Source organism: Loxodonta africana, chromosome 24, assembly GCF_030014295.1.
Source record: "Loxodonta africana isolate mLoxAfr1 chromosome 24, mLoxAfr1.hap2, whole genome shotgun sequence".
Lineage (NCBI taxonomy): Eukaryota > Metazoa > Chordata > Mammalia > Proboscidea > Elephantidae > Loxodonta > Loxodonta africana.
The window spans coordinates 27,131,105-27,412,877 of NC_087365.1; the positions used below are offsets into that span (position 1 = coordinate 27,131,105).

The 281,773-nt window shown below is 43.8% G+C and overlaps 10 protein-coding genes and 1 non-coding gene across 22 annotated transcripts in view; 3 read left to right on the top strand and 8 right to left on the bottom strand.

Annotated features, from left to right (window-relative positions):
- AVP (arginine vasopressin) overlaps positions 1-2,085 on the top strand; it is a 2,227-nt gene extending 142 nt beyond the window's left edge. The window contains exons 2-3 of the mRNA XM_064276456.1: positions 1,456-1,657; positions 1,907-2,085. Of these exons, the coding sequence (XP_064132526.1) occupies positions 1,456-1,657; positions 1,907-2,085 (381 nt within the window). The remainder of the gene's footprint in view (positions 1-1,455; positions 1,658-1,906) is intronic.
- Positions 2,086-13,271: 11,186 nt separating this feature from the next.
- Positions 13,272-14,070, bottom strand: OXT (oxytocin/neurophysin I prepropeptide). The gene is made up of 3 exons (XM_064276467.1): positions 13,951-14,070; positions 13,412-13,613; positions 13,272-13,327 (listed from the first exon to the last, which is right to left on the bottom strand). Exons 1-3 carry the CDS (start codon positions 14,068-14,070, stop codon positions 13,272-13,274), a joined length of 378 nt encoding a protein of 125 aa, XP_064132537.1.
- Positions 14,071-27,696: 13,626 nt separating this feature from the next.
- Positions 27,697-29,511, bottom strand: MRPS26 (mitochondrial ribosomal protein S26). The gene is made up of 4 exons (XM_003411447.2): positions 29,285-29,511; positions 29,039-29,185; positions 28,829-28,952; positions 27,697-28,188 (listed from the first exon to the last, which is right to left on the bottom strand). The coding sequence occupies exons 1-4, from the start codon at positions 29,494-29,496 to the stop codon at positions 28,054-28,056; spliced, it is 618 nt and encodes a 205-aa protein (XP_003411495.2). The 5' UTR covers positions 29,497-29,511; the 3' UTR covers positions 27,697-28,053.
- A 78-nt stretch (positions 29,512-29,589) lies between these two features.
- Positions 29,590-35,731, bottom strand: LOC100668639 (progonadoliberin-2). 2 transcript variants are annotated; one of them, XM_064275861.1, is made up of 3 exons: positions 31,040-35,731; positions 30,758-30,891; positions 29,590-29,903 (listed from the first exon to the last, which is right to left on the bottom strand). In XM_064275861.1, the coding sequence occupies exons 1-3, from the start codon at positions 31,194-31,196 to the stop codon at positions 29,865-29,867; spliced, it is 330 nt and encodes a 109-aa protein (XP_064131931.1). In that variant the 5' UTR covers positions 31,197-35,731; the 3' UTR covers positions 29,590-29,864. The 2 variants fall into 2 exon arrangements, with proteins under 2 accessions (XP_064131931.1, XP_064131930.1); XM_064275860.1 differs by lacking the exon at positions 29,590-29,903 and having other exon boundaries at positions 30,448-30,891.
- Positions 35,732-36,176: 445 nt separating this feature from the next.
- Positions 36,177-189,049, bottom strand: PTPRA (protein tyrosine phosphatase receptor type A). 8 transcript variants are annotated; one of them, XM_064275856.1, is made up of 23 exons: positions 188,945-188,982; positions 145,857-145,929; positions 104,225-104,303; positions 103,149-103,487; positions 94,911-94,937; positions 89,280-89,364; positions 88,003-88,076; positions 87,663-87,799; positions 60,391-60,481; positions 59,218-59,294; positions 55,942-55,978; positions 52,086-52,183; positions 50,794-50,913; positions 49,901-50,067; positions 49,320-49,455; positions 48,436-48,585; positions 46,922-47,015; positions 46,526-46,602; positions 45,923-46,057; positions 40,121-40,246; positions 39,889-40,040; positions 37,304-37,439; positions 36,177-36,476 (listed from the first exon to the last, which is right to left on the bottom strand). In XM_064275856.1, exons 2-23 carry the CDS (start codon positions 145,881-145,883, stop codon positions 36,402-36,404), a joined length of 2,439 nt encoding a protein of 812 aa, XP_064131926.1. In that variant the 5' UTR covers positions 145,884-145,929; positions 188,945-188,982; the 3' UTR covers positions 36,177-36,401. The 8 variants fall into 8 exon arrangements, with proteins under 8 accessions (XP_064131926.1, XP_010589869.1, XP_003411662.2 ...); XM_010591567.3 differs by lacking the exon at positions 145,857-145,929 and having other exon boundaries at positions 188,945-189,049; XM_003411614.4 differs by lacking the exon at positions 94,911-94,937 and having other exon boundaries at positions 188,945-188,974.
- LOC111751142 (U6 spliceosomal RNA) lies at positions 41,969-42,076 on the bottom strand. The gene has a single exon (XR_002786229.1). It is a non-coding gene; the product is annotated as a U6 spliceosomal RNA (small nuclear RNA).
- Positions 189,050-195,832: 6,783 nt separating the features above from the next.
- VPS16 (VPS16 core subunit of CORVET and HOPS complexes) lies at positions 195,833-215,836 on the bottom strand. Its single transcript, XM_003411616.4, has 24 exons — positions 215,704-215,836; positions 202,309-202,397; positions 202,022-202,119; positions 201,806-201,934; positions 201,589-201,733; positions 201,347-201,462; positions 201,122-201,244; positions 200,942-200,997; positions 200,549-200,638; positions 200,354-200,448; positions 200,135-200,211; positions 199,534-199,665; positions 199,312-199,439; positions 199,143-199,178; positions 198,861-198,969; positions 198,564-198,698; positions 198,358-198,466; positions 198,170-198,267; positions 197,979-198,086; positions 197,585-197,662; positions 197,322-197,491; positions 197,145-197,241; positions 196,253-196,356; positions 195,833-196,143 (listed from the first exon to the last, which is right to left on the bottom strand). The coding sequence occupies exons 1-24, from the start codon at positions 215,754-215,756 to the stop codon at positions 195,999-196,001; spliced, it is 2,520 nt and encodes an 839-aa protein (XP_003411664.2). The 5' UTR covers positions 215,757-215,836; the 3' UTR covers positions 195,833-195,998.
- PCED1A (PC-esterase domain containing 1A) lies at positions 215,028-224,238 on the top strand. 4 transcript variants are annotated; one of them, XM_064275863.1, is made up of 8 exons: positions 215,028-215,669; positions 216,634-216,778; positions 217,235-217,314; positions 217,423-217,661; positions 217,779-217,929; positions 218,035-218,281; positions 220,255-220,524; positions 220,808-224,234. In XM_064275863.1, the coding sequence occupies exons 2-8, from the start codon at positions 216,655-216,657 to the stop codon at positions 221,053-221,055; spliced, it is 1,359 nt and encodes a 452-aa protein (XP_064131933.1). In that variant the 5' UTR covers positions 215,028-215,669; positions 216,634-216,654; the 3' UTR covers positions 221,056-224,234. The 4 variants fall into 4 exon arrangements, with proteins under 4 accessions (XP_064131933.1, XP_064131934.1, XP_064131932.1 ...); XM_064275864.1 differs by lacking the exon at positions 215,028-215,669 and adding an exon at positions 215,817-216,327 and having other exon boundaries at positions 220,453-220,524; positions 220,808-224,238; XM_064275862.1 differs by lacking the exon at positions 215,028-215,669 and adding an exon at positions 215,817-216,327.
- Positions 224,239-229,180: 4,942 nt separating this feature from the next.
- TMEM239 (transmembrane protein 239) lies at positions 229,181-229,639 on the bottom strand. Its single transcript, XM_003411618.4, has one exon. It carries the CDS (start codon positions 229,637-229,639, stop codon positions 229,181-229,183), a length of 459 nt encoding a protein of 152 aa, XP_003411666.3.
- Positions 229,640-230,402: 763 nt separating this feature from the next.
- On the bottom strand, positions 230,403-231,003 carry C24H20orf141 (chromosome 24 C20orf141 homolog). Its single transcript, XM_023549880.2, has 2 exons — positions 230,738-231,003; positions 230,403-230,640 (listed from the first exon to the last, which is right to left on the bottom strand). The coding sequence occupies exons 1-2, from the start codon at positions 231,001-231,003 to the stop codon at positions 230,403-230,405; spliced, it is 504 nt and encodes a 167-aa protein (XP_023405648.2).
- A 38,616-nt stretch (positions 231,004-269,619) lies between these two features.
- CPXM1 (carboxypeptidase X, M14 family member 1) lies at positions 269,620-276,529 on the top strand. The gene is made up of 14 exons (XM_064275865.1): positions 269,620-269,791; positions 271,275-271,418; positions 271,589-271,698; positions 271,837-271,976; positions 272,078-272,168; positions 272,771-272,921; positions 273,014-273,102; positions 273,421-273,544; positions 273,627-273,823; positions 273,911-274,090; positions 274,174-274,471; positions 274,647-274,786; positions 275,979-276,081; positions 276,194-276,529. The coding sequence occupies exons 1-14, from the start codon at positions 269,620-269,622 to the stop codon at positions 276,433-276,435; spliced, it is 2,181 nt and encodes a 726-aa protein (XP_064131935.1). The 3' UTR covers positions 276,436-276,529.
- Positions 276,530-281,773: the final 5,244 nt, after the last annotated feature.

Below are 281,773 nucleotides of genomic sequence, written 5' to 3' on the forward strand. Positions count from 1 at the left end.
GCAGCTGCTAGGAGGGAGCAGTGCCCCAGGGCTGGCACCGCAGGGCAGTGACCAGTAAAGGGGGGCATCGTGGAAGAAGGCAGGCTTTAGGGGAAGTGCCCAGTAGGAGGAAGGAGGCTGGGCATGGCTGGGCAGAGGGACCAACAGGGTGGGTCAGAGGGGGTCAGGCTACCGGGTCAGCCAGGAGGGCTGAAGGGTTCCCGGACACTGTCCCAGCCAGAGAGGGGATACAGTAAAGTGGGAGATGCTTCCCCAGTAACTGGGCTTAGGGCTGGGTCAGGGAGAACTGAGTAGCGAGGCCTCCTCTATGCCCATGGGGTCCCCTCAGAGAAGACTGGCTCTGTCCTGCCCAGCATTCAAGGCCTTCTCCATTCAGCCCCCAGGCTTTGCTGGCCACAGGCACCCCAGCCCCATACACAGGAGCTGGCCAATTGCTCTGAGCTCTCCTGAGTGGTAGAGTGGTTAAGTGTTCAGCTGCTTACCAAAAGGTTGGCCGTTGGAATCCACCAGCCAGTCCTTGGAAACCCTATGCAGCAGTTCTACTCTGTCCTGTAGGGTCACTGTGAGTCGGAAAGGACTCGATGGCAATGGGTTTGGTTTTTTCTGTTTTGTTTTCGGTTTTCTCCTGAGTGGAAGGTGCTATCCAAGCATCCTGTAAGGAAGTTCTGGCGGATACCTAGCCCAGTTCTCTCCTGTTGCATGTCCAACAGATTCTCTTGTATTTCATTTTCAGCAGAGATGAGGGAATCCAATCACCATACTCTCTTTTGCTGGGGCCACAGGTGGCTCAGTTTCAGCCTGTTGAACACACCTAGCCGGGACAGGTGGGCAAGACCCACAGGTTACCCTTTCCTCTGCTTGGGTCATTTGAAAGCCCAGACTCAGCCAGCTGCCTATACCCTCTCCTGGGGCTCAGGCCTCTGCCAACCACCTGGTTAGTCCGTAGGTGGGTGAGCAGAGGGTCAGGTAAGGGCAAGCCAAGAGGGGAGACAGGAAATGGGGGGAAGGGCCTGGATGTGGCCTGGAGAGGGCGGGGCTCTCTATGCTGGAGGCGCGGTGCTAGGGATCAACTTCCAGTGATAGGGGCAGGGAAGGAAAGTCTGGATTAGAGGGAGGATTGGTGCGCAGCCGAGAGAGCCACACCACTGAGAGCCCAGGGCTGATGAGGAAGGCCTCCCCTTTGCGATAGCCCCTGGGAGACCCCGCCCCCGACTGAGGGAGCTGCTGCTGAGGGCTGTTACTGAGAGAGAGTCCTCGGTCTCCTGGTTTCCAAAGGACTTCAGTAGATTTCTACTCCCGCCCTTGATCGCTCTGGGGGCCGAAACAGGACCAGAGCGACGCAGAACCACCAGCTTCCCCATAATCTGCCCCCCAGTTCAGAGTGGCTCGGGGAGTCCAGGCCGCCCTGCTCACCCGCTTCCGCCCCTTGTCCCCGCTCCCCGCCCGTCCCTGCAGTGCCTCCCCTGCGGCCCCGGGGGCAAGGGGCGCTGCTTCGGGCCCAGCATCTGCTGCGGGGAAGAGCTGGGCTGCTTCGTGGGCACCGCCGAGGCGCTGCGCTGCCAGGAGGAGAACTACCTGCCGTCGCCCTGCCAGTCTGGCCAGAAGCCATGCGGGAGCGGTGGCCGCTGCGCCGCGGCCGGCATCTGCTGCTATGAGGGTGCGCGGCTGGGGTGGCCGGGTGGAGCCGGGGTTTGAGGCCCGGCGGGACTCGGCGGACTGGGGGGCCTGGGTTCGAGCCTCAGCAGATTAGGAGGCCGAGGGGGGCGGGGCGGGGCGGGGCGGGGCCTGGAGGGGCGAGGCCCGGAGGGGCGAGGCCTGCCGGGCCCCGGGGTGCTTGTGGTCCCCCAGTCGCGCCCACCCGGGAGAGCGCCGCCCTGCAGGCGGGCTCAGCCCATGGTCCCCACAGAGAGCTGCGTGACGGAGCCCGAGTGCCGGGAGGGCGCCGGCATCCACCGCCGCACCCGCGCCAGCGACCGGAGCAACGCGACTCAGCTGGACGGACCGGCCGGGGCCTTGCTGCTGCGGCTGGTGCAGCTGGCGGGGGCGCCCGAGCCCGAGGAGCCCGCCAAGCCCGGCGTCTACTGAGCCTCGCCGACCGCCGCCCCGGCGCGCTCGCCCCGCCCTTCCCTTGCAGCAAGAAAAATAAACCTTTTTAAATGCATCGCTGCGATCTCCGGTCTGTCTGTCTGTCTCTCCGGAGGTGGGGAGGGCGGGGTGGGGTGCAGACCCCCTACTCCCGGCCAGTCCCCCGACCGAAGCCTTGGGCAGATCCAGCCCAGGGAAGGAGCAGATCCTGTAGAGACCCTGAGCCTGTAGGGATCGTGAGCCAGTAAACAGTTCTCGACAGAATCTAGGGCAGGGCGGCCTGGGGGCGGCCTGGGGGGCGGCCTGGGGGCGGGGAGGGGCCCCGAGCCAGCGGGTTGGAGGATCCTCGGACAGGGGGTGGAAGCAAAGGCAGGGAGAGGTAAAGACACGGTAGACAAGATAGCGATAGCAAGAAAGAGAGAGCAGAAAGATGGAGAGAGAGAGACATCGAGAGGGACAGAACCGAGAGAAGGCAGAAGGAGACAGGCTTGCGGCTACGGCAGGGGGCGCTGTGAAGGCAGGTGGAGCCAGTTCCCGAGGCCTGGACTGTCAGGGCTGCCTTCCCTCACCCCTCCCCACCCCACCTAGGCTCAGACAGACCCTGGGCAGGGAAGGAGAGCCCAGGGCTTAGAGGTCACAACAAGGACAGAGTAGAAAGACAGGCTCCTTGGACTCCTTTTTTTTTAAAAAAGAAAAACACCTGCAAGGGCACCAACAGAAACAGTGTGCCCCAGAGCTTCAGACTGTAACAGAGTTCAGACGGGCCAGGGTATGACCAGAAATTCCTGTCCCCACTTACATCCCAGGAGACCCAGACACAAAAGGCTTCAGGGATCCCCCAGGTCTCCAGAGCCTCAGTCCAATGTCTATTTCATAGATGGTGGTGCTGGTGTTTATGGGGTGGGGGGAGGGACGGTGGAGCCAGCCAGGAAAAGCCAGTGGCAGGAGGAGAAAGTGTCCAGGAGGAAACAAAGCACTCACATTAGGGTCCCTCACCCAGAGGGGAAACAGACCCCACTGAGAACAAAGCACAGATACAGCCACACACAACCACACACATGCATCCAGGAAACATAGACAAGAACATAATGATCCCTGTCCACACCCCAAATACAGACATTCGGAACCACAGAAAAACCCAGACACAACAGATGCGTGTACACACATACACACAAACACACACACATTCACATTGGCTCCCAAACAGGATGTTCTGTCCTTTGACATGTAAATTCAGACCAAACATGACCACTAACACTTGGCCTTTGCTTTCCTCTGTCCCCTCTTCCCCTCTGCCCTTACTTCCTTCTTTGTCCCCTCGATCCCATCTGACCTTTGTCACCTTTGCCCCTCACTGCACTCTCTTTCCTGCCCCTCCAGCTCCATGGCCCTATTTGTTTCTCTCCTTGTCTGCCTATGTCTCTCCCTTGCCTCTTCAGTCCCCTGTCCCCCTCTGTTACCTCCATCCTTCTCTCTCGTTGCCTCTCTCTTCTTCGCATACTCTCCTTGGGATTTCTTGCTCCAGGTCTTGGGGCCACAAGAGGCTACAGCTCCTCCAGAATCCTCTGCAGACTTGGAGGCCAGAAGGGAGGGCAGCAGAGAGCAGCCACTTCAGCCCTGACCCCAGCGCTGGCCCTGACTTGAGGCACAGCCTTGTGACTCAAACAGCCCAGCCTCACTCAGGCAGCCCTGGCTGGAGTGGAGTCCAGGAGCCAAGCTGAGGTCGGGCTCCTTAGAGCTTCCCTTTGTTCACCCCCACCCCACTCAGGAAGCCTCTACCAGTGGCAGTGTGCCTGTGTGGCCCACTTGGGGATAGCCCCCAGGTCACAGTAGGGCTGGGAGGGGAAAAGGCCTGATAGGAATTCATCAGCCTTTCCTCATGGAGGGAACTGGAAAGAGGCAGCTGGTTTGGCTGCACTGGACCCAATCCCAAGTGCTGAGGTCTGGACTTGGGGGCAGTTTTAGAATGTGATACAGGCCCCTCCCCTTCCCAAGTCAGACTTAGAAACACCGTTTCCTCCCTCTGTCTTCAGAACAGTCAGGCCACCACTGTTCCCTCCCACCCTTGGGAAGGGAAGGGTCACAGGTCTGCCCACCACCCAGTTTACACCTCCATGGACTGTCAACTCTTTTTCCCTTTCCTTGAGTCCGCTGGCCACAGAGCCATTTGGTGTAGAAAGTCCAGAAGTCAAAGAAAGCTCTTGGGCTGTCTGCCCAGCCTCTCCACGGGTAAGGGAACCTTGGCAAGCCGGTGACAAGAATCTCTGTGGAGTGTCCAGCCCTTCCCGTCTTTTGTTTCATGAAATGGAAACATCAGCAGTGTCTTTTTTTTTTTTTTGAAGTCTTGCCAAGGGCTCGTTTATTGCCTTAATAATTTTTAAATAACCTTTTGTTTTATCAGTCTACACTATTGATGTGTTTTGCTTTTTTTTCTATTTGACTTTTGTCCTTTCTTAGTTATTTTCTTTCTTCTTTCCTATATTCTTTTGCAGCCAACTTTCCCCCACCCCACCCCAACCACCAGCCTGTGGCAACCACTGCTCTGCTTTCTGTCCCTACCGTCTTGCTTTGCAAGAATGCTATGGCAATGGAATCATACAGTATGTAGCTTTTTGAGTGTGACTTCTTTCACTTAGTACAATTTATTTGAGATTCCTTCATGTTGTCACATGTGTCAAAATGGCATAAGAGGAGGCATCTGACTTCCCCTAACTTCTCAAGGGTGAAGAAGAATCAAGATTAACAGCCCAAGGCTGATCCTATCAGGCAGAGGTCAGACATACTCCTCTACATGGCCCTTTTTACTAATTCTGACACCATCTGTCCCTCCCACAGCACCCTATTCCTCTGCTGAGCTTGATAATTCATTGCAATGGCCACACAGAACTCACAGACAACACTCACAATTATGAGGTTTATTAGGGAAACAACAGGCTACAGTTCAGGCTCGGGAATGCTCAGGGTACAGCTCTGTGATCAGCACAGCCTCTTCTCAGCCGTGCCTGCGGACAGGTCTTTCTCTGGCCCTTGGCCCCTCCGCCTGGCCTCTGCCCTGCTTGGGCAAGTGTTACAAAGCTCTTTTAGCTCTGCTGTTAAGTGCCCAGAGTCCCGCCACTCTGCCAGTAAGCCTTGGCCCAAAGATGCTCAGCTCTAGCTCTGTGAATCGGCAAACCTAGCTCCACCAAGTGCCCTTTGGAGGCACGCTACTCCTCCAGCAAGCCTCCTTCTGGAAGGCACTCAGCTTTCTCATTCTGTGGGCTGAGAAGCCCACTTTGCTGTCTCCTGCCTCTGCTGCCGCCAATTCTCCATGCCGCTTCTGGTGATCCTCAGTGTTACAGCTCTCTCTCTTGGTCTCCTGGTTACAGGAGCTTCTCAGCACTGGGATCCCAGGTCTAAAGGACATGCTCCACTCCTGGCTCGTCTTTCTTGGTGGTGGTGAGATCCTCTCCTGCTACATCTGGGATGGCTCATTTTAAGCCTGTTGTTGTTGTTAGGTGCCGTTGAGGTGGCTCTGAATCACAACGACCCTACGCACAACAGAAAAAGACCCTGCCCAGTCCTGTGCCATCCTCACAATCGTTACTATGTTTGAGCCCATTGTTGCAGCTACTGTGTCAATCCATCTCATCGAGGGTCTTCCTCTTTTTTCACTGACCTTCTACTTAACCAAGCATGACGTCATTCTCCAGGGACTGGTCCCTCCTGATAACATGTCCAAAGTACCTGAAATGAAGTCTCACCATCCTCACTTCCAAGGAGCACCCTGGCTACTCTGGCTGTATTTCTTTCGAGACAAAACTTGTCTGTTCTTCTGGCAGTTCACGCTATATTCAATATTCAGTAATTCAAAGGCATCAATTCTTCTTTGGTCTTCCTTGTTTATTGTCCAGCTTTCCCATGCATATGAGGCAATTGAAAATATGGCTTAGGTCAGGCTCACCTTAGTCCTCAAAGTGACATCTTTGTTTCTTAACACTTTAAAGATGCCTTTTGCAGCAGATTTGCCCAATGTAATACGTAGTTTGATTTCCTGACTGTTACTTCCATGGGTGTTGATTGTGCATCCAAGTAAAATGAAATCCTGGGCAACATCAATCTTTTATCCATTTACTATGATATTGCTTATTGGCCCAGTTGTGAGGATTTTTGTTTTCTTTATGTTGAGATGTAATCCATACTGAAGGCTGTATGATCTTCACCAGTAAGCGCAAGCTCTCTTTGCTTTCAACAAGCAAGGTTGTGTCATCTGCATATCACAGGTTGTTAAAGAGTCTTCCACCAATCCTGATGCCATGTTCTTCCTCATATAGTCCAACTTCTCGGATTATTTGCTCAGCACACAGATTGAATAAGTATGGTGAAAGGACACAACCCTGATGCACACCTTTCTTGATTTTAAATCATACAGTATCCCCTTGCTCTGTTGGAATGACTGCCTCTTGGTATATGTACAGGTTCTGCAAGAGCACAATTAAGTGTTCTGGAATTCCCGTTCTTCACAATGTTATCCACAATTTATTATGATCCATACAATCAATGCCTTTGCACGGTCAATAACACACAGATAAACATCTTTCTGGTGTTCTCTGCTTTCAGCCAAGATCCATCTGACATCAGTAACGCTGTCTCTCATTCCACATTCTCTTCTGAATCTGGCTTGGACTTCTGGCAGTTCTCTATTGAGGTACTGCTGCAACTGCTTTTGAATTCTCTTCAGCAAAATTTTACTTGCATGTGGTAATGATATTGTTCAATAATTTCTGCATTTTGTTGGATCACCTTTCTTTGGAATAGGCACAATTATGGATCTCTTCCAGTCGGTTGGCCAGGTAGCTGTCTTCCAAATTTCTTGAGTACCTCCAGTGCTGCATCCGTCTGTTAAAACATCTCAATTGGTATTCCATCAATTCCTGGAGCCTTGTTTTTCGCCAATACCTTCAGTGCAGCTTGAACTTCTTCCTTCAGTACCATCAGTTCTTGATCACATACCACCTCCTGAAATGGTTGAATATCAACCAATTCTTTTTGGACAAGACTGTGTATTCCTTCCATCTTCTTTTGATGCTTCCGGCGTTGTTCAATATTTTGGCCATAGAATCCCTCAAAACTGCAGCTTGAGGCTTGAATTTTTTCTTCAGTTCTTGCAGCTTGAGAAATGCCAAGTGTGTTCGTCCCTTTTGTTTTTCTAACTCCAGGTCTTTGCTCATTTCATTATGATATTTTACTTTGTTTTCTCAAGCTGCTCTTTGAAATCTTGTTTAGCTCTTTCACTTCATCATTTCTTCCCTTCTGTTTCGGTCTTTTCTTTCTTTCCTGTCTTTTTAATGACCTCTTGCTTTCTTCATGTATGATGCCCTTGATTGTCATCCCACAACTCGTCTGGTCTTTGGTCATTAGTATTCAATGCCTCAGATCTATTCTTGAGATGGTCTCCAAATTCAGGTAGGTTATGCTCAAGATCATATTTTGGCTCCCATGGACTCGTTGTAATTTTCTTCAGCTTCAGCTTCAGCTTCAGCTTGGACTTGCATATGAGCAATTGGTGGTCTGTTCTGCAGTCAGGCCCTGGCCTTATTGATATCGAGCTTTTCCATAGTGTTTTTCCACAGATGTAGTCAATTTGATTCTTGTGTATTCCATCTGGTGAGGTCCACATGTATAGTTGCAGTCTATGTTGGTGAAAAAAGGTATTTGAAATGACTAAGTCATTGGTCTTGCAAATTTCTATCATGTGATCTCCGACTTCCTTTCTGTCATTAAAGTCACATTTTCCAGCTCCCAATCCTTTTTTGTTTCCCACTTTCACATTCCAGTCATCAGTAATTATCAGTGCATCTTGATTGCATGTTTGATCAATTTCTGACTGTAGAAGTTGGTAAAAATCTGCAATTTCTTCACCTTTGGCATTAGTGGTTGGTGTGTAAATCTGAATAATAGTCTTATTAACTGGTCTTCCTTGTAGACGTATGGGTATTATCCTATCACTGATGGCGTTGTACTACAGGATAGAGCTTGAAATGTTCTTTGTGACAATGAACGTGATGCCATTCCTCTTCAGTTTGTCATTCCCTGTGTAGTAGACCGTATGATTGTCTGATTCAAAATGGCCAATGCCAGTTCATTTCAGCTCACTAATGCCTAGGATATTGATCTTTATGTATCCCATTTCATTTTTGATAACTTCCAATTTTCCTAGATTCATACTTCATACATTCCAAGTTCAGATTATTAATGGATGTTTGCAGCGGTTCTCATTCTCAGTGGTACCACATCAGTAAATGAAGGTCCTGAAAGCTTGACTCCATCCACGTCATTAAGGTTGGCTCTATATCAGACAATATTCCAGTGCTATTTATAAGGTTTTCACTGGCTAACTTTTTTTGGAAGTGGACTGCCAGGTCCTTCTTCCTAGTCTGTCTTAGTCTGGAAGCTCTGCTGAAACCTGTCCACCAAGAGTGGCCTTGCTGGTATTTGAAATACCAGTGGCAAAACTTCCAGTATCACAGCAACATACAATCACCACAGTATGACAAACTGACAGACATGTGACAGTTTTAAGCCTAAAGGGATGGTAAAACTGACCAATCCCCTAGTTAGGGTTCTGTATGCCTTGTTTACATAGCCCCACCCAATCATTTTGTGTGAGTCACAAAGCCTGTGGCTAGGGGGCCATATTAAGTAACTCTTTGCACCACAGCATATATCAGTAGTTTATTCTTTTATTGCTAAGTAGCATTTTATTGTCTGGATGTGCCACAGTGTGTTTATCCATTTTTCAACTGAAGGGCATCTGAGTTCTTTTATAATTTTTGATGATTATAAGTAGAGCCACTATAAACATTCTCAGACAGTTTTTCACGTAAACAAATGTATTTATTTCACTCAGGTGCTTATTAGTGGGATTGCTGCATCAAATGTAATTGTATGTTTAACATCATGTGAAATTATCAAACAGTTTTCCAGAGTGGCTGAAAGGTTTTGCGTCCTCACCAGCAACTTAGGAGCATTCCAGTTCTCTTCATTCTCATCAGCACTTGATATTGTCAGCTTTTTAAAAAGCCATTCTTTTTTTTTCTCTTTTTTAATTGTGTTTTAAGTGAAAGTTTAAAATTCAAGTCAGTTTCTCATACAAAAGCTTATATACACATTTTTATGTGACCCTAATTGCTCTCCCTGTAATGTGAAAGCACACTCCTCCTCTCCACCCTGTATTTTTCATGTCCATTCAACCAGCTCCTGTCCCCTTCTGCCTTCTCATCTCACCTCCAGACAGGAACTGCCCACATATAGTCTCATGTGTCTACTTGAGTTAAGAAGCACATTCCTCACCAGTATCATTTTATGTCTTGTAGTTCAGCCTAATCTTTGTCTGAAGAGTTGGTTAAAAAGCCATTCTAATGGCTATATTGTTGTGGTTTAAATTTGCATGTCTTTAATGACTAATGATGTTGAACATCTTTTTATGTGCTTATTTGCTATCCATATATCTTATTTAATGAAGTGTCTAAGTTTTTGCCCATTTTAAAAATTGAGTTGCCTTATTATTGAGTTTTGAGAGTCCTTTATATTCTGGCTATAAGTCCTTTGTAAGATGTGATTTGCAAATCCTTTCTCCCTTCTGTGCCTTGTCTTTTCATTCTCTTAATAGTGTCTTTTGAAGAGTAGTTCTTAATTTCGAGTAGTTTTTTCTTTTATGGATTTTGCATTTGGTGTCAGAACTAAGAAATCTTTACATATCTCAAAGTCATAAATATTTTCTTCTAGCTTTAGGTCCATGATCCGTTTTGACCTAATTTTTGTATAGGGTGAGAGTTACAAATTGAGGTTCATTTCTTCTGCATCTGGAGATCCAATTGTTCTGACACTATTTGTTAAAATAACCATCCTTTCTCTATTCGGTTATCTTTGTGACTTTGTCAAAAATCATTTGGCCATATACGTGTGGGTATATTTCTGGACTCTCCAATCTGTTCCATTGATTTATAAATGTAATCTTTCCCTAATACCACATTGTCTTGAGTATGGTAGCTGTCTTAGTCATCTCGTGCTGCTATAACAGAAATACCACAAGTGGATGGCTTTAACAAAAGAAGTTTATTCTCTTATAGTCCAGTAAGATAGAGGTCCAAATTCGGGGCACCAGCTCCAGGGAAAGGCTTTCTCTCTGTTGGGTCTGGAGGAAGGTCCTTGTTATCAGTCTTCCTTTGGTCTGAGAGCATCTCAGCACAGCAAACTCTGGTCCAAAGGAAGCGCTCTGCTCCTGGCACTGCTTTCTTGGTGGTATGAGGTTCCCCTGTCCTCTGCTCGCTTCTCTGTTTTATATCTCAAAAGAGATTGGCTTAAGACACAACCTAATCTTGTAGACCTCGTTAATGTAACTGCCACTAATCCATCTCATTACATCACAGAGACAGGATTTACAACGTACAGGAAAATAACGTAAAATGGTGAACAATCATACAATACGGGGAGTCCGGACTTAGTCAAGTTGACAGATGTGTTGGGGGGACACAATTCAATCCACGACAGTAGCTTTATACTAAGTCTGGAAATCAGGTAGTGTGAGTCTTTCAATGTGTGCTTTTTTCTCAAAATCACTTTGGCTATTCTAGTTCCTTTGCCAATCTGTACAAATTTTAGAACGAGCTTAATGATTTCTAAAAAAAAAAAAAATCCTGTTGAGATTTTGATTGGAGTTGTGTTAAATTTATAGATCAATTTGGGGAGAATTGATGTCTTTACTATGATGAGTCTTCTAAGCATGTCTCTCCAGTTACTCAGGTCTCCTTTTATTTCCTTATTATTATTATTGTACTTTAGATGAAGGTTTACAGAACAAACTAGCTTCTCATTAAACAGTTAGTACATATTGTTTTATTACATTGGTTACCAACCCCGTGACATGTCAACACTCTCCCTTCTCAACTTTGGGTTCCCTATTACTAGCTTTCCTGTTCCTCTGGCCTTCTAGTCCTTGCCCCTGGGCTGCTGTGCCCCTTTAGTCCCATTTTGTTAATGGAACTGTCTAAGCTTTAGCTGAAGGGTGAACCTTGGGAATGACTTCATTACTGAGCTAGAAGGATGCCCAGGGGCCATACTCTTAGGGTTTTTCCAGCCCCTTTCAGTTCAGTAAGTCTGGTCATTTTTATTGAGTTAGAATTTTGTCTACATTTCTGTCCAGCTCTGTCCGGGACCCTTTACTGCGATCCTTGTCAGAACAGTTAGTGGTGGTAGCGGGGCCCTATCTAGTTGTACTGGACTCAGTCTCGTGGAGGCTGTGGTAGTTGTGGTCTATTAGTCCTTTGGACTGATCTTTCCCTTGTTTTTAGTTTTCTTCATTCTCCCTTGCTCCCAAAGGGGTGAGACCACTGGATGTCTTAGACAGTCACTCACAAGCTTTTAAGACCTCAAATACTACTCACCAAGGTAGGATGTTTTCTTTATAAACTATGTTATGCCAGTTGAGCTAGATCTTCGCCTTCTTTTATTTGTTTCATCAGCATTTTTGTTTTCAGCATAAAAATTTTACATATATTTGGTAAGATTTCTACCTAAGCATTTCATGTTTTTTTGGTGTTACCATACGTGGTAGTGTACTAGTCTCCTAGGACTGCCATAACGAATTACCACAAACTGGGAGGTTTAAAACAACAAAGATTTATTCTCTCATAGTTCAGGAGCAGCACCCTGAAGTCTCCTTATGCTTCTTCCAGTCACTGTGGCCCCCAAGACTTCTAACACCATAGGTTAGTTTTGCTTGTTTTCTGTAATTTGCATAAGCAACATCTTACAGGTCTCTTTAGTATTTGGGCTTTTCTTTCTGTCTGTGAGATCCACACATTGTGGTGTGCTCTTGAGCTGAGTCGTTCTCATAGCTCTGTAGCACTCCAGGGTGTGAGAAAGCCTTAGAAATAACATTTTTTATTACTCACAGATAATGTTCCACGCCTCCTGTTTTATTTGGAGTAAGAGTGTGGGCATGACCTTCTGAAATTGATTGCCCAGTGACACGGGTAGGTGAATGAGGTAATTTTCGGGAGAAGGATTAGGCTTTTATCTATTCCCAAAGGGATCTCTGATCCAGGAATGGATGAGAAGTACAGGTTGAGGGGTTTTCTTTGCTTGTCCATGTTCTTTGATTTCCATGGTCATTTCTGTGGCAGTGCTGTCCTCCTGCAGGTCCCCTAGCCCAGACATGTTGTTTTCTGTAGAGGCAGGCATGGATTCAGGTCCTGCACTGGGTCACAGATCTCTTCGGTAGGACAACATGCACCTGTTATGCTGGCCTCAAGCCAGCCTCCCCAGCTTGGGTTCCTCCCTTGGGACCCGCCTGACCATCTACCCTCTTGGAAATATGACTGGTCCTTCAGCTGGCCCCCATGCGGTTCCCAGGCTTGTGCCCCCCAGCTGCCAATGGCCATCAGCCAGCTCCCTGCCTAAACTTCCAGAAAGGCCCTCAGGTGTGGCTCAAGCCCCCTTCTGGCTGTCAGGGAGTCATTCACTCTCCATTAACATTTTAGTCTCTCTTCCCTATCAGACCAGTTTGATCCTCAGCTCTGTCTGACGACTCCATCCTCGAGGTTCTGGACTTTTCTAAGTTCCTTTTAAGTCTACCCTGCTGTAGGCTGCCGGCCCCAGTTTGAAAAGGTGAGCTGGGAGCTGTTTCCATTCTCTGGAGTTGGCCCTTTAGTCCCCCTTCCTCATCAGCCCTCTACCAGACCGGGGCCGGGGCAGCAAGCCTGGGAACACCTCTCCTAGACTGGCTCTTGAATTCCTGCCCCAGTTGTTTGTCAAGAGCCGGAAAGCAAGGCCTGCTGGAAGCAATCCTGGACTCCCCCAAAGCCCTCCTCTCTGGTTTCTGACACTGCATGGCTCAGCCAGTTAAGCCCTGGGAACTACTAGCTGGAGGGTTGGCAATTGCAACCCACCCAGAGGCACCTTGGAAGATAGGCCTGGCAATCAGCTTCCCAAAGGTCACAGCCATGAAAATCCAATGGAGCAGTTCTACTCTGCACACTTGGGGTCACCATGAGTCAGAATCGACTGGACAGCAGCTAACAACAGTAACAACAGACCCGAGCCGAGTTGGAGGGAAGAAAATCTGCTTTATTTAATTTTAATTATTCCTGGGGGTTGCTATGGGGAGGAAAGGGTGTCTTCGGGCAGTGTCCAGAACCGATTCAGACTCAGAGGTGGGAGAAGGCAGTCTCCGGGTCGCAGGCGGGATCCATGCCGCAGCCGTCTGGAAGGAAAGATGCGTCGTCAGGGGTGTCCCGGCTCGCGCCCCCCATCCCCACCCCCCCCCCCGGCCTGGCGCCTGGCTCACCCGGGCTGCAGCAGATGCCGGCCACGGCGCAGCGGCCACCGTTCCCGCATGGCTTCTGGCCAGACTGGCAAGGCGACGGCAGGTAGTTCTCCTCCTGGCAGCGCAGGGCCTCGGCGGTGCCCACGAAGCAGCCCAGCTCGTCCCCACAGCAGATGCTGGGCCCGAAGCAGCGCCCCTTGCCCCCGGGGCCGCAGGGGAGGCACTGCAGGGACCGGCGGGGAGCAGGGACAAGGGGCGGAAGCGGGTGAGCAGGGCGGCCCGGACTCCCCCAGCCAGTCTGAACTGGAGCGGGGCAGGTTTTGGGGGGCTGGAGGTTCGGGGTCTCTGTGGCTCTGTTTCAGCCTCAAAAGCGGCCAAGGGCACGGAGTCGAAAGCTACCAATTCCCTTGGTTGGCAGGCGAGGCCCGGGCAGGCTGGGGTGGGTCGGCGCGGGGTCGGTGCACGGAACGGGGTGGCGGGGTGAGACCCTGACCTGGGAGTCCCTCCCAGGCCTCCCCTGCCCCGCGAGCTTGGAGGGGCGAGGGTCGGGGCGCGCTCACCTTGCGCACGTCGAGGTCCAGCACGGCCCTCTTGCCGCCCAGCGGGCAGTTCTGGATGTAGCAGGCGGAGGTCAGCGCCAGGAGGCCCAGCAGGCAGCAGAGGAGGCAGGAGCGGGCCATGGTGCGCTCGGAGTCCTGGGGTCGGCGGCTGGCGGCGCTCTCTCCGCCCGGCCTTTTTATGCCTGGAGGCCTCGCCGGCGGAGCACCGGCTAAGAGGGCGGCCGCATTACTGGTCACAGCGGGTCGCTGAGGGTCAGGTCCTGTGCGCCCCGCGCGCCCTCTCATTTGCAGGGTCCAGGTGGGGGTCAAGGTCATCGCTTCGGCTAATTGGCTAATTGACCACCGTTGGCGTAGACGGTGGCTGCCACGCGGGGAGAGGGAGGAGGTTGAGATGATTTGTGCCCCAGGATGGGACAGGGAGTGTGTGTCTGTGGTGGCGGTGGTGGGGGGGTGGTGGCCCAGTCAAGGACTGTGTTGTCAAACTCCTAATACCTCGAGTGTGCTGGGGTGGCGGGGCGGGGCGGGGGGGGGCAGTCCAGCCGTTCTAGGCGGAATAAGGCTCCGGCAGGATTCCCCACCCACCCCCTTGACCCTCCGTCACGCGCATTATTGTTCCGATGCTAGAAAGGTCTCCTCTTCCTGAGGCCGCACTTCCTGGACACCCCTCCACCACCAACACCCACTTCCCTGCATTTGGCATCTGAAAGGGAAAAGATCGCAGCTTCATTTTCTCTAAGCTCTAGCGGAAATTCGCCTTTCTTCCAGCTAAGAGGCAACAACCAGGGATGTCTGTGGCCATGAAATGGCGGATATCAATGTTGTTAGTTGTGGTGGAATCGATTCCCACTGATGGCACCAGGAGCAGGCGTGTGTTCCGAGGGACTGCGTGGCTTGCAGCCGTCAACCTTCCCGCTAGTAAGTAGTTCAGCACTTTTCCACTTAACTGTTTGCCTTAACCAAGGAGGCCTTATCACATCACAGCTACTGCAAACGTCCCTATTGTTTAGCCTGTCATCACTTTGAAGTTATGGGAGTTACTGGGACTGTACTGGTAGGGCCACTAGGTCTCCTTTATCTAAATGCGTTAAATAAAGCACCACATGTGTGACTAAATCACAAATTTGTCTAAACTTTTTGTTAGCTGGGTATAAATAGAATTTGTTTCCTTTGTGATCCCCTCTCTTATTTTATGCATTTTAAAAGAATGCTTTTTTGCATTTTAAATACATCACAAAAATGAAAATAATTAAAAGAGAGGCTGTCTCTGTGGAAGGGGTGTTGGTCACCATTATGAAGGGGAGTTGGGCCACCCAGATGCCCCTTCAAGAAAAAACTTGTTGCCCAGCTGCTGGGAATGTGCTCAGCAGAGGGGCTTCAGGGCCTCCTCAGCGGCAGAGAGCTCCTGCCACACACACTCTTCCCAAGGGCCCACATCAATGGCGGTGCCATTTTGGCTCAATGCAGGACAGCTCTGAAGAGCCATTTGGTGCCAGAGCTCCCAGCGGGGTCAGCTGAGGCCCCCATTGCATTCTTCACCCTCTGCCCACTCCCTTTTCCTTCCCCCCTTCCACAGGTGTGACCCCTAGCACTCTAATCAACACCTTGCATGTTGAACTCCTCAAAGGCTGCTCCCTAGGGAGCCCAACCAGCAATAGAAATGAGGCCAATGTCAGAGAGACCAGGCTCAGTAGGGCCAGTCCCATCGTGTTCCCTCTTGTGGCCCTTCTGGAGGAGAGTGCAAAAGCTGCTGGGACCTGCCTTCATCCACTGCCTGGTGCTGAGTAGGTCGCAGAGGCCGGCTGACCCCCAGCCCTAGCGTGAGCTCCCCACCACTGAGGCGAAGCCGGTCAGGCTGACCTGGAGTACCAGTCAGCAGATCTTGTTTCTCAGCGAAATTAGCTCATTGGCATTGCCAGCCTAGTATTGTCACCAGAAAGGCCTCCCACACACACTGTGGGCACACTGACCTCAGGGCTAACACATGCACATAAATCGCCGTAGCATAATGTCCCCCACATTGTGGGCATTTCATCCTCTGTTCAACAACTGCTCAGCTTAAGATGGACTAAACTATGTAACCTCACAGGTGCTTTCTCTAGTTGTGATTTGTTCCCATGGATTTCTGGGTAGGGGTGGATGGGACAGTCATACAAACACTGTCTTATCTCTCTTTGAGACTTTTTTCAAGGTTTTCATTTTATTTCTATTTTTCTTTAAGGTTTTTACTTGACTTTTATTATAAACCCAGGTACCATTACTGATGCCTAGGAAACACCAGTGAACAAAACCAGCAAAAACCCCTGCCCTCATGGATTTTGTTCCAGCGGAAGGGGAAAGGTGTTAAAATATGTTTATTATATTTTATTTTTTATATTTTAGTGGGTTCGAAGGTAATAAGTGCAGTCCTCTTCGTAAAGATGACATTTGAGCAAAGACAAAGGAGCTAAGGAAATAAGCCATGTGGATATTGAAGGGCATATTTATTAATCATCTATTGCTGAGTAACAAACTACCACAATGTTAGCAACTTAAAACGAAGCCCATTTATCATCTCAGCTTTCATGGGTCAGGAGTCCAGGCACAGCATGGCTTAGCTGGGTCCTCAGTGCAGGGTCTTACTACCTTACAGTCAAGGCATCAGGAGGTTACATTTCTTCCTGGAGCCCAGGTGATTGTTGGCAAAATTCATTTGCTTGCAGCTGTAGCAGTCACAGAGCACTGGTGGTGCAGTGGTTAAGAGCTTGACTGCCAACCAAGAGGTTGGCAGTTTGAATCCACCAGCTGCTCCCTGGAAACCCCGTGGGGCAGTTCTATCCTGTCCTAAGGGTTGCTATGAGTAGGAATTGACTTGACGGTGACAGGTTTGGTTTGGTTTGGGTTTTAATTACATCAGAGCCACCCAGGAAAATCTCCCTTTTGATTTACTCAAAGTCAAACTGATTAGGCACCTTAATTGTTGTTGTTGGGTGCCATCTAGTCAGTTCTGACTCATAGCAACCCTATATATAACAAAACAAAACTTTGCCCGGTCCTACACCATCCTCACAATAGTAGGTACGTTTGAGCCCATTGTTGCAGTCCCTGTGTCAATCCATCTCACTGAGTGGCTTCTCTTTTTCACTGACTCTCTACTTTAACAATCTCGATGTCCTTCTTCAGGGACTGGTCCCTCCTGATAACATGTCCAAAGTAAGCGAGACAAAGTCTTCCCATTCTTGCCTCTAGGAGCATTCTGGCTGTACTTCGTCCAAGGCAGATTTGTCATTCTTCTGGCAGTCCATGGTATACTCGATATTCCTTGCCAACACTGTAATTCAAAGGCATTAATTCTTCTTCTGTCTTCCTTATTCATTGTCCAGCTTTTGCATGTATATGAGGCAATAGAAAGTATCATGGCTTGAGTCAGGCACACCTTAGTCATCAAAGTAACATCTTTACTTTTTAAGATTTTAAAGAGGTCTTTTGCAGCAGATTTGCCTAAGTGCAATACATCATTTAATTCTTGACTACTACTTCCACGGGTGTTGATTGTGCATCCAAGTAAAATGAAATCCTTGACAACTTCAATCCTTCTGTTTATCATGATGTGGGAATTTTTGTCTTCTTTATGTAGAGGTGTAATCCATACTGAAGGCTGTAGTCTTTGACCTTCATCAGTAAGTGCTTCAAGTCCTCTTTACTTTCAGCAAGCAAGTTTGTGTCATCTGCATATTGCAGGTTGTTAATTAGTCTCCCTCCAATCCTGATGCTGGGTTCTTCATACACCCCAGCTAATCGGATTATTTGCTCAGCATACAGATTGACTAAGCACGGTGAAAGGATACAACCCTGACACACAACTTGTTTATTTTAAACCACGCAGCATCCCCTTGATCTGTACAAACTCTCCTGTACCAGTTCCACATGAGTACAATTAAGTTTTTCAGAATTCCTTTCTTCACAATGTTATCCGTAATTTGTTATGATCCACACAGTCGAATGCCTTTGCATAGTCAATAAAACACAGGTAAATATCTTTCTGGTGTTCTTTGCTTTCAGCCATGGTCCATCTAACATCAGTAATGATATCCCTCCCGCATCCTCTTCTGAATTGGGCTTGAATTTCTGGTAGTTTCCTATTGATTGATATGCACCTGCAGCCATTTTTGAACCAACAGATTGTGGAAAATTTCAAACAATATTATGAATACCGCATGTGAGCAAAATTTTGCTGAAGATAATTAAAAAACCAAAAACCCTCTGCATAGAGTTGATTTAGATTCATAGTGAACCTACAGGATAAAGTACAACTGCCCCATAGGATTTCCAAGGAGTGCCTGGTGGATTCCAACTGTCCACCTTTTGGTTAGCAGCCACTAACGACTATGCCACCAGGGTTTCCATAATTCAAAAGTGACCTTAATTACAGCTGTAAAATCCCTTCACCCACAGGTTAATAGCCATATACCTTCAAGGAAGACTAGAGAATTCGACTTCTACCCAATAAACTGATTCCTTTGTACCTGAAATGTTCTTTTTAACGAGTTTCCAAGGAACACCTGGTGGACTGGAACTGCCATTAGCAGCTGTAGGACTTAACCACTATGCCGCCAGAATTTCCGACAGAGTATTAGATGATGTTATATTAATGTTTAATTTCTTGAGTAGACGATGGCCTTTTGGTTATCTTGGAGAATGACCTTGTTCTGACCTTGTCATGGAGAATGACCTTGGATGTTCAAGTATTTAGGAGTTAAGTGGCATGATGTCTGCAACTTACTTTCAAATAAGTGTGTGTGAATGACAGAGAGAGAGAGAGAGAGATGGACATGGCAGATGCATGGAGAACAAAGACAATGTGGTTTCCGGGGACAGAGATTGAGGGAATAACAACTATATATTCCTGGGGTCTTTCGTGACTTCTTTTGTTTCTTTTTTAAATAATGTGGTCAACTTTATCAATTTTATTCTTTAAATTTTTGAGGGCCTGTCATATCTTAAGGAGCTTTGGTGGTGCAGTGGTTACACGCTCTGCTGCTAACAGAAAGGTCGGTGTTTGGAAACCACCAGCCGTTCTGAGGGAGAAAGAAATGGCAGTCAGCTTCCGAAAAGATTAAAGCTTCCGAAAAGATTACAGCCTTGGAAACCCTGTGAGGCAGTTCTATTCTGTCCTATAGGGTCACTCTGAGGCAGAACTGACTCGCGGCAACGTTTTTTTTTAATCTTAAGGAGCTCTGCCCTCTGCTGGATACAGGGGGAGCAGCAGGGCAGATCTTGGCCGGGGCAATTCATTGCCAATTGCACTGTTTGTTGGCTGTATTTCATTGTATTTTTAGGCCATGGAATGATTTTGAAATCATTCTCCAATTTCAATACAAATAATAGTAATATCATCCAATATGTATTGAGTATTACTATGTCCCAGGCACTGATCTTAGCTTTGAATGAATTTCTTATTTAATCACCACTATTTTTTTTTTTTAAGGTCTTACATCATCAGTTGGCCAGGAAGCTCTCTTCTGTATTTCTTGCCATAGGCGAGTGAGCACCTCCAAGGCTGCATCTGTTTGTTGAAACATCTCAGTTGATATTCCATCAATTCCTGGAGCCTTGTTTTTCGCCAGTGCCTTCAGAGCAGCTTGGACTTCTTCCTTCAGTACCATTGGTTCCTGACCGTATACCACCTCTTGAAATAGTTGAATATCAACTAATTCTTTTTGGTATAATGACTCTGTGTATTCCTTCCATCTTCTTTTGATAACATCACACGCAAGCAAAATTCTGCTGAAGATCATTCAAAAATGGCTGCAGCAGTATATCGACAGGGAGCTGCCAGAAATTCAGGCCGGTTTCGGAAGAGGACGTGGAACCAGGGATATCATTGCTGATGTCAGATGGATCCTGACTGAAAGCAGAGAATACCAGAAGGATGTTTACCTGTGTTTTATTGATTATGCAAAGTTATTTGACTGTGTGGATCATAACAAACTATGGATAACACTGCGAAGAATGGGAATTCCAGAACACTTAATTGTGCTCATGAGGAACTTTTACATAGATGAAGAGGCAGTTGTCCAGACAGAACAAGGAGATGCTAATTGGTTTAAAGTCAGGAAAGGTGTGCGTCAGGGTTGTATTCTTTCACCATACCTATTTAATCTGTATGCTGAACAAATAATCCGAGAAGCTGGACTATATGAAGAAGAACAGGGCATCAAGATTGGAGGAAGACTCATTAACAAGCTGCAGTATGCAGATGACACAACCTCCCTTGCTGAAAGTGAAGAGGACTTGAAGCACTTACTAATGAAGATCAAAGACCACAGCCTTCGGTATGGATTACACCTCAACATAAAGAAAACAAAAATCCTCACAACTGGACCAATGAGCAACATCATGATAAACGGAGAAAAGAATGAAGTTGTCAAGGATTTCATTTTACTTGGATCCACAATCAACAGCCATGGAAGCAGCAGTCAAGAAATCAAAAGACGCATTGCACTGGGCAAACCTGCTGCAAAGGACCTCTTCAAAGTGTTGAAGAGCAAAGACGTCACCCTGAAGACTAAGGTGCACCTGACCCAAGCCATGGTATTTTCAATCGCATCATATGCATGTGAAAGCTGGACAATGAATAAGGAAGACCAAAGAAGAGTTGACGCCTTTGAATTGTGGTGTTGGAGAAGAATATTGAATATATCATGGACTGCCAAAAGAACGAACAAATCTGTCTTAGAAGAAGTACAACCAGAATGCTCCTTAGAGGCAAGGATGGCGAGACTGCATCTTACATACTTTGGACATGTTGTCAGGAGGGATCAGTCCCTGGAGAAGGACATCATGCTTGGCAGAGTACAGAGTCAGCGGAAAAGAGGAAGATCCTCAATGAGGTGGATTGACACAGTGGCTGCAACGATGAGCTCAAGCATAACAACAATTGTAAGGATGGTGCAGGACCAGACAGTGTTTTGTTCTGTTGTGCATAGGGTCGCTATGAGTCAGGATCGACTCAACGGCACCTAACAACAACAACAACATAGCCTTACAGTCTTACTAGACTTATAGTCTTACTTCTGAGGAAGCTGCAGCACAGAGAGACTAAGAAACATTCCCAAGGACACTCAGCTAGTAAGAGGGGAGCTGGGATTGAAACCCAGGGTGACTACGCCTGGCTTGGTGTAACCGCTAAGCTATGTAATCCGTCATGGTGCTTTCTCTGGTTTTGATTTGTTCGCATGGATTTCTGGGTAAAGGTGGGTGGTGACAGTCATGCAAACACTGTCTTATCTGAGTTTTTTTTCAAGGTTTTGGTTTTATTTCCGTTATAAACCCACAAAAGGGCCCAGAAAACCCGGAGAGGAGACTCAATCACCTTAAGCTGCCCCCAGATCAATTCTTTCCCTTTTGCAAATCAGTTTGCAAAGATCAGCTCCCCCCCCCCAAAAAAAAATACACACTTAAATCTCACCAGTTCAGAAAGTAATTGAAGTACTGGAAATCTGCTATTAAAGTTTTTCTGTAGGTGCTGAATGTCTCAGGCAGCAGTAAAATATTCAGAAGAAAAAACCATGTGTTTCACACAGGGTGTGACAATCCTGATAAACGATGACAAAGGGGATACGGTTCCTTATAAACTGTGTTCATTTAATATGTATTTAAAGATGACTTTTGCCAAACTTTAGTTTGCAGATATTTTACATGAAACCTTTCCTGACAAGCACAGTATGTATGTATCTTATTAAATGTTGGGATTAAACTATATTTGTTTTTAGAATAAACTACATTTAAAAGTTTCAGAATGCTTTCCTGATTAAAAAAAAAAAAAGCTAGTGGTAAGCTATGTTTTCAGCTACAGTTTTTGCAGAATTTCAGAAAGTATAAATCCCTAATTGTCAGACTATATTACTGTTCCAAATTTCAGTTCACTCCTTATTAAAAAAAAAAAAAAAGCCGTGAGGAAGGTGCTTCCACAGCTCTCAGGTCCACGGGAGGCTAGAAGCCTGCAAACTGCATTTGCCAGCCTCTCTTGCCCGCTGGCTCCCAGTGGTTTATGACAATGGGTGGCGCTGGTGAAACCTTTTTTTTTTTTTTTTTTTTTTAAGGCCAGCAAAGGAGAGGATCACCGCTTTCCCGCTCAGCTCCTGGGGGCACCTCTGGCAGCAACGGCAGGCGAGCCTAGGCTCCGGGCTCCTGTTCAGGCGCTGCGCTTCCACAGCACCGTGGGCCCTGGCTCTGGCGGTGTTGGGCGGCTGTGGGGTGGCCAGGTTGACTTTGCCATCTCAGTTATGGATTTCTCACATAAAACCCCACCCCCAGACAATTTTTCTTCCTCGGTAGCCAGCATTAAAAAAAAAAAAAAGGAAGAAAGGGAAGAAAAGAAAAAGGAAGTTGTGATATGTATAATTCAACATTCCAGAGATCTTCAATCGCTTCCCTGCGTGCTTTTGTCCTCAGGGAAGGGATATGCCCAGACATTGGACACCTGGGCTTAAGAGGGCCGCTGCCTACCACTGATGACCGTGGTGGGGGGTCTTTATTTCCGTTTACTGGAAACCCTGGTGGCATCGTGGTTAAGTGCTAAGGCTGCGAACTAAAGAGTTGGCAGGTCGAATCCGCCAGGCTCTCCTTGGAAACTCTATGGGGCAGTTTTACTCTGTCCTATAGGGTCGCAATGAGTCGGAATCGACCGGACGGCGCTGAGTTTGGTTTTGGTTTGGTTACCGCGCCCTCTTGTGGCACTGCAGTGAGATTCTTCCTTGCAGGTTTTGTACCTATAGACTGAACTAGGAAACTGACCCAGGGAGCCCTCGTGGCGCAAGGGTTAAGCGCTGGGCTACCTACAGATCCGTTGCCACCGAGTCAATTCCGACTCATAGCGACCCTATAGTACGGAATAGGACTGCCACATAGTGCCCGTAAAGATTAAAAAAAAAAAAAAATTACAGCCTAGGAAATCCTATAGGGCAGTTGACTGGACGGCACGTGACAAAAACCTGTGATAACTTATAAATGGGAACCTAATATGGTATGTAAACTTTAACTAAAAACACAATAAAATATTATTAAACAAAACAAAACTGACCCAGGCAGTGTTCTGTTTCTTGACAAGGGTGTTCATTTTATAACCATTCATTAAGCTTTGCATGTATGGCTTATGCACTTACCTGCACTGAGGAAATATTCATTAAATCATCTATCAGGAAAAATGACCAGCATTAACATGAGGTCTACAAGTCTCAGGTTTTATTAGTTGCAATATTGCTTTTGACTTCCTATTTGGGAAGGAAAAAGAGTTCCGGGATTTGAGACTTCCTGCTAGAATTGCCCTTATTTCAGTAGTCAACCAGCTGATCTGGGGGACTGGGCTTGTTTCTTAGATATCCATTCATTCAACTCCATACTTAACGACAGGGAAATAACCACAGTTATGCTGGGGAGGGGGATTTCCCAAAGGCTTCAGAGAATATAGCCTTGGCGATAGAAATGACAGCCGGAAATCACATAATAAGATTTTGCAAGACCAATGACTTATTCATTGCAAATACCATTTTTTTCAACATAAACAGTGACTATACAAGCGGATCTTGCCAGATGGAATACACGGAAATCAAATTGACTACATCTGTGGAAAGAGACGATGGAAAAGCTCAATATCATCAGTCAGAACAAGGCGAATGGTCAACTGTGGAACAGACATCAATTGCTCATATGCAAGTCCGAGTTGAAGCTGAAGAAAATTAGAACAAGTTTACAAAAGCCAAAGTATGACCTTGAGTATATTTCACCTGAATTTAGAGACCATCTCAAGGATAGATTTGACTCATTAAGCACTAATGATGAAGACAGATGAGTTGTGGGACATCATACATGAAGAAAGCAAGAGGTCATTAAAAAGACGAGAAAGAAAGAAAAGACCAAAATGGAAGTCAGAATAGACTCTGAAACTTGCTCTTGATCATCAAATAGCTAAAGCAAAAGGAAGAAATGATGAAGTAAAAGAGCTGAGCAGAAGATTTCAAAGGGGGGCTTGAGAAGACAAAGTATTATAATGAAATGTGCAAAGACCTGGATTAGAAGACCAAAAGGAAAGAACATGCTTGGCATTTCTCAAGCTGGAAGAATTGAAGAAAAATTCAAGCCTTGAGTTGCAACATTGGAGGTTTCTACAGGGAAAATATTAAACAATGCAGGAAGCATCAAAAGAAGATGAAAAGAATACACAGAGTCACTGTACAAAGAATTTGTTGACGTTCAACCATTTCAGGAGGTAGCATATGATCAAGAACTGATGGTACTGAAGGAAGAAGTCCAAGCTGCACTGAAGGGAATGGCGAAAACAAGGCTTCAGGAATTGATGGAATATCAATTGAGATGTTTCAATGAACAGATGCAGCGCTGGAGGTGCTCACTTGTGTATGCCAAGAAACTTGGAATACAGCTATCTAACCAACCAACTGGAAGGGATCCATATTTGTGCCCATTCCAAAGAAAGGTGATCCAACAGAATGTGGAAATTATTGAGTGATATCATTAATATTACACACAAGTAAAATTTTGCGGAAGATCATTCAAAAGTGGTTGCAGGCAGGGAGTACATCAACAGGGAAGTGGCAGAAGTTCAAGCCAGATTCAGAAGAGGATGTGGAATGAGGGATATCATTGCTGATGTCAGATGGATATTGGCTGAAAGCAGAGAATACCAGAAAAGTGCTTACCTGTGTTTTATTGGCTATGCAAAGGCATTCGACTGTGTGGATCATAATAAATTACGGATAACATTGTGAAGAACGGGAACACTCAATTGTGCTCATGTGGAACCTGTACGTAGAACAAGAGGCAGTCGTTCAAACAAAACAAGGGAATACTGTGTGGTTTAAAGTCAGGATTGTATCCTTTCACCATGTTTATTTAATCAGCAAATAACCTGAGAAGCTGGACTATATGAAGAAGAACATGGCATCCGGATTGGAGGAAGACTTATTAACAACCTTCTATATGCAGATGACACAATCTTGCTTGCTGAAAGCAAAGAGGACTTGAAGCACTTCCTGATGAAGATCAAAGACTCCAGCCTTCAGTATGGATTGCACCTCAACATAAAGAAAACAAAAATCCTCACAACTAGACCAATAAGCAACATCACGATAAATGGAGAAAAGACTGAAGTTGTCAAGGGTTTCATTTTACTTGGATCCTCAATCAACACCCATGGAGGCAGCAGTCAAGAAACCAAATGACATATTGCATTGGGCAAATCTGCTGCAAAAGACTTCTTGAAAATCTTAAACAGCAAAGATGTCACCTTGAGGACTAAGGTGTGCCTGACCCAAGCCATGGTGTTTTAAATCGCCTCATATGCATGCGAAAGCTGGACAGTGAATAAGAAAGACGAAAGAACTGACGCCTTTAATTATGGTGTTGGCTAAGAGTACTGAACGTATCATGGACTGCCAGAAGAACAAACAAATCTGTCTTGAAAGAAGTACAGCCAGAATGCTCCTTAGAAGCAAGGACGGCGAGACTTCATCTCAAGTACTTTGGACATGTTATCAGGAAGGACCTGTCCCTGGAGAAGGACACCATGCTTGGTAGAGGGTAGTTAAAGAAAGACTCTAGCCGAGATGAACTGACACAGTGGCTGCAACAATGGGCTTGAGCATAGCAACGATTGTGAGGATGGTGCAGGGCCGGGGAATGTCTTGTTCTGTTGTACATAGGGTTACTGTGAGCTGGAACCAACTCAACAGCACCTAACAACAACACAGGTTTACACAAGCTACCCCTCAAGACCTCGCCTACTTTAGCATCCCATCCCCCAGACATCATGGTGGTACCTCTCACTGATGTCGTGCTGCTTTTCCTGGGGAACTGGAAGGGGCAAGAACCCTGGGTGTCACGATAAAACATCTACACCTGACTGGAGAGACAAATCCTGGGGAAATGGCTCTCAGTGAGGTTCCTGGGCATCGCCATGACTCGAATGTCTCAAGCAAAACACAAATTGCACCTATGTCTTGATCCATCTTCTCTGCCCAAATGTACAGAAGACACAGTGGGACCCCTCAAATCTTGGCAAGGGTGCTTACATTTAGGTATCCTGACCCAATGCATTTAGTTGGTAGCCCCCAAATCTAACATCCTCAAGTGGGGCCTAGAGCAAAAGACGATTCTCCAGGTGGTCCAGGCTGCAACAAGTATGATTTGGTAACTCTGGCTCTTGAAACCCTGTAGAGCTCACATCGTAGCAGACCCAAACCCTATGTGGAACTGGAGGCAAGAATCAGAAGAAACCCTAGTGTTTTTTGAGCAAAGCCATGCCCATGAGGTAAACCATCCAGGTTCCTGCCAGATTAGGCATTCTATTGTGGGATGTCACACAGCAGGGATCTGATAGCCTACCTATGCACTCTGTGACCCCTTACATGCAGGTACAGATGGAATTGGGCTTGAGATGCCTATTTGTGTCTATACCAACAAGACTGTGCATAGAAAATACAAATGCTGAAGCTTGGTTTGCATGACATATTGGCATCAGCTAACAGTGGGCTAGGATGGTACAGCCCATGCAGGACACTAAAGGACAGCAGTGAAAGGAAATCAGCCCAAAGGGAGAGCTCCAAGAAGATATCAAATTGTCCCCTTTATCTGAAGAGACGGGTGGCCTGCATTAAGGACATACATGGGGTCAGGGGCTTGGAAAGAAAAAAATGAAGATTGTGATGAGCTTGGGGAGTATATTACACAGAGCTGGGTCTCCTGTGTCCTATGTGAAAGCTCACCACAGGCTTTCACTGCAGGGGGACTGGATGGTCCACTCTTCTCACCATGACAAAGCCCAACGGGTAAACACAGTTGCCAAACTACAGCCCAATGTGATGCCCATCAGCTCACAACCCCAAAGTAATGCTAAGCATCTGAAGTCAGGGATGCACAGTGCTGACTAGGCTTAGTGTCAGGGAGGAGAAAACGCTATCCCAGACTAAGGAGGGAAGCCATTGCTATCAGGGGTGCGAGCACCATGCCACCAGGTTCCTCTGCCTGCACCTCTGTGCCTGCTTCCTCATCTGGGATATGAGGGGTTGTCTACCTTCCGTAACAGAAATTCCATTTATTAGGGTTCCCAGGCCCTCCTTTCAATGTGGGAATCATGGAAAGAAGCTAGAACTCCCTTTCCTCTGGTGGTATCTAGGCAAGTTAAGATGAACCGGGGGAAAACAGCAGCACCTTTGCTCAGAGAACTCTACAACCCCATCTCAGACGTTGCTTGAAAGCCTGTGTCTGGATAGGGGCCATGATCTATATGCTCAATCCTATCTATATTCAGCCTTCGGAACCTCAAACATTTCTGGTCCAAGTGCTTGACAAGCCACACTGGCCTTGCACAGCTTTGGTCAACCAGGCCTCCCCTGCTACCGCCAATGTGGCGGGTGGGCCAAGGAAGTTGGGGGTATCAAGGCAGATGTGGATCACTGAGGCTGCGGGAAGGAATGGGGTCTTCTTCTTGTCTTCTGTGTCCTGGGACACAACAGACAATGGCTAGCAAAGCCCAGGATCAAGCAGGGACAGACCCTTTGCCAATGGTTAGCTTGTGGCCCAGATACTAGGTAAACTCTGCTCCTAGCTGTGCCCTAAAGCCCTATGTCAGGGGTCAGCAAACCTTGTAATGCACCATATAATAAATATTTGACTTTGCAGGTGATTCGGTCAGTGTTGCAACATTTCATCTCTGCCACTGTAGTGCTCAAGTAGTCTATGAATGGACAAAGCTCTGTTCCAGTAAAACTTTATTTATAAAAGTTGACAGTAGGCTAGATTTGGCTCATGGGCTGCAACTGACCACTCCTGCCACTGATGATAGTAGGGAGACGACCTGGCTGCCCCAGGGACTGGGACCCCTCCTCAGTGAGATGGAAACCCCTCTAGGGTAGGTGTTATGCTGAGGGTCATTGCTAAGGGCAGAACAGGGCCTGTGTTTGGAAGTTTCTGACCAAGTGGTGGGTACAAAGGCCAATGCGAGGGCCGTGCTGCAGCTTGCCAAGTTTCCTTATAAGAGGCACCAACTGCTTTACTTCAGATCAGGCCCAACACTCTTGCCCTCACACATACAGGGTCCTTATGGGGCCCCTAGGAGCCCTCGTCCTGTGGCCTGACCACCTGTCCCTCTCTAGTGATAGCCCAGTTGTAGCTCTTCGGTGAGTCCAAAGCTTCTTCTACTCGCGCCTCCAGATTCTCCCGGGTGATGAAGCTTTTCGCCTCCTCCTATTGGGAGAGAAAGCAGATGAATGGCAGCCCTTGAACACATGCCGGCCCACCCACAAGGCCACTGGCCTTCAGCTTCAGCCCCCTTAAGGAGTGGCTCCAGCTCTTCCTGGGGAATGACCATCTGGAGTCCAGGTCCTCTTTGAATGTCCCACTGACCTTCCAGTGGAGTGCCCATGGCAGCCTTGCCATGCTCCTCTCTTGGACAGTCATCCCCAGACACCTCAGCCAGAATCCCAAGCGCCACCTGTGGCAATCTCATGTTCCTCAGGGTGAAATCAGTCCTATTGTCTGGTCATCTCTTAGTTTCTCTCAGACTCACTCTTCTACTTCTACTACTTTAATTAAAGCCCAATTTTTTCTTGCAGGATTTCTCCTCTGGTCTCCCTGATTTTAACTCTCCCACCTCCCAATCCTATTTAACTCTTGCAATAACTTTATCACCTTCAGGACAAAACACCAACTCCCTGTGGAAGGCGTGGGTCTCTCCCACAAACGCTGGCTTACCATGGCTAGCCACCTGTCATCTCCGTGCCTGACAGGCAGGTCCTTGTGCTCCTCACCCAAATCCTCACCCACTTTTTCTTAAGGCACTCTGGTGCCCCACTTGTTTGCCGCCCCCGCCCCAGACGCGGCCCACCTGCAGCTGCAGCACTTCCCGCTCCTTGAGCTGCACCCAGGCCTGAGTCTCCTGGGCCTTGAGGGCCTGCTCCTCCGCCCGCAGCCGCTCCTGCTCCCGCGCCTCCTGCAGCAGCCTCGCCATCCTGGAGGGGGCGAGAGGCCGAGACTGGGCGCTGCTGGGTCTCCCCCCGCTGGCCTGGCAGCCCGCCCCGCTGCCCACCCGCCTCACCGCAGCTCGTGCAGCCGCTGGTTTTCCGCCCGGTTCCAGGCCATCATCTCCCGGTGCTCGGCGGCCTTCTGCCGGGCTCTGCGCTCGGCCAGGACCCCGACTCTGGACTCGTACAGGTTCTTCCGCACCTCGGTCGCAAACTCCACCCTAGGGGGAGACGCGCCTACCGTCAGCAGCCTCCTCGCCCCCTGACCCAACACACCCCTGAGGGGGCGGGCGGCCGCCTCCTCGCCTGCCGTCACCCACCTGAGGGCGCGCACGATCTGGCGGTACTCCCGGTAACGCTCGGTCAGCACGAAGAACTCCGCAGGATCGACCGCGGGCGGCGTCGTCACGCGTCCGACCTTGGACTTGGCTGGCGGGTCGTGGCGGGTCTTGCGGCCGCGCGCGGGGAGCAACACCAGGGCAGGGGGCCGGCGCGGGGGCCGCGCGCCCAGGCGGCTCAGCGCGCGCAGCATGGCCGCGTCGGCTCACGGCGTCCGGGGCGCCGCCATGGCATCGCCGTGACCCGGAAGCGGCCGCGGGGCACCATGGGACGCCCCGTCCCGGGCTCCGCCTCCCCACCCTCCGGAAGGGGCGCTGGAGTGTGGGCTTGTCCCTTGGTCGCCCTCTCCAACCCGATCGCGCTGCGCAGGTGGCGCTGCGACCCTGAGGATCTTCTCAGGCAGCCCCCCCCGCCCTCGGGCTCTAGCTGAGCCCTTCCTGCAGACCCTGTCCTGCCCGGTCGCCCCTCCGGCCCCCACGCGGGGAATGGTCTCAGGCGGGGGTGAGACAGGGAGGGGACGAAGGCGAGGACTCGAGGCAACAGCTTCGGCACCTCACACTTTTATTGGAGGACGGGTCGGCGCGGCGCTCGGAGTCCAGTCTGCAGAGGGAGAGGGGCGGTCGGTCATTGCGCCGCCCGCTCCGGCTGGTGACCACCGAGCTTCGGCCCCGGGTCGCTCCCTCTCCTCTCCGCTCCCCTGCTGTCTGGACCTGGCCTCCCCGAGCAGCTGCCGCCACCGGCCGCTGTGCCTGCTTCTAGGTCCTGTGGCCAAGTCGCGGCCCCCCCGAAGAGCGACGGACTCGTCGCCGGGGAAATCCTGAGGCCCCAACGTGAGGAGCTTCAGCTCCCTGGACCTGCTGCGTTGCCCGCCACAAACGATTCTAATGTGTAAAATCCTGAGCTCACACCGGCCAGTTCAGGCGATGAGGCTTTGCCTTGTAGGAAAAAGCCACTTTGTCCTTTAGTCACTGCGCTCCCCTGGTGGACTTTAAAATGTGTTTAATCTGTAAAATAATAAGGCATCTGTCAACACCTATGTGGGCAGAGCCTGCCTTCTGCCATGGCCTTGGGGAGCTCTGCAGTCACTGAGTCATTCCTAGTGCACATGCCAGCGACCAGCGGGTCCTGAGTCCCTGCTGTCTGTGTGAGGTCACACCCTCATCCCTTTCCGCTGACCTAGGGGCTGCCTGCCCCTGCAGCTACTATCTTATTTATGGAGGCTCAATCATCTGCTTCCTCTCCTCTAGGGACTTCAGATCTTTAACACAAGTATCAAACAGTGCTTAGAATTCTCTTGGGAATTCTGGGCGCAGCAGGGGTAGAGAGAAACAGGTTGCCGAGGCGGGGCCCGCCACTCGTGTCTCATCCCCCCCACATAGCCCCCAGCCCTTAACTACGGTGGCCAGCGTGGTCTGTGCTGGGTTCCAATGCTCGGGGCCTCTCACTCTACTCACCAACAAGGGCTGCACCAGGCGCTGCTTCCCACGGAGGGGCGGCTGAGCCACGGCCGTGCCCTCCCAGGGCACAAGGTCCTCAGGGGGAGTCAGGGCACCGCTGGGGAGGCTTCGGGCAGTCTGGTGTGGGCTGCCTGTTGCAGTGTCCGGGACCCTTCCTCAGAAGAGAGCCTGAGCTGCCGCCTGCCCCCACCACTGCCCAGGCTTAGGATAGGTGGAGAGCCCCAGCCAGCACTTCCTATGTACTTTCTCCCCTTCAGGCTGGGCTGCCCTGTCACCCACCTGGGAGCCCAGGGGCCAGCTGGAGGCCCCAGGGTGTGACAGAGGCTCGCTTCCCTCCAGGGTACCAGCCATGGGACCAGTGCTGAGCCTTCGAGGGTGTGGGGTGGGCCGTCAGCAGCAGCAGCAGCAGGAGGAAGTCTAGCCTGCAGCTGGCCATGGCAGGGCTGCTCCCACAGACAGTGGACAGCACTCAGGAGTCTGACACCCTCACACATACCCCCTTGTCTAGGTTCCCCTCGGAAAGCTGGCACATCAGGGGTGGCCCTTACTCTTGTGCCTCTGCACCTCATCTTAAGCCTGCAGGAGTCTGAGCCCTGAGAGGTCCATGACCAGGTCAGGAAGGAGGATGCTCCAGGGTACCAGCCTTCTCCCAGGAGGCTGTGCAACACCGGGACACAGAGGCTACCTAGCCTGTTGGTTCTGAGGGTCCTCCCCGTTGGTCCAGCTCACCCCTCCTTCCTTCAGGGAGTTCCAAAATCAAAAGGAAGGTTGGGGAGGGGAAGAGACTTCAGGCTGATGGCTGGTCGGCCAGGGGAGTTCCCCACGGGGACAGGCGGCAATCTCGGTGCCTGTGAGAGCTGGGGGCACCCAGTGCTGGGAGACCCTTGGCCCCGTTTCTTTGCTGCCTGCCATAGCTCCCCCACGGTAGTTAGGGGTGTAGCATACGTGGTGGTGTTTCTACCCCTGTCCTTCCCGTGCCAGGGCAGCAGGCAAAGGAATGGACAGTGAAGTTGTGGGGAAGAGGAAGGAAAAGAGGCTCTTCTAGGGCAAGTGTGGCTGGAGGGGCTTGGGAAGGGGGAGAGGGGCAGTGCACCATCCACCCAGGCCATGGGGCGGGCAGCCCCCTCACTCACCGAGGGACAGCTGTGGACAAGGTGGCTCCTCCTGCAGCAGCGAGACCCCAGCCAGAGGCCCTTGGATTTATTGGATGTGCAGCTCCACCCCTTGCCCCCACCAACCCAGACTCCAGTGACATCTTGAAAGACTGGAGGGGGGGCAGCTTGCCAGCCAGCTTTCCCCCAGCATCTACTCCCTGAGCACACCAGGCAGCCCTGCCCTGGGGTCACCAGGCAGATGCAGCCCTGTCCACTATCCCACAAGCCTCAAGTCCCTGGAGTTCCTGCTCCAGCCTGGCCTGCACCAAGCCTCATCTTCCCACTTCCTGGGGTGTACCCTCAAGCTCCTGCTCTACAGCCCTGAAGAGCCCTCTGGCCTAAAAAGTTTAAGTGTGGTCTGGAGAGGGCAATACCTGGGGATTCCAACTCCCACCCAACTCAGGGGACCTCCAGTGGGGGCCAAAGGGAAGCTCAGCAGCCTGGTAAGAGATCTGGGGAAAGGAGGCTGTGACCCCCTCCACCCCCACTGATCTTGTCCATCTGTAAGATGGTCTGGGTGGGAAATTCTCATGCACACACCTGGGTACCAGCTGGGTCCCTCCAGGTGGGAGCAGGTTTGGATAGGTCATTATCTGCCATGAGTGGTCTCTCCACCCAGGTAGGTGTGTGTGTGTGTGTCGCGGGGCAACTGAGGGGGCAGCGCAGCCTCTGTGGAGCCAACAGCAAAGGGTGGGAGTAATTCTGCCCCTCAAGTGCTCACCCAGGACAGATGCCCTGGGTTGCTTGAAAAGGCCCTAGCCCCTTGCCTCCCAGTCTGCGTCACAGGCTCAGCTCTGTACCGCCAGCCCAGCTTCCAGGGGTCAGAGGCCTGTTTACAGGGTTAATAACTAATCTCCACACTTGAGTTGGGCAGTAAACGTGAGCCCCAGGGTCAGGCTTGGCATTGTGGTGGCTAAAGTCTCTGTGAGTCATATCCTGTTGCAAAAAGCAGAGCAGGGGAGTGGGGGGAAGGGGTGGTGGCCCACTGGGCCACAGTCAGTCATAGGCACCTGGGCTTCCAGCAGGACAGGCACATGTGAATTTCCAAACTGACTTATTTAACAGAGACTCGAAATGAATGAAATACTTGCGTGGACTATATGTTCAGTTAAACTGTTTTGGGAAATAGACTTTCTGTATATATTGGTTAATGAGCTGGTTTCTGGGAAAATATCTGCTTTGTTTATTAAAAATGACACTTTGAGTTCAATAAACTAGCTTAGTTCTGGTTTGGATTTATAGAATGTTTTATTCAAAGTCCCTGGCATTTGTTTTAAAAGAGGGATGGGGGCACCTTTATTTTTTCTGTAGTTTGATTATGGCTTTTCCTGAAAAACCGAAACCAGAGCAACTAAGCTGCTCAGCTTGAGGCCTTTGCTCCTGCCAGGGCCTCTGGTCCCTTTCTTTCTGGCAACAGGAATGGCTCTTCTGAAATTCTGATGTCTCCTTCCAGATTATCAACTCTGGAATTCATCTTTGTATCCCTCTGGGCAGAGCACAGGGTCATTTCTTCAGCACTGAGCTCCTCCTCATGCTCGGCCCGGAGGACACGAGATCGTTCCCGTTGGGGTGATGCTCCTAGCCGGTGCTGAAAGCAGAGGCTCAGAGCTGAATAGAAAAGGGGTGCCCTTGGAGCAGAGGAGGGATATGACCTTGACCAGGTGGCCCCGGTGAAGGATGAGAAGAGGTTAGTTAGCCAGAGGCCTGGAAACGGGGGATGGCAGCAGGGTGATCCAAAGAAACAAAATGGAGAAGCTGCTGGGCTGCCACATGTGGGGTGGGAGGAGCAGAGAATGCTGGCGAAAAGGACCAAGGGGACGGTGGAGGCTGAGGTGGAACCCCTGAATGCCAAGAGCACAGGAGAGAGAGGTGCAGGAAGCAGGACACGCAGACCCCAGGCGTCTTGACCTGAGGAAGGAGACCTCCAAGCAGCAGCTAAAGGGTCAGGATGAGTTACAAAAACCACCACCACCGATGGGGCAGTCGGTGAGCAGAGGCAACGGGTTCCTGGGGTTTAGTACCAGATGACGTGGCAGTGAAGGGAGCACAAGGGGGGTGAGTACTGGACTTTTTAAAGATGTCTACCATAAAGAGACTGGCATGTTTGGCGGAGGAGAGTTATGAAGGAAATGGAAAACCCTGAATAATACAAGGAAAAGTAAAGTTGTGAAGAGGGAGGGATGGAGGATACACTGTAAGGTAAGGATGAGAAGGGGAGCAGAGAGCTGAGGTAAATCACCATGGACTGCAGCACACAACTGGCCAGGCCACACCGTGGGTACCTGCTCCACACCAGCCAGAGGTGAGGGAGTGATGCAAGATGAGAAGGAGGCAGCACTCGAGAATGGACTTGCTTGTTTGCTGAATGACTTGCTGATCCAACACCCGCCGTCCTCCATCTCCCTGGATTTGGTCTCCCAGAGGCACCACAGGATAGCCTGCAAGGTCTCCTCCCCAAACAGAAATCCCTGACTCTGCCTTTCCTTCATTTGAAACTACTGAGTTTTCAGTTTACCGCCTCTCGGAGTTCCTTAGTTCCTACAGAAAGACTGGATGCCTCTCACGTGCCTCATGCTCAGCTCTCACAAGCTTCCAGAGGTGGTCTGTCGCAGTGCTATGTCTCCCGCAGGCTTCCTCGGTCCCCCTGCACACCGCCCTCCTTCACTCCAGCATCCTGAATATGTGGTGCAGAACTTGGCTCCCCTCTTGGAGCTGCTGAATATTTACCGTTTGTGGGACTCTGAGGCCCTCTGCAACGCGGCTCCACTTGACCTGTCCTCCTTTTCAGTCATCTGAATGTCTAGAATCCCTCAGGTCCAGTTCAAGCCCCGCCTCCTCTAGAAGCACAGTGGCTCTGACCTCTGAGGGTGGGGTCCCACTCTCACTCCTGACAGCCTCTGAGGAGCCCAGGATGTGAGGATGAAGTCCTGGGGGGTAGCATCATGGCTGGGTGGCCCTTGGGCTGGCTCTGCTGCTCACTCCCTCTAGTTGCAGGGCCCTCTCTGCCCTGCACCACCATGGGAACCAGTTAACTCCCCCACTCCTGTGATGAGCCCTCCCAACTGTGTCCCCAGCTAAAGACCACATTTCCCAGCACCTGCTGCAGCTAGGTGTAGCCACGTGACTAGATTGTGGCCAATGGGATGAGTGCAAATGAAAAGTGCAACTTTTGCCTAAAACACACCAAAGTCCTGAAAAACGAAGTTGCTTGCCCTCCCTGTTCTTTCCCCATTCTCGGTTGGAGCATGGACATGGCAGTGACCCAGCTTCAACCATGAGGACAAGAACAACATTCTGAGGGATAGTGAAGTCACAAGACAGAACGATACGGGTCTCTGGACTGGGTAGGCTGTTATGTGAGAAATAAATGAATCTTTGGGCTCTCAAATACCTCAGCCTAGCCTTTTGTCTAATATGTTGGGCTCGAATTCATGCTGGATCTGAAACTCCCACTATGCCTCAGCCTAGCCTTTTGTCCAATATGTTGGGCTCGCATTCATGTTGGATCTGAAACTCCCACTCTAGATCTGAGGCACTTCCACATAAAAGTCCTGAAAATGAGGACAGATATGAAAGGCAATGGAAGCTATTTAACACAATCAAGGTGGATATAAAGACCTGTTCTGGAGAGAGAGACTCAGTCTAGACAGCTCTGTAGCAAAGCACCAGGGACTGAAAAGTCAGACTGGCCTCAGCCCCTGAGCCAAGCTACCTCTCCTCTCTCCTGCACCCCTGCACTTCAGCAGCTCAGTGAGAATGTGTCCTCAGGGAGTGACGCTGGCTGAGACCACTGTACCAAAGATGTACAGGGAGCAGAAGGAGGGTCCCGACAATTAGCAAAGAGCTGGGGCGGGGGCTTCACCTGGTGGCCAGCAGGGCCAGGAACAGCCCAGGAAAGCCCAGGCTGGTATCACTGCACCACCCCAGAGAAAGGGAGAGACATTTCCTCAGGGAGTCAAAGCTTTTATTAGCTGATTATCCCTAGTGTGTGCCAGGGATACCGCTCTGGTCCCTCTGGTCCCCAAGATGGAATGTGTGTGTGTGTGGGGGGGGGGGGTACGATTTACAGTGGGAGGTAGGGACAGGGGCCTGCACAAAGGTATTGGGCAACCACTTTCCTCAAGAGCTCTTAGAACTTTGTGCTTTTTTCTTAGTTGGTACTGAGCTACCTGGAATAGGTTCTGTGTTTATCTTTTTTAGGAAAAAGATGTACAAACCAAACCACAATCCAGCTCAATTTCCAGGCAGGGGATTTCACGATATCAATCCAAACATCACACTATTTAATTCCCCAATAAAACATTGGAAAAAGGACTATCAGTGCTAACACATTTACATATAAAATCTCCACCTAATAGGTAATAGAAGCCTATGTACCAATTTCTAAAACAGTTGTAAGATATATACACAATTTTGGGTATATTAACAAAACAGAATATTACAAAATATTAAAGAAGGCAATTCTCCTGTCCATGGGCTTCACTGCCTTACTTGAAGTTGGCATAGTCTGAGAACGCGTCGATATATTCCTGCACCACCTTGTAGCAGAACTCGTACTGTTCCTGCAGAGTGAAGGGTAAGGAAAAAAGCCAGGTTCCTGAAGAGATGCCCCACCTGCAGTTCCTAACAGACCCACTGGTTTTAAATAGAAAACTAAGAGGAAATGATTGTTTTTGGACTTCCACCTCTGCCCTGATTTGTCCGCCAGAGTTCTGACAGCGTCCCCTTGGGGCTGGGGAGCCAGTCTTCTACAACCAGAGATGACAACCCTGGGCCCTGTGAGGTCTGACAGGAGTGTGCTAGGCCAGCAGACAGCAGGCCGGGGAGGTGACTCAGTGTGGCTGGGACACACTCTGCTCTCAATGGCTCATCTCCTCCCACACCCCTTGAAATTAACTTTTCTTTCCCCCTCCAACATTTCTAGTGCCATGGGATTCTCGAAAACCTTTCTGGATGTCTGTCTGCCACACTTGGGAGTTAACGGAGGATCTAGATGTTGAGTCAGATCCTTTTAACGGAACCTGAGCAAAACAGAGGGAGTCAGAAAGATGCACTTGGAGTGCACTTGGACTCCTGGGTCGTTCCCACCCCAGGGCCCATGGACTAGTGAAGAGCCCTATGGGATACCGGACACCATCTGCTAACCTCCACAGGGGGCCCTCACATCTCTTGCTGGTGACAGAGGCTGTGCTCCCATTGCTATGCTGCCCCCACCACGGCTCTCCTCGTCTGTCTGAAGCACCCTGGGGAAGGGTCTGGGAGTCTCTTGACTCCCAAGTGGGCCTCTCAGAAGTGCTTCCTCCCTGAGCTGGCCCTGACAGGCAGGGACTGCAGATGGTGTCTGTGCACGTCCCAGGGAGGGCATGGACAAATATGTGGCGAGGCATACCAGTGTCTGGACCATGTGTGGCCTCTGCAGCCGCAGGCTCTTGACGGTCTGGAAGACATCCAAAATCCCCTCTGCTTTCACCCGCTCCAGGACTGTGCTCAGGGCACAGAAGGTCCCCGTTCTTCCTGCCCCTGCGCTGTAACAAAGCAGACATACTTACTGTACCTGTGCCAGGAGGTGAGTGACAGTGGTGATGAGCAGACCAAGGCTGAGCTCAGGAGGTCTGTGTACACAACTGCATGCATGTGTACACAACTGCATGACTGTAGTTTTAAGACTGCAGTGCTTGTTTTATGAGACTTACTCTCTTGCTGGTTTGGGAGAAGCAAGCAACCATGTTGGGAAGGTCCACGTGACAAGAAACAGAGGCCCTCAGTCCAGCAGCCTGTGGGGAACTAAGTGCTGCCAACAATGATGTGGTGAGAATGGAAGCAGATCTTTCCCTAATTGAGCCTCACACGGAACTGCAGCCCTAGCCAGCAGCTTGATTGTGGCCTTGTGAGACCCTGAAGTGGAGGACCCAGCTAAGTCGTGCTCAGACTCCTGACCACAGAAACTGAGAGATAATAAATGTGTGTTATTTTAAGATGCAAGTTTATGGTCCTATTACACAGCGGCTGATGACCAATATAGCTGGCTTCAGAGAGAAGTACAGCCAACCTACCCACTCAACTGGGGGATGCAGAGGATGACACCAGGGCAGGGAGCTGGGAGCATGTGGAAGTCCTTTTCTAATTGCTTCTGCTTTCTTAGTGAAAGAAGACACACTGTCATCTGTTAAACATGAGGATGGGAGAAGAGCTGCTGGAGGCCGAGGAGAGGAGGTGTGAAAACATCATCTAGGACAAAGGTTGGCAAACTTCTGTAAAGGGCCAGACAGAAAATATTTGAGGTTTTGCTGGTCAAGAGGCAATACTGAGTTATAATGCATAATTGTGATTTGTAATGTACCAAGCAGCAGTGTGATAGATGAGAGCGCCACATATGGTCTCTGTCCTGACTACTCAACTCAGCCACTACAGCAGGACAGCAGTCATGGCCACCATGTAAACGAATGTGTGGCTGTGTTCCAACAGGACCTTATTTATGTACGCTGAACTTTGAATTTCATATAATTTTCATGTGCCATGATAATCTTTTAATTTTTTCAAAAATATTTGGAAAATGTTAAAAAAAAAAAAAGAAAAAAAAAGTTCTTAATTTGCGGGCCATATAAAAACAGGTGGCAGGCCAGATTTGGCCATGGGCCTCCCCTAGGCCTGGAAGAGTGGGAGATGCAGAAGGACTGCAGGGCAGCAGCAGGGACCAGCCACGAGGTTAGAGGTCACACATTTAAAATGAGTCCCGTAAACACGATTGTCTGCTTTTCTTCAGCCACATTCAGCTGCATGAGTGTAGGTGCTGGGCAGCCAGAGAATTTGGGGTTTGCCAAGAGAGGGTGACCAAGGGTGACGGGAGCATGGGAAATAAAAGAGTGTGTGTGTAAGAAGTAATTCTCTGACTTTAAATTTTGCCAATTCAGTGTCTTTACTCCCATTTCTCAGATTACTAGTCAGATTTAGCATCTTTTCATTTTTATTGTCTATTTGTATTAGGTTGATGTCCTTTGCCACTTTAAAAAAAAAATATTTTTTAAACGTTTATTTTTGTACAATTAATAAATAGCATAGTTCAAGTTTCAGAAGGGCCCATTTCTTAGCCGCTCAGTTCTCCCACCGATGTCATTACATCCTCGTGTGTCCTTGTAGGAACAGTCTCAGCACATACAGATTCCTCGTTAATGTCCGAGCTCCGTGTCAGGAGGACACACCACGGCTCACCCCAAACGTGCACAGAGCATCCCGATCTTGTACTATTACAGGCAGTGTTTCAGCCCTCAGAACAACTGCTTTTTGGCCACGTGCAAGAACATTCAGTGGATACATTTTTGAAGGTTTTTCTATTAATTTTTCTATTTTCAAAACCAACTTGTAGAAATTTTAGATTTATTCTTCCTTCCCGTTTAAAGGGTATAGCTTTTTTCCTGACTGTAAAGTACAAGCTTGTGGTAAAAAAATTATAAAATGCAATCTCAAAGAACATGCCCAAATAAAATTAACTTTTTCCCTTGAAATAAGTCCTCTAACCATCTTTCTTCCTTCTGTCGGTGACACCAGCCACCATCCGTAACCCCAGCTCAAACCTGGGGGACATCTTTGACTCCTCTTCTCGTTCAGCCTATGTATTTAGTCTTGCTCATTTTTCCTCAAACTGTTTTTTCAAAATATCCCCCATCCTTCTCTTTTCCTGTGCTTTTTAAGGAGGCCAGGCCCTTAGCCCCCACCACCCAGCTGGTCTCTCTACTGCCAGTCTTCCCTGGCTGCTCTCCCCTGTACAGCATCACCACCCCAACTGCTCCAATATCTTAATGTTCTTGGTTACCTCACACTTAATAGGCTGAGTTCAAATGCCAAGGTCCTGGCTTATCTTCTGGCCCTGTTCTGGTCACGAAGTCTGACCAATGCGCTCGCCAACGCTCCACTCTCGCCCTCCCTGCTGCCTGCCTCTCATCGCTCTCTCCCACTCTGAGGCCGGGGCTATGGTACCTGCAGTGCACGGTGATAGGGTGGTTCCCTGACTGCTGCTGCTGCTTCTGCACGGCTGCGATGATGCTGATCATGCCCTTCCCGTCGCTGGGAATGCCCACTTCAGGCCAGCCATGGAAGTGGAACTGCCGGATCTGCCGGCTCTTGTTCTCCTTTAGCAAAAAGTGGAGTCAGGAGGCAGGGGCACTCCTGTTCTTCCCGTGGGAGGCGTACCACCAGCCACCCATCTTACCCTGGTGTTAGTGACCAGGAGGTCTCGGACGGTGTAGCTCTCACATTCCTCCTCCTTCTTCAACTCCACTGTGATGTCTCCATAGGACACCAACCCGTCAGATGGCCAGTACTGGGCACACTTCTCCTGGAGGGGCAAATGGGAGAGACGAGAGGCTCAGATGACCACGTAAGGTAGAGGCAGGGCTGCCCCATGAGCAGCCTGACCCCTCGCTCAGGACAGCTACCTCTCACTCAGACACACTTCCTCCCCAAGGTATTAAAAACTCAGAGGATTAGTACATTACTTAACATCATTCTAATTAACTTCTGATCCTCACCAGGGCATCTATATTTAAAAACTTAATCCCACTACCAGATACACAGCCTATTGATGGTATTTATTTATAGTCTAATTTGCAACACTGCAGGGTCTGGTGAAGAACTCTAACCATCCACCTCATAGCTATATCCAACATTCGATGGTTGGGTGGAAGAGGAGGAGGAGTGAATGTCTTTGTTCTAATTCCCTTTTTTTTTTGTTTATTGGTTTTGGTTGCTCCTTTGGGTGCTTCCATAGTTTATGGCTACTTATATGTCAGACTTTAATCCAGAAAAACCAAACCCACTTATGTAACCACCGCACCACGGGGCTTCACCAGTCCTGTTCATGGCATACTTCTGTCCCTCTTATCTTCATCACTTGAATCTGCAATGGTGCCTTCCAGTTGCTAGCACTTGCACTTCTGTCCTTGCTGGAGAGGTAGGAGATGATTTACTGACTGTCTCTGCTTGCTCCTGGCTCAATTCTCCCTACAGTGTGAGCTCCTTGTGGGCAGGGGCTGTCTGTTTTCATCTTTGTATCCCCAGCACCTTGCACAATGCCTGGCATATGGAAAGCTCTCAGTAAATATCTGGTAAATGAATTTGTTCAATGTCTGTGGAACAAGTTAGGGTATAAATACATAAATAAAACAAAGCAAAGTTAAACTATCCATTACTTTAGGGCATTTTTTGGTAAGACCTTAGATACCTCACTAGTGGTCATTTAAAAAATCCTAAACCATAAAACCCCTAAAAGGTCTTAGAAAAGATCTGGAAAAATTAAGTGGAAGTAGAAAAATTATTATGGTTTCAGAGTCCAAATAAAATCACTATTAAAAGCCCATTTTACCATCATGCATGTGAAAATATGCTTTATGTCATTAGTTCTCAGAGAGATGATACCATTACATGCCTACTTGGATGGCTAAGATAACAGAAAACAACAAATGCTGGTGAGGATGTGGGAAAATTGGAACCCATATCCATTGCTGGTGGAAATGCAAAATGGTATAGTCATTGCAGAAAACAGTGTGGCAGTTCCTCAAAAAACTAAAAATAGAACTCCCATATGACTCAGCAATTCTACTCCTAGGTGTACACCCAAACGACTTGAAAGCAGCCACTTGTATACTAATCTCATTGCAGCATTATTCGCAATAGCCAAAAGGTGGAAATAACCTAAATGCCCATCAGCAGATGAATGGAAAAATAAAATGTGGTATATACATACAATGGAATACTACTCAGTCAGAAGGAGAAACGATGTCTTGATACAGGCTACAATGTGGATGCAGTCTGAACACATTATACTGAGTAAAATAAGTCAATCACAAAATGACAAATATTGGATGACCTCACTTACATTAAAAGACAAGAAAGGGCAAAAAAAAAAAAAGGCACTTTTAGTGACTCTTCTTGTGTTTCATTCAGTAATCCCTTTACAAATGACAGTGAGCTCATTTAAAAACAAACAAAACCAGGATTTATTAAATGGTGGATAAAGGAAATGCCACAGACCAGTGTTTTTTCATCTGTGCCCTGGGGATGTCTTGGAGTGCGCTTCACGAATTTATGTGTCATCCTTGCTTGCACTGGGGCCATGCTAATCTCTGTACTGTTCCAACTATAGTATATGTGCTACCTAAGTGAACACCCTGGGGATGTCTTGGGCCTGGGGGCTCTGGGCCTTCTCTTCACCCAGAGAACTTTTTTCTTTATACTGGGTATTGGTGAGTGGAATGATTTTTGCTACCATAGTTGCCTCCCAGCACTGCCTCTACACAGTTTATCAGCCAGCACTGAAGACTGGGGCTTTAAAACCATTAGAACTGCTAGGTTTCAGTGGGCATGACAGTGCCAGCGTGGGTGAGCTGGAGAAAGAGGGCAATTTCCTTAGAGGAGGGGTTGAGATCTTAATGGTTAACACTCAGATGAGAAAATGAAATACTGTTCCACACCTTCTAGAAATTTTAGATGTTATTACCTTAGGCAAAGTAGCAACACAGAGAAGAAAGAGGACAGAATGGAAGGATGTCTCTGGGGAGAGGCTGGGGGAATACTGAGAGAGTCCCCTCCTAGGGCTGTAGTCAGGGAGTTGGTTGACAGTGAAAGCAAACAAAAGCCTGCTCTAGCTGATGAATGGGGACAAGTGTCCAAGGTGGTTACATACGATCTGGACCAACCCAAGATGGAAGATGAGCGCTGTTCAGTGAGCCTCATGGTGACACAGCTATTATAGGTAGGGAAAGTAAGGTGTGTTAACAGAAAACAAGTCTGATAAATTTATGGGGTTAAGACTTAAGGGATGGTATGAAGTAAAGGAGCTCTGGGGATACAGTGGTTAGGTGCTTGGTAACCAAAAGGTCAGTGGTTCAAATCCACTAGCCGCTCCATGGGGGAAAGATGTGACGGTTTGCTTTTGTAAAGATTTACAGTCTTGGAAACCTTATGAGACAGTTCTACTCTGTCCTATAGGGTTGCTATGAGTCTGAATCTCCTTGTCAACAATGGGTTATGAAGAGAAGACTATTACAGATGTTGGACTGATGGTGGAAAATTATCCTACTCAGCTACGTGAAGGCTACGGGATTTATTTAAATTAGCCCTCCGCACTGCAGATGTAGGAAGCAGGTTGGACTCAAAAACAAAGCCAAGCTATGTGATAGGCAACAGTACTCCAGAGGTGCCTCTCCTGTTCGTGGGGAAGGAGGTAGCAGAAAGCGCTATTCCAGAAGTGGCACTAGTTCAGTTGGTTGAGTTGACTGAAGGCAAAATTTTGCGAAGGCGGCAAAGGCTTTGAAATATTCAACACGGGCAGCTTCAGTTCAGAGATCTGTTGGGGTGACTCTCTTCTGGGATAAGGAGGGGGACACAGGGGCTCCTGCCTTCCTTAGGAGGCAAACCATGGGCCTCAGGAATCTGGAGCAGGGGGGAGCACTGGCTGTAGCCACTGTAGCCAGGGCTAAAAAAAGCCTTTGGATTCTACTGAGGATAGAGATGTGAGAGAGAAGAGCTGGAGACCAGCCTGTGGGACTACAAGGCCACACCAGACATGGGGCCCTACTCTCCAGAATCAGAGGCTGTGACCCATCTCAGAAACCATCCCCATTCAGCATCAGGGGACAAAGAAAATGAAAGCTAGAGGATTTCAAATAAAGTGCAACTCTAAGAGGAAGAAAGACCTAACTAAGCCTGGGGACTACATACCACCACTAAAAGTTTCTAAATTTTGTATGTATGGGTGGATTTTCCCACATGATCTCATGAAGCAGAGTCATGACTGACCGACTGATGGAATCATTCAAAAATACGTATCAAAAACACAGACTATGTTTCAGGCACTGTGCTAGGTTCTGAGGACAAAGCACCAACAGAGGGACAGGATCTTTGCCCACCCCACCCTCAGCTTGGATGAAGTAAGGATCGAACAGAAGGGAAGATAGTATGAGGTTGGAGAGGCCTTGGAGACCGGTGAGGATGCACAATGAAAAGCCCTAAGAAGATTTTAAGACAAGGAATGACATGATTAGATTTATAGTTTCAAAAGAGTCACTGGCTATTGTGTGAGGAAGTAACTACAAGGGGGTAGGAACGGAAGCTGGAAGACCTGTTTCGAGGCTACTTCAGTGAGAGGTGATGATGGCCTGGGTGAGAGTGGCAGCAGTTAAACTGGAAAGAAGTGTATGTGCTCAGAATAAACCAGGACTCACTGACAGACTGAAGGTGGCTGGGGTTGGTGGTGGTGGTGACGTAAGAGAACAGCAGTAATGAAGTTAACTCATAGATTTTTTGTTTAAGCAAGTGGGTAGAAGATGGTACTGTTTACTGAGATGGGGAGGAGTGGGGTAGATTAGCAAAGCCAGGAACCTTACCCCTAAACCTCTTACCTCACTAGTATTAATGATGACCAAAGACCTACAAAGTCTTGACTGTTGAATAAGTACATATGCTAGGAAGAACAGCTAATGAGTTTAATCACCAATTAAAACTGAAAAAAATCTTGACATAATAGAACATTAAAAAGAGGGTGAGCAAACATGTATAAAATTTTGTATCAAAGTTAAAAAAATAAACTGCTCAAGTACAGATAAGGAAAATGTGGCTTGGAACAACTACTGTAAAAATTTTTTTAGTGTTTTTCATTTTTAATTGATTGGCAAATTCAGTGAGTCATGAGTGGGTGCCATCCTTAATTCCCAACCCCCCCCCCACCCCATCCAGTTCATTCCACCTCTTCCATCTCTTGGGACAGGCCCCTTCTCACCACCCCTGCTGAGTCCAGGCCACCAGCACTACTGCCACAGCTTCCTCTCTGCTTTTGGCTTTCTCATTTCTAATTTGTCCTCACTGTAGACAGAGGGATTTTAAAAAAAAATACAAATCTGACATTGTCAATGGCTCTTTAACTGCTTTATAAAGTCCCAACTCTTCACTGTGGCTTTGTTGTCAGTTCTGACTCACGACGACATCAGTGTGCTGAGTATAACTGCTCCACAGAGTTTTCAAGGCTGTGACATTTTGGAAGCAGATTGCCAGGCCTTTCTTCTCAGGTGCCTCTGGGTGGGTTCAAACCATCGATCTGTTAGCCAGCAGTTGGATGTTTACCTGTTTGCATCACCCAAGGACTCCATTCACTATGGCTTAGAAGGACCTTTATCACCAGGCCCTCGCTAGCTTCTCCAGGCTTATTCTCTTAGTTCTGATCCCTGTTAGGTCATACTCTAGGCATAGTGACCCACCCATTCACCACAATGTACAACCTCAATAGAAAGAGCTTTTAAAATAAGTACTGACTGAACATGACTGGGCCGCGCTGTAACACAGAGTTCTGTGAGACTGAAAGCGCTCAGCAGAGGCTGTCTGATTGTGACTCAGGAGTAGTGTTAAGAGATTTCCTATACTGAGTGGGAGTTGACCCAAGGGGCCTCTAATGCCCTTCTACTTTTTAATTGATTTGAAAGCTTTCTTCTTTAAAAGATTTGTTTGTTGTTACTAAATGTTTCTTATTTTTGTTATTTCTCAAATTTCTATTGTTTTCCTTTGCGTACTCTGCCAAGAGGCAACCCATCTTCCCAGAAGTCCTCTAGTTCATTTCTCTGGCTCGAAAGGCAGCCCCTTCCTAGGAACACTCACATGGGTTCCACTTCAGAGCCTTGGTCTGGCTCTGACTCCTTATCTCTCTAGCTCTGGCCTGCCTGGGGAGGTGGGGAGGAGCGGCTGTGCATAAAGACTAGGCTGGGGGCCAGGGGATGGGGAGAAGGGCTGTATTCAGGAAAAACAAAATATGAGAGTGTGAGTGCCTGGGAATCAAATGGAAGCTCAGACCTTTATTGCTTTCCCAGTCCTGGGAGAACCTGCTGATTGTTCAGACACTCTGCCTAGATACAGTTCTTTGGACAGTTTAGGTCAGCAAAAAAGTCCATACATCCCTACCAACCCCCACCCCACCACTTTTCCCCGCTGCCTGTCTCCCACAGCACCAGGGCCTTTCTGAACTCACCTGGCCTCTCTCCTCCAGTTCTGTGAGCATCACGATGGAGCAGGATTTCCACTCCCAGATCATCCGCCAGAAGTCCTCAATTGTGTGGAGAAGAGGGCCCTGACTGGCGATGTAGGAGTCCTTCTGCCGGTAGCCCTATACAGGCCAGGCCAATTGCAGGGGAGGGGTTAGTGAAGACAGAGCTGTCTGGGAGTCAGGGAGAGAGGCCACTGGGAAGGGATGGGAGCTGCTTAGAGGCAAACTCATTTCAGGCAGTGTTCCTCTCTGGCCAAGGACCACATCACTGTCAACACGCAGGTCTCTTTCTACGAGGGGCACAGATCAACTGCTAGGGAAGGGTGGTGGAGCTAGGACGCAGAGAGCAGGAGTGGGAAATCAGAGGTCAGCTTCTTTGGCTGTGGTTTGTGTCATAAACTTTCTCCTCCAGGTATCACTCTGGCACATGCCCTGTTTCTTTCGTGCAGGGTGGGTGGGTGGGTGGGCATCACCTCTGTATTGACTGACTCAAGGACAATCCCTCCAAGCAGGTATGTGAGGGCGGGGGTGCAAGCCAGCTGAATCTCCCGCTGTGTTGGGAGTTCAGGGGACACACCCACCACTTACATCAATGAACGATGCATTCACATAGTCTGTGTTCTCCTCACCCCTCTTTACCGGAATGATCACTCTGTTGAATTCATCTGCAAGAAGGACAGCAGCTTGTGGCTCCCCAGAATCATTTATCCTCTCCCTCTCCTCCTACCTTTACTTCTCCACCCTGGGCCCTGAGCAGGTAATATCCCAGCTGTGCAAGGACATGTTTGTTCTTACCCTAGGAGGTAAAAAAGCCCTTTGGCCTTTATGCTTTTATTTTCAGAAACCACTAAAGAACTGGGAGCAACAAGTGGCAATGTCCTAATTCTTGTCTCCAAGCAGGATGATCATTAACTAGCACCTGAGAAGGGGAAGAGGTGGGGGGAATCGGGGGATGGGGCTTTGGGATGGAGAGAGGGCTCTTACAGGGAATGATCTGTAAAACTCGGTTCTTCTTCATGTTGGCTGGGAGGTTTCCAGTCCGCATCTTGTCATTCTGGATTTTGATGGATGTTAATTTCTGAATTGGGAAGAGGAAGAGAAACATCATTACTAATTCCCAGTAACTAAACTTGACAAGGTTATGCCTGTCACTGGGCCCGATCTCCAGGCCACTCTGGCCACATGCTGCTCTTCTCACCAGAGCCCTGATCTCCACCTCCATGTGTTCTTGTTGGAACATTACTTCTCCTATCTCTAAGCTCAGTGAACAAGCAAAGACAGTGTCCAGGCAGCACTACCTTCCTGGCGTCTTTGAACCCTTCTGGTATTCTCTTTGCCTGTGACTTTATGATCCTGGGGAAAGGATCCCAGCATAGTAGGAGGGAGTGTGCCCATCTTGCCTCCCTCCCTTCCTGCTGACTCTTTAGAAAAACTTATTCAAATGTACATCTTCCCTTTCTCCGATTTGCAGTTCCTTCTTGATTCTTGCTTCTCAAAGCATAGCTTGCAAGGCAGCAGCACTGCTTCATGTTATTAGAACTGCAGAGTCTCAGGTCCTACTCCAGGCCTACTAAATTAGAACCCGCATTTTAACAGGATCCCAAGGAAATTCATGTGCACATCATAGCTGGAGAAGGACTGTCCTAAGGAAACTGGTCCTCCCCACCTCAACCCAGAATAGACTGGTTCTGGGAGCACTCTTGTTGGTGAGTGTGTGACATATTCCTTAGGTATGTTGAAAACCATTGTATATTATCATAGAGCAGGGATCAGCCATCTGCTGGCCAAACCCGGCCTGCTGCCTGTAAGTAAAATTCTACTGGCACACAGTCATGCTCATTTGTTTACATATTGTCTATGGCTGCTTTTGTAGTTGTGACAGACACCTTTTGGCCTGCAAAATTTAAAAAAAAATTTACTCTCTGGCCCTTTACAGAAAAAGCTTGCCAGAAGCCTGGCATAGAGAGAAGTAAACACACAGGTATGACCATTCAAGATCCCAGGATAGTGGTTCTTAACTTTTGCTGTTTGTTATCATCACCTGAGGGCTTAAAAAAAAAATGCCATTGTCTTTTTTTCCTTTTAAATAACACAACTCAAATGATTCTAACTGCAAGGAGGCCTGAGGATAACTAGGGTATGAGTAAAGAGACCCTCTCCTTAACCACCTCACCTCTCAAGGGGATTCACCATTTGTGGGTAAATGCACAAGGAGCCAAACATCCCATAATCCCCAGACTGCATGGATCTTTCAGTCTCAAAGACTGAAACTCAAACCAAAACCCACTGCCATCGAATCGATTTCAGACTCACGGCAACCCTATAGGACAGGGTAGTACGGCCCATAGGGTTTCCAAGGCTATAATCTTTATGGTAGTGGACTGCTGTATCCCTCTCCAGCGGAGTGGCTAGTGGGTTTGAACTGCCGACCTATCGGTTAGCAGCCAAGTGCTTTAACCACTGTGTCACCAGGGCACCTTGGTCCAGTTCCAACTCACCTTAAACTCCTCCTCTAATCCATTGTTGCTGGTCCCCGGAATTCTGTTGTAAATTTTCTGCAGGTGGGTGTCTAGAGAGGTCACTTCCAGTTCTGTATCCCCATAGAGATAATGCTCCAGAAGGGCTTGGTAGATGAAGACGTACTGCATCTGCAATGGGGATGATGCCCGAGCTCCCACCACACCCACCACGGCCTTGTGATGCCAGATCACCCCCTCCTACCCTTGACATCACTCCAGCCCACTTTTCCTTTGATTCTAGCAGAGATAAAAGGATTCAGTCTTGTCCCAATTTAGTGAAGCAGGACTTGAAATGCACGAGTCTCTCTGGGGGTGTTTAGCTTAGGAGAGAGGGTCCTAGTCTGGCTTGCAGGTGCCAGAAGCCTGGAGAGCAGGACAAACCCAACTCCTGCTCATTCCGAGAGCACAGATTCAATAGTTTGAGGGGGCTGTCAGAAACCGGAGAAACACAAACCCTGTGACAGTCTGGCCCTAGCCTACTGCCAGCCTTGCCTCCCAGGGCTGTGCCTTTGAAGCCCATACCCTAACCACAGAGCCAATCCTACTACTGCTCCCAGACGTGGCCAAGCTGTCACAGCTCTGTGGCACTAGCTCTCTCTGCTGCCTGACATGCCCGCTCCCCTCAGGAACTGTCTTTCATCCTTAAAGTCTAGTGAAAATGACACCAGTTTTCCTGACTCCCCAGGCATGAAGCTACAACCTCTGTGACTCAAGTTTCTTTTAATACAGAATTTGCAGGGGCCCTTCATTACACTATCTGATGATAATTTACAATAACCTGTGGGGTGGAGTGAATCCATGAGGTGGGCAGATGTTTTGGGCCTAGAATACCTCCACCCTCACCTCACCCGCACAGCACTCACATCTGTCTGCACCATCTGGCACCGCTGCGCTCGGATCCGGCTCACAAAGCCATACACGTCCACTTTCCTCTCTGTGTGCATCATGTCCAGCATGGCATCAATGACGACAAAGGTACCCGTGCGCCCGACACCCGCACTGCAGCCAGAGAGCAGGGATGTTAGCGGGATGGCCAGAAGGCCTTATGAGGGCATACAGGGAGGTGGCAGCACAGGCTGGGGCTCTTTTTTCAGGCCTCTAAATTCTATTTCTGAACAAGAAGTTGGGTGGGACTCTCTTGGGGTTGACATGGCCACTGCGTCCTGAACTCCTTACCTCTAGCTATCAGGAACCAGCAACTGTGACCCTTAGAAGGTATAAAAGGCCAGCACAATCTCGGAGGACTGTCCTGCCTCACTGCCTCATGTTATACTCTCCACCCTGCACCAGGGCTTGAACAGTCTCTCTGGCTGCTTCCCTGGGGGCCCAATAGCTCATACGCTCTGTGCCACTCTCCTTAGCCAGGGCCCTATGCTGTTCCCCTGTTCTGGCCATGGGGCAGGATGTGGTATGAGTGGGGAGCAGAGGGTCAGGCCACACTGACCTGCAGTGGACCACGATGGCCCCTGCATACTGAGGGTTACAGGTCTTCACCTTCTTGAGAAACTTGAGCATGCCGATTGGGGTGAAAGGCACCCCGAAGTCTGGCCAGCTGGTAAAGTGGAACTGAGTGATGAGGCGCTGTGGCTTTCTGTTGGTCACGTCGCCCACCTGTGGAGGGAGGAGATCCTGTGTGTTGGTCCTGATACCGTGGGGTGGCAGCATCAGGGGAGGGATGGTGAGGCTCCGGGGCCAGGGCCAGCTGTAGTTGTCAGCGACAATGAAGAAGTGAGAGTGACGATAAACTACTTTGCATCCAAAGACCTTTAACCATGGACAAAGACTTTTCTACTAACCCTTCAGTTAGGCAGGGCTGCTATTATTATTCTGAGCCTATAGATGTGGAAAGTGAGACTCAGAGAAGTTAAATGACCTGGCCGAGGTCCCAGAACTAGTAAGTGGTGATGTCAGAACTAAAACACAGGTCTTCTGACTCTTCGTAAGCCCTTCTTCAGACCAGGCTGCCCCTCAGCTGAAGGGGGCCTTTGCTCATGCCTTCAGCGTCACTCTGGAGGGCCAGGAGCAGGGCCCGCCACGGCCTCATGTCAGGAGTCTTTGGAGTAAGAAAGGAGGTGAGCCAAGTACCCAGAAGAGTATACCACCTGATGCCCCCTTTCCACATCGCTCGGTTCTCATCTAAGATGATCAAATTCCATCTCAGTCATGAAAATGCTACGTCCTTAGCTTTGACAAAGAAGTGCCCTAGGAGCCCAGATGTCTGGTTTCAGAATCCAAACACACTGCACATCTGGCGATTTCTGAGCATCCTGAGTGACAGAGGGGAGATCCCAGCCTGTTCCCTAAATGAGGACTGAGAAAGGAGGTAGCAGACAGTACCTGCTGAATGCAGAACTTCCGGACTGTGTAGTCTACCAGGACAGTCACATCCTCCACTGACACACGGATATTCCCATAGGTCCAGCAGCCTTGGTCTGGCCAGTACTGGGCACACTTACACTGGAAAGAAACAGGCATCCCCTGACCTCAGACCTCCTGCCCCAGCAGAGGCAAAGGGCCTGAAAGGAAAGACCACAAAAGCCCAGACTATCTTCAGAAAGCCCCATGGCCTCTCCTCTCACTCACCTCAGTCAGCTGCACATTTGTTTATTCTAATTGTCCTTTTCTGAAGTTTTTCATCCTGTTTAGCATAATCTCTTCACTGACACAAATCACAGCCCCAGACTTCCTGCTATTTACCCCTTCAGTGCAAGGCAAGTATGAAGTCATTTTTGCCTACAAAACCTGTACTTCCACAATGTCCCAGGTCATGCTGTAGGAGCAAGTCTATCTGGACTCCTGGATACAGTAGCCTGCCATAAGAGGACCCCCAGAGTGGAACTGTAAACAGGGTACATACTGTAAACCTGCCACAAGTGGCCTGAGGCCTTCTCCTTTGCCTGGAATCTGGCCTGCACAGCCGCCAACGGCCAGAGGCCTGGGTGGAGGAAACTAACCTAAAGGCCAGGCCTAGAAGTATCTCTCTCAGGCATTGAGGGGCTGCTGACCAACACCCAACACCACAGGGTGGGGATCAAGGTGACTCAAGGTACTATCTTGACAGGAAGTTCCTCTCTAGAGCTTGATGTAGAACCCACGACTGGTGCTGGCTATAGCCCAGTGATGGAGCTGGCCAGGCTGGGCTTGAGCTTGGCAGCCACAAAAGGAAAAGACCCAGTCAGAAGGCTGTCTGTGCCATCCGGCCAGGGTCTCGGATTCTCTTGCACCCTGCAGGATCTCGGTTCATACAGCTCTTGGTGACTCCTGGACATACTGCGTGCCTCAGGAGGGAAGGCAGGAAACCAGGGGAAGGAGGGCTAGAGAAGTCAGGGGAGAAAAGTTCTGTGGGTTTTCCCTGAGTAGTGGCCCAATTCTTTTCTTCCAGGTTGTTTTGGAACAATGTGAGTTGTTTGACTATGAGACCAGGAAGCGTGCCCTTGGGACACCCCCGAGGCTTGTTCCAGGCTTCCAGGCCATAGCAAAGTCTGGGAGGCACATCAGTCTGGGTTCTTTCTGGCTGAATTACTGGCTCAGTAGCCACACAGGGTAGATTAGCCCAGACTTCAACTGAGAACTCCAGCCTCTGCTGCTCATGCCTGCATGAGGGCCTTCTGTCTAATCTCTCCACTTACCTCTTTTCTCTCCTTCAGATTGGTCACCATGACGATAGTGGCTGTGTTTTGTTCCCAGATCATCCTCCAGAAATCATTCACTGTTTCTTCTTTTGGTCCTAAAGTAGCCAATAGCAAAAATGATAGGTATTATAAAAGAACCCACACCAAGGGGGAGAAAGATGCTGGGAAACTGGCAACACTCACGGCTGACTTTTGGAAGCCTGTGCCTGTATGTCTCCAGCTAAATAACCAATCCACCTATCCATTCACCCACCCGTGCATCCTCCATGTACGTCCAGGCGCTTCACTAGGATTCGGGGTTGGAGGTTGTCAAAATACAGACAGAACGTGAACAATGTTTCCCAAAGAAATTATAGCTGAGGATTAGAAATCATGACTGTTGGCTGAATTTGTATACTACGGGCCAGACAGGGAACCAAGTGCTCTATTTCTCATTAATCCTTCCCACTATGCTCTAAGGCAAATGTCATCAGCTCCAGAGAGGTTGGTAACTTGCTCAGGCTGAAATTCAAACCCTGGCTTGTCTAATAACCCAGGAAATAAGACATGGTGATCAAAACTGTTACAGAAGCTAGATTATGATTTGTACCACAAGAAGATTATAAAACCTTTGCTCCTGAGATCAGTAAACAAAGTTGTTATTTAGTTGAGCCTGAGAGGAAAAGGAGTAAGGAATGAGGGAAGGCTCTAAAGAAGAAAGGGCATATAAATGTGACCCTGAAGTCAGGAAGGCTTTGAGCATTCAGACATATCTGGAGCACAGGGGCATGATGAGGAAGGCTGGGAGGCAGATCGAAAATGTAGTACGCTGGGATCAGATTAAAGGGCCTGAATCTCAAATGGAAATGGAATTTCCATGGAAAAGATGAATCTAGCAGCAGTGTGTAAGGATGGACTGGGGCTGGAAGAGATAAATAGGAAGAGAGCCAAAGAACATCAGGGCTGTGAGAGCATGAATAAGGGTGAAGCAGTGAGAATACTGACGTGAACTGTCAAGACTTGGCATCTATTATAGGTGAGAAAGTAAAAAGACGTTCAAGGTGACTAACATTTTTCACCTAAGTGCTAGGGAAAATGGCAACACTATTATCAGAAACACAGGAGGGGGGAAGAACCAGGAAGACAATGAGTTCAGTGTTAGACATGGGGAGCTTGAAGGGCAGGTGGGACATCCAGGTAAGTGGTGTCCAGAAATAAGAGGTATTACAAATGACAACCTGAATGAGAAACCAGGGTTAAGACTTCTGCTTCCAGGCATGATGGAATAACAGGGATTGGATTTACCGTCTTGCCTGAAACAACTAAAAAACTGGACCAGATGTATGAAACGATGGTTTTCACGACATGAGACACCAGGCAGTGTAGGAGAGTGACCCCTGAGAGAAGGGAAATGAATGAGGTGAGACCTATGATTATCCCAGCTCATTGTCTAGGAAGAGTTTTCAGGCTGTGGTACAAAGAGGGGGAACCCAGATGGAGCCTGGTAGTCTCTCTAAGTTGAAGAGACAAAGTTGGGTGTCAGGGGAGACCAAGGTGGCAAAGTTGGCAGGGTAGAGTAATGGAGAAGAAAAAGGTGCATAATGAGAGTGCTCTGGAGATCTGCAGAGGGTTCTCCTTGAACCTTCAACTGAGTTCTGATTAGAGCTTGCCTGTGATGAAACTGTCTGAAGCCACGGGGGAAACACCCAAATAAAGGAGGGGCAGGAATCTCTAGGGTTCACAGAAGGCTGGGAATAGTTCATTTTCCCATCAGCCAGAGTAGAAAAACCTTGTAATTCATTGGGTATCAGGTAGAATACTCAGAAAGGTACTGGCTGAGCAGTGGAGCAGAATTAGCTCTAGATTAAAGCCTGCTCTCGTTTCACCCAACAAAGCTTAAAAGCAAACCCTCGAAAGGATCAAACTGTTTCCAATAACTGCACCCTGGAACAGAAAGGAAGAAAAAAAAAGAAAGTGAACAGAGCTCCAAGGACCTGTGAGACCTATCAAAAGGTATAACATACATGTAACTGGAGCTTCAGAATGAGAAAAGAGATTGAGCAAAAAAAATATTTGAAGAAACAGTGGCCAAAATTTCCTCAAATTTGGTAAATGATCTAAATTTACAGTATCAAGAAGCTCACTGAACCCTAAGCAGTACAAATACAAACAAAACCATATCTAGGTATGAGGTACATCATAATCAAACTGCTGAAAATAAAAAATAAAGATAAAATCTCAAAGTGGCTAGAGAAAGCCAACGTTATGTACAGAGGAACAATGATTCTAATGACTGTTGACTTCTCTAAGAAAAAAATGAAGGCCAGAAGATTGGAAAATCTTTAAAATACTCAGAAAAAACAAGAACTGTCACCCTATAATTCAATATTCAGCAAAAATATTCAAGAATGAAGGTAAAATAGCATTTTAAATAAAACAAAACTAAGAGAATTTGTTGCCAGCAGATCTGCATTATAAGAAATGCTAGAGGAAGGTCTCGGGAAGAAGGGAAAAAACAGATGGAAACTCAGGTCATCAAAAAGTAATGAAGAACACCAAAAATGGTAAATATACGATTTCCCCCCCCCCAATTTCTTAAAAAAAAAAAAAGTATATATACAAGATGGTTTAAAACAAAAATTGTACCATTGTATTGTGAGGTTTATGCTATATGTATATGTAATATATATGAAGACTACAGAATAAAAGACAGGAGGAAGGGGGAAATGGACCTATGTTGTTGTAAGGCTCTTGTGAAGTGCTACAGTATTAACACTTTAATGTGAATAGAAGGTCAAGGATTTCTAGATGTTTTAGGAAGCCTTCAACAAAAAGGCAGAGAGATCAAAGTCAACATTAAAAAGGAAATCTGAGGCCATACAGGGAGAAGAAAATTGAAAAATTCAATAAACACAGAAAATATAAGGAGCCCTGGTGGCACAATAGTTATGTGCCCAGCAGCTAACTGAAGACCGATCAGCAGTTCCACAAGATAAAAAACCTGGTGATCTGCTCCAGTGAAGAGTACAGCCTAGCCTAGGAAACCCTATGGGTCAGTTCTATTCCATCATATAGGGTCCCTATGAGTTGGAATCGACTCGATGGCACACAAAAAGTAGCAACATATAAAAACATATCCATATATTAATTCATTGCATCCATGGAAAAAAGAATGGGTGTTATGAGGAGGTGGTATCTGAACTGGGTCCTGGAAGATGGCTATATTTGTTATAAACTGTCCCCTACCAACTAAAGGCTCTAAAAAGGCAAGGACCATATCCTGTTTTGTTTCCCTACAAATCCCGAGCACCTAGGCCAGTGCCTGGCACATAATAGGTGGTCAATAAATAAACTCAAAGATATTTTTGCAAGGATCCTAAGGGTGGAGACACTAGTCAGAAGAGCAGGTGAAATGTGGGCAGAGCATGTACAGGTACTGAGTCTTTGAGGGTTCCTAGACCACCTATCTGCAAATAATTGTGGTACTCAAGCCCATGAGCTGGGGGAGAAGAAGAACCGGCCAGGACCCTGTGAGATGGCTGAGTCTCTGAACTCTGAGCAGCCTGGCTAGAACCGAGATTGGCCTCAAGGACAGAAGGCCTCATTAGACTGTGGTTATACATGTGTGTGTGTAGCCTTTTTTAAATACATGTAAACAAGAGGTCTTCTTTTATAGAACCCCTGGATACTAAGATACCAAGATGAAAGCCCTTCTTTGTAAACCTGGAAGGCAGATTATATTTCTTTCAGGCAGTAATAATTATGAAAAGTTATGGCATTCTGATTAATCTATTTAGCATCTGGGAGAAGAAAAAACTTAAACCCAAAAGGGTTCATGGTTAAGCCCACGAGTAAAAAGCAGTCATTACTTTACCTTGTGCAGCAATGAATTTGTTCTTTTCTTGGTAGCCCTGGGAAGTGGGGAGAAAAAGAAAGTGAAATAAAAAATGGATAGAAATGAAATTCTGGAATCTGACTCCCCTCCAGTTAACAAAGCCTCCCTTGTGAAAAGGTCCAGGCAACTAACAAGAAATTTCCATTCTAGAATTCCCAAAGGATGAGCTTAGATAGCAGGAACCAAGGATTGCAAAACTCAGATGGGCTAAGTGGTCTTCTCAAAGAGAATTATTCATAAATACTGGTATAACAATATCCAAATACCAAGTCCTAGGCTAGACCATGTTTCTGAAGCTTTATCAGCAGAGGACAAGGTAGGTTTTAGTATTGATGGATAAGAGTCTTCCAAGGCAAAAGCGTATGTGATAGTTGTAGGGATGCAGCTCGGCCCACACTAGGAAGGAAAAACGGTTATTTCCTTGAGGATGCTTTGCCCAGTGCACTAACTTTTGGCAAGTAGCTTGTGGGTATGGTGAGGCCGCTTCAGCGTTTGACAGCAGGGTTCTCCATTACAGACAGTGGGAGACAAGAAGCAAAGGAGCCTGGGATGCCATTATATCAAAGAAGCAACCTCTGAAAAATGTCAATGGGCAGGTAGTTTTCTTTTTCAGTCTTTATGGTTTTAGTGGTATATCTTTTCAACCACAGTTTAAATGTGGTATTCACATGAGAAGTTCTGGGTGGGTGAGAAATCATTTAAGGGTTGTGAATCATCTTTTGCTCCTCTTAGAAGCAATGAGGTGGCCAACAAGGAAGGCTGTCTCATGAGTGGAACACCGCGTCATGCTAAGGTGACAGTAAGAAATACAGTCTGCTAAGCAATGGCAGAATAAAGGAGGAGGCCAAAATCTGAAAAGTCACTTCTCACTCCAGTTCAAACAAGGGCAGGGCAGGGTTGCTTCCTAACAAAAGCTATACACCTCAGAGATGGACACAGAGTCAGCAACAGGAAACTTGTTACAATTTTTACTGAGAAGAGGAAGTTTTAGTAAATATTCTTAATCATCAAAAGATAAAAATTGAGAAAGTCTTAATTTAGGATCCTGAATTTTATTTATAGTATAAACTTACAATTAAAATAGAGGAGCTCTCTGAGTACGTTAAGCACGCATCTGCTTCAAGAGAAGTCACTGCTAAGTTCTTTATTGGAGCCTATGGGCCACGAATAGCTTAAAAGCACAGTAAGAAGACCCAGCTCCAAGGTGTTTTCTGCCCCATCTTTACCAGGAGTGTGTGCTATACATCCTATGAAAGCATGCCTATATAGGGATATGGTGGTATTGCTTAAACAATGAGGTGTAACTAGAATGAGGCAAAACTCACTGATGTTCCTTGTGTTATGTTCAAGAGAAAGACAAAACGTGGGTCCCTGGTTTCTAAGATGTTTTTGGATTCTAAAAGCTGAATCCCAGTTGGCTCGAGGTGCTAGTTACATTTTCCTACCAGTAGTAAGAAACAAGGGCCATCTTGTGAGACATTGCCAACAGGCTGAGGATATCCAAGTAGAAAGATGGAAGCCCCTGGGTTCTTTTTTTTTTTTCCCTGAATTTATTTTGTTATTGTTGTTGAGAATATACACAGGAAAACATACACCAATTCAACAGTTTCTGTATGTACTAAAAATTCAGTGACATCAATTATATTCTTTGAGCTGTGCAATCATTCTCACCCTCCTTTTCTGAGTTGTTCCTCCCTTATTTACATAAACTCACTGGCCCCTAACGTTCCTATCTTTCAAGTTGTTGTTGTCAACCTGATCCTATATAGATAGTTCTTAAAAGAGCATAATGCTCAAGGCAGACCCTTACTAGTTAAGCTAAATTACTGTTTGGTTTTAAGATAACTTCAGGGGATTATTTTTGGTTTAAGATTTAAAGATTACCTCAGGGCAATAGTTTCTAGGGTTCATCCACCCTCCACGGCTCCAGAAAGTTGAGGGTCTATGAGAATTTGAAATTCAGTTCTGATTTTCCCCCTTAATGGAATGTTTGATCAAAATCTTCAGTAATGGTAGCTGGGCACCAACCAATTCTTCTGTCTCATGGCAAATGAGGCAGTTGTTCATGGAGGCAATTAACCACACATTCCCCATCCTCCTCCTATTCCTGACAGTCTTTCTTCAACACCTGGTTCTTAATGATGTCACTGAACCATGGAATTAGCCAACCCTAGAACTGGTTGAAATCTGCCTTCACATTATATGAGATGAATAAATGTTCCTGACTAGACAACTTTTAGTTGAGTATTCTCTTACTTGCAGTTGGTAACCAGTATTACTGTACTCTTCTACATAATATTAAACTCAACCCATTCCTTCCAACCTCTTCATCATAAACCTTCATGTGAGTCCTAGAAACCCTAGCTCATTCGCAGCCTTTCTTCATTCTCCTTATCTACCACATCAATCATTTCTCTAATTAGGGTTCTTTTCCTCCCAACTACGAACATGCAACCATCACAGTTAAACATGTATACAGGAACTTGAGCAAATCCACACAGGTGACAATATCTGACTGCTCCATTTCTGTAAGTCCATCTGATAGCCTATTTTTTGGCTACAGCCTCCTATTCTTCCATCTTTCTCCTTTTCTTATTCTGACCATGCTCTTACCTTCTTTTGGGCACCATCCCTTGATCCCATCACCTTTTCCCAATATATTAGTTCACTCCTAACATCACTTCCTTTCTCTACTGAACCCAAAAACTTTGGCTGTCTACTCGAAACAGCAACTGAGATTTCCTTAGCCCCCTTTGTCTGATTATCACAAGCTCTCTACAATCACCAATCCGAGGGTACAGCTGCAGAAAATGGCACAGCTGAGGCTCCTATACACTGACGATCTCCCACCTTAGCTAGGCCCTGGGTGCAGCTGCACACGCCTTTTGTTTTCCCTTTTCACTATCCTTTCTTATCGATTCCAGAAGCTATTCTAAACCTTCACTAGTCTCAATTCTTATTTTTGTTCTTAAGTTATCTGAATAAGCTCAATAAAGAATTCACTGACTCTTAAAAGAAAACGCAAATTTAAATTCTGATGGGGAACCTCTGGGAACGATGGCATGGTACACATAAGAATATATTTTAAACTATTTGATTATCTTTACAAAAATAACTTTTTTTTTCAGTCCATTAAAAAAACGAAACCCCTCAGGGAAAACTGAAAATGAAAAATCTCTCTCCTAATTTGAAGAAGCTTGCAGATGGCAGCCAATGTCATTCAAGGAAATAACAAGAAAAGCTCGAGTTCCTTACGTTGATGAATGAAGCATTGATATAATCGGAATCCGGAACCCCTTCAACTGGTGTCAGGTGCACTCTAGAGTGGTCATCTAGAAAAAACCAACAATTAATATTTCAATAAAATCCAATCTTATTTTTCACTACTCCTGATACAGTCAGGCCAGTTGAGACATCTGTGCCTACGTACAGAGACACTATTTAAAAAAGCAAAAATTCAGAAACACCTCCGCTATCATTAGGTGGCTAGTTAAGTAAGATATATCCACAACATGGACTACTAAGCAGTATTTAAAAAGGAAGGTGAGTACTTCTGTGTATAACAGACCCGTTTCCAATATATATTAAGTGACAAAAAAGAGCAATGCGTACAGTATTATCGATTACATTTTAAAAAGTAATAGAAAATTTACACACACACATCCACACATACATATACACAGAAGTATCTATAAAGGCCTAGTACAGCGGTCTTTTATTTTCTTGGGTTCCACACACCACTAATTAAAAATCTGAGCAGGTACCTAGTACATGTGCATTTTATTGATTAATTACGCACCCATTAAAACTCACTACTGTAGATGCACATGTACTACTGTGCACCCAAAAAACCCCCCAAATTTTTTAAAGGATGAATTAAAACCAGAAATATAAAGAGAAGTTCAAACATTTTTCTCTCACATCTAACTCAACTATGCACTTCTCACTCTGGAAACCACTGGCCTAGAAAAATGCCTAGTAGGATATAGATAACTGAGTAAGACCCCCGCTCCATTGCTGTCAAGTTGGGTCCCCTTGGATTCATGGCTAACTAATTAGCAGTGGCTAACTCTGGGCAGGGGAGATGGTGATGAAGAGAACACTCTGTTGGAATTTCTTTGCAACGAGCACTACCAAAACACAACAGCAACGACAACAATAAATCCTGCCCTGTCTGGCCCTAGTGAAACATCTCTTCCTGGCCGCCTGGAAACTTAAGGCCTACCACAAAAAACCTGGTCAACCACCCAACTGACGCTGTGATCGCCTGGGTCTCCCTGGGAGCAACAGACTCCTTCAGCCCAAAGACTTAAACCACTCTTGTTACCAAGCCTCCTATGACCAATGGCAATATTCTTTCCATCCTCAGAAAATCTGCCTATATATGTAGTTTCAGGTTATATCCCAAGAAACCCTACAAATACTCACAAGGCAAGATGTTTACATATCGATTTTTTTCTTTGTTTTCTTCCTTGGAGGCAGCCTCACAGGTGGCCTGGATAGGACAAGCAGGAAGAGCCTGAAAGGTTAAGAGAAATTAGAGGAGTTATTAACAGGGATAAACACCAACATGCAGATTTATATACTAAACCCTGGCCAGAGAGCAAATTCTACCTGTCCTTGGGGGGAAGACCATGGGCCCAGGTAAATATTTACAGTCTAACACAGTGAGTGCACCTGTCCCCTAAACAGTCTGACAAGCTCCTTAAACACCAAAAACCCCCAGAGATAAGATGCCCTTCCCGTTACTCCAAGCACAGCATGCTCTTTATATGATTACTATGGGGTTAGGGTCCTATTATAATGTTGGGCCACAATATACCACCTCTGTAAGCAGCAGTAGGGATATAAATGAAGGAACAGGTCATTTATCCCCACACAAACCTCTATGTAAAGATGAGATATGTCTCATGAGATGCACAAAGGAGAGTTCTGGATGGCCAGCTGAGTTAGGTCCTCTCTCCAGGGCTGACAAAAGGGCAAGGCACTCCAGCCTCTAGCATCACGTGGCAAGGGGTAAGGGCTGGTGGCGGTGGGAGGACTCACACGAAGGCAGCAGTTAGGAAGCACAGGACTTGGATGAAGTGATGTTGAATATGTAGCAGTTTTGGAGCAAATGTACATTAGCTAGGGCCTGGGGGTATGTGGGTAAGCATAAAGGGTTTGACGTGAGATAGTCTGGGTCACGTAAACTTAAGCAAATCTGTTAACCTTCCAGGACCAAGTTTCCTCATCTGTAAAACTGGGATAGTAATATCTGCCACATAAGGAGCTACTGAGATAATCTCACGCCTAGTACAGAATAAACATTCCATGAATTATTTTTTATGGGAGTGGAAAGCTGAACTTTATTATTTGAACCGTTTGCCTCTTACATGTTTTCTGTATATTCAAAACTAAGAAAGCAAAAGGGAAATAGTTTTAAATTCCAACCTAGACAAGCTTTCTGATTAGTGACTTTGAAATATGTTTCATGACACTTACAAATATTCACATCCTTTGACCTAGCAACTCCACTTCTGAGAATTCACCCTAAGGAAATAAAAATCTCTATGCTCAAATTATTCACTTCATCCTCATTTAGAATGACCCCAAAATGAAAGCAACCTTAGTATCTAGCAGTAGGGGAACTGCTGAGTAATTATGGTTCAAGTATTACTTTTCATTCATTCTTTCAACAAATATACACTGTGTACTTACTAAGCACTGGGCTAGGTGCAGTGCAAACAGTGGTGAATCAAACACACAGTTCTTGCCCTCATGGACGATAAAAACTTGTGGGTGAAACTCAGACATTAAGTAAATGAAACAAATACATATATAATGACACACCATGGTAAGTGCAATGAAAGTACAGAATACTATTAGAAAAAGTATCTGAAGGGGTTAAATTCAGATTAAGGGTAGGTCTCTACGAGGAAGGCTAAGTGTGGAAAGTAGTATTCCAGGCACAGGGAACAGTATCTGTGATGATCCAGTGGTTGAAGGAGGCTTGGCTTTTGTGGGGAACTGAAAGACAGAGGGCGTGGTGCAGAAAGCACGGCTGGCAGGGATGGCAGGAGGAAGTGGGAGGAGATGAGATTGGTAAAATCAGATTATACATTTCCATGTAGGTCCTTGAATAGGGAGTTGAATTTAAGTTTAAGTGCATGAGGAAATCATTGAAGGTTTTTCAAGTGGGATCCAATTTACATGCTAAAGAATCGCTGGCTGCTATGTGGAAATTGGACTGAAGGGAGGCAAAAATAGAAGCATGGAGCAGAAGCAGGAAAGATGGTGGTGGCAGTGAAGCCACAAGGAAACTGATGCATTTGAGATACATTCTGGACTTAAAACTGCTAAATCTGGAGATGGAATGAAGGGAAGGTGGATTGCAGAGAGAAAGAGATAGGAATAAAGGATGGCTCTCAGATTCCTGGCTTTGATTAAAAAAAAAACACACACACACACACACATACACATGATTAAACAACAGAAATATCAATCAAATGGAACCAATTTTGTCCAAATGGAAGAAAGAGATTTAAGGAAGGAACAAATATATTTCCTGGGAACCAGCATGACAGCGGTAGGAGAAATTCAAGTGAAAGACCCTAAGATAAAGGCAGGCAAGGTCTTTCTGAGCATCTGCCCTACTGAAGAGATTTTCATTTCAAAGTAAAAGCCCTGGAGGTTCTGCAGGTTATGTTACTAAGAGAGGCAATTCCCTCAGACACTATGCTGTCAAGACATAATGGGGAGAAGAGAGTTTCCTGGGCTGGACTCTTGCCCATGAAATAGAGACTATACTTAAGGCTGGGGTTGCTTAATTCCTCCACAGTTTGTATTCTCTTCCTCCATAGAGGCTAGATTTCCACAGGTTTCCTCCCTTGTACAGGGCAGGATGAGCTGCAACCTTTTTCAAAGTCCTCATGACTAATCCAGCGGTGCTCATTTTCCTGTATCTCTCTTGTCTAGAATGACATAGAACAGGGGTAGAGGCAGCAAACCTCTTGAACATAGTCCTTAATACAGAAGGGTCAGAAACGACAATGACCACCACCCCAAGTCCTACTAGCATCCTTCGCTCCCCGAGTCACAACGGAGCAAAGCTGGGTTTCCAGGCAGGCTGACATTCCTAAAGGGAAAGTTACAAAGAAACAAGGAGCCATTGTTTGACAAAAGAAATGAAAAGGGTGTGGCCTCGAAAACGGTGCTAGAAAAGAACGTTCAGACTGAGGAGTCTAGGTCTGCAGGGATAAAAACAGAGGGAACCCTATTCCATTCAGTTTTTACTCTAAAACACCTGGTCCACAGAGCTAGGAAGGAGCAGCAGAATTAGAAGGCTGTAAGATGCTAAACTCTCTGGGAACACTAGGTGGCATCAAAGACCATTTCACCCCTTGCTGGAAGCAAGGCTACGTATTCATTTTTTTAAATGTGTTAATTTGCTTTCAATTTTTTTTTTTTGCATTGATAAAAAAAAATCATTTAAAAAATTACCTGTGTATCTACCACCCGACTTAACAGGCAAAACTTGGAAGTTTGTGTTTCTCATTCTCCTGCTTATTAGTATACCATATATTTTGTATCCTTAAAATATTATTGCTCAGCCTATTTTTTTACTTGATTTTTTTCTGTAAAACATTATATTCTTGAGATTCATCCAGGTTGTTGTATGTAGCTGAAGTTTGCTCATTTTACTTTGTAGGGCTCCATGATGAGACAGAATCAAAATTTATTTATCTATTCTATCCACATTTATTTATCCATTCTATCCACATTTATCCATTCTATCCACATTTATTTATCCATTCTATCCATATTTATTTATCCATTCTATCTATATTTATCTACGCATTCTAATGTCAAGTCAATTCCAACTCAGAACCACCTTATATGACAGAGTAGAACTGCCCCATCGGGTCAGAAGGCTGTAATGTTTACGGGAGCAGATCGCCAGGTCTCTCCCCCGCAGAGCTGCTGGATGGGTTCAAACTGCTAACCTTTTGGTTAGCAGCTGAGCGCTTAACTGTTGTGTCACCAGGGCTCAGTTAACGTTCCTGCTTTGAACACTACTTTGTATGTTTCCTTGTGTACATCGGCAAAAGTTTTGGGTATGATTATCTTTAAACTTACCAGACATGGCCAAATTGTTTTTCAAAGTAGCTGGACCAATTTACACTGCCACCAACAATGTAAAGCATTCTAGTTGTTACGTATCTTTGCCAACTGTTGCTACTGTAAGACTACAGTGTAGTAAATGTTTTGATTTACATTTCTCTGATTATTAATAAGGTTCACTATCTTCCCATAGTTTACTAGTCAATGGACTTTCACTTTGCTGAGGTACCCAAGTCAAATGTTTCCCCCATTTTTCTGCTGCATTGCTTATTTTCTTAATAATCTGTAGGAGTTCTTCATAGATTCTAGATACTCGCCCTTTATCAGTTATATGTGTTACAAGTATCTCTCCCAAGCTTTGGTTTGTCCTTTCACTTTCTTTATGGTGCCTATTTATGAACCAAAGTTTTTCATTTTAATGTAGTCAAACTGATCAATTTTTCTCTTTATCAATATTTTAAGTCTTAAGAAATCCTTTCCTACTGTGAGATCATGAATACATTTTCCTGTATTATTCTCTCTCTGTTTTATCCTTCAAATTTCAGTCTTTACATCAACCGGAATTGGTTTTTCTGTTTGGTATGAGATAGGAGTTCAGTGTCATTTATTCCCCTAGGGTTCCCCAATTGCTCTAGCACTATTTATTGTCAAGACCATCCTTTCCCCCACCAAAACTGCAATGACATTTCTGCTATACACATGGGTCTGATTCTGGGCTGTTTTATTCCATTGGTCAATCTGTCTACCCCAGTGCCAGTACAAAACTGTCTTAATTACTAAAATTTTGTAATAACTCTTTATATCTGGTAAGGCAGGTCTCCTCACCTTGTTCTTCTTCTTCAGGAATGTCTTGGCTATTCTTGGATCTTTTCTCCTCCATATATATTTTAGAATCAGCTTGTCAAGTTCCACAAAAAACCTGTTGGGATTTTTATTGGAATTGCATTGAATCTATATATCAATTTGGGAGAACTGACATCTTTACAATATTGAGCCTTCTAATCCAATGATTCTATCTTTTCATTAGTTTAGGCTGCTTTTTTTTCATGTCTTCAAAATTTAAAAAAATAAGTTTCTCTAAAGATTTTGTAAATAATTTAAATTTATTCCTACGTACTTTATATTTTTGATGCTACAGTAAATGGCATCTTTAAAAAATTATCATTGGATTTTCTGTTTGTGATCTATGTATACAAATGCATTAGTTTTTTATACTGTTTTTGTATCTAGCAACCTTGCTTAAAAAACCTGTTAATTCTAATAATTTATCTGATGAGTCTTTGGATTTCTCTGAGGACAATATCCTCCTCTGTGAATAATGCAAACTTTGCCTCTTCCTTTCCACTCCTTGTACTTTTCATTTCTTTTCTTGCCAAACTGTGCTGCCTGCCTAGAATCTCTAACACAGCACTGAATTTCCTTCACTTTTAAGCCTGAATCCTCTTTCAAATCTCACTTAATAGTCACTCCTGTCCGAACATTCTGCAGTGATGGGGAATTTACTGCTTTCCCAGGCAGTTCATCTCATCTTGGAACAGTTTTATTTTTATTTAGAAGGATTCAACACCCAGATACACAATTTCTTTTGCACTTCCCTTGTACTGACTAGTGTAACCCAGGTGCCAGCTGGAGCCTGCTCTGCCCCTGAAAAGGCCTGAACCCCAATTCCTTGGCCTGTTGAATTCTAAAGCCCTTGTGACTAAAAAAAACCCATTGCCATCAAGTCGATTCAGACTCACAGAGACCCTATAGGACAGAGTAGAATCGCCATACGGTTCCCAAGGAGCGCCTGGTGGATTTGAACTGCTGACCTCTTGTTGAGCAGCCGCAGCTCTTAACTACTACACCACTAGGGTTTCCGCCCTTGTGACAGTCCCTGCTAATTCCCAGGAGCCTTTGGCTCTGACTTATTTATTTAGAGACAGCTCATCAATACAGGAACATTTTGCCCCTGGTTTTTTTTTTTTCAATGCAGATGGTACATTCAGTTCTATCAGTAGTTTTCACACACATAGTTTCTTCACCTGGAAGTTAAAAAATTTAGCTATCTTTACTAAAGAGGTGTGGTCCTGAGGAAGGGGCTCCCATCTCACAATGCACATATTTTTACCACCTCACTGGCTCCATCTTTTTTCCTCTTCTCTCAGGACCTAGCCAAGTTTTATTATTCTGAACATGTCTCAGCGATCTCAATAAGTGGCTTTCCGAAGTATTTCTTTAAAATAAATCCAATGTTTCCCCAAGACAAATACTGGTGAATAATAAAGTTCTAATACGTTACTCTGAAATGAAAGCCATTGAGTGGAACTTTCAACCCTGGTCAGGATTCAAAGCAACGATACACATTCTCCTTTTAGCTAGTCAACTATCTGAAAGCAGCTGTCATGTCCTATGCCTATAGTTCCTTCAGCTGTTCGCCCTCATGGTCCACAACAACCTCCCATTTGGTGATATTTCTTTCACGGAGACCTGGCCACAAGGCTCCTGGCACAGTCCAACCTGGAGACATAAACTCCTTTATTCTAGATGTTATACATCTATTAAAGCATATATACTATGATCCATTAGCTCTACTTATCATTAAAATATTACAGAAGGAATATGCTTATTGTAAAATAAATTTAAATAGCTCAGTAGTAAGCAGAAATTCCCTATCATGTCTCTCTCTATCTTCCACTCCCCTTGTAGGTAACCACTTTTAACAGTTCGGAGTATTCTTCCAGACTTAAAAAAACAAAGTGGCATCAACACACACAAACATATACAGATATATATATATATGTATTTTTTTTGAACAAAAAATGGGATTATACCATGTATATTCCTCTGCAATGTGTTTTCTAACTTAACAATATGACTTGAAGGCCTATGTCAATATATTCATGTTAATGACTATATAATTTCATAATGGATGCAAAAGATCATTTAGCTATTCGACAGATATTTGCTTTTTATTTCATTATTATTATAAACAATGCTGTAATGAATATACAAATACATATTTGTACTCATGAGGGGGTTCTGTTAGACAAGAGTCCCAGAATCTAGGTCAGAGAGCACAGCAGTTAAACCTTGATGCTGTTGTTGTTAGATGCCAACGAGTTATCTTGACTCACAGCAACCCAACGTGACAGCGCAGAGCTGCCCCATAGGGTTTTCTAGGCTGTACTCTTTGCAGAAAGGAGCTCTGCTGGCACAGTTGTGAAGCACTCAGCTTGCTAACAGAAAGGTTTGTGGTTTGAACCCACCAGCTGCTCCACAGGAGAAAGATTTGGCAGTCTATTTCTGTAAAGATTTACAGTCTTGGACACCTGTAGGGCAGTTCTACTCTGTCCTATAAGGTCGCTCTGAGTTGGAATCGACTCAACAGCAATGGGTTTTTGGTTTTAATCTTTACAGGACCAGACTGCCAGGTTTTTCTCCTGCGGTGATGCTGGCTGGATTCAAACCAGGGCTTTGAAGTGGTTTGTTCTGGTTGCAACATCATCCCCACCCCCCGCCCCCCACCACTGGGAATTTGCACTTCTAGTAAGTTCCCTGATAAGAATTTGCATTTCCATCTGAGGTATACCATATGTATATATACCGAATCAGAATCATTATTTTAACAAGATCCCCAGGTGATTCTTATGTATAACTTCCTGGGAACGTGTTAGAAATGCATATTATAGGGGTTCAAACTGGAATGAACTGGTTCAAAGCCCTGGTTCAAACCGCCAACCTTTCAGTTAACAGCCAAGTGCTTAACTATTGTGCCACCAGGGCTCCTTTAAAATTTTGACAGATACTGCCAAATCCTCCTTCCAGTGCTATACCAATTTAAACTCCCACAACCTGTGTATAAGAGTACCCGTGTCTCCATTCCTTTGTCCACACTTGGTAACGATCTTTGAAATTCTTCAAATCTGATGGGTGCAAAATAATAGCTTTAATCTGTATTTCCCTGATTACTAGACAGAGGTGAGCTTCTTTTCATATGCTTATGGACCATTTGTATCTTTTCTGTGAACTGCCAATTTTTCTACTGTATTGTCTATATTTCTCTCACAGGTTTATAAAAGTTCTTTATTTATGATGGATGATTCTGTCTAACTGTGGCAAATACTGTCTCCTAGTTGGCCACTTTTTAAATGGGATTATTTGTCATAGAGAAGTTTAACATTTAAATATATTTATTATCTTTCCCATTCTTATTTATCTTATAAATCTTGTGTTTTGTTCAGAAATGCTTTCCCCACCCCGTCATTGTAAAAATGTTATCCTATAATAAACCCATTGTCATCAAGTCGATTCTGACTCATAGCAACCCTGTAGGACAGAATAGATCTGCCTCATAGGGTTTCCAAGGAGTGCGCCTGGTGGATTCAAACTGTGGACCTTTTGGTTAGCGGCTGAGCTCTTAACCACTGAGCCACCAGGGATCCTCTTATCCTATGATTAAAAAAAAACCCGTTGTCATCGAGTTGATTCTGACTCACAGTGATCCTATAGGACAGAACAGAATTTCCTCATAGGATTTCCAAGGATCAGCTGATGGAGTCAAACTGCTGACCTTTTGGTTAGCAGCCGTCGTTCTTAACCACTGTGCCACCAGGGCCCCGATCCTATGATAGTAGACACAAATCGGTGTGTTTGTCTTTTGTGTTATTCCTCCTCTTACCTGGCCAGGGCTGACTGGCCAAACAATCTCTTTCCTGGAATTCTGAAACAGGGCTTTGAACTGGGTTTATTCAAGTTCCCTGCTGAGAATCTGTATTTCTAACACGTTCCCTGGTGAGAACTTACATTTCCACTCCTAGATAAACTGAATCAGAATCTACATTTTAATAAGATCCCCAGATGATCCTTAGGTACAACTTCCTGGGAACTTGTAAGAAAGGCAAACTCTCAGCAGGGGTTTGAACCAGAACACACCAGTTTAAAGCCCTGTTTTCAAACTTGGGAAGAAGTAGAGTCACTCCTGGGAAGCTCCCTAGGAGGTCCCCAGAGCCACCAGGGAAATGCCTGCCTGAGTCCAACTCATATTTCAATTCTACCAGTTTCTCCAGTGTCTTCCCAATCGTCAGTTCTGTTCGTTTGTTGCTTAATTTAGTCAAGTTGACCCCTTGTTTCCAAACAAAAAATCTTAACTGATTTGTTAGTATCAGAAAGTGAGTTGTAATTGAGAGACTCTTGGGGGGAAGTGTGGATGATGTGAACCTGATTACTGGGTTCAGATGGAGGGAAAGGAACTATCAACCAACTTCCTGAACAGGAAAGTACCAGACACTTGTGGTTCATAGCAGTACAACAGCTACTCTAGTCATTGCTTGTGATCACTTGGCATGTGTTCTAGCTGGTGGTTAAGTTGTGGGAAGTCCCAATTAAAAGGAGACTAGAAATGTTGATAGCAAGGAGTAAAATGACTACTTCTGACAACATTAGATAGTGCAACAAGAAAAAGCCCAGCTCCCACATCAAATGCTCACCTCCAAACACAGAATAAAACTCAGGGCTTTTCTATGATTGTGCTATATATTTTGCTGAACCAAATGTTAAGATTTCAGAATTCTACTGTTTGCTGAATTTTAATTCAAATGAATTGGTTGCTGATGTGTAAGACAGGGCTTTAATGAGACAACTGGAATGATGTTGAAAGGAAACAGAGAACTTGGAGAAAGTCACCTCCCAAATCTCTCCATTATGCTCTTCTACTGCATCTTGCTCTCACAATGAAAACGGCCCCCACAGCAGCTCTCACTGCTCATGGGTAATCAGGATGCATCACAACACAATCTGGTGGGCAAAGTACACAAACAAGGCTGGATCATCAAAAATCGTAGAACAGAGGCGGAGCCAAGATGGCGGACTAGGCAGACGCTACCTCGGATCCCTCTTACAACAAAGACACGGAAAAACAAGTGAATCGATCACATACATAACAATCTACGAACCCTGAACAACAAACACAGATTTAGAGACGGAGAACGAACTAATACGGGGAAGCAGCGATTGTTTCCAGAGCCTGGAGCCAGCGTACCAGTCAGGTACGGCACAAGCACAGAGACCTGCTCCACCCCCCTGAACTAACCCCGGGAGGGGGACTAGCCGGTTCCACGGGCGGCGTGGGACGCAGCCGTTAGGAGAAGTCCCCGGGAGGCAGTGACTGATCTTGGAGCAGAAAGAGCAGCATCCGAGCCGGGGAACCGTCTCGCAGGGATTTGGACTGCACGCAGGTACGCCATAAACACGGAGAGTTGCTCCACCCCCTGAACTAACCCCGGGAAGGTGACCAGCCGGGTCGCGCGGGCGGCGTGGGACGCAGCCGGTAGGAGAAGTCCCCGGGAGGCAGCGACTGGTATTGGAGCGGGGAGAACAGCGTTCCAGCCGGGACACTCGGTCGCGGCACAAGCAGGGGGAGCTACTCCACCCATCTGAACTAACCCCGGGAGGGGGCCCACCTGGTTCACGGGGGCGGCACGGCCACGCGGCTGGAGGGACGAGAAGTCCCCGGGAGGCAGCGACTGATTTTGGAGTCGAGAGTGCACCGTCCCAGTAGGGGAGCCTTGACGCTGGGCGTGGGGCTGGAAGCGGAGGATCTGACCGTGACTCCAGTGGGCCAGACCCCCTGGGGGCAATCTCCACACAGCCAGCACACATAGGCGACGCGCCCGCGGGAATCTCAGATATAATAGTCATTCCAAGCAAGACAAGCAACTCTGGCTATATTCTGAGGTGCTACTCTCCTATCTCTCTGTTCCCTCCCCCACCCTCCCCAGGCGGCTTCATTAACATCTGAATAGCCTGAGCCAGAGGGAGAACTCTGATAGGGATCTGACTGCTGTTTTTTTTTAGCGGATTTTCTGGAAAAACTAGTTTCCCAGTGATGGCTCGGAGACAACAATCCATATCAAACCACTTAAAGAAGCAGACCATGACAGCTTCTACAACCCCCCAAACAAAAGAATCAAAATCTTTCCCAAATGAAGATACAATTTTGGAATTATCAGATACAGAATATAAAAAACTAATTTACAGAATGCTTAATGATATCACAAATGAAATTAGGATAACTGCAGAAAAAGCCAAGGAACACACTGATAAAACTGTTGAAGAACTCAAAAAGATTATTCAAGAACATACTGGAAAAATTAATAAGTTGCAAAAATCCATAGAGAGACAACATGTAGAAATCCAAAAGATTAACAATAAAATAACAGAATTAGACAACACACTAGGAAGTCAGAGGAGCAGACTCGAGCAATTAGAATGCAGACTGGGACATCTGGAGGACCAGGGAATCAACACCAACATAGCTGAAAAAAAATCAGATAAAAGAATTAAAAAAAATGAAGAAACCCTAAGAATTATGTGGGACTCTATCAAGAAGGATAACCTGCGGGTGATTGGAGTCCCAGAACAGGGAGGGGGGACAGAAAACACAGAGAAAATAGTTGAAGAACTTCTGACAGAAAACTTCCCCGACATCATGAAAGACGAAAGGATATCTATCCAAGATGCTCATCGAACCCCATTTAAGATTGATCCAAAAAGAAAAACACCAAGACATATTATCATCAAACTCACGAAAACCAAAGATAAACAGAAAATTTTAAAAGCAGCCAGGGAGAAAAGAAAGGTTTCCTTCAAGGGAGAATCAGTAAGAATATGTTCTGACTACTCAGCAGAAACCATGCAGGCAAGAAGGGAATGGGACGACATATACAGAACACTGAAGGAGAAAAACTGCCAACCAAGGATCATATATCCAGCAAAACTCTCTCTGAAATATGAAGGCGAAATTAAGATATTTACAGACAAACACAAGTTTAGAGAATTTGCAAAAACCAAACCAAAGCTACAAGAAATACTAAAGGATATTGTTTGGTCAGAGAACCAATAATATCAGATATCAGCACAACACAAGGTCACAAAACAGAACATCCTGATATCAACTCAAATAGGGAAATCACAAAAACAAACAAATTAAGATTAATTAAAAAAAAAAAATACACATAACAGGGAATCATGGAAGTCAATAGGTAAAAGATCACAATAATCAAAAAGAGGGACTAAATACAGGAGGCATTGAACTGCCATATGGAGAGTGATACAAGGCGATATAGAACAATACAAGTTAGGTTTTTACTTAGAAAAATAGGGGTATATAATGAGGTAACCACAAAAAGGTATAACAACTCTATAACTCAAGACAAAAACCAAGAAAAACGTAACGACTCAACTAACATAAAGTCAAACACTATGAAAGTGAGGATCTCACAATTTACTAAGAAAAACGCCTCAGCACAAAAAAGTATGTGGAAAAATGAAATTGTCAACAACACACATAAAAAGGCATCAAAATGACAGCACTAAAAACTTATTTATCTATAATTACCCTGAATGTAAATGGACTAAATGCACCAATAAAGAGACAGAGAGTCACAGACTGGATAAAGAAACACGATCCATCTATATGCTGCCTACAAGAGACACACCTGAGACTTAGAGACACAAACAAACTAAAACTCAAAGGATGGAAGAAAGTATATCAAGCAAACAATAAGCAAAAAAGAAGAGGAGTAGCAATATTAATTTCTGACAAAATAGACTTTAGACTTAAATCCACCACAAAGGATAAAGAAGGACACTATATAATGATAAAAGGGACAATTGATCAGGAAGACATAACCATATTAAATATTTATGCACCCAATGACAGGGCTGCAAGATATATAAATCAAATTTTAACAGAACTGAAAAGCGAGATAGATACCTCCACAATTATAGTAGGAGACTTCAACACACCACTTTCGGAGAAGGACAGGACATCCAGTAAGAAGCTCAACAGAGACACGGAAGATTTAATTACAACAATCAACCAACTTGACCTCATTGACTTATACAGAACTCTCCACCCAACTGCTGCAAAGTATACTTTTTTTTCTAGCGCACATGGAACATTCTCTAGAATAGACCACATATTAGGTCATAAAACAAACCTTTGCAGAGTCCAAAACATTGAAATATTACAAAGCATCTTCTCAGACCACAAGGCAATAAAACTAGAGATCAATAACAGAAAAACGAGGGAAAAGAAATCAAATACTTGGAAAATGAACAACACCCTCCTGAAAAAAGACTGGGTTATAGAAGACATCAAGGAGGGAATAAGGAAATTCATAGAAAGCAACGAGAATGAAAATACTTCCTATCAAAACCTCTGGGACACAGCAAAAGCAGTGCTCAGAGGTCAATTTATATCGATAAATGCACACATACAAAAAGAAGAAAGAGCCAAAATCAGAGAACTGTCCCTACAACTTGAACAAATAGAAAGTGAGCAACAAAAGAATCCATCAGGCACCAGAAGAAAACAAATAATAAAAATTAGAGCTGAACTAAATGAATTAGAGAACAGAAAAACAATCGAAAGAATTAACAAAGCCAAAAGCTGGTTCTTTGAAAAAATTAACAAAATTGATAAACCATTGGCTAGACTGACTAAAGAAATACAGGAAAGAAAACAAATAACCCGAATAAGAAATGAGAAGGACCACATCACAACAGAACCAAATGAAATTAAAAGAATCATTTCAGATTATTATGAAAAATTGTACTCTAACAAATTTGAAAACCTAGAAGAAATGGATGAATTCCTGGAAAAACACTACCTACCTAAACTAACACATTCAGAAGTAGAACAACTAAATAGACCCATAACAAAAAAAGAGATTGAAACGGTAATCAAAAAACTCCCAACAAAAAAAAGCCCTGGCCCGGACGGCTTCACTGCAGAGTTCTACCAAATTTTCAGAGAAGAGTTAACACCACTACTACTAAAGGTATTCCAAAGCATAGAAAATGACGGAATACTACCCAACTCATTCTATGAAGCCACCATCTCCCTGATACCAAAACCAGGTAAAGACATTACAAAAAAAGAAAATTATAGACCTATATCCCTCATGAACATTGATGCAAAAATCCTCAACAAAATTCTAGCCAATAGAATCCAACGACACATCAAAAAAATAATTCACCCTGATCAAGTGGGATTTATACCAGGTATGCAAGGCTGGTTTAATATCAGAAAAACCATTAATGTAATCCATCACATAAATAAAACAAAAGACAAAAACCACATGATCTTATCAATTGATGCAGAAAAGGCATTTGACAAAGTCCAACACCCATTCATGATAAAAACTCTTACCAAAATAGGAATTGAAGGAAAATTCCTCAACATAATAAAGGGCATCTATGCAAAGCCAACAGCCAATATCACTCTAAATGGAGAGAACCTGAAAGCATTTCCCTTGAGAACGGGAACCAGACAAGGATGCCCTTTATCACCGCTCTTATTCAACATCGTGTTGGAAGTCTTAGCCAGGGCAATCAGGCTAGACAAAGAAATAAAAGGTATCCGGATTGGCAAGGAAGAAGTAAAGTTATCACTATTTGCAGATGACATGATTATATACACAGAAAACCCTAAGGAATCCTCCAGAAAACTACTGAAACTAATAGAAGAGTTTGGCAGAGTCTCAGGTTATAAAATAAACATACAAAAATCACTTGGATTCCTCTACATCAACAAAAAGAACACCGAAGAGGAAATAACCAAATCAATACCATTCACAGTAGCCCCCAAGAAGATAAGATACTTAGGAATAAATCTTACCAAGGATGTAAAAGACCTATACAAAGAAAACTACAAAGCTCTACTACAAGAAATTCAAAAGGACATACTTAAGTGGAAAAACATACCTTGCTCATGGATAGGAAGACTTAACATAGTAAAAATGTCTATTCTACCAAAAGCCATCTATACATTTAACGCACTTCCGATCCAAATTCCAATGTCATATTTTAAGGGGATAGAGAAACAAATCACCAATTTCATATGGAAGGGAAAGAAGCCTCGGATAAGCAAAGCACTACTGAAAAAGAAGAAGAAAGTGGGAGGCCTCACCTTACCTGACTTCAGAACCTATTATACAGCCACAGTAGTCAAAACAGCCTGGTATTGGTACAACAACAGACACATAGACCAATGGAACAGAATTGAGAACCCAGACATAGATCCATCCACGTATGAGCAGCTGATATTTGACAAAGGACCAGTGTCAATTAACTGGGGAAAAGATAGCCTTTTTAACAAATGGTGCTGGCATAACTGGATATCCATTTGCAAAAAAATGAAACAGGACCCATACCTCACACCATGCACAAAAACTAACTCCAAGTGGATCAAAGACCTAAACATAAAGACTAAAACGATAAAGATCATGGAAGAAAAAATTGGGACAACCCTAGGAGCCCTAATACAAGGTATAAACAGAATACAAAACATTACCAAAAATGATGAAGAGAAACCCGATAACTGGGAGCTCCTAAAAATCAAACACCTATGCTCATCTAAAGACTTCTCCAAAAGAGTAAAAAGACCACCTACAGATTGGGAAAGAATTTTCAGCTATGACATCTCCGACCAGCGCCTGATCTCTAAAATCTACATGATTCTGTCAAAACTCAACCACAAAAAGACAAACAACCCAATGAAGAAGTGGGCAAAGGATATGAACACACATTTCTCTAAAGAAGATATTCAGGCAGCCAACAGATACATGAGAAAATGCTCTCGATCATTAGCCATTAGAGAAATGCAAATTAAAACTACGATGAGATTCCATCTCACACCAGCAAGGCTGGCATTAATCCAAAAAACACAAAATAATAAATGTTGGAGAGGCTGCGGAGAGATTGGAACTCTCATACACTGCTGGTGGGAATGTAAAATGGTACAACCACTTTGGAAATCTATCTGGCGTTATCTTAAACAGTTAGAAATAGAACTACCATACAACCCAGAAATCCCACTCCTAGGAATATACCCTAGAGATACAAGAGCCTTCATACAAACAGATATATGCACACCCATGTTTATTGCAGCTCTGTTTACAATAGCAAAAAGTTGGAAGCAACCAAGGTGTCCATCAACGGATGAATGGGTAAATAAATTGTGGTATATTCACACAATGGAATACTACGCATCGATAAAGAACAGTGACGAATCTCTGAAACATTTCATAACATGGAGGAACCTGGAAGGCATTATGCTGAGCGAAATTAGTCAGAGGCAAAAGGACAAATATTGTATAAGACCACTATTATAAGATCTTGAGAAACAGTAAACCTGAGAAGAACACATACTTTTGTGGGTACGAGGGGGGGAGGGAGGGAGGGTGGGAGAGGGTTTTTTATTGATTAATCAGTAGATAAGAACTGCTTTAGGTGAAGGGAAAGACAACACTCAATACATGGAAGGTCAGCTCAATTGGACTGGACCAAAAGCAAAGAAGTTTCCGGGATAAAATGAATGCTTCAAAGCTCAGCGGAGCAAGCGCGGGGGTCTGGGGAGCATGGTTTGCGGGGACTTCTAAGTCAATTGGCAAAATAATTCTATTATGAAATCATTCTGCATCCCACTTTGAAATGTGGCGTCTGGGGTCTTAAATGCTAACAAGCAGCCATCTAAGATGCAGCAATTGGTCTCAACCCACCTGGAGCAAAGAAAAATGAAGAACACCAAGCCCACATGACAACTAAGAGCCCAAGAGACAGAAAGGGCCGCATGAACCAGAGACCTACATCATCCTGAGACCAGAAGAACTAGTTGGTGCCCGGCCACAACTGATGACTGCCCTGACAGGGAGCTCAGCAGAGGACCCCTGAGGGAGCAGGAGATCAGTGGGATGCAGACCCCAAATTCTCATAAGAAGACCAAACTTAATGGTCTGACTGAGACTGGAGGAATCCCGGCGGCCATGCTCCCCAGACCTTCAGTTGACACAGGGCAGGAACCATCCCCGAAGACAACTCATCAGAAATGAAAGGGACTGGTCAGCGGGTGGGAGAGAGATGCTGATGAAGAGTGAGCTAATTATATCAGGTGGACACTTGAGATTGTGTTGGCAACTCTTGTCTGGAGGGGGGATGGGAGGATAGAGAGAGAGGGAAGCCGGCAAAATTGTCAGGAAAGGAGAGACTGAAAGGGCTGACTCAAGACGGGGAGAGTAAGTGGGAGTAGGGAGTGAGATGTATGTAAACTTATATGTGACAGACTGATTGGATTTGTAAACGTTCACTTGAAGCTTAATAAAAGTTATTAGAAAAAAAAAAAAAAAAAATTACCAAAAATGATGAAGAGAAACCCGATAACTGGGAGCTCCTAAAAATCAAACACCTATGCTCATCTAAAGACTTCTCCAAAAGAGTAAAAAGACCACCTACAGATTGGGAAAGAATTTTCAGCTATGACATCTCCGACCAGCGCCTGATCTCTAAAATCAACATGATTCTGTCAAAACTCAACCACAAAAAGACAAACAACCCAATGAAGAAGTGGGCAAAGGATATGAACACACATTTCTCTAAAGAAGATATTCAGGCAGCCAACAGATACATGAGAAAATGCTCTCGATCATTAGCCATTAGAGAAATGCAAATTAAAACTACGATGAGATTCCATCTCACACCAGCAAGGCTGGCATTAATCCAAAAAACACAAAATAATAAATGTTGGAGAGGCTGCGGAGAGATTGGAACTCTCATACACTGCTGGTGGGAATGTAAAATGGTACAACCACTTTGGAAATCTATCTGGCGTTATCTTAAACAGTTAGAAATAGAACTACCATACAACCCAGAAATCCCACTCCTCGGAATATACCCTAGAGATACAAGAGCCTTCATACAAACAGATATATGCACACCCATGTTTATTGCAGCTCTGTTCACAATAGCAAAAAGTTGGAAGCAACCAAGGTGTCCATCAACGGATGAATGGGTAAATAAATTGTGGTATATTCACACAATGGAATACTACGCATCGATAAAGAACAGTGACGAATCTCTGAAACATTTCATAACATGGAGGAACCTGGAAGGCATTATGCTGAGTGAAATGAGTCAGAGGCAAAAGGACAAATATTGTATAAGACCACTATTATAAGATCTTGAGAAATAGTAGACCTGAGAAGAACACATACTTTTGTGGTTACGGGGGCGGGGAGGGAGGGAGGGTGGGAGAGGGTTTTTTATTGATTAATCAGTAGATAAGAACTGCTTTAGGTGAAGGGAAAGACAACACTCAATACATGGAAGGTCAGCTCAATTGGACTGGACCAAAAGCAAAGAAGTTTCCGGGATAAAATGAATGCTTCAAAGCTCAGCGGAGCAAGCGCGGGGGTCTGGGGAACATGGTTTGCGGGGACTTCTAAGTCAATTGGCAAAATAATTCTATTATGAAAACATTCTGCATCCCACTTTGAAATGTGGCGTCTGGGGTCTTAAATGCTAACAAGCAGCCATCTAAGGTGCAGCAATTGGTCTCAACCCACCTGGAGCAAAGGAAAATGAAGAACACCAAGCCCACATGACAACTAAGAGCCCAAGAGACAGAAAGGGCCACATGAACCAGAGACCTACATCATCCTGAGACCAGAAGAACTAGTTGGTGCCCGGCCACAATCGATGACTGCCCTGACAGGGAGCTCAGCAGAGGACCCCTGAGGGAGCAGGAGAGCAGTGGGATGCAGACCCCAAATTCTCATAAGAAGACCAAACTTAATGGTCTGACTGAGACTGGAGGAATCCCGGCGGTCATGCTCTCCAGACCTTCTGTTGACACAGGACAGGAACCATCCCTGAAGACAACTCATCAGACATGAAAGGGACTGGTCAGCGGGTGGGAGAGAGATGCTGATGAAGAGTGAGCTAATTATATCAGGTGGACACTTGAGATTGTGTTGGCAACTCTTGTCTGGAGGGGGGATGGGAGGATAGAGAGAGAGGGAAGCCGGCAAAATTGTCAAGAAAGGAGAGACTGAAAGGGCTGACTCAAGACAGGGAGAGTAAGTGGGAGTAGGGAGTGAGATGTATGTAAACTTATATGTGACAGACTGATTGGATTTGTAAACGTTCACTTGAAGCTTAATAAAAGTTATTATAAAAAAAATAAATAAATAAAAAATAAAAACCGTAAGGCACAAAAAAAAAAAAAAAAAAATCGTAGAACAATTGTTGATAAAGATTTGGGGATGTTAGACCAAGGAGTGGGGAGCATAATTTTTGGATAAGGCCAAATTTCTAGTTCTGGTTATAGTCAACAGAGCTTCTGCAGTAGTATAAACAACTCAGGTAACTGGCCAAGATTCTAACGCTGAGCTAGGTTCAACAGTGGAAACGGACGGAATGCTGGATTTAGCTGGGCCACAATGAAAGCCCAGAAAGCCCCTGGCACAAAGCAGAGGAGATGAGAATGTTGTAAGAGATAGAAATAGGCACAACCGTCCTACTGACACCTTCAGCATGTCCCTGATGGGATTCACAGCATTTGCCTTGCTGGAGGGTGGACACTGGTGAGAAAAGCACTAGGATCTTAGGAAGTGCTTTCCTAGCTGTCCTCACCTTAGTGAGGTGCTGGAGGAAGAAGCTGGTATCAAAATGGGATTCTTTATCTTAGTGGATGGAAGAAGCCTCAGAGGCCATGGTCATCGGGGCTCAGACATCTCTGGTTGTGGTTAATTCATTGTGTAGCTCCCAAGAGTGAAAGTGGTAGGCAGCCAGCCACGGTGAGTTGAAGGGGCCTGACCAGAACCATTATGCTAGAGAAACTGCCTCTCTCATGCAGCCTCCAGGCCTGGGTCAGGTCACAGACCCAAACTCTTCAATGAGGGGGAGGCCAGGCACCTATAAGAAGGAACGCAGCCACAGTATATCAATACTTATATACCACGCACCTTCCTCCTCACCTTCCCCCAGCATCTTTCACCATTTACCATGGTAACTGTGCACTGGGGTAAAGGGAAATATACTTTTTGGGGTCCACTGGGTTTTGACACTGAGCTAATTCCTGGGGATCCAGAATTCCACCATAATATGCCAGAGTTGAACCTCTGAACGTCAGGTGATGGTAGAATTTCTGATACAACATCCTGACCTCTCTGTGCTGTGATCTGGCTCATAGGGATTTTGTCTCACTGTTTTACAGGATATCGCCCTGACAGCTATGCTGACAGAGCTGCAGCTACCTGAAGAGCAGAAGTTATGTACCCAGACATATGTGCTAGACATAAATAAAAATACAGTGTCCTGCCACCGGAGACAAGTTTCTGAAGGTCCAAAGGCCTGGGGTATATAAGGATATCTCCTCTGATGTAAAGGACAGTGGCTGTTCCTTCCCCACTATCCTTCCCCCACTAAGCAGGAGGACTACTGCTTGCTGGACCAATTTGGATTTTGGAGACAACATATACCACATGCTGGTGGCAAATCTGAAGGGAAGGCTCTCCAGCTAGTCTAGGCCACAGAAAAGGACTTTGGTAGATCCTACTGGTCTCCAAGTGTCTGTGGTAAGACTGAGCAGGAGAAACATAATGAAACACCCTAGGATTTGGGGCCAAGACCATGATCCTGTGAGCAAGACTATGTTCCTAGATTAGTACTGGGCTCTGGTAGAGGCTGTAAGCCTGACTGACCATGGGACACCAGGTATCCAAATCACTTGAGCTTCCCATCATAAACTAGGTATTATGTGATCCAACTAGCTTAAATTTAGACATGCCCAACAGGATTCCACCATCAGCTGGAAGTGATGTGTAGAGAATGCCTACCACACAATCTTACTCATTATGTTTCTCAACAGTTGACTGAAGAAAAAAGTCCAGCCTGCTGTACAAATGGCTCTGGGAGACATGCTGGCCCACGCTGGAAGTAGACTGCTGTGGGGTAACCTACTTAAGTGTGGCTCTAAATGACAGTATAAAAGAGAAATCCTCCCAGTGAATACAACTTTAAGTAAGATACCACGCTGTCTAACATACTGAAGGTCAGGCTCTAGACTGACTCCTGGGTAATTTAATAACTGAAACAAGTAAGATGGGAAATATTTATACTTCATGTGAATGCTCACCTGATGGCACTCACTGCTAAGAACCCAGGAGATGTTGGTCAGCCCTCTCCCATCCCACCTCAGTGCTGGCCCAATGAGCTCATTACCACAGTGGCCACGGTAGCAGAGGTAGCGAGAACGCACTCAACAACACAGGCTTTCTCTCACTAAGACTACTTGATCTTGTCACTGTGTTGTTGTTACATGCCATCGGGTTGATTGTCACTGTAGAGAGCCCAAACACCAGCAAAGGAGATCAACCCTGAGACCTTGATGTAGCAACCAGGGGATCAGCCAGCGACCCATAGGCAGGTTGATCACACCAGGCTCCTTTGGCTGAGGAGACACAGCAACTGGCTCTCACTACATCTATATGAAGTTGTCGACCATGCCTCTAGGAAAACCACCACCATCCAAGGATTTACTGGAATGCCTTAACACGGGATCTGGAGGAACATAACCTCTAAACAAAGAACTCATTTTGCAGAAAAAAAAGTATGGGAATGGGATCACATATCCCATCACCCCAAAGCAGCTGGTATTACACATAACAAAACAGTAGAATGGCCTAACAAAGAGCCAGCTATGGTGCTGAGAAAGGAACCCTGGTGGCACAATGGTTAAGTGCTCAGCTGCTAGCAGAAAGGTCAACAGTTTGAAACTGCCAGCCACTAAACAGGAGAAGGATGTGGCAACTTACTTCCATAGATTTACAGCCTTAGAAACCCTATGGGGCAGTTCTACTCTGAACTATAGGGTCGCTTGGAGCTAGAACTGACTTGACGGCAACGGGTTTTTATGGTGCTGAGGCTGGGATGCTGTCTTGTGGGATTTGTAAATGTTCTGAATCAGTTTGCATTGTTGCTGTTAGGTGCCACGGGGTTGGTTCTGACTCACAGTGACCCTATGTACAACAGAATGAAACACTCCCCAGTCCTGTGCCACCCTCATAATCGTTATACCCGAGCCATTGTTACGGCCATCAATCCATCTCACTGAGGGTCTTCTTCTCTTTCGCTGACCTTTTATTTTACAAGCATGATGCCCTTCTCCAGGGATTGGTTCTTCCTGATAACATGTCCAAGGTTCTTGTGTGAGACGAAATCTTGCCATCCTTGCTTCTACGGAGCATTCTGGCTGTTCTTCTTCCAAGACAGATTTGTTTGTTCTTCTGGAAGTCCACAGTATATTCAGTATTTTGCGCCAATGCCATAATTCAAAGGCATCAATTCTTCAGTCTTCCTTATTCACTGTCCAGCTTTTGCATGCATACGAAGAGACTGAAAATACCATGGCTTGGGTCAGGTGCCCTGGTGGCACAGTGGTTAAGTACTACAGCTGCTAACCAAAAGGCAGGTAGTTCGAATCCACCAGGTGCTCCTTGGAAACTCTATGGGGGAGTTCTACTCTGTCCTATAGGGTCGCCATGAGTCGGAATCAACTCGATGGCAATGGGTTTCTTGGTTTTTGGGTCAGGCGCACCTTAGTCCTCAAAGCAATATCTCTGCTTTTTAATACCTGAAAGAGGTCTTTTGAAGATTTGCCCAATACATCATTTGATTTCTTGACTGTTGCTTCCATGGGCACTGATAGTGGATCCAAGTAAAATGAAATCCTTGGCAACTTCAGTCTTTTCTCTGTTTATCACGATGTTGCTTTATTGGTCCAGTTGTGAGGATTTTTATTTTCTGCATGCTGAGGTGTAATCCATACTGAAGGCTGTAGTCTTTGATCTTCACCAGTAAGGGCTTTAAGTCCTCTTCTCTTTCAGCAAGAAAGGCTGTGTCATCTGCATATTGCAGGTTGTTAATGAGTCTTCCTCCAATCCTGATGCCACATTCCTCTTCATAGAAGTCCAGATTCTCGAATTTTTTGCTCAGCATACAGATTGAATAAGTATGATGAACGGATACAATCCTGACGCACACATTTCCTGATTTTAAACCATGTGGTATCCTCTTGTTCTGTTTGAACGACTGCCTCTTGGATCTATGTACAGGTTCCACATGGGTACAATTAAATGTTCTGGAATTACCATTCTTTGCAATGTTATCCATAATTTGTTATGATCCACGCAGTCAAACACCTTTGCACAGTCAATAAAAACACAGGTAAACATCTTTCTGGTATTCTCTGCTTTCAGCCAAGATTCATCTGACACTGGCAATGATATCTCTCATTCCTCATTCTTTTCTGAATCCGGCTTGAATTTCTGCCGTTTCCCTTTTGATGTACTGCTGCAACCGCTTATAAATTATCTTCAGCAAAATTTTACTTGCCTGTGATATCGATGACGTTGTTTGATAATTTCTGCATTCTGCTGAATCACCTTTCTTTGGAATGGGCACAAGTATGGATGTCTTCTAGTCAGGCGGCTGGGTAGCTATCTTCAAATTTCTCGACACAGATGAGTGTGCACCTCCAGCGCTGCATCTGTTTGTTGAAACATCTCAATTGGTATTCCGTCAATTCCTGGGGCCTTGTTTTTCCCCAATACCTTCAGTACATCTTGGACTTCGTCCTTCAATACCATCAGTTCGTGATCATACACAATCTCCTAAAATGTCTGAACACTGACCAATTCTTTTCGGTACAGTGACTCTGTGTTTTCCTTCCATCTTCTTTTTTTTTTTTTGATTTTTATTAAGCTTCAAGTGAACATTTACCATTCCAATCAGTCTGTCACATGTAGGTTTACATACATCTTACTCCCTTCTCCCACTTGCTCTTCCCCTATTGTGTCAGCCCTTACAGTCTCTCGTTTCGTGCCAATTTTGCCATCTTCCCTCTCTCTCTATTTTCCCATCCCCCCTCCAGTCAAGAGTTGCCTACACACTCTCCCGTGTCCACCTGATTTAATTAGCTCACTCTTCATCAGCATCTCTCTCCCCCCCACTGACCAGTCCTTTTCATGCCTGATGATTTGTCTTCGGGGATGGTTCCTGTCCTGTGCCATCAGAAGTTCTGGGGAGCATTGTCTCTGGGATTCCTCTAGTCGCAATCATATCATTAGGTGTGGTCTTTTATTGAGAATTTGGGGTCTGTATCCCATTGGTCTCCTGCTCCCTCAGGAGTTGTCTGTTGTGCTCCCTGACAGGACAGACATCGATTGTGGCCGGGCACCAACTAGTTCTTCTGGTCTCAGGATAATGTAGGTCTCTGGTTCATGTGGCCCTTTCTGTCTCTTGGGTTCTTAGTTGTCGTGTGACCTTGGTGTTCTTCCTTTGCCTTTGCTCCAGGTGGGTTGAGACCAATTAATGTATTTTAGACTTCCATCTTCTTTTGACACTTCACGTGTTGTTCAATATTTTATCCACAGAATCCTTCAATATTGCAACTCAAAGCCTGAATTTTTTCTTCAGTTCTTTCAGCTTGATAAATGCAAAGCGTGTTCTTCCCTTTTGGTTTTCTAACTTCAGGTCTTCGCACATTTCATTATAATACTTTGTCTTCTCGAGATGCCCTTTGAAATCTTCTGTTCAGCTCTTTTACTTCGTTGTTTCTTCCATTTACTTTAGCTGCTCTACATTCAAGAGCAAGTTTCAGAGTCTCTTCTGACAACCATTTTTTTCTTTTCTTTCTTTCTTGTCTTTTTACCGACGTTTTGCTTTCTTTATGTATGATGTCCTTCATGTCATTCCACAACTCGTCTGGTCTTCGTTCTTCAGTGTTCAATGCATCAAATCTATTCTTGAGAAGGTTTCTATTTTCAGGTCGGATATATTCAAGGTTGCATTTTGGCTTTCGTGGACTTTTTTCATTTTCTTCGCTTCAACTTGAACTTGCGTGTGAGCAACTGATGGTCTGTTCCCCAGTTGGCCCCTGGCTGTGTTCTGACTGATGATATTGTGCTTCTTCATCATTTCTTTCCACAGATGTAGTCAATTTGATTCCTCTTATTCCATCCAGCAAAGTCCACATGTATGGTCACCATTTATGTTGGTGAAAAAAGGTATTTGCAATGAATAAGTCACTGATCTTGTAAAATTCTATCACACAATCTTCTGTAGTGTTTCTATGACCAAGGCCATATTTTCCAACTACCGATTCTTCTTTGTTTCCAACTTTTGCGTTCCAATCACCAATAAGTATCAATGTATCTTGATTGCATGTTTGATCAATTTCAGACTGCAGAAGTTGGTAAAAATCTCCAATTCCTTCATCTTTGGCATTAGCAGTTGGTGGGTAAGTTTGAATAATATTTGTATTAGCTGGTCTTCCTCGTAAGCATACAGATGCTATCCTATCACATTGTTGTACTTCAGGATAGATCCTGAAATGTTCTTTTTGACAATGAATGCGACACCATTCCTCTTCAATTTGTCATTCCTGGCATAGTAGACCATATGACTGTCTGATTCCAAATGGTCAATACCAGTCCATTTCAGCTCACTAATGCCTAGGATATTGATTTTTATGCATTCCATTTAATTTTCGACAACTTCCAATTTTCCTAAATTCACACTTCGTACAGTCCGTGTTCCAGTTATTAATGGATGTCTGCAGCTGTTTCTTCTCATTTCGAGTTGTGCCACATCAGCAAATGAAGGTCCAGAAAACTTTATTCCATTCATGTCATTAAGGTCGACTCTACTTTGAGGAGTCAACTCTTTCCCAGTTATATTGTGAGTGCCTTCCAACGTGAGGAGCTCGTCTTCTGGCACTATATCAGACAATGTTTTGCCACTATTCATAAAGTTTTCAGTGGCCAATTTTTTCAGAAGTAGATCACCAAGTTCTTCTTCCTAGTCTGCCTTAGTATGGAGGTTCTGCTGAAACCTGTTCATGTGGGTGACCCTGCTCGTATCTGAATATGTGTGGCATAGCTTCCAGCATCACAGCAACACACAAGCTACAACAGTATGACAAACTGACAGATGAGTAGTGGTAATGAGCATTAATTGGTGCTATTCTTTTAACAGCCAGAAGGGTCCAAGCTACTTTATTAGCTCTTACCTGATAAATAGTTCCTATGTTAACTCTTGTCTTCCTCCCATCTATTCTCCACGTTGTAGCTAGTGGTTTTCTCAAAATGTAAATCTGACCACATTCCTCTCAACTCCCCTAGCCTTTTAATGTGGAGCAGATATGAGTGACCACCCCTCCTTGCCTTTTGCTACCAGAGCTCCCATGTGGGTTTGTCTTCCCATCCCCCACATGACCCAGGTATAATCCAGACTGGTCTTAGTCAGTCACAGTAACCTATTTCTCCCCTGTTCATGACATGATTAAGAAGTAGCATGTGACAAAAGAAGCCTCAGAAGCTTCTGGGCAAGTTTTCCTCACTGAGATATAAAGGAAGAGACGGTCATTCTTTTCCTACTAGGCTTTGTTATAGCTCCAGGTGATACCTGATACTGGGGCAACCATTTTGGCAACATCAGGGGAGCCAGCCTAAAAGGCAAAGCCCACATGTCGCTTATGGCTGCGTGGGAAGGTATTAAGGAAATTGAGAGTTTAACTATGTATGAGTTGATGAACTAGTCAATTCTAAAACTGCCCTCTATGTCCTTAAATTCTTGCCCCTCTCCCTTATCATCATCACCTTAGGTCAATCTACTAGAACAGCCTTAACAACTTTTGCAGCCCATAACTAGATTCTCTGCCTCTATTCTGGTATTCACATGGGTTATTCCCCATACAGCAGTGTCATTTTTCAAAATTTAAATCTGGTTGGTCCATGGTTTTCCACTTCTCTCATGATAATGTAAAATCTATGGTCTGGCCCAGGTTCTTATAGTCCCATCTTTTCACTTTTCCTTGAGTCTCTGCCCTTTAGCTACACACAGGTCTTTAATTTTCTGAATGTGCCCCTCACTCACTCATTCTTACTACTGATATTTTGGTCTTGCTATTCCTGGTACATGAAATATTCCCCCACACCCCTTATTAACTTAACAGGTCTCAATTCAAACATCATTTCCTCAAGAAAGCTATTCTGACCTGGGATTAGAACTGGTGGGCTGGGTTCACCAACTGGTGGTTCACAAACATGTTCTGCTTCCTTCACTGTCGTTCTGTTGCTTCCTCAAAGGGAGCTATAAAAAACTGTCATCTAAATATCCAAGATGAGGTTTACACTCTGCAGTCTGCCACAGCCCTCACCTTCCACACTGATCTATGCCTACTGTCTACTTAAGATGCTCTGGGACCCTTGTTCTAGACTCTAAAAGGAGACCTCTTAATGGGGACTCCTGTAACTATGGACTAGTCCTTCATGTCCTGTATCACTGTTTGAACTTAGTTATTTTTGTTCTTGTTTGTGGATCTTCTCTACTGGACTGTGTGTTCCCTCACAGTAGGAACTGGATGTGTTTTTGCCCCCCATCATGTTCCTGGCACCTAGAATACTGCCTGGCACATATTAGATGTTCAGTAAGTACTTATTAAACAAAGTAACAGACACAAGGACGGATGGATGGATGGAAGGATGGATGGATGGGTGGGTGGGTAGAGGGCAGATAGGTGAATGAAAGAGGTGAAGCAAATCTTTTTTCATTTCCTGTTCATGATCACACAGGAAAGGAGTCAGATGAACTTGGTAAACTATTTCTCTCCTCTTAACCCATTAGAAACCTGTTTTCTGTCCCTTGACTCAAAAGGCCTGACCTTGGGTCTGCCTTCCTGTCTGCTGACACACCAGGTTCAACAAAGAACTCACATTGAATTCCTCTCTGAAGAGCTTGTTGTCATCGGCCATTCTCCGGTTGATCTCCTCCTCCAGTTTGTCCACAGGCAGGGGCGGGTACTTCCTGTTGGTACTTGGGGACCTGGCCAGAAGCGGCACACTCTGGGGTTCTGCAGTGCACAAGGGGGAAGGTTGGTCAAGTGCCCTGGAGATGCAGCTCCTTCTCTGGAGACTAAGTTGGGGAGACTGCTCTCTTCAAGATCTTTTTTCCCCCCTTTTTTTATAGAGCTATTCTTTTACCAGGATGGGGAAATTCCTAGCTTCTTGGTTTTCTTCCTGTGCAGGTTCCCCGCACCATTAAGGGCTGCCTTACCCACATCCTCGGTGCGGCCGTTAGATAAGCGGAAAGAATTGGAATGGCTCCCAGCTTGCTTGTATTTCTTAAACCTAATGAGAAAATGTTTGTAATGAAAAACTAAACACTGAGGCAGGAGAGGCCAATCATTGGCTTTGTATTCTCGTTTTTGTAGATTTCAATTCAGCCTAAGTCTCTTCTACCAAGTAAACAGCCTCTTTTAGAGACAGGTCACGCACATCCTGAGGCAGCTCCAGCCCATGCTGACCGAGCACCTTCAGCATGCTCCTGCTCACTCTCAGCACACTAGACTCCAACCTCTGTAACACCAACAATATATTCTGGCTTGTATGGCTCCTCTGTGGAGCTCCAGTTCCAGGACCCACTGGAGATCACAGCCACACCAGAGAGAGAAAGGGGTGAGTAGAATATAGTTGGGGAAGGTGGGAGGATCCACATCAAACTAAAACCCTGTAATTTCCCCAGTGCAGCCTAGGAGCCCCAGGGAGAAGCACAGAGCTTCAGACTGAGTGGGTACAGGTGTGGCCACAAGTCTTCTCAAGAATGATGGGGACGCATGCCAAAGTCTGTAGGATACATAAGGTTCCCCTCTCATTATCCCTCCAGAAGAACAGAGGGAGCACAGAGCAGGTTAGGCCAAAGGCAAGTGCAGAGTTAAACCCTAGTAGTCAGGGCTGTAGCTTAGCAGGAAGAGAACAAATGCACCTTCCTCTTCTCTCCCTTAGGCTCCCCTTCTTTGCTTCTGCTGAGTGGTAATATCTAGAGGACCCTGAAAAAGGGCCAGAAAGAGGAACTCTGTAACTCACATGATTCAGCTAGGCATACCAGGGTCAGAAGTCTCAAAGGGATTTGGGGACAAAGCCCCAATAGAAACAGAGTAGGCCTTTGTTGAGTACGTAACCTCCGCTGAGGCCCTTGGTGGGGTTGCTTCAATAGGGCTGGATCTGAAGATCTTGAAACATCGTCACTAATTACACAGGCTGTGGCTTCTTCCCCCCAGCCTCTAAACTATGGTTCTGGGCTTTAGGTTGTACTAGAGTTGGGGGACTGGGCTTGGACAGATGGAAGCAAAGGGGAGGGGTTGGTTCTTGAGGAAGACTATGGAGTTTTAAAATCATTCTAAGTAGACTTTTAATCTTAGCACTATCTTTGAGTCATTCCCTTTCTATTCTATTTGCTGACCTTAACCTGCTGTCTTCTGGGCATTGTGGGCTCACTGGCACACTGGGGTGTTGACAGAGTCCAGGAGAATGCAGAACTGTTACTGTGCTCACCTTAACATGTACAGAACTATGATAATAAACACGATCACTAGCAGAGAGGACAGGGCGACCATCACTGCGATAATTGGCGTCTCATCTGAAATCAAGAAAACAGAACATGTCATTATTGCTGCCTAAAATGCACGGCTCATGTCGACTGCTCGGGGAAACACCCTGATGAGGAAGAAGGGCTCATTCAACAGTTCTGGAGATGGAGGGCACAGGCAGAGAGAGAGAGACAGATTGGGGGACAGCCCAGGGTAACATGCCTATCCCATCCCTGACGTATCACACATTTGCTTACTCTGTCTCCTTGTATTAGATTAAAAACTCCTTGAAGGCAGAGGCTTTGTTTCATTTATTGCTATATTCTTTGAGCCTAAAACAGTGCTTAGTACTCAGAAAGTACTCAAATATCTGAAGGCATGAACAATTTCCAGTCCTGGTGGGAAGTTGGGTGTGCAAGGCCAACACTGTACTTTCTCACAGCCTCAATGAGCGCCATCTAGAGGAAGATTGGGGAAGAAGGGAAAAGAACAGTTCTCCTACCATAAACCCAAATGGTTTCCTGGCACAGAAAATATTGTTCCTGATTTAAACAAGGAGACACTATTAGGTCCTTAGGCATCCTGTATCCAAAAATGCTGGTGCTCCTTTCTACTCTTCCCATATCCTACTGCCTCATCCTTCAGCCATCTTTTGCCAGAACCTCGACTACAGCAACGTCTGGCTAGAGATACAGTAACCCTTCTCTTCGTTCCACAGGGTGAGGTTCCCTTTCCACACCAATATCTAGCCTCCTTTCTCATGACAGCTGACCAGGTGCTGACTCATCCTCTTCCTCTTATCCAAAGACCTCACTCAGGAAATGAATGGTAGCTGGCCTGCCCACTCACATCTTCCTACCACAGCCAGTCTGACTTGTAACTATCTTTACCATTTTCCTTCTTGCTAAAAAGGAGGACAGGTCCTTCTCATATTAATCCTGTCATCTGTGCTGTGGATTACATCCATTGCTGCCATCTCAAAGACTTGGCTTCTTGAATTCATTCACTCTCAGCAACCACCAACTCCATTTCTCTCCTCACAGCTAACTAACTTCTCATAACAATTGCCTATAAACATTTTCTCTACTTCCTTACCTCTGCAATCCTCAATCTATTTTGCTCTGCTCACCCTCAATGCTCCATTAAAACTGTTCATCAAGGATACCAACAAACTCCAGATTGCCAAACCAATGGAAATATTCTCATTCTCACCTTTTCAACCTCTTAGTGGTAGTCATTAAAAAAATATTTATGGGCCAGCAAGTGCATGCCAGACACTGTTCCACACACAGGAAATACAGAAATGACCAAACACGTAAGTGGCAGAGGGCTTACGTTCTGGGGGAGAAAGGAGATACTGTTCATAAATGAATAAACACATCATTTCAGATAGTGCAAGTGCTATGAAGGAAACAAAGCAAGGTACGGGACAGACAGTGATGAATTGGGGAGCAGTGGTTGGGGACAGATAAATAGACAGCTAGACAGAGTGTTTGGGAAGGTCCTTCTGAGGAGGTGATACCTGAGCAGAGTTCTAAATAATGTGGAGTGAATCATGCAAAGATCTGGGAGAAGAGCTTACAGACACAGGGAGTAGCAACCGTAATAGCCCTTAGGAACTTGGTGGATTCAAGAAATAGCACAAAGGCCAGTGTGGTACAAGATGTAGCTGAGAGGTGGGCAGGAGCTAAAAGACTTAGGGCTTTGTAGGCCACAGTAATGAGTGTGGATTTAATTCTGAATGTGATGATAAACACTGTGATGGGAGGGCTTTAAACAGGAGAGAGGTAAAACTGGTTTTTATATTCTTTTAAAAGATCAGCTATACTGATTCATAAGCAGTGGCTATGAGGTAGAAGTAATCCAGCAGAATGTGGTGTCATGGAACCCAAGAACGGAGTTTTTCAAGGAGGGAGTGATCAACTCAGTCAAATACTGCCAACAGATTAAGTACGAATAAGGAAAGAGAAGTGACAGTGGATTTGACAAGATGGAGCTACTGATGATCTTTTCAAGAGTGGCTTCAGTTGAGTAGTGGATGAGAAAGCCTAAGCAGAGTGAAAGAGGAGATAGAAAGAGGAGACAGAAAGAGGAGACAGAAAGAGGAGACAGTGAGACACCAATTCCTTTCTTAGGAACTTTTACCACAAAGGAATCCAGAGAAAAGGAGTAGGAGCTAGAGGAAGATGTGGGATCAAGAGTTTTTTGTTTTGTCTTTTTAGAAGATGGAAGATGTTATACTGTGCTTCTTAGCTGATAATTTTCAAACATACTATAATAGCTCTCATTTTAAAATGAGCACTGGAACCAGCTGTCTTAGTTATCTAGTACTGCTCTACCAGAAATACCACAGGTGGATGGTTTTACAAACAGAAGTTTATTCTCTCAGAGTTCAGAAGGCTAGAAGTTTGAATTCAGGGCGCCAGCTCCAGCGGAAGGCTTTCTCCCTCTGAAGGCTCTGAGGGGAAGCTCCTTGTTATCAATCTTCCCCGCTCTAGGAACTTCTCTAGGAACTTCTTCTCGAACGATCCCCAGGTCTAAAGAATGCGCTCTGCTCGCGGTGCTGTTTTCCTGGTGGTGTGAGGCCCCCAACTGTCTGTCCTTTCCCTTTCCTTTCATCTCTTCTGAGATAAAAGATGATGTAGGCCACACCCCAAGGAAACTCCCTTTACATTGGATCAAGGATGTGACCTGAGTAAGAGTGTTATGTGCCATTCTAATCCTCTTTAACATAATCCAAATCTTGCCCCATTAACCACAGGCAGAGATTACGATTTACAACACATAGGAAAATTACATCAATCACAAAATGGAGGACAACCACACAATACTGGGAATCATGGCCTAACCAAGTTGACCCTGCACACATGGGTGGGCATAAGTCGGAGTTGACTCCATGGCAAGTAACAACAACAATTAAGAGATGAGGACTCTAATATAACCACAATGCCACTATGCCAACTAAAAACTAATACTAATTCCTTAATATTAACCAATATCCAGTTACTGTTTAAATTTCCCCATGAATCCCCCCCCCCATTTGGTTAGAATTGCCTTTCAGACAGGGTCCCACACATTGCTCATGATTGTTATGTATACTAGGTCCACAGAGGGCTTCCTGGGTGGGCCCTGAGGACATACAAAGAACATGAGTGGTGCCCAAGATAACACCAGGCAGCCAGAAGAGATAAAGGAGGGGGAAGAAGTAAGAAAGGCAGCTCTACCAAAACGTAACTGTTTCCAAACTTCCTAAAGCATGACTGAACCCCTGGTTTCGGATATGTCCTTGCTGTCCTGAAGGGACACCTACTGTGAGCACATTCCTGTCCACTCAGTGCTCCAGGGCAAAGATCAACCAAAGCCTTATAGGTAATCTTCACAAATGCGAAGGAGCACAATCTTAGCCCTGGGACAAAGTTAATAAAAGAAATAGAGTGGTAAATCTTTAAAAGTATATTGTAATTTGTGTAAGAGGACACTGCATCAATGGGGGGGGGGGGCGGTGAAGCATTATTAGTGGTTACCAGGGCTGGGAGGGAGGGACAAAGGGGTGTCACTGCTTAGGATGCACTGAATTTTTGTTAACTATGGTGGAATAATTCAGAAAAGGATAGTGGTGATAGTTGCACAATATGATGAACAAAATCAACGTCAACTGAATTTTACATGTAAAAATTGTTGAATTGGTAAATGTTTTGTTATATATTTTTACCAAAATTTAAAAACAAAAAACAAAACCACCATACAAAAAGGAACAATCTAAGTATTTAACCATGATTGGGGGTAAAAATCTCAACAAAAAGGCTGAAAAGGAGAACAGACACAAGTGAAAACCATACTAGTAATAGTAAGTGAGATGGAATCATGAGAGCAGAGACAAGCTAGACAGATCTAGGAGATCGAACATCTGTTCAACAGGAATTTCCAAAGAAGAAAGTTCCCTGAGTCATCAGGCAAAATGGTTCTGTCAAATTTGAGCAGGAATACTGAAAAAAACCTTTACCTGAACGCATCCTGGCAAAATTTCTGAAATTTTTTATTAAAACCAACCTACCAACCACAAGTCATTCTTAAAAGTTTTCAGGAGAAGAAATAAGATTTCCTACACAGAGAAAAGAGAATCAGATTTACACTTGATTGCTCATCTAAAGGAAACCCTGGTGGCGTAGTGTTTAAGTGCTATAGCTGCTAACCAAGAGGTGAGCAGTTTGAATCCGCAAGGTACTCCTTGCAAACTCTATGTGGCAGTTCTACTCTGTCCTCTAGGGTTGCTATGAGTCGGAATCAACTCGACGGCAGTGGGGTTTTGGGGGCTCATCTAAAATACCCTTGCTGGAAGTCAATGGGGCATTGTCTACAAAATTCTTCAAAAGGATATTGAACCTAGAGTTATTTATCTAGCCAAATTTTCATTTCAGAATCAGGCCAAAAGAAAGGTATGTTCACAGCGTGGAGTTTTAGGGTTAGACAGTCCTGGGGACTCAAGTCCCAAGTACCCTACTTTGTAGTATGGCTAGTACCTGATTTACGATGTATTCAGGTTACGAAGAACTGCACTTAACAACTGCTTTTTTTTTCTTGGTACATCTTATCATTAGCAAGAGGTACTATATACTACGTTAAAATATATCTGTAATGTTTTCAACCCCCAAAGACAAATAAAGATTGGATTTACAAAGATACTGATGATAAAAGGCAATAATAATGGAAACTAAAAAAAAAAAAAAGAGGTATTCGACTTATGTCAGAACTGATGTACTACAGAGCTGTTGGAGTACTGTGATAATCTCTTAGAAAGATTCATGAAATGGAAATATAATATTACTCACCACCTCTTAGCTAATGCAATATTTAAAGAAGAAAACAGTCACAAAGTGCTTGATATAAAGGCAAAAGATCAGGCCCTGCCATTCAGAAATCATGGTAAGAAAAACTAGTTCACAGATTAACATTTTCCAAACTGAAACACAAGGATCATTTTGTTGAATGATGCCTCTCTCTTTCTCTCACATTCTGTGATGGCAGTCTTACTGTTGTCCTATACAAAATGTGCCACTTCTACACATGGTATACCCACGAACTCCCATTCTCTGGTGATCAGGCACTCAGCAGTCCTGCTGAGACCACTGACACAGCATCTCAAGCCATAAAGACTTCCACAAGAGGGCTGAAAAATCTAAAAATCCACACAAAGCCACAAAGATTCAACATTTTATAGACTAAGAAAAAATAATCAACACAAAACCAGAATGCCTAAAGGTAACCATGGTCTAGAAATTAGATATTAACTATGGCATAGAAATTATGGACCAATATTTCCAGAAGGTAATATTAATAAGGTAACATGACAAAATAAGATATAGCTATTTTATTACTTGTTAAAATACATCGTAACTGTTAGAATCCTTAATCTACATTTAAAAAAAACTTATGATGGATACTTGTTTCTGTTACTCTTCTTTATGAGGTTAATGTGGAAACAACTTAAAACACAACACAGCCACAGATGCACAAGTACCACAGACTGTAAGCAGAGGAAACACAAATACTGTACACTGTGTAGAAGGGACAACAAACAACAAGGTGAGTGGCTCACCTCTTCTGTCCTTTGAGTCAGAATTACCTGTGTAGTAAGTGAAAAATAGAAACATTCACTCAGATTAAAAAGACATCACTACTCAATCTAAGGAAACCCTGATGGCATAGTGGTTAAGTGCTACGGCTGCTAACCAAAAGGGTCAATCTACCAGGTGCTCCTTAGGAACTCTATGGGGCAGTTCTATTCTGTCCTACACGGTCACTATGAGTAGGAATCGACTAGATGGCAAGGTGTTTGGTTTTGGTTTTTATTCAGTCTAAGGTAAGATGAAACAAAACAAAACAAAAACAAACAAAAACAAAAACCCAGTGCCATCGAGTCGATTCTGACTCATAGCGACCCTACAGGACAGAGTAGAACTGCCCCATAGAGTTTCCAAGGAGCCCCTGGTGGATCTGAACTGCCGACCCTTTGGTTAGTAGCTGTAGCACTTAACCACTATGCCACCAGGGTTTCCAGCTCCAGGAATATAAACACTCTCCTCTACGTATTACGTTCGGACTAGAATGAAGCAACCTCCAACAATCGGGAAATGACATTGCCCTCACTAAACTTCAGTCAGTGCACTGTTTGTTCTTCTCCCCAAGTACACAAACAATGCAGCATCAATATTCATAAACCGAAAAGTACCACAATACAAAGAGAAATACAAACACAATAGTAGTATTAGAGGACTTCGTCTTTTTGGTCCATTAAATGCAAGTGGGCAAAATTAAGTAATGATATAAAAGGCCTAAACGGTACTGTTGTGTGCTGTCCAGTTGATTCCAAGTAGAACTGCTTTCCTAGGCTGAAATGTTTATGGGAGCAGATTGCCAGGTCTTTTCTCCCGTGGAGCTGCTGGTAGGTTTGAACCACTGACCTTTCTTTCAGTTAGCAGCTGAGTGCTTAACTATTGCGCCACCAGAGTTCCTAAATGATAATAAAATCAAACCAAACCCATTGCCACTGAGTTGATTCCAACTCATAGCGACCCTACAGGACAGAGCAGAACTGCCCTACAGGGTTTCCAAGGCTATAATCTTTACGGAAGCGGACCACCGCACCTTTCTCCCGCAAGTGACTTGTTGAGTTTGAACCACTGACCTTTTGGTTAGCAGCCAAGCACTTTAACCACTGTACCAGCAGTCCTCCTTTAAATAATAGGTACTGTAAATCCTACTGGTATATACCAAACTCTGTATACTAATGATAGAGCAAATACCTCCTCCTTTCCAAAGGCCTGCGGAATATCCACAAATCCTTATAAATTCCCCATAGCAGAAACAATACAATTTTCTTTTATCATGATGCAATAAACCAGAAATTATCAAAGTAAGAAAATACTTGAAATTAAAACCAAAATGTCAAAACACCTAAAAAACAAAACAAGCAAACAAAAAAAACCCCAACAATTAAAACATTTCTGTGGTAGAACCTACCAACTCTTCCCCAATACCAGTCTCTTCTTCCTGCCTTTGGTACAGAACCCATTTTTGTTTTTGTTTTTTTCAGCTAAGCACAAAACTGTCTAGTTAGAGACTACATTTTTGAGACTCCTTTGTGCTAGGGATAGTCACGTGATGAATTCCAGCCAATGGAAAGTGAGCAAAAGTGGTATGGGTAACTTCCAAGTCACATCCTTCAGAAAGGAAACTGCTTGTCCCTATTCCCTCTATGAGCCATTTCTGACTAAGCAGATGAGGCCAATATTGTCAGGATGATAGGACCACAGGAGAAAAAACACTTGCTTCTCTCAGGAGGCAAAGCTACTAATTGATTACTAATGGAAAGGCTGGCTCCACAGGAGAAAGATGTGGGTGGCAGTCTGCTTCTGTAGCGATTTATAGCCTTGGAAACCCTATGGGGTCACTATGGTCAGAAATCAACTCAATGGCAGTAGGTTTGGTTTTGGTTTTGTCAGAGTGGCTCAGACTGCACCCTCGTTAATACAGGTGTTACCTACTGGAATACCTATAGGATACAGGTAAAGTAGTGCTTATAAAAAATTCACAGCATTAAATATTTTAATTAACTAGAGTGAATGAAAAGAAACAAATGAAGCATTTAATTCAAGAAGCTAGAAAAAGTACAAAATAAATCTAAGACAAAAAAATAATGAAATAGAAAACTGAAAAATGATAGAACTAATAAACATATAATAGCAGGTTCCTTGGCAGAAAAAAGCAACAAGCCATGAAATACATAAACGGTTAGTCAACTTGAAACAAGAAAAAAAGCGGGGACACAAGTATATAAAATAGGAAACATTCACAGCTATGTAGGAAACTAAACAATCGTAAGAGACAGCCTTTCCTCAAATCATTCAAATAAATTTGAAACCATGAACGAAATGCATAGTTTTCCAGGAAAACTTCCAAGTTCTTTTCATGAAGCAAAACGAAGCAGTGACAACTAAACTTATCACGAAGAGCACACACACGAAAGAAAAGCAAAGACTAATCCTATTTAGGAATAGCTTACAAATATCAATGAAGAAAAATCTTAAATAAAGTAACATTAAACAGACTACAACAGTCATTATTCACAAGAATAATAGAACATGACCAAGTAGAGTTGCTTTTGTAGGAATGTAGATAGTTTAAAATTAGGAAACCTATTACTGTAATTCAATATAACAATAGATCAAAAGAGAGAAATCACACAGATCTTGCTCACTGATGCTGAGCACGTGTCTGGAAAAATTTAACACTTTTCTTGATATAAACTCTTATTAAAACAGGAACAAACTGATATATCATGAACATGATTAAATAGGTCTATCTCAACTATGAGTCTGCACCATGTTTACTGGAAAACACTGGAAGCATCCCTACTACCGTAAAAGGCACGGCAAGGCTGTCTGCTTTTACCATTGTTGCCTAACTTTGTTTTGGAGGTATTCATCAGAGCAATTAAAAAGAAAGAAAAAGGCCTAAAAATTTGGAAAAGGTATTTGCAGATGAGATGATCTGAAAACCTATGATAATTGTTGAAAAAATTACTTTAAACACAGAGAATTTATTAAGATGGCCTGTACAAAATATGTCTACAAAAATCAATAGCCTCCATATCCCCAACAGCAGCCAATTAGAAAATATAATGGAAGAAAATACTCCATTTATATTAAAATTTTTTTTAAAGTAGTCTAGAAATAAACTAAGTAAGAAATGTGTGACATCAGTGGCAAAAACTTTAAAAACTTCCAAGAAATACAAAACAAGACTTGAGCAAATGGAATGTATGGCTTTCTTGAATTGAAAGACTCAACATCTTAAAAATGTCAATTCTCCCTGTTAATCTACAGATTTGACATAAGTTTTTTTTTTCAGCTAGACATGTCGATTTTAATGTTTGTAAGAAACAAAAAGTCAAGAATTACTAGCAAAGTTCTGAAAAATAAGATTAACAAGGGATGATTCACCTTACCAGATACTAAAATATTTTTTAAATTTATGATTTTTAAAACTGTAGGATTTTGGACATGAATAGACAAAAAGATCAATAGAAAATACAATAAATGTCTAAAAACAGAACTCAAATACATACGGGAACCTAAATACATATCAGAATTCAATATATAATAAAGGTGGAATTTGAAATCAGTAAGGAAAACAAATTATTCATTAAGGGGTACTTGAACAACTAAACGGCATAAAGTAGATTCACAGTTCACACTTCACATCAAAATAAATTCCAGACAGATCAAAGATTTAAACGCACACACACATATACACCACACGCCCATGCTAAAAAAACCAGAAGAGTCTGGACAAAAACATGAGGAAAATTATTTTATAATTTTGGCTTAGGGAAAGCCTTCCTAAATATGACCTAATATAGTATCTAGGAAACATTAAATTAAAACAAACTGATAAACGTTTTAAATTTCTAGTCGTAGTTTCTGCAATGCAGAAAAATTAAAAGCAAGATGACCAACTACAAAGAAATATTTGCAACTTATATCATAGGAAAAGGGCTCATTTCCCTAACATATAAAGAACTTCTACAGACTAGTCAGAAAAACCTGACATCCTAACATGAAAAATGGGCAAAGGATGTCAACAGAGAGTTCTCAGAAAAACAAACAATCCTTTGAAATATGGAAAGTTGCTCAACCTCACTCAGAGAAATGTAATTTAAAGTGACACTGAGATGCTATTTCCTACCTATCAGAATGACAAAGATCCAGAAGTTTGGTAATTCACTGCACTGGAAGGAGTGTAGGAAAAAAAGGCATTTTGAAACATCACTAATAGTAATAAATTTTCCAGTAGAGGAAAAATTTGGCAATATTCATCAATTTATAAATGTTCACTTAAAGTAATTTATCCTATCAACATTCTCATACACATCTGAAATGCCAAACTGTGCTGTTTTTAAGAGTACTCTGAAAACAGACTTGAATGCCCACACACAGGGCAGACTGGGTAAATGTACTAAGGTATAGCCACACAACGGAATATTATGCAGTCATTAAAATGGGTAACACAGCTCTTTACTAGGATGTAGGACAAGTATTAACAGGCTCATCAAAGAAAGCAGTGTGCAGAAATGTACTATACAGTATATTATTTGTGTTATAAATGGAAAAAGAACATATACATGCATTTACTTATTTAAAATCAGAGAAAAAGAGACTCAAAGCAAAGGTCAATAGGAAAGAAAAAATAAGATTAAGGAATAAATCCTGGGTATGTCCAGTAGCCAAAAACAGGACTTTTGGAAGGACAGAACAGAAAATATGGAACAGAGAAAAAAATCTTCAAAGAAATACAAGAAAATTTTCCAGAACTGAAGGACCAAGGCTCCAAAGGGCTTGTTAAGTACCCAGAATAATCAACGAAAAAGACCCACAACAAGACACATCTCTGAAATTTTAGGACACCAATAACAAAGAAAAGATCTTTAAAAATATACAAAGAATTAGTAATCAGTATGGCAGTAAAATCCTTAAAACCTAGGAGTTAGGAGCCACAGCAAAGCTTTAGAAATTCTAGGGAGACAAAGATTTCCTCAAATTCTACAAACAGCCCTGAAGACATTTTTAGATATGTATGATCTCATGCTATTTACTTCCTATGGACCCCTTTCTCTGGAAGCCACTGGAGGATGTGTTCTACCAAGTGATGGGGTAATCCAAGAAAGAAGAGAATATGGGAGCCTGGAAGCAGCAAAGGGAACTCCCACAATGACAGAGAAGAAAAATCCCATGCTGACATCTATGTAAGCAGGTCTACAGATTAATGAGATTCGACTGGATAAGATATTGGAGGGCTCAGGAACAAGATCTCTAGGAAAAAAAGAAATAGCAGGTTATCTAACAGGGTTGACTTTGTAGAAAACTGTACTAGAGGCTATGGAGAGTGTGGTTAGAATCAGCTAGCAATAGGTAAACAGAAAGCTAAACAAACAAACCAAATATGGCAATTCTGAAATTCGGGAAAAAAAGTTGTACAACAAAGGAAAAACAATCACAGTATACCTATATTTCACAAATGAACAATATTATAAAGCCATAATAATATAAAACATCAAATGCTTATTTAACTAAAAATTATGATTGGTGAGATGGTGATGATGAGTAGGAGGTGGGGTGTAAGACTGTAAAATCCTCATGTTCCATAGCGGTTCCCTTGTTTCACTGATACTGAATAAAAGTCACCAGTGAAATGCAGTCTCAGTCTCCTCTGACATGAAATTTGTTTATTGTAAAATAACTGGTTTCTTAGCTATGGCATAATTTGGACCTAAGACGGATTTCTACCAGCACGGTAAAAGACCACAGAAGTGACAAATAGGTCTAGCTTGCTATTTGCTAGACCTGAGATCTAAGGGAAATCATTTAACCTCTACAGTCTTTAATTAAACATCTACTAATAGGAGATTATTATGCATGGTCATCTCACAGAACTGTTAAATGAAAGACAGTATGGAACACTGGCTGTGAAATCAGTCAGACCTGGGTTACAGCCTCACCTTTTCAACTTACTAACTCAGCTTGCACAAGTTGTCTTTTCTTTCCTCCCTAAGCAATGGCCTTAACCTACAGCAAGAAATACAGTTTCATCTTTACTCAGTATACACATCCATGAGTGTCTGTGTATTACTGAAAAAAAATTTCCCAAAATAATAAACATAACATGAAGAAAACAAAATAAAAACCAGAAATGGAACAGAATCATCCATTTAAAAAAGAAACACCAGCAGTGGCCCACTAAACTGATTTTATGAATTGGTCATGACTTACACTCTGAAAAACATTTCAAGTTACAACTCATCATTATAAAAATCCTTCATCTGTAAAACATGAAATAGAGCCTATCTCATAGGATTATTCTATAAAACGCTCAGTGTAATATCTAGTACCTTGTGATAATTCTGACAGAACTTGATCAACTTTAAAGCACAAAGCAAATCTCAGACATTATTATTTATCCTGGATCCCCAATCAATGCCCATGGAAGCAGCAGTCAAGAAATCAAATCACATACCGCACTGGGCAAATCTGCTTCAAAAGACCTCTTTCAAGTGTTAAAAAGAAAGATGTCACTTCGAGGACTAAGGTGTGCCTGACTGAAGCCATGGTGTTTTCAATTACCTCATGTGCATGGGAAAGCTGGACAATGAATAAGGAAGACGGAAGAAGAACTGACACATCCGAATCATGGCGCTAGCAAAGAATATTGACTATACCATGGACTGCCAGAAGAACAAATAAATCTGTCTTAGAATGCTCTTTAAAAGCGAGGATGGCGAGACTTCGTCTCACGTATTTGGACATGTTACCAGGCAAGACCAAGCCTTGGAGAAGGACATCATGCTTGACAAAGCAGAGGGTCGGCAAAAGAGAGGAAGACCCTCAATGAGATGGACTGACACACTGGCTGCAACAATGGGCTCAAACACTGCAATGACTTCGAGGATGACACAAGCCAGGCCGTATCTCATTCAGTTGCACACAGGGTTGTTAAGAGTCAGAAGCAACTCGAAGGCACCTAAAAACAGCAACATTATTTATTTGCAGTCCCCAGTCTCACCAGGAGTAGTGGGATGCCACATATATTAAATGTATCTCACCTATTATATTGATAGCTATTCAAAACAATAATAACAACAACTATAGCGGCTAACACTTAAAAAAAAAAAATAGTGCTTACTATATGTGGACACCATTCTGAGTGCTTTATTCATTATTAACTCATTTAATCCTAACGGCTGCCTTATGAGGTAAGTACTATTATCATTCATTCCTATTTTACAAATGACGAAATTGAGTTGGGATTCAAACTCAGGTAGTGTGGCCCTGCCATCATCTATGCTCTTAACTGCAAATGTTATATTGACAGTATAGCAGGAGGTATGGGATTAAAGCAGGCAGGGGCAGGGTCTGGGTTGTAAGGTCTAGCTAAAATATGTCCTTTGTAGTAACCAAATGAGATTCAACTCATCAAATGTTTTTTCTTGATTTCACCTAGGTGAGCTCACCATCTAACAAGGAAGAAATATGAGCCAAGGGAATGGGGACACAGAAGAGAGAACGGTGATTTTTGCCAGAGAAGCAATGAGTTACATAGTAGTCAGGGAGTGATTACTTCCTTTACTGCTTATGAGGGGCCCTCTCATCCTCTTTACAGACCTGAGGCTCAAAGAGTCAGAAACTTGTTTTACTTGACCTGGCCTCAGACCCAGCCCTCTGATTCTATCCTTGGGGCCACTTCCACTTCATCCCCATGACTCAGACTCAAGGAGAAATGAGGCCTGGGCTGAGGCCTTGAACAAACTGGCAGTGCGACTTACCCACTTCCCCAGGCACGTCTTTCTAATGCCATCCCTGGCCACTGGTCTCTCATGTTAATTGTTATTAACATCCATATCCATTCTCCTTCCCATGTCTCCATGGATCCTTTCCTTTTCAAGGCTAACCCTATTACTCAGGCTCTTTATCTTTTCATGTGTAGTCTCCTGCATCATCAATTGGGTCCTTTCTTTCTCTTGTACTTTTAAACTTCTTCTTTTCTGTGCTTTTAAACACACTTACTTAAGCCTCCCCAATCTAACCACGATCCCACACGAAGCAGAAGGATACCCTCTAGAATCTTTTCTCTTAACTCTGCTAACCAGATATTCCTGAGAATTCCCTAATATAGATTTCATTACTTCACTTGAGCAGTTTTACTTATCTTAAGATATTTTATGGCTAGAAAAAAAAAACAGTGAATAAAATCAAAGAACAAATAGAAATCATTTCAGTACCTGTCGAAGGGAAGGTTTCTGGAGTGGTTGCTGCAGTGCTGGAATTCCCCAGCTCTTTTGTGGCATTTGTGGACTCGTTACCTGGAAGCCCAGTTCCATTTGGTGAAATTGTAGTAACTCTAGAATTGGTGCCTGCTGTTCTTGTGGTCCCATTGTCAGAGTCTGAAGAACTGACGACAGTGGTTACATAGGTGGGTCCCAGAGTTAGATTTGGGCTGAATGTTGGTGTCACAGAAAGAGAAGTTACTGAAAAATTTGGCTTTGAGGTTTTGGTCTCTTCTTTAACTGTTTCTGTTGTTGATGCTTTAACTGATCCTATAACTCCTACTGAAAGTGAAACTATAAACGACAAAGAACAAGGAAACAGAGCAGGTGAGGCTCAAAAGTACAGTTATGAGGCACACAGCACCAAGCCTTTATAAGCTCTCAAACACTTAGAGACTCCTCCCACCCCACACGTTTTTATCTAATGTTGGTCCCCTCCTGCCTCCTCCAAAGGACTAATATCTAAAGAAGGAAGAGACTGGATTCTTAGCTCAGTTCCTTAGACTCAAGATACAGGAGTCTCAGTAAATATCAGCAATTTCTTTACTTTTCAGAATGAACACATAATCTCTTGATTTATTTAAAAAGGTACGTAAACATAATTTTTTAATGAGAAACTAATTTGCTCTGTAAACCTTCATCTAAAGCACACAAAAAAATAAAAAGGTATGTAAACAACCAGAATGGAAATAATGAGAATGCTGATACCTTGTGAAAAACGTAACCAACGTTACTGAGCAATTTGTGTCAACATTGTTAAATGGGAACGTAATTTGCTGTAAAAACTTTCACTGAAAACACAATAAAATATTATTTAAAAAAATTTTTAAAAAGGTATGCACTATGTAGAACAATTCTGAGCGCTCAGTATGACTCAGAGACTTCCAAAGACACCTATTTTACTAATACTTTTGAATAAAACTTTAATATTCTTTTCTTTCTGTAATACCAGGCAAATCTTCAAATATGGGTCCTTAAATGTGGAAGTAAAATTTTGTGCTGAACACCAGCCTTATCAAATGACAATTTACCTGTGGTAGCATTATTGGCGTTGACACATATCAGAACACTGCCAAACAGAACAAGAATGAACCAGAAATCCATGTTGACCTGGAAAACAGAAAGCCATGTTAGACAACATTCTGTTATCGTAACTATGTCCAAACTATTCACCAAAAGAGTATTTTGGGCAGAACCCTTCCTTCCCAGCTATTACAAAGTGCACAAAGGACCAATGATCTTTTGGGAGTCTGACACGCATATTCCCCAAGAGTCCAACTATTTATAATTGAGGCTTTTTTTTTTTTATAAACGGAGACCTGGGTGGTGCAGTTAATGAGCTTGGCTGCTAATCCAAAGGGTGGATGTTTGAGCCCACCTAAGGCACCTTGGAAGAAAGGCCTGGTGATCTACTTCCAAAAACTCAGCCATTGAAAACCCTATGGAACACAGTTACTCTGACACAAATGGGGTCGCCATGAGTTAGAATCAACTCCACAGCAACTTGTTTTTTCTTTCAATAAGAATATGTTTTTTAGGGCAGTGGTTTTCAACCTTGGCTGCACATTAAAATCATCAGAAGAGCTTTCGAAAACCCCCATGCCAGACTGCATCAGAGTCTCTGGGAGTAAGAGCTAGGTAGTGGTCCTTTGTAAAGCTCCCCGGGTGACTCCTATGCTTTAAAGGATTGAGATGTATGGAGAAGGTAGGTTGATGGCTCTAATGTACTATCCTTTGAAGCAGATATTATAGCAGCTATTCTTAATCTTTATTCCACCTCAGACCATATCAGAGGGCTGTGACACAAATCCACTGGTAATAGTGGCTCATTCATCCACTCAGTGAGATTTCTGTGCCCTACAGTGAGCGAGGTACTACGGAGACAACTGGAAAGCAATATACTCACAGGCCCCATCCTTGTGAGGCTCATAGCCTAGAGGTGACTCAATATGGTAGTGACTTTCCAAGAGAAGCAGGCATGCCTCCTATGGGTGCAGGGGTTGCAGGTTCATATACACCTCAGGAGCAGCCACATAAACTTTTGACCAATTCTCTACTCTTCCCAGGCTGTGATCATTAAATCAGTGATATATTATTGGATTTTTATAACTCTGTGAAAGCTATGGACAGTGATCACCTCTGACAGAGCCCAGCTCAATTCCCACTTAGCCTGAATACGAAATTGAGAAAGCATACAACTCCTTCCATAAGGGTCAGGAGATGGATTGGAAAGCTAATTATTGTATATGTATACATATCTATACTTGATAAATTAATAGGGAATGGTATTGGGAAAATAACTGTATTTGGGAGAGGGAGGTTAGACCATCACCTCAATCCATATACCAAAATGAACTCCAGATGGGTAAAGAATTAAATGTTTAAAAACACACTTTTAAAAAAGTATAACTGAATATTTACACAAGCCCAAAAGGTGCTCTGGTGGCACAGTGGTTAAAGCATGCAGCTGCTAAACAAAAGATAGGCAGTTTCACCTCACCAGCAACTCTGCGGGAGAAAGATGTGGTACAGCTCTGCTCTGTCCTATAGGGGCACTATGAACTGTAATCAATTCAATAGCAGTGGGTTGTTGTTTTTTTTTTTTTAAATGCGCATCCAGGATGAAGAAGGACTTTCTAAGCATAAGGGCAATGCAAGAAATCACAATCATAAACAATGTTAAAAAGGAAATAAACTGGGAAAATTACTACAAATAAGATAAAGGATTAAAACCATTAGCATACAAAGGACTTAAACTATCAAAATGAAGAACACTAAGATTCCAGTTTTGAAATAGCTGAAGAACCTAAACAGATACTTTACAGAAAAAAAATAAATAGCTAAACAATACATTAAAAAGTGTTGATCATCCCCACTAAGCACAGGAACACAATGAGATAATATTTTTACTTTCCAAATCAGAGAAGATCAATCGGATTAAACATTCAAAGCTGACAAGAATCACATGAAAAGGACTCTTTCAAGTTGGTGGGTCCGTCAATTAGCCTATAACAACCTGTATTCTTTCAGAAAAGATTATAAAAAGAATCTTAAAAGCATTCATATTGTTTTCTGACCTACTTCCAAGGTTTTATTGTTAAGTAAATGCGAATAATCTAAAACACAGACTAAAACTGATATATAGAGATATTCTTTATGGTAGAAAATATGCAAACATCTAATGATAGGGAAAGTAGAAAAAAGGTGAAATAAACATTATGTTGGCACTCAAGATATTTTATGTCAATGCAGAGGTTAAGAGTTCAGCTGCGAACCAAAAAGGTCGGCAGTTCAAATCCACCAGCTGCTCCCTGGAAACCCTGTAAGGCAGCTCTACTCTGTCCTATTGGGTTGCTGTGAGTCGGAATGGAAGACAACAGGTTTGGTTTTGGTTTTATTCAAGACCCATGACACAAGCCATGGTATTTTCAATTCTCCCATATGCATGCAAAAGCTGGACAATGAATAGGGAAGAAGAACTGACACCTTGAAATTATAGTGTTGGCAATGAATATTGAATATACCATGGACTGCCAGACGAACAAATAAATTTGTCTCGGAACAAGTACAGCCAGAATGCTCCTTAAAAGCAAGGATGGCGAGACTTCGTCTCACATACTTTGGACATGTCATCAGGAGGGACCAGTCCCTGGAGAAGGACATCATGCTTGGTAAAGTAGAGAGTCAGAGAAAAACCCTCAATGAGATGGACTGACACAGTGGCTGCAACAATGGCTCATATATAACAATGATTGTAAGGATGGTGCAGGACTGGGCAGCGTTTCATTCTGCTATAAACAGGGTCGATATGAGTTGGAAGAGACTGGACTGCATCTAACAACAACAACAAATTCAAGATAATGGATTCAAAGAATTTAAGAAAACAGAACAATTTTTTAAGTTTAAAAGAAAATAAAAGCCAGATATAAAACTGAATATACCATATAACCTTAACTAAATTTATGAATGTATATGCATGAAATTTAAGACTGGAAAGAAAAACTTTATACATTTTGGCATACACTTTATGGTTTTTATTTCCTTCTTTATACTGTTCTTTATTTTCTAGAGTTTTAAAGTTAAGAGCATGATATTTTTATAAATAGAAAAAAATAAGAGTAAAAAAGAAAAATGATGTCACCAGGGAACATGAATATAAGAAGCAAAACTAAAAGAAAGATAACTGCATACCTCAAGTGAAAGAATGTAAGAGAAAAGAAGAAATGCACAGAGGATGGCAAGTTGGAGCAGTTATGAATTTGTAAACTAGCACGAGTGAGGGATACGTCAGAATTTTAGTAAGATCCATATCATTAACAACATACATCCATAGACCATGACCGAGAAAACTACAGTGAAGGCCTCATTCTTCTAAAAGGGTGTACGGATACTCTGGCATAAACTGCTCTGAGTTCCTGATCCTGCATATACAACTCATCTGCAACCACACCTTTAGTTCCCTTCTTCAAGTCTCCATGTCTTCTATTCTAACCACCTGAGAGCTTCATGTCAGAAAGTAGGGCTGAGGTCCTTCTCATTCAAGGATGTCATATGCAAGCCATTTCTCCTGGAGCCTGCTCTAACATACCCTGTTCCTGAAGACTTTTCCCATCTGGCTGTACAACTTCCCAGCACTGCCATCACTGAAGACATTATAATGTGGTTCACAATTTTCTTCACATCCCCAAGCCCTGACACGCTTCTGGATAATGTGAACATTGTCAGGAACCACCACAATCTGGGCCTATTTCTCAGTAACATGACTTCCTCAACTCTAATGACCTTATACCTCTATTTTACTTGGGCCGCTCACAACAATGGCTGCACTCTAGAGTCTGCCACCATCTGGAAAGGCTTTCACACTGAATCTCACTTCCCACTCTCCAACCACACTTCCTATCGTTGTAGTTCTCCCTCTCTGTTATGTCTACTAGAGAAGCCTGGTGGTGTCATGGTTAAAGTGACTGACTGCTAACAGAAAAGTCAGTGGTTCAAAATTACCAGTGGCTCCTCAGGAGAAAGATGTTAAGATTTACAGTCTTGGAAACTCTCTATGAGATGGAATCAATTCAACGGCAGCGGGTTTTTTGGTTATGTCTACTGAACCTCTTCTGGGACCTCATCTAGGCCTTCAGCCCCTTGAACCCCTTTCTAATTCTCTTTCCAGTCTTTATTTCCTTCTCTTCCCATTAAGAAAAACTGGTGTCAGTTCGATCACTCTCTTGCTAATATCCTAAATTCTTTTGCTACATTTTTCTCCTATTATACCCACCCCAAAAAATCCTATCCTTAGCTAATCCAATTGTTAATTCTACACTTGCTGCTTAAGAAAATCAAACAATCTAGAAGAGTGATACCACTACGAATTGCTATTCCTGGCCTTAATGGAACTCCGAGCATATTTTGCAATTTTCTTGTATTCTGTCAGCTCTCTCTCCAATTCTCCACAGCAGTGATTTCAAACCTCCTCTTCCCTCCAACCGTCTCCTCCCACATTCTTGGCTGATGATGTTGTTTTTCTGGCAGAGAAACAGAAGCCATTGGAATGGACACCCTCAACTCCCGGTCACCATATCTACAAATTTCCTCCTTCGCTGCAATTCCTCCTAAGGATCTCAGTCCCTTAGGAACCTGTTGATCCTCCCCCAGCTTTAACTTCACCCTTTTATACCAGCATTTAAACACAAATTAAGAATCTCTCAAAGAAAAGAAAGAAAAATTCCTACATCAATCTTTCGGCTAGCATTCTCTCTACTCCATTTCACAGCCAAATTTCTAGAAAGAGTTGTTTCCATAGCAATCTGGCTTCCATTTCCACCATTCCACTAAAACAGTTGCCTCCCTTTAAAGAATGATCTCTTTAAAAGTATTTGCAACTCATTCACAAGATCCAATTCCTTAATACATAAAGGGCTCCTACGGATTCTTAAAAAAAGGACCAAAAATCCAATAGAAAAATGGACAAAAGATATGAAACACAATTCACAGAAAAGCAAACAGTTCTCTTAAATTTGAAAAGCTGCTCAGCCTCACTCATGATCAGAAAAAGGCAAATTAAAGCTATGTTGAGATACCATTTTTCATCTATCATATTGCCAAATATAAAAAACTTTAATAACACTGTATTGGCAAGGATTTGAATAGGTACTCTCATACAATCTGTAAATATTTATCAGAATTATAAATACACAAACCTTTTACACAATTCCATTTCTGAGAACTTATTCTACGGATATATCTATACTTTCAAAATGACCCATGTACAAGGTTATTCAATACAGCACTGTTTGCAATAGAAAAAGATCAGAAATAAATGTCTATCAATGCGGGGGTTTGATTAAATAAATTATGGCATATTCATCCAATGGAATACTATGCAGCTGTTAAATAATAAATAATGTCATGCACATATCATTATAAAAGGAGTCTTGATGGCGCAGTGGTTAAGCGCTGGGCTGCTAACTGAAAGGTCAGCAGTTTGAATCCACCAGCCTCTCAGTGGAAGAAAGAGTGGCAGTCTACTTCCATAAAGATTATAACCTTGAAAACCCTATGGGCAGCTCTACCCTGCCCTATAGTTGCTATGAGTCTGAACTGACTGGATGGCAACCGGGACATACCATTACAATATCGTGCACAATAATTTTACTGCCCTAAAAATCAACTTACTACATTTAATCAGCCTCTCTCTTCTACCTCTCCAATCCCTAAACCCTTTGCTATCAAGTCAATTCCAACTCATAGCGGCCCTATAGGACAGAGTAGAACTGCCCCCATAGGGTTTTCAAGGTTGTAGTTATTAAGGAAGCAGATTGCCGCATTTTCTCCCATGGAGCAGCTGCTGGGTTGGAATCACCAACCTTTCAGTTAGCAGCTGAGCACTTAACCACTGCATCACCAGGGTTCCTCTCTCCAACCCCTAGCAACCACTCATCAGGCTGGCTTCTTTCACTGAGCAATACACGTTTAAGGTTCCTTTAGGTCTTTTCATGGCTTGAGAGCTCATTTATTTTTATCACTGAATAATACTCCATTGTATGCACAGACCAGTTTGTTTATCCATTCACCTATTGAAGAGAGCTGCTATAAGCAATTCATGTCCATGTTTTTGTGTGGACGTAAGTCTTCAGCTTATTTGGGTAAATATCTAAGAATGCAATGGCTGGATCATAGGGTAAGTCTACACTCAGCCTTTACAAGAAACTGCCATACTCTCTTCCAAAGTTGCTGTACCTCCTTGCAGTCTCATCAGCAATGAATGAGAATTCCTGTTGCTCCACACCCTCATCAGCATTTGGTATCGTCAGTATTTTGAATTGTAGCCATTCTAATAGATGTGACATTATGAGTCAGAATCAACTCCACAGCAACGGGTCTGGGTTTTTTTGTTTTGTTTTGTTTTGTTTTTTTAATACATGTGAAGTTTTTTGTTCTTGTAATTTACAATTCTGTAATGACATAATGATATTGATAATCTTTCATATGCTTTTTTGCCATGTATATATCTTCTTTGATGAAGTGTCTGTCCAGATCTTTTGCCCACTTTTCAGCTATTTTTTTTATTGTTTGCTATTGTCGAGCTTTAAGAGTTCTTTGCAAATTCTAGATACAAGTCCTTTATCAAATAGGTATTTTACAAATATCTTCTTCCAGTATGTGTCTTGTCTTCCCACGTTTTGCTATTTGAACCTTCTTAAAAATAACTTTTGCAAAAAATAAAATTCAGGGGAAAAATAAGTCAGATGATCAATCAATTGACCACACACATTTTTTCTCTCTCTCTCTCAGGACCTCTTTGTTTTTAAATCCCTTGACCTCTCTCTGCCACATCTGATTTACTGACACCCATACTCAATCAAATTCATTTCTCTTCCCCACACCTCTCCCTCTTTGAATTAAGTGTTTTAATAGCTTGTTCTGCAATGACATGGATCAACAATTGTGGTTTGAATCTGAGGGAAATCTACACTATCAGATACCAGGAGAAAAGCACCCGTGCCAGCTGTAGTCTACAGGAAGCTGGAAACCCTGTACGCACATTCTAATAGTGGGAATGGTTCTGTTTTCTCACAGGGTGATTTTTAGGGTAAGCTACTATTTGTAATATTTTTATTTTAAAAATCAGCTTGTCTGGCAGTTTCTTATAAAATCAAATATACACCTACCTTATGATCCAAAAATTCCATTCCTATGTATTTACCCGAGAGAAATACAGATAGTCTCTGACTTGGACGCATTCTAGTTACAACAAACCGTACTTCTGATCATCCGTTTTTTGGGTACATCTTATCACTTGTAATACATGCTACATATAATATTGCCGTTTATAATTTGCTGATAGTATCATTCTCAGATGTTGACTTGCAGAAGTTCAAAAGATCACATTTATAAAAATACTGATAATAAAAGGCAATAATAATGGAAACTTAAAAAAAAGACGTATTCGACATGTCAGAACCAAATAATGACGGAACCCCGTTGTAAGCTGGGGACTACCTGTAAAAGGAAAGACCTACTGACACAAACAACAACATGGATAATCTAAAAAACATTATGTTGAATGAAAAAATCTTATACAAAAAGTATATGTATATAATGTATGATCTCATATATATAAATAAATTCTAGAACAAGAAAAGCTAATTTATGGAGAAAAAAATCAGAACAACTGTTGCCTGGGGAAGAGTTTACCAGAAAGGGACATGAGGATACTTCCCAGATGATGGTAATATTCTGTACCTTTTTTTTTTTTTAAAGTTTGTTCATTCTTTTTTAATGTTGTTGAAAGTATACACAGCAAAACATACACAAACTCAACAATATACATGTACAATTCAGTGACACTGATTACATTTTTCAAGTTGTATGACCATTCTCGGCCTCCTTTTCTCAACTGTCCCTCTCCGATTAATGTGAACTCACTGCTCCCTAAGCTTTCTAGTTGACCTTTCCAGTAGCTGTAGTCAATCTGATCCCATATAGATAGTTCTTCAAAAAGAGCATGATGAATACTCTGTATCTTGACAGGATTTTGGTTGTAGAGGTATATATATTTTTCAAAGCTTACTGAATGATAACCTTAAGATTTATGCATTTCACCCTACGTAAATTTTACCACCAGTAAAGACTCATAAATATTGCGCTCTAGTTAATCATATGCACACTTAAATAGCTGTGGAGAAATGTGCTGATATATGCCACTTACTCTGAAATACATAAAAAATATAAAATGATGGATGAATAGAGGGATGGAGAGGTGAACAGATACATAACAAGTACAGTAAAATGTTAAATGTAGAATCTAGTGGTAGATATGAAATTTTTGCAACTTTTCTCTATATTAAAAAATTTTTTATAACATAAGGCTACCGAAATAATCAGTTTTGGAAGAACTGCCATTTCTATGGTACTGAATCTTATAATCCTGGAACACAGTATTTTCTCCATTTATTCATGTTTTTATGTTCCTCAAAGCGTTACTATATTCTTCATTTTTGCCCTATACATCTCTTGCTGCAGTTATCCTTGGAGTATTTTATACTGTAATTATGAATGGATTCTTTTAAAATGCCATTTATTTAAGGGATACTTTTGTTATATAAGAAAGACACTGCTCCTCCTTCCCCTCCCCCTGCCATTACATATCGTAAACCACTTAAAAAAAAAAGGTAAAGTATGCTCATTACAAGAAATACAAGCAGAACAGAGAGATGTAAAGCAAAACGTAAGTCTCATTCACCATCTGCCAGCCCCATTTCCTAGAAACAATCACTAAATACTTTTTTATATATCCTTTAGAAATTTTTCATACTATACCAGCATATAACGAGCCCTGGTGGCACAGTGGTTAAAGCGATCGACTGATAAACGAAAGGTCGGCAGTTCAAAACCACCAGTGGCTCCATGTGAGAAAGATGTGGCAGTCTGGGTCCGTACAGATTTACAGCCTTGGAAACCCTATGGGGTCGCTGTGAGTTGGAATCGCCTCGATGGCAGTGGATATGCCAGTATATACCCACATTAAAAAATATATATATATATATATATATAAATAGGATGTTATACATACTCTCTGCAGTTTGCATTTTTACTTAAATAATAAACCCTAGATATCTTCCAAACGAAGCCAAGCAGTTAAGTGCTCGGCTACTAACCGGAAAGGTCACGGTTAGAACCCACCAGCTACTCCATAGGAAAAAGATGTGGCAGCCTGCTCTGGTAAAGATTACAGCCTTGGAAACCTTATGGGGCAGTTCTACTCTGTCCTATAGGGCTGGTATGAGTCGGAATTGACTCAACGGCAGTGGGTTTTAGACATTTAGACATCTTCCAAATCAACGCATTCAGCTACTGTTCTTTCTAAAGGCTTCAAATTTTTTATTTTAAGTTGTACTTTAGGTGAAGGTTTACAGAACAAACTTCTCATTAAACAGTTAGTATACATATTGTTTTATGACACTGGTTAACAACCCCACGACATGTCAACACTCTCCCTTCTTGACCTTGGGTTCCCTATTACCAGCTTTCCTGTCCTTCTTGCCTTCAGTCCCCTGGGCTGGTGTGCCCCTTTAGTCTCATTTTGTTTTATGGGACTGTCTAATCTTTGGCTGAAGAGTGAACCTCAGGAGTGACTTCATTACTGAGCTGAAAGGGTGTTTGGGGGCCATACTCTCAGGGTGTTTCCAGTCTCTGTCAGACCAGTAAGTCTGGTCTTTTTTTGTGAGTTAGAATTTTGTTCTACATTTTTCTCCAGCTCTGTCTGGGACCCTCTATTGTGATCCCTGTCAGGGCAGTTAGTGGTGGTGGTGGTGGCAGTTAGTGGTGTACCATCTAATTGTACTGGACTCAGTCTGGTGGAGGCTGTGGTAGTTGTGGTCCGTTAGTCCTTTGGACTAATATTTCCCTTGTTTTTAGTTTTCTTCATTCTCCCTTGTTTCCAAAAGGGTGAGACCAGTGGAGTATCTTAGGTGGCTGCTCACAGGCTTTTAATACTTGATGCTATTCACCAAAGTAGAATGTAGAACATTTTCTTTATAATCTATGTTATACCAATTGAGCTAGGTGTTCGAGACTAACTTGATTTGTAAACCTTCACTTAAAGCATAGTAAAAATTATTAAAAAAAAAAAAAAGAGACTTAGAAAATAATTTACCCAGATCTGTGTAATGGGTCATCAACAGCCTGAAGATGGAGAAGCACAGCTCATTCTCAGTCACCTGAGCCTCAGTGCCCCACATGGTTTATAAATAATAAAATGACTATGTAATATTCTGTACATATTGCCCTGTCATTTTAATAATCTTTAAGATTGTAAAAAAAAAAAAAAAAGCACAATGAAAATAAAAAAAGAGTTGACTCTATATGATTTATGATTTCCTCCCCTTTTCTGTACATCACTCTCCATTAGACAACAGTGGCTTGAGTAAAGACAGAATTATATATTCCAGGAAAGCCAAAATAATGGAAGAAACCCAAGTTTATACATCTTCATTTTTCAAAAAACACTTGTGAATTGTTAAGTCTTTGGTTAACTGTGAGTGCAGAAAAACTGAGCAGAGTGGCTTGGGAGATGAGTCATGAAACTTGGGCGGTTCCTAATTTATCAGGCACAATAGCACACACATTGTGTTCTCTCTCCTACCCCACCACACCCAAAGGGCCAATATATAGTCCTCATTTCATTACAAAAACATTTCTTACTCTTCTTGGAAAAGTAATTGTTTCCATTGCATATACATTAGATTGCTCAGTCAGTATGGTTCAACATTCGAATAATAGAGAAAAGTACTGCCAAGACGCCATTTGCAATGCTTAAAAGTTATAGGATAAAAGACGAAGGAAGTTCTGAAAAATCGTAATTGTGGTTTTCCTGAGATTATGTGTCTAAGAACATTTCCTAAATGTTCTTAAAATTCAAACTGAGCGACATATACACGGAGGCTCTGAATTCTCCAGTGGGAACGTACATGGATGGTGGGCAATGCCCACTGGCTGTTAAATCATGCACACTCGCTTTCCTGTCTCAAAGCCCAGTCTGCACTGAGCACTCTGTGTGCCTTCTCTCATTCAATCCTTACCAACCCCACAATGCTGATATTGGTGTTATTACAACCTACCATGTTGTATACTTTTCAGGTGGTCTCTCTTGAACTGCTGAAACCCTGAATGCTAAATCTATAAACAATCACGCATTTCAGGGGTAAATTATTTGAAATGTACATCCTGCACCTGAGATGACGGAATCATTCAGAGGCATATTGAGTACCTGTTAGAGAAGGACTCCTTTGGCTTCTGGCCAAACAGCAACTCCCCCTTGTTGATGTACCCTGAGGCCCTGAGAACCATGCTACCCTTCCCTGAGGGGAAGGAGAGGCAGAGAAATGAAATTTGGGTGCTTGTCCTGAGGAGAAAGTGCCCATTCCTCAGCTTTCCATCCAGCTGCAAACCAGAGGTGCGGAGCAGTGATAAAATTCTGGCCAAGGGTATATGAGCTAAAGTATGTTGTATGAGCTCCAGGAAGGGGGTTTAAAAGGAAGGGAGGTGAGTCTTTTTTCCTGTCCTCTCCTGAAATCTGGAACTTGGACACAATCAGAGCTCCAGCAGAGTCCCCTGGTGGTGCAAATGGTTAATATACTCTGATGCTAACCCAGAAGCTGGAGTTTCAAGTCCACCCAGAGGTGCCTTGGTACAAAGGCCTAGCAATCTACTTCTGAAAAATCAGCCACTGAAAACCCTATGACTCAGGAAAGGAGGGTGAGCATGGTTGTACAACTCGAAGAATGCAACAAGTATCACCAAACTGTGCATGTAGAAACTGTTGAATTGGTATATGTTTTGCTGTATATATTCTCAACAACAAAAATAAAATAAATTATTAAAAAAAAGAAAAGAAAATCCTCTAGACTGCAGTTCTACTCTGAAACACATGGGGTCACCATGAGTCCAAACTGACTTGACAGCAACCTGTTTGGCTTTTTTTTTTTTAGAGCTCTAGCAGCCATTCTGGATCCTGGGGTGACCATGAAAATGACAGGGTAGAGAACTAGAAAGAGACCAGGCTCTCTGATGACACTGTTGCCCTGCTGTACCAGCCCCGCTAAACTTCCTATTTCTATTGCATGAGAAAGAAATAAACCTATTTTATCTTCTGATATATGTAACCACCAATCCTGATATAGCTAGCTATAAGGAATAAGACAACTGACCTGTCATATTAGGATTTGTGACAATCTAGGAATTGGAACGATGAGGGTGCTCTGGAATACATTCTCCCCAAACCTTTTGCTAGTAAGTACAATGCTGCATATATTTGCTAAAGAAAACACTGGTATGAGGAATCAACATTATGTGTCCCCTCTAGCAATGGAGAGCTCACCTAATCCCCAGAGTTTAGGCTTTGGCTGTGATAGCTTCCATTAAGGGTCTTTCTATTCAAAGTTAAGCATTCAATATTCAATACATTATTACTGATAAAATTTTGGACAAATGTCAGGCCATATTATCTCAATATTGTACACATATTATCTCAGTTAAATCTCACGGAAACTCCAAGATAGGTATTCTTCTTACTCTCATTTTGCAGGTAAAGAAAATGAGAAAAGGGCACACAGCTAGTATGTTGTGGGGGTAGGATTCAAATTCAACATTATCTGACTTTTCTTCATATATCTTAACACTATTTGATCCCTCAGAACCTTAAAGACTAACCAAAAACAGGTAAGCCTTTTCAATGCCAATTCAATTAATTGATCATTATTTTCACTGTACAGATTTCTAAACAAAGGGGCAGTGTTTTTTTGTTTGTTTAATGTGCTCAGGCTATTCAAGATAAGAGCACTGATTTTTAGATATTCGATATCTATGTTCAAGTACTAGTCGTGACTTTTAAGTAAATTCATCTCTTCGCAGAGATGATACCATATGTAGGAAAGAGATTCATTCAACTTTCAGCCTTACTGAGGATGTCTCCCAGGTGTGGGAGAAACAGAAGTGGCAGCTGGGATTGTTACACTCTGCCCTGGGCCTTTACCTACAGCTGCTCAGTTTTCTCTGATTTGAAGAAAAGGCATCCAGAAGGAAGATGAAGTCCCTTGAGCTAACTGTTCACTCAACCAACATTACAATATTTATTATTAAGAATGGAACTATTTTTACAACTATAGTCTTTGGCTGTCTGCTATGTGCAAGGCACTTGTACTAAGCATTTTATATACTTTAACTCAATCCTCACAACTGCCTTATGAGTTAGATACTATTTTCCCCTTCTAAGGATGAAGAAACTAAAAATCACAGAAGTCAAGGAATTTGCTCAAGGCCACATATCTAATACTAGACTGCTAGGACTCAAATTCAGAGCTTTTAGAACTCCAAAGCTCATGTTCTGCCCTTTATGCTTCACCAGATACTGCAGATATGCAGAAGATTAGATAGGGGCATTGTCATGACCTTCACTGACCAGTAGTAAGGTACAAATAAGCTATTTACTCAAATCCTGAATTATCACCTGCCATAAAAATGTTAACTAATACTAAGGTGAGGTGGGGAAACTGCAGACCAGAGAAGGAATTTTCAGGGGAGGTGATGCTTCAGTTGAACTTGGGAGGATAAGGAGGTACTGGCCAACAGAAAGGTCAGACACAGTCATTCAAGCAGAGAGGACAGAATTTGCCAGGGCCTGGAAGCCTGAAAAAGCTATCTGGTTCCAGAAATGGCAAAGAGTTGGGTAAAGCCCTCAAGCAGGGCCGTACCTGTTATATGAGTGTGAAGACCGAAGACATGGAAGATTGAGGTCTGTGAAGATATGAGGGGAAAATGCAGGTGATAAGTCTGGAAGAGGAAGCAATCAGACCACAAAGGGGCCTGTAGGCCACAATAAAAAAGTTGTGACTTTCCATTGCATGCATTAGGTGGTTGCCCAGATCAATCTGAAGTTTAGAAGCAATGACTGATGGCAGGGTGGAGGATGAACGGGTGGGACTTTCAGTAAAGAAGGCTGCTGACTGAAGCCTTTAGAAGTAACCCAAGCAATAAACCAAGAGAACATCAGAGCAGGGCAGGAATATCTGGAGGAGACTGATCAGAAACTTTATACCAGTAGAACTGATGACTTAACAATGAGGTGCTACAGGTAAGGAAGACTCAGGTATCTGACCTAGGTGAATGGCAGTGCTATAAGCAGGAAGATGACCAGCTTTGGGGTATAAGGTGGAGAAGTTGATGAGTTTAGTTCTAAACATGGGAGGGTGTGAGACACTACGGTAGACATTATACCTATATGGTGGTAAAGGAGGAGAAGGGGACCGAATGTCAGACAGGCAATGAAAGAGCAGCTGCCATGGGAGTCCGGCAGTAAGCCAAAGAATGGAAGAAGACAGCTCCCAGAGAGACAAAAGCAGCACTGAACGAGCTAGGCAGGAGACGTGTGACAAGCACAGGAGGCAGGAGTAGGTGCGTGCCGATGAGTAAAAACTGATACATGCCACCAAGGGAGGAATAGGAACAGTATACTGAATAGCTGCCAGTGAGAGAAAACTAGTAAAGGGCCTTTGAAAAAGTCCTGTTGTTGTTGTGTGTCATCAAGTTGTTTGACTCACAGCACCACTGACCTTTCGGTTAGCAGCCAAGCACTTCACCACTGAGCCACCAGGGATCCTTGAAGAAGTCCTAGAACACCAGAAGTCACCTTTAAGTATACATCCGCTCTTGAAAAAGGCAATGTGATAGGTCCAAAACAAAGAGAATCCCACAAAATCAGTGGGACTCTGAGGCCCTAAAAAGCAGCTCGCTTCCACATATGAAATTATGTAGGGAATGAAACAGGACCACTAAGGCTGTGAAATACATTCTTAAATTCTACTGCCCTTAAGTTACATTCATGACAAGATTCAGTTTGCAGCCTGGAGGCAAGAAGGTCACTTAGATTACTGCAACAAACAACACAAAATAGGGTTTGGTATAAATTTATACTGCAGATAATTAAAACAATACTATGGACAAGTATTTGTTCTGCTTATAGCACACCTTGGCATATACTACTGGATATGTGACACCAAAGAATTTTACAGGTTATCTGCATCAAATAAAAAGTAAGAACAAACCAGGAATAATGTTGAAAAAGGATAATAAAATCCCAGTAATCACTCTACCCGATGTTAAGAATTACTGCTTCTCTACTGTCATTAAGACACTGTGGTACTAGCAGAGGGATAGATACACAGATCAATGGAACAAAACACAGAATCCAGAAATACACCCACGAAAATATGCCCAAACAGAACACAACAGAGAACCCCTGAGGGAGCAGGAGAGCAGTGGGATGCAGACCCCAAATTCTCATAAAAAGACCAGACTTAATGGTCTGACTGAGACTAGAAGCACCCTGGTGGTCATGGTCTCCAGACCTCCTGTTAGGCCAAGACAGGAACCATCCCCAAAGCCAACTCTTAAGACAGGGATTGTTTTGGACAATGGGATAGAAAATGATACTGGTGAAGAACGAGCTTCTTGGATCAAGTAGACGCACGAGGCTATGTTGGCATCTCCTGTCTGGATGGGAGATGAGAGGGCAGAAGGGGTCAGAAGCTAGTTGAATGGACACAGATGGACACAAAAAGAGAGAGTGGAGGGAAGGAGTGTGCTGTCTCATTAGGGGGAGAGCAATTAGGAGTATATAGCAAGGTGTATATAAATTTTTATATGAGAGACTGACTTGATTTGTAAACTTTCACTTAGAGAACAACAACAAAAAAAAGTGCCCAAATAATTTTGGACAAAGGTGCAAAAGCAACTCAGTGGAGACAGTATAGTCTCTTCAACAAACGGTGATGATCAAATTCAACACGCATAGGAAAAAAAAAAAATTGACCTTTGACCTGAAAGCTCACATTTTATACAAAAAATAACTCAAAAGTTAACCACAGACTTAAATGTAAAACACAGAACTATAAAACCCTTAGAAAGAAAATACAGGAAAAAATCTCTAGGACCTATAACTAGGCAGAGAGTTCTTAGACTTGACAGCAAAAGCATTGTCTGCAAAATAAACAACTGATAAATCACTTCATCACAATTAAGGACACTGTCCTGAGATCATCTTTAAACCTTGAACCAAAACTATCCCATGAAGTCTACAGTTTTGCTCAACTAGTAAAGAATGTTCGCCTTCAACAGTGTATTCTTTTAAAGAATTATCTATGAGATCAAATTCACAACAGTAATTCTAAAACACAGTGGAGAAGTTAGGGGACAGAGTCTAAGTTAATGGCGGTGAAATAATATGGATGGAGATAGGGAGAATGGTGACACTATGCTAATGATGTAACCAATGTCACTGAACTGTACATGCAGAAAATACTGAACAGGCGTATGTTTTGTTATGTATATTTTCACCAAATAAAAAAAGGTAGCACCTCTGCTTCCCTGTTTCTGTGAGAGGGCAGGAGCCTAACTTCTAAGGATGCCTTGCTCCAAGTTACAAAACTATCTTTTGTCTTAAAGATATGAAAAGTTTACTTTTCCTTTTGAATAAAAGTAATTAATGAATACAGGTGGCTACCTAAAGACAAAACAGAGACACACACAGAGGGAAGATGCCCATATGAAGATGGAGAAAGAGACTGGAGTTACGTTGCCACAAACCAAGGAACACCAAGGATCGCCAGCAACCCCCAAAAGACAGGAAAAGCTAAGGAAGGATCCTTTCCTAGACCCTTCAGACAGAACATGGCCCTGCTGACATCTTGATTTCTGACTTCTAGCTTCTAGAACTGTGAGAGAATAATTTTCTGTTTTTTTTAAGTCACCCAGGGTGTGGTACTTTTGTTATGTCAGCCATAGGAAACTAATATAGTAACAAAGTTTGGTTTTTCCTAGGGTTGATGTTAACATTCAAAAATCACTCAATGCAATTCACCAAACAAATGGCAAAAAACCCATAAAAATACCTTGATGGATAAAATCCAACATCCATTTATGACAAAAACTCAGCAAACTAAAAAACAGAAGGGAACGTCCTCAGCCCAGTAAAGGACATCTAAAAAAAACCTATACTTAATGGTGAGAGACTGAATACTTTCTCCCTAAGATGTGGAAACAACCCACTGCCTTTGAGTCAATTCAGACTCATAGCAACTCCACAGGACAGAGCAGAATTGCCCCACAGGGTTTCCAAGGAATGGCTGGTGGATTCAAACTGCTGAACGTTTTGTTAGCAGCCAAGCATAAACGTTGATATGCGAGCCATTAGTGAGCTGAAATGGACTGGTATTGGCCATTTTGAATCAGATAATCATACAGTCTACTATGCTGGGAATGGCAAATTAAAGAGGAATGGCGTTGCATTCATTGTCAAAAAAAAAATTTCAAGATCTATCCTGAAGTACAACGCTGTCAATGACAGAATAATATCCATATGCCTATAAGGAAGACCAGTTAATATGACTATTATTCGAATTTACACACCAACCATTAAGGCCAAAGACGAAGAATTTGAAGCTTTTTACCAATTTCTGCAGTCTGAAATTGATCGAACATGCAATCAGGGTGCATTGATAATTACTGGTGACTGGAATGTGAAAGCTGGAAACAAAGAAGGAAGGTTAGAAGTTGGAAAATATGGCCTTGGTGACAGAAATGATACCAGAAATTGCATGACAGAATTTTGCAAGACCAATGCCTTCTTCATTACAGATACCTTTTTTTCAACAATATCAATGGCTACTGCATACCTGGCCCTTGCTGGATGTAATACACAAAAATCAAATTGGCTACATCCATGAAAAGAAACAATGGAAAAGCTCAATATTATCAGCCAGAACAAGGCCAGGGGCCAGCTGCAGAACAGGCCATCAGTTGTTCATATGCAAGTTCAAGTTAAAGCTGAAGAAAATTACAGCAAGTCCACGAGAACCAAAGTACGACCTTGAGTAAATCCCACCTGAATTTAAAGACCATCTCAAGAACAGATTTGAACTAAGGAACGAAAACCAGACAAGTTGTGGGATGACATCAAGAACATCATACATGAAGAAATCAAGAGGTCACTGGAAAGAAAGAAAAGACCAAAACGGATTTCAGAAGAGACTTTGAAACTTGCTCTTGAATGTTGAGAAGCTAAAACGAATGGAAGAAACGATGAAGTAAAAGAGCTCAACAAAGGAAGGCTCGAGAAGACAAAGTAAAGTATTTTAATGACATGTGCAAAGACCTGGAGTTAGAAAACCAAAAGGGTAGGCAAGGCCAAGATGGTGGAGTAGTCAGACACTTCCTGTGGTCTCTCTTACAACAAAGACCCGAAAAAACAGGTGAATCGATTACGAATGACAATCTAGGAGCCCTCAACATCAAAGAGTCGCACTGAGTGGCAGGGGTTGGGAGAGACAGTTCAGAAGGAGCAAGAATTTGGCAGACCTGACGTGGCCGGCACCCTGCAGGCTGGATCGCCCTTGCACACAGGCTGAGGCAAGCAGTAGCACTCAGGATGCGTTTTTCACACTGGGAGAAGCTGAGTTGCAGGGTGCCTGCTCAAGCCTCCAGAACCAGGGAGAAGCAGCAATCTGCAAAAGTGCGAGCATCTAACCTACAGTGTGGGATCAAAAAAGCCCTTACCCCCACTGAAAAGCAGCTCTTTCCCATTTACCATTTACCTGCCTCCTCCCCACTATGCTCTGGACCCAGTCCGGAGTCAGTGATTACGTGGCCCCTGAGCTTGAAGTGAGAACCATCCTGTGCCCCCGAGCCATTTTCCTGGCTTTGGAGATGGAACAAACTAACAGGAAAAAATAACCTGCCAGCTCCCCTATGCAGGAACTCAGGGCAGGTACAGCCCCTTGTCTAAGCACAGGCATAAGGGGTCCACAGACTTTGAATGCCTTTCACCCCTGCCTAGACCTGTGTGGGTCCATTTCAATGGCGTAAGCCCTCATTAGCACAGTACAATAGGGTATATATCTGAAGCCTATTTTAAAGTGAAACAGCTAAGGGGGAGTGGCAGATTCATGACATTTCACACCGCACTGCCCATTAAGCAGGGTCCTCGCCTACCCACATCAGGAGCCTGAGGACTGGCGGCTCCACCTACTCCATCTAACCACCCGTGAGAGTGGTCATGAGAATAAGTGGTGCCTCCCAGTCCTTACAGCCAACAGCATTGGGTACCCAAAGACCAGCTGCAAAACCCACCCACCTATGTGCTCTAGGGAACAGGGACATGCCTTCCACTCGGGCACTCAGGGGCAGCTGTCAGCCCCCTACCTTTCTCAGCATATAACCCCCTATTGCAGACATATACTACCCCAATCACTCCTACATAGCTCTGCCCGCCTAGGACTGTAGGTGAGAGCCTGTACCACACACTTGGTGAGTGACCAATGACCTGGACACCTGAGCTGAATCCACATAAGAAAAGTAAATGGACTCCTGGGCTCACACACCCAGTAACAGCTCTAACACCTGGTGACAGGATGTGAGAGCTTCAAAGATGCCAGTAATCAAAGTAGCTCACATGACCAGCCTATTTGGGCATGTCAAAACAGAACAATAATTTAGGACACAGAAAGCAAACATAAAATAAATAATTATAATAACTTATTGATGGCTTGGAGACAAAAGTCAGTGTCAAATCACATAAAGACGCAGACCATGATGGCTTCAGCAAGCAACCAAAACAAAAAACCAAGAAACCTTCCCAGAGGAAAAGAATTTCCTGGAATTACCAGAGATAGAATTTAAAAGATTAATACACAGAACTCTTCAAGAGATCAGGAAGGAGATCCCGCAAAATGTAGACCAAGCCAAAGAACACAAAGACAAAGCAACAGAGGAACTTAAGACGGTTATACAAGAGCATTATGACAAAGTTAGCAGGCTGCAAGAATCCATAGAGACCAAACCAAAAGACCAAAGCCACTGCCGTCGAGTCGAGCCTGACTCATAGCGACCCTACAGGACAGAGTAGAACTGCCCCACAGAGTTTCCAAGGAGCACCTGGTGGATTTGAACTGCCGACCTCTTGGTTAGCAGCCATAGCACTTAACCACTACACCACCAGGGTTTCCTCCACAGAGACAGCAAGCAGAAATCCAAAAGATTAACAGTAAAATTTCAGAATTAGACAATGCAATAGAAGCTCATAGGAGCAGAACTGAGGCAACTGAAGTTAAAGATAAAGCACCTGACGCCAATTTATTTGAGAAAAAATTAGATAAAAGAATTAAAAAAAAATGAAGAAACCCTAAGAATTATGGGGGGCTCTATCAAGAGAAATAACCTACGAGTGATTGGAGTATCAGAACGGGGGAGATAACAGAAAACTTCCATGATATCGTGAAAGATGAGAAGATATCTATCCAAAAAGCTCATTGAACTCCACGCATGGTAGATTCCAAAAGAAAGTCACCAAGACATACTATAATCAAACTTGCCAAAACCAAAGATAGAGGATTTTAAGAGTGGCTAGGGATAAATGAAAAGTCATCTGCAGAGGACAGTCAGTGAGGATAAGCTCTGACTACTCAGCAGAAACCACGCAGGCAAGAAGACAATGCGATGACATACATAAAGCCTTGAAGAAGAAAAAAACTGCCAGCCAAGAATTAGACACCCAGCAAAACTGTCTCTCAAATATAATGGCGAAATTAGGGCACTTCCAGATAAACAGAAGTTTAGGGTATTTGTAAAAAACAAACCAAAATTACAAGAAATACTAAAGGGAGTCCTCCGGTAAGAAAATCAATAACATCAGATAACCCAAGACTAGAACACAGGACAGAACAACCAGATATCAATCCAGATAGGGAAGTCACAAAAATAAATCAAAGTTAAAACAGGGAAACACAGACATTAATACGTACGAGATGACAACATTAAAACAAAAAAGAGGGACTAAATAATGTAGTCACAGAACTGTCATATGGAGAGGAAGTCAAGGCGATATCAAGAAATAAAAGATTGATTTAAACTTTAGAAAAACAGAGGTAAATATTAAGGTAACCACAAAGGAAACTAAGAATTCTACACATCAAAATAAAAAACATAAATACTCAGCAAATACAAAATCAACAATGAAAAAGATGAAAAGAAAATACATAAAGAAAAATGACTCAGCACAGAAAAGTAAGTGAAACAAAGAAACTGTCAACAACACAAACACACACACATCGAAATGAGAACAGTAAACTCATCTCTATCAATAATTATGGTGAATGTAAATGGACTAAACGCACCAAAAAAGAGACAGAGTGGAAGAATGGATTAAAAAACATAATCCCTCTATATGCTGCCTACAGGAGACACACCTTAGACTCAAAGACACAAACAAAGTAAATCTCAAAGGATGGAAAAAAACATATCAAGCAAACAACAATCAAAAAAGAGCAGGAGTGGAAATATAAATCTCTAACAAAACAGATTTTAAAGCAAAATCCACCACAAATGATAAGGAAGGACACTATATAATGATCAAAGGGTCAATACACCAGGAGGACATAACCATAATAAATATTTACACACCCAATGACAGGGCTCCAAAATATACAAAACAAACTCTAACAGCACTGAAAAGAGAAGCAGACGGCTCCATAATAACAGTAGGAGACTTCAACATACCACTTTCAGTAAAGGACAGAACATTGACAAAGAAGCTCAGTAAAGACATGGAAGATCTAAATGCCACAATCAACCAACTTGACTTCACAGACATATACAGAACACTCCTCCCAACAGCAGCTAAGTATACTTTCTTTTTGAACACACATGGAACATTCTCCAGAACAAACCACATAACAGGCCACAAAGCAAGCCTTAACAGAATCCAAAACATTGCAATATTACAAAATATCTTTCCTGATCATAAAGCCATAAAAGGAGAAATCAGTAACAGAATATGCAAGGAAAAAAATCAAATACATTGAAAGTGAACAATACCTTGCTCAAAAACTACTGGGTAAATAGAAGAAAGCAAGGATGGAATAAAGAAATTTACAGAATCAAATGAATATGAAAACACATCCTACCAGAACCTTTGGGACACAGCAAAAGCCATGCTCAGAGGTCAATTTATAGCAATAAATGCACACATCCAAAAAGAAGAAAGGGCCAAAATCAAGACACTAGCCTACAAATCAAACAAATAGAGAGCAACAAAAGAAGCCCATGGGCACCAGAAAAAAGGAAATAATAAAAATTAGAGGAGGAGTAAATGAAATAGAGAACAGAAAAACCGAGAAGTTGACAAGACCAAAAGCTGTTTCTTTGACAAGATCAATAAAATCGATAAACCACCGGCCAAACTGACAGAAGAAAAACAGGAGAAACAGCAAATAACCTGAATAAGAAATGAGACAGGTGATATCACAACAGACCCAAGTGAAATTAAAAGAATCATAACAGAGTACTATGAAAAATTGTACTTGAACAAATTTGAAAACCTAGAGGAAAAGGACAAATTTCTGGAAACACAATATCTACCTAAACTAAAACAAACAGAGGCAGAACTGCTAAATAAACCTGTGACAAAAGAAGAGATTGAAGAAGTAATTAAAAAACTCCAAACAAACAAAAAAAGCCCTGGCCCTGAAGGCTTCACTGGAGAGTTCTACCAAATTTTCAGAGAAGATTTAACACCAGTCCTAATGAAAGTATTTCAGAACATGGAAAAGGATGGAATACTCCCAAACTCATTCTATGAAGCCAACATAACCCTGATGCCAAAACCAGGTAAAGACATCATAAAAAGAAAATTACAGACCAATATCCCTCAAGAACACAGATGCAAAAATCCTCAACAAAATTCTAGCCAACAGAATTCAACATATCAAAAAAGTAATTCACCATGACCAAGTGGGATTCATACCAGGTATGCAGGGATGGTTCTACATTAGAAAAACAATCGATGTAATCTATCACATAAATAAACCAAAAGATAAGAACCACAAGATCTTATCAACTGATGGAGAAAAGGCATCTGACAAAGTCCAACACCCATTCATGATAAAAACTCTCCGCAAAATAGGAATAGACGGGAAATTCCTCAACATAAGAAAAGGCATTTATATAAAGCCAACAGCCAGCATCACCCTAAATGGAGGGAGTCTGAAAGCATTCCCCTTGAAAACTGGACAAATATGCCCTTTATCATCACTCTTACTCAACACTGTGCTGGAGATCCTAGCTAGAGCAATTGGGCAAGAAAAAGAAATAAAGGACACCCAAGTTGTAAGTAAGAAGTAAAAGTATGCCTATTTGCAGATGATATGATCTCATCCAAAGAAAACCCCAAAGAAGCCACAAGAAAACTACGGGAACTAACGGGAAATTTCAGCAAAGTAAGATAAATACACAAAAATCAGTTATTTCTCTACACTAGCAAAGAGAACTTTGAAGAGGAAATCACCAAATCAATACCACTCACAACAGTGTCCAAGAAGATAAAATACTTAGGAATAAATCTAACCAGAGGTGTAAAAGACCTACGCAAAGAAAACTCCAAGACACTACTGCAAGAAACTGAGAGACCTGCGTAAGCGGAAAAACATACCTTGCTCACGGACAGGAACGCTCAACGTTGTGAAAACGTCAGTTTTACCCAAAGCGATCTACAGACAAATACAGTGCAACTCCAATTCAAATTCCAACGCCATTTTTTAAGGAGGTGGAGAAACAAATCGCCAACTTCATACGAAAAGGGAAGAAGCCCTGGGTAAGCAAAGCATTACTAAGTAAGACAACAAAGTGGGAGGCCTTGCACTACCTGATTTTAGAACCTATTATACCACCACAGTACTCAAAACAGCCTGGTACTGGTACAACAACAGATACACAGACCAAAGAGACAGAGTTAAGAATCCAGAGGTAAATTCATCCACCTGTGTGCAGCCGATAATTGACAAAGGCCTAATGTCTGTTATTTGGGGAAAAGACAGTCTTTAACAAATGGTGCTGGCTAACTGGATATTCATCTGCAAAACAATGGAAGAGGACACATACCTCACACTGTACACAAAAACAAAGTCAAAACGGATCAAAGACCTAAAACAGTAAAGACCATGGAAGAAAAAATAAGGACAACGCTAGGAGCCCTAACACATGGCATAAACAGAATACAAACCATAACTAACAATGGACAAATATCAGAAGAGAAACTAGATAACTGGGAGCTCCTAAAAATCACTTACTCTCATCCGAAGACTTCCCCAAAAGAGTAAAAAGACAACCTACAGTCTGGGAGAAAAATTTGGCTATGACCTATCCAATAAGGGTCTAATTTCTAAAATCTACAAGATACTGGAAAGCCTCAACAACAAAAAGACAACCTAATTAAAAAATAGGCAATGGATCATTCTACCTGATTTTAGAAACTATTATACCACCACAGTAGTGAAAACAGCCTGGTAGTGGCACAACAGACATACAGACCAATGGAACAGAATTGAGAATCTAGACATGAATCCATCCACATATGAGCAGCTGATATTTGACAAAGGCCCAAAGTCAGTTATTTGGGGAAAAGACAGTCTTTTTAACAAATGGTGCTGGCATAACTGGATATCCATCTTCAAAAAAATGAAACAAGATCCATACCTCACACCATGCATGAAAACTAACTCAAAATGGATCAAAGACCTAAACATAAAATCTAAAATGATAAAAATCATGGAAGAAAAAATAGAGACAATGTTAGGAACCCTAACACATGGCATAAACAGAATACAAAACATTACTAAAATTGCAGAAGAGAAACCAGGGAACTGGAAGCTCCTAAAAATCAAACAACTATGCTCATTCAAAGACTTCACCAAAAGAGTAAAATGATAACCTACAGACTAGGAAAAAGTTTTTAGCTATAACATTTCTAATCAGCGCCTGATCTCTAAAATCTACATGATCCTACTAAAAGTCATCTACAAAAAGACAACCCAATTAAAAACTGGGCAAAGGATATGAACAGACACTTCGCTAAAGACATTCAGGTAGCTAACACATACAGGAGGAAATGCTCACGACCATTAGCATTAGAGAAATGCAAATCAAAACTACAATGAGATTCCATCTCACTCCAAAAAGGCTGGCATTAATCCAAAAAAAACAAAATAATAAATGTTGGAGAGACTGTGGAGAGACTGGAACACTTATACACTGCTGGTGGGAATGTAAAATGGTACAACCACTTTGGAAATTGATTTGGAGTTTCCTTAAAAAGCTAGAAATAGAGCTACCATACAATCCAGCTATCCCACTCCTTGGAATATATCCTAGAGAAATAAGAGCCTTTACACAAACAGATATATGCACACCCATGTTCACTAAAGCACTGTTTACAATAGCAAAAAGTTGGAAGCAACCAAGGTGCCCATCAATGGATGGATAAATACATTATGGTATCTTTACACAATGGAATACTACACATTGATAAAGAACAATGATGAATCCATGAAACATTTCATAACATGGAGAAATCTGGAAGGCATTATGCTGAGTGAAATTAGTCAGTTGCAAAAGGACAAATATTGTATAAGACCACTATTATAACAACTGGAGAAACAGTTTAAACAGAGAAGAAAATATTCTTTGATGGTTACAAGAGCAGGGAGGGAGACAGGTATTCACTAATTAGAAAGAAGATAAATTTTATTTTAGGTGAAAGGAAAGACAATACACAATACAGGAGAGGTCAATACAACTGGACTAAACCAAAAGCAAAGACGTTTCCAGAATAAACTGAATGCTTCAAAGGCCAGCACAGCGTAGCAGGGACCAGGGTTTGAGGACCATGGTTTCAGGGGACATCTAAGCCAACTGGCATAATAAGATCTATTAAGAAAACATTCTGCATCCCACTTTGGAGAGTTACATCTGGGGTCTTAAATGCTAGCAAGTGACCATCTAAGATGCATCAATTTATCTCAACCCACCAGGAGCATGGAACAATGAAGAACACCAAGGACACAAGGTAATTATGAGCATAAGAGACAGAAAGGACCACATAAACCAGAGACTACATCAGCCTGAGACCAGAAGAACCAGATGGTGCCTGGCCACAACCGATGACTGCCCTGACAGGGAACACAACAGAGAATCCCTGAGGGAGCAAGAGAGCAGTGGGATGCAGACCCCAAATTCTCGTAAAAAGACCAGACTTAATGGTCAGACTGGAATATGGGATAGAAAATGATACTGGTGAAGAACAAGCTTCTTGGATCAAGTAGACACATGAGACAATGTTGGCATCTCCTGTCTGGAAGGGAGATGAGATGGGAGAGGGGGCAAGAAGCTACCCAAATGGACAAGTGGAGAGAGAGTGGGGGGAATAACTGTGCTATCTCATTAGAGGGAGAGCAATTAGAAGTGTATAGCAAGGTGCATGTAAATTTTTGTATGAGAGACTGACCTGATTTGTAAACTTTCACTTAAAGCACAATAAAAGTTAATTTAAAAAAAAAAAAAAAAGGCAAAGGATAGAACAGACACCTCACCAAAGACATCCAGGCAGATAACAGATACATGAGGAAATGCTCACAGTCATTAGCCATTAGAGAAATGCAAGTCAAAACTACAATGAGATTCCATCTCACCCCAACAAGGCTAGCATTAATCCAAAAAACACAAAATAATAAATGTTGGAGAGGTTGTGGAGAGACTGGAACACTTATACACTGCTGGCAGGAATGTAAAATGGTACAATCACTTTGGAAATCGATTTGGTGCTTCCTTAAAAAGCTAGAAATAGAACTACCATATGATCCAGCAATCCCACTCCTTAGAATATATCCTAGAGAAATAAGAGCCTTTACACGAACAGATATATGCACACCCATGTTCACTGCAGCACTGTTTACAATAGCAAAAAGATGGCAACAACCTATGTTCCCATCAAAAGACGAATGGATAAACAAATTATTGTATATTCACACAATGAAATACTATGTAACAATAAAGAACGATGATGACTCCGAGAACATTTTACAACATGGATGAATCTGGAGGGCATTATACTAAGTGAAATTAATCAGTCACAAAAGGACAAATATTGTAGAAGACTACAATTATAAGATCTCAAGAAAAGATTTAAGCACAGAAGAAAACATTCTTTGATAGTTTTGAGGGTGGGGAGGAAGGAAGAGGGGTTATTCACTAACTAGATAGTAGACAAGAATTATCTTAGGTTGAAGGGAAGGACAATACCCAATACAGGGGAAGTCGACACAACTGGACTAAACCAAAAGCTAAGAAGTTTCCTGAACACAAACACTTCGAGGCACAGAGTAGCAGGGGTGGGAGTCTGGGGACTATGGTTTCAGGGGACATTTAGGTCAATTGGCATAACAAAGTTGATTAAGAAAATGTTCTGCATCTCACTTTGGTGAGTGGCATCTGCGGTCTTAAAAGCTTGTGAGCGGCCATCTAAGAGGCACCAATTGGTTCCAATCCACCTGGAGCAAGGGAAAATGAAGAATGCCAAAGACACAAGGAAAATATTAGCCCAAGAGACAAAAGGGTCACATAAACCAGAGACTCCATCAGCCTGAGACCAGAAGAATTAGATGGTGCCTAGCTACCACCAATGACTGCCCTGACAGGGAACATAAAAGAGAGACCTGGACAGAGCAGGAGAAAAGTGTGGTGCAGAACTCAAACTTATGTAAAAGCACCAGACTCGATGGTCTGACTGAGACTGGAAATATCCCAGAAGACGTGGCCCCCAGGCTCTCTGTTAACCCAGATCGGGAACCATTCCTGAAGCCAACTCTTCAGACGAAGCTTAGACTGGACCATAAAACATAAAATGATACTTGTGAAGAGCATGCTTCTTAGTTCAGGTAGATATATGAGACTAAATGGGAAGCTCTTCTCTGGAGGCAAGATAAGGAGGCAGAAAGGGACAGGAGCTTGCTGAATGGATGTGGGAAACCTGAGGTGGAAAGGGGGAGTGTGCCATCACATTACAGGGATTGAAACTAGGGTCATATAACAATATGTGTATAAAGTTTTGTATGAGAAATTAACTTGAGCTGTAAACTTTGATTTAAAGCACACAAAAAAAAGAACACCAAAAGAAAGGCACATGCTCAGCATTTCTCAAGCCAAAAGAACTGAAGAAAAAATTCAAGCCTGAAGTTGCAATTTTGAAGGATTCTATGGACAAAATATTGAATGACCCAGGAAGCATCGAAAGAAGATGGACGGAATACACAGAATCACTTTATCAAAAAGAACTGGTGGATGTCAGGAAAGGTGTGTGTCAGGGTTGTATCCTTTCGCCATACTTACTCAATCTGTATGCTGAGCAAATAATCCCAGGAGCTGCACTATACAAAGAAGAGTGTGGCATCAAGATTGCAGGAAGACTCATTAACAATTTGCGTTATACAGACGACACAACCTTGTTTACTGAAAGTGAAGAGGACTTGAAGTACTTACTGACGAAGATCAAAGAATACAGCCTTCAGTATGAACTACACCTCAACATAAAACAAAAATCCTCACAGCTGGACCATTAAGCAACATCATGATAAACAGAGAAAGGACTGAAGTTGTCAAGGATTTCATTTTATTTGGATCCATAATCAACATCCATGGAAGCAGCAGTCAAAAAATCAAACTACACACTGCACTGGGCAAACGTGCTGCAAAAAACCTCTTTCAAGCGCTAAAAAGCAAAGACATCAGTTTAAGGACTAAGGTGAGCCTGACTCAAGCCATGGTGTTTTCAATCACCTCATATGCATGCGAAAGCTGGACAATGAATAAGGAAGATCGAAGAACTGACACCTTTGAATTACGGTGTTAGCAAAGAATATTGAATATACTACGGGCTACCAAAAGAACGAACAAATCTGTCTTATAAGTACAGCCAGAATATTCCTTAGAAACGAGGATGGCGAGGCTTCATCTCCCGTACTTTGGACATGTTATCAGGAGCGACCATTTCTGGAGAAGGACATCATGGTTGGTAAAGCAGATGGTTAGCGAAATAGAGGAAGACCCTAAATGAGATGGACTGACACAGTGGCTGCCACAATGGGCTCAAGCATAACAAAGATTATGAGGGTGGCACACAACCGAGCAGCATTTTGTTCTGTTGTACACAGGGTTGCTGTGAGTTGGAACCGACTCGACAGCACCCAACTACAACAACAAGACAAGGAAAAAGCCAAGGTCTGTTTTAACCACTTCTATTCAACACTGGACTGGAGGTTCTAGGCAGTGCAATCAGGCAAAAAAGGCATTCATAACGGAAAGCAAGACGCAAAACTATCACAGTCAAGATGATCATGTCTGCAGGAAATCCAATGGAATCCACAAACAAGATTAGAACTAATAAGTGAGTTAGCAAGGTTGCGGGATACAAGGTCAATATGTACAAGTCAAATGTATTTCTAGCAATGAACAAATGGAAATTGAAATAAAAAAATTGTAATAGCATAAAAAATATGAAATAAGGATAAATTTGGATCACAGGCCTAATTTTAAAACCTAAAATTCTAAAACTTACAGAAAAAAACACAAGAGAAAATCCTTGTGACCTTAAATCAGTAAAAAAAAATTTTAAATAACACACTAGAAGCACAATCTACAAAAGTAAAGTATATAAATTGGTCTTCATCAAGACTAAAAACATTTACTCTTTGAAAGGCACTGTTAAGAGAATAAAAAGACAAGCCCCAGGCTGGGAGAGAATCTTGCAAAGCCTGTATTCAATGAAGAATTGGTATCCAAATATATAAAGATCTTTGAAAACTCAACAATAAGAAGATAAACCCAGTAAAATAATGGGCAAAAGATGTGAACAGACATTTCATTAAAGACATATGGAAGCCAAAGGAACACGTGAAAGAATGCTGCAAATCATGAGTCATTAGGGAAATGCAAAGTAAATCACAAGATACCATTATACACCCACTGGAATGGCTAAGAGTAAAAAGATCTTATCAAATGTTGTTGAGGATATGGTGAAACTGGAACCCTCACAAACTGATGGTGGAAGTATGAAATGGTACAATCAGGGCTTCAAAGAGGTTATTTTCAGTTCCACGCCCTGTTGAGAATCTGCATTTCGACCCCAGATATACTGAATCCGAATCCACGTTAACAAGATTCCCAGGTGATTTTTATGCATACGCAAGAATCACCTGAAGATCTTGTTAAACTTTAACAAGATCGTGTTAAAATGTAGATTTCAGCTCTTGGTGAGAACTTGCATTTTGAACTGAGGTCAACTGAATGAGAATCTAAATTTTAACAAGGCAGATTCTGATTCAGCACCTATTGGTTCGAAATGCAAACTCTCAGCAGGGAGTCAAACTGAAAATAACTGGTTCAAAGCCCTGGGTATAACCACTTTGTTTGGCAGTTTCTTAAAAAGTTAAACACACCTACTATGCAATCCAGCCATTCCACTCTTCAGTATTTATCCAAGAGAACAGGAAATGTATGCCCATACAAAAACTTGCACATGAATGTTCCTAGATGCCTTATTGGTAATAGCTATAAACCGGAAACAACCTAAGTGTCCGTCAAAAGATGAACAGATAAGCAAATTTTTGTATATTCATATAACAGAAAACTTATCAGCAATAAAAAGGAATACTATACATATACACAACATGGATGAATCTCAAAATTATTATGCTGAATAGAAGAAGCCAAAGAGAGCACATACTACCTGATTTTATTTATACGAAACAACAGAAAATGCAAACTAATACATTATTTACACAGTACGCGAAAACACATCAGTGGTTGCCTGGGGACAGAGGAGCAGGCAGGAGGAAGAGGGATGATGGAAGGCGTGAGGAGGGGACAGAGGAGCAGGCAGGATGAAGAGCGATGATGGAAGGTGTAAGGAGGGGACAGAGGAGCAGGCAGGATGCAGAGGGATGACGGAAGGCGTAAGGAGGGGACAGAGGAGCAGGCAGGATGCAGAGGGATGATGGAAGGCGTGAGGAGGGGACAGAGGAGCAGGCAGGATGCAGAGGGATGACGGAAGGCGTAAGGAGGGGACAGAGGAGCAGGCAGGATGCAGAGGCATGATGGAAGGCGTGAGGAGGGGACAGAGGAGCAGGCAGGATGCAGAGGCATGATGGAAGGCGTGAGGAGGGGACAGAGGAGCAGGCAGGATGCAGAGGCATGATGGAAGGCGTGAGGAGGGGACAGAGGAGCAGGCAGGATGCAGAGGGATGACGGAAGGCGTGAGGAGGGGACAGAGGAGCAGGCAGGATGCAGAGGCATGATGGAAGGCGTGAGGAGGGGACAGAGGAGCAGGCAGGATGCAGAGGCATGATGGAAGGCGTGAGGAGGGGACAGAGGAGCAGGCAGGATGCAGAGGGATGACGGAAGGCGTGAGGAGGGGACAGAGGAGCAGGCAGGATGCAGAGGCATGATGGAAGGCGTGAGGAGGGGACAGAGGAGCAGGCAGGATGCAGAGGCATGATGGAAGGTGTGAGGAAACTTCAGGGAACGATGACATGTTCACGCCCCCCTGACTGTGGTGACAGTGTCACTGGTATATGCGTATGTCAAAACGTAGTAAGTTTTCCACTTTAAATATGTACAGTTTATGTCAATTATAGAGCGGTTTACAAATTACAGGAGCAACCAATGATACAAAAATACAATAAAAAGAATATACAATAAAAAGAGAAAAAAGCCAAAGGACAGTTCTTTGATAAATTAACAAAACGGATAAAAAGAAGACACAATTTAATATTATGGATGAAAATTAGAAATAACTAGAGATATATGTAAAAACAGTATTATGAACAACTAAAGGCACATAATTGTGAAAAATTTAAAAGAAATGGACAAAAAATAGAACTTATTAAATAACTCAGGAAGATATAAAAACTTGTATAGTCCTATTAGAGAAGCTGAACCAGAACTTAAAGATTTTCCACAAAGAAAACATTGGGCCCAGATAGTATTACAGGTGAGATAAAAAGAGGGAACAATTCCCAACTCCTTCTAGGAGGAGAGCAAAACCTGACACTAAAATTGGATAAAAAAATTACAAGGAAATTACAGTCCAATTTCCATTCAATAATACAGATTCAAAAATCCTCAACAAAGTATTAGCAAACTGAAGCCCGTATACGAAACAAGATAATAAATCATGATCAATTTCAGTATATGCAAGGTGTGCAAGGATGCTTTAATTAAAAAACATATATATACATTATATATCTGTGTGTTTGTGTGTACATATATATAATTCACCCACATTTAAAAAAAAAAAAAAGACCATACAATCATTTCAACAGATGCAAAAAAAGCACTGGATAAAAACATATGAATTCATCATTTTTTAACCACCTAATGAGGAATTAGAAGTAAACTTCCTTAACCTGAGAAAAATACTTATTATTAAAAACAGCACCACCACCACCACTACGCATTCATCATATTTAACATGGAAACACTGAAAACATTCCCTTTAAAATCAGGAATAAGACAAGGCCATCCACTACCACATCTATTCAGCATTGTTTTAGAGGCTCTAGCCATTGCAACAAGGAGCCCTGGTGGTACAATAGTTAAGAACTCGGCTGCTAACAGAAAGGTCAGCAGTTTGAACCCACAGCCACTCCAAGGGAGAAAAGACCTGGTGATCTGCTCCTGTAAAGATTACAGCCTAGGAAACCCTACCCTGCCACAAAGGGTCACTATGAGTTGGAACTGACAACAGCCATTGCAACAAGAAAAAAGAAATCAGAATTACAAAAATTGCAAAGAACTACTATCTGCAGACTATATGATCATTTACATAGAAAATCCATAAGAATCTACAGGCAAATTATTAGAAACAACAGAAGTTTGTCGAGGTGGCTAAATATAGGACTTTCATATCTTAGCAAAAATAGCCACTGATTTGCACACAAGGAAAGGTCTGTTTTCTCTGTTTGTCAGGTTAAGAGAGAACTAATCATGTGTAAACACTGATAAGAAAGAATTAGACAGGAAGGTACGTAAGAAAGTTAGGAAGAAAACCAAAAAATCCATTGCTGTCGAGTTGATTGCAACTCACAATGACCCCAAAGGACAGAGTAAAACTGCCCCCACAGGGTTTCCAATTCTGTAAATCTTTTCGGAAGCAGACTGCCACACCTTTCTCCCGTGGAGCAGCTGGTGGGTTAGAACTGTTGACTTTTCGGTTAGCAGCCAAGAGCTTAACCACTGCACCACCAAGGCTCCTTAAGGCAGGAAGAGGGAGGAGAAATGGTAGGAAAGCAAGGGGCTCCAATCTGACATCCTGAAGATTTCTGTGAAGAATGCAACAAAGTCAAAGGCTAAGAGAGGGAGAGATGGTAGGATAAAGTTTAAGAAGTGGTAAGGCTAAGATTGCTGCTGCAGGAAATGCTGGCAATGGGCAGCCCTAAGGGCCCAGGTGAGATGAGACCCATTTTTCCAGAATTCTTCTCTGAAAAAAATGCTCTAAGCAGTCAGGGTTTGGAGAACATACAAAATTAAGGTTTTGCTGAGTGAATGTGACAGAACTATAAGCAATGTAATTGAGTACTGGCATGAGAATGGCTAAATCGCTGAACCACAGAGTCTAGCCCTGACAGGAAAGGAAGGTAGGTAGGTATCAGAGACGATTAGAGAAAACGAAGGATTTAAGTGACAAAACTTAGATGATGTTGGAGAATATTTTATACTGAAAATAGTAGAGTAGGAAAGCTGGAAGGCTCCAAGAGACTAAATTCACCAGAACTGTTTGGAATCTATTGTTGGAATTTATTGTAAGTGATTGGGAAAAAAAATCAATATAGTTGACTCTATAGCTATAGTTGCCCTGAGATGTATGGATCTCAAGACCAGCAAAATGCAAATCCTTTACTATCCCCTGATTATGCCACAACCAGCTTGCTAAATATTCCTTCAGAGTTCCATGCTCATTTTCCTCTACGTAAGGCAAAACTAGAAACAACTATTTAAGTGCTAATTATCCTCTTTGAAGAAGTTAATCATGAGTAGGTTATCTGATGCATTCATCAACCTCCTATTCAATGGACCAGACAGATATCATTTATAGATGAATTTTATATGTAGATAATTTAGATATGAACACTTATTACAGTCTGGCCTAATAATTTGGCGAAACACAGGCTAGAGAAGTCATTTTATCTATTAGATACTGAAGGCATTAACTATCATGGGTGTGAAATCAATCAATACTGAAATCCCTTTCATCTGAAGGACTGTTCACACACTCTGTCTGCAAAGAGTTGCTGCTGACCTGAACATAGCACGGTGTGGACTCTACGAAAGAGTACATGAGACAGGCATGGGGCGGGGGGTGGGTTAATTCTTTCACAATGCCTGTGGAGAGTCTGGCAGTGATGAAAGGCTAGAAAAATCATGAAAGGCCCTTTTATAATCAGTGTGAATGTAGTGCATAGAAGCAAAGTCAGATGACCTACTTAGAGCTGTGCTTTTACTGATGAGAATTAATTCTCATTCCAGATTAGTCTCTTTCTAGAAAATGAAAACTTTACATAATGGTTGAGAAAATTAAGATACGGGGAGCATAACTGTACTAAGTACCTATCTTTCCCTCTCAAATATCAGCTCAAATCATAAGATCTATGGCTGAAGACAGAAATATAATTCACAGAGGCTCTGAGAGGTATGATCTTGTTTACCTCTGTGTGACAATGTGTTCTCTGACTGTTGCTGGGCTCTGAGGAAATTTAAATTCTATAGCCCATCAATCAGACCAGAAGTTTAAGCTAGTAATGTATTGTCATGTAGCCTTCACACAGTAATTGCTCCTGCCTGGAAGATTCTGCCCTCATCAGCCAGGCCTCAGTTCAAAATCTGCCCCAGTTAGTTATGGCAAGACCATTCTCACCCCTACCCCACTCTAGGTATTCATGACCACAGCAGTCTATTTACTGCTTTCACAGAACTTAATGTACTAATTGCATATATGTTTACATGTCTATTATAATCAGGACTCTATGCTCTATGTCTGCTCTGTTCACAAGACCTACTCAGCACCCACCAAAGCGCCCCTCAATAACAGGTGCTCCATGGAGTGGGCCATGAGAAAAATGTGTCAGAAACACCTGCCTCTTAGAATTTACCTTGCTAGGGGAATATGTCCTATTTCTACAATGGACTGTAATTCACGGAAGCTGAATTACCCAAAGAACCTTCCTATAGACCTCCATTTTCCTAGTAGTTCTTTTCCTTTTCTTCTTATATTGTATTGATTTTGAACCTAACTTTAAAAACATCTATTGGGCTTTGGGGAAACCCTGGTGGTGTAGTGGTTAAGTGCTACGGCTGCTAACCAAAGAGTCGGCAGTTCAAATCCACCAGGCGCTCCCTGGAAACTCTGTGGGGCAGTTCTACTCTGTCCTATAGTGTCACTATGAGTCGGAATCGACTCAATGGCACTGGGTTTGGTTTTTTTATTGGGCTTTGGATTCATCAGAGAACAATTTTGTAGATCTTTTTTAAATTCCTAACCCAGATAGGGATAGGAAGCACACAGGGTAAAAAATTCAAAAGGTACAAAAGAAAACAGAGTAAAAAGTAAATGTTCCTCCACCTCTGGACAACCAGGTACCCAACTCTCCTCCTATGAAGCAACCACTTATCATTTCCAGAGAGACTTTACAGGTATATCAGCAAGTAACACATTTCCTCTTCTCTTCCCACATGTACGGTAATATGCCATACACATTATTAAAACATCTTGCCTTTTTCTTTTTGGGCTCATTTAAAAAAAAAAAAAAACCATTGCCATCAAGTTGATTCCGACTCACAGCAACCCTACAGGACAGAGAAGAACTGCACCCCCAGTTTCCAAGCAGTGCCTGGTGGATTCAAACTGCCGACCTTTTGATTAAGCAGCTGTAGTACTTAACCACTATGCCACCAGGGTTTCCTTTTTGTCATTTAATATGTGTCTTAAAGATCTTTCCATCCCTGGTATGCAGAAGACTGCCTCTTTCTTTAAAAATTATATTCCACTGTATGGATGTGGCGCAACTTATTTCTGTCCTCTACTGACAAATATTTAAATAGATTCTCATCCTTTGCACAATGTTGCAATAAAATAGGTCATTTCACATCTGTACATGTATATCTGTAGAATAAATTCATGATCGTAGACTTCCTGATAAAAGTATATCAGCATTTGTTATTTTAACTTGCAAAATCCTCCAAAAAGGATGTACCAATTTACACTTGCGTCAGCTTCATGAGAGTACCTGCTTCCCTGTGTCCTTGCCAACACAACATGTTAAACTTAATCTCTATCAACTGTGAAAATGGTCCCTCAGGAGTGTTAAGTTTTCTCACAGATCTTGCACATTTCCTGAAAAGTTTATTTCTATCTTTTGTTTCTTCTATTCTCTCTTTTAATTAGTTGTGCATACTGCAACCACATTTCTGAACTGGTAAAACACCATGGTGCCTTGTTTGGGTCAAGGGCCCCAAGGGCTGCACCCTAATAACAGTGAACTGAAGTCATCCTGTCTTTGTAGGAACTGTAACCAAACCAAAAAACCAAACCCACTGCTGTCAAGTTGATTCCAACTCATGGCGAGCCTACACGACAGAGAAGAACAGCCCCATAGGGTTTCCAAGGAGCACGTGGCAGATTCGAACTGCCAACCTCTTGGTTAGCAGCTGTTGCACTTAATCACTACGCCACCAGGGTTTCTGCAGGAACTATACTGCGACTTAAAAAACCATCTCAAATCTCTGAAACTGGATTAAAATTCTAGACCCTGGATCCCAGATCCCAGGCACCTACAAGAAGCAAATGTGAATCCTCTCTGGAAAAAGATATCACCCTAGTCTCAAATTATTTCTACAAACAATATTTAATGTACAGTGTTTACTCCATGAGGAGGCATGACAAAATGAGGCTCTGCAATACAATGAATTACTTAACATGGCCCTTCTAGCCATGGTGTTTGCGACACACACATAATTAGTGGGACTGCGCAAATAAGGTATAAGAAGCCTGTGATGGCTGGGGTTATGAGTCGACTTGGCTGGGCCACGGTTGTCCTGTTCATGATCAAATGACCTCCCCAGAGGCCTGCTGTCTGACCTGCTGATTCTGGGATTCACTGGCCTCCACAGCCTCTTGGGCCAGCGGCCTATCATGTGGCCTGATTTATCAGCTTTCACAGCCTTGTGAGCCAGCAGCCTGTGGTATGAACTGTCGGTTTGGGTTCGTCAGCTCCTACCCGCCACATGGGTTGGGAGAAGCCTACGCCTGACCCACGAATTTGGGACTTGCTAGCCTCCACCCTCCCCAACTGCATGGGCCATTTTCTTTGTACAGTTCGTGAGTTTTGTGAGATGTTGCAGCGAATTAAGGAACCCAAAGAACAGAGAGAGAGTGCTGAGGTGAGAGGGAGTAGTTGAGCATTGACTACTCAAAAGTTTGTGGTAAGCTGATTCAAAAAAAGAAAGAGAGAGATCGCAATATAAGCATACTGTCTAGAATTACGGAGATCATCACAAAACAGTTTCAAAAATAAAGCAGAGTGGAACGGGGAGCTGGAGAACACGTTTATTCTGGGTTTTTTTTTTTTTTGCAGTATTTTCATTGTCAACGGTGTGTGTAAACTATAATAAATATTAAAAATTTAAGAGCACACTCCCAAAGGACTAATGGGCCACATCTACCATGGCCTCCACCAGTCTGAGACCAGAAGAACTAGATGATGCCCAGCTACCACCAATGACTGCCCTGACAGGGCACACAACAGAGAGTCCTGGTGAGAATGGGAGAAAAGTATGGAATGGAACTCAAATTCACGTAAAAAGAGCAGACTTAATGGTCTGACAGAGACTGGAGAAACCCCTGAAACTATGGCCCTTGGATGCACTGTTAAGCCAGAACTGAAGCCATTCCCGAAACCCACTCTTCAGACAAAGATTAGACAGAAGTATAAAACAAAAAATAATACATGTGAGGCATATGCTTCTTAGTTCAATCAGACACCCGAGACGAAATGGGCGGCTCGTGCCCGGAGGCAGGATGAGAAGGCGGGAAGGGACAGGAATCAGTTGAATGGACACAGGGAATCCGGGGTGGAAATGAGGAATGTGTTGTCACATTGTGGGGACTGCAACTAATGTCCAATATGTGCAAAAATTTCTGTATAAGAGATGAACTTGAGCTGTAAAGTTTAACCTAAAGCACAATTTGAAAAAAAAAAAAAAGCACAGTCCCATTAGGATGGCTAGGATTCCAGAACATCCACTTATATTCGGATGCAGGCCACACACCCAAGGAAACTCCCTTTCAACTGACTGGCTCCTCACAGCAGATCCCATCATGGGGGTGATCACATATAAACACTGAGGATCATGCCCCAGCCAAGCTGACATACAATCTTAACCATCATAGGCAGTATCTACTTAAACTAAACATACATATCTCCAAAGTACCAGGAATACTACTCCTAGGCATTTACATCCTTGAGAAATATGTCTACACAAACGCTTCCATATGAATGTGCACAGCAGCTTTAATTATAATAGCCAAAAAATGGAAATACCCAATGCCCCAAAATAGGTAAACAGATAAATAAATTGTAATGTATTCATACAATGGAATTCTACTCAGAGATACAAAGAGGCTACCAATACATGCAACGTTGATGGATGTCATAGATACAATGGACGGTGTCACAGACAGAATCAAAGAAGCCAGGCACAAAAAAAGTGTGTGTGTTCAATTTAAAAAAGGGTATGTGCTCAATTACCAGGCAAAACTAATCTACGATGATAGAAGTCAGATTAGTAGTTCCTCAGCAGGAGGTGGGAGGTACGACTGGAAGGAGTTATAAGGAAGCCTCCTTCAGAACTGAAGAGGTGTTATGTCTTCATCCTGATCTTACACGACTGTATACATACATAAGACTACATCAACCTGCAATACTTGAGATCTATGCCTTTTACAGTATGTACGCTGTATCACAAAAAAAGACTTAAAGATCTGGAGGAGTTCACATTTAACTGTTCATAATGCTTAATGCTTACTCCCCAGAACTGAGAGAAAGAGTGAAGAGGAATATGTCCCTCTTTTACACTTTAAAAAAAAAAAAAAACTGCAAAAATCAAGCCATCATGTTTCATAATTTAAAAAAAAATGGACTGTTCTGGAAAAAAAAAAGTTATATAAAATGTAATACAGAAGGGTAAAAGAGTAAAACCACTATTTCAAATCTTCCTGTTGTCTGTATTTTTTTTCTAGTAGTGAAGTTTTGATAAACTGCCTATTTACGACCTTTGCCTATTTTTCTATTACGCTGGTCACCTTCCTCATAAATAAATATGTGTATGTTCTACATACACTGAGGACACTAACATCTTATTAAGTGTTGCTTTTTTTTTTTTTTAATAGTTTGCCTTTTAAATCTGCTAATAATATAGATTCTCCATTTGGTCATTTTTGTTTTTTACTTGATCATTCTTTTCCTTTATTATTTCTAGCTGGTGGTAACACTTGTAGGAACATCTTCTACACTCTAATATTTGGACATATTTTTATCTTTTTCCATTCATGCAAATTAACATTTTTTTCAAAAACACAGCTTAAATGAATATATATTTCCACATGATTCCCTTAGCAAAGACTTCTGGAAGGAAAACTGTAGAGCCATGGGATATAAATATTTTTAAGGCTTTTGACTGTGTGTATATGTGCATGTGTGCATATGTGCATGTGTGCATATCACCAATTTGCTGCCCAGGAATATGAGAAAATAAAATATTTTTAGACCATACCAGCATGGGTTATTCTCAAGTGAAAATAGTATCCCGGCATTTTGATTATCATGTCTTTGATTATTAATGAAGCAACAATTTTTAAAAAACATTTATTAACCATCTGTATGGTCTCTTGTCAACTGTCTCTTAATGTCTATTACTCCCTTATCTACAGCATGGTTTCTCAACCTCAGCATTACTGACATATTGTGACAGATAATGCTTCGCTGTAGAGGGCTGTCCTATGAATTGCAGGATGTCTAGCAGCACCCTTGGCCTTTACCCACTAGATGCCAGCCAGTAGCACCCTCCTCAGTTGTGACAACCACAAGTGTCTCCAGATATTGCTGAATGTCCCCTAAGGGGCAAAATCATCCCCTGGTTGAGGATTACTGGTCTACAGGGTCTTGTGTACTTTTGTTATTAATTTTAAGAGCTCTAAATTGCAACCCTTTGTCATATAGTTGTTATAAATATTTTCCCCAGTACATTATGCCTCATAGTATCCCTTATACATTAAGAATAAGAACAACAGCAGTAAAAAAAAAATCCAGAAATTAAAAGAGACCTCCATAAATGGATTAGGAGACTTAATATTGTTAGGATGTCAATACTACCAAAAATGATCAATGGATTCAACACAATCCCTACCAAAACTCCAATAGCCTTTTTTGCAGAAATGGAAAAGCCAATCCTTAAATTCATCTGGAACTGCAAAGGACCTCAAATAACCAGGACAATATTAAAAAAAAAAAAAAAAAAGAACAAAGTTACAGAATTCACACTTTCTGATGTCAAAATGTACTACAAAGCCACAGGAATCAAAACAGTAGTACTGGTATTAGGATATACACATAAATCAATGGAATAGAGCTCAGAGACCACAAATAAATCCACAGATCTATGGTCAACTGATTTAACAGAGTGCCAAGTCCATTCATTCAACGGGAAAAAAACAGTCATCTTGCTACCCAACATTTTGCATTTACAGTTGAAAAAAATTTACTATCCAACTATTTTGCCCATTAACAAGGACCCAAGGAAAGAGGAGGAGAGGGGCGAGGTCTGTGAGACGGAGCAAGGCTGCAACGGCCGCTGGCAGTTCATATTACCCGGGTTGGGCGGAGGAGCTGGGCAAGGCCTGTCGGCAGTGTGGGCCCGCAAACAGCACACCAGAGGCTGGGGCGGGGGTTGGGGGGGGGACTGTTGGTGCGTGAGAAGGCAGTGGGAGCCAGGGCCAGGGCCAGGGATTGGGTGGGGGATTCGGGGAAGTCTCTGCCTTTCTGCCTCCTCCACAGCCTTGGCTAAGCCCAGGTGGCTGGGCCTCACCTGCCTGTAGGCTCAGGAGCTGCCCACTGCCGGGACTCTGGGGCCCACGGAAAGGCGATGCCCAGCATCTCCACAGACGCCTGGAGCTCAGCCAGGTGATGGTGTGCCCTCTGCTGCTCCAGAGTGGGGGGGAAGGGGAATGGAGATGAGCAACTGGGTGACACCTGGTGCTGAAGATGGGGTGCGGGCCTGACTCTTGCGTAAGGCCAATTTTCACATAACAATCTGGTCTTTGGAACGTAACCACGTCAATAAGTGAGGAGAGGGTGTACTGCATTCTTTGAATTTCTCAGTGCATCAGTTCTTCAGCAAGGATGCATATCAGGGTCACCTGTGCTCTCCCCACAGAGCAAGGCACCACAGCAAGGCATAGACTTTGGCCTTTTCTGTTTGTTTTTTAAGTGCTTCTGATTCATGACCAGGTTGAGAACCACTGTCTTAACAGATGATCAGTATGGTTTTAATCATAAAAGACAGGCTATTTTTATATCTCAGAAATAAAATGGAGATGGAAAGAATCTGATTTTAGCTTCGTTTTGTGAGGACACTAACCTGGCTGACAAAGTCTCCTTGCAGTTCTGGTTTTATTTCCCTTACCTTAGTTATTTGAACTGCATCATCCATCAACACTCACTGGAATTCCATAAATACCTTTTTCTAGTTGTGCCACCTACAACCGAAACAAAAGAACCTTTAAAAAGGATAAAAGTTCTATTTAAACACCATGCATGGACTGTTCCCAGGGAAAGGAGTACATTCTAACAAGATGTTGCATAGAGCATGTGCTTAAGACTCCAGGCGCCATACTACAAAACTCACTCAACCTTCAACAGTCAGTTCGGATCACTGAAAAGCCCATAAGAACTGAATATGACGAGAGAGAAAGTCTTTCCAGTGGGGGCAGGACAGAGTATTCATCCCTCATCCCAGAACTTGGACTATTCCACTACAGGACTGTGTACCATCAGGTCGGTGCCTCTCAATCAGAGGAGATTTTGCCCCCCAGGGGACATCTGGCAGTGTCTGAAGACATTTTTTATTGTCACGAACTGGGGAGGGGAGTGTCAGGCGGTAAACGCCAGGGATGCTGCTACACATCTTTCAGATCACAGGGCAGCGCCCCGCAACAAATTATCCGGCCCAAAATGTTAACAGTGCAGAGATTGAAAAACTCTGTATTAGTGTAATACCAAAACCCCCAAACCAAAGCCATTGCCGTGAGTCATTCCGACTCATAGCGACTCCTTAGAACAGAGTTGAACTGCCTCATAGGGTTTCGTAAGGAGCTCCTGGTGGATTCGAACTGCTGACTTTTTGGTTATCAGCTGTAGGCCTTAACCATGACGCCACCAGGGAGTGTTAGTAATAGGGAACTATAAAAGGGTCTTTGGTAAATTTTTAAATATACAGACGTTTTTGAGTTGCAGCTTTGAGGTCAGCTAGTTTCTGCTTGGAAACTCCAGCCCCCGTAACACTGCAGCTTTGCGGTCAGCTAGGTCCTGCTTAGAAACCTCTGCCCCCAACTGGTTGAGACTGGATGCCTGACGCCTGTGCAGTCACCGAAGACACTCTTAACTGACCCGGGAACCCAAAACCCTCTATGCGGAACCAAAGGCAGCCGGAAAGGAACCAATAAAGTAGAACTCCAGACCATCCGGAGTGATTAGAAAAGCGAGTGGTGAGTGCACGCGGACATCCGGGTCCCAATGACTAAGCACCTGGAACTCCCAGGAAGGGCATGGGAGGAGAATTCCCCGAAAGGGAGGGAAAAGCTTTGCTGCGGCACCAGCCGGCCTCAGAAAAACCCATCCCCACTTGCTTTTGTGGAGACAGTGCTTTGAGAACTTTCTCCGCGTCTCATCTTGTCACAAGTAATAAACCTTTGCTTTCAACAAAAGCTCGAGTCTATCGGCTTGACGCACGCCAAGCAGCAACCCCCCTGCGTTCGGTAACAAATTCTGGCTACTCAGATAGGACGCTCTTAGGGCCTCCCTGCTTGGTGCCAGGTGGCCCCACAAGTTACTCCTACCTAGTCCCTCGACGGCAGAGTGGCCGCCTGGACCTTCCCTCGGCGCTTCTGGAGACTGGGCAGCCCTCCTCGCGACGGCGCAGCCGCACCGATGACTGCTTTCAGTTTTGCTCGTTGAAAATTCTGGTCAGGATCGCGCGCTTCCGGTTCTCGGAAGTCCTGCCAAGAGTCTTCCCATCGGGCTATTAGACATCCTCGCCGCGTGATTGGAGGATTGAAAACCCGAATAACGGGATAGGGACTGGTCCGTCAGGTTTTGGTTGGTCGCCCATCAGGTTATCTGTCTTGTTGTGTCAGGTTCTGTGTTTCGTTTTATGTTAATAAAATTGAAGGGTTTAGAAAGAGTCCACATCTGGATGCAAGTATCCTGTCTGAGTGGCCAGATGAGATTCTGACCAACTCTCAAACTTGGGCCAATGAATTACAGTACTTAGACAGGTTCTGCATGAGCACAATTAGGTGTTCCGGAATTGCCATTCTTTGCAATGTTATCCATAATTTGTTATGGATAACACAGTGGAATGCCTTTGCATAGTCAATAAAACACAGGTAAACATCTTTCTGATAGTCTCTGCTTTCAGTCAAGATCCACCTGACACCAGCAATGATAGCCCTTGTTCCATGTCGTCTTCTGAATCCACCTTGAATTTCTCACATTTCCCTGTTGACGTACTACTGCAACGGCTTTTAAATTATCTTTAGAAAAACTTTACTTACGTGTGATATTAATGATATTGTTAAATAATTTCTGCATTCGCTTGGATCACTTTTCTTTGGAATGGGCATAAATATGGATCTCTTCCAGTTGGTTGGCCAGGCAGTTGCTTCCAAATTTCTTGGCATAGATGAGTGAGCACTTCCAGCACTGCATCCGTTTGTTGAAACATGTCAGCTGATATTCCATCAATTCCTGAAGGCTTGTTTTTTGCCAATGCCTTCAGTACAGCTTGGGCTTCTTTCTTCAATACCATCAGTTCTTGATTATATGCTGCCTCCTGAAATGGCTGAATGGTGACCAATTCTTTTTGGTACAGTGATACTGTATTCCTTTCCCCTTCTTTTGATGCTTCCTGCGTCATTCAATATTTTGCCCAAAGACTCCTTCAATATTGCAACCCGAGGCTTGAATTTTTCTTCAGTTCTTTCAGTTTGAGAAATGCAGAGCATGTTCCTCCCTTTTGGTTTTCTAACTCCAGGTCTTTGCACATTTCATTATAATACTTTTCTCTGTCTTCTCAAGCCACCCTTTGATATCTTCTGTTCAGCTTTTATGTCATCATTTCTTCCATTAGCTTTAGCTACTCTAAGTTCGAGAGCAAGTTTCAGAGTTTCTTCTGACATCCATTTTGGTCTTTTCTTTTTTTCCTGTCTTTTTAGTAACCTTTTGCCTTCTTCATGGATGATGTCCTTGATGTCACTCCACAACGTGCCTGGTCTTCAGTAATCAGTGTTCAATGCATCAAATCTATTCTTGAGGTGGTCTCTAAATTCAGGTGGGATGTACTCAAGGTAGTACTTTGGCTCTTGTGGACTTGTTTTAATTTTCTTTAGCTTCAACTTGAACTTACATATGAATAATTGCTCATATGCAAGAGCTGATTAAAATACATCAAAAAGCAGCAATTCAACAGCGATCAGCATCATAATAACAGGAATAAAAAAAATTTTTTTTTGAATAGCTACCCTTTATTAAGTGCTTGTTATGTATCAGGCACTGTCAAACTGTATTATGTACATTATTTAATGTTATCTTCAAAACAAGCACAGGGAATAGATGCGTCCTTTTGAAGACTACAGATGAAGAAACTGTAGCACAGGGCAGTAAAATATCTTATCCACAGCCAAAGAGATGGTAGCTGGCAAGGTTGAGACTCAAACCTAGGGATATCTGATCCCCAAATCTATTCTCTCACCCTGTGGCTGAAAAGTGACTAATGACCAAGGTACCTACCTGAACAGCCACATGAAGACAAGGGCTTCCTCCAGAAGGAGCTGAATGGAAAGTTTCAAAGCCCTGTTTGAAATATATCATAATAGTCACATAGTTACAAAAATTCTATGTATAATGGGATGCATACAGCCAGTGAGACTGTATAAATTTGGAAAAGACAATCTTTAATACAGCAGAGCCCCCTATGCCAATGATGGAAAACAAAACCTTGTAGCAAATTAGAGAGAATTGCCATGGTTTCATTTTCTACTGTTAATCGAGTCACTGCCAGGAAGTTTCATGCTTCCTATAACAACCACTGATCTTGCTACTCTCCAAGTTTCTGCCTTTTTGTTTCCTCAGGAAGCATACAGGAAAACCAGGCTCCTAATCTCTTTTTAAAAGAGGAGCTGCCATTTAAAAATAGAAATTAATAAATATGTAAAAAGTCATTTTATACTTTGGCTGATGCCCAATAGTTCTGTATATTAAACTCAATCCTAAAGCACACAATCCTATCTTTTTTACCTACCAATACAGAAGCCTGGAAAAGCCACAAACTCTCCAGCTACAAAAATCTAGAAACACTAGATAACTACTAACGTCTTTTTAAAAGCTTAGCTAAGTTCTCAAGAAAGCAAGGAAAAGTGCCAGTGGCCTGAAACAAACAATGAACCAAAGCCAGAGCTGGAAGTATGAGCTGATTTCTGTACTGGCCTCACGGGCATTTGTTGAAACATCTCAGTGACCAAGGGAGGTGGGGGAAGGAAGCAAGAAGCAGAAGAAAAGTAGAAAGGGCTCCTGAGAAAGGTGAGGAGTTGGATCCAAGACTCCTCTTGAAGTTGTTGCCCTGAAAGGGTTATGCTCTCAATGAAAATAGACTAGAAAAAATCTACTTGCAAGAACAAGGAGACCAGAAAGCTTGTCTGCCTCAGTTTGAGCTGTGGGTAAGAGAAAAGACTTCCCTTGAAAATTTGAAACCACAGATGTATGCTTCATATGGATCTGAGGTCTAAATTTACTATATTATATGATCCAGGAACCTACGGATGGGAATTAGCAGAACTGTCCCAAGCCAGTGGTCCCTGGACATTTGGCAGAAACAAAAGCAAAACCACTGTGGAAAGACATTCAATACAAAATGCACAGGGTTCAGAAACTAGAAAAGTCCCAAAAAGACTATAAAATAAATGTGTTCAACAATGATTAAAGAGATAAAAGCATCAAAACCATAAGAAACAAAAAAAAGGAGGCAGAACAATGAAATCAAACTTCTAGAAATAAAAAATAGTCTCTGAAATGTAAAACCCTATAGGTGTGTAGGGAAACCCTGGTGCATAGGGGTTAAGAGTTCAGCTGCTAACCAAAAGGTTGGCAGTTCGATTCCATGAGGCACTCCTTGGAAATCCCATGGGGCGGTTCTACTCTGTCCTATAGGGTAGCTACGAGTTGGAATCAACTCAATGGCAATGGGAATAGATGTGTAGAGAAAACCCGGCAGAAGAGAGAATTAAAAAACTGGAAAATATATCTGAAGAATTTACACAAGATGTTGCACAGGGAAATAAACACATTCCTGATCTCAAAAAATAAGTGCAGAACTAAAACTTATAAATGGTTGAGTTCAGAAGGTAAGGCCACTTTGCACACTCATTCTCTATAATCCAAACAATTTCCTTTCAGCAAAATAGGAATTACAAGGAAGCTTTGTCAACCTGATAAAGGGCACCTATGAAAAAGTTAATGTTCCCTCCCTAAAACTGGGAATAAAGCTAGGATATTTTTACTCTCACCACTTTCACTCAACATTATATTGAAGAATCCTAGTAAGTCCATTAACGCAAGTGTCTTAGTCATCTAGTGCTGCTATAACAGAAGTACCACAACTGGATGGCTTTAACAAAGAGAAGTTTATTCTCTCTCAGTCCAGTAGGCTACAAGTCCAAATTCAGGGCGTTAGCTCCAGGGGAAGGCTTTCTCGCTCTGTCAGCTCTGGAGGAAGATCCTTGTGATGCATCAGTCTTCCCAAAGGACGAGCTCTGCTCCCGGCACCACTTTCTTGGTGGTATGAGGTTCCCATGTCTCTCTGCTCTCTTTTATATCTCAAAAGAGATTGGCTTAAGACACTACCTAGAGTCTTGTAGACCTCATCAGTATATCTGGCGATAATCCATCTTATTATATCATACTGATGGGATTTACAACATATAGGGAAATCACATCAGAAGAGAAAATGGTACACAATTATACAATCATACAAGGGAATCATGACCTAGCCAAGTTGACAGATATTTTGGGGGGACACAATTCAATCCACAACAGCAAGAAAAAGGAAAGGCATCTAGATTGAAAAATAGTAAAGCTGCCTTTATTTGCAAGAACATAGTCTTATAGATAGAAAAGCTTAAGAAATCTACAAAAAAGCTACTAGAACTAATAAGTAAGTTTATCACACAGTAGCATGATACAAGGTCAGTATAAAATAAATATCAATTTTATATCTCTTTATATTACCCAGTAAACAGTTGAGAACTGAATTTTTAAAGAATACCATTTATTCCAGTTCCAGTTGCCACTGGGTCAATTCCAACTCATGGTGACCCCAGGTGTGTCAAAGCAGAACTGTGCTCCGAAGGGTTTTCAATGGTTTATTTTTGGGAAGTAGATCACCAGGCCTTTTTTCTGAGACACCTGAGTGCCGGCCATCTGGTGAGCAGCCAAGCGAGTTAACCATTTGCACCTCCCAGGGACTCCCAATATAACTATAAGGTATTAGTTATGCTTCTATCCTGGATTTCTGGAATGCCTTATCTATTCAGGGAAACAAAGACTTTCATATCAATAACATATTTATTGTTCAAAGACCTATAAACTAGGGCAAGGTGGTAGCTTAGGTGAAGTGTGCGTGAAACAGTATGTCTATGTTTATTTTACACGGCATTCACACATCAGGTTTTACGCAACCCAGCTGTCTCTGAGTCAGTTTCGACTCATGACGACCCCATGTGTGTCAGAGTAGAACTGCTCCATAGAGTTTTCAGTGGCCGATTTTCTGGAAGTAGACCACAACCAAGCCCTTCTTCCAAGGTGCCAAACTTCCAATCTTTTGGTTAGCAGCTGAGCATATTAACTCTTTGCACCACCCAGGAACTCCCACTAGGACGGTTATAATAATAATCTAAAAAACAAAATAACAAGTGTTGGCAAGAATGTGGAAAAATGTCAACGCTCATACATTGCTACTGGGAATGTAAAATAGTGCAGTCACTGTGGAAAACAGAGTGGCGATTCCTCAAAAAGTTAAACACAGAATTACTATATGACTCAGAACCACTCCTAGATACATACCCGAAAGAACTAAAAACAGGTATTCAAACAAAAACTTGTACACAAATGTTCATAGCAGGATTATTCACAATAGCCCAGGAGTGGAAACAACCTGAATGTCCATCTCTCCATCAACTAATGAATGGATAAACAAAATGTGGTATATCCATACAATGGAATATATTCAGCCATAAAAAGGAATAAAGTACTAATACATGCCACAACATGGATGAACCTTGAAAACATTACGCTAAGTCAAAGAAGCCAGACATAATAAATCACATATTGTATGATTCCATTTATATGATATATCAAGAACAGGTAAATCCATAAAGACAAAAAGCAGATTAAATGTCAGTTAACTGGGGGAGAAGACAGTCTTTTTAACAAATGCTGCTGGCATAACTGGATAGCCATCTGCAAAAACTGAAACAAGACCCATACCTCACACCATGCATAAAAAACTAACTCAAAATGGATCAAAGACCTAAATGTAAATATATATAAAATCTAAAACAATAAAGATCGTGGAAGAAAAAATAGGGACATTAGGAGCCCTAATACATGGCATAAACAGTATACAAAACATTACTAACAATGCAGAAGAGAAACCAGATAACTGGAAGCTCCTAAAAATCAAGCACCTATGCTCACCCAAAGACTTCAACAAAAGAGTAAAAAGATTACCTACAGATTGGGAAAAAATTTTTAGCTATGACATTTCCAATCAGTGTCTTATCTCTAAAATCTACATGATACTGCAAAAACTCAACTACAAAAAGACAACCCAATTAAAAAATGGGCAAAGGATATGAACAGACACTTCACTAAAGAAGACATTCAGGTAGCTAACAGATACATGAGGAAATGCTCACCATCATTAGCCATTAAAGAAACGTAAATCCAAACTACAGTGAGATTCCATCTCACTCCAACAAGGCTGGCATTAATCCAAAAACACAAAATAATAAATGTTGGAGAGGTTGTGGAGAGACTGGAACACTTATACACTGCTGGTGGGAATGTAAAATGGTACAACCACTTTGGAAATTGATTTGGCGCTTCCTTAAAAAACTAGAAATAGAACTACCATACAATCCAGCTATCCCACCCCTTGGAATATATCCTAGAGAAATAAGAGCCTTTACACAAACAGATATATGCACACCCATGTTCATTGCGGTACTGTTTACAATAGCAAAAAGTTGGAAGCAACCAAGGTGCCCATCAATGGACGGATAAATACATTATGGTATCTTCACACAATGGAATACTATGCATCGATAAAGAACAACGATGAATCTGCGAAACATTTCATAACATGGAGGAATCTGGAAGGCATTATGCTGAGTGAAATTAGTCAGCTGCAAAAGGACAAATATTGTATAAGACCACTATTACAAGAACTCGAGAAATAGTTTAAACAGAGAAGAGAATATTCTTTGATGGTTACAAAAGAGGGGAGGGAGGGAGAGAGGGTGAGGATTTTCACTAATTAGATAGTAGATAAGAACTATTTTAGGTAAAGAGAAAGACAACACACAATACAGGAGAGGTCAGCACAACTGGACTAAACCAAAAGCAAAGAAGTTTCCTGAAAACTGAACACTTCGAAGGCCAGCGTAGCAGGCGCGGGGGTTTGGGGACCATGGTTTCAGGGGACATCTAAGTCAACTGGCATAATAAAATCTATTAAGGAAACATTCTGCATCCCACTTTGGAGAGTGGCGTCTGGGGTCTTAAACGCTAGCAGGCGGCCATCTAAGATGCATCAATTGGTCTCAACCCACCTGGAGCAAAGGAAAATGAACATCAAAGACACAACGTAATTATGAGCCCAAGAGACATAAAGGACCACATAAACCAGAGACTACATCAGCCTGAGACCAGAAGAATTAGATGGTGCCCAGCTACAACCGATGATAGCTCTGACAAGGAACACAACAGAGAACCCCTTAGGGAGCAGGAGAGCAGCGGGATACAGATCCCAAATTCTTGTAAAAAGACCAGAATTAATGGTCTGACTGAGACTAAAGGACCCCGGTGGTCATGTTCCCCAGACCTTCTGTTAGCCCAGGACAGGAGCCATTCCCAAAGCCAACTCTTCAGACAGGGATTGGACTGGAGTATGGGATAGACAATGATACTGGTGAAGAATGAGCTTTTTGGATCAAGTAGACAGATGAGACTGTGTTGGCATCTCCTGTCTGAAGGGGAGATGAGAGGGTAGAAGGGGTCAGAAGCTGGCCGAATGGACATGAAATGAGACAGTGGAAGGAAGGAGTGTGCTGTCTCATTAGGGGGAGAGCAATTGGGAGTATATAGCAAGGTGTATATAAATTTTTGAATGAGAGTCTGACTTGATTTGTAAACTTTCACTTAAAGCACAATAAAAATTAAAAAAAAAAAAAAAAAGCAGATTAGTGGTTGCCAAGGATGGGGGTAGATGGGGAGGAGGGATGAGGAGTGACTGCTTATAGGTAAAAGATTTCGTTTTCAGGAAATGAAAATGTTTTAGAAACAGACAGGTGATGGGTGTAAAACACTGTGAATGTATATACCACTGAACTGTACACTTTAAAATGGTCAGTTTTATGTTAATTTAACCTCAATAAAAAAAAGTCTATGTAATTTAAAAGTATGACTAAGAATATAGCTACGCAAAGCAAAACCAATTAAGGTGGTAAAGTATGCATCAGAGAGGTTTCTACATCATTTGAGCATGGAGTACCTTTTTTTTTATTTTGGCCTGGTGATCTCTCTCCACGTGGTTACCCTGAAGGTTAGGAACCTTTGAGATTTCCAAATGTATGTCTACGGAGGAAGGCTGGGACTGGTCATAAACTGATAGAAAAGCTAAGATTCTGGTTTTGAAACATGGTTTTTCACAAGTGATACTAAAACTAAAGATAATAAATGGTGCTAATTTTACATAAAGAATAAAAAATTGTTTTCTTAAAAAAAAAAAAAAAAAGATGCAACTATTTCCTTCCTAATTCAGTCTAAAACCTACCAGTTGGGGCTGAGCATGGTTGACAGCCATGTGATCCAACTATATGGGAGACTGCCCTTGTTTGCAAGAAATACACAATATATTAAAGTATCTGAGGTGATAAGGCATCAAGTGGGCAACATACTATGAAATGGTTAAAAAAAAAAAAACAAAAAACCCCCACTGCCATCAAGTTGATTCGAAGTGACCCTACAGGACACAGTAGAACTGCTCCATGTGGTTTCCAAGGCTGTACTCTTTACAGAAGCAGACTGCCACATCTTTCTCCCGCGGAATGGCTGGTAGGTTCGAACTGCCTCCAGTTAGCAGCTTGATGCTTAACCACTGGACCACCGGGGCTCCTCCAAATGGTTCAGGGAAGGTAAAAAAAAATCTGTTTACTACTCCTGGAACTTTTCTATGAATTTCATATTATTTCAAAATAAGAAAAGACAAAATGTAACTACAACAATAAAAAGTACATACTAACGTCCCAGTATTATAGAAACTTAATTCTTCCTCAATAAAATTTCTGGATAGAAAGGTACTCCCATTACCCCTACCTACTTCCACTAACTTTCCTAATAATGTATCTCATTTCACAGCACTTGCACTGCCTGACAGAACTTTCTCAGACACTGGCAATGTTTTATATATATGCGACTTAACATGGTAGCACATGTGGCTAAGGACTATCATGTTAGTGCGGGTGTAGAAAACAGCAGTTTAGCCATAAAAGATTAAAGAGATTTTCACCAAAAAAAAAAAAAAAATTAGTTTTAATACTAATTGAATTTAAAAGCTTAACACAAATTTACTTCTGTTTTTCCATACATGCCATTGGGCCAATGGCCCTGTATATGTTTCAAAATTCCCGTCATGTTTCTCTTTTTTAATAATTTATTTTATTTTTGATCTTGTTGAAAACATACATAGCAGAACATACACCAATTCAATCTTCTAATTTCTTACATCAACTCTGAATACTTATTAGAAGCAAACAGCTATCCACCTTTAGTTTGAGGCCAGTTTTTTGTTTTTCTTTAAACTCACTTCCTTTTTGATATACCATTTGATCAAATCAAACCCATGTTTTTTCTACTTTCTGAAAAATGCCTCCCTAAAATCTAGGGTGCATGTACATGTCCACCCAATATTCTACCCCTTGTTTTCAGAAAGTTAAATGACAAAGTCACTTTCTCCCACACTCCCTATAATTTACACTTTACTTTTACTCCCTCTCTCCCCTCCTCCCACACTCATCTTCTCACAGTCAATGACTGCTATAATCTAAACTGGTGCGATAAATTTATTTCCTGCCATGCTCAGCGTAACACCCTCCTGATCAGATCAACTTATTCCAGGGCAAGTATACTGTCCTTTTAGGAATGAAATATAATTATTGCTTAGCCAATCACTCCAGTATTTTAAGACAAGATCAGAAAGTCCAAGTCTAGGTTAATGATATTATCTGCATTGTTGCTGTTGTTAGGTGCCATCGAGTTGGTTCCGACTCATAGCAACCCTGTGTACAACAGAAAGAAACACTGCCCAATCCTGTGCTATCTTCACATTCATTGTTATAGCCACTGTGTCAATCCATCTCATTGAAGGTCTTCCTCTTTTTCACTGACCATCTACTTTACCAAGCATGATGTCCTTCTCCTGGGACTGGTCCCTCCTGATAACATAGGCCAAATAAGTGAGATGAAGTCTCACCACCCTCGCTTCTAAGGAGCATTCTGGTAGTACTTCTTCCAAGGCAGATTTGTTTGTTCTTCTGGCAGTCCATAGTATATTCAATATTCCTCTTCAACACCATAATTCAAAAACATCAATTCTTCTTCAGTTTTCCTTATTCATTGTCCAGCTTTTGCGTGTATATGACACGGTTGAAAATACCACGGTGCACCTTAGTCCTCAAAGTGACATCTTTGCTTTTTAACACCTGAAAGAGGTCTTTTGCAGCAGATTTGCCCAATGTTTGATTTCTTGACTGCTGCTTCCATGGGCACTGATTGTGGGTCCAAGTAAAATGAAATCCTTGACAACTTCAATCTTTTCTCACCATTTAACATGATGTTGTTTACTGGTCCAGTGGTGAGGATTTTTGTTTTATGTTTGAGGTGCAATCCATACTGAAGGCTGTGGTCTTTGATCTTCATCAGTAAGTGCTTCAAATCCTCTTCACTTTCAGCAAGGAAGCTTGTGTTATCTGCATATCACAGGCTGTTAATGAGTCTTCCTCCAATCCTGATGCCATCTTCTTTTTCATGTAGTCCAGCTTCTTGGATTAATTGCTCAGCATACAGACTGAATAAGTATGGTGAAAGGATATAACTCTGAGGCATAGTTTTCCTGCTTCAAACCACAAAGGATCCCCTTGTTCTGTTCAAATGATTGCCTCTTGGGCTATGTACAGGTTCTTCATGAGCACGATTAGGAGTTCTGGAATTCCCATTCTTCACAATGTTATTCATACTTTGTTATGATCCACACAGTGGAATGACTTTGCATAGTCAATAAAACATAGGTAAACATCTTTCTGATAGTCTCTGCTTTCAGCCAAAATCCGTCTGACATAGCAATGATGTCCCTCATTCCATGTCCTCTTCTGAATGCGACTTGAATTTCTGGCAGTTCCCTGCTGATGTACTGTTGTAACTGCTTTTGAATGATCTTCAGCAAAATATTACTTGTGTGTGATATTAGTGACACTGTCCGACAAGTTCCACATTCTGCTGGATCACCTTTCTTTGGAATGGGAAAAAATATGAACCTTTTCCAGTAGGTTGGCCAGGAAGTTGTCTTCCAAATTTCTTAACATAGACAAGTGAGCACCTCCAGTGCTGTGTCTGTTGAAATACCTTAACTGGTATTCCATCAGTCCCTGGGGCCTTATTTTTCGCAAATGCCTTCAGTGCAGCTTGAACTTCTTTCAATATCATCAGTTCTTGATCATATGCTACCTCCTGAAATGATGAAACATCGACTAATTCTTTTTGGTATAGTGACTCTGTGTATTCCTTCTGTCTTCTTTTGATGCCTCCTGTGTCGTTCAGTATTTTGTCCATAGAATCATTCAATATTGCAACTCTAGGCTTAAATTTTTTCTTCGGTTCTTTCAGCTTGAGAAATGCCAAGCATATTCTTCCCTTTTTGTTTTCTAACTCTGGTTCTTTGCATATTTCATGATAATACTCTACTCTGTCTTCTCGAGCCACCCTTTGAAATCTTCTGTTCTGCTCTTTTACTTCATCATTTCTTCCATTCACTTTAGCTACCCTACTTTCAAGAGCAAGTTTCAGAGTCTCTTCTGACATCCATTTTGGTCTTTTCTTTCTTTCCTGTCTTTTTAATGGCTTTTTGCTTTCTTCGTGTATGGTATCCTTGATGTTATTCCAAAACTTGTCTGGTCTTTAGTCATTAGTGCTCAATGCATCAAATCTATTCTTGAGATAGTCTCTAAATTCAGGTGAGATACACTCAAGGTTGTATTTTGGCTTTTGTGGATTTGTTTTAATTTTCCTCAGCTTCAGCTTGAACTTGCATGTGAGCAATTGATGGTCTGTTCCACAGTCGACCCCTGGCCTTGATCTCACTGATGATGCTGAGCTTCTCTATCATCTCTTTCCACAGATGTAGTCGATTTGATTCCTGTGTATTCCATCTGGTGAAGTCTACATGTACAGTTACCGTTTATGTTGTTAAAAAAGGTACTTGCAATGAATAAATCAACGGTATTGCAAAATTCTATCATGTGATCTCCGGCATCATTTCTATCACCATGGCTGTATTTTCCAACAATGGATCACTCTTTGTTTCCAGCTTTCGCATTCTAATCACCAGTGATTATCAATGCATCTTGACTGTGTGTCTGATCTATTTCAGACCACAGAAGTTGGTAAAAATCTTCAATTTTCTCATCTTTGGCATTAGTGGGTTGGTGGGTAAGTTTGAATAATAGTCTTATTAACTGGTCTTCCTTGCAGGCGTATGGATATTATCCCCTCACTTACAGCATTGTACTTCAGCATAGATCTTGAAATATTCTTTTTTTTTTCTACTTAAATAATTTATTGTACTTTAGATGAAGGTTTACAGAACTATATTCTCATCAAATAGTACACACACTGTTCTATGACATTGGTTAACAGCCCCACGACATGTCAACAATCTCCCTTCTCAACCCTGGGTTCCCTACTACCAGCTTTCCTGTTCCCTCCTGCCTTCCAGTCCCGGCCTCAGGGCTGGTGCATCCCTTTAAAAGTCTTGTTTCGTTCCATGGGCCTGTTCAATCTTTGACTGAAGGGCAAACCTCAGGAATGACCTCATTACTGAGCTGAAAGGGTTCTGGAGGCCATATTCTCAGGGTTTCTCCAGTCTCTGTCAGGCCAGCAAGTCCGGTATTTCTTTATGAGGTAGAATTTTGTTCTATATTTTTTCTCCAGCTCTGTCCAAGGACCCTCTATTGTTATCCCTGTCAGAGCAGTCAGTGGTGGTAGCCGGGCACCATCTCAATGTACTGGACTCAATCTGGTGGGGGCTGTGGCAGATGTGGCCCATTAGTCCTCTGGATTAACCTTTCCTTTGTATCTTTAGTTTTCTTCATTCTTCCTTGATCCCAAAGGGGTGAGACCAGTGGAATATTCTAGCTGGCTGCTCACAGACTTTTAAGACCCCAGATGCTACTCACAAAAGTACAATGTAGAACATATTACGTTATGCCAATTGAGCTAGATATTCTCCCAGACCATGGTCCCCACAGCCCTCAGCCCAGCAATTTGGTCCCTTAGGGAGTTTGGATGTATCTATAGAGCTACCATGACCTTGCCTTGTACAGGTTGTGCTGGCTTCCCCAGTATTGTATACTGTCTTACCCTTCGCCAAAGGAAATATTCTTTTTGATGATGAATGTGACACAATTCCTCTTTGTCATTCCCAGCATAGTATACCATAAGATTGTCCAGCTCAAAATGGCCAATACCAGTCCATTTCAGCTAATACCTAGGATATCGACCTTTATTCATTCTATTTCATTTTTGATGACTTCCAATTTTCCTAGATTCATACTTCATACATTCCATGTTCTGATTATCAGGGGATGTTTGCAGCTGTTTCTTCTCATTTTGAGTCCTGCCACATCAGCGAATGAAGGTCCCGAAAGCTTTACTTCATCCATGTGATTAAGGCTGACTTTACTTTGAGGATGCATCTCTTCCCCCCGTTGTATTCTGGGTGTCTTCCAACATGAGGGGCTCATCTTCCAGCACTATACCAAACAATGTTCCACTGCTATTCATAAAGTTTTTACTGGCCAGAAGTAGACTGCCAAGTCCTTCTTCTGTCTCAATCTGGAAGCTCCACTGAAACCTGTCCACCATAGGTGACCCTGCTGGTATTTGAAACACTACTGGCATCATCTGTATAGACTATAGGAAGAGAATAGCACACTATATGCACATCACCAGAATATGAATTTTAAATTCTACAACTCCTGATTTGAGTAGAAATGCAAAGTAGAATTCTCATCCCTTGTGATTCACTTTGGTAACTTAATGCCTTGAGTGGCTGCTAGACTGCTGCCTTGAGTGTGAGTACAGCAGTCACTCACCTACCTGATTCTGATTTTATCCATGGCTGAGCTAATTCAGAATTAGGAAAAAAAAAAAAAAAAAACTGACTGCTATACTACAGGCCCATGAAGCTAACACCCATGCCTAAAATCTTTAGAAATGCTTCACCAATCTAAAAAATCTGGGATCCTATCAAAAGCAGAATTATTTTAAGAGTCCAGTTAGAACCATATCTGTCCCCGTTTCAATTAATAACTATTTAAAACCACAAATAAATAAAAAGCAACTCAAAATTCCTAGTGTCAAAATTATTTATAAGATGCTTAACGGTACTAACAAAGTTCCACCTTCATTTGAAAAATCAAATTCCAGACTTCCAAGTTAACATGGCATCAATACAAGCAGTGCCCATTATGCTGTCCCATCGAAACACCCTAGAAAATATAAAGCCAGAATTGGGGAGGTGGAATCTGATGGAGTTGCACAGTCCTAAACTACATGTGCTCTGTCTTCTGAACCACAGCAAAATGTATGACACAGCAGGGGCAGGAAAGGAACAGGACTCAGACTCTCTTCTCGCTACCTCTGTTCAGGAACACAGAAAATTTAGGGACAGGAAAACCAGGAAGCAATTCAAAAATTAAAAAAAATTTAAAAACCTTTCTTTTTGCTTTTAAAAATGATAAACGTAATACCTGCTTGTTGTAAAAATCTCAAGCAATACTAAAGTGTACTAAAGTAGCTAATGAGATATTTGTATTTACGTTTTGAGTTGTCTTTTTATGTCCTTTGCCCATTTTTCTAAATGGGTATTAGTTCTGTTTTCTTCTTATCCGTACATACTCTTTCATATTAGGACAACATTAACCTTTTTGCCTGACATGTGGTTAAAATATTTTCTTCCCAATTTGCAGTTTATCTTTTGGTTTTATTTGTGGTATCTTTTCATGCAGTCAAATTTTACAACACCTTTTTTTTGATTTCTGGCCTTGTTGTAATGTCTTATACTGATGTGGGGGCGAGGAAGTTGAGAGTGTGGGCCAAATGTTTTTATAAGAGCTACAAGCTAAGAATGACTTTTGTATTTTTAAATAGTTTGAAAAAAAAAGAAAAAAGAATATTTAGTGACATGTAAAAATTACATGAAATCCAAGTTTTAGTACCCATAAATAATATCAAACACTGCTGTGCTCATTCATTTACACATTGTCTCTGGCTGGCTTCACCATCTGCACGCACCTGTGGCATTCACATAGCTTCACACTGCTGTTCAGTACACTACAAATCACGGTGATGCAGCTTTAACTTTATAGCATTTTGAGTGCCACGCACACGCACATCGCCTATTGTGATATTTTATTTCATTTTTTATTACCAGTGCATAGCCATCATGTCGAAACAAGAAAAATGGACTTTGAATGCTGTGCTTTTAAAGCATAGTGGGGGGTATGGATTATTTTATAATTCGTTTAGATGGAAAAGCGTTGTGTTTATTATACAAAGACAACAGCTGTGCTACCAGAATTCAATATACGTTGACATTACCAAACTAAGCACTTATCACAATACTCCCAATTTACAGGAAAGCAATGGTGAGAAAACTTAAGAAAAATTTAAGTAGAATATCTAATTACAGAAGAATCTCTTCACAAAAAATGAAAAATGAAAATGAGGCTACAGCCAAAGTAAGCTTCCGAAGTGGCTTTCTTGTTAGCCAAGCAAGGAAAGTCATTTACCAATGATGAATTAATTAAATCATGTTTGACTGCATCAATTGAAGGAAAACGTACAGAAAAAATAAACTTGTTTCAGATTATTAGCTTTTCACCAACACCAGTTGCTTTCAAAATTGAAGACACTGAGAGCAAGATCAATAATCTACTAAAAAGCAAGGCAAATGATTTCAGTAGATTTCACTGAGTCAAAAGATGCTACCAATGCTGCTCAACTTGTTTATTCGAGAAGTCAATGTCAAGTACGAAGTAACTGAAGAATTAGGTTCTATGAATGGTCTGCGTGGAACAAATACAAGTAAGAGTTGAGAAAACACTATTTCAGTACAACCTGAAGTAGAATCTGCTAAGATGTGTTTTACTATGGTAAAGTCATTTTGACAACTAATATTTGAATCATAGGTAATGTCAAGCTGCTTTATACACTTCCCATTCTGTGAAAAATAAAAACAATAAGCAAGATCTCCATCTCCAAACACATTTACAGTGGATATATTTTCTTAGCTCAAACTACAGCTCCAGAAGCATTTTTCAGATCTCAGTGCAAGTACCAAAGAAATTTCCATTTTTCAAAATCCATTCTAACTGTGCAGTTGAAGAGTTTCCCCTAATCTCCAACTGGAAGTGATTAATCTGTAAGGTAATGACATGCTAAAAAGCAAACATTAAGAGAAAACTCTAATCGAATTCTATAAATGCCTCCCAAGTGATTAATATGCTCCATTAAAACTATGTTTATGATTGATATCAATACTTGGCTGTACATCTGTGTGAAAAGACATTTTCAAAGATGAAATACATAAAATCTTATCACAGATCAGCATTAACAAACATTTATAATCAACTCTGATGATAGGAAACATTAACTCTGAACTCCAATTAGGCAAAATGTTATCACCCAAAAAAAAGAATTCTATTCTTCATATTAGTATACCTCTATTACAAAAAGTTATACTCAGTTATTATTACTATAATTATTTGAATTTCATCAATAAGAAATTTGTAGAAATGTGTTTTCTCTCCAGTTACTGAGTTCCTACATAATATCCTTGATTTTGTCTCTTTCCCACAGAGCTGAAAATATTTACTATCTGGCCCTTAACAGGTTTTACAACACCTGCCTGGAGAAGGGTTTTCCTTACCCTAATTATGTAAAAACACCTCCTCTATTTCCTTCGGGATTGGAAAAAACTATTACCCAACAAAAACAGGACTTGGGGTTGGTTGGCTACATGAAAAAGTACCATAAATCAGCTAATTAAAAAAATATATATATATAACTTAAAATATTTAATTTGTACTTAAATATATGTACATTCATCTGCCGATATTTTGACAGAAAACCAAGGCCTCTTATTTTAACACAGATCTGCTAATTAAAGTTTCATATGTTCTTTCTTGTACACCTCATACACACAGTACACATTTGCAATTTCAAATTTCAATTTCTTTAAAGTGGAACAAGAACTGAAACAATGTGAGATAATTGAGCACAGAACCTTTAATTAAATTTTTATTATTTTTTTTCCTCTAAACTTTTAAATTTTTCATGCCCACAACCAATAAGATAGCAATTTGTGGGAAGAGGGTACCTGTATTTATCCAACCCTTTCAAGATCTTCAACTTAATTTTTTAAAAAACAACTATGTTTATACTCATATTTCATGAGTTTTTGTAATACTTAACTATATTATACAGTTATAATAATAAGTATAACTAACATAAGCAGGTTTGGAACAAACATACTGAATCCTGAAAGCATAAAATTCAACTTGTGAGAGCAGAAGGAGAGGTGTACTAAAGAGCAGCCAACCAGCCACGAGTGTTCAGCTTATCTTGGGAATCATTCAATATTTCCAGAGAAAGAATAGAAAGTATAGTTAATACAGTAACTTGGTAAACTGTAATCCATAATCTGGTGATTATGTGAATACAGTCTAAGTCAGGAATTTTTTCCAAGATAGCCCATTGTCATAGGACCATTTATTGCATAGTCCATCCTTTTCTCCCTGATTTTTTAAATACCCAACCCAAACCCACTACCATCGAGTTGACTCCGACTCACAGCAATCCCATAGGGTTTCCAAGGCTATAAATCTCTACAGAAGCAGGCTGCCACATCTTTCTCTCCCGAAGCCAACGGTAGTTTTGAACCACCAGCAGTTAGCAGTCGATCGCTTTAACCACTGCTCCACAGGGCTTCTTTCTAAATACCACTTGTATTCTGAATTCCCATACATATCCAGGTCTGTTCCTGAACTCTGTATTTGCTCTAATTGCTTCTTTGCCTGTTCTAACACCAAGGTCAAACTGTCTTAACTTTTACTTTCTGATATATTTTACTATCTGGAGGATTAAATCTTACACACACACCACCCCCCTCTACTCTCCACCAATTATTACTCTTTCTCAAAAATTGTCAAAATTCTCTTAACTATACTAAAGAATTACTCTTTCAAATGAACTGGAGGAGCAATTTCACAAGCCCTCAAAAAGGCCCACTGGACCCACCTGGATCAAAGGAAAATGAAGAACACCAAGGACACAAGGCGATTACGAGCCCAAGAGACAGAAAGGGCCACATGAACCAGCGACTACATCCTCCTGAGACCAGAAGAACTAGATGGTGCCCGGCTACAACCGAGGACTGCCCTGACAGGGAACACAACAAAGAACCCCTGAGGGAGCAGGACAGCAGTGGGATGCAGACCCCAAATTCTCATAAGATCAGACTTAATGGTCTGACTGAGACTAGAAGGGCCCTGGTGGTCATGGCCCCCAGATCTTCTGTTGGCCCAGGACAGGAACCATTCTCAAAGCCAACTCTTCAGACATGGATTGGACTGGACAATGGGTTGGAGAGGGATGCTGGTGAGGAGTGAGCTTCTTGGATCAGGTGGACACTTGAGACTATGTTGGCATCTCCTGCCTGGAGGGGAGATGAGAGGGTGGAGGGGGTTAGAAGTTGGTGAAATGGACACCAAAAGAGAGAGTGGAGGGAGAGAGTGGGCTGTCTCATTAGGGGGAGAGTAATTGGGAGTGTGTAGCAAGGTGTGTATGGGTTTTTGTGTGAGAGACTGGCTTGATTTGTAAACTTTCGCTTAAAGCACAACAAAAATTATTTAAAAAAAGGCCCACTGGGCTTACAAACCAATTTCCATTAATTCTGTAAAATAATTTGGGGAACACTGACATCTGTACAATACCTTTATAATATTTAAGTTTTTGCATTCAGGAACATAGTATAAATATCCAATTTATTTACAGCCTTTTAAAACTCCTTTAAGCTTTATAGTCTTCTTCCTATTAGTCTGTATGTTTCTTATTAATTTCTGCTCTATCCTATCTCCCTACTCTGGATGTTAAAATTTTTAACATTTTCTAAAAATTAAAAAATTTTAAAATCCTGCTAGTGTTGAACTTAACACAATGCAGAAAAATTAATTTTTGTAAAAACAGGTCATCCTCACCTCTTCACTCTCCTCCAGCTATATCCTTTCAGACGAGAAATTTTTGTTTTATTCACCTTTGTGATCCTAGCATGTAGCAATCAGTCAATCAATGTTTACCAAACTGACAAGTACCTTGCTAAGTAATGGAAACTCATTGCTAAATCTCTAAAAGGGACAAGAAAACAGGTGGTTATTCATTGGGGTAGGGAGATTCCTAAATCCTCCACCACCCTTATTGATTTTTTAAAAAAATACCTTCCTTCCTTTAAAGGCCTTTTGCAAATAAATTCAGCTATAACCACTTATGAATTTATTTTTCAGCCTTTACAACCTCATCAGTAATTCTACTTGTTATGCATAAATGGAATAACCAACATTTGCTGAGTGTACCCTATGTAAGTCAGGCACTTTACATAACTTAGCTCATTTACTTCTCACCATACCCACTGCTGTTGAGTACCATAACCCCATGAAATAGATGCTATTATTATGTCCCATTTTACAGATAAGGAAACTGAGGCACAGAGAGGTTAAATAACTTGCCCAGGGTCACATATCTAATAAGTGACAAAAACAGAATTTGAACCCAGGCAGTCTGGCTTCAGGATCCACAAAATATTTTAAAAGAGCACATTATTTTATATTTTCATTTCATTAGTGGATTGACTTAAATGGGCCAGTTGAAAAGCTTCCCTGTGCTAAATAAAGCTCAGCACATTCACAACTCTTAACATTTTGAATTCTTAAAGTTAAAAACAAAAAATAAAATTCTCAAATTATAATTAGAAATGTTTTAAATCACTTTTAAAAGGACTAAACAGTAATTGCTCTGCATTTTTAGGTCTTTCTGTTTAAATTAGACATAAATATCTTTAAAGCACTGCGGTTTTGTTTAACAACCTATTATACTTAACTGAATCACTTAAAATCTATTCAACAACATTCCCAACCCCCTCTGGTATGGCCTGGAATAATTTGGCACCAACCTTCCCAAAATGTATTATTAAAGAATCTCATGCTTTTAGAAGAAAGGATCAAACTAGTGCTGGCAGCTGCCAAGGACAAGTTTACCGCCTGGTTTCCATGACTGCATCAATCTGGGACCTGCACAAGAGAGAAGATGTATCCTTGGAAACCAATTCTTTGCTCTTCTCAATTAAGAACAGGAGTAGGAAAAGAAAAAGCTTCAGAATAATTTAACTTGTGCTGAATGTGCCCATTGCACTTGACAATCATGGGCAAAAGTCCTGTCCCAATCAAACCTATGAGAAGGTTATTTGGTGCCTAGTGGAAAACCTCAATTTAGTTTTACCGAGAATATTTTATAATCTGTATTCAGTATCCTGATTTCAATCTTCAAAACAAAATCACAATAAAAGCTGTACTTATAAGAACTTTATGAATAATATTTAATTGGGAACATTACTTAGTACCCCCATAACATTCTTACCATACAGCTACATCCTACCACCTGCATTCTCCACACACATCCTGTGTGCTCTAGAAATGCCCTTGGTTTTGGGTATTGTATATTGTGAAGTTTCAAAATGAAAGAATTTTCAAAATTAGAGAATATATTCAATATATTTATGAAAAGATCTACATTTTATAACATAAGTTACAGGTCTATTTTACTTTGACTACATTTCTAAGGCAAGAATTTCTATGAAGTGCAAACGAGCTTTAAGGAAATATTAAGTACAGTTTCCAGGTTTTCTTAAACCGAGACCCATACCACCCCTTCTTCCCTGGAGCTATAAATGTACTTCCTGTCATCAAGAGCAATGGCTGGAGCAACCCCTCTGTTCAAAAGAACTAAAAATACATTATTATACATATCCTCTCTTCTGCTACCCACCCACCATTCCAAGAGGAACTGACAGAGGGAAATGCAGAGCTGTGTAAAGTTCCGAAGAGAACAGTGCAGAGACTGTAATTTTCCTTAAAAAATTAACCTAGCTCCAGCTGAATGATGTCTGGGGAGGTATTAATTAGCTATTACAGGGTCAGAGTAAACTAAAAATTTTTTAGAGAAGCTGCTCCAGCTCACAAGATATCTTTTACATTCATTAACTGTTACTGGGGGACTGGTGTTATTTAATTAAACCATGGCAACTAAAATTCATGCATATTGAAACTGTGCAAAGTGGGGCCGTCAGTACATAAAAATGGCTCATGGAACTCGAAGGGAATCTCATCTGGTGTATTTAGGGGGCCACAGCCAAAAAGATGGCCCTCATGGTCAGGAGATTGTTACCTACAGGAAGATAGAGCAAAAAGGATAATGTGAGTTGATTTTTCAATGTCAGAGGCCGAAAACCCATTGCTGTCGAGTTGATTCTGACTCTTAGTGACTTTAGAGGACAGAGTAGAACTGCCCCATAGGATTTCCAAGGAGCAGCTTGTAGATTCAAACTGCTGGCCTTCTAGTTAACAGCCAAGCTCTTAACCACTGTACCACCAGGATGCCAGAATGTCAGAGAAAGGAGGTACAAACACAGAAAGGGAAAAGACTAGAATAAACCCTGTTGTGTTGTATTAGAATTAGAGGTTATCAGTGAAATCATGACTTTCAATATTTACAGACAGATGTACACATTTGTGTACGTATACGTTTATATGCATATGTATGTATAAGCAAACAAAACAAAAACAAGCCCACTGCCATTCAGTCGATTTCAACTCATGGTCACCCCGTGTATTACAGAAAAACATAGCCAAAAAAGTTGGCTGTAATCTTTACGAAAGCGGATTGCCAAGCCTTTCTTCCAAGGTGCTGCTGGGTCGGTTCAAGCCGCCAAGCTTTTGATTAGCAGCCCAGTACAAAACATTTGCTCCACCAAGGGATCTGACTATGCATGTATAACTCATCGCTGTAGAGTCGATTTCGACTCATAGTGACCCTGTAGGACAGAGTGGAACTGCCCCATAGGGTTTCCAAAGAGCGGCCTGTGGATTCCAATTGCTGACCTTTTGATTAGCAGCCATGCTCTTACCCACTGCACCACCATCTCTAATAGGGCCTGGGAGAAATGACACCCTCATAGCAAGGAACACATCTAGCGCCCAGATCTTGTTCTCTAATAAGAGGAACCAGAGTTCTTTGATTCCAGGACTAAAGCAGGGAAAATACAAGATGAGCATGGAAAATCTTGTTGTGCTAAAAAAAAGAAAGTAATCAAAACATGACGAAGACATGAAAAAAGGACACAAAAGCCAGTGTGAAAGGGTTTTCATTGGCTAAATCTGGGACAACTGAGCATTAAAATAAATAAAATGGAACTCATGAGTCCATATTGATATAAATGTTTAAGTGATTTAAAAAACAGGGAGAGAAAGCTTTTCCTTACAGTGAAATGCTGAATGATAAATGCAAAAGGAATGGTGAAATTTAAAAAAAATCACCATCTGGCAACCACTATCATAACCGATAGGCATGAATCATCAATGGATGCTAAACCCAGTAGGTAAAACTTTGATGAGAAAAATGGGCTATATACATAATCTCAAAGTATCACCCCATCAAACGTTTATCATTTACTTATTTATTAGCAAGAACAAAATATTTTGAACTCATTTTTACAGCAAGACACCTGTCAGACAACATCTTAACCAAGCGACATAACGTAATTATTAAGGGGACAGATGAACATGAGCCTCCTGATAAGACGCAGGGAGAACACAGCATCATGTCTGTGGCATTCCTGTCAAAACTGCATAAACTAAATCTATTCATGAAGAAACATCAGACTAACCCAAACTGAAGAACATTTTATAAAGTAACTGGCCCATCCTCTACAAAAATGGCAAGATCCTGGAAAACAAGTAAAGATGAGGAACTGTTCCAGACTGAAAGCGGCTGGCGAGGCATGGTCCTGGATAGCTTCTGAATCAGAAAAGGAAGAGGGGGTAAAAGGAAGAGGTTTTTCTAGTTTTGTTTGTTTTGGGGATTTTTTGTTGTTACCATAAAGGACATAATTGGGAAATCACTGAAACGTAAGTGGGGGTCTGTGAATTAGACAGGAGTATTATATGAATATTTATTTCTTTATTTTGATGGGTATACTGTGGTTATATAGGACAGTGTCCTTGTTCTTAGGAATTACATACTGATTTAGGTGTAATGGAGTATCATCCCTGCAACTTAGTCTAAAATCATTCAGAAAAACAGCATCGCTAGATGCATAAATTAAGAAACATAAGGTAATTCTGATCAAATGTTAACAACTGGGGAATCTGGTAGAGGTTATACTAGGACGAAAGCAAATAAGTATTAGCAATTTACAAAGGACTGAAATCAATAGTCATATTTTTAACCACAATGCAATTAACCTAGAAACCAATTACAAAAAGATAAATAGAAAAACCCTGTGTTTGAAAATTAAAAGGCATGTTTATAAATAACCCATGGATCAAAGAAGAAAACCATAATGGAAATTAGAAAACAGTATGAACTGTTAACGAAAAAAAAAATTTTTAAAACAAAGTATTAGTAATTTGACTCCATTGACACATAAGATAAAAAAAGATAATACCGTACATCATGACCAAGTTGTACTTAACGTTAGAAACTGATTAATGTAATTCACAACACTGACAATTGGGAGAAAAATCGTACAAATGTCAACAGATGCAGAAAAATCAGTGGGATGTAATTCAACACCCATTCATAAAAAAATTTGCAGACAAGTAATGAAAGGAAACTTCCTTAACCTGATACATGGCGTCTGCAGTCAAACTACTCTAACAGTCAAGGTTGGATTCAACAGACCCCTGCCAGATCTGATAATACCACATGGGATATAAAACCTTGCACATGCAGTCTTAAAAGCTTGCAAGTGGCCATCCAGGGAAGAACAATTGGTCTCTATTCACAACAGAGGAAAAGGAGAGTCAGGAAGAGGAGGAGGAAATGGAATGTGTGGTTAACTGCCTCCATGAACAACTGCTTCCTTTGCCATAAGACTAAATGAACCGGATGGCGCGCGGCTACCATTACTAAACATTTTGATCAAAGGTTTTATAGCAGAATGTTGGTCAAAAGGGAGAAAATGCAGAACAGAATTCAAATTCTCACAGAGTCCAGACTTTCTGGAGCCATTGAGGCTGGATGAACTCCTGAGAAAATAATTAAACCTTAAAACAAAAATATTCCTGGAAGTCTTCTTTAAACCAAACAACAGTTTAGCTTAACTAGTAAAGAATGTCTGCCTTGAGCATTGTACTCTTTTAAGAACCATTTAGATGGGATCAAATTGACAACAGCAACTCAAAAGATCAGATAGGAAACTTAGGGGGCAGTGTGTTTACACTAATTGAAGAGGAACAATTCAAAACTGGAGGGTAAAAATGGTTGCACAACTTAGAAGAATGTAAGCAATGTCACTGAACTGTACATGCAGAAACTGGTGAACAGGTAAATGTTCTGCTGTGTATATCCTCAACAACAACAAATAAAAATGAAATTAAAAAAACCCTGGTACCCGCTTCTTAAAATTCTATCACAATTATTTGAAACGTAAAATACAGAAAAAAGTTATCTCCTCTATGCTGATATTGTTTTAATGTCAAGAACTAACAACTGCCTCAACAAAAAAAAGGTTCTTCGTTTGTGAGTCCAAGCAGTCAAACGCTCTTCTGATACCCATCTTGGGCCTGCAGGTGCTCCCTGTAGAAGGGAGTGGCCACCTATTCAAGGGAGTGTCATCTTTTAGAGTCCTTTACAAGTGGATTTGTCATTAATTCATTAATTCAGCAATTGTACCCACAACCTGAAAGTTTCCTTTCTCCAACTCCTAGCAAAACTGATTTATGAGAAATGATGTGTAGTGAACTGTCTTTCATGAGCATTATGGACTCTGCTTAGACTGAGGGATCCTGTAACAGGATCTACAACAAAGTTGCTACTTCAGGGTTTCTCAAATTAGAGAGATGTACAAGTCCCTTGTAAAGGAAAACGAAATTTTTACACACCTCCAGTGCTAACTTAAATTTTTCATTAATGAATACATGTAAACATAAAACTATGCTTTATACAACTTTAGAACCAAAATAAATGTACAAATACAAAAATATGAAATAAAATGGAAATTAACAACAGATTTAATGCTGAAGCTGAATCACCATTCACAATGTGGTTACAGTACTGACTTCTAAAACAGTTTCTTTGAGCTTGGCATGCCTAAACATATATGCCATATACCAATTCTTCTTCCGCTTTTTCATTCAAACAGCTGCAAAGCCTTTATTCATACAGCATGCTCAGTATTATTCGGTCTTCACTGGTCACACGCATCACTTGTGAACAATAAAGCAGATAACCAATGTCCTAAACATAGATGCAAACATGGGTGCTAAAATTGTGTGGCAATATTCCGTTATCAAGTGGTCATATATATGCTTATATTCCAGATTATCTAATTTCAGAATACTATTAAGTCTACTGAGAGAAACTTCCCTCCAAAATATACCCAAGACTCCCCCCATCTGAGATACTGCACTACAATATGACTGTAGAGATATTATTGAGAACAGCCTCCATCATATCACATACTGCCTTTTTGAGAAGAAAATGCCTGAAACCTTAGTGCCAGGAAAGGCTGTTTTTCACAATTTGATAATGGCTTGTATCGTGTGAGGCAAGGGAATCTTCTGGAACCTCTTTGCTTTAGCTACTATAATTTCAGAGCTCAATCTACAGTCCTCTTAAAATAATTGCACAGGAGCTAATGGGCTGCACTCTCTGTACTAACAGTCCCCAGGCTGCATCTTATATTAGACCCTATTTCCCTTCACCCTGACTTCTTAATTATACATCTAAATACTTAAATTTTATTTGTCCTTACTGAGTAGGTAATAAAGCACACAATGTAAAAGTCAAACTCTACAAAGTAAAATACACTAAATAGGAGGTTTCCTTCCCACCACTGTCCACCAGCCACCCAGTTCCCCTGCCCCAGAGGTAATTATTATTGCTCCATGCTGTAACCCCTCCCAGACCTCACCATATGCGTCTCTTCATTCAAATTCTTTCTGGTTGTAATAAAGTTGTAGCCATAAGTATGGTATCCAAAACCCGTTGCCGTCAAGTTGATTCCGACTTATAGAGACCCTACAGGACAGATTAAACTGCCCCACAGAGTAGATTCGAACTGCCAACCTTTTGGTTAGCAGCTGAGCTCTTAACCACTGCACCAACAGGGCTCCAAGTATGCTACACTCTCCATAAAATTTTGTGAGTTGTCCCGGCGAATTAACGAACACACGGGGCAGTGAGAGCCAGCAGGAGCTGGTGTCTGCCTGTTTGGTAGTCTGAAAGGAGGTGTCCTTCTACCGTGTGAGCTCTGATGTAGCTCTGGGTGGCTACGGTCACAGAAATACCGCACAAGCAGCTGGTCTGAAAGACTGTGTCTAACTTGTGAGCTCTGATCCATCTGGGTAGCTAGGGTTGGGGAGAGAGAGTGTGTGCCACTTGGGCAGCTAGTGACAAAGATGGAGAAGTGGGAAGGTTAGGACTGGAACCACTGCCACATTTTCAGGTTGATCCTTACCACACAGTTAGCAGTAAAGGTGGGATCTGCCCGCCGTGCCCTTGGCTTAGTGCAGGGCATTACAGACACTTAAGAGTTTCTTCCTTAAATGTATTTTCCAGTTTTGCAATCAGAAAATAAAATCAACAAAACTAGAAGGTAAACAGTGAATTAAACATTTTTGTATTAATAAACCTCACGTAAGATTATTCTGCTTTTTTATTACGTAAGTATCATGATCTATAGCAACCTACTGGCTAGGTTTGGGATGCCAAAAATAATTAGTTCCTTTCTTTGGCCTTCCCGTTTTCTCCACCATACTATGAAAAGACTTTCTTGACAGGTGTGTCATTGTTACTTTACTTACATGAAACTACTTCAAATCCTTGTTAGTTTCAGTTCCAGTAGAAAACTTTTCTTATATATTAGAAGAAAATAGGGACAAATAATCTTCAAAAGCAAATGAACCAAGGTTTTGCATTCATTCTCTTTGGTTACTGGGTAGGATGGCCAAGAGCGAAGGAGGAAGAGTTTCAGGGCTGTCCTTTAAAAGGTTAGGTGAAAGATCTCTTGAGCATCATGGAGATTTTCAAGAGTCATGACAAGCAGCAACGAATAGCCATGTGACACCAAAAATCAGTCCAAATGTCATCTTTGGAATAAAAATGTAGCTAAAGTAGTTGGGAGTGTGTAGCAAGGTGTATATGGGTTTTTGTATGAGAGGCTGACTTGATTTGTAAACTTTCACTTAAAGCACAATGAAAATCATTTAAAAAAAAGTGTAACTAAAGATTAATTACATATATATTAAATATAGGACACATATATTACATAATATATAGAGCCCTGGTGGTGAAGTGGTTAAGAGCCATGGCTGCTAACCAAAAGGTCAGCAGTTCTAATCCACCAGTCACTCCTTGGAAACCCTATGAGGCAATTCTACTATGTCCTACAGGGTAGCTATGAGTCGGAACTGACTTGATGGCAACGAGTTTGGTTTCTGTTTCTTTTTCTTTTTTTTGGTTTATGTAATATATATTAAATATGGAAACCCTATGGGGGCAGTTCTACTCTGTCCTATAGGGTCAGTATGAGTTGGGATCGACTCGACAGCAACAGGTTTGGTTTTTTTTTTTAATTAAATATCTCTAAACTCTCACCAAAATGTACGAAATCCCCAGCTGTCTAAAATGTCCAGCCGGTGTGAACAAATCCTCCCACAGCCATGCTATCTGGCTTTACCTGGAGTGGTGCACGGTGCTCTGCTACAGCCATGCTCTTGTTTATGTTTTAAGCTTAGGTTGTGTTGTTTCATTTAAAAGGAACACCAGTTCATTCCACAAAGCTGTAAGAGTGGAGTCTTTAATACGATTCTATAGGAGTAAATCCTTCATTACTACTATGAACCAGGCACTGTACTAGAGCTAGGGATACAGAAGAAAACCGCAAACCAAACAAGCCCCATTGCCCTTTCCTCAAGGAGTACCCAGTTTAGTAGAGAAACAAACCAATAAAACCTTGACATTCAAAGAATATGTCTACAGGTGTTCGTGAAAACCAAAATTTGCAAGTACCACTGGATACCACTATGATTTATCCCACAGAATAGAGTAAAATATAATTAACAATATAAAATTCCTCCAAATCTTGACTGTATAAAAACAGATTTAATGGTTAGCTTTCTTTTGCTTGCTATTTTTCACAAAGAAAGTTTTAATCCCTTCAGGAGAGCTGTGACGTACCTAAAGTAGGAAAGAACAAAAAGGCAGATCTGGATGTTGAGTGAAGCAAGGCTCACTTGACAGCTAAGTGAACTCAGTCCTGCTGTCACCAAATTCAAAGTGCAAGTAATGTTAATCCACACTTCAGGAAAATTACAGATTACTACACACTTTGGATCACCAGGATCCTTCCGAAACCATAAATATTAAATCCATATATGCCAATGTGTGGATTATCATACAATACGATATGTATAACTTGACAGAAGTAAGCATAAGACCTACACTTAGAGACTTGAGGCAGTCAGTATGGAAATACCAATGGGAGGAGGGACCCCTATCTAAGACACCATAATGCCAGGCAAGGGAGAGGCGCAGCCCAGCCAAAGGCAGCATCTGCGAGAGCGCAAAAATGAAAAAGGCAGTGGGCACAGGGAAAAGACAAGGCTACAAAGTTAAAATGGGGTCAGATCACAAAAGGTTGCTCTCCCAGGGAGTCTGAATTTTGTCCAGAAGGCAGGAAAGCCACTGGAGGATTTTAAGTTGGGGAGTGCTGTGATTAGACAAGAAAGTAAAAAAGATCACTCTTGGCAGCAACGTGATGAATGACCTGAAACAGGCTGTAAAGATGAGCAGACAAACAGGCAAACTGCTAGTCGTCTAGGTAAGAGGATACCTGAACTAAGGGACAAGAGAGATGGGGAAAAATAAGCAAATTTGAAAACTATTAAGGAGGTAAACTGGACAAGAATGCATCACCAACCGGATAAACAAGAGAGTCTGTGTAGGAAGGATACCTTTTAAGTAGAGTTATCCTGGAAATTCCCTTTTCTCAGTCTCAAATCTCCAACTAAAACCTGTAAAATGGTCTTGTATTCTCAGTTAGGTAGTCCTGGCCTTTCTGAGATGGTGAAGCTATCCCCCTTAATTGGGTAAACTGATGTTACAGCCCTGGGAAGAAAAAGATGTGATGAGGTATATCAAGCCTATGGTACTAACACTTTCTAATTAAGTTTAAGGTATGTGTTTTTCTAGCTGTTGGTAATTCAGATTAAGCTAATGAAAAGTACTAGAAGGTTTAAGAGAGCCTGCTTTATTACATTTATGAGTTTGTTAGTATCACAGATTGCTCAAGTGCCTTAAGGAGATTCTGCTTGTTAAGGCAGTAACTCTGATCTGTCAAAGATGGGTTGTACTTGACAGACCGAATGCATAAATGTATTTTAAGCATTTAAGAAAATTCAATTCTCTATTAACGGGAAATATTAATGCATTTACAATACTGTATTAAGATACCCATCAACCAATGTTTGAAAACTAATTGTTGGTTAAGCCATTTGTCAATCAATAATTTGAGAACTACCTGCATAATTCACAGCAGCCAGGTTTCAACTTCTTCCCACACACCACAAGCTCAGTTCACTAACAATCACCTTTTCTCCCAAAAAGCCAAAAAAGCTGGTATCCCACTATCGCTTCTACTGCTTAAGTCAAACTTGTCCAAATATCTTAATTCTCATTGCCACTCCTCCCAGCCCAACCCAGTTCAGAACACCATCAACCTGGCCAAATCTGCTCTAACAATCACCCAACAAATTAGCCTCACTGCCCTGCCTACTCCATTTTTCACAGCAGTGACAAACATTGACTGCACATCCTCAAAAAAAAAAAAAACTGGAGCACACATCCCCAACATATGTTCACCTAGTACATGTTACAAATATACTAGTACATATGAATATTATGAAACATTCATTTTCAAATAAAATGACAGTAATAATTTTATACTGATAAACTTAAAAGCCACTATTGCCAATGCTAAAATATTAATACTAAACTTTGTTTTTAAAAGTTTAGTATGATCCATATGATTAAATATTTCTCATTATGTTTGAAAAATCTTGTTTTAACGTTTTGTGACAAAGCAGTTTGAAAGTCTGATTTCAAGTTCAGTTTAGTTCAAATATCCGGTTTTAATGGTTATCACAGGCAAAAAGAAGCACGGGTTCAAAAGGAAGAAGTGCTATGGCTGTGCTTGCTAAATCATGCTATATATTTTCCCACCCTATCCAGTAATACAAATGTTTGCCTTTAAATTTGGCTAATAAATGTCTAACTTCCCTAATGCAATTACTTTTTGTTTTTTTTTTTTACTGTGCTTTAGATGAAAGTTTACAACTCAATTTCTCATATAAAAATTTACACACATACTGTTATGTGACAAGAGCTGAAATCCCTATAATGTGACAGCACACTCCCCCTTTCTACCCTGGGTTTCCTGTGTCCATCCAACCAGCTCCTTTCCCTTCCTGCCTTCTCACCCTGCCTCTGGGCAGGAGCCACCCATTTGGTCTCGTGTATCTGTTTGAACTAAGAAGCACACTCTTCAGGAGTATTATTTTATGTTTTATAGTCCAGCCTAATCTTTGTCTGAAATGTGGGCTTCAGGAATAGTTTTAGTTCTGGGTGCAATTACTCTTGGGAACTAATCAGAAGATGTTACATTCTAAGATTTCCAACTGAGTTTGAAACCCACTAAAACTCTTCATTTAGGGTATTTTCTTTTTGAAGTTTTTACTACAGGAACTTTGAAACACACAAAAGCCCCACAGAATCTCTCACATTCTGAATTTGCCTCACTGCATTCTGTTAGCTAGATCTAGAAGCTTAGTCAGGGTCAGATTTTACTTATATATTGACAAGACTATCTCATGAGCGGTGTCGTGTCCTCTCTATTGCACCTCATCAGAGGCACATAAGGTTTGGTTGTCGCAATCTCAGTGATGTTTTTATCAATCAGGAGGCTGTCAGTCTGATTCCCCCTCCCACCCTCCCAATTATAAAGTTCCCTAATGGTTTCAACAGCTACTGACAACCAATGCCTAGGTTCCATTAGATTATTTGGAATTTTTAAAAAATACATTTGGAGATTTTAATCAGGGTACAAAAATATTTTCAAGTTTTTCATGTGCAAAGTTATGACAGTTTTTACAGGTGCAACAAAATCACAATGAGATCATTAGTCATTAGGTAAATACAAATCAAAACCACTCCTAAATATATACCCAAAAGGGTATGCCCACACAAAAACCTGTACACACGACCCACAGAATGGGGGAAGTAATTACAAATCATGAATCTGTTAAGGGCCTTGTACCTAGAATACAGAAAGAACAACTCAATAATAAAAAGACAAATAACCCCTTAAAAAAATGGGCCAATGATCTGAAGAGACTTTTCCAAAGAAGATATACAAATGGCCAATAAGCACATGAAAAGATGCTCGACATCATTACTCACCAGGGAAATGCAAATAAAAACCACAATGAGAAACCACTTCACACCCACTAGCATGGTTATATTCAAAATGATAATAACAAGTGTTATCAAGGATGTGGAGAAACCAGAACCCTCACATACTCCTTTGTTAGGTGTCAAGTCGGTTCCCACTCATAGCCACCCTATGTACGACAGAATGAACACTGACCGGTCCTGCGCCATCCTTAAAATCGTTGCCATGCTTAAGCCCAGTGTTGCAGCCACTATATCAATCCATCTCATTGAGGTTCTTTCTCTTTTTTGCTGACCCTCTACTTTACCAAGCATGATGTCCTTCGCCATGGACTGGCCCCTCCTGATAACATATCCAAAGTATGTGAGATGACATATACTGCTAGTGGGAATATAAAATCGTTTCACTTCGGAAAACATTTGGGCGGCTCCTCAAAAAGTAAACAGTTCCATTTGACCCAGCAATTCCATTCTTAGGTATATACCTGTCATAGGTGGAAGCGTACCTCCCCCAAAAAAGATACAGTGAAGTCTTAACCCCCCGGTACCTACGAATGTGACCTTATTTAGAAACATGGTCTTTGCAGATGTAATTAAATTAAGGTCATATTGGATTATGGTGGGCCCTGATCCAATGACTGATGTCCTTATAAAAAGAGAAGAGACACAGAGACAGACACACAGGGACTACACCATGTGATGATGGAGGCAGAGACTTGAGTGATACATTTATAAGCCAAGGAACTTTAAGGACTGCTGGCAACACCAGAAGCTAAGAGAGAGGCATGGGACATATTCCCCCCCAGGGTTTTCAGAAAGAGCATAGCATTGCAGACTTGCTTGATTTCAGGCTTCTAGCCTCTAGGCCTGTGAGAATAAATTTCTGTCATTTTAAGCACTCAACTTGTGGCAATTCATTACAGCAGCTACAAGAAACTAATTCTCAAGAGAAATGAAAACATATGTCCACACAAAAACTTGTACGTGAATGTTCATAGCAGCATTATTCATAATACCCAAAAGGTAGAAACAATTCATACGGTCACCAACTAATGAGTGAATAAACAAAAAAACGTGATATATCCATACCAAAAACAAACCCAGTGCTGTCGAGTCGATTCCGACTTATACAATGGAATATTATTCAGCCATAAAAAGAATGAAGTACTGACACATACTACATTATGGATGAACCTTGAAAACCTTATGCCATGTGAAAGAAGTCAATCATAAAAGACCAAATGTTATACGATTCTATTTATATGAAATGTCCCAAACAGGCAAATCTAGAGACAAAAAGTAGATAAGTGGCTGCCGAGGTCTGGGGTAGGGGGAATGGAAGTGATAGCTAAAGATACAGGGCTTCTTTTTGGGATGTTAAAAACATTCTAAAAATGATTGTGGTGATGACTACACTAAAAACCACTGAACTATACACTTTAAATCAGTGAATTATATGGTATATGAATTATATCTCTATAAAGCTATTTTAAAAAACTACACAAATGCTCATAGCAGCATTATTCATAATAGCAAAAAAGTGGAAACAACCTGAATGTCTATCTGCCAACAACTGATGAATGAATAAACAAAACGTGGTATGTCCATATAATGGAATATTATTCAGCCACAAAAAGGAACAAAGTACTGACGCATGCTACAACATGGATGAAACCCAAAACACACAGAGACAGACATATAGGACGTATACCAGGTGACCAGGTTAAAAAAAAAAAGGCAGTTACAAAAGGCCACATATTATACGATTCCATTTATATGAAATGTCCATAACAGGCAAATCTATAGAAAAAGAAAGAAGATTAGTGATTGCCAGGGATTGCAGGGAGGGTCATCGCAGAGTCATCGTTCATGGGTAGGTACAAAGTTTCTTTTTGGGCTAAAATTTTTCTGAAATTAGATAGTAATCATGGTTGAACAATTCTGTGACTATACTGGATTATATAGGGTGAATTTTATGGAATGTGAATTTAATCTCAATAAAGCTGCTACTTAAAAAAAAATTACAGGGAGGAAAATCCTCTCCCACAGCACATTTCTAAGAAAAAAAGCAGTTACTTTCCCATTTACTGTTAAAATAGTGCCTCTGCTGAAAGGGACAGATTAAGAATATTAATCTTCCGACAATATTTGCTTGGTAGTCACTTAACAAGGAGTCCTGGTGGCCCAGTGATTAAAGCATTCAGCTGCTAACCAGAAGGTCAGTGGTTTGAACCCACCAGCCACTCCACAAGAGAAAGATGTGGCGGTCAGCTTCTGTAAAGATTTACGGCCTCAGAAACCCTATGGGGCAGTTCTACTCTGTTCTTTAGGGTCACTATTATGAGTCAGAATCGACTTGACCACAACAGGTTTTAGTCACTTTTTATTGTCACAGAAAAAAGTTGGCATTGTTTTTTTGTTTTGTAAAAGAATTCTACTACAATAACTCTGCCACCGATAACCAACAAATGACAACCTGCCTCAGCAGCTTGCCCGTGAAACGGCAGTGAATGAGTATCATCCTCTTACCAAGCCAGAGCAGCTGCTCTGTCAGCAGTTTACATTCAGACAATTTTTCCACATACAAAGCTCTTGCTAAGGTAGTAATTTACTATTAGGGATGTCTTCTCCAGTACAACTATCCTCCAGTATCTCACAAAAGAAATGGGTCTCCATGGTTTTAATTGTCAAAAGGGAATTTATCAAATACTGAGACACGCAAAAGGCTTCTGTACTTTTATAACTAGACAGCAAACCTACCGTGCTGCAAAATTTTTTGTTCTAACATAGCATGCCTGAATCTTCAGCCATGTTTTCTGTGCATCTTTCAATAGTTTTTGCTGATAAAGGAATGCATCTTGATTTCTTGACATTATTCTCCATATATCAGCTTTTAGTTTTTTTTTTTTTGGTCACAGGAAGAACCTGCCAATGGTAGGTGCCTTTTTGTCTTTTACAAGGACAAGAAACCTCAAAATATAAACGGTAATCACTGAGATTAGCAAAATTTCATAAAGCATTTGATTAAATTGCCCATGACTTTAAACATCACTGAAAAGAAAATTTAGAGGCTCTCTTTATGCCCTAGATGCTTAGTGTTCAAACGTCTTGGTACTGATGACAGCCTCGCATCTCACTATTTAATATCTCAAGGTTCTACATGCTCCTAACGGAAGATTCCTGTTCATGACAGAGGATGTAAACCTATGGCTCAGACAGGCTTCCTGACGCCACCCCACTTCACAGGAGCTGACTGATTTAATCGGACTCGACAGTGTTCACACCTGGGGGTGGACACGGGTCTGCTCCGTCGTTTGGTCCGTTGGCTTGTGCTTACATTATCAGTATCTTCTTCAGTCACTGGTTTCTCTGCAGGAACCATTTTAAGTCACTTGTCCAATTTGTGAAGGTTAGTTTAATGAAAACTGCATAATATAATCTGTTATCCACATGTTGTGATAGGCTGAAAGCAAATGTATTAACAAGGCTCGGCTCACTACAGAGCTTCCTCTCTTCCTTCGGGATACCCAAAGTTTTAGAGTTAAAACATGACTGTTTGACTTATGAACGCAAGATGCCAGCAACAATTCTAAATGAAATGTTTTATCTTATTTTTTGCAGATAAAAATTAAAAAAGCTCTAATATTTTATTCCAACATCCCAGTGAACTGTCATATATCCCACTTTGAAAATTACTGCTCTAGACTGCGGTCCAGTCAACTTTTTACAACTGCAAATCAGATCAGTTCATTCTCCTGCTGAAGACCCTTCAGTGGCTCAGCTCTGCCTTCAGAATAAAGCCCGAAATCCTTGCATGCCTTTTAGGGCCCTCGGTTCTGGGCCTGCCTCTCTCTAATTCAATGGATCTCAATCTTGACTGCACATTAGAATCACTTCAGGAGTTTAAAAATATATGTGCTCCGGCCCCAATCAAAATATCCGGGGATGGGGTATCTGTATCCCTGATTGCTTCCTCAGGTGGATCTAAAGTATAGCCAGGGGAACACAACAGAGAACCCCTGAGGGAGCAGGAGAACAGTGGGATGCAGGCCCCAAATTCTCATAAAAAGACCAGACTTAATGGTCTGACTGAGACTAGAAGAATCCCGGCGGTCATGGTCCCCAAACCTCCTGTTGGCCCAGGACAGGAACCATTCCTGAAGCCAACTCATCAGACATGGATTGGACTGGACAGTGGATTGGAGAGGGATGCTGGTGAGGAGTGAGCTACTTGTATCAGGTAGACACTTGAGTCTGTGTTGGCATCTCCTGTCTGGAGGGGAGATGGGAGGGTAGAGAGGGTTAGAAACTGGCAAAAAGGTCACGAAAGGAGAGACTGGAGGGAGGCAGCGGGCTGACTCATTGCGGGCAGGGTAAATGGGAGTATCTAGTAAGGTGTGCATAAGTTTATGTGTGACAGACTGACTTGATTTGTAAACTTTCACTTAAAGCACAATAAAAATTATTTAAAAATAAATAAAGTACAGCCAGGGTAGAGAACTACTGCTGCAGGGTCACTGTAAGCCATCCACCCCCTCCTGCTCACCAGCTTCTGGTGCTCAGTAAGCTCTCAGTAAGGCTGCGCACTCAACTGTGATCCACCCACCAGCAGCATCTGCCTCACCCAGGAGCTAGTTGGTGATGCAGGATCCCAAGCCCCACCCCAGACCTACTGAATCAGGACTTGGCATTTTAACAAGATCCCCAGGTGGTTCATGAGTACAATCAAGTTAGAGAAGCTCCTGAGGTACCAAACCCCTTTCCAGCTTAGGGCCTTTGGAAATGTTGTTTAACTGCAAATCTTATTTAATTGTCTAACTTTTCTGATATTCCCATGGCACTCTATTCTTTCCCTTTGGTCACATCCATCACAACTGTAATTACCATAAGGTGTTATGTGCCTGCCTATTCCCCTAACCCATAAGTGTTATAGGACAGATATCACATCTGTGGGGTAACCCCAGCTCCTGGTACAGTGGCAGGTATTTTCATCTGAACTGTATCTAACCTCATTACATTTCATACTGATGATCCTATCCAAAACTTCTACAACACTCCCTTCTCACCAACCATGTTCTTCTTCAGCCACAGCTGGCTCTAGCTGCATAACTCTTGGATATGATACATATCACAGTGCAGTACTTACATCCAACTGCAAATGAGCTACTGGTCTTTTCTAAAGAAAGGTAAATTAAACATAATTCAAAGTAGCACTACATTTCTTTTAAATTAATAAAATAATCAAATGCTAGGTTTTGTTTTTTGTTTGTAACAGCATTGGCTGGTTTGTGGCGACACAGGGCCACATAAATGCTGACTGCGTTGTAAACTAGTTCAACCTTTCCATGTAGCAATCCAGCACTAAAACTTTATTCTTTGACTCAGTGAGCCCACTGTAGGGGTAAGAAGGGTCCAAGAAAATAATGCAAAAAAAAGAGAAGTATTTCACCCTCGTGCGCAGGTTTATAAAATTTTCATTTATTACGGTAAAAAAAAAAAAAAGATTGCACAAACTCCAGTTGTTAATGCATGGAATCCTGTTCAAAAAACAAAACCCACTGCCACGGAGTCGATTCCAACACATAACAACCCTAAAGGACAGGGCAAAACTACCCCATAGCGTTTCCAAGGCTGTAAATCCTTACAGGAGCAGACTGCCACATCTTTCTCCCGTGGAGAGGCTGGTGGGTTCAAACCGCCAACCTCTGGGTTAACAGCCAAGTGCTTAACCACTGCACCACCAGAGCTCCTTATGGAATACTATATCGTGATTTAAAATACCAAAGACACACACATGAGTAAATATGGAACATCTAACGCTATTCAAGAATACAAAAATCATATTCCGTATATACTAATTGCAAGGATAAAAATCTATGCCTGTATATAAAAAAAAACACACAAAATGGATGGGAATTTAGAGTAATGTAAGTATGGTTTTACATATAATGCATTCTCCTTTCCATAAAGAATATACTAAAAGAAATCTTAATGTTGGGTTACTTGTGAGTTTCCTGCTGAGTTTTATTAACTTAGAGTAGAACTGCCCCATAGGGTTTCCAAGGCTGTAAATCTTTTCGGAAGCAGACTGCCGCATCTTTCTCCCGCTGAGTGGCTGGTGGGTTCAAACCATCAACCGACCTTTCAGTTAGCAGCCCAGCGTTTAATCACTGTGCCACCAGTTATATTACTGCTATTTATATTGTTGCACCCAGGCTCACATACACACACGCAAAATATTTCTTCAGCTTTGGCATTTGGGATCATTAGCTGCTGCACTAGAAGAGACAAGATGCTATATTCACTCAGCTTCCTGCTTGTAACTCAAGCTTCATAATCATCTCACTTTCCACGTGAAGGTGGACAAAAATAATCCAACGATGTTTACAAACTGACTCTGAGCTCCTCTAATGAAAGGTGTTGGACAAATACAATCATAGCAAGTATCGGAATTGCTTAAAAAACTACCACCACCGACCCTGACCATCTTACACAAACCACTTTCATTCTTCTGAGCCTCAGTATTTTCCCTATAAATCGAAATAGGCTAAAATCACATGGTGGGGAGGGACTGGTGAGGGAAAACAGGCATATGAAACCTGAAAAAGCTTCCCAGGCGATCCTGCTGCATACTCTGATGAAGATCCATTGAGTCACACTCACATTTTTGGAGAGAGGATGTTGTTGTTAGATACCTGAGTTGATTTCGACTCATAGAGATCCCATGTGACAAAGTAGAACTGCCCCCAAAGGATTTTTGAGGCTGTAATCTTTATGAAAGCTGACTGCCAGGTCTTTCTCCCACAGAGCAGCTGGGTGGGTTTGAACCACCAACCTTTCAGTTAGCAGCCGAACACCTACCCATGGTGCCACAGGGCTCCTTTGGGGAGAGGATAAATTGGTACAATTCTCTCAAGGGGGTGGGTGATTTGGCTACATCTCTGAAAATTAAAAACGCACATTTCCTTTGACCCAGTAATCCCGCTTCTAGAAGTGTATCGTTCAGATAAACTTACACATGAACTCATAACAAGGTATGTTCAAGGACATTCACTGTAACAGTGTAGTAGAAAAACCTGGAAACAACTTAAATGTTACTTAACCAGAGTCTAGTTACAAGTTATGGTACAGTCATACAATGAAATAAATAAAAGAATGTCAAGAAAAAGAATGAACAGCTCTACATGTATTAATATGCAATGATTTCCGAATTATATTTAGTAAAAAAGAATAGGGTGTGACCGGTATGTACCTACCAGGACAGGAAGGGGGTGGATAGGTAGGCACATGTTTATAAAGGAACAATGTCCACATAAGGCCACAAAAACTGGAAACTGCAGCCACTCTGGGCAGGAGGTGTGGGAAACAGGAGACGTGCCGTCAGGGTAGGAGGAAGGCTTATTTTTCTCTATATATTTGTACTGCTGGCATTTTTTTCTCACATGCATTTATTAAATTTTCCTTAAAAAAAAATAATAATGATAATAATAATTCAGCAACCCAGTCAAAGTACTTAGACAAGTGTCTGGCAAGTACAAAGTATTAGTCAATGGTTGCTATTAGTTAAAATTAAAGAAAAAATAACCACCGAGCAGGACTCTCTCTAGGCCTCCCTCTGGGTCTAAGACGCTGTGACTCTGCCTCTCTGAGGCATGGTCACTGCTTCCTAAACCACATGCCCCCAAATGACCTTTCCAAGCCCAGGTCAGTCTCAAGTCCCCAAACTTTTAAATTCCTCTAGTGGCTCTCCAATGCCCAAATTCTAACTTGATACATACATACAGTCCTTCAAGCTGACTTTAACCTCATCTCCCATCCCTCTTCTCCCCACCACTGCAATCCAGCAATGCTTATTAGCCTCTCCCTGTTCCCCAAGAACAGTGGGTTCCTTCTACCTCCAAGCCTGCTTGTGCTTGTGTTGACCCTTCTTTTCTGAGTGCTGTTCACCATACAGACTCCTATGCATTCTTCATGACTCAAAGGCCCTCTCCCAGGAAAGCTTTCCCTGGCAACCCAGGGAGAATGCTCCCTGCACATCCTGGCAGAGGTTCTGGAACTAGACTGCCAGGGTTCAAACACTGACTACTGCCTCATCTGCTCACTGTATGGTCTCAGTTTCCATTCCTATCGAGTAGGACCAAACCCCTATATGACTATTAAAAAGATTAAATAGATAATTCACAGAAAGTATTTATCACATAGCCTGTCACACGGCAAGTAAAACAGCTATTATTATTAAATTGTCATAGCACCTGTGATGTTATTAGTATCCACCTACCACTGCATTAGACCGTGAGCCCTCAGAGGTAAGGATGTGGCTCTTTCACTTTTATTTTGTATCCCAAGCACCAAGGCATTACCCCTGGCAAATGGAGGGCACGTGACTGTACTTAAGTCAGAGGGTTAGCTTTTCTGGTTCTGAATTTCACCCAGATGGTAAAGTAAGTGGCTAAAAGGTACCCACTAAACGGCCTCCTGGACCTCACCCTGCTTTACAGTGCACTTTATCAACCTGGCCACTTCAGGCAGGCAGAGATGAGAAGAGATACTGGGGCTTTTGGTCTTTCAGAAGTTTAGAGACAGACAAGCAGGTTGGAGGCCGATGGGACATGGGACCTGCCAGTTACTACCTGCTGACTAATTATGGGGGCTGGGTACGATGGGCAAGGGGAGGTAGGGAATCAAAGGTACTAAAAATCCTGTGTGTGTGTGCACTCCAAGCAGGATTCCAGTAAACACTCACGGAAGATTCACTTGGGAAATGGGTACCTGGAAGTAAACAAAGCCAAGGCATGGAGAGAAGGGATAGAAAAGGAACTATAAGACAATTGTGAGGAACAATTCTCCTAGCATGGGATATGGAAAGGTGAACAAGACACAGTTCCTGCCCTCAAGAAGCTTCTCAAAGGAGAAAGGTTTTAAAAGAAAAAGAGGAACTTCACAGGTAAAGGTGGGGAGAAGAGAGGATCACATAAGCAAAAGCACCCCAGCATGTTACCAGGCAGTCAAGCAATTCTGCATGGCTATGGAAAGGGGTAAGGGGATGGAGAATTGAAGGACTGGGCTAAAAGTAAAAGAGTAAGCTAAAGCAAGACCGTCAAGGGCTTTGAATGACCTGCTAAAGGCATTTCAGGCTTCATTCATCTCATGGGAAAAGGAAAGCCAAGGGAGTTTTTAAGTAAACAAGTGACAGCATCGGATCTGTGTTTTTGAAAGGAGTGGCCAGGCAGGAAGATGTCTGTCCTTGCTAGTCAGTCCTTCTCGCCCACCATCTTCTGGTTCTCCAGCTGCCTCAACAGCAAGCAGGTGGCAAGTGAAGAGAATCTCCTAGGAGACGTGGCTGGTCCCAGAGCAGGGATTCCTAACCTGGCCAAAGGCTTTCACCCTGCTTAGGGAGGTTCGGAACATTCCTCTTTTCCTTTCTTACAATATCATCACTGACCTCAAAAAAAAGAAAAAAAAAAAAACCCTCAACATCGGGCTCAATCCTGCCATTATTTCTATTTTCAGGAAAAACAATTAGGGACTAATTTTTCGAAGAAAGATATTCTTTATTTCCCAAAAGTAAAAGGGTGGCGCTGCATTACCCACCCCCTCAGTCGGCGTATTTTGAATTCTGGGCAGCTCTGAGCCCCCATCTCCCGCCCTAAGTAGCCTCAACAGTTGGGAGAGGACAGCAAAGAGAGGAGCCTGGGAGAGGGGCCGGGAGTGGGCTTTAAGGGAAAGAAAGCCTGGTCGCTGCAAGAACAAATCTTCTCATCCAGGAGTTTCCCTCCCTCCTCCCATTAAATGTACCCGAGCAAATTCTGTTCTCACGGTTCCAAGTTTCTTCTTTCAGAATGAACTCTGGCAGCGCCTGGCCTGGCCCCCAGAGGACGCACGCAAAGTTCCCGGGCAGTCGAGAGGGGTCGGCGCCCTGTCCACCGCGTTTCCGGGGACCCCCCCCCCCCCACGGGCCGCACAAGGATGCAGATCGGACCTGGGAAGCCCGGTGCTTTCTACGCGCAAAAGGGATTCGGACTCCGGTCGGGGCCCCCTCCCTCCGGCGCCCGGAGCCGCCCCCGCCGTCCGTGCCCACCCGCGGCGGCGACCGCGAACGCTCACCGAGTCCGGCGCTGGGCGGGACCGCTGGGGACGAGGACGGCGGCTCCGCCTCGGCTCCGCGGCGGCGTCTCGGCCCGCCACACGCCCTCAGGGCCGCCGCCCGGCCCGCGGCCCAGAGCCCCGCGGCGGCGGCGGCGGCCTCGCCTCCATGGCGAGGGGAAGCGGCTTAGGGGCGGCGGGGCGGGCGGCGGTGATGGCGGCACGGCCCGGGGTCCGAGCTCGATCGCGCGCGCGCGCCTCTCTGTCAGCGCCGCACTCGCTGCAGCCTCGCTCCCGACCCGGCCTCGGCTGTAAGGGGCCTTCTCATTGGCCGTTCAGAGACGGGCGCTGGTTGGCCGAAACCGAACGGGCGTCTCCTGGCCCTCGCTGGCCCCGCACTTGCGCGCCTCCGAGCGCCCGCTTGCCGGCCTAGGACGCAGAACCCGGGTCCTAGGGTCTCATGGGCTCACGGCCCACTGCGGGGACGCGCGCCCCACCGAGGCCCGGCCCTCGGGAAAGCAGGGCCCGGGAAGCGCTGGCCGCCCGTGCACCAGCGCCTTCGCCTCTCCACAGTCCCAGGCCCCTGGACGTGGGCCTTCATCCCAGTCTACAGATGCTGAAACTGAGGCCAAATCCAGGCAACACCAATTATCTAGTGGCCAAGATGGCCTGGAACTCGAAAGCTGCCTTTCCGCCCCTCTCCAAATATGACCCAATCGGACTTCTCTCTCTCTTTTTTTTTAACTAATTGCTGCAAGGTATTTAAAGGACGAAGGATCTCACTGGGAAGAGAGAAGAAACTGCTGAGCCCCTAGATACTGTATTTCAGGAGTCAGCCCACGCCATCCCCACCCGAGCCCCGGGGAAATCTCCCCCGATTTCCGGAGGCACATCCTGGGGCCTGGCTCGCCAGAAGCCTAGAAGAAGCACGACACGTGGTGCTCCGCGGTGGGGGTGCCGTTTACAATAGGCCTAGTCGTGGAAGGGAGGTTCAAAGCAAAGAGAAGACCGGGAGGTGCGGCCCCCCAGGGACCAGGACGGCCCCTCGGGATTCCCTCTCCAGCGCTCCGGGCACCGCGTCCTGTGCACGATGCTAGGCAGCGTTCGGTCCGCGCGTCTGGTGGCAGTGGATTCCCAGGTGGAGCCACTACGGCGCTTCAAGAACTGGGAGTCCACAACTCGAGGCCGATTACACAATGGACAGTTCTCTAGGTTGCGGCCCCCAAGCGGGGCCCCTCGGGCCCTCTGGGACCCGCGCAGGGCGAGAGGCTGGACGTCCTCAAGGTGGAGACAGATTACATCATAGCAGCGCGCAAGCACAGCTTGCGGAGGACCCGTCCTTCCAGTCCCTGTTGTCTGTGCTGCCGCGGACAGGTGGTGGCGAGCCTCTCCTTCAGGCAGTGCAGCCCCTGAGCTACCTACCCCGGACCTGGGCAGAGGCTTCACATTCGGCGCGCCCCGAAGGGTCTAGTCTGTGGCTGGTGACAAGTCTTACCACTCTGCAGTCCCTACCATTGCCTGCAGTCCGAGCTCCAACTTGGGACCCCTTCACCACCCCGCCCCCTAACTGTGGGATAAGTGAGCGAGAGTATGCTGACCAGAGCTACCATCTGGGATGACAGGGCCCTCAGTGCCTTCCTCAGGCCATTCCCTCCCCGTTAGGGAAGTAACCCTTGAGTTGGAGTTGTGCCCCTCCCTACCTCTTGCAGGGTGGGCCAGAGGTGCTCACCAAATGGCAGAACCCAAGGAGCCTCTTCCAGATAGCCACTCCAGCCCAAAGGCCCAGAGGCCACATGCCCAGTCTCCTGGCATCAGAGCCCCAAGCCCGGCAGTGAGGGCAGGCCCTTCCTCTCACCCACCATTCACATTTCCTAGGAAATCCACACTCTACTGGATACACTGAATGGAAAGTGAAAACCCCAAACTGAACATCTGAGATGAAAACCAAACCTGTTGCCATGGAATCTATTCTGACTCATAGAAACCTTATAGGACAGAGTGGAACTGCCTCATAGGGTTTTCTAAGGAGGGCTGGTGGATATGAACTACTGACCTTTTGGTTAGCAGCTGTAGCTCTTAACCACTATGCAACCAGAGTTTCTACCAGGGCTCTGAAAAACAGTATCTGTTAGCATGGGAGATATCAGGTAGCTAGGATGGCAGCGTGACACAGAGGCCCAAGACTGAGTCAGTCCCCACCCAGCTTAGTTTTACTTTATCTACATCTGACCTGCGTTATTATTTCTTAATATGTTTCTTTTAGTTGGTTTATTTACTTATAGTTTTACTTATATTACCATAAAAGGGTCTGACATGATACTTAAATTTTCAAATATACGTTAAATTACTATTAAAATAAAATGTGTTCATCCTTGAGCTCATCTGGAGGACCCCCACCTGATCTGACCACCTTTGGGAAAATGCTGCTGTTGGGTATGGTAGTCAGAGAGCCCTGGAACCTGGAACCTGGTGGGTCTGTGCTGAGAATTACAGGCATGTACAGCTTGGCAAGTAGCACATTCTCAGGAAATGCAAGTTCCTTCTCTATGAGGCAGCTGCATTGTGGTCAGAGCATGTGCTGAGGGGTGACCAAGGAGGAGGGGGGCCTTGGGTGACCCACCCTAGAGGCCCTGGGAAGGAGGGTTCAGCTCAAACCACACAGACCTCATCTCTACTGGGAGAGGACAGAGTCTCAGCCTCAGCTGTCTGCCTGCAAAGACCTGCCTAGCCTCGCCATCCTACTTGCTTCCCCAGGTGTCCAGAGCTTCCCACCCTCACCACAGGGCAAAGGCCTGTCAGCATAGAGAGGGACTGTGAGAGGCAGGCTTCCTGTGCCCAGGCCGACCCATGTGGAAGGCTGCAACCTTCCTGCTCCCAACCCTGCTTTAGTCTCAACCCACATGAGCATAAACCTACAGGTAGGCTCTTGTCAGCCACTCCACAGGTGTGTCCCAAGAGTCACAGAGTTCATGAGAAAAGGACTAGACTAGAAGTAGAGCTGGAAGATGGGGGCCAAGGACTACTGTTTCTTTAGGCAAGTCGTTTCCTCTTTCCAGGCCTCTTTCCCCATCTGTAAATGGGATAATTAATCATTAGGTCAACAAATATTGTTGGGTGCCAACCATGTGCTGGGCACAGCAGGAAGAAGACAGAAGAAATTCTGCTCTCAAAGCTTACATTCTGGGTGGGGAGACAGACAATAAGCAAAGATATGAACAAGAAAATATGGTAAGTGCTATAATGAAGATAAAGCAGAAAGATACAATTGAGAGTTGAAGTAAAGGGGAACCAAGTGCCTCCCAGTGCCACTGTCCCACACTCCAGGGTCATTTACTGGAGCTTTGCACCTGAGACTGGGTATACAGCCCCTTTACTCTGAGACAGTCCCTGGGTGGTACAAGCTGTTTGTGATCAGCTGCGAACCAAAGGGTTGATGGTTCAAACCCACCCGTCAGCTCTGTGGAAGAAAGGCCTGGTGATCGGCTTCTGTAAAGATTTAAATATAGCCAAAAAAAAAAAACCCTATGGGACAATTCCACTCTGTAACACACGGTGTTTCCATGCATTGGAATCAACTTGATGGCAACAGGGTTAGTTACTCTGAGGTGTCTTGTGGGATTCTCTGCCCTCTCAACTTCCCTTTCCTCCATTGTAGCCACCAATATTCTAACTAGCAGAAATGTTCCTGATTCTCTGCTTCCGGCCCACAATCCTGGTCCTAGCCCAAATCTCAGCCTCATTTGTTGGCCAAGACTTGATCTCACCCACTACCATAGGCCCTGGGCCTGCTCTGCAAATGCCTCAGGGCAGAGGGCTTTTTACACTCATTACAGGTACGTAGTTGAGGACTTGAAAAAACTCCCAGCTCTGTTTTTTAAACATCACTATTTATAGGCGTATGCCTTTGTAAAAACTCAACAAATGTACACTTGAGATTTTGTGCATTTCGTTGTACAGTATATAGATTTTACCTCAAAATAAAAAGCAAACAAATTATGAATGCTAGTTAATGAAATGCATGCTGAAGTATTTTGGGAGAAGTGTACTGATGCCTGCAACTTTGCAATTCCTTAATGGATAGAGATGAATAAAAGACGTATGGTAAACCAAGTATAGTAAAATGTTACCACTAGAATCCAGGTGGTGGGTGTGCAGGTGTTCCCTGTAAAATTCTTCCAACTTGGCTGTATGTTTGAAATTTTTCATAATAAAATGTTGGGGGAAAAATGAGTTTGACCTGACAGAAAAGTACACAAAACTACTCTTAATTTTCAAATGACTCTTCCCGTGGATAATTCCAGTGCTTCTCCACGTGCGCAATTTTTATGAAGCTGTAATCACCGTGTTTGAATGTATTTATCATTGTTGGTTATTTTTCATGTAGTTAGAAAACTTCATGTGTACACTGTTTAATGTTTGCATTAAGAAAAAAAAAAAAGCCTGTTGCCATCGAGCTGATTCCAACTCATGGCGACTCCGTGTATTGGAGTAAAACTGCTCCACAGCATTCTCTTGGCTGTCGCTATGAGTCAGAATTGACTTGATGGCAATGGGTAATCTTACAGAAGCAGATCGCCAGGCCTTTCTTCCAAGGAGCCATTGGGTGGGTTTCAACCACCAACCTTTAGGTTAGTGGCCAATCACAAACCACTTCACATAGCACATGAGTAAATATGTTATATATTAATTTGGGCATGTGGAGTTTTTAATCGTGTAAATTCTAAAAGCACTGCCCAGGGTCCCCAATCTAGCTAGGGTGGACAGGGTTATTTGGTACCAATCCTTTTTCACTGAGAACTAGAAAAGCTGGAGAAAATGTTTTTTAAAGGCACTGAAGAGCTACCAAGACCATGAGAAATTTGGGGGCCAAGACTGGGGAGGAGAAAAGCCCAGGATGATGAGCCCAGTATTGGAATCTCTTCCTTTTCCCAGAGGTGTATGCTGATTCCAAAAAAGAATGCTGATGGGCTGTGGCAGATTTTTAATTTCAAAAACTGGCCACAACAAAATTTCCATTTTCACATACTCTTCCAGAAACTTGCTACTCCCCCATCAAAAGGTGGAGTCTATTTCCCATTGAAATTGGGTGGGGTGGGCTTACGTGACTATCTTGACCAAGAGAATATGGCAGATGTGAGCTGGCATGACTACTGAAGCTAGGTTAGAAAAGGTGGTATGGCTTCTGCCTGGCTCTCTCTTGGGCTCTCCCTTGGAATTCAGCCACCACGCTGTGAGGTAGCCCAGGTTACGTGGAAAGACCATGTGTAGGTGTTCTGGTGGGCAGCCCAGCTAAGGTTCCAGTCGACAACCAGCGTCTACTGCCCAAGATGTGAGTAAGCAAGCCATGGGATGATTTTAGCTCCAGCTGTCAAGCTACCCTCGCCCTTGTCTTCCAGCTGATGCTCCAGACATTGTGGGGTATAGACAAACCATCCCTGCTGTATCCTGTCCAAACTCCTGACCTACATAATAAATGGTTGTTTTACAATTTGATTTATATTCCCTTGGAGGGTTTTCATAAACTGACATAAACCAGGGGTGGGGTAGGGACACTTTATCACGCCCTAAGCCTTACTCTCTCTTTTTAAGCATGCTCAGCCCTAGAGGCATTGAAGAGGAAAGAGCCTGAAGCCCCAGTGAGGCCTGTCCTCTCTCTGGGTCTGTTTCTTCCTCTGTGCTCCTTCTAGACTAAAAGGGTGCGGTGGCAAAAGGAGGAAAAGGTAACACCCTCTGGGTTGGGTGGGGGCACTCAGGCATGAAGCCAAGGTACCATGGAGTGCAGACTGAAGGCTGGAGACAGGGAGACTGGAGGGCCAAGAAGGCACTCCTACTGACTGGGGATGGACCCTCCATTGAAGGTAGGGTGGAGTCAGGGGCTCCAGTCCGAAGCTCCTATTTGACAGAACTGAGATCTTCCATCCTTCTTTTCTCTCTCACCCAGAGATCCTTAGGGAATTGCTCACTACTTGGCATAGAATTCAGCTGCTAACCAAAAGGTCAGCAGTTCACCTATGTCCTATACGGTTGCTATGAGTGGGAATCGACTCGATGGCAATGGGTTTGGTTTTTTTTTTTTTGGTTCAGTGGGCACAACACCAGTGGCACAGTGGTTAAGCACTCAGATCTGAACTAAAAGGTCAATGAACCCATCAGCCACTCCGTGGGAGAAAGATGTGGCAGTCTGCTTCTGTAAAGGCTACAACCTTAGCAACCCTATGGGGCAGTTCTACTCTGTTCTATAGTGTAGCTGTGAGTCTGAATCGACTCAACTTCAATGGGCAGTTATTTGTTCAGTGGGCAGCTAAAGGGCAGGGTTTCCAGAGCTCCTCCTCCAACCTCCACTAGCCACATGCTTCTCATTAGTCCTCCTAAACTGGGGACCTGCCTCAGGCTCCTCTGCTCATCAAGGGCTGGATTCCATTTCCAGCTCAGGCATCCCCACTCTGTTACTACAGGAGCCAAGGAGCAGCTCTGAGGCCCCTACATGTCCAGCGAAGGAGCCCAGGCTTAGCAGTCAGCCTGGCTTTCAAACCTACCCAGTCCTCAATTTTCTCTTCTGTAAAAAGGGGTGATGTTACCTATCTTGGGGATCGTCGTAAGGAATAAATGAATTAATAATGCCAAGTGTTTAGTGTGGTTTGTGTGTGTGCGTGCACATGCTTTTCTGTGTGGTTCTTAATAAGTCGGTGCTTATTTAAGCTTTGTACTATCTTTCCTCATAACCTTCCTAGGGGTTGTGAGATTGAGAGATCTCTCCTTGGTAACTGTGGAGAGAAGCTGGTCTCTTGTAAGTATAGCTGGAAAAGTCCCTCCATCCCCAGCACAATCAAACACAAGCAGCTTTGCTCTGGTGTCTGGATGGTTCTGCCTTGAGCTTGCGTTCATTTAGGCTGGACCGCGTGAGATAAGCACGTCAAAGCATTCCAACTTTATTTACAACCAGTCTCCCACTCCCACCTCACCCCAGTTCCTAAGCTTTGCTCTGGGGGAGGAGCTAGATGAGCAGCGACTCTGTGGTCAACCCCAGGGCTAGGGGAGGAGTCCCTGCCTCAGGGAAACATGAGGGGTTGGCTCCTCACTTCTTCTGAGCTTGTGCCCTGGCCCGCTGAATCTTGTCAGCTGTGGCCCCATCCGTGGCTCCAGTGCAGTGGGACAACACGAGGCTCAGCTCAGCCTCGTTTCGGTGCTCAATGGCCACGTCTGCGGCCTGAGCCACATCCCTGGGGTTTGAGCAGGAGGGCAGATGGTGTCACGGCTGCCCACAACCCTGCCTCTCGTCAACCCGCTGGCTCAGCCACACAGTACCCACAGGGCCCTCGATCTACATACCCAACAAGAAGTAAGGCCTTGACTTTCTGCTCAGGACCCACGCGGGAAGCGTACTTCTTGGCCTCGTATTTGTTGTGTTGCTTCATGCAGATCTCCACAAAGGGCTTAGAAGGAGAGGGAGGGGGTGGAGAAGAGAAGGCACAGTCCTCCTGTCCTCTCTCTTATAAGCAAAAGCCCAATGGATACACTGTCCATATACGTTTCATATGCCTTACGTGTATTTGCCTGCCTTCCTCTCTCTCTCCTTTTCTCCCTCCCTCCCGTCTTCCCTCTCTCTCTCACACACACACAATCTCCTACACAGACAGCAGGTGTGATCTCAACATTCTCAGCACAGCCACAGCTACACCAAAGATCTCTTGAAGCCTTGGAAGCCATTATTTCCAAGCCTCCGCTCCACCATCCACCACTACCCCCCCACATAGATGGTTCCTGCCACCTGCCCTCTCAAGGCCTGTGTTTTCTCATGGCTGCCTTACCCCCTCCCCCTGCCCACCTACCCACCACACCTCTGGACACCTTGCCACAGAAAATAAACCCCTTCAATATCCTCCTGCCTCACAGGTGCACCCTTCACTCAAACAAGACCTTCCCTCAGGCAGGTAGTCTCCAACCGTCCTGCCCGCCACACAGGACCCACCCTGTGGTCTCCCGTGGGAAGAGCAGCTCAGTCTCCTTCACCCTGCCATCTGCAGACAGACCTAGGCAAATCCTCCAGTGCACCCAGCACAGTGGCTGGTGTCTGTCCCTGAACATGGGGGCTCTCCCTGACTCTGTGGGACAGCTAGCTGAACAGACACACGAATGGGCCATCTTCCCTCCTTCCCTACCTTGTCCCATCCCCAGGACTACCCTCGCCGGAGGTGGGGTAGAGGGAGGACCCCTGCCTCACCAGGTAGCCGATGGGTGATTTCTTGCTCTTAGAAAACTTCTCCAGCTCCTCCCAGTCGTCCAGATGCGCCAGGGCCGTCAGCTTCAGCCACCAGAGCCTGTGGGGAAGCCGGGCTTTGAGCTGCTGCAGGGGAGCAGGCAATCCCAGCACCTGCATGGGGCCCGGGCCCTCACCCACCTCTTGTCAGGGATACGGAAGTCACGTGCCAGCTGCTCTGCACGCTTGTTGTGGCCACCGAGGATGAGGGTAGTGACTGTGTCGTGTAGAGACAGGTCTAGGAACTGACCCCCCAGCTCGTCTTCTAGGCGCCGCTGCAGCCGCAGGAGCCGCATCTGATCTTCTGTGGCCTGGGAACCAGGATGAGGCAGGGTGGGAATGCGAGGGATAAAGAGGAAAGACTGGGAGAGGAGAGGAGGTTTCTAGAAAACGGTGGGCCAAACCTTGGCTGCAAACTCATTCTTGGCTTTGTAGAAGGCGTCAGCTGCCATATGCAGAGCTGCTACTCGCCCCTCAATACGCTACAAGGGAAAAAGGGAGGCCTGAGCCCACAGCACACAGGACCTGGCCCACCCTGCCCGGAATACGGCCTTCTCCCCAATTCCTGTGCCCTGGGGTCACAGGGCAGCCTTATCCACTGGGTGCGCCGCTTTGTGTCCCTAGTGGGACGGCTAGGTCCTCTGGGACCAACCCCCATCCTGGCCTCATTCCTTCTCAGACTCTCAACAGTGAGGATAAGAGGGGGTGTGCACCAAATACAGAGGCCTAGATTCCTGGTGAAGGAACCAGACCCACTGCCCCAGCCCACAGGTCCCACCCACCCTGGGGACCCCAGACCTCCTCGACAGTGTAGCTGGCCCGAATGTGGAAGCTGCCCAGCTCCTGGTGATTGTCATCCTGATTGTAAAGGTCCTTCAGAGTCTCTAGTTCCTGGTGCTTACAGAACTGGGGACAAGAGCAGGCAATCAGTCAGTGAGGCCAACTCAAGGGCTCAGGAGGCCCCATACCCCCTGGCCCACAACACCCACCTGTCGGTACAAACTCAGGGCCATGGGCTGGTTCCGAAGGGTCATGAAGAAATCGCCTCGGTTCAATTCGTTCTTCAGGTGCAGCAACACCGTGAACACTACAGGACAATAAGGTAGGGTGGGAACTTCAGTCTCACCTCTTGCCCAGCCTAGGGGCCTGGCCTTGTCCTCATCCGAACCCTGCTCACCCAGGTCAGTGTCCCCACTCTCGATGGCCTTGCTCAGTGCCAGTTTGCTCCTTTTCATCTTTAGGAGAAGAGGTACCTGCTCCCCGGAGCGTGGTTCATACTCCAGCAGCTGTGGGGTGGGGAGGAGACGAAGGCACAGAGAGAAGGAACTCGCTAGGGGCCTCTAACCTCCACATCAGAGTCTGGGGAGGGCTGGGCACCCATACCTTAATAGCCAGCTCTGTGCGGCCACAACCATAGGCCCGTGCAGCAATGTCAGAGTAGGAGACACCAGGTGTGTCCCCAAGTTTCTGGTTAATGGCCCGAGCAACATCCTCGTCAGACACATCTTTCTGTTGTACCTGCAGGGGGAGAAAGGGTGGATCAGACATACCTGGATCTCACCCCTACCCCAAAGGCCCTTAATCAGGACCCACCCTTTCAGCTCTGCACTTCCTATTTCCTATTCCTCACCAGTGGCCTAGAAACCCCCAAATGCCCTTGGACACCACCCACATCCTTACCTTATAGCAGGCCCAGTGGGCCAGGATCCTGCTGACGCCCTGCACTTCAGGAAGACGCAGGTACTCGCATATCTGGATGGCCAGGGGATAAAGTCTCCGAGACACGAGCCTGGTAGGCAAGGGGGAGAGGGGTACAAGGAATGAGGTGGGATGGTGCAACAGAGGGCCAAGTGGCCCTGGCTTGTGCCCCAGGCTCCTGAATCCCAGAGAGATGGGTCAGGAGCAGTGACAAGGCACTCCTCCCCAAAGGCCACAATGCCTGCCCACTTGAGCTTACTGTACCTGTCCAGCAGCACCTGGATGGTCAGCTGCTTGTATCTGTATTTTACGCAGCTAAGGATCTAGCTGGAGGAGAAGCCATTTGCCATAGACCTGCAGGCAGCATCCCTGGCCCCTGGCCCTTCCCCTGCCACCCAGGCTGCAGACACCCTTCCAGGATGCTCAGGGATACTGGCTGTAGGTGAGGGGGATGCCAATGTGAAAGTCCCGCACGGCATTGAGCACACGCAGGTCCTGACACATGCGCACAAAGCTGTCGGGTGGAAATCTGTCGAGGAAACACTTCCCGAAGGAGGCCGCCTGTGAAGAGTCAGAGGGCAATAGCAGGGAGACTTCCCTTGCCCCAGGTCCAAGGCCCCCTAACCAAGCCCCCCCATCCGCCCTCCAGGCCAACCCTGAGCAGGTTCTTCTGCATGTCTGGCCGGTTCTCGTGTCCTGCGGCCTCGATGCACTGCTGCACAGCCTGGGTCAGCTGCCCCAGCTCCTGGATCTCCCGCAGGTACTCGTCTGCCTTCTGGCTCTCTTTCTGGAAAGAAAAGGGCGGCAGGGATGGGGCATCATGACAGAGGACACTCCCAAGTCTGGTCCCGAGCCCCTCTGGGTTGTGGTTCAAATGGACTGGTTAGAGGGCTGCACAGGCCAGAGCCCACATCTCCTTGGCTGAGGGACCCACAGACGTCACCCCACATCAGCCACAATTGTATGCGATGGGCCTTGAGACTTCCCAACAGCAGTCCTGACTTGTGCCTGGGCTGGGGGCAGTGGAGGTGCCCTACCCCTCCCCATCACCACATGGAGGACACTGTGACCCTTCAGTCTACCCAAGATGGTCCTCCCCAGCCCAGGCCACTGTTGCCTGGACCCCTCTGGCACCTGGCTGTGCCCACAGAGGCCCAGGCAAGGGCACGGAGGCTAGGCCAATCAGGGGAAGGGGAAGGGAAAGGGGAAAGAGAGCATCCTGGGGCTTGCAGAAAAGACCAGGGCTGGGGCCTTACCTCATACTCCTTCTGGGCCTCCAACAGCAGTGCTCCAGGGGCCATCGAGGCAATTTTAAAGATCTCCTCACTGGCCACTGGGGGAGGAAGTTAGTGAGTTGTGGGGGCCTCAGCCCCGCCTCAGCACCCTGATCCTGCCTTCGGACCCCTGCCCTGAGCAGCTGTGCTGCCAATGAGCCCCCTGGCCTAGATTACATAGTGCCCATGTGAGGGCCTCACCTGGAACCTCATGCAGAAACTCATGGGTGCTGTGTGAGAAGATGCGGACTCCGTCGAGCTCAGGCACCAGGTATGAGTCCTCATCCAGAACAAACCTGAGCTTGGTCAAGGTTCCCAAGACTACCCAGAGAGGGGTTGGGGCAGGCACCACCCCCTTGCCCTTCCCACCTTACACAGGCAACCCTCCAAGGATACTGGATGCTCTCGGGCGCATCACCCACCACCATTAGCCGCCTTTCCCAGGCCACCACAACGGCTCTCTCCTTGCTGCGAGGACGGCTGCACCTGTGGGACACCACCACACACCCGCATCTGGGACACAACGTGGGACACTGTCCCTACTCCCCTGTCTCCCATGTCACTGCCCATACCCCCTCTGCCTTGGGACAAGGCAGTATGACTGACCTGTCAGCTCCCCAGGATATCTGGGGCCCACAGGAGGGCAACAGTTTCCCTCAAGTGTGGGGTGGCAGAGAAGATCAGTTCCAAGCTCCACTTGGCTTGGTCAGCAGACAGGATGAATCAAGATGTCCCAGGAAACAAGGCTATGTCCCACCCCCACCCCCACCATAACACTCCCAGCCTCACCAGACCATCTGCTTTGGGGGGGCCCGGATGTTGCAGTTGAACTCACACAGCTTCTCCTGGAAGGGCGTGGGGAATGTCACAGTCCTGTCCCAACAGTCACCAGCCTGACTGAAAAGCCCCTCTCCTAGCCCCAAGAGAGCTTCCCTGACCACAGAATCCCTGTGCTGGCCAGGGTCGAACCTTGAGTGATGCTGTGCCCATCCAGATGTGGCCCGTGTCTGTGAAGAGTGCCAGGTGCCGGTAGGTGAAAGAAACTGCCATCTGCAGAAAGCTGCTCACTCCTGAGACCAGGCCAGGGGGTGTCTGAGGCAGGGCCAGGGAGGACACCAGGTACACTAACTTCTCAGAGCCCTCTGCATTGCCTCCCTCTGCTCCTCCATGTCACTCCCGCCTCAGCACTCTTACCACTGTGGAGTAGGTGGTGTGGTCCAGGAGGTAAAGTTCAGGACCCACAGCCAGAAGGATGTGTGCTGCTCGCTCCTGGCACAGTGGGGTCCAGCACGAGGGTGCACTCTGCAGGCCTGTGGCCAAGGAAGGGGGCAACCTCAGCACGGCCAGGGCCCACAGCTTCTGCATCTCTGGGTCCCACAGTGTGTGAGCATACTTGTGGGGATGGATCACCATCTCAGGGGTGTCACAGGGCTTACCTGGCACCTCTGGCATCCGACGGAGCTTGAGGTCGCCCACATTGGCACTGACGGTGAAGCGGTGGGCTCCTGTGAGGATGGCCACCCCAGAACCAAACTCCGTGTGGAAAATACGGGCATCCAGAACCCGATTCTGGAGTACTTCCTGGGGAGAGGGACTATGGGTTGAGGGAGCCACAGGGTCACAGACCCCACCTCCCTTCCCCACGGTCCCTACATTGCCCATGCTGAAGGATCTCCGAAAGTCACCGTGAAGCCCGTAAACCAGCACTACACCATCTTCCTGCACACAGAGCAGCTCCTCCTCAGCTGACCAGCCCAGGGACACAACGGGCCCGCTCTTCCACTGCAGAGAGAGAGGCTCCTGGACTGTCTGGGGAATGCGAGAATCCCTGCCCAGCCCCCAATCCCAGGGATGGCTGGGGGTGCTCACCAGCAGACTGGCCAAAGGCATGCCAGAAGCTGAGTAGATCTCGAGCACTGGTCGCACACTGGCAGCCTTTTCCTTCCGCCAGGGATTCCTCAGCAGTGCTGCAGTTTGAGAGGAAACTGTCCGACCTAGCTCCCAAGGCCCACTCCGTGGGAAGTAGGCATCTCGGCAGGGTAAGTAGGGGGTGGCATACATCAGCAAGAACACCCTGACAGCAAAGCACCAAGGAATCTAGGACCTCGAGTTCATCCCATGGTCTCAGAGAACAAGGTGGCAGAAGAGCAACATACCAATGGGGCCTCCATAGGGTGCAGCGGCCACCAGGCAGTCCCGGAGTTCCTCCTTCAGGTCCCAATCCATGCTGTACAGCTCATATTTCCTGCCCACACAGAGGCAAGTGGACATTAGCCTCCTCATGACCCTGCCTCCCAGACACAGTGAGACCCAAGAGTCCCTGAAGCCTCCACTTGTCTTCTGCAGGGCAGCTGGAGAGGTGGGAGGGGTGATGACTAGGCAGCTAGGCAGACCAGCCATTTACACACTTATGGACAGCAGGTGAAGGAGGAGTGGGTACTGGCAGGGGAAGATGTGGCCCTTTGGGCAAGTACCCATGGATGGCAGGAGCTCCCAGGACCGCCAGGCTGTGTGGCAATACCCAGGGCACACAATGAGGCAGGACTAGGGTGGGGTGGCTGGCTCAGGCCTACAATGGTAGGAAATGTGACCTTAGAGAGGGTCGCTCTGGATCCTCATAGAATGGGAGAAAACTGGGGAACAGAACTCAAATTCTTAAAAAGTCCAGACTTACTGGACTGGTTGAGACTGGAGGACTCCCCAAAACTATCGCTTTGAGATACTCTAAACCTTGAACTGAAACTATTCCCTGTGGTCACTTTTTAGCTAAATAACCTAGTGATTCACAAAATAAAGAATACAACTTGAGAGTACTGCACTCTTTTAAAAAACCATCTATATAAGACCAAATGGTCCAACAATTACCCTAAAGAAAAGACGAGTAGGTAAAAGGGCAGGGAAACTAGATTGCTGGAAATGAATCAAACATAATGGAATTAAAGAGAATACTGACACGTTGTGTAAAATATAACCAATGTTACTAAATAATTTGTGTAGAAAGTGTTAAACAGGAACTTAATTGCCATGTAAGCTTTCACTGAAAACACGATAACATATTATTTAAAAAAAAAGAGAAAGAGGGTCTCTTGGGGCAGGGAGTCTTCTATTTCTGGGCGTTATACCCAGGGGTCCCATTCAATGCTTGTTAACATTCCCTTCCTTGGTCTAAAAGGCTCTAAACCCCACTAGGGACCTCCCTCAAAGCCTCAATCTGCCCACGGACCCAGTGGAGGATTTGGTTAATTCTAGATGGTTAATTAAAAGGCTGATCCATGAGGAGCACGCTCAAGTTAAAGCCTGGCCTCAGCCAAGAGGGCCCAAGTCATCCACGCCTATGCTGTGAGCTCAGGCTCTGAGCATGGGCTGGAGGCTGGGGGCTTGGACCAGTCTCATGTAGGGACCACACAAGAGGCAGCTGCTCATTCAAAGGCACACAGCCAATTGCACCCATGAAAAATCTAGAGAGTGACTGAAGCCTGTGTGCTCAGGGTTAGGCTAGAGCTGACAGGGTTTAGGGAAGAGAGATCCCCGTCCACCTCACACATACTGACAGGCCCACACCCTCGTGCCAGCCCAGCACTATGAGCAGACAGGAACATGTCAGATGTGACCCCTGCCCTCAGGAAGAGTTCTTTTTGCTGGTGGGAAAAAAGACACTGGACACTGCTTTCTACAAGTATAGCTAAGACCTGAAGGCTGTGAAGGAATGAGTGAGGTAGAAACCTGGGAAGAAGGGAGCTCCAGGTAGAGAAAACCATATGAAATAGGCGATCCCTGGACGAAGAGGAAGAACCCAGGACCGACCGCTAGAGCCCTGGCCATGATGGGGAAACAGCAAAGGCCAGTGCCTGCCAGGCCCTGTGGAAGGCGTGGAGAGCATGGTAGTGTTGTCACGGGGCCAGCATGACCCTGGCTGCAGGCAGAAGAGTGAAGGGAGATGAGCGGGGGCGGGGGGGGGGCGCAGGTGGAGAGTGGGGCGGGCAGGGGAGGGGCTAAGCAGCAGTGATCACACAGGCTGTGCATCTGGCTGAGATAGGTATTCAGGACTGGTACTTTGGGATGGGAGAAAGTACAAAAATCCCAGTGATAGTTTAAAGGCACATTTGACCACATTTTCTGATCAATGTTAAGTACAGAGCAATAAAAGTTGGTGGTGCTGCTTACTGAGCCAGGAAACACAGGAGGAGGAGCAGATATCCTCGAGGAAAATACGATGAACTCAGTTTTAGAGGTACTGCGTTTGCAGGGCCTAAGTAATCCAAGAGGAGCTCTTCAGTAAGTCAGAAGTTTGGGAGAGAGATGCCAACCTGTGAATGCTTAGCTTACGAACTGAAATGACAAGCAGGCATGAGGTGGCTGCAATGTCAGATGTGCACAGACGAGAGAGAGAGCGAGCGAGCGAACGCTGTACAAGAAAAGGAGACTGAGACACATTAGGAAGTCTGATGCGTGCCATCCTTCAACTTTCAGAGGTAGAGAAAGGGGAAACGTAAAGGACACAGAGGAGTGGGCACTACTATTCCGGCATGCCACGAGAGGACCGTGTTCAAGGAGAGCATTTCAGCTAGTACCGTTTCAAGGGCCTTTCTGTTAAACAGCAGGAAGATGGCCACCATTATCCACTACTTGACTTTATTCTCGGGGCTCTAGACAAAATAACTTAAGATTAAAAAAAAAAAAGGTTTATATTTTACAGAAGGAGTAAAACCATTACTAATTGCAAATAACGTTAATTGTTTACTTAGAAAATCCAAAGCAATCTATGAAAAAATAAATCAGAGCTCAGTAGGGTGATCAATATAAATCAATATATTTTCCACAGTCTGGCAAAAATCAACTAGAAATACAACTTTTAAAAAGATCCTAATCATAACAATAATAAAATTACTTGAAAAAAAGGAGAAGGGAATACTTAAACTCTATTAGACAGCAAATATACTACATACAGCCAGAGGTAACTCAAATGGTGGTTTTGGTACATGAATAAGCAAATGGATCAACGGAAGTGGACACAGTTCTGAAAAAGCCCCAGGAATTTTGCATTTAGTAAAAGGGGTATTTCAAATCAGTGCATATTGATACCCGAAATGAGACAATGAGTTATATGGGAAGAATCAATCAAAACTACTTCCTTACTAAATCTCTACAATAAAATATTTCCCAGGTGGGATTCAAGATTTAAATGTTAAAAAAATAAAGCCCTATCAGAAAAAATCTTGGATACTTTTACCATCTTAAAGTACAATTTCTAAGTATGATATAAAATCCAGAAATCACCCAGAAAAAGACCAACGACTAAATAAAAATTAAAGACTTCTATATCAAAAGGAGTAGAACTAAGAATAGCCATATTTGCTTGCATTTGAAAAAAAGGAACTCAGGAATGATTTAAAGAATCTAATAAATCTTGTAGGGGAGGGGTGGAATTGGATGGATGAGGGTAAGGATGAGAATGAAACTTTGATTTCTAAATCCATATTAACGGATACTCATAAAAAAAGTTTGTGGGCCATATAAACCAGAGACTACATCAGCCTGAGACCAGGAGAGCTAGATGGTGCCTAGCTACAACCCATGGCTATCCTGACAGGGAACACAACAGAGAACCCCTGAGAGAGCAGGAGAGCAGCAGGATGCAGACCCCAAATTCTCATAAAAAGACCAGACTTAATGGTCTGACCGAGACTAGAAGGACCCCGGTGGTCATGGTCTCTAGGCCTCTGTTAGCCCAAGACAGGAACCATTCCCAAAGCCAACTCTTCAGACAGGGATTAGACTGGACAATGTGATAGAAAACGATACTGGTGAAGAATGAGCTTCTTGGATCAGGTAGACACATGAGACTATGTTCGCATCTCCTGTCTGGAGGGGAGATGAGAGGGTGGAAGGGGTCAGAAGCTGGCCGAATGGACATGAAAAGAGAGTGTGGAGGTAAGGAGAGTGCTGTCTCATTAGGCGGAGAGCAATCAGGAGTACATAGCAAGGTATATATAAATTTTTGTATGAGAGATTGACTTGATTTGTAAACTTTCACTTGAAGCACAATTTTAAAAAAAAAAAAAAGGAGATTTCTCCTCCAGGACATTGAGAAGAGCTAAAAAAATAAAGTTTGTATGTTAAAGGGATACTGTTCTTAGAAATAAAAGACTCTAATTTTTTTAAATGAAAAAACCAGCGATACCAGTCCTAAGTACATACCTAGAAGTGAAGACAGGAATGCAAATGGAACCTGTACACCAATGTCCATTGCAGCACTTTCCACAATAGCCAAAAAGTAGAAACAACCTAAATGCCCACCAACAAATGAATGGATAAGCAAAATGTGGTATATACATACAACGGAATATTATGCAGCGGTGAGGAGAAATGAAGTCCTGATGTATGTATGCTACGACATGGGTGAACCTGGAAAACATTACACTAAGTGAAATAAGTCAGTCGCAAAAAGACCAATACTGTACAATGTCACGAACAAGCAAATATGTAGAAATCAAATATTATTAATGGTTACCAGGAATGGGAGGGAGTGAAAAAGGGGAGTTTTTGTTTGTGGGCACCTGAGTTTATGTTAATAATGGTGGAACATTTTGGAACAGGATAGTGATAATGGTGCCACAACATGAAAAATGTCATCAATATCATGGAATTGTAAATATGGAAGTAATGCTGGTGAATGTTTTGGGTATGTATTTTCACCACAACTAAAAAAAAGGAGGGGAAAAAAAAACAAAAGAATGATCAGGGGCTATAGCATACTATTTCATACGAAAATATTTAAAAACAAAAAAACTTGGAAAAATATAAGCTGATATTTATAAAATGATAAGAATATGAAAAGGTTTTCCAGAGCTAGACACAAAACCCAGAAATTATAAACGAAAAAACTGATAGATTATATAAAAATTTAAAATTTGTGTTAAAAATTAATAAATGAAATAAAAGCTGAGAAAAGATGTGCAACATTTGTAACAAAAGATTAATATAGAGAATACTTAAAGAGCTCCTTCACCAACCAATAGGAACAAAACATCTGAAAAATAGTCAAAGGTCAAAGAGTCAAAGACATCCCTAAGGACTAGGAAAATATGAATTAAAAAATCATTTTCATGTTTTGGCCATCTGAATGGCAAAAATTTTTTAAGGCTAAACCATCCAGTGTTGCTGAAGATGCGGAAAACGAACACTTTCATACAGACTGCTGGAAGTATGAAGTGGTCTGGTCCTTCTGGAAGGCAGGGAAGTTCCATCTAACTTCTAAATGGGCACACCCTTTGACCTGGCAATTTCATCCTAATATTCTCACTTATAAAGCTACTTGCACAAATGCACACAGGTGTGAATGTACTGCAGCCGTGTTTAAAATAGTTAAAAAAAAAAAAAAAAACCTGGAAAAGCTTCCTTAAATGTCCATCCAAATAAGACTGGTTAAATAAACTATTGCCCTTTCTGGGGAATACTATGTGGCCATTAATGAGATAACTCTGCACACACTGGCATGCAATGATTTCTAAGACATAATGTTAAATTTTAAAAGTAAGCTGCAGAACAGTATGAAACATATGAACCTATTTACGTGATAAAAAAATTGAACATGTTTTTGAGACGCATATTTATGTATAATCATACAAGTGTGTGTAAATACATAGAAAAAAGCCCAGAGGCCTCCACCCTAAGCCAGGAATAGCGGTTACCTCTGGGGAGGGTGGTGAAGGGGGGAAGGAGATAAGAGGATTTAAAATTGTATACTATGTTCTTCTTTATTATCTGAATTTTTTACAACCCACATGCTTTTCCTTTGACATTTTATTACTAAGACCATTGGATGAAAATTTGGTGGGAAGATAGATACTCACACAGACCCAGTGGCCAGTTAACAATTTATTGCCTCTCAGCTCCAAATTCACCCTTCAAAACATGCTCTGTGGTAATGGACATTATTCCTTTAAGTATTTCTCGGTTACACTGAGCACGATGTTAAATTTCCTCGGTAAAGGACGCTGGAGGGATACTGCAGGAAAAAGGGACTCTGGCTGTTCTCAGCGGTTGCACACTGGTCAGAAGCAAGGGTGTGAGGACATCTGGTCGGACTCTGGCCCAGCCATGGACCCAGAACGCATGGTCCCTCAGTCCCCCGGCTTGCACTGGTGATCACCTTGCTGCGGCTCTCTCGACAAACATGACGATTCTGCCTCCTGCCCATGCCAGCGCCTCTACTTCCTCTGTGTGCCAACTGCCCAGCCACTGACTTTATCCCACCTTTGCCTCAGAGTGCATCCACTGACTCCCTCTGCACCCCTGTGCCCCCGGCCACAGGTTGTGGCTTGTCTTACGGATACCAGGTGATCCTGGCCTCCTGCCCACACCAGCACCCCCACTTCCTCTGTACTCTCCATGACTCTGGTCTCCATGACCCATGGAGCTCACCTGTATCCTCTACCTGCACCCAGAGGGTTGCTTCCTGACTGCCCAGCAACTGGGCTCACTTTGGCCTAGGTAAACCAGTGAACGCTGCCATCCAGTGAGCTGCAGCTACACCCTGGTACAGGAAGTGGTGCCAGGAGACAGACCCCTGAAGATGGAATTTGGGGATTGGTTTAGTCATGCTCTTGGGCCTGAGTGTAGCACTGAGCTTCCTGTCAACTGGAATTGGGATGCTCTTAACCTATTACATGGATCACAATTAATCGAGCTACCAATTATAGTTTATCGTGATGAAGTGTCAACTGAAACGTATGCTTTGGGAACGGCTGCTGCACTTGACTGTTATGGTAGTAATGATGACTGTAAGGACGGTGGTATAGGATAGATTCTTTTTTTATTGTGACAAAATAAATATATAACAAAACATCGCCATTTCAAACTTTTTTACATGTACAATTTAGTGGCATTAATTACTTTCACCATGTTGTGCAGCCACCATCACTACCCATTTCCAAATTTTTCCATCACCCTTAATAGAAAGTCAGTGCCCCCAAAGGAATGGGGATACTTCCTTCTCCCCTTCCTCCCCTCCCTGGTAACCACTAATAACCTTCAGTCTTACATCTGCCTATTTTAGATATTTCATGTAAGTAGGATCATGTGATATTTGTCCTTTTGTGACTGATTTATTTCACTAAATATTATGTCTTCAAGGCTCGTCCATGTTGTAGCATGAGCTTCATTTCTCTCAATGGCTGAATAATATCCTATTGCATGTATATACATTTTGTTTATCCATTCATCTGTTGATGGACGTTTAGACTGTGTCTACCGTTTGGCTACTGTGAATAGTGCTGCAATGAATATCGGTAAGTATCTGTGTTCCTGCTTTCAATTCTTTTGCATATATACCTAGGAGTAAAATTTCCTGGTCATATGGTAATTCTATGTTTAACTTTTTGAGGAACCGCCAAAATGTTTTCCACAGTGGCTGTACCATTTTACAATTCCATCAGTGGAACAAATTCTTTCGTGTACACTTGAACACTTATACAGAGAAAATGACAGGCTCAGGTCTGTTAACTCTCAGCTCCTATCACTCTGAGAGCCACAGAGCTTCCATAACTGCACAGCTGATATTGCTGAAATTAAACCCAAAATTTAATTGTGTGGGTTGCTGAATTACAACAGTTGAATCTACAGTCTCGTCTGAAAGTTAGGGCATTTATCAGAAAAGATCTTGAAGCTTGGAATGGGGACATGTATTTGGACCCAAAGGAAATGAACAATATGGGTCCCCCAAGAAATTCAAGGCCTCTCTATCAGTGGAAGTAGCTCGCCCTCCTGTGTCTGAACAAACTAGACTTCCTTTGTTTGAAAATACTGTGATAACCTCACTTGGGGTTGATCTCTTGGAAGGGGAGTCCCCTCCCCAAGACTGATATGGCCAACACTACTGCTAAGTGCCTAACCTGAGAACAGCAGAGACAAGGTCCCAATACGGCACCATTCCTGGGGGGACTACCCTGCTGGTTGATCACAATGGACCTCTTCCATCAAGCAGAGGGCAAAGATTTCTGCTCACTGGAACAGATAAGTATTCTGGGTGGGAATCTGCCTTCCCTGCCTGCAACGCTTTTGTCAGCACCACTATCCATGGACTTACAGAATCTACTACCCCACCATACTGCACAGGACTGCATCTAGTCAAGGGTCTCATTTGACAGCAAAGAAAGTGCATCAATAGGTTTATGACCATGGAATCAACCAGCCTTACCATATACCTCATCACCTATAAGTGTCTGGCTTAAATGAAAAACGGGATGTTTTACTACAGACTCAGTTACGGAGCCAATTGGGAGACGATACCCTAAAAGAACGGAGTTCTGTATTACAGAACGCAGTTATGTTTTGAACCTGAGGCCATTATATGGTACCGTCTCCTCCACGGTCAGAACACGTGCGACTCAGAGCCAAGGGGTGGAAGGGGGAGTGGGTCCTCTCACTATTACACCTAGTAATCCACTTAGAGAAATGCTGCTTCCAGTGTCCCTGGTAACTTTGAGCTGTGCTGATGTGGACAGCTCAGTCTCCAAGGGAGAATGCTTCCACCAGAGGAGACAACAGTGGTCCCAATGAATTGTGCCACCTCACCATTTTGGGCTCCTTATGTCACTGAACCAACAGGCATTAAAAAATGGAATTAATCTACTGGCTGAAGTGATTAATCCTGACTACCAGGGGGAAACTGAGTTGGTGCCACATAACAGAGAAAAAAAGGACTATGTTAAGGGATTCTCTGGGGTACCTCTTAGTAATTCCATGCCCAGCAGTAAAGGTTAAGGAAAAACTACAGCAACCAAAAAAAGTAGGGTAACTGAAGAATGAAGGTTTGAGTCACTCCACCAGGTAAAGAACCCAGAGCAGTAGAGGTTCTGGCTGAGGGCAAAAGAAATATGGAATGGGCAGTTGAAGAAGAAAGCCAGAGGTATCAACTATGACCTCGTGACCAATTACAGAAATAAAGACTATTGTAGTTCTGGATATTTTCTCTAGCTTGTTAAATGCGTGTATTTGTATATATTCACCACTGTCTCTCCTTCCTATTTTTATTTTATACAGAAATTACTGCAGGTTAACTTTACAATTTAGTCATTAGGTAACAGAATATTACCTATTTTGAATCACTGAACAGAATATTCAGTGGGACTGTGACTAAATTTGACAAGTAATTAATATAACCTTCGATAGATAAAGGATTGTTGAAACCGTAAGTTTTCTCATTTTGGAAAAGCAAAGTTCTTCACTTAAAAGACAGATAACAGTACCTCGTTAAGCAAAAATAGTTGTTTTTTTACACACACACACAAAAGACCAGACTTACTGGCGTGACAGAGACAGGAGAAACCCTGAGAGTATGGCTCCTGGACACCCTTTTAGCTCAGTAATGAAGTCACTCCTGAGGTTCACCCTTCAGCCAAAGACTAAACAGGCCCATTAAACAAAACAAGACTAAATGGGCACACCAGCCCGGGGGCAAGGACGAGAAAGCAGGAGGAGACAGGAAAGCTGGTAATGGGGAACCTAAGTTTGAGAAGGGTAGAGTGTTGACATGTCATGGGGTTGGCAACCAATGTCACAAAACAATATGTATGTTAATGGCTTAATGAGAAGCCAGTTTGCTCTGTAAACCTTCAACTAAAGTACAATTTAAAAAAAACAAGAGTTGTTTTGTTGATGTAAGGGAGCTCAAAAGTACATAGAAGGGTACGTGTGGAAGCTGAACAGCCAAAAGGTGGACTGTGCCAGTTATCAATTTATTGCCTCTCAGCTCCAAATTCACCCTTTTATACTCTATGCTCTACTAGTTTTACAGATGGTTCAGTGGTAGAATCTTGCCTTCCATGTGGGAGACCTGGGTTTGATTCCTGGCCAGTGCACCTCGTGTGCAGCCACCCATCTGTCACTGGAGGTCTGCACGTTGCTATAATGCTGAATAGTTTTTGGTGGAGTGTCCAGACTAAATGGACTAGGAAGAAATGCCTGGAGATCTCCTTTCAAAAATAAGTCAGTGAAAATCCTACAGATCACAAAGACTCGATTCGCAACTGATCGTGGAGGTGGTGCAGGACCAGGCAAGGTTCATTCCATTATGCGTGGGGTTACCATGAGTCGGGCTCTACAGAAAGCACAATGTTAAACGTTCTCCGTAGAGGGCGCTGGAGTCACACTGCAGGAGGAAGGAGCTCTCCTGCTACTTTCAGCAGTAGCACTGTCAGTCGGTCTGTCAGTAGTATGGGTGTAAGGACATTAAGTAGTACTCTGCCCCAACAATGCATCCAGAACATGCCATCCCATGGGGGCCTCACAGTCTTGGCCTGGACTGGTGTCCATTTTCCCATGGCTCCTTCCATAAGGACACTTTACGCTCCAGACCTCCTGCCTGTACTAGCACCTGGACTCCCTCTTGCTTGCGTGTCTCTCCCTCCTGCTCCCCTCTCCCCGCCAGAGGTTTATCTCCCACAGTCCTCTCAATGCTGCTGCCCTTTTGACATGGACAGCACATACTCCTGATTTCCTGCTTGCAAGCTCACAAGATTGGCTGTCAGCTATGGCTCACTTGTGTCCCATCTTTGCCTGGGTGGGTTGTTTCCTGCTTGCCCAGTGACTCTGACTTAGGTAAAGTAGCAAATTTCTCTCACTACAGCTTCTCCAACAAGGTCTGAACTCCAGCCTTGGAAAAGGGACCTCCCTTCTAAGTCTGTCCTTCCTTGGGTACTCTCCCTCAGCTATAGGGTACCATATAGAGTTTTCTTACATCTTATAGTTACTCTTCTGTCATCACTTCATACTTCTTTGTGTTAAACGTCCCATTTAAATCACTGTGTGGTTTTTGTCTCCTAGTTAGACTCAGGCTGATACACCCAGTGTAGTGCTCCACGGATTACCTGCTTGTCCCAAAGGGGGAAAAATATGACTTTACAATGGAAGGATGTGGCCACTGCCAACGGAACCCACTGGTCAATCTCAGCTTCACTGATAGTGGGACCACGAGCTATAATGATGCCTCCTGATGTGATACAACATGAACAACACAACATCACCTACAAAGCATCTCTGCCAAAAAATGTTTAACCTGAATCAAACCGAGTCTTTAGATCTTATAACCAGTTTAAGAAAATACAGGCTATGATGGAGAAAAATAAAGAATAGAGGGATGAGCACCTCAAGGAAGCAAGGGGAAAAGTTCAGAAAGTGATTTGGCCTCCTCAAGTCAATCTCATGAAAACGAAAGGTAGGTGACGATGGTACTAACATTCTACCTTTACAAGAGAATTAATTAGGAGAGGTAAGCAAACGAGTTAATTCTTGTTTGGGTCTTGATTTGAACAAACCAGCTCTAAAAATACACTTTGAAGACAACTGGAGAAACTGTAATATGGACTGGTTGTTTGATAGCACTAAATGCTAATTTTGCTAGGTGTGAAATGGCATTGTAGTTTTAGAAGAAGTTTGTCATTTTTTTTAAAAGCCAGACGTGTTAACGTTATATGGGTAACTTACTTTAAAATACAGCAGAAAAAGTATTTATGATTGAAATGATACAGTGTTTCGGTTTGTTTTAAAATAGTCCAAAAAAGTGTATGTGTATGTGTGTGCACGTGTGTGTGTGCACTTGTGCACATATGTTGGAAGTGGGGCGAAAGACAAAAAAAGACCGGCAACATGCTGATGGTTGTTGAAACTGGATGATGGGTACATGGATGTTCACCAAATTACTTTCACTAGGTTTGCGCACATTTGTATTTTTTTTCCCCAAACTTTCAAAACAGTTAAAGCAATTACAGCAACACAATAATTATTATTACTAATGATAGCACAGTGTTTAAGAGCTATGGCTGCTAACCAAAAGGTCGGCAGTTCGAACACACCAACTCCTCCTTGGAGGTTTCCAAGGGGCTGTTTTACTCAAAAAAAAAAAAAAAAAAAGTTTTTTTTTTTATGAGTCAGAATCGAGTCACTGGCAACAGGTTTGTTTTTCTTTGGTTTAGATGGTGGCTATACAGTGTTCATTCTACTATTCTGTACTATACTGCACATTTGAAGTTTTTCATAAGAAAACATTAAATACAATTTCTAGGAAAGAAGGGGGAGCTTATCTCTGTCCAACATTCCAGAGAGCCAAGCAATGTCACTGAGAATGGTGTGGTCAGACTGGAGTGAGTGGTCAGTGTGAAGAGAGAAAATAGCAGTCACAGTTCTAAACATGCCTTGGGGATAATAAGATGGAAAAAACATGGTCTCAGCCCTCAAGGAGCTTGATTCGGCAAAAGAAACTCATAAGAATAAAAGAAATTGCCCTACTGTGCCATACACAGGAGGCCTGGTTGTGCAGTGGTTACGCACTCAGCTACTACTAATCAAAAGGTCAGTGGTTTGAACCCACCAGCTGTCCTGCAGGAGAAATATGTGGTAATCTGTTCCCATAAAAATTACAGCCTTGGAAGCCCCATGTGGCAGTTCTACTCTGTCCTACAGGGTTGCTATGAGTTGACAACAGGTTTGGTTTTTCGTTTTGGTGCGGTACATAACACACCAGTGCACTGGGCCCAGTGAAGCTCAAAGGAGTCAGTGGACCCTACTGGGGAGAATCAGGAAGGTTTTAGGAACACTCCCTGTACTAAGTTCTGAAGGACGAGCAAGACTTCTCCAGTGAGATAAGGAAGGAAATGGCAGTCCCCACAGAGAGAACTGCAGGCTGGTGCAAACAGAGGGAGCCTGAAACATCATGATGTATTCTCAAACCTGCTGCCGTGGAGCCAACTCTGACTCATAGCAGCCCTAGAGGACAGAGCAGAGCTGCCCCACAGGGTTTCCAAGGAGCAGCTGGTGGATTCAAACTGCTGACCTTCTGGTTAACAGCCGGGGCTCTTAAACACTGCGCCACCTGGCTCCTCATGATGTATGGGGACACTGTAATTCCATGCAGCTAGAACACAAAGTATTCTGTGGGTAGGAGAGGGACAGATAAGGTTGGAGAGACAAACAGGGGCCGACTTACAGATGTTTCACTAGGAGCCTGTACTTTTTCCTACAAAGAACCGAAACCACTGAAAAATCCTAATCAGGGTAACGATGCGATCGGTTTACACTTTCAAAAGATCTGTGGTCTAAGACTCTCAGGGAAGGGCTGCCCCTGGCCGAGGGTCTTCACTCACGCTACACCTAGATTCACTGACGACTTGCTTCTTTCTCCCAACCGGTGCGCTCCCGCCCCTCGAAGAGCTCCTGTGGTCTGAATTCAACATCACTTCCCGGCAGGAGACTGGGCACTCGCTGTCACCCGTGGGCGGCCACCCTCAACGTGATCTGAGCATCCTTCCGGAGGCTGACAGACCTGGGCTTCGGTATTGGGCTCTGCCCCTACTTGTGACCACCGTGCTTGCCTCATTTTCCTTATCTGCAGGAGGGGAAGGCCCGGCTCCTATCCCACAGGAGTCTGCGCTCTGCGAGTGCCGGGATCTCAGCAGCTGTGGGGAAAGCCAGCGTGGGGCAGCCCCCAGCGCCTGTAGTGACGAGCCGGCGGGCGAGCGGGGTAAGCCGGGCGGTGGGCGGACGGGGCGGCTCACCGGTAAAAGGCAGAGTCCCCGAGCGGGTTCCAGTTCGCCGTGTAGCAGTCCATGGCTGGCCCAGGAGACCGCTGGGCAGCGTAGAGGGTACGCTCGCCTCCCGCGGGCTCTGGACCCGGGCTTCCGCTTCCGCTTCCGCCCGACTGATTCACGTGTCGAGGTCGCCGCCGCCGCCATCACCACTGTGGGCAGCCGCGCACGGCCGCCGCCGCGCCCCTAACCTGCACTCCGGAGCTCTAGCCTGCCCGGTTGGGCCAGGCCCTGGCTCCTCCCCCCCCGCTGCAGCCATCCCTGTCATCTTCCCGTCCCGTCGGGCGTTGGGGGTCGCGCAGGGAGGGACATGGGTGACCGGAAGTGGGAGCCGTGAGCACGGCCGCTCAGGGTGCGCAATCTGAGGCCCGAGGCGCCGTCGGGGCCGCCGAGACGCATGCATGGAGAGCGCTGGGCAACAGGCTGCGCACCGACGGCTAATCGGGACTCACGGGCTCCGCGGGGCGGGGGCTTTGCAGAACCGGCTGGCCTCCTGGGGCGCAGGAACATGAGGCTTAGCCAGGAGCCTGGCGAGGCGCGAGGCGCGGGGGCTTTCCTCGCTCGCCGGTGACCGGCGCGGAGGCCCGGGACTCGGTAATTGGCGCCTTCGGGCGCGCGCATGCGCGGGCTGGCGGCGGGCACGTGGCCAGGCGCAGGGCGGCGCCGCGCGGGAAGTGCCTCAGTCCCTCGGAGGCGCCACCGGGCGACCCCCACTCTCTGTGCCAAGTGTAGGCAAGGCCAGCACCGTTATGGGCCCCATATTGCTGCCACCACATCCTCCCTGTAGCTCTGGGCAGCCCGGGAGGGGCCCCGGGCAGGTCGTCTTTATCCAGAGCGGGCCCTGGGGCCACCCTGTCCTGAGTCCCAACACTCACGTGGCTTAGGGGCCTCTCCCTGCAGCCCATCGTTGTCGGCAGCGGCATGGTCTTCTGTCTGGAGAACGAGGAGCCTCGCTGCCCGCTGCCAAGCGCCATGGTCCATCTCCAGGCCTCGGAAGTCCAGCAGCTGCTACACAACAAGTTCGTCGTCATCTTGGGGGACTCCAGTGAGTGCCCGTCTAGGATCATCTTTCCCAGTCATGCACCCGCCATGTGTTCATCGTCTATATCTGGACCTTTTCATCTTCATCTCAAAGTTTCTGTCCAGCCCTTAGTCTGTCATAGTCTAGCAGGCTTTTATTCTTTTTCTGAGCCTACACACGGTCCACAGGTGTCCTAGCAAAACTAGTGGATAGTGTTGCCTGTCTCTGTGGTGATTTGGCTGATTTCTGCCAGATGATTTTGGGTCAGTATATACCGAATTGCGGGTGAGGTGAGGTAGAGTTGGAAGGAACAGAAGCAGCGCAGGACTTTTTAACCACACCTTTTCTCATACCTTTGTGTAAACAGTCCACAGAGTTGGGGTTAGGGAGCTGCAGTCCTGGGAGGATGGGCGGCCTGGACTTGAAAGAGCTGCAGTAGGGTGATGTTTGCCTCAGCCTGTGATCTCTGCCTTCATGTAGTCCAGCGGGCTGTGTATAAGGACCTGGTGCTGCTGCTCCAGAAAGACTCATTGCTCACGGCAGCCCAGCTGAAAGCCAAGGTGAGGAAAGCTTGGTGGCCATGGCAGTGGTGGGTGGGTATAAACCTTTGCCCCACAGGGTCTTCCTCCCTGGCATGGGTCTGACCAGCTGGGTGGGGGGGTGGGCAGGGAGAGCTCAGCTTTGAACAGGACCAGCTGGTGGCTGGGGGCCAGCTGGGCGAACTGCACAACGGAACACAGTACCGAGAGGTCCGCCAGTTCTGCTCTGGTTCCGGCCACCACCTTGTGCGCTTCTACTTCCTCACCCGCGTTTACTCCGAGTACCTAGAGGATGTCCTGGAGGAGCTGACATATGGGCCTACCCCGGACCTGGTGATCATCAACTCCTGCCTCTGGGATCTCTCCAGGTTGGGGGTTGGGAGAGGTGGGAGATAACTGTGGGGGGGGGGGGGTGGGAAGGTGGATGTGTGGCTACAACACCGCCCACCCCTGTGCTTTTGCCCACCCTGTGTGCTGCCCCACAGGTATGGTCGCTGCTCCATGGAGAGCTACCGGGAGAACCTGGAGCGGGTATTCGTGCGCATGGACCAGGTGTTGCCAGACTCCTGCCTGCTGGTTTGGAATATGGCAATGCCTCTGGGGGAGCGTGTCACTGGGGGCTTCCTCCTGCCAGAGGCAAGTGACCAGGGCTTTGGGAGGGGGCAGCTGGCTGATGGGTAGGGGACCCTCCCTCCCGACCCTGCTTCGTTCTGCTCTTAGACGCTGCACTTCCTCACTCAGCTCCAGCCTCTGGCGGGCTCTCTGCGGCGAGATGTAGTTGAAGGGAACTTCTATAGTGCCACACTGGCCGGGGACCACTGTTTCGACGTCCTGGACCTCCACTTTCATTTCCGGCATGCAGTACGGCACCGTCACCGGGACGGCGTCCACTGGGACCAGCATGCCCACCGCCACCTCTCACACCTGCTTTTGACCCACGTGGCTGACGCCTGGGGCGTGGAGCTGCCCAAGCGGGACCATCACCCTGGTGAGCCTTGCCACAAGGCGGGAGGGTCGTGCTGCAGAGAGGGCCCCAAGAGTACAGGTCTTAAAACTGAAACAGGGCAGAGGTCCTGAGTTACTCTCATGAGGAGTAGGGGCCCCTGGGAGGACTGTTGCAGCCCCTGAGTGCTCTTTCCTTAATTCCTGGGAAAGGTTAGATCCAGTCTGAGTTCCATTTTTTCTGGTCCGGCCATATAGCAGTCTCCACGTATGTGAATGAGTACATACAAGCGTTGATCACACGAGGCGATGCGTCAAAAGAGCCCTAAACCTTATGGATGAACAGGAAAGAAAGGGGAGTACTTCTAGCTAGGCATGGGTGTTAGGGTGCTAAGACAGAAATAACCCAAAGACAGAAATAGAGGACGGTAATCCAGGCAATGTGTGGCAGAAGCAGGGAAATCTCTTGGCTGTGGAGAGGAAGGCAGTGCAAGGGGTAGGGGGGCTGTTGAGCAGAGAAGTAACGTGACCTATACTACGGGTGCTTTGAGACCATCAGTCTGATGGGGCCGGGCTGAATGAACAGCATTCCACAGACTCCCCAGCTCAGCTTCAGGGTCCCAGTGTAGCTGAGTACAGCTTGGGGCAACTGTCCTCCGGCCCCATCTCTGGGTTGTTGGTGGAGGCTTCTGAGTCTGGAATGCTGGGCCCCACCCCATCTCACACCTCCTGCCCATTTCGAGGTGATGCTGCCCATCACATCACAGTTATAATGCCATCTGCTGTAGAAAATGTGTTTCCTTGCCAGCCTCAGTCCCAGCATGCCCACAAAGGGCACATGCCTGATTGTTTCCATGTCTGCTTCTCCCCTGGATGAAGTCCACAGGGCAAGGTTCCTGCTTCAGTTGTTGATCCCCTCACCCCCATGCCTAGCATCATTTCTTTGCACACAGCACCTACAGGATAAGCTGAGGGTGTGGGGGCCACAGGGGCCAGGAGCATCACAGAGATGGACTCTCTAGGATTTGGTAGCCAGGAGTAGCAGCATCAGAGAGGTGAGTTAGGACTTTGATTATATAGTGGGTTAACGTTCTTGTTTTTTAGATGAGAGAATTGATTCTGGCAAAGGGAAGGGGTGCTCTAAAGGTTACGAGGCTACTTTGTGATAACTCAGGTCTTCTAAATCCAGTTTTGAACTGAAGTTTTGGAGCTGCAGAAATAGGGATGCCAGCAGGAAGAGTTGATTTCAGGTGGGAGGATGAGTCGGTGAGCTTGGTTAGTACAGGTCTGTCTGAGATCCTGTGGAAATACGAAGTTGGAGACAGATTTGGAGTCCACAGTATTGTGCAGAGTGATTGAAGCTGAAGGCTCCAGTGTGAACTGTCAAGGAGGGAGCAGAAAAGTGGTCACAATTTGGAGTTGGGAGGGAAGAAGGGCCAACACAGGAAACAAAAGTAGCTAAGGGTGGAGGCCCTTTAAGAGAGGGCAGAGACTATTGGCTGTATCACAGGACTGGTGGGAAGTTAAACTTGATTACACTTAGTAGGAAGTGTTGAGGGCATGGAGAAGGGTTAAAAGAAGCAGTGAGGGAAGGGAAGCTGGGCCAAATGTAGTTTGTGGAAGTTTGGAAGGAAAAGGGGACACTGACTAGTAGGAAAAGGAGGGACAGGATCTTATTATTTTTTTAAGAGGGAAGACATCAAGTTGATGTATTGACCCGTGGGAAGGAGCTGGGAAAAGAAGAAAGCTAAAGATACAGGAGATGGGAAACAGGGAGTAATCTCTGGAATAGAGCATGAGGTCAGAACAAAGGTAGATCCACTGACCATTCAGAGAGGCAAGAAAGGAGAAACACCCCTTGGGCTTGGCCTGAAATGAGAGGAAAAAGGGAAAACGGTAGAAAGAAGAGGGTGTTCCCACCCAGTAGGCCTATTCTCCAAGAGGTTTGGAAGTACGATGGCCACAGTTTGGGGCAGCCTGGCTTGCCAAACCTGCCTAAAACAACCATCCCATTCCTAGACCCGTGGATTGAGGACAGGCCAGAGATGGACCATCCGTTCCAGGGAATCCACAGGCAGCCCCCAGACGTCGGGGAGCAGCTACGCCCACCCCTGCCCTCTCCCTTGCCTCCTCCCATGCCCTTTCCCTACCCCCTTCCTCAGCCTTCACCGCCTCCCTTGTTCCCACCACTGCCCCAGGATACCCCTTTTTTCCCAGGCCAGCCCTTCCCACCCCATGAATTCTTCAGTTATAATCCAGTGGAGGACTTCTCGACGCCAACCCACTTAGGTAGGTGCTTCTGCAGCCTCTCTTCATGCCCCTCCTAACCTCCCCTTACACCTCTTCCGAGCCCAGCCTCCTGTGTCCGGCTAGGCTGAGAGTTGTGTAGACCGTTGTGCACCCAGGATTGGGTTTGGTCACAGCAGTCTCCTGAGTCTGGAACCGCAATCAGCTCACTGACCCTCACAGTACCTGGAGTAGGGGAAGTAGTATCCTCATTGTGCAGATGGGGAACTGAAGCCCAGGGAAACTGGCCGGAAGCCCACTCGGATAACAGCTGGTTCTTTTGTAGGATGTGGCCCTGGAGTGAACTTTGTGCCTGGTCCTCTGCCACCTCCAGTCCCCAGCCCTGTCCCCTATGGTCAGCACCGGGGCCCAGTGGTGCACCGGGGGATGCCACGCTGTATTCCCAATGGCCCCTACCCTATGCCAAGAATGGGGGGGCCTTGCAGGCAGCGGCTCAGACACTCAGACAGACTGATCCACACACACAAACCGGATGGACGGCCTCCTGCCCATTCAGGGACATGGCTTGGGTAGACTGGAATTTGGGCTGGATTTGTCAGTGGCCCTGCAGGGCCTGCCCGGAATCCCATGTGCTGGGGCAGGGTGTCTGCTATGCCCAGTGTTATTCTTGTCCATCGCTGTCACCAATAAAGGCATGGAAGAACGGAGTGACATCTTCCTGTGTAGGGGAGTGGATCTCCCAAACCACAGTCTTAGATTTGGGGAGGCTTCTTCTGGGCTCTTCCCAGCCCTGGACCTTTGGCTCCTCAGTATTTAGAAACCATTGAATGGGTCCTTCCTGCTGTCTCACCCATTTCCACAGTCACTAGAACATATGTGTGCTTAACAAAGCAATTGGAAGGATCTTCAATTGTCAGCAGCTCTTTGGGGTTGGGAAAAATGAAGGGCTGAATTGAAATTGTTGGCACTTTATATGGAATTTCAGATCAGGCTAGTTCTTATATCTTCCAATCTCGTGCTCATTTTTACATTCATCGTTCACCTACACCTGGACATAGACACATACCTTGTTTTGCACAATTCTTGGCACATAGTAGATGCTTAATAAGTATTTGGAACTAAACAAGCTCCCAAGTCAAGTGGAAGACACATCAGAAACTCATTAATAGATATAACGTGCAAGGGGAGCAAAGTGAAAACCAGGCTTTGAGGGGAGGCGGTACATGAGGTAAGGGACACAAGTTCCTTGGAAAGGAGAATCCGTGCTTAAGGGATTTGGGAAAGGCAAGGTGGGCAAGGGGCTTGGGATTTGAGGAGTGGTCCTGACCCTAGGTTTGAGACCCTACGAAGAGCATCAAGAGTGGTGTGTTTGGTCAGAGTGGGGCAGGAAATAAGGTAACAGGGACCCATCAAAGAATTTTGAAGGAGAAGAGGAAGAAAGGGATGCAGATGTTTTGCATTGACTCTTTGTACTTGTTACTGAGAATTTATTTACCTTGGCAAGAGGCAGATAACCTCACGTAAAAGGAGTGAGAAATAGACTGGAAAAATGTCGATCCTTGGTAGCAATCTACAAAATACAAATGAAAGGAAGCTGTCTCAGTTATCTAGGGCAGCTATAACAGAAATGCCACAAGTGGAATGTTTTAACAAACAAATTTATTTTCTCACGATTTAGGAGGCTAAAAGTCCAAATTCAGCGTGCCAGCTCTCTCTGTTGGCTCTGGAAAAAGGTTTTTGTCTCAGAGCTTCTGCTTCTAGGCAGTCTTCAGGTGGCTTGACGTATGTCTTCCCCATGTCTCTGCTTGCTTGCTTGTCCTAATCTTTTTTATATCTCAAAAGAGATTGATTCAAGATACACCTTACGCTAAGCCTACCTTATTAACATAACAAAGACAGCCCATTCCCAAACGGGATTATAACCACAGGCATAGAGGTTAGGATTTGCAACATATTTTGAGGGGACATAATACAGTCCATAACAGAAGCTATTAACACACACTAGTACTGGGGAAAGGAGCCCTGGTGGCCAGTGGTTAAGCACTCAACTGCTAACTGAAAAGTCAGCCATTCGAACCCACCAGCCACTCTTCAGGAAAAAGATGTGGCAGTCTACTTCCATAAAGATTACAGCCTTGGAAACCTGTGGGACAGTTCTGCTCTGTCCTATAGAGTCACTATGAGTCAGAATCAACTCGATGGCATTGGGTTTGGTTTTCGGCTGGTTATAACCCGATAATTCCAGTCCAAGAGAAATGAATGTATCGGTCCACCAAAAGACTTGAACAAGAATATTTATAGGAGCTTTATTCACAATAATGAAAACCTCAAAACAGCTCAAATGACTATCAACAGGAGAATGGATAAATTATGGTCTGTTCATAGAATGAAATACTACACGCTAGTAAGGGAGATGCCACTGAAGTACAACAACATGGGTAATCCTCACAGACATAATATGGAAAGAAACCAGACAAAAGAGTACACTGTGTATGATTTCAAGAATAGGCAAGACTAATCTACGGTGATGGAATCAGAAGAGTGGTTACCTTTTGGGAGAAGGGGCATAATAGAACTTCTGGGATGGTGGAAAAGATTTGTGCATTTTGCTCGTATGTAAAATGTGTGCATGAATTATATCTCAATCAAAAGAGAACCAGAATGGATTTTTTCCAGGAATGCAAGAGTGGTTTAACATTAAAAGAAACATAAAAATGTAATTCACTCTATAAACAGAATAAAGCAGAGCCACCAAATAATCACTATAACCTGACCTAACCCAGTGCTGTCAAGCTGATTCTGACTCATAGCGGCCCTATAGGACAGAGTACAACCGTTCCATGGGGTTTTCAAGAAGCAGCTGGTGGATTCGAACTCTCGACCTTTTGGTTAGCAGCTGAGCTCTTACCCCTGAGCCACCAGGTCTCCAATCCTCACAATAGATGTAGAAAAAACAATTTTATCAGTTATCAAACTAGGAATGGAAGGAAATTTCCCTAACTGGATAAAGGTTACCTACCAAAAACCTACAGTAAGCATAATTCGTAATGGTGGAACTTTAGAAGCAGTGCCTTTTAAATCAGAACAAAGCTAATGGTACCTATGAATAGCGATTCCACATGCCACTGTGTGGGAACCCCACCTTGCACAGTGAGATGAAGAACACACAGGAAGAGAACATGTCCCGACAACGTCTAGTTTTCAGCTTTATGTGGTTTTCTTCCGTTTACAGCTTCATAGCTCTCATATGTTACAAATATTTTGTAAGTATACGATATTTTGTAAGTATCTCGATTTTAAAAATGGACATTTTTTGGTTAGATATTTGAAGACAAAGGCCAGAAAATACGGTAGAAGCCATAGACATTAAATTGTCTTTTTTTTGTTTGTTTTAACGTGAAAAATATTTGAAAGGCAAGGGAGCCATATAAAGGAAGCAAGGGTTAGTTCCCGACTATCAATGGAGATGTTCGGTCAGCAGTAAAAAAAATAACGGGTCCAAAGTTAAGCACGTCCGGACACTGACATGCCTCACAAAGACAGCTCTTTATCCCCGAAGGAATGGGATAATGTCAGTCTGGGGCTGGGCTAGGAACCCGAGGTACAGAAGCCCGCGAGACTGGACCCCTTCTTTTCCAAGGCCTCTGGGTCTCTGGTATGGCGATGGACGGAATACACAAGGTTGGGGGGCCCCGGCCAGAGACCTGGGGTAAGGAGTGAGGAGTCAGTGAAGCTGCCACTGGGCCCGAGGCGCCCCTTCTTGGCCACAGGACCTGCCCTCCCCGCGAAGGCTGGCGTCCAGGCCTGTGGATACTGCCCCCAGGACCGTCTCCCCGTCAAGGCCGGTTCTGTTGCCAGAGTTTGAGTTCGCCGCCAGGGGGCGGGCCTTGCAGCGTCGGTCGCTCGGGTCGGTGTGCTGCGATTCCAGATTCCAGGGCGTTGAGGCTACCGGTCGGCGAGCCCCTTCCGGATGCGGGTGCCCACAGCCCTTCCAGCCCCGGCAAACCAAAAACCCAAACCCATTGCCGTCGAGTCGATTCCGACTCATAGCGACCCTAGAGGACAGAGTAGAACTGCCCCATAGAGTTTCCAAGGAGCGCCTGGTGGATTCGAACTGCCGACCTCCTGATTAGCAGCCGTAGCACTTAACCACTATGCCACCAGGGTTTCCATACCCGGGCAGGGCCTGGAATTTCCTCCCCGGGCTTAGGCCCTTGCATCCTCCCCATTGCCCCTGTGGTCAACGTGCAGCCTCCCTTACCCCTCTCCTGCACACCTGAGCCTGGGGAAGAGCGTCCTCAGTGTCTCGCACCCCCCAGGCTGCGTCAGGTGTGCTCCGCGCCGCGAAGGGACTTCCCTACCCGTGACCTTCCCTTGACCCCAGCGTAACTGCTGCCCACTCCGCCTGGCGAGGCGCTCCTCCGCCTTACTGCGCCCCCTCCACGCTGGGCCTTCCCTCCCCGGCACATCTGTGGCGGGGCGGGGTGGGGGGAGAATGAGGCCTCAGAGCCCCGCGCCCCATGCCTGCAGCATGTCCTTGGGCGTCCTCCCGGCGCCGCGCAGCCTGCCTCCCACATATCCTGCCAAGTCCCCCTCTCCTCCCCTCTCCCATGTGGCCGCTGAGTGATCCTTCCCGTGAGCTCCCCCACCCTTAAGCCTCGCTCAGCTCCAGCACAGCCTCCCCTTTTCCCGTGCACACACAAGCTGGCTGCCACAGCTGGCGCTTAGAAGTTACCCTCCCAGTGACCCCTCTCCTTCCCTCCTGGTAGCCACTGACCACTCCCTCCAGCCTCAATGTATCCCCTGAAGCTTTCTGGCTGCTCCTTATGCTGCTCCTTATTTTCGTCTGTTTCCTTGGGGTGGAGGTAGGAAGTACCTGGCATTTCCTCTCCTAGGTGGCCCCCCCAATACGTGTGTGCAGCTAAATCACCTTGCTAACCGGCCCCTGATCTCTGCTCTCTTAGATGCAAGGCCCCTTGAGACTGACGCCCCACCTAAACAAACAAAAAACTCATTACTGTCCAGTCGATTCTGACTCACAGTGACCCTGTAGGACAGAGTAGAACTGCCCCATAGGGTTTCCAAGGAGTGGCTGGTGGATTCGAACTGCCGACCTTTTGGTTAGCAGCAGAGCTGTTAACCACCGCACCACCAGGGCTTGCGACACCCTGCCTGGCCCCAGTTATTTACGCCCAGTCTGACCTATTTTTCTGCCAGGCCATAGGAGTTGCTGGATGCCTGCCCTCATGGCAGCCCTATCAGAGCAGGCTGCGGGGTGGGCCAGCGGAAGATCCCCAGACGACCCAGCTGCCCAGGCCTTACAGGCCAATGGGGGAAGTTCTCCCTCCTTGACCCAAAAGGGAAAAGGTTAGAACCTTCTTCATACCAGCATGTCAATTATCCGTCCCAGGGTTGCATTTTTAAGCCTTTAACTCTGAATGGATGACTTTGTCTACCTTCAAAGGAATTTCAGATATTATGTTTGATATTTTTTCCTCTCTGCAAGGTCCTTCACTTTATTGCTTTTATCTCTATACCCCACTCCCATTTGCCCGTTCCTCTGGTTGGCCATTCCATTTTGTCTTTTGCTTTTTATGTATTTATGCAAACAAAACAAGTGTCTTGTTTTGCTGGCAAGCATTTTAAATGTGTGTAAAAGGGATCATACGTCTCCTGTTTCCTCTCGCCCAGCACTAGTATTTTAAGGCCTATCCATGTAGCTTTCGCCTCTTGTTTCCTCCTCTCCCTGGTGCTTATCCACCGTGTTTTACCCTTCCAGTCTTCCCACCACCACCAGCAACAATGCAATAACCATTCTCAAACATATCCTCTTATACAGCGGTTTTCAAGTTTTGAGGTGCAAATGTATCACTTGGGAATCTTGTTAAAATGCAGGTTCTGATTCAGCAGGTCTAGGATGGGGCCTGAGACTCTGCATTTCTAACTATCTCCCAGGTGATGCCTATGCTGCTGGTCATGGTATCACACTTTTTGAGGAGCAAGACCCTTATGGACCTCTGTAGGCATTCATTTTGGGTTGCTGGGTCACAGGGTATGTGCTGATCTAATGTGATAAGCATCACGCATCTGCTCTCCAGTTGGTTTGGCTGTACCACCCTACCCCATACCAGCAGGGCAGGAGGATGGGAGGTATAGATTTATGGGGAGAAGGGAAAAGGGCCTTCTTGCTCTTGCCTGCATATTGCTCCCAAATGTGTCTGGCCTGAGCCAAAGTCTCCTTTCTCCCTAAGCCAAATGGCCCCAAGGTCTCCTGGTCTCCACCCTGACCACAAAGGACCTGGAACTTCAGCCCACCAGACATCTAGACTGATTTGACTCATGGTCTTGCCCGGCCTGTGCTTTCTTCCTGACGGGAGCTCTTGAGAACAGGCATTGAGGGTCCATGGGGTCTTTAGTAAGGTTGTATTTCTTCTACCTTCTATGCTTTTCTCTTTAGTAGGCTGTTAGAATGGACTTGGACTCAATTGGTCTGGCTTCGCCACTTGCAAGTGGCTATCCTGAGCTTGACTCCTCATCTCTAAAATGGAATAGTAATGGCATACCTACAATTTGTGGTGCTAGGAGCCAGGCCAGGCAATTGTCCCATGTGCCAGGAGTCCCACCCATAGGAGCCCTAAGACGGGTGTTCTTATTTCTGTTTTACCCATGAGGAAACTCTTTTATCCGTGAGAAAGTTTAGCGATTTCCACCAAATCCATGGAGTTAGAAAGTGACAGTGCTGGGATTCAAGTCCAGCCTCTACTAATATGCCAAAGCCCAGGCTAACCACGAAGCTGTATCACCTCCATGTCCTACCTTGCCCTCACTAAAAAAAAACTAAACCTGTTGCCATCGAGTCAATTTTGACTCGTAGCGACCCTATAGAACTGCCCCATAGGGTTTCCAAGGAGCAGCTGGTGGATTTGAACTACTCACCCGGTTAGCAGGCAAGCTCTTAACCACTGAGGCAGTAGGGCTCCTTGCCCTCACTACCTGGCCATATTTCAGAGAGAACTATGAGGAAGTGGGAAGGAAGGGCTGTGCCACTGGTTAGCATCTAATCAGGAGCATGCAGAGTTACACATTTCTACAGCAAATAGGTTTTGGCAAAGATGAAACCAGGTATTCAATAGGGTTGGAGGGATTATTCCTCAGGGCTTAAGTATTTAGGGAGCAGGAGAGGGGGACTTTGGGCTTAGGGCTGCAGGAGCAGGGATTTTAAGGTTAGATATAAGGTGGGGGTCAGGACTGGGCTGGGGCTGAGAAGGAGAATGGATTGGGGGTGGACAGAGGTTGGGAATCATTTCAGGGTCAAAGATTGGGTGGGAGTTAGGAGTGGGATGGGGGTCAGGTGGGTGGGTCTCAGCTGTGGGTAAGGTTGTCTGTCATATATCTTACTTGGTAATAACTAATCACTCAATGTTTTGTTTGGAGGGGTTAGATGATAAGTGAATGGCCAGGATCCAGGGCACCAAGGAATGGCACCTTCCAAGGCCCTCTTGGTTTAGAACTTTCCTGGATCAGTTTTGGGAACCCATGAGCTAGCTTTCCCTATTCACACAGCTGTATAAGCATCTCTTGGCACCAAGTCCCAGCCCCAAGCATTTCACCGTCAAAAGAGTCTTGCATCTGCACACTTTTGAGATTTCATGGCACGTGGCCTTTTCGTATCTTGTCCACACCCATCCATTTACCATCTTAGAGCCAAAATTCTATCTATAACAGAGCATTCCTCTGAAAGCCCAGGGAAGCTACCTGCTTTTCAAGGGCCTTCAGGCCCAAAAGACTCTTTGAGGCTACAGAATGTTCTTAGTGTTCAAAACAATATCTTACAGTTTTCTGGTCTTCACAAAGCACTTCACAAATAGGCATTGCCTTTGACTCACAACAACCCCATGATAGAGTTGGGACCCATTTAACACTGAGACTCAAGGAAATTAATTGGCCAAGGTTACACATTGTGTAGATGAGTAAAATGGGACTTATTTGTTTTTCCACAACAGGCCTGGAGAGTCTTAACAAGTGAGTAGCTACTCTCTGGGAACCTCACTACCCTAGTTGGCTCATTTCCCAGACCTGGGGATGTAGACTGAAACAGGAGAAAAGGAAGTCTAGGAAACAGGGGATGCCTGGGTGGAAAGGTCTAGAAGGTGAGTTGAGGTCTCAGGGGGGTTTCTGCCAGTTCCTCTCCCACTAGACTTCTATCAGTGAGGCTCTCTCCTGATCTGTGGCACCCCTGAAAGTGGGAAGAAGCATTGGTGGGAGAAAACGGAGAGTCCAGGGGTAGCCAGGTGGAAGTTCTAGGTGAGGTCTGAGGCTGAGAAAGCTGAGCAGTTGCAAGAAAATGCTGCCAGTTGCCAAGGGGCACCCAGTAGTGTCACCACATCCACATGGGAACCCTCAATGGCTTGGCCAAGCTCTGCCCCCGCTTAAGCCTTCCGCCCTATCCCCTCCTCTCAAAGTCACTGTCTCCCCACACCAGGTACCTGAGGCATCAACTTGAGGCAGGCACTAGAGATCAGGCCAGTCTGTCCTGTCAGCTCCAGAAACACTACACAAGTTTCGGCCCCATGCTAGCATCTGGGGTGCTGGGGCCTGCCGAGGCTATAAGGTCCTGGTCCCACTGCCCTCCCTCTCCCCAGGCCTCAGGCCCTAGGCCTGGGCTCAACAGACACAGGCAGCGGGATGGGGTTGCCTTCTATTGGTCCAAGTCCTGAGTGTGGCCAGTGTGAGACATGGAAGCGAGGAGACCCACAAGGCTCAGCAGTGTGGAGAAAAGCAGCAGGAAGGAGGCGGTGAAGAGCATGGCGGGGAGGGCACTGAGCACCAGCAGCAGGATGGCAGGCAGCAGGTGGCGCCACGCTGCAGCCACAACAGGCCACAGGGAGCTTAGCAGGTGGGAGCCAGTGGTGAAGAGAGCGTGGCACAGCATCAGCGCCAGCAGCAGGTAAAGCATCCCCTCAAGGCCCCATAGCACACGTTGCAGTGGTTGCCGCCAGCTGGATGTGGCCCACCACTGGGCCCAGCTCCGAGGCACGTGGCATGCCCACCAGCGCGCCCAACCCTGCCGCGAGACCCAGGCCGACCAGGGCGCCACAGGCTGCAGCCCCTCACCGGCCCCGATGGCATCTGTGTCCACTCGCGGCTGCTGCATCATGGCTGGTGCACCTGGGGAGAGGGCCGGGCCAGTTGCAGGAGCAGCCCTGCAGAGGCTTGCTACCTCAGGTAGGTAGGGGCATGGGGCTCAGGAAGGCACCAATGTGGTTGGGATAGGGCAGTGAGCTGGGGCCCGGGACTTACCTCTGGGCAGAGCCACCTAAGTCATGTTGCTTCCTGCAGTGCCCAGGACGGCCCAGTAGCTAGATCCGAGGCCCCAGTCTTGCCCACCCCCACCCTCCCCAGAGGAGCCCTATTGTGACCCGGGTCCGGGGTGGGGTCCAGCCAAGAGAGGAGCCACTGTGGACCCTCCAGGCAGGCAGGGGAGCCAAATGAGCCCTTGGCTGCAGTGTCTAATACTTTCTTGTGAGGAAGCCCTTCCTGGGTCCCCGACCCTTCCCTGCTGCCTGATATTCAGCCCCACACCCACTTTCTTGCAGGTCTTTCTCTCTAGACTGTCATTCTCTTGAACCACAGAGGGGGCGATATGCCCACCTCCAACCTGCAGGCTGAGATCAGTGCCACCTCCTGCCCCGGGCTCCCTGTCTCTCATCATACTATCCCTCACCTTCTCTCCCCAGCTGGGCCCCCAGATCAGACCTAGATGTCCACTGCCCACATTGTGGGGCCAGGGCTTCCTGGAGGTTCAGGCTCGGGATAAGGGGCACCTCCCTCCTGCCCAGCCCAAGATGAAGGAAAGGAGGCCCGAGGAAGCAGGATAGCCAGTGTATTTTGGGAGGGCACGCAGTGTTTTGGGAAAGCGTTCAGACCCAAGGGTGGAGGCAGAAAGCCAGGCCAAGCAGGGCCAGGGGCATGCCCTGGGCCCCCAGGAGCAGACCCAGGCCCAAAAGCAGCAGTAGAAGCGCATCTTGGAGACTGACTTGTCTTATGACTGCGACCGGTGTCAGAAGCAGAGCCCCCTGCTGTCCTGGACCTTCACCGGCTCCCTGACTCGGGCCCCCTGCCAGAGGCCTGTGCTGCAGCAGGGTGGGAGCTGTGGGCCTGTGAAGAAAGAGGGAGGCAGCAGGGCTCAGAAAGGTTGACCACTTGTCCACCTGCCTACATGTCTCCCCACCTGCCAGGCCGCCTGGCCACTTACCCGTGGAGCAGATCAAAGGCAAGGAAATTGACCAGTAGCAGCAGCAGCAGCAGCGCTGGTACAGCTGTGAAAAGGACTGCTCGAATTGCCAGCCCCACGGCCACCAGCCCTAGGGCACTGTCCAGGAGGTGGGCCAGGCTAGGGCCCCAGAGGAACACACTTGGACCCACTGGACTGCCTGACCCCTTTCCAGCATCCAGGTGCCTGGGAGAGACTGGAATCGGACCTGCCAGGGCTTGGGGCCCGGATAAGCAGAGCCCGGTCATGGAGGGATGTGGTGACAGGAAGGGTTAGTGCTGGGAGGGAATGTCAGGGGTGGGGGTGTGGGCAGGGGTGGGGCCCTAGCAGACTCTCAAAGATGAGCTCTGAGAGTGGGAAATTGGGCTTTAATTGGGCATGAACCTCCCCCTCCCCCCACACCCACCCACTGAACCCTCCTTACCTCCTCCCCACCTGGCCAGCAATTCGGAGACTGGGAAGCTGGGCCATTGTGACCTGCTGCCAGGCGGAGCCCTGGGAGAGGGAGGAGGCTGCTGCCTAGTTCTGGCCTCATAAGCAGCTGGGAAAGCCTAGGTGGCTCTTGGCCAGAAATCAGTGATTTCTGAGAACTAAAACTCACCCTCCTTGCCTTGCTAACCCTTTGCCCCAGGGACCTCTCTTGGGGATCTGAGTTCTCGGGAAGACATTCTTACCCCATTACTGCATGGGCACTAGGCCAGGGGAGAAAAGGGAGGGCTACTGTCTTCCTGTGAGTTCCCAGAACTGTGTGTCCAGGGGCAAGTCATGCAAATTCTCTGTCCCCATGTCTCTCCCCTGAGAGTGGGTGATGCCTGTGGGCTCTTGGGGGGATTTGTCAGGGCTACAGCTCTGGAAGACAAAGAAACTCTGCCAGGAAGCAGCCTAAGGCTTTCTGGGGCTGAGCTCCCACATGACCTGCTAAATGGGGTAGGGGCAGGAGGGGGCAGTTCATGTGTTCTAAGCACTACAGTTTGCGGGAGGTGTTCTGGAGACGGGTTCCAGAAATGGAATAGAGGATGTGAGGGTAGGAGGGGTACAACATAGTAACCCCCTAAACTGGAGGCTAAGGTTACCTTCTGAGAATATTAAGGAAAATCAACATGTAATGAAGGGATCAAGGGGCCCTGGTGGTGCAGCAGTTAAGCACTCTGCTGCTAACTGAAAGATCAGCAGTTGGAAACCACCAGGCACTCCCGGGGAAAAGATGTGGCAGTCTGCCTCCATAAAGATTGCAGCCTTGAAAACACTATGGGGCAGTTCTACTCTGTCCTATAGGGTCATTATGAGTTGGAATTGGCTCAATGGCAATGGGTTTTTTGTTTGTTTGTTTGTTTGTTTGTTTGTTTAATGACGGGATCGGTCACCTAGAAAAGAAATCTGTCCCCACTGATAGTCTGTAAATGAGTGGTGGCTGCAGAAGTTCCAGCATGTCTCAGTTCAGTGACTTGAGAGGCAAGAGTGGAAATGGGTCATAATTGTTGTTAGGTGCCATCAAGTCAGTTCCGACTCATAGTGGCCCTATGTACAACAGAACGAAACATTACCCGGTCCTGCGCCAACCTCATGATCGTTATTATGCTTGGGCCCATCGTTGCAGCCACTGTGTCAATCCATCTTGTTGAGAGACTTCCTCTTTTTCACTGACCCTCTACTTCACCAAGCACGGTGTCCTTCTCTAGGAACTGGTCCTTCACGTCCAAAGTATGTGAAATGAAGTCTCACCACCCTCCCTTCTAAGGAGCATTCTGGCTGTACTTCTTCCAATACAGATTTGTTCGTTCTTTTGGCAGTCCATGGTATATTCAGCATTCTTTGCCAAAAAAAGGTGTCAATTCTTCTTTGGTCTTCCTTATTCACTGTCGAGCTTTCACATGCATGCAAGGCAATTGAAAACACCGTGGCTTGGGTCAGGCACACCTTAGTCCTCAAAGTGACATCTTTGCTTTTTAACACTTGGAAGAGGTCTTTTGCTGCAGATTTGCCCAGTGCAATGTGTCTTTTGATTTCTTGACTGCTGCTTCCATGGATGTTGATTGTGGATCCAAGTAAAATGAAATCCTTGACAACTTCAGTTTATTCTCCGTTTATCGTGCTGCTGCTTATTGGTCCAGGTGTGAGGATCTTTGTTTCCTTTATGTTGAGGGGAAACCCTGGTGGTGTAGTGGTTAAGTACTACAGCTTCTAACCAAGAGATCGGCAGTTCGAATCTGCCAGGCACTCCTTGGAAACTCTATGGGGCAGTTCTTCTCTGTCCAATAGGGTTGATATGAGTCAGGAATCGACTCAATGGCAGTGGGTTTGGATTTTTTGGTTTTATGTTGAGATGTAATCCATATTGAATGCTGTGGTCTTTGATCTTCATCAGTAAGTGCTTCAAGTCCTCTTAACTTTCAGTAAGCAAGGTTGTGTCATCTGCATAATGGAAGTTGTTAATGAGTCTTACTCCAGTCCTTATGCCCCGTTCTTCTTCATATAGGCCAGCTTCTTGGATTATTTGCTCAGCATACAGATTGAATATGCGAGGTGAAAGGACACAACCCTGATGCACACCTTTCCTGACTTTAAACCATGTGGTATCTCTCCGTTCTGTTCCAATGACTACCTCTTGATCTAGTTCCTCATGAGCACAATTAAGTGTTCTGAAACTCCCATTCTTGGCAATGTTATCCATGACTTGTTATGATCCACACAGTCGAATACCTTTGCATAATCAAAAAAACACAGGTAAACATCTTTCTGGTATTCTCTGCTTTCAGCCAGGATCCATCTGATATCGGCAGTAGTGTTCCTGGTTTTTTGTCCTCTTCTGAATCCAGCTTGAATTTCTGGCAGTTCCCTGTAGATATACTGCTGTAACCACTTTTGAATGATCCTCAGCAAAAATTTACTTGTGTGTGATATAAATGATATTGTTTGATAATTTCCACATTCGGTTGAATCACCTTTCTTTGGAATAGGCATAAATATAGATCTCTTTCAGTCAGTTGGCCAGGTAAGCTGTCTTTCAAATTTCTTGGCATAGACAAGTGAGCACTTCCAGCGCTGCATCTGTTGGTTGAAACATCTCCACTGGTATTCTGTCAATTCCTGGAGCCTTGTTTTTCACCAGTGCCTTCAGTGCAGCTTGGACTTCTTCCTTTGGTACTTGATCATATGCTACCTCCTGAAATGATTGAACGTCAACCAATTCTTTTTGGTACAGTGACTGTTTTCCCTCCATCTTCTTTTGAAACTTCCTGCATCATTCAATATTTTGTCCATAAAATCCATTATTATTGCAACTTGAGGTTTGAATTTTTTCTTCAGTTCTTCCAGCTTGAGAAATACCGAGTGTGTTCTCCTCTTTTGGTTTTCTAACTCTAGGTCTTTGCACATGTCATCATAATACTTTACTTTGTCTTCTCGAGCTGCCCTTTGAAATCTGTTCAGCTCTTTTACTTCATCATTTCTTCCATTCCCTTTAACTACTCTACATTCAAGAGCAAATTTCAGAGTCTCTTCCGACATCCGTTTTGGTCTTTTCTTTCTTTCCTGTGTTTTTATTGACCTCTTGTTTTCTTCATGTATGATGTCTTTGATGTCATTCTACAACTTGTCCAGCCTTTGGTCATTAGTGTTCAACCCTTCAAATCTATTCTAGAGATGGTCTCTAAATTGAGGTGGGATATACTCAGGGTCATACTTTGGCTCTAGTGGACTTGTTCTAATTTTCTTCAGCTTCAACTTGAATTGCATATAAGCAATTGATGGTCTGTTCTGCAGTTGGCCCCGGCCTTGTTCTGACTGATGATATTGATTTTTTCCATAGTCTCTTTCCACAGATGTAGTCAATTTGATTCCTGTAAATCCCATCTGGTGAGGTCCACGTCTACTGTTGCCATTTATGTTGTTGTGAAAAGGTTTGTAAAGAAGAAGTCGTTTGGTCTTGCAAAGTTCTATCACGTGATCTCTGGCATCATTTCTATCACCAAGGCCATATTTTCCAACTACTGATCCTTCTTCTTTGTTTCTAACTTTCACTTTCCAATCGCCAGTTAGCAATGCATCTTTATTATATGTTAGATCAATTTCAGACTTCAGAAGTTGATAAAAATCTTTAATTTCCTCATCTTTGACTTTAGTGGTTGATGCATAAATTTGAATAATAGTTGTATCAACTGGCCTTCCTTGTAGGGGTATGGATATTATCCTATCACTGACAGCGTTGTACTTCAGTATAGATCTTGAAATATTCTTTTTGATAATAAATGCAATGCCATTCTTCTTTATAATTTGTCATCCCCAGCATAGTAGACCATATGTTTGTCCAATTCAAAATGGCCAGTATCAGTCCATTTCAGCTCACTAATGCCTAGGGTATCGATGTTTATGTGTTCCATTTCATTTTGGGGGGACAATTTCCAATTTTCCTAGATTCATACTTCTTACATTTCACTTTCTGATTGTTAATGGATGTTTGTAGCTGTTTCTTCTCATTTTGAGTGTACCACACCAGTAAATGAAGGTCCTGAAAGCTTGAGTCCATCCACATCATTAAGGTTGGCTCTACTTTGAGGAGGCAGCTCTCCCTAGTCGTCTTTTGAGTGCCTTCCAGCCTAAGGGGCTCATTTTCTGGCAGTATATCAGACAATGTTCCACTGCTATTCATAAAGTTTTTGCTGGCTAATTTTCTTCAGAAGTAGAGCACTGTGTCCTTCTTCCTAGTCTATTTTAGTCTGGAAGCTCAGCTGCAACCTGTCTTCCATGGGTGACCCTGCTGGTATTTGAATATCAGTGGCATAGCTTCTGGCGTTACATCAACATGCACAATATGAGAAACTGACAGGTGCTTGGGGGGGTGTCATAATTAAGAAAACTTAATCCTTGTTCCCATATCATACTTTGAAGCAGGGGCTGATTAAGCAGTAATCAAGGTACCCACGGGCTTACATTAAGGTGCTTGCTTGTGCTTACTTACTGATCTGTAGTGCACAATTGTGGTGAAACCCATGTGAAATTGTGCACTACAGATTAGTAAGTAAGCTGGTGTGTACCTTGCTTATTGAGTAATCCATCCCTGCTTTGAAGGATGACTGATGGCAGGAGATATCCTTCTAGGAGAGGAGGTGCCAGAACAAGAATCAGGTGGCATATCTGACTTCAGCAGGCCTGCACAAAGGGCTTGAGCCCAGTGGCCTCTACAGCCCGTAAAGTCAGTGCCACTAGTCCTCGGGATCATTCACTGATTGCACTTGCTCTAACTCTCCTTGTTTATCCAGCAATTAGACTTCTGACAAAGATGTGTCTATAAGAGAGATAGGGTCACAATATTCTTTGTGTGTGTGTGCGTGCATAAGTTCCACCTTTCTTTGTAAATTAGCAAACTTGCCTGGTCAATTGTGGATGTATTCACAAGATTGCATTCCTGCACAAACAAAACTGAGAGTCAGAACTGAGAGTCATGCCCTTGTGCATGATTCCACCAAGTTGAGACTACTCCGTATTGGCGTAGGAGAGGGAGGCAAGTGACTACAGTTCTTCGAGAATTTATTATGCGCCAGGTACTCTGCATACAATTATAGGAGAGTCTGTTTGTAATTTCCTCAATTTCAGAGCTTATTTTCCATTCAACAGTCATTTATCTGTGCCAGAGGCTGAGCTGTGATTTCCTCGAAACAGAGCCAGAGATGGGAATTCTTGTACATGTGACTTATTGAAGGTAGGCTCTCAGGAGGAAGACCTTTTGGAACGCGAGGGAAGGGAAGCATGACAAGACAGAGAAAAGAGCTAACTAAGCAAGAATGTGGTCTCGGTTGGAGTCTAGCCTCAGCCCGATCCCACAGGGAGCTCTGGAAGGTGAACAGCACCAAAGAGTTAGTCCCGTCTTGTAATCTTGTGTCAGTCAGTCATTGGCTATAGTTCCCCACCTTGCAGGAGAGGAGATGTGTATAACCTTCCAGGTGAAGAGTTATGGCCCCTGCTGGTTAGCTGAGGGGGCACCACCTGGTAAAGGGGACCTCAGTGGAACAGATACTATAATGGGTATACACTGGTGAATAAAATAGGATGTGATTCTTCACCTCAAGGAACTTAGACTTTAGTGACAATTTGTGTTATGTGTCACACACACACGTACAAAACATGCTATGAGAATTACCAACAGGAAGTCTGGCTTTAGTCTGGGAGAGAAGGAAAGGCTTCTCAGGGGATGGCATTTAGGCTGAGATCTGAAGGGTTGGCAAGGGTCAGCTAGGAGGGGAGAAGAAGTGGGAAAGGTTTCCAGGCAGAGAGCAGCATAAGGATGGGAGAGCAAGAGATTCTTACTTGTCCGAGCTCTGTGTGGAATGCGATAAGGAAGCAAAGATAACAGCCTCAGGCTGGCCTGCATATGCTGACTAAGAAAGGGTTTCTGTTCCTGCTGCTACTAAAGATTGTTTCACTGTGGAAGAATAGCTGACTTCTTGGGATATCACTGGGCTCATATTTCCTATAACATCCAGTGGCAGTGAGTCTGAGCCCCCACTGGCTTCTTAGTTCTGGACCAGGAGTCCCACACTTGGAGACCCTGGTCCTCGCTCCTGATGCTCGCCCATGGTCACTCACTGTGGATACCACTGCTCTGAGTTATCTGCTCTTGGAAGTCCAGCCCCATCTGTTAGTCTCACTTGCTTCCAGCAGACACATTTTGGGATGCTTTTACTTTGGGGCCTGGATTTTGCCACCAACTTGTCAGGGAAGCTCAAATAAATGCCCGGTCCCCCAGGTTCTACTCACTGCTTCCTTGGCTGAGGGGCTGGTTTCCCTGATTCAGGCTTTAGAACGTGTGAGGATCCTTTTTCCTACGTTTTTCTCAGGGACGTCAAGAGTTATGGCCCCTGCTGGTCAGCATTTTAAATTCCCAGATATGTGGCCTTGGTCCCAAGGTTGTGGGTGGTGTTTGGTTGTCTGTGCTCAGATAGCTTCACCCTCTAACCTTCAGGAGGGCAAACTCATGTCCAGAGGTCCTCAGGTCTTTTGGGGGCTACCAGTGAGGCTGGAACCCAGCTGCACCCCCTTGAGGTAGAGGAATTCATAACTGCTCAGTTCTGTGATTTGCTCCTTTCCTGCCATAACCTTGGGTAGTTCTCCACTCATGAAATCCTTTTTGGCCTCCTCAGCCCCATAGCCTGGAAATGATCCTTCCCCCATGCTCCTGCCCCAGTCCCAAGGCCATCTTATTTCCTGAGAAAATTAAGTATCCCTCAGAGTGATTGGTTATGAGACTCCGTTTCCTTTAGAGGAAAACCTCACCCAGATGGCCATGATATGGCTTGGCCTCCATGGCTCCCACAGACAAATACAGAAAGTTTCCCAAGGTCTGGGTTATCCAGTTTTTGTTACTCTAGTAAAAATTAGGCCCCTGTTTTGAAGAAGATGTCTTAGTTTGCTACTGATACTACCAAACCCACCTCAAAACTCAGAGGCTTAAAACAATTTCTTCTTGTTCATTTGTCTGCAGGCTGGCTGGAGGTTGGCTGATCTAGCTTGGGCTCAGCTAGGCATGGTGGCAAGCTACAGGTAGGGTCCAGTCTGCTCCACATGTTACTCATCTTCCATGGCCAGTGGGCTACACTGGGGCCTGCTGTTCATAAGGCAAAAAGTAGACTTGTGAGAGACAATTCTAATTTCCACATTTTGAGCCTTTGCTTGCATCAATGGGGCTGGGACACACCTCCTATGGAGGTGGTGGGGGAGTATTTTCTGAATAAGAATCTGTGTAGGAGGGGACTTTAGAAGTAAGTGAGCTAATTGAACACACATGGTTTTCTTTGCTCCTTCCGGCAACCTGACTAAAGGATAGTGCAAAAACAGCGTGGGGGCGGTGTCTGACCTCCTCTAAATTCACAAAGGGGAGAGAGAATCAAGATCAACAGCCCAAGGCTGATATCTATGAGGCAGAGGTCAGACAAGTCTCCTCTCTCTGCCATCTTTACTAATTCTGACACAAACAAACCATCCCTCCCACAACACTCTCTGCTTCTCTCCTGGGTTGGATAATTCATTGCAATGGCCACACAGAACTCAAGATTATGGGGTTTATTAGGGAAGTAACAGGTTATAATTCAGGTTCAGGAATGTTCAGGGTACAGTTCTTCCATCAGGACAGCTTCTTTCCAGCCATGCTTGCAGGGATGCCTCTCCAGCCCTTTGCCTCTGCCCTGCTCAGGCAAGTGTTACAAAACTTTTTTAGCCCCTGCCGATAAGTCCTTGGAGCCCTGGTTACACAGTGGTTAAGGACTCACCTGCTAACCAAAAGGTCAGCAGTTCAAATTCATCAGCTGCTCCTTGGAAACCCTATGGGGCAGTTCTACTCTGTCCTATAGGGTCACTATGATGGGGCAGTTCTACTCTGCCCTATAGGGTCACTATGAGCCGGCAACGTGTTTGGGTTTCTTTTCTGTTAATAAGTTCCCAGAGCATCCCAGGCCCCCAGCTTTCTCACTCCATGGGCCAGGAAGCCCACTGTGCAGTCTCCTGCTGGTCTTTTCTGCCATCACTTCTCACCATCTTCAGGATTACAGCTCCTCTCTCTCGATCTCCTTGTTCCAGGAGTTTCTCAGTGCAGGGATACTGGATCCAAAGGATGCAGCGTCCACTCCTGGCTGTTCTTCCGTGGTGGTGGTGGGGTCCTCTCTCTTCTGCCTCTGGCATGGCTCTATTTTAAGACAAAACTGACCAATACCCTTCGTGGGCCACAATTGCTGTATTTGCACAGTCTCACCCAATCACGTGGGTGGGAGTTACCAGACCATGGCAAGAAAGGCCACTCAAAAGCAATCCACTGTACTCCAGATAGTAAAGGAATTTAAGGAAACGCTGGTGGCATAGTGGTTAAGAGCTACGGCTGCTAACCAAACTGTTGGCAATTCAAGTCCACCAGGCACTCCTTGGAAACTCTATGGGGCAGTTCTATTCTGTCCGATAGGGTCGCTATGAGTTGGAATTGACTTGATGGCAATGGGCTTGGTTTTGGTTTTTAAGCCCATGTGGATAAAGAGCAGAAAAGAGAATGGCAGACAAAATGTTTTGGTAGCTAGATGTTTTGTAGCTGGAAAGCAGATGGATGGACAGCAACTAAGTGGACTGGAGAAAGTTGAGATTACTAGGGATAAAAAGACATTCCTATGAGCTTTCTAGGAGAAAAAGATCACATACATAGGACCAGAAATCAGAATGACATCCGACTTTTAAACACCAACACTGGTAGCTAGAAGACAATAAAGAAGTGTCCTAAACATTCTACTTCTCTGCTGGGTTTGATAATTCATTGCAATGGCCACACAGAACTCACAGACAATACTCAAAATTATGGGGTTTATTAGGGAAGTAACAGGTTACGATTCAGGTTCAGGAATGTTCAGGGTACAGTTCTTTGATCAGGACAGCCTCTTCCCAGCCGTGATCGCAGGCAGGACTCTCTGGCCCTCTCAGGCTTGTATCACAAAGCTCTTTTAGCTCTGCCAAGAAATGCCCAGAGTCACCCCACTTTGACAGTAAGTCTCTGGCTTGAAGGCGCTCAGCTGTAGCTCTGTGGGTTGGCAAACCTAGCTCTACCATCCACCTGGAGGCACCATACTCTGCCAGCAAGCCTCCTGCCCAAAGGTACTCGGTTTTCGCACTCCAGGGGCCAGGTGGCCCACTGTGCCTTCTCCAGTGTTACAGCTCTCCCACTCTCAGTCTCCTGGTTCTAGGAGCTTCTCAGCACAGGGATCTGGGGTCTTTTGAGATGCGCTCTATTCCTAGCTTTTCTTTCCAGGTGATTGTGAGATCCCTCCTTCTTGCCTCAGGGATGGCTCATTTTAAGCCTAGTGGGTAGCAAAACTGACCAGTCTCCTAGTTGGGGTTCTGTATACCTTATTTACATAGTCCCACTCAATCACTGCGTGTGAATCACAAAGACTATGGCTGAAAGGGCCATATGAAGCAATTCATTGCACTGCAAAGTGTTAAAATGCAAAGATGTCACTTTGAGGACTAAGGTGTGCCTGACCCAAGCCATGGTCTTTCCAGTCGCCTCATCTGCATGCAAGACCTGGACAAAAAATAAGGAAGACCAAAGAAGAATTGATACCTTTGAATTATGTTGATGAAGAATATTGAATATACATACCATGAAGGAACAAATTTGTCTTGGAAGAAGTACAGCCAGAATGCTCCTTAGAAGTGATGATGGCGAGACTTTGTCTCATATACTTTGGACATGTTATCAGGAGGAACCAGTTCCTCAAGAAGGACATCATGCTTCGTAAAGTAGAAGGTGAGCAAAAGAGAGGAGGACCCTCAGCGAGATGCACTGATACGGTGACTGCAACAAAGGACTCAAACACAGCAATGATTGTGAGGATGGCACAGGACCAAGCAGTGTTTCGTTCTGTTGGATATAGGGTTGCTGTGAGTCAGAACAGACTCCCCAGCACCTATCAACACCAACAGTGTTACATGGATGTGTTCTTATGGCTTGAGATAAAATTTCCAGGGACAGCACCCGTCAGAAAGTTCTGAATCTCATGCATTTTAGACAGAGGTGCCCTGCACCAGTGCTTCGGCAAACTTTAAATGTGCACATGAATCTCCTGGAGTTGAAATCTCTGGGGATCTTGTTAAAACATAGATTCTGGTTCAGTAGGTCTGGAGGGAGAGTCTGCATTTCTAACAAGCTCTCAGGGAATGTCCGAGCCCACACTTGAAGGAGCAAGGCTCTCAAGACATTGATGGACAAAAGAGAGACAGCTTGGGGAGGTGGTGGGGAGGGGAGGCTGGGCATATGGAGAGATGCCACCCTATGCCTCTAGATGCCTTGGGAGTTCCCATCAATGTTGACCTGCCTCAGCCCCTGGGAGGAAGAGCACCTAGTGAGGAATGAGTCCTACCTTTACACCAGGAACAGTAGATTAGGAGGCAGAGACAGGCATAGAACCCACTACTTACTTCTTTATTTGTGCAGCCAGATACATAGTCTCCTTTCCTTTCCCTGATATTTGTTCAATTTCATCCACATATGTGGGAGCAAGAGGACTGGGTTAAGCTGCTTTCTCCACCTTTAATTCATCTGGTTAATCTAGGGGCCCACTGGAATCACATGTTATCTCACTTCACCACTAGAACCCTATGAGAAAGATATTATGTTCCCATTTTATAGGTGATAAAATCGAGGCTAAGAGAGGTTAAATTACTGTTCAGGGATACCCAAACAAAATAAATAGTAGAAGCAGATGTGAACTTAAGCTTGTGTGGCACCAAAGTTACCCATCTTTTCCACCTCCTCTACTCCAACTCCAGCCACTTGACCACACAGGATGGGGGTGGGGGTGCTGGCAGGAGATTCCCAGCCAATCCTTAAACTAAGAGCCCTTTTGGGTATGCGCCACCACCCACTCTACTCGGTCCTGCTTTGCAATGCATTCTTGCCCCCATGAGGACATGACAGATCTTCCACCTGTTTTCTGGTGCTAGAAACCTAGGCAAAAACCCGCTGCTTCACCCTCGGATCTGCCACCTCCAGAATCCAGTTCCAGGCTCAGTGCCTTTGCATCCCCAAGTACCAGTGGCAAGGGCCAAAGGTGGTAGCTGGGGCTGTGGAACGCAGAGGGGCTCAAGGGAATGAGTTACAAAGGGACACAAGAAGGTATTGAGGGGCACGGAAGGCATAGAGGAGTGAAAAGGGATGCTGAGGATTGTACTAGGGCAGAGAGGATAGGGGTACAGAGGGGTCCAAAGGGAGATGGGGGACATAAGGGACACAAGGGGGTGTAGAGGAGAACTGCATGCAAAACCCCAGTCACTCTGTGGGTGTGTCTGCCATCTTCTCTTTCTCAAAACCCAGTGCCATTCGGGGAGGGGCAGCTTCCCTCTGCCACGCTTCACCCTCTTTTACTTTGCATATACTATACATATATTTTTGAATACTGACTAGGGACCTAGTCTGTTCTAGTCCCTGAAGTGCAATTCTGAACAGGTGAGTGCATGAGGCTCCTCTGACTCTACCATTTGGGAAGAAGGCACCAACTCATTAAGGCATATGCCAAGACACGTAAGCTTCTCTACAAAGAGGAACAACGCAAGCAAAGGTTAAAATAAAAATTAATAAAAGGGCTAGAGCAAAAATAATTCTTAAAACTTCTACTGCACATATTTTTATGATACTTATTTACTGGTCTTTATTTTGTCTCTTGAACAGTCACTTAAGTCCTTTAACTGGTCCACATATTCAAAAAGGCAAAAGTGGGAAGCGGACAAGCATGTTGCTACAGCCATGTCTGTCCAAACCCAAGGAATGTTACAGAATAGGCAAGAATGGAAAAACAGATAAGCATGTTGCCACAGCCATGTCTGCCCGAGTCCTAAGAACATTATAGGGTACAAAATGAGCAAAACCATTGAAAGCTTCACCTTTTTACAAATTGGCTGGAAACTGTGATCTTACATTTTGAATTGCCTTTCTTAACAACCATTGGTAGAGGTTTCAGGAACCCACAAAAGGAGGGTCTTCACTGGTCCAACAAATTTTCTGTTCACTAAATGCTAATAAAAAAATAGAAAAAGTTAAAAGTGGGAAGTCTTCTGTTCTGGCTTATGTGAAAGGTTCTCTAAAAAAAATATTTTCTAAGATTATCTTAGCTATTGTCTTTATACCTTAGGGCCTAGCTGATGGGTCCTTGTAAGTTCTTGTGAGCCTAGCTCTATCCAGCTGGGTCACATTTCTATGTTGAAGGACAGGAAATAATGTCTTAAATCTTTTTTTTTTTTGATCAGAAAATGGGAATAACACATCGATGATAAATACCTGGACTTAGTTGAGCTCCTAGATGGCGGCCATGGCAGACTTTTTAAACTCACAGTTCTAGTTTCCACCAGATACCACATGGTTTTTTTCCAGGGTCTTAACAGCAAAGTTTTCATCAACTGTAGCCTCAATGTACATCCACATTTTAGCCCGAAGCTTTTCTTTTGTCTTTCATGCAGAGTCAGAATATTACTATTCTTTGTAATGATTTACCCCATGTACCTATTTTTAATGGTGACCAACGAAATAAATCTACAGGCTATACTTTCTTGGGCTAATAGAGAAATCTCAAGTCTATCTCGGCATTTCGTGTCACCTCGGCTTAATGTGGTCAGAAATCGCCGTTGTGTTTCTATCCTTCTAACAATTTCATCGGTTATTTGCCCCATGATACCTGATAAATTTCTTAAAAGATTTCACTAATGCAACTATATTATAAGTAGGATTAAATCTACCAACCGTATCTTGAGTGTTGGACCAATGAGCTTTCTTTTGACTCTTGTTTTGTAATGGGTAACAACATTTATCTTTCTAGTATTTACTAGGGTCATTACTATGAATATCTAAAGATAATCTTAAGACTCTCAAAGTTCATTGCCCATGTATTCGCCAGCAATCTAAACAAGAGATTTTGCCCATGTAAATTCACTATCAGTTGAAAAGTGATCATATAAATTAGTTTCATTGGATCTATCACACAAAAAACATATATCCATAAAGCACACAAAGTATGTCTAGAGAAAACAGAAGGTACAGAAAAATTGACATGTGACAAACAAGTTTCTATTAAAGAATACATGATTAGCAAGATAATACAGGATGGACTTCTCCTATTGGAAGTCACCAGTTAATCTGTCTAAACTATACCAAGTGTTTTTCTCTAGGGCCAGCTGCCCCTCCTTGGTTTACCTATTAACAGTCATGGGTCACTTTCTCAGAAGCAGAAGTGGAACTTAAAACAAAATGGAGTCTAAGCCATGAGGTCGATCTCTTGAGAGCTTGCTTTCTTTAAGATACATATTTTTTGTATAGCAAGAGGGTGAGAGTTTCATTACAAACAGTAGACAGATATTTCATACGGTATTGTCTTGAAGACTGATTAAACCAATTACCGATTTATCCTAAATATTTACTGATCTTTGGAGTCAGTTGCTCAAACAGACTGAATTCTTTTGAAAAAAGCACAACGCCCAGAGCAAAATAGTCTTGCTAGTTTACCTGACAATTGTTGGGCTCAAAGTGGTTTCAGGGGCCAGCTTTTCTTCAAAGCTCAAGGTTCAAAAGGACACCTGAAGGCGATGGCCTGTGTGAGTTGCTCCATCCTCCCTGAAAACCAGAAATTGGGATTTCAGGAGAATTACAACTCTTTTGTGGTTCCTCTTTTGGATCATGATCTTGTCATAGAATCATCCATCACACATGTTCAATAAATGGTAATTGGTCACTATCTGGTTTTTAAGAGCTCAGGCACCATACGACAAATCGGGAGGTAAAATAGAAACACTAACAAATGTCAGGCCAATTGTCTGACATAACCAGTGGAACCATGACTCTAAGGTTTTTGAATCAAGGAAACGAACCTCATTAGGTGTCTGTTTGTGCATAAACAGCATCAGTGACTACTTTTCACATGCTTCAGCAGCGACTACATCCTCTAAGACCTGAGATTGCAACATTTATGTATATAAAAAAAAAAACTAATAAGGCACAAACTATTCCTTGAGAGAACTAATAGGAAATCTAAGGTTATTCCAATTTATAAAATCATAGCTCAAATTTTAGACACTGTTCTTGTTATGATATTTATAACTTTGTTAAGTTTGTCGACAGGAACTCCTAATTGGAGAGTTACAGTATCTAAACCCACTAGTTAGATAATTTAGGAGAAAAGAGGAAAATGGTTTCTTGTATCTAGAAAGGAGGGCCTTAAAGCATTTTTTGTTTCCAGAAAGACTTTAAAATGTCAGCAATATTTTCACATAAAACCCATAGTGTTATTTCATTTACTCAGACTTAATGTAGTTAATTTCTATTCCAAATGATTCTGGATTGAAGACAGTCTGGGAGCTCTACAACTTCTGTACAAGACTTCGGGAATTCTTGACTGAGTCTAGTCACAGTCCTTTTCATAAGTCTAATATAGTCTGTTTTTGGGGGGGGTTGTTCAAAAGTTTTCAGAAAATCAGGAAAGGAAAAATTCATCTGTGGATCACAAAACTTAATATAGCTAAGATTAATTTATAAAAATTAATAGTGAAAGACCTGATAGAAATTAATTACAAGCATAATTTAAAGGCCAAATAAAATCAGTTAAAAAAACTTTTGATAAAACTATTTCTAAATATAACCATTAACCGTATTTTTAAAGAGCTTCAAATATAATAATCTTTAAAAAATTTTTTTTTATCGCGCTTTAAGTAAAACTTTACAAATCAAGTCAGTCTCATATAAAACTTTATATACACCTTGCTATATATTCCTAATTGCCCTCCGTCTAATGAAACAGCACACTCCTTCCCTCCACTCTCTATTTTTATGTCCATTTGGCCAGCTTCTGACCCCCTCTGCCCTCTCATCTCCCCTCCAGACAGGAGATGCCCACATAGTCTCATGTGCCTACTTGATCCAAGAAGCTCATTCTTCACCAGTATCATTTTCTATCCCATAGTCCAGTCCGATCCCTGTCTGAAGAGTTGCCTTGGGAATGGCTCCCGTCTTGGGCTGACAGAAGGTCTAGGGACCATGACCTCCAGGGTCCTTATAGTCTCAGTCAGACCATTAAGTCTGGTGTTTTTACAGGAATTTGTGTTCTGCATCCCACTGCTCTCCTGCACCCTCTGGGGCTCTCTGTTGTGTTCCCAGTCAGGGCAGCCACGGGTTGTAGCCAGGCACCATCTAGTTCTTCTGGTCTCAGGCTGATGCAGTCTCTGGTTTATGTGGTCCTTTCTGTCTCTTGGGCTCATAATTACCTTGTGTCTTTGGTGTTGTTTATTCTCCTTTGCTCCAGGTAGGTTAAGACCCTTTGATGCATCTTAGATGGACATTTGCTAGCATTTAAACCCCAAAAGCCTCTCTCCAAAGTGGGATGCAGAATGTTTTCTTAATAGATTTTATTATGCCAATTGACTTAGATGTCCCCTGAAACCATGGTCCCAAACCCCCGCCCCTGCCACACTGGCCTTTGAAGTGTTCAGTTTATTCAGGAAACTTCTTTGATTTTGGTATAGTACAGTTATGCTGACCTCTCCTGTATTGTGTGTTGTCTTTTACTTCGCCTAAAATTGTTCTTATCTATTATCTAATTGGTGAGAATCCCTCTTCCTCCCTCTTTCATTCCGCCCTCTCATAACCATCAAAGAATTCAAATATAATATATAATAATCTTGAGAGAGAATACTGTAGTCAGGATATACCAAGAATATATATGCTAAGATTATTAAGTCTCTAAAAACTTGAATAGTAATAAAAAAAAAACTTCATTGGTAAATTCTGTGAATTAATTAAGCCATTGGCTTTGACAGTGTTAGATTCAAACAATAAAGTTTTAACCCAGTAAGTAGTAAAGAAATAATAATAAAATTGATAAAATATTATGCGTTTGCTGTATAGTATTGGGCAAAAACATAAGAGGAAATATTAAGATATGAATTTTAACCCAAAGAGAATCAGGCACTTCTCTTGATTTTAACACCACAAATAATTTGTAACATGCTAAATAAGCCTTTTTAGCACTTTTCCTTTATGGAATTCTTCATGGCTTTCTATTAAGTTTCAAAGTTGTCAGGAGTTCCATAAGTTACCATGAAACAATACTGAAGTTATTTAACCAAAGATCTTTATGTAAAAAAAAAAAAAAAAAAAAATTTAGCTCATGTTTTACAGGTCTTTGTTTTGTCTCTTGAACAGTTATTTAAGTCCTTTAATGGGCTCATATATTCAAAGAGGCAAATGTGGGAAGCAGACAAGAATGTGGCTAGAGCCATGTTTGTCCAAATCCAAGGAATGTTACAGAATAGGCAAAAATGGGAAAATTGATAAGCATGTTGCCACAGCCATGTCTGCTTGAGTCCTAAGAATATTATAGGGTACAAAATGGGCAAAACCATTGAAAGCTTCACCTTTTTACAGATTGGCTAGAAACTGTGATCTTACATTTTGACATGCCTTTCTTAATAATCATTGGTACTGCTATCCCCCCACGTGACAGTCAGAAGGGCCTTCATTGGCCCAACAAATTTTCTAGTCACTAAGTGCTAATACAAAAGATAAGAGTGGAAAGTCTTTTTTGTTCTGGTTTATGTGAAAGGTTCTCTAAAAAAATATTTTCAAAGATCCTCTTTGCTATTGCCTTTATACTTCAGGGCCCAGTTGATGTGTCCTTGGGAGTCCTTGTAAGCCCAGTTCCAGCTGGGTCACATTTTCTGTGTTCAAGGACAGGGCGGAACGTCTTCAATCATTCTGTTTTTTTTTAATCAGACATTGGAGATAACACAGTGATGATCAATACCTAGACTTAGTTGAGTTCCTAGATGGCGGCCATTGCACACTCTTTAAACTCAGGGTGCTAGTTTTCCACCAGATACCACATGCTGTTTTATCAGGATCTTAAGAGCAAAGTTTTCATCAACTATAGGCTCAACATACATCAACATTTTATCCCGAGGCTTTCTTTTGTCTTTTATGCAGACTACAAATATTCCTATTCTTTTTAATGATTTAGCCCATGTACTTATTTTTGATAGTAACCAACCAAATTAATCTATAGACTACACTTTCTTGAGCTAATAAAGAAATCTCATGTCTATTTCACCATTTCACGACACCTTGGCTTAATGTGGTCAGAGATTGCCATTGTGTTTCTATCCCTCTAGCAATTTCACGTGTTATTTGTCCCATGGTAACTGGTAAATTTCTTAAAAGATTTCTCTAGTTCAACTATATAATAAGGAGGAATTAAATCTACCAATGGTATCTTGAGTCTTGGGCCAATGAGATTTCTTCTGACTCTAGTTTTATACTGGGTAACAAATTAATATTAATCTTTCTAGTAGTTACTAGGGTCATTACTGTGAATATTCAAAGGTAATTTTAAGACTCTCAGAGTGTATTGCCCATACATTCACTAGAAATCTAAACAAGCGACTGCCCTTGTAAATTCACTATCAGTTGGAAAGTGATCAGCTAGTTCCCTTGGATCTATCACACAAAAAAATATATGCATAAAGCACACAAAGTTTTCTAGAGAAAACAGAAGATACAGAAAAATTCACACGTGAGAAACAGGTTTCTGGGAATGAATACATGATTAGCAAGATAATACAGGATGGACTTCTGTTGGCGATCTCCAATAATGTGACTAAAACATACTAAGTGTTTTTCTCAAGGGCAAACTGCCCCTCCTTGGTTTACTTATTAACAGTCATGGGTCACTGTCTCAGAAGCAGAAGTGGAACTGAAGACAAAACGGAGCCTAAGCAATGAGGACGATCTGCTTCGAGAACCTGGTTTCTTTAGGATACATAATTTTTTGTATAGCAGGAGGGTGAGAGTTTGATTACGAACAGTAGACAGGTATTTCCTACAGTATTATCTTGAAGACTGATTAAAATGATTACTGATTTATCCTAAATATGACTCCATTTATTGATCTTTGGAGTCAGTTTCTCAGACTGAATTCTTTACAAAAAAAAAAAAAAAGCAGAACACCCAGAGCAAAATAGTCTTGCTAGTTTATCTGCAGAATTGTTGGAGTCAAAGTGGCTTCAGGGGCCAGTTTTTCTTCAAAGCTCGAGGTTCAAAAGGACACCCGAAGGCAATGGCTTGTGTGGGTTGCCCTATCCTCCATTAAGGCCAGAAATCAGGATTTCAGGAGAATTACAACACTTTCATGGTTTCGTCTTTTCGATCATGATCTCGTTATACAATCTTTGATCACACATGTTCAATAAATGGTAATTGGGAACTACCTGGTATTTAAGATCTCAGGTAGCCCTCAGCATTCAGGAGGTAAAATAGGAAAACACCAAGAAATAAGTTTAGGGCAATTGTATGAAATAACCAAGGAAACCGTGACTCTAAGGTTTTTGAACCAAGGAAACAAATCCCATGAGGTGTCTGTTTATGCACAAACAGCATCAGTAACTGCTTTTCCTGTGCCTCAGCAGCAACTACGTCCTCTAAGACCTCGGACTGTATATTAATATCAATACAGCAACATTTACCTGTTACGGCTCAGCCTATTCCTTGCGAGAACTAATAGGAAGTCTAAGGTTATTCTAATTCATAAAATCAAAGCTTAAGTTTTAGATACTTGTCTAATTATGATATTTATAACTTTCTCAACAGGAACTTCTAATTAAAAGTTACAATATCTAAATCCATTAGTTTGATAATTTAGGAGAAAAGAAGAAAATGGTTTCTTGTATTTAGAAAGCAGGTCTTAAAGCATTTTTTATTTCCAGAAAGAAAGACTTTAAAACATCAGCGATATTTTCACATAAAACCCATAGTATCATTTTGTTTACTGAGACTTATATAGTTAATTTCTGTTCCCAATGATTCTGGATCCACTGCAGTCTGGGAACTCTTCAACTTCTGTATGGGACTTCTGGAATTCTTGATTGAGCCTAGCCACATCCCTTTTCATAAGTCTAATATAGTCCCTGTTTTATTTTTTTGGTTGGTCAAACGTTTTCAGAAAATTAGCGAAGTAAAAACTCATCTGTAAGAAGACAACACTTAATATAAAATAGCCATGCTTAATTTATAAAAATAATACCCTTAGTAGTGACGACCTGATAGAAACTAATTACAAGCACAACTTGAAGGCCAAAAATCATTTTAAAAAACTTTAGAGAAAACTATTTCTAAATACAACCATTAACCATATTTTTACAGAGCTTTAAATATAATAATCTTGAGACAGAACACTATAGTTAGGATATACCAAGAATGTATATACCAAGATTACTAAGTCTCTAAATACCTCAAGAGTAATAAAAATAAAAACCTTCATAGGTAAATGAAATGAATTCCTCAATGAAACCATTGGCATTGATGGTGTTAGATTCAACCAATGAAGTTTTAACCAAGTTAGCAGTAAAGAAACAATGATGAAATTATGATATAATACTATGCATTTGCTCTATAATATTTGGGAAAAACATAACAGGAAATATTAATGTATGAATTTTAACCCAACAAGAATCAGACACTTCTCTTGATTTTAACACCTATAATTTATAACATGCCAAATAAACTTTTTTAGCACTTTTCATTTTTTTGAATTATTTTTTGTGACTTTCTATGATGTTTCAAAGTTGTCAGTACTTTCCTAAGTTTCCGTGAAACAATACTGAACTTATTTAACCAGAGATCTTTAAGTTAAAAACAAAAAACTTTAGCGCCTTTTTTTTTTTCCTCTTGTTAGGGGATGGGTTGAAATGCCTGATCAACCATCCTTTGGAGCTAGAACTTTTGAATCCCTTGAAATGACTCTACCATTCGCAGAGAAGGCACCAACTCATTAAGGCATACACCAAGACACATAAGCTTGTCTAGAAAGAGGAACGAGCCAAGCAAAGGTCGAAATAAAAGTTAATAATAAGGCTAGAACAAGACAATTCTTAATACTTCTATAACCCCTATAGCGCTTATTTTTATGATACTTATTTACTGGTCTTTGTTTTGTCTCTTGAACAGTCACTTAAGTGCTTTAACTGGTTCATATATTCAAAAAGGCAAAAGTGGGACGTGGACAAGCCTGTCCCAAATCCAAGGAATGTTGCAGAATAGGCAAGAATGGGAAAATTGATAAGTATGTTGCCAGAGCCATGTCTACTATAGTCCTGAGAATATTGTAGGGTAAAAAATGGATGAAACCATTGAAATCTTCACCTTTTTAGAGCTTGGCTAGAAACTGTGATCTTACATTTTGGCTTGCCTTTCTGAATAATCATTGGTACTGTTATTCCCCCATGTGGCAGTCATGAGGGTTGGCATTGGTCCAACAAATTTTCTATTCACTTAATGGTAATAGAAAAAAAAAGAGTGGGAAGTCTTCCGTGTTCTGGCTTATGTGAAATGTTCTCTAAAAAAATATATTTTAAGCTATTGTCTTTATACATCAGGGCCCAGTTGATGGGTCGTTGCGAATCTTTGTGAGCCCAGCTCCAGCTAGGTCATATTTTATATGTCCAAGGAAGGGAATTATGTCTTAAATCATTCTTCTTTTTTTTTTTTTTGATCAGAGAATGGAGATAACACATCTATGATCAATACCTGGACTTAAGCTTCTAGATGGCGACCACTGCAGGCTCTTTAAACTCACACTTTTAGTTTTCCACCAGATACCACCTGGTTTTTTACCAGGATCTTAAGAGCTAAGTTCTCATCAACTGTAGGCACAATGTACATCAACATTTTAGCCCAAGGCTTTTCTTTTGTCTTTCATGCAGGCTAGGAATATTACTATTCTTTGTAATGATTTAGCCCATGTACTTATTTTTGATGGTAACCAACGAAATTAATCTACAGTCTCTGCTTTCTTGGGCTAATAAAGAAATCTCAAGTCCGTTTCATCATTTCATGGTACCTGGGCTTAATGAAGTCAGAGATCGCTATTGTGTTTCTATCCCTCTAGCAATTTCATCTGTTATTTGTCCCATAGTAACTAATAAATTTCTTAAAAGATTTTCCTAATTCAACTATAAATAGCAATTAAATCTACCACCTGTATCTTGAGTGTTGGATCAATGAGATTTCTTCTGACTCTCGTTTTGAAATGTGTAACAAATTAATATTTATCGTTCTAGTAGTTACTAAGGTCATTACTACGAACATCAAAAGATAATCTTAAGACTCTCAAAGTGCATTGCCTGTGTATTTGCTAGCAATCTCAACAAGAGATTGCCCATGTAAATTCACTATCAGTTGGGAAGTGATCATCTAAATTAGTTTCCTTGGAACTATCACACAAGAAACATATATGCATAAAGCACACCAAGTTTTTCTAGAGAAAACAGAAGGTATAGAAAAATTTACATGTGACAGACAAGTTTCTATTAAAGAATACATGATTAGCAGGATAATACAGAATGGACTTCTTCTGTTGGAAGTCTCCAGTTAATCTGTCTAAACCATACCAAGTGTTTTTCTCAAGGGCAAGTTGCCCTTCCCTGGTTTACCTATTAACAGTCATGGGTCACTTTCTCAGAAGTAGAAGTGGAACTTAAGACAAAATGGAGTTTGAGCCATGAGGTCAATCTCTTGAGAACCTGGTTTAAGATACATGACTCTTTGTATAGCAAGAGAATGAGAGTTTCATTACAAACAGTAGACAGGTATTTCATACAGTATTGTCTTGAAGACTGCTTAAACCGATTACTGATTTATTCTAAACATGATTCTATTTACTGATCTTTGGAGTCAGTCTCTCAAGACAGACTGAATTCCTTTATAAAAAGGAAAACGCCCGGAGCAAAATAGTCTTGCTAGTTTATCTGGACAATTGTTGGCCTGAAATTGGTTTCAGGGGTCAGCTTTTCTTCAAAGCTCGAGGTTCAAAAGGAAACCCAAAGGCGATGGCCTATGTAGGTTGCTCCACCCTCCATGGAAGCCAGAAATTGGGATTTCAGGAGAATTACAACTCTTTTATGGTTCCTCTTTTGGATCATGATCTTGTCATAGAATCTTCCATCACACATGTTCAATAAATGGTAATTGGTCACTATCTGGTTTTTAAGATCTCAGGCACCATATAGCAAATCAGGAGGTAAAATAGAAACACTAACAAATAACGTTATCCCAATTGTCTGAAAAAAACAGTGAAACCGTGACTGTAAGGTCTTTGAACCAAGGAAACAAGTCCCATGAGGTGTCTGTTTATGCACAAACAGCATCAGTAACTGCTTTTCCTGTGCCTCAGCAGCAACTACATCCTCTAAGACCTCGGACTGTATATTAACATCAATACAGCAACATTTACCTGTTACGGCTCAAACTCTTCCTTGAGAGAACTAATAGGAAATCTAAGGTTATTCTAATTTGTAAAATCGTAGCTCAAACTTCAGAGACTTTTCTTGTTATGATATTTATAACTTTGTTAAGTTTGTCAACAAGAACTTCTAACTCAAGAGTTACAGTATCTAAACCCACTAGTTAGATAATTTAGGAGAAAAGAGGAAAACAGTTTCTCACATCTAGAAATTAGGACTTTAAAGCATTTTTTTTTCCAGAAAGAAAGAGTTTAAAACATCAGCCAGTATTTTCACATAAAAGCCACAGTATTGTTTCGTTTGCTCAAACTTACGTAGTTAATTTCTGTTCCCAATGATTCAGGATCCACTGCAGTCTGGGAACTCTTCAACTTCTGTATGGGACTTCTGGGATTCTTGATTGAGTCTAGTCACAGTCCTTCTCATAAATCTAATAAAGTCCCTTTTTGGGGGGGTGGGGTCAAAGCTTTTCAGAAAATCAGCAAAGTAAAAACTCATTTGTAAGATAACAACACTTAATATACCCATGCTTAATTTATACAAATAATACTCTTAATAGTGAAGACCTGATAGAAATTAATTAGAAGCACATCGTAAAGGCTAAATAAAACCATTTTTAAAAACTTTTGTTAAAACTATTTCTAAATATAACCATTAACCATATTTTTACAGAGCCTTAAATATAATATTCTTGAGACAGAATACTATAGTCAGGATATACCAAGAATATATATACCAAGATTACTAAGTCTCTAAATACCTGAATAGTAATAAAAATAAGAAACTTCATAGGTACATGATAGCAATTCCTCAGTGAAACCATTGGCTTTGATGGTGTTAGATTCAACCAATAAAGTTTTAACCAAGTTAGCAGTAAAGAATAATAAAATTATGACACAATATTATGCATTTGCTGTGTAATATTGGAGAAAAACATAACAGGAAATATTAATGTATGAATTTTAACCCAACAAGAATCAGGCACTTCTCTTGATTTTAACAACACCTATAATTTATAACATGCCAAATAAACTTTTTTAGCACTTTTCATTTTTTGAATTATTTTTTGTGACTTTCTATGACGTTTCAAAGTTGTCCGTACTTTCCTAAGTTTCCGTGGAACAATACTGAAGTTATTTAACCAGAGATCTTTAAGTTAAAAACAAAAAACTTTAGCTCCTTTTTTTTTTTTTTTTTCCTCTTGTTGGGGGATGGATTGAAATCCCTGATCAACCATCCTTTGGAGCTAGAACTTTTGAATCCCTTGAAATGACTCTACCATTCGCGGAGAAGACACCAACTCATTAAGGCATACACCAAGACACATAAGCTTGTCTAGAAAGAGCAACGAGCCAAGCAAAGGTTGAAATAAAAGTTAATAATAAGGCTAGAACAAGACAATTCTTAATACTTCTAAAGCACTTTTTTTTATGATACTTATTTGCTGGTCTTTGTTTTGTCTCTTGAACCGTCACTTAAGTGCTTTAACTGGTTCATATATTCAAAAAGGCAAACGTGGGACGTGGACAAGCATGTTGCTAGAGCCATGTTTGTCTAAATCCAAGGAATGTTACAGAATAGGCAAGAATGGGAAAATTGATAAGCATGTTGCCACAGCCATGTCTGCTACAGTCCTGAGAATATTATACGGTACAAAACGGGCAAAACCATTGAAATCTTCACCTTTTTAGAGCTTGGCTAGAAACTGTGATCTTACATTTTGGCTTGCCTTTCTGAATAATCATTGGTACTGTTATTCCCCCATGTGGCAGTCATGAGGGTCGGCATTGGTCCAACAAATTTTCTATTCACTAAATGCTAATAGAAAGAGTGGGAAGTCTTTTGTGCTCTGGCTTATGTGAAATGTTCTCTAAAAAAATTAACCTATTGTCTTTATACCTCAGGGCCCAGTTGATGGCTCCTTGCGAATCCTTGTGAGCCCAGCTCCAGAAGGGTCACGTTTTCTATGTTCAAAGAAAGGGGATAATGCCTTAAATCATTCTTTTTTTTTTTTTTAATTGGAAAATGGTGATAACACATCTATGATCAATACCTGGATTTAGTCAAGCTCCTAGATGGTGACCACTGTAGGCTCTTTGAATACAAAGTTTTGGTTTTCCACCAGATACCACCTGGTTTTTTACCAGGATCTTAAGAGCAAAGTTCTCATCAACTGCAGGCTCAATGTACACAACGTTTTAGCCCAAGGCTTTACTTTTGCCTTTCATGTAGACTAAGAATATTACTATTCTTTCTAATGATTTCGCTCATGTACTTATTATTATTATGGTAAACAACCAAATACATCTACAGTTTTTACTTTCTTGGGCTAATAAATCACAAGTCTATTTTGTCATTTCATGTCACCTCAGCTTAATGTGGTCAGAGATTGCCATTGCATTTCTATCCCTCTAGCAATTTTACCTGTTATTTGTGCCAAGGTAATTGATAAATTTCTTAAAAGATTTCACTAATTCATTAATTGGCCTCTCCCACCTACAGCAAGAGAAAATGAAGAACACCAAAGACACAGGGTAATTATGAGCTGAAGAGACAGAAAGGACCACATAAATCAGAGACATCAGCCTGGAACCAGAAGAACTAGATGGTGCCTGGCTACATCCCATGACTGCCCTGACAGGGAGCACAACAGAGAACCCCTGAGGGAGCAGGAGAGCCGTGGGATGTAGATCCCAAACTCTCGTAAAAAGGCCAGACTTAAACATCTGACTGAGACTAGAAGGACCCTGGAGGTCATGGTGCCCAAGACAGGAACCATTCGTGAAGTCAGCTCTTCAGACAGGGATTGGGCTGGACCATGGGACAGAAAATGATACTGGTGAAGAACAAGCTTCTTGGATCAAGTAGACACATGAGACTCTGTTGGCATCTCCTGTCTGGAGGGAAGATGACAGGGCAGAAGGGGCCAGAAGCTGGCTGAACGGGCAGGAAAAGAGAGACTGGAGGGAAGGAGTGTGGGAGAGCAATTAGGAGAATATATAGCAAGGTGTGTGTGAATTTTTATATGAGAGACCAATTTGATTTGTAAACTTTCACTTAAAGCACAATGAAAATTAAGTAAAAAAAAAATTTTTTTTTTTTTTTTTGCTAATTCAACTATATAAGTACAAATTAAGTCTACCAACTGTATCTTGAGTTTTGGACCAATGAGATTTCTTCTGTCTCTCATTCTGTAAGGGGTAACAAATTACCATTCATCTTTCTAGTAGTTACTAGGGTCATTACTGTGAATATCTAAAGATAATCTTAAGACTCTCAAAGTGCATTGCCCATGTATTTGCCAGCAATCTAAACAAGAAATTGCCCATGTAAATTCACTATCAGTTGGGAAGTGATCATCTAAATTAGTTTCTTTGGATCTAAAAACATATATGCATAAAGCATACAATGTTTGTCTAGAGAAAATGGAAGGTATAGAAAAATTTACATGTGACAAACAGGTTTCTATGAATGAATACATGATTAGCAAGATAATACAGGATGAACTTCTCCTGTTGGTTGTCACCAGTTAATCTGTCTAAAGCATACTAAGTGTTTTTCTCAAAGGTCAGCTGCCCCTCCTTGGTTTACCTATTAACAGTCATAGGTCACTTTCTCAGAACTAGAAGTGGAACTTAAGGCAAAATGGAGTCTGAGCCATGAGGTCCATCTCTTTTGAGAACCTGGTTTCTTTAAGATACATAATTTTTTGTATAGCAAGAGGCTGAGGGTTTCATTACAAACAGTAGACAGGTATTTCATAGAGTATTTTCTTGCAGACTGATTAAACCGATTACTGATTTATTCCAAACATGATTTTATTTACTGATCTTTGGAGTCAGTTTCTCAAAGCAGACTGAATTCTTTTTTAAAAAAAGGACAACGCCCAGAGCAAAATAGTCTTGCTAGTTTATCTGGACAATTGTTGCAATGAAAGTGGTTTCAGGGGTCAGGTTTTCTTCAAAGCTTGAGGTTCAAAAGGAAACCCAAAGGCGATGGCCTGTGTGGGTTGCCTCATCCTCCATGAAAGCCAGAAATTGGGATTTCAGGAGAATTACAACTCTTTTATGGTTCCTCTTTTGGATCATGATCTTGTCATAGAATCTTCCATCACACATGTTCAGTAAATGGTTCACTATCTGGTTTTTAATATCTCAGGCACCATACTGCAAATCGGGAGGTAAAATAGAAACACTATCAAATAACATTATCCCAATAGTCTGAAAAAACCAGTGAAACCGTGACTGTAAGGTCTTTGAACCAAGGAAACAAATCCCATGAGGCGTGTGTTTATGCACAAACAGCATCAGTAACTGCTTTTCCTGTGCCTCAGCAGCAACTACGTCCTCTAAGACCTCGGACTGTATATTAACATCAATACAGCAACATTCACCTGTTACGGCTCAAACTCTTCCTTGAGAGAACTAATAGGAAATCTAAGGTTATTCTAATTTGTAAAATCGTAGCTCAAATTTTACACATTTTTCTGGTTATGATATTTATAACTTTGTTAAGTTTGTCAACAGGAGCTTCTAATTCAAGAGTTACAATATCTAAACCCACAAGTTAGATAATTTAGGAGAAAGGAGGAAAATGGTTTCTTACATCTAGAAATTAGGACTTTAAAGCATTTTTGTTTTCCCGGAAAGATAGACTTTAAACGTCAGTTTTTTTTTTTTTTTTTTAATAGTATTGATTCATTTACTCAGACTTATGTAGTTCATTTCTGTTCCCAATGATTCTGGATCCACTGCAGTCTGGGAACTCTTCAACTTCTGTATGGGACTTCTGGAATTCTTGATTGAGCCTAGTCACAGTTCTTCTCATAAGTCTAATATAGTCCATCTTTTTTTTTTTTTTGGTTGATCAAACATTTTCTGAAAATCATCAAAGTAAAAATTCATCTGTAAGATGACACTTAATATAACGTGTTTAATTTATAAAAATAATACCCTTAATAGTGAAGACCTCATAGAAGTTAATTACAAGCACAGCGTAAAGGCCAAATAAAATCATTTTTAAAAACTTTTGATAAATCTATTTCTAAATATAACCATTAACTGTGTTTTTATAGAGCTTTAAATATAACAATCTTGAGACAGAATACTATAGTCAAGATATACCAAGAATATATATATACCAAGATTACTAAGTCTCTAAATACCTGGATAGTAATAAAAATAAAAAACTGGATAGGTACATGATAGGAATTCCTCAATGAAACCATTGGCTTTGATGGTGTTAGATTCAACCAATAAAGTCTTAACCAAGTTAGCAGTAAAGAAAGGATAATGAAATTATGATATAATAGTATGCATTTGGTGTATAATAATCGGGAAAAACATAACAGGAAATATTAATGTATGAATTTTAACCCGACAAGAATCAGGCACTTCTCTTGATTTTAACAACACCTATAATTTATAACATGCCAAATAAACTTTTTTAGCACTTTCCATTTTTTGAATTTTTTTTGTGAGTTTCTATGAACTTTCAAGGTTGTCAGTAGTTTCATAAGTTACCATGAAACAATACTGAAGTTATTTAACCAGAGATCTTTAAGTTAAAAACAAAAAACTTTAGCCCCTTTTTTTTTCCCCTCTTGTTGGGGGATGGATTGAAATCCCTGATCAACCAACCATCCTTTGGAGCTAGAACTTTTGAATCCCTTGAAATGACTCTACCATTCGCGGAGAAGGCACCAACTCATTAAGGCATACACCAAGACACATAAGCTTGTCTAGAAAGAGGAACGAGCCAAGCAAAGGTTAAGATAAAGGTTAATAATAAGGCTAGAACAAGACAATTCTTAACACTTCTGTAGCACTTTTTTTTATGATACTTATTTGCTGGTCTTTGTTTTGTCTCTTGAACCGTCACTTAAGTGCTTTAACTGGTTCATATATTCAAAAAGGCAAAAGCGGGATGTGGGCAAGCATGTTGCTAGAGCCATGTTTGTCTAAATCCAAGGAATGTTACAGAATAGGCAAGAATGGGAAAATTGATAAGCATGTTGCCACAGCCATGTCTGCTACAGTCCTGAGAATATTATACGGTACAAAACGGGCAAAACCATTGAAAGCTTCACCTTTCTACAGATTGGCTGGAAACTGTGAGCTTACATTTTGGCTTGCCTTTCTGAATAATCATTGGTACTGTTATTTCCCCATGTGGCAGTCATGAGGGTCGGCATTGGTCCAACAAACTTTCTATTCACTAAATGCTAATAGAAAAAGAAAGAGTGGGAAGTCTTTTGTGTTCTGGCTTATGTGAAATGTTCTCTAAAAAAATATATTTTAAGCTATTGTGTTTATACCTCAGGCCCCAGTTGATGGGTCCTTGCAAGTCCTTGTGAACCCAACTCCAGCTGGGTCATATTTTCTACGTTCAAGGAAGGGAATTATATCTTAAATCATTCTTTTTTTTTTTTTTTGATCAGAGAATGGAGGTAACAAATCTATGATCAATACCTGGACTTAAGCTTCTAGATGGCGACCACTGCAGGCTCTTTAAACTCACACTTTTAGTTTTCCACCAGATACCACCTGGTTTTTCACCAAGATCTTAAGAGCAAAGTTTTCATCAACTGTAGGCACAATGTACATCAACGTTTTAGCCCAAGGCTTTTCTTTTGTCTTTCATGCAGGCTAGGAATATTACTATTCTTTGTAATGATTTAGCCCATGTACTTATTTTCTGATGGTAACCAACCAAATTAATCTACAGACTACACTTTCTTGGGCTAATAAAGAAATCTCAAGTCCATTTCATCATTTCATGGTACCTGGGCTTAATGAGGTCAGAGATTGCCGTTGTGTTTCTATCCCTCTAGCAATTTCATCTGTTATTTGTCCCATGGTAACTGACAAATTTCTTAAAAGATTTAGTTAATTCAACTATATCGTAAGTAGGAATTAAATCTACCAAAGGTATCTTGAGTGTTGGACCAATGCGATTTCTTCTGACTCTCATTTTGTAACGGGCAACAAGTTAACCTTTATCTTTCTAATATTTACTAGGGTCATTACTAATGAATATCTAAAGATACTCTTAAGAGTCTCAAAATGCATTGCCCATGTATTTGCCAGCAATCTAAACAAGAGATTGCCCATGTAAATTCACTGTTAGTTGGGAAGTGATCATCTAAATTAGTTTCCTTGGATCTATCACACAAAAACATATATGCATAAAGCATATATACAAAAAGTTTGTCTACAGAAAAAAGAAGGTACAGAAAAATTTACAGGTGACAAACAAGTTTCTATTAAAGAATACATGATTAACAATATAATACAGGATGGACTTCTCCTGTTGGAACTCTCAAGTTAAGCGTCTAAAACATACTAAGTGTTTTTCTCAAGGGCCAGCTGCTCCCCCCCTTGATTCTCCTATTAACAGTCATGGGTCACTGTCTCAGAAGCCAAAGTGGAACTTAAGACAAAATGGAGTCTGAGCCATGAGGTTGATGTCTTTTGAGAACGTGGTTTCTTTAAGATACATAATTTTTTGTATAACAGGAGGGTTTCATTACAAACAGTAGATAGGTATTTCATATACTACTGTCTTGAAGACTGATTAAACCGATTACTTTTATCCTAACTATAACTCTTTTTTTTTTATATATAACTCTATTTACTGATCTTCGGAGTCAGTTTCTCAAACAGACTGAATTCTTTTTAAAAAAAGCACAACAGCCAGGAAAAAACAGTCTTCCTAGTTTATCTGAACAATTGGTGAACTCAACCTGGTTTCAGGAGTCAGTTTTTCTTCAAAGCTCCAGGTTCAAAAGGATACCCAAAAGCAATGGCCTGTGTGTGTTGCCCCAACCTCCATGAAAGCCAGAGCTTGGGATTTCAGAAGAATTACAACACTTTCAGGATTCCCTCTTTTGGATCATGATCTTGTCATAGAATCTTTGATCAAAATGTTCAATAAATGGTAATTCGGAAGTACCTGGTATTTAAGATCTCAGGTAGCCCTCAGCATTCAGGAGGTAAAATAGGAAAACACCAAGAAATAAGTTCAGGGCAATTGTATGAAATAACCAAGGAAACCGTGACTCTACGGTTTTTGAACCAAGAAAACAAATCCCATGAGGCGTCTGTTTATGCACAAACAGCATCAGTAACTGCTTTTCACGTGCCTCAGCAGCAACTACGTCCTCTAAGACCTCGGACTGTATATTAATATCAATCCAGCAACGTTCATCTGTTAAGGCTCAGCCTAGTCCTTGAGAGAACTAATAGGAAAGCTAGGTGTTAATTTGTAAAATCATAGCTCAAATTTTAGACACATTTCTGGATATGCTATTTATAACTTTGTTAAGTTTGTCAACAGGAACTTCTAATTCAAGAGTTACAATATCTAAACCCACTGGTTAGATAAGGTAGGAGAAAAGAGCAAAGTGGTTCCTTCTATTTAGAACACAGGACCTTAGAGCATTTTTTATTTCCAGAAAGAAAGACTTCGAAACATCAGCAATATTTTCACTTAAAACCTACACTATCGTTTCATTACTCAGACTTATGTAGTTAATCTCTCTTCCAAATGATTCTGGATCCACCGCAACCTGCATATCCATCGACTTGTGTACAGGAGTTCTGGAAATCTTGATTGAGTCGTCACAGTCCTTTTCATAAGTCTAACATAGCCCATCTTTTTTTTTTTTTTTTTGGTTGGTCAAAAGTTTTCAGAAAATCAGCAAAGTGAAAACTCATCTGTAAGATGACAACGCTTAATATAGCCATGCTTAATTTATAAAAATAATACCCTTAATACTGGCGACCTGACAGAAATTAATTATAAGCACAACGTACAGGCCAAATAAAATCATTTTTAAAAACTTTAGATAAATCTATTTCTAAATATAACCCTTAACCGTATTTCTTTTTTTATTAACTTTTATTGAGCTTCAAGTGCTTAACCGTATTTTTAAAGAGCTTCAAATATAATAATCCTGAGAAAGAATACTATAGTCAGGATATACCAAGAATATATATACCAAGATTATTAAGTCTTTAAATACCTGAATACCAAAAAAAAAAAAGAAAACTTCAAACACAGCACTTAGTTTTATACTTATTTACCAGCCTTTGTTTCCTCTCTTCAACAGTCACGTAAACGCTTTAACTGGTTCATATATACAAAAAGGCAAAAGTGGGAAGCAGACAAGCACGTGGCTAGAGCCATGTCTGTCCAAATCCAAGGAATGTTACAGAATAGGCAAGAATGGGAAAATTGATAAGCATGTTGCCACAGCCACGTCTGCCCGAGTCCTAAGAATACTGTAGGGTACAAAATGGGCAAAACCATTGAAAGCTTCACCTTTTCACACATTGGCTAGAAACGGTGATCTTACCTTTTGAATTGCCTTTCTTAACATCATGGGTACTGCTATTCCCCCATGTGACAGTCAGGAGGGTCTTCATTGGTCCAGCAAATTTTCTCATCACTAAATGCTCACAGAAAAACATAAAGAGTGGGAAGTCTTTTGGTTCTGGTTCTTGGGAAAGATTTCCTAAAAAAATACATTCTAAGCTATTGACTTTATACGACAGGGCCCAGTTGATGTGTCCTTGTGAGCCCAGCTCAGCTGGGTCACATTTTCTATGTTCAAGGACAGGAAATAATGTCTTAAATCATTCTCTCTCTCTTTTTTTTTTCTTTCATCAGAGCTTGGGGGTAACACATCCATGATCAATACCTGGACTTAGTCGAGCTCTTAGGTGGCGGCCATTGCAGGCTCTTTAAACTCACAGCTCTAGTTTTCCACCAGATACGACCCGGTGTTTTACCAGGATCTTAAGAGCAAAGTTCTCATCAGCTGCAGGCTCAACGTACATCAACCTTTCAGCCTGAGACTTTTCTTTTGCCTTTCATGAAGACTAAGAATATTACTATTCTTTCTAATGACTTAGCTCGTGTCCTTATTAGTGATGGTAACCAACCCAATAAATCTACAGTCTATACTTTTTTGGGCTAATAAGGAAATCGCAAGTCTGTTTCGTCATTTCATGTTGCCTCAGCTTAATGTGGTCAGAGATCGCCATTGTGTTTCTATCCCTCTAGCAATTTTATCTGTTATTTGTACCACGGTAATTGATAAATTTCTTAAAAGATTTCACCAATTCATCAATTGGCCTCGACCCACCTGGAGCAAATCAGAATGAAGAAGAACACCAAAGACACAAGGTAATTATGAGCCCAAGGGACAGAAATGACCACATAAACCAGAGACTACATGAGCCTGAGACCAGAAGAACTAGATGGTGCCTGGCTACATCCCATGACTGCCCTGACAGGGAACACAATGGAGAACCACCAAGGGAGCAGGAGAGCCGTGGGATGCAGACCCTAATTCTCATAAAAAGCCCAGACTTAATGTTCTGACTGAGACTAGAGGGACCCTGGAGGGCATGGTGCCCAGGCCTTCTGTTAGCCCAAGACAGGAACCATTCCCAAAGCCGACTCTTCAGACAGGGGGATTGGGCTGGACTATGGGATAGAAAATGATACTGGTGAAGAACAAGCTTCTTGGATCAAGTAGACACATGAGACTCAGTTGGGATCTCCTGTCTGGAGGGGAGATGACAGGGCAGAAGGGGCCAGAAGCTGGCCTAATGGACAGGAAAGAGAGAGTGGAGGGAAGGAGTGTGCTGTCTCATTAGGGGAAGAGCAATTAGGAGAATATATAGCAAGGTGTGTGTGAATTTTTATATGAGAGACCAATTTGATTTGTAAACTTTCACTTAAAGCACTATAAAAATTAAGTAAAAAAAAATTTTTTTTTTTTCGCTAATTCAACTGTAAGTAGGAATTAAATCTACCAACTGTATCTTGAGTTTTGGACCAATGAGATTTCTTCTGTCTCTCATTTTCTAACAAGTAACAAGTTAACATTTATCTTTCTAGTAGTTACTAGGGTCATTACTATGAATATCCAAAGATAATCTTAAGACTCTCAAAGTGCATTGTATTTACCAGCAATTTAAACAAGAGATTGCCCATGTAAATTCACTATCAGTTGGGAAGTGATCATCTAAATTAGGTTCCTTGGATCTATCACACAAAAAACATATATGCATAAAGCATACAATGTTTGTCTAGAGAAAACGGAAGGTATAGAAAAATTTACATGTGATGAACAGGTTTCTATGAATGAATACATGATTAGCAAGATAATACAGGATGGACTTCTCCTCTTGGATGCCACCAGTGAATCTGTCTAAACTATACCAAGTGTTTTTCTCTGGGGCCAGCTGCCCCTCCTTGGTTTACCTATTAACAGTCATAGGTCACTTTCTCAGAACTAGAAGTGGAACTTAAGGCAAAATGGAGTCTGAGCCATGAGGTCCATCTCTTTTGAGAACCTGGTTTCTTTAAGATACATAATTTTTTGTATAACAAGAGGGTGAGAGTTTCATTACAAACAGTAGACAGGTATCTCATACAGTATTGTCTTGCAGACTGATTAAACCGATTGCTGATTTATTCCAAACATGATTCTATTTACTGATCTTTGGAGTCGGTTTCTCAAAGCAGACTGAATTCTTTTTTTAAAAAAGGACAATGCCCAGAGCAAAATAGTCTTGCTAGTTTATCTGGACAATTGCTGCAATGAAAGTGGTTTTAGGGGTCAGGTTTTCTTCAAAGCTTGAGGTTCAAAAGGAAACCCAAAGGCGATGGCCTGTGTGGGTTGCCTCATCCTCCATGAAAGCCAGAAATTGGGATTTCAGGAGAATTACAACTCTTCTGTGGTTCCTCTTTTGGATCATGATCTTGTCATAGAATCTTCCATCACACATGTTCAGTAAATGGTTCACTATCTGGTTTTTAATATCTCAGGCACCATACAGCAAATCGGGAGGTAAAATAGAAACACTATCAAATAACGTTATCCCAATTGTCTGAAAAAACCAGTGAAACCGTGACTGTAAGGTCTTTGAACCAAGGAAACAAGTCCCATGAGGCGTGTGTTTATGCACAAACAGCATCAGTAACTGCTTTTCCTGTGCCTCAGCAGCAACTACGTCCTCTAAGACCTCGGACTGTATATTAACATCAATACAGCAACATTCACCTGTTACGGCTCAAACTCTTCCTTGAGAGAACTAATAGGAAATCTAAGGTTATTCTAATTTGTAAAATCGTAGCTCAAACTTCAGAGACTTTTCTGGTTATGATATTTATAACTTTGTTAAGTTTGTCAACAGGAACTTCTAACTCAAGAGTTACAATAGCTAAACCCACAAGTTAGATAATTTAGGAGAAAGGAGGAAAGCCGTTTCTTACATCTCGAAAGTAGGACCTTAAAGCATTTTTTATTTCCAGAAAGAAAGACTTTAAAACATGAGCAATATTTTCACATAAAACCCATAGTATCATTTCGTTTACTCAGACTTCTGTAGTTAATTTCTGTTCCCAATGATTCTGGATCCACTGCAGTCTGGGAACTTTCAACTTCTGTATGGGACTTCAGGAATTCTTGATTGAGTCTAGTCACAGTCCTTTTCATAAGTCTAATATAGTTCTCCTTTTTTTTTTTGGTCAACTGGTTTCAGAAAATCAGCAAAAGAAAAACTCATCCGTAGGTCACAAAACTTAATATAGCCATGATTAATTTATAAAAATAATACCCTTAATAGTAAAAGTCCTCACAGAAATTAATCAAAAGCACAGTGTAAAGGTCAAATAAACTCAGTTTAAAAATCTTCTGATAAAGCTATTTCTATATATGACCATTATAATATTTTTAAAGAGCTTTAAATATATAATAATCTGGAGACAGAATACTATAGTCAGGGTATACCAAGAATATTAAGTCTTTAAATACTTGAATAGTAATTAAGAAAAAAAAAAAAAACTTCATAGGTAAATGATGTGAAATCCTGAATTAAACCATTGGCTTTGACAGTGTTAGATTCAACCAATAAAGTTTTAACCAAGTAAGCAGTAAAGAAATAATAATAAAATTATGACATAATATTGTGCATTTGCTGTATAATATTGGGCAAAAATGTAAGACGAAATAACATACGAATTTTAACCCAAAGAGAATCAGGCGCTTCTCTTGATTTTAACAACACGTATAATTTATAACATACTAAATAAACTTTTTTAGCACTTCCCCCTTATAGAATTTTTTCTGGCTTTCTGTGAAGTTTCAAAGTTGCCAGGAGTTTCACACGTTACAGTGAAACAATACTTGAGTTCTTTAACCAAAGATCTTTAAGTAAAAAAAAAAAAAAAAACCTTAGCTCCTTAACTTGTTTTTTTTTTTTTACCCTAAAGCCATTTGGCTTGGTTTTCAACTCAGGAATGCTATTCTAATCGGAGATCAAACCTTTGTGTTTGAGGCAGATTACTCAAAGAATAGATCAACTCTTTAAATCAGTAATTAAAGAAAATTTTTGTTATTTTAACAGCAAGAAAACTAAGACAGACTAAAAAAAACCAACAATTGTCAACCATAGCCTCTAACCTGATACCAGACAGAAACTTAGACACAATGCTCTAGACTAGAAGCAAGCTGTTAGAACAGAAAGAGCACATAAACTCACTGAACAATACCACACAAAACGAGGGTGTAAGGATTCTAGTTTCTTTAAGTGTTTATAGCAATTTTTGGTAAGATTCACTCAATTTTCTTAGGATTCCCAGAATCCCTATCGTAGGGCCCCAACCTCCCTGGAGATGGCACTCCAAGCTAGCCTGTGCATAGTAAACTTCCTTAGAACAAAATAGTTCTTGAATCTGGTGGAGAGTTTTATACAAGCAAAGATTGCGATGATGTTTCAGGGATTCGGGGGTACAAGTACACATAAACAGACATGAAAAAATGTTTAGACTGACACAAGACTAACAGACAAGGGTGACAGAGGTAATCTTGACAGCCTCAACCTTCTAGACTCCCCTGTTCCAACAGCTGCCACACCAACCTTCCAACTCTCAAGTTCCCAGGAGTCCCTATCTGCGACCCTACTCACAGAGTCACTCATCCAGGGTGCCACTCGCCCTAGAAACCAAGAGCTAGGATCCAGTTCTGGAAACCACACTGGACTGCCCTATTCGCCCCAGCCCTGAGTCCAACAGGGAGAGAGTCGTGGACTCATTTTAGGATCCTAAACAGGTCTTGCCTTTTACTCACCTCAGGGAATGCAGTCGGGGACGGTGGTGCTGTGGGGAGCCTGAGTCCCACCAGCAGCTCCTCCGGGGACAAACAAGGTCCCCAGTGGCCACTAGATAGAACCGCTGATCAGGCCCAAGCCCTGCCGCGGGGCCACCTGTCTCAGATGGCTAGAGCCCCAATTTGGGAGCCAAAATTTGTTACCGCAATTTCGGGGGTCAGAGCCACTGGTTGCAGATGACCAGTTCCTCAGACAGGGGTGAGGGGAGTAGCAAGAACTTTAATGTGTATGGATACACAGGAGACAGAGGGGCATGATCTCCAACGTCTATCTCCTCCAAATGGAGACTGGCTCAAAGATTTATACGGCAAAAGCATGGGTTTCAGGAAGTTGTGGAACGTCATTCTCTCCTGGGATGGTTCTGGTGATCACTGTCCCAAGGTATTATCTCATCTGCCTAGGGGGGCGACTGGCCTGGTGGGATGGTTTCTGTGGTCATAAGACTTTCTTAGATCATACCATTTGTTTTCACAGTCTGAAAAGGATGTTGGTCATTAGTAAAAATTCAACAAGGAAAAAGGAACTGAGCAATCAAGACTAAGTTTAGAAGAGAGAAAAATGGCGTAGGTCCTGTTCATGTCATGGCCGAACAGCCTGTTCCACAAGGGGTGGACCAGATGCCTCCAGGAGCTCCGTTATTCTCGCTTGTGTGTTGGTCCCTCCGGGTGGAGCCTCATTTCCAGGAGCACCGCGCGGAATTACTTTCGTGGGATTGAGTAAGACTGAGCCGCCAGAATGATGTTGACAAGCTGATTTTGGGTGATTCAAATTGTTGAGATAGACAAAGACCCTACAAAAAATATTTGCCCAGGGCCGCACGCACTCCAGGGGCTTCCCGGCCACCTCTGGGATGGCACGTGCTAATGGCAGCATCTCCCTGACCGGCTGCCAGCGAGTGCAAAGCCGTCGCCAGAGGCGCACAGCGACGCGTGTTCTTCCTTCTAGGGAGGCGACCCTGGTGCGGGGGACCTAAAGGGGGCTCCGGAGAGGGATGGGAAGAGTCTCGTGCTCTGAAAGCTGGGGGTCTGGGCTGCCGGCTCGGTGAGGTGCAAGAGTCGTACTAGAGGGAGGAGGGAGAGGGCGGGCGCACGTCAAGCCTCTGCCCCCGGCCCCTGCCCGGCCAGCTGGGTACGCGCTCCCGGCGTCTCTTTTCGGTTATGTAACTTCAGAACGTGGCAGCCCAGCTAGGACAAGGCGAGGGGAGGAGAAGAGGGGAGGAAAAGGAGTAGAGGGGAGGAGGGGCCGAGGTGGGGGTGGGGAAAGCACCGCCTCTGGATGGGGCCCTTGGATTGTCCTTCGGAAAGATTCCTGGAGGGCCAGCTTATACCCCCCTCCCCCGCGCCCCTTCCCTCGCCTCAGTTTACCCTCACTCTCTCCCATTTATCACACTTGCTAGGGATGGATTTCTCTTTAGGGTTGTAGTTTCCTTCCTAAAGTTCTCAGTTTTGCTCCCTTGGCCAACTCAATTAGCCCCTCTGAGCCTCCGTTTACCAGTTTGTAAAATGAGGTTTAATTGAGAGGCCACGGGTAAAGCGCCTGGCATCATGTATGGTATACCGTAGGTGCCCACTGAAAGCCTTCAGGAGATTAAGTGAAATTGAGTGTGCTAAGGGGCTTTGTTGACTGACTGGTTAGCTCACGACGTCCGGAGAGGGAGGAGCGGGTCGGAGACTGCTCCTCGGGGGTCGGCCCGTCTAGCTCCGCCCGGGGCCTCCCCTCCCCTTCGCATCCCGCGCCGGAGCGGGCTGTGGGCGGGCCGGAGGCTGCAGGGGGCGTGAGGCGCTGGCTGGCAGGAAGGGGCGGGGGGCCCCGAAGCACCGCCAAAGTCTAGAAAAGCCCGCCGACCGCCGCGGCCGAGCAAACCGCCTCTCCACTCGCGCCATGTGGGGTCTTCTGTTCGCCCTGGCGGCGTGCGCGCCTACAGTCGGCTTGGGTCTGGGGGCGCCCAGCGCCTCGGTCCTGGACCTTTCGCCGCCCGCCACCACTGAGTCCTCGGTCTCGACCCCGGCCCCGCGAAGCAGCCCGGCACAGCCACCCGAGGAGAAAAAGAACGGTGAGTTGCGGGACCAAGGACGGTTCTCTGGCAACACACCAACGCTCACCCCCCGCCTCCGTTGTGACGATTGCTCCCAGACACACACACTCTCTCTGTCTCACCCACCCACCGGAGCGCCCTCCCCGCCCGGGCGCAATGGCTGCTGACTCAGCAGCCCGTTTCATTCCCAACCGAGTCAGCAGTCCTGGGATGGGCTCCACTGAGAGTCGGCCTCTTCCATCCCTCCCAGCACCAGTTGTCGTTGAATCGAGCATGACTCATGGCGACCCCGTGTGTGCCAGAGTAGAACTGTACTCCGTAGGGTTTTCAGTGACTGATTTTTCCTAACGGGGTAGCCAGGGCTTTCTTTCTAGGTGCCTCTGGTTGGACTAGAATCTCCAACCTTTCTATTAGTAGCTGAGGGCTTTAACTGTTTGGGCCACCCAGGGACTCCTTCCAGCCCGAAGCCTTCCCTTTTCACAGATGAGGAAGCAAGAGGAGGGGGAGGAAGAGGTGCAGACCGAGGCGCCAAGAATAAGAGATGCAGAGCAAAACTATGCAGGACAGACTTGAAGGCTAGGGCTAGAGGGAAAGAACAAGAAAAAGGGAGGAGAGCACTCTTTGCTGAGACTGCTGGAAGGAATGGGGCACTGTGGGGAAGGGAAAGGCAGACTGCCTAACTTCCACCTTTTCAAATGTGGGAACATAGAGGAGGAAGGCAAGGGATGGCCGTCAAGGAGGGCTTCTCAGAAAACAAAAGTGGAACTCGGTCCTGAAGGGTGAGTCTGAGTCAGGATGACTGAAGAGAGAGGGCACCCAAGGAAGAGGAAAGGGACACCAGGCAGAAAATGTGCAGCAAGTTCCAGAGGCAACTATGGAGCTTGGGCAGGTAGGGAGCTGGTGGCACCTGCCCTGTGCCAAGGCCTGTGCTGACAGGCAAGCAGGACACACGCCCGGCTCTGGAAAGACTGAGCGTCCAGGCAGACATGGATTTGAGGACAGAACATCTCAGCCCGGAGGCCAGACACAATGATGGAAGTGGCACAGGAACTGTGAGACGAGCTACCCAGTCTGAAGCTAGAGAAGGTTCCCAGAAATCATCTGGGCTGAGGTGTGAAGGAAGAGTGGAATTAGGCAACAAAGTCAGAGGTGGATGGTATTACAGGGGAGGGACAGTCAGTGTAAAGACCCTGAGGTAAAGAACCAAACTTCTTTGGAGCAACCGAACTGCTCCTAGTAGCTGGGTGTGGCTCTCCTTTGGAGATGACAGGTGAGGCTGGCCACACATGCAGTCATATCAGGAAGGAGAAGGAAGAACCAAGGAAATGGCTGGAGAGGCAGGTTGGGGTCAGACCACAGGCCTTGAATGCCATGCTAAGGCCCTTCGATACCTGTGGTGGGACCAGCTGTGGGCTTGCATGCCTTCTTGGGGTAGCACAGCTCTCCATCCGAGGTCTCATGCCATTTCCTCCTTCCCCATGTGGTGCCTCCCTGGTCCCAGGGACCACAGGACAGCGTGTCCGGATTCGCATCGTCAAGAAGACAAGGGTTGTCACGAAAGTGAAAAAGAAGATAACTCACCCCAGACCCCCGGTGACCACCACCCCTGCAATGACTCTTAACCTCCCTAAGGAGCAAACACCAGGTACCACTCCTCTAGGGGTCCAGCCCAGACTGGCAGCCGCTGGCACACACACCAAGATAGCTCTTTGCCTCGTGGGCATACGCATACCCACAGCCTGCCCAGCACCTGGGCAAGCGTAGGCTCAGCTTCCACCTGTCCTGACCACCCTCTCTGTTCTGTCCCTGCTCCAGACTGTCCCCCTTTGGGCTTGGAGTCCCTGCGAGTTTCAGATGGCCAGCTTGAGGCGTCCAGCAGCCAGTCCTCTGGTCTTGGACCACACCGAGGACGACTCAACATCCAGGTCAGCAGCCCTAGCTCGGAGCCTGAGTCTTAGGGGCAGTCAAAGCAACCCCTGGGGCCTGCTCCCCTGCCCATTCCCTGCCCTGGCCTGCCCCACTGTGCCCACCGTGGACCTGATCCCCCTGTCCTGTGCCCTCAGTCAGGCCTGGAGGATGGTGATCTATATGATGGGGCCTGGTGTGCTGAGCAGCAGGATACTGAGCCGTGGTTTCAGGTGGATGCTGGGTACCCTACTCGCTTCTCAGGCGTTATCACACAGGGCAGGAACTCCATCTGGAGGTGAGGCAGGCTGGCCCCAGGCCAGGAAGTCATGGAAGGCACAGGAGGGCTGGGTGGGAGTCCTGGGGGGCACTGGTGATCTCTCCCCACCTCTCTGCCAGGTATGACTGGGTCACGTCATATAAGGTCCAGTTCAGCAATGACAGTCGGAGCTGGTGGGCAAGCAGGAACCACAGCAGTGGGATGGAGGCGGTAAGTGGGCCCATGGTGGCAATGACCCTCTATGCTGCTAGTTAGGCACCAAGTCTACTGGGCTACGGGTCCTCTGGGGACAAAAAGCAGATATATTACCTGCTTGGGCATTCCAGTAGAAAGGGGGTTGTTGTCAGGATGAGTGGCACCCAGAACCCTCCCCAGATTTCCTCTACCTCCAGGTAGGTGCAGCTCGATGCTGCAGGTTCCTGCTGGAATGTCCCTCTAGCCATGGGCCTCTGGTCCTTGTATCACTTCTAGGCCTTTTCATGTCTCCAGGCTTCCCTACCTCATGGACCCCTTCTTAAACCAGGCTATGGTGTGGGGTCCTGGCCAGCTTTAAGATTGGCTGCTCTGGAGTTACATGACCGTTTCTGCTTAATCAGCTGTGACCAAGCCGTAAAGCATGGCAGCCTGGGGCTGCCCATCAGCAGGGGCTGTGGGGAGGGGGCTCTGTGTTGGACTCAGAGTGCAGATCTCCAGCCTGACCCACCGGGGTGGGTTACATGATGAGCGTGGAGGCCTGAGCTCTTGCCCTGGGTTCTAGTACAGACTGCTGGTGTTTAAGCAGCCCCAACAAAGAAAGGACTTGATGCCTCCAGGTATTTCCAGCCAATTCGGACCTGGAAACCCCAGTGCTGAACCTCCTGCCAGAGCCCCAGGTGGCCCGCTACATTCGCCTGCTGCCCCAAACCTGGCTCCAGGGAGGCGCGTCCTGCCTCCGGGCAGAGATCCTGGCCTGCCCGGTCTCAGGTGGGCATTCGGGCATGGGCTGGATGGGCAGGGCCTGGACACAGGGTGCACCCTCCACTGTGACCCTTTGCCATGAACTCGTCTTCCACCAGATCCTAATGGCCTGTTCCCTGAGGCCCCTGCACCGGCATCCTCTGATCCCCTGGATTTTCGGCATCATGATTATAAGGGCATGAGGAAGGTCAGCCATAACCCCTGTGAGCCAAGGGAGGCGGCCTGCCTGATTCACGTCCCCTCTGCACCAGGGCACACCCTGCTTGCCTACCCTCATGGCCCCCGCCATCTGACTCTTCTTTCTGTTGACCCGTAAGCTCTGTTCCAGTTTCCCTTGTTATGGCACCTCTCCTGTTCTGACCCCTTCTTCCGAGCCTGCTGCAGCTTCCCTCCTGTGCCATGCCATCTGTGTGGGCCACCTGCTATCTTTTGTAAGTCCCTCCATGGTCTAAGCCCTGGGTCTAATCCTCCCATGTCACATGTCATCCTACACCCCGGCACCCAGCTGATGAAACAGGTGAACGAGCAGTGCCCCAACATCACCCGCATCTACAGCATCGGGAAGAGCCACCAGGGCCTGAAGCTATATGTGATGGAAATGTCGGACAATCCTGGGGAGCATGAGCTGGGTACTGACAGGTGGGGTGGGGAGAGGTGGGCACAGGCAGGGCTCTTGGTGTGAGCCGGCCGCAAGCCCCTGTGTGCTCTTAGGAGAGCCCGAGGTGCGCTACGTGGCCGGCATGCACGGGAACGAGGCCCTGGGGCGGGAGTTGCTTCTGCTGCTAATGCAGTACTTGTGCCATGAGTTCCGGCGAGGGAACCCACGGGTGACCCGGCTGCTCACGGAGATGCGCCTTCACCTGCTGCCCTCCATGAACCCTGATGGCTATGAGATCGCCTACCGCCGGGTAGGCCACGTGGCATGAGGGCCACCCTTCCCCTTCTGCCCTGGTACCCAGAGCAGACCTGGCTTGAACAAGACTCTTCCCTGGCAGGGCTCAGAGCTGGTGGGCTGGGTAGAGGGCCGCTGGAACTACCAAGGCATTGACCTTAACCACAATTTTGCTGACCTCAACACACCACTGTGGGAAGCAGAGGATAATAGGTTGGTGCCCCACACCATCCCCAACCATCACCTGCCACTGCCTACTTACTACACCCTGCCCAATGCCACTGTGAGTATTCTGGGGCAGAGCTGGGGGCCACCTGGAGGGGCCTTGTCTCTGTCTCCTGCCCCTTCTGACCTGTCTCTATCCAGGTTGCCCCTGAAACATGGGCAGTGATTGAGTGGATGAAGCGGATACCCTTTGTGCTGAGTGCCAACCTCCACGGGGGTGAGCTCGTGGTGTCCTACCCATTTGATATGACTCGGACCCCATGGGCTGCCCGCGAACTCACACCCACTCCCGATGATGCTATGTTTCGCTGGCTCAGCACCGTCTACGCTGGCAGTAATCGGGCCATGCAGGACACGGACCGTCGCGTCTGCCACAACCAAGACTTCTCCTTGAACGGCAACATCATCAATGGGGCTGACTGGCACACTGTCCCTGGGAGTATGTGTCTGGGGGTGGAGGTAGCCCTCTTCCCATAGCCCTTTCCCCAATAAGACAGTCGGCTATTACATTGCTGGTGTGAATTCTCACCCTGAAGGGTCTCCCAGAAGAAATGCCAGAAGGGTGGGACTTCCATTCTGCTCCCTTAGGCTTCAGTGTCTGTGGTAACCCCCAGGTATGAATGACTTCAGCTACCTACACACCAACTGCTTTGAGATCACTGTAGAACTGTCCTGTGACAAGTTCCCTCATGAGAGTGAGCTGCCCCAGGAATGGGAGAACAATAAAGATGCCCTCCTCACCTACCTGGAACAGGTGAGATCTGAATCCCCTGGTCCCCAGCCTGCCTAAGTCACTCCTGACCCGTCTGCTCACCACTTAGGTTGCACCTCCCACCAGGAGGTCTTCTAAGGTCCAGCTGAACTTTCAGACTCATAAGATACCATGGACCACACATGGCATCATTTTGACTTGGAAGGATATAGAACAGGAGACAGTTTGCCAGCAGACAACATCAGTGTGCATAGTCCCCACAGCAGACTCTGCAGGGGTCCCTAGAGTTATCCAAGGCTCACATTAAGCAGGTGCAGGAACTGCCCTGCCTAGGACTTCATATTCCACGGGGGCTTATATCTGTAGTGATGACTCCATAGGTATCACTTTCAAGGTTTCTACAAAAGACAAGCCCAATAACAAGAGTCACTTAACTTGGGGAAGCCTGAAGATATGCCTTCCTACCAGGTATTTATGGGAGCCCTGGTGGTGTAGTGGTTAAGTGCTCAACTGATGACCAGAAGGTCGACATTTGAGCCCATCAGTCTCCCCACAGGAGAAAGATGTGGCAGTCTCCTTCCATAAAGATTACAGCCTTGCAAACCCTTTGGGGCAGTTCTACTCAGTCCTACGGGGTTGCTAGGAATTGGAATCAACTCAATGGCAATGAATACCAGGTATTCATTTATCGGGTACCAGGTATTTATAGGAGCCCTGGTGATGCAGTGGTTAAGAGTTTGGTTGCTAGCCAAAATGTCGGCCGTTCAAATCCACCAGCCCCACTTTGGAAACCCTATGGGGCAGTTCTACATTGTCCTACAGGGTTGTTACGAGTCGGAATCAACTTGACAGCCACGGTTATGGGTAGGTATTTATAGGACCCTGGTGGTGTAGTGGTTAAGAGCTACGGCTGCTAACGAAAAAGGTCGGCAGTTTGAATCCATCAGGTGCTCCTTGGAAACCGTATGGGGCAGTTCTACTCTGTCCTATAGGGTCACTATGAGTCGGAATCGACTCGATGGCAACGGGTTTGGTTTTGGTTTAGGTATTTATAGTTCTCCCTGTCCAGATGCAATTTGTCAACCAGAAGGTATTTACCAGAAGCAGTGTCACCTAGGAACATAATAGACATGCCACCTTTATCAAGTTTGCAGGGAAACAAATCTAGAAAGTTAACTGAAGGTCACATTCTCAAGCAGAAAGGAAAGGGGCTTGATGACCTTTTCCCACACAGGTGCGCATGGGCATTGCGGGAGTTGTGTCGGACAAGGACACGGAACTTGGAATTGCTGACGCTGTCATTGCTGTGGATGGGATTAACCATGATGTAACAACGGGTGTGTGTGCGGTCGGGGGGAGAAGTGGGGAGGTGGGGTGCTGGAGGGCTTTAGGCTGCAGTGGGCAGGAGCTGAGGATCATTGCTCTGATCTTGTCCTTCACTCACCTCAGGGTGGCGAGGGGATTACTGGAGGCTGCTGACTCCAGGGGACTATGTGGTGACTGCCAGTGCCGAGGGCTACCATTCAATGACAAGGAGCTGTCGGGTCACTTTTGAAGAGGGCCCTTTCCCCTGCAATTTCTACCTCACCAAGACACCCAAACAGAGACTGCGAGAGCTGCTGGCAGCAGGGGCCAAGGTGCCCCCAGACCTTCGGAGGCGGCTGGAGCAGCTGAGGAAGCTGAAGGATTAGAACAGAAGACTTCTCCAGCTGAGAACCCCTAAAGCCTTGGGCAGGCTGGACCTGTCCAGAACTGAAGGAGAGGGTAGATAGTGATGAGGGAGGGACAAAGTGGAGGAGTGGTTTTCAGACTCATTAAAGCTACCTGCTACCTCGGCCAGTCTGTCTGTGGTCTCTATGTCCCAGATCCTCCCCTGGGGCAGGGCTCAGGCCACCCCTCATCTACACTACATACACTTGCACACTCACGAGTTGACTTCTGGAGACATGGAGTGGAAAGAGAGTCCTACCTGGACTCCTTTTGAACCTAGGGCCTGGCAGAGCAACCCATCTTTGTCCATGAACTTCTGCTCCAGGTTCCATTATGGTGCTGTTAAACATTCTGTAAGCATCTGCTTAGTGGCAAGCATCTGAGGATTTTAGGATAAACAGTGCCCACGCTCAACCTCTTGGGACTCCTAGTCAAGGGAGGAGACAATTCAATACAGTGTGAGGCATGCAGGGTGCTGTGTGAGCACAGACAGTGAGTTGCATCCATGCAAGTTTCAGTACCAGTACCGAGATCAACAGGGACCAGTAAAGGATGCAGTAGAGATGGTTCTAGCTTAGATGGGAGTGGGCCAGGGTCAGCTCCAGAAAGGAGGGAACCAATGATAGAGCAGCTGAGAGTATTTGCATTTGCTTTATCAGCCATCCTCAAAGTGTTGATAAATGACAGGAGTTCATTCCGTTGAGGGTTGAGAGGGAGTGCCAGTTTGTGTCTTGCCAGGAAAACAAGTCTTTCAAGAAGAGGGAGATTTAATGCTGGAAATTGGATGTAAACATGAGGTGGATGAGAAAAAAGGAGAAAGGAGTTTTACTCAGAAATTAGGAGGCTGATACCACCATTGACCTGGACTCAAGCGTATTTGCTGATGTAGGTGCAGGAGCCCATGGCCACCTGTGATCACTTGTGGGCACCTGACATGGCTGGAGCCAGAAGAATAATTTTGTCCCTCCTTTCACTTTCTAGTCTCCCACCTGTGATGTACCCTGGCAAAAGCTAACTAACCTAGCTGGCAAGGAAGTCTGCAAAATGTAGTTTCCCAGCTTCCAGCCCTCTGCACTTTAGAAGAGAGCACAGGGAGGCAGGGATAGGGCAAATGCTAACAGACAATATCTGGCACAAAGCTATCCCTGGAGCCTCCTGTCATGTAAGCTCTGCCTAGTGCTTGGCTCTTGCACTCTCTCTGCCTCCCTTACAGCTTTAATCTCAGTTAACCACCAGGTGGAATTCAGTGCCACAGCATTTTTTCTGCACCTTTTCTCCTCCCCTCCAACTTCTCTTGTACAGCATCCCTTTTTAAAAAAAGCTTTTTGAAAGAATTAAAATTTAATATACATAGTGAAAAGTGCATGTAAGTGCACAGCTCAGTAAATTTATACAGACTGAACGCACCCAGGCACCCACAACACACGTTAAAAAAAACACAAAACAGACACCCCAGAGGGTCCCCCATGTGTCCTCATCCAGTGAGACCCCATCACCTGCCAACGGTAACCACTATCCTGACTTCTAACACCATGGTGTAGCTTTGCTTGCTTTTTTTTGCTGGAGTTTCTTTTCATTTCACTCCTGGGTTTAGTCTATCGTTTCTTGATTTCATTGTGATTTTACTGGATGTAACAGAATTCTTAGCTGTAGACAACGGAGCCCACTCTAGCTAGTTTAAGGAGAAAGGTATTGATTAAAGGGTATTCTGAAGCTTATACAATCTCCAGGAAGGCGAGAAACCAGGCTTGGATGCGACATAGCCAGAAACAACAGAGCCAGTGGCAACAGAATGGGAGAAGTGTCCAACCATGTCATGGGACTGTTCTAGAGGAAGCACCACTCTCAGCATTGCTTGGTGTTTGCAGCTAAGATGTTATGTAGGGAGCAGACACTAGAAATTTCTGTATTTCACCAGAGGAACTGTATGCCTCCACCATCATGGTTGCCAGAAAACCTCATCTCCCTGCATGTGACTGCCACCTTCTTTTGCCCTCCAAGTCTAGGGCCAGTGCATCTGTTTGGCACACCCAAATTACATGAGGAGTCTTGGTGATATAAAAGATTAACAAGACCAGTTGCTAATGAAAAGGTTGGGGGTTTGAGTCCACCCAGAGGTGCCTTGGAAGAAAGGCCTTACTGTCTACATGAGAAAAATCAGCCATTGAAAACTCTGTGGAGCACAGTTCTACTCTGACACACAAGGGGTCACCATGAGTTGAAATTTACTCTATAGCAACAGGTTAAAGTTACATGAGGAACCCTAGATACAAAGAAGTCCGGGATATTTAGCTTTTAGTTTTCCAGCCTCTACAGTACGGGAAGTCAAGCCAAAGAGAAAGCTAAAATGGCTGTTCAGTGAGCCAATGTACCGTATCTGAAATATGAGTTTATCTATGAATAGGATCACAGTGTTGTACATGCTATGAGGGTGCTGTTCAAAGCCAGCCACGAATTTTATATACAGTGAACTATCGCTTGTGACACTAAATTTTTCAAGGACAATGAGCACCACATAGTAAAAATATCACCAAACAAACAACGAAACAAGACACTGTGAGTAAGAATCAGTAGAAACAACAAAGAGCAGAAATTTGTTGTTGTTAGGTGCTATCGAGTTGCTTCTGACTCATACCAAACCTATGTATAACAGAACAAAATACTGCCTGGTCCTGTACCATCCTCACAGTCATTGCTATATTTGAGCCGATTGTTGCAGCCACTGTATCAATCTATCTCTTTTTGCTCACCTCCTACTTTACTAAGCTTGATGTCCTTCTCCAGGGACTGGTCCCTCCTGATAACATGTCCAAAGTACATGAGATGAAGCCTGGCCATCCTCACTTCTAAGGAGCATTCTGGCTGTACTTCTTTTAAGACATATTTGTTCATTCTTCTGGCAGCCCGTGGTATATTCAATATTTGTCGCCAGTGCCATAACTCAAAGGCACCAATTCTTCTTCTGTCTTCCTTATTCATTGTCTAGGTTTCGCATGCATATGAAGCAGTCAAAAATACCTTGGCTTGGGTAAGGCACACGTTAGTCCTCAAAAAAATATCTTTGCTTTTCAACACTTGAAGGAGGTCTTTTGCAACAGATTTGCCCAAGGCAATGCATCATTTGATTTCTTGACTGCTACTTTCATGGGTGTTGATTATTGATCCAAGTAAAATGAAATCCTTGACAATTTTAACCTTTCTCCATTTATCATGATGTTACTTATTGGTCCACTTGTGAGGATTTTTGTTTTCTTTATGTTGAGGTGTAATCCATTCTGAAGGCTGTGGTCTTTGACCTTCATCAGTAGGTGCTTCAAGTCTTCTTCACTTTCAGCAAGCAAGGTTGAGTCATCTTCTAACACAGGTTGTTAATGAGTCTTCCTCCAATCCTGATGCTCTATTCTTCTCTATACAGTCCAGCTTCTCACATTGCTTGTTCAGCATACAGACTGAATAAACATGGCGAAAGGATACATCCCTGACACACACCTTTTCTGATTTTAAACCACTCAGTATCCCCTTGTTCTATTCGAATAGCTGCCACTTGGTCCATGTATCAGTTCCTCATGAGCACAATTAAGTGTTCTGGAATTCCCATTCTTTGCAATTTTATCCATACTTTGTTATGATCCACACAGTCAAATGCCTTTGCATAGTCAATAAAACACAGGTAAACATCCTCCTGGTATTCTCTGCTTTCAGCCAAATTCCATCTGACATCAGCAATGATATCTCTTGTTCCACGTCCTCTTCTGAATCTGACTTGAATTCCTGGCAATTTCCCTGTTGACGTACTGCTGCATCATAGCAGAAATAGACCCACAAAAATTTCAGAAGTTTGAAATATCAGATGCAGATTATAAAATAACTATGCTCACATTGTATAAGGAAATGTCATACTTGAAAATTCCTCCACAGAACAAAGAAAACTCTATAAAATTAAGCTAGCAGTTTGAAAAAGAACCTGACAGAACTGTTCCACCTGACTTTGACTGTCTGCCAAATCAAAAACCAAACCCACCGCCGTGGAGTCGATTCCAACTCATAATGACCCTATAGGACTGAATAGAAAACTGCCCTATTTGGTTTCCAAGAAGCTCCTGGTGGATTCTAACTGCTGACCTTTTGGTTAGCAGCCATACAGCCAATGACTAATTGGCATAGGGGTATAAAGCCCATGTCCTTGCCACAAGCAAGGTCCAACTGCAGTGTCACTCATGCTCCGGAGTTCCCCTTGGGATCATGCTGGACTCTTGCTGAGACCACATCCTTGCCTGGTTCCTTCCTCTGCCTGGTCCCTTCCCTCTCTCCTTTTCTTAGAGAGCACTTTTAAGTGCGTGCAAATCCCCCTTTCATGCTCTGCTCCCAGGGAATCCCACCTGTGGATCCACTGGCGACACAGTCCCATCATGCTGGAGCTGTGTTGAGGGAAGAAAAGACCTTGCCAGAGCTCTTTTTCCTGCTCTGGCACCCCCTACTTCACACCTACGCACACGTAGTTGCACACACACACAAACACACACACACACTGCTGCTGAAAGCTCCCTCAAAGAAGTGGCTTTGGAGGAATTCTGCCAACCTTGAGGTTTCATTACTGGCTTTTGGTTTTCAGGTGAGACCAAGAGACAAGATCCCCCGACTCACTTAACAAGGGGCAGAGAGATGACCAGCAGTCTCTTGGTGCATACTCCTGTCCTGGCCTGACCCTGGGGACTCTGGTGTACTCTGTGCTGTGGACAAGCGGGGGTGCCATTGAAGGCCTGCTAGGCTTCAGCCTGCTCAGCAGTCATTCTGCCACATTCCACTGGCAGCCACAATTTGTCTTGGCAAGGTGGCCCTCTAGGCCCCACTCCAAGAAGGGCCTGGGGAACGGCCCAGACAAACCAGCTTTTACCGCAGAAGCCAAAGTTGGCTGGGCTTGAGTCAGTGCCAGCCTGAAAGTGGCCAGACCCTTCCTCACCCACTTGAAGGTAGACTCAGGTTTTGGGTGAGTGGGTGGATGTGTGGATGCTGAGGTCAGACCCCAAGGTGGGAGGAATCCCAAGAGAGGCAGCAGTGGTAGGGACCCAGGCCAGAGGGCTATCCTGTCCTATACTCTAGCCTGAGTAAGGCCTTCAGAAAACAGAATCACATGATAGCTGCCCCCTGTATGGAGTGGCCCTTGTCTGCAGTGCCAGACAACACTTTACCTGCCATGGGGAGGCATCCACACCTCCCCTCCCCAGGCCCCAGCAGTCTAGTAGTTTCCCCAGTTTCAGCCAGTGCCCCTGGCCTGAGGGGACTACCCCACAACCAAGGGTGCATCAGGGGCCACTTTTA

Bases quoted from the DNA above. Each gene is read 5' to 3' on its own strand.
- OXT (XM_064276467.1), bottom strand. From the start codon at position 14,070: ATGGCCCGCTCCTGCCTCCTCTGCTGCCTGCTGGGCCTCCTGGCGCTG. The intron at 13,614-13,950 runs GTGAGCGCGCCC...CGGTCCCTGCAG, and splicing joins TGGACCTCGACGTGCGCAAG to TGCCTCCCCTGCGGCCCCGG. The intron at 13,328-13,411 runs GTGAGCCAGGCG...CTTTCCTTCCAG, and splicing joins CGGCATCTGCTGCAGCCCGG to ACGGCTGCGGCATGGATCCC.
- MRPS26 (XM_003411447.2), bottom strand. From the start codon at position 29,496: ATGCTGCGCGCGCTGAGCCGCCTGGGCGCGCGGCCCCCGCGCCGGCCC. The intron at 28,953-29,038 runs GTGAGGCGGGTG...CGCCCCCTCCAG, and splicing joins CAGCGGCTGCACGAGCTGCG to GATGGCGAGGCTGCTGCAGG. The intron at 28,189-28,828 runs GTGGGCCGCGTC...CTCTCCCAATAG, and splicing joins GGGAAGTGCTGCAGCTGCAG to GAGGAGGCGAAAAGCTTCAT.
- LOC100668639 (XM_064275860.1), bottom strand. From the start codon at position 31,196: ATGGCCAGCTGCAGGCTAGACTTCCTCCTGCTGCTGCTGCTGCTGACG. The intron at 30,892-31,039 runs GTGGGTGACAGG...ACACTGCAACAG, and splicing joins GCTGGCCCCTGGGCTCCCAG to GCAGCCCACACCAGACTGCC.
- PTPRA (XM_064275856.1), bottom strand. From the start codon at position 145,883: ATGGATGATGCAGTTCAAATAACTAAG. The intron at 52,184-55,941 runs GTAAAGTAATGA...TGGCTACTTTAG, and splicing joins CAAATTCATTGCTGCACAAG to GACCAAAAGAAGAAACAGTG. The intron at 50,914-52,085 runs GTAAGTGGAGAG...GTTTCTTTCCAG, and splicing joins ATCTGAAGGAGAGAAAAGAG to TGTAAGTGTGCCCAGTACTG.
- VPS16 (XM_003411616.4), bottom strand. From the start codon at position 215,756: ATGGACTGCTACACGGCGAACTGGAACCCGCTCGGGGACTCTGCCTTT. The intron at 200,998-201,121 runs GTTCGACCCTGG...ACGCCCTTCCAG, and splicing joins TGGGCACAGCATCACTCAAG to GAGAAGCTGTGTGAGTTCAA. The intron at 200,449-200,548 runs GTATCCTTGGAG...GACCAAGCTCAG, and splicing joins GATGCGCCCGAGAGCATCCA to GTTTGTTCTGGATGAGGACT.
- PCED1A (XM_064275863.1), top strand. From the start codon at position 216,655: ATGGTCTTCTGTCTGGAGAACGAGGAGCCTCGCTGCCCGCTGCCAAGC. The intron at 217,662-217,778 runs GTTGGGGGTTGG...GCTGCCCCACAG, and splicing joins TGCCTCTGGGATCTCTCCAG to GTATGGTCGCTGCTCCATGG. The intron at 218,282-220,254 runs GTGAGCCTTGCC...TCCCATTCCTAG, and splicing joins CAAGCGGGACCATCACCCTG to ACCCGTGGATTGAGGACAGG.
- TMEM239 (XM_003411618.4), bottom strand. From the start codon at position 229,639: ATGATGCAGCAGCCGCGAGTGGACACAGATGCCATCGGGGCCGGTGAG.
- C24H20orf141 (XM_023549880.2), bottom strand. From the start codon at position 231,003: ATGACCGGGCTCTGCTTATCCGGGCCCCAAGCCCTGGCAGGTCCGATT. The intron at 230,641-230,737 runs GTAAGTGGCCAG...CTTTCTTCACAG, and splicing joins GCCTTTGATCTGCTCCACGG to GCCCACAGCTCCCACCCTGC.
- CPXM1 (XM_064275865.1), top strand. From the start codon at position 269,620: ATGTGGGGTCTTCTGTTCGCCCTGGCGGCGTGCGCGCCTACAGTCGGC. The intron at 273,824-273,910 runs GTAGGCCACGTG...CTTCCCTGGCAG, and splicing joins ATGAGATCGCCTACCGCCGG to GGCTCAGAGCTGGTGGGCTG. The intron at 274,472-274,646 runs GTATGTGTCTGG...GGTAACCCCCAG, and splicing joins CTGGCACACTGTCCCTGGGA to GTATGAATGACTTCAGCTAC.